General features: G+C 34.7%; 2 protein-coding genes and 1 long non-coding RNA gene across 9 annotated transcripts; 2 read left to right on the plus strand and 1 right to left on the minus strand.

Annotated features, from left to right (window-relative positions):
• The first annotated feature begins 42,759 nt into the window (after window positions 1-42,759).
• On the plus strand, window positions 42,760-178,584 carry ANKRD17 (ankyrin repeat domain 17). Of its 5 annotated transcripts, none has more exons than XM_074272895.1 (34): window positions 42,760-43,273; window positions 94,703-94,856; window positions 95,626-95,782; window positions 99,208-99,355; window positions 99,589-99,736; window positions 100,921-101,154; window positions 103,446-103,540; window positions 113,966-114,203; window positions 115,441-115,632; window positions 115,942-116,051; window positions 121,727-121,814; window positions 124,764-124,891; window positions 125,485-125,628; window positions 126,164-126,266; window positions 128,203-128,958; window positions 134,224-134,372; window positions 138,873-138,984; window positions 139,132-139,277; window positions 146,287-146,429; window positions 148,239-148,452; window positions 148,724-148,899; window positions 150,061-150,223; window positions 153,173-153,268; window positions 157,100-157,216; window positions 160,203-160,374; window positions 161,899-162,346; window positions 163,234-163,389; window positions 164,843-164,992; window positions 169,906-171,557; window positions 173,144-173,341; window positions 174,618-174,866; window positions 176,116-176,294; window positions 176,687-176,851; window positions 177,964-178,584. In XM_074272895.1, the coding sequence occupies exons 1-34, from the start codon at window positions 42,878-42,880 to the stop codon at window positions 178,021-178,023; spliced, it is 7,836 nt and encodes a 2,611-aa protein (XP_074128996.1). In that variant the 5' UTR covers window positions 42,760-42,877; the 3' UTR covers window positions 178,024-178,584. The 5 variants fall into 5 exon arrangements, with proteins under 5 accessions (XP_074128996.1, XP_074128997.1, XP_074129000.1 ...); XM_074272896.1 differs by having other exon boundaries at window positions 134,227-134,372; XM_074272897.1 differs by lacking the exon at window positions 42,760-43,273 and adding an exon at window positions 74,169-74,308.
• Window positions 178,585-184,184: 5,600 nt separating this feature from the next.
• LOC141545696 (uncharacterized) lies at window positions 184,185-185,174 on the minus strand. Its single transcript, XR_012483116.1, has 2 exons — window positions 184,664-185,174; window positions 184,185-184,340 (listed from the first exon to the last, which is right to left on the minus strand). It is a non-coding gene; the product is annotated as an uncharacterized LOC141545696 (long non-coding RNA).
• Window positions 184,758-195,014, plus strand: COX18 (cytochrome c oxidase assembly factor COX18). Of its 3 annotated transcripts, none has more exons than XM_074272903.1 (6): window positions 184,758-185,120; window positions 186,853-186,953; window positions 187,547-187,710; window positions 188,429-188,553; window positions 191,105-191,212; window positions 191,879-195,014. In XM_074272903.1, exons 1-6 carry the CDS (start codon window positions 184,779-184,781, stop codon window positions 192,050-192,052), a joined length of 1,014 nt encoding a protein of 337 aa, XP_074129004.1. In that variant the 5' UTR covers window positions 184,758-184,778; the 3' UTR covers window positions 192,053-195,014. The 3 variants fall into 3 exon arrangements, with proteins under 3 accessions (XP_074129004.1, XP_074129001.1, XP_074129002.1); XM_074272900.1 differs by having other exon boundaries at window positions 184,985-185,120; window positions 186,849-186,953; XM_074272901.1 differs by lacking the exon at window positions 186,853-186,953 and having other exon boundaries at window positions 184,995-185,120.
• Window positions 195,015-288,358: the final 93,344 nt, after the last annotated feature.

Consider the following 288,358-nt stretch of genomic DNA (forward strand, 5'->3'; position numbering starts at 1 on the left):
TTTCACAGTTTCATCTATAATCCTATTTATATACAGGTGCTGATTTCTTGAGTATTTGTTAAATTCAGAATTTTAAAAATTCAAATAAAAAACTATTTGGACAAATTCCTAGATTATTAAACTAATGTGACTTATTCTTCCTACACTATGCACCCAATAAGTCTGTCCTTGAATTTGCATTTCAGCTACTGTCTGCTTTGTCTTTTGCTTTCTCCAGGATTGTGTTATGGATTCAAAATCTTTGCTAAAAAGTGTGGGAATAAAATGCTTCAACCATTATGGATTCCCAGCAGCTCACAATACCATCTGCAATTGAGCTTCATAATCTGGTATTCTGTGGCTCACACTCGATGCAAGGCTGCCACCTAGTGTTTGAATGTCCAAAATTCACAAACAAGCTTTCTTTATATACAATGCTACTCTTTCCAGAGGATAATAGGGGAATTAGGGAAGTCCAACCCACTGTTTTTTCGTTGTTTGTCTTTAACCAAACTGCCTTTCCTGGGGGGAAAAAAAAAAAGAATAAAAGTGGGTATTTTAAAAAATAAATACCCAAGTTTTTTTTTAGTATTAACCAGTGAGTAGCATTCAAATGTGAAGGAATGAGTTTATGTCCTCCAAATTCTTAGTTCTTATTGCAAAAGAGATCAACGATGAAGAGGGTCAAAATCCAATCCCATTTTTCTGTCCATGGCCCTTACCTACATTGGATAATGATTCATCAGCTATTGCATTTTTTAATAACCAGCAGAGGGTGCTAGAAAAAGCAAAAATTGATTGAGGAGGAGTTTCTTTTCTCCCCATTTGAAAAGGGAGGAGCCAATTCTTCCCTGACAGTTTTATCTCCGCCTCCCAGGATTTAGATTGTGCAGAACATTTTTTTTCCACACATCTAATCTCTGATCCCTCCAACAGGATTCTTGCAAATGCCTCCCTCCTCAACTCAGGCCATCCTCTTATATTTCAGTAGCAATAGTTTGTTACATGAATGAGCTGATTTAAGCCTAGGGAAAGGAAAAGCTTTTAGAAAGTTTATATAAATTATTAACAAAATCATCATATAGGTCTTGAAGACCCAAAACAAAAGCCCAAAGAGGGAGACTGCTGAACAGTCCCCTTTAGATTTTCCTAGCGATATAGCCTATTTTGAGCCCTATTAGAAAGAAGTGGGTCTACAGTGAATGCAGAAGATGGGAGCCTTTTAGAAAGCCCAAGTTCTCCAAAACTTAAAGAAGCCAATAAGTTTCAGGATGTTATTTTTTTTTTAATTTATGACAAAGTCTGTATCCCAAAGAGATCATAAAAAAGGGAAAGGGACCCACATATGCAAAAATGATTGTAAGCAGCCATTTTTGTAGTGGCAAGGATCTGGAATCTGAATGGATGCTCATCAATTGGAGAATGACTTAATAAGTTATGGTATATGAAAGCTATGGAATATTATTGTTCTATAAGAAATGATAAGCAGAATGATTTCAGAGAGACCTGGAGAGACTTATGTGAACTGATATTAAGTGAAGTGAGTAGAACTAAGAGAACATTGTACACAGTAAACAGCAAAATTATAAAACGATCAATTCTGAATGACTGGCTCTTTTCAACAATAAAGTGATCTAGTCCAATTCCAATAGATTTGTTTTGGAAAAAGTCATCTGCAATTGGGATTACAACATAGTATTTTCAACTTTTTTGATGTTGCTTGCTTGCTTTTTTTTCTCATTCTTTCCCTTTTTATCTGATTTTTTTTGTGCAGCAAGATACATATGGAAATATGTACAGAAGAATTATATTTATTTAACATAGATTACTTGATGTGTAGGGGAAGGAGGAGGGAAAGAGAGGGAGAGAAATTTGAAACACAAGGTTTTACAATGTTGAAAATTATTTTTGCATATATTTTGAAAATAAAAAGCTATTATTAAGAAAAAAATAAATCATGGCAAAGCATTAGCAGCTTATCCCAGATCTAATAAGTTCTGGGTTTCCTCAAAAAGTGACTGAGCAGATTAGACTCTGAATTTTTATAAGTTTGATTTCTTATCCTTTGTCCTTCATATGAGCCATCATCTGATCTAGGGCCTCAGTCATGATGACCTCATCTGGCCTGGTCAAAATTACATCAGGAAATCTAGCACCAGTGCCCTCAGGAAGGGAAGATTCCTCCAAACTGGGTTTACCATATTGTAATGCTATGGTACGGAGGGCATTTTTGAGGACACTGATTCCTGGTTTGGGACATAGGTCTGTCCAAGTGGTCAGGAGCCTATACAGGACTAGATAATCAAATGTTCTTAGGCTCCAGACCAATAGAAGAATTTTGTCAACGTCCCTACTACAAAGTTATTTGAGAGGCATTTCAGTACATACTCTCCACTGAATTAAACAATCAGATTGGAGATAATGCAAAAAGAGTAGAGGATTTGCCCTATTAAACTCTCTTTATGGAAGAAATATTGTCCTGATAGCTAAATTAGAAAGGGATAAAGTGGGAAAAGAAAGTAATTACAGCATATCACATTTATATTGATTTAAAAATGAATAAAACATTATTAACAAAAGAAATCAACAATGGATCAAAACCCAATCCCATTTTTCTGTCCATAACCATTATCCATATTGGATAATGATTCATCAGCTATTGCATTTTTTATAACCAGCAGAGGGTGCTAGAAAAAGCCAAAATTGATTGAGAAAAATAATAACATAATATGACACAGTAATAAACAGAATCAAATATCACATGACATTTGTTCACATAAACATATGAATAAAAACGTTTGACAATAATATATCTATTTTTAATTAAAAAGCATCGGAATAAATTATTCTCTAATATGCTAGTAAAATGAAATCAGATATGTAGTGGTGCAAATCTTAAAGCACTATTAATAAAATGTTAGCTATTATAGTAAACAATATATAAATTCAAGAGCTAGAATTATTTATTAGAGAGAAATAGTGAATGGCCTTGATCTTTAGGGAGGTGACGCTTTTTTGTTCTCAACTCTTTCCTTTGGACACTGGTGTGTTTCTGCCTAAGATTGTCAATTGAAAATTAATTCACTGAGAGCCTTTCTCCAATTGATAAATAGTCAGCTAATGGACACTTCCCTCCCAAAAAATAAATATATATACTATCAATAACCATATTAAAATGTTTCAAATCACTAATAATTAGAAAAATGCAAATTTAAAAACTCAGAGGTTCCATCTCACATCAGATTATCAAAGCTGGGGTGGTGAAGGAAATGGACAATTGTTGAAGGACAATACTACAATATAAGGGGATATTAATAAACTTTTGAAGGGGCATCACATAGCTACTATGGAAAGCAATTTGTAACTGTCTCAAAAGTTACTAAACCATAAATATCCTTTAACTCAGCGGTACCATAACTGGGGAGAAAAAGGATCCATTTAGTCAGAAACATTTGTTTTTACAAAGAACTTGAAGTTAAAGGGTTACCCATATAACCATATCCATATCCATAATCATTTCAGGGAAATGTTAAACAAATTATGGCATATGACTATAAGAGAATTCTATTGTTCTATAAGAAACAACAAAAGAATTATTTCAGAGAAATCTAGGAAGACTTGAATAAATTAGTGCAGAGTAATACTAGGAGAATAATTTATACAATAATAACATTACCAAAATAAATGACTTTGAAAGACTTTAGGACTCTGATTAATGCTATGAGCAATCACAATTCCAGAAGACAAATTATCAAGATTGTTACCCATCTCCTGAGAGATAATAGATTCAATGTTCAGAAAGAAATGCAGTTTGGACATGGCCAATGTGACAAAATATGTATTTGTTTGGCTGTGCATATTTGTTACATTTTTGTTATTTTCCTTTTTTTCTGCTCAATGAGCAGAGACAAGGAGATAAGAGAGAAAGAAAAAAAAAGATGCTAAAAAGTATTTAATAAGTTAATCAATGGAGAGAAGAAAAAAAAAAAGAATCCTTTAATCAGCCAACCTTAAGTAGCTTTTTAAAAAGGAGTATTTTCTAAGAAACAGTTAGTAAAGATATCCTCGCCAAGATTTGTGAAGCCCTCTCTCATCTTGACAGAGATAAGGAAAAGTGAGATAAAACTCAGGGAGTACATGTAGCAAAAAGGTAACTTACAGGGTTCTGATTGCTGGACTTTCTGTTCTTTTTGTGGGGGTAGTTAAAAATTCTCCATGAGTAGAACAAATCTACATCTTTGTCTCAATGCAGAGTTGTCAGGTGATGTAGGTAGACCTGGGACGTTGGCAGGAAGATAAGAAATATGAAATCTTCCATATCCTTATGAATTCATAAAGTTTTCTGCCAGCCATAAGTAAAGAATAGGAGATCAAAGCCAAAGTTATAATCAAGACCTCTACTTCCCCTTAAGTAATTCTTTTTTTTTTTCTCAGAGGACTGGGTTGTTTAGGTGGATGCTCCACTTGCTCCAGCCTTTGGAAAGAATGTGGTTCTCATTACTGTTTGTAATTTATAAGGCCATGTTTCCTTTCTGAACATAATTCTTATGTCAGGTCACTTTAAGGATTTCTCCCATTCAGAAAGCACCAATTTAACCCATTTAACTTATTAGGGGTAAATAGGATGCGGTGATTTCAACCCCACTCATTTTGTTCAGCTGAAATCCCACTGAAATCCCAGTAATTAGGCAGAGAATATCTTTCCCTCTGTGTTCTTAACCAATCAGAGCCTGCATTTAATTACACACACAAATGCACTTACAATATCTTCACAAAATTGCTTTCATTATTGAAACATACCAAATTAAAAAAAAAAAAAGTTCTCAAAGATTTAAGAATTGAGGACATAGCCTGAGAGCTCTCAAATTAAAAGCCAGAGCAATGGGTGGGAAAGGGACTATGACTGTATCAGTATCAGTTCTCAATATCAGAGAAAACCACAACTGGTATGCAACATCTACTCCAAATAGCTCCTAATACAGGAGTGGCAACTGTAGCAGCAGCCCTGGGGCCCTGGATGTACCTCCCTTGTTCCCTTCAGATTAAATTGAAAAGATTTAGGTACTTTGCTCTTAGCTCACTATTAAAGCCACCCAAGCATTAATGTGGCAAGTAGCAGCCTACCACTATGACTTCCATCCCTCTCCCCACTACCTTGATATTGTACTCCAGGAGCTGTAGCCAAATTTCCCATCCCTCAGGAGATTTTCATTCTTTTCTCTCCCACAGGATTTGGTGAGAACCATCTTATCAGTCAGTCTCACAGCTTCCAGAGTTTCAAGTAGACATACACTAAGGAATTTCTGCCTGTAAGCAAACTCAGATCTCCAATGACTTGCTATAATATGAAGGAAACAGATTAAAATAAATTTCAAATGAGTGTATACTAAAAATCAGAAATCAACAAAATTATTTTATACTCCTTGAAAACATACACACATAATACACACATTGAAAAAGTGTACAATGCAAGAGATTAAGTGAACAAGAGCTAGAAACAGTGGAACACAGTAGGATAAGCATTATTAAGCTAAGGACACCAATTATTAAAGTAAAGAATTCTTAATTTGACAAAATCTGCTGAAAACCAGTATGGTAGAAATTAGGATTAAATCAATAAGGCACAACACATGAGAAAAATAACTGCTAAATTAACACATTAAAGGACTTGTTATAACAAACAAATTCAAGGAAAAGGGAGAATAATACCTTTCACAACTATGGATATTTAGAGAGTTCTTAAGAAAGAAAGGGTTAAAGATGATCATAAAAGATAAAATGAACATGTTTAATTGATTGCATGAAATTAAAAAATGTTTGCACATATGGAATCATCACTATTAAATTTAGAAAATAAAAAAGACTGACAAAATTTATTTGATATGCATAATAACTAATGAATTTATGTTAAGCATAAATAATAAATCCTAATACATGGTCAAAAACTATGAATAAGCAGTTTTCAAAAGAAGAAATGCAATCTATTAACAACCATGTATAAAAAAAAGTTTGAAATCACTAATAGTATGAAAACTAAAACAACTCTGAAGTTCTATTTCACACCTGTCATATTGGGAAGGATTTTTTTTAAAAGAAAAATGAGAGGATAAGCACATTAATTCGCTATTGTTGAATATATGAGTTGGTTTGGCCATTGTAGAAAGCAATTTGGAACAGTAACGCCCAAAATCACTAAACTGTGCATATTCAATACTATCCCATAATGCCCATACTATACCCATATCCCAAAGAGACCAAAAACAGAGGAAAAGAACCCATATGCACAAAAATATTCATAGCAGCATTTTTTTTCCTGCAAAGCTGGAAATTCATTGAAGGATGGTTAAACAATTGTGGTATGTAAATATAACAGAATAGTATCGCATTGTAAGAAATGACAAGAAGTAATTAATTCAGAGAAACCTCTGAAGACTTGCATGAACTTGGGCAAAATGAAGGGAACCAAACTAGGACAATTTTATGAAATGACAATATTATAATGAAAAGTAGCTCTGAAAGACTTGAAATGACCTATTGCAGTGACCAGTTTTTATTATTGTTGTTGTTCAGTTGTTTCAGTAATGCTTAACTTTTCATGTTCCTATTTGGGATTTTCTTGACAAAAACACTGGAATGGTTTGCCACTTCCTTCTGCAGCTCATTTTACAAATGAGGAAACTGAGGTGAACAGGGTTAATTGACTTGTTTAGGGTCACACAACTAGGAAGTGTCTAAAATTGATTTTGAGCTGAAGTCTTCCCTTACTCTAGGCTCTATTCATTGCTCACTTAGTTGCCCAATGACCAATTACAACCCAAAAAAGACATGAAACACATAGCTTAGCTATTTTAAATGAGTCAATGGAGTTGAGACACAAAACGAAATATGGTCAAAGTGGGAATTTTTATTGGTTGACTATTTATTTGCTACAAAGTGGGGATGAGGTTGTTAAAATTTAGTTGTGTTATCATTGGGGGGGAGGGATAACAGTGGTACCCTTCACCATGAAATAATAAGTACAAATGAAGTATTTTTAATGCATAGAAGAGAAATTTAGAGGAGCCAGAGATGTCAGGCAGCTTTGTTATTGTTATATTAAGTGTAATATATATATATATATATATATATATATATATATATATATATATATATATATATATATATATATATATATATACACACATATGTATAGTTATTTTTTATTTAAAGCAAGTCATTTATAATAAATATTCACAACTTCTTATATTATTCTCTTTTTTCTGTTCTTCACATATGGAAATGTTTGCATTTGTTAGTGTTTTTCAAGTTCAGGATAAGAAAAATAAAAATTGAAAAAACGCACAACCCTCCACAATGACTCCCATCTATCATCTCAAGGTTTTTTTAAATACTGTTTCACTTCATGCACTCTCTTTTCTGATCTCACTGCCCTGTTAGATGTTCCTTGTACATGATACATTTCATCATTGTTTCTGGGTCTTTTGTTAAAGGCTACATTCCCCCCCTTCCTAAAATGCTTAGCCTTTATACTGGTATTTCTTAGAATTTCTAGTTACTTTCAAAATGCATTTTAGAGTTATACCTCCTTCATAATCTCCCAGTTGTTAGTATTCTCTCTCTTTTAAAATTATTTCACATAATTTTGAATGCTTTTTGTAATTACCATCTTTTTCGTTCTTATACATTTCATAGTTTTTTAAAATAAAGCATAGATATTTCTTTCTTATTATTATTCTCCTTTCTTCTTTCTTCTTCTTCTACCATTTCCTCCTCCTCTTCCTCTTCTTCCACTCCTCTCCTCTTCCTCCTCCTTCTTTTTCATCTTCTTCTTTGCCTTCTTCATCTTCTTCTTTTCCTCCTCTTCCTCCTCCTCCTTCTCTTCATTTTATCTTTATATACCCCTGGTGCCAAAGATGTTACATTATTGAGTGCTGGTCTCAGGGGCAGGAAGAATTGGATCATACCTCTAGCACATACTATCTTATGATCTGTAACATATTATTTAACTTCTCTATGCTCCAGACAACTTTTTAAGACCACAAATTTTTTGAAAGGCACTGACCTATATTGGTATATGGGGTTTCCTCATCTCAGAATTCTCTATTTAATAAAATTATGGGTCCAGGCCTGGGCACTATCCTGATAACTAAGACAGTTATTTATATATAGTGGGTACTTAATAAGAGTTTAATTAATTTAGGATAGGGAGGAAAGTAAGAAGAGTCAGACTACGGGATAAAATAGGTAAAGCAGGGGAGAGTAGATTTTCAATTCAACAATATCTTTTTAGTATCTGCTATATGCCAGGAACTACATTAAACACTAGCCAAAACCATAGTATCTTTTTTTAATGTGCTTGTCTTATATTGTGAAAACAGAAAAATATATAGATAAGCCAATTTTTAAATGTATGCAAAGTATAAGTACCTAACACAATGTCAAGGCACATAGTTAGCACTTAATAAATTCTTTTTCATTGATTTAATAAAAATTATTTATGGAAAAGTGTTAACAACAGAGATGAGAAAGGATACCCTACTGGAGTTATTCATTCCTACTTCTTGTTTAGGAGATGAACCCTCAGTTAAGTCTTAGAAGAAGCTGGGTATTTAATAAGGGAAGGAAATTTTCCATTTTAATTCCATTATTTTCCATTTTAAAATTGTTCTCGTTTAGTTGTTTCACTCATGTCCAACTCTTCATGCTCCCATTTGGGGCTTTCTTGGCAAAAGTACTGGAGTGATTCATTTTCTTCTCCAGTTCATTTTACAGATGAGAAAGTTGAAGCAAACAGGGTTAAGGGATTTGCTAAAGGTCACACAACCAATAAATGTCTAAGTCTGGATTTGAATTCAGGTCTTCCTATCTCTATCCACTATGCTATCCACTATGCTCTATCCACTATGCTAGCTGTTATTTAAAACTTAATTTCCAATAAATTCCATTCCAGTTTTTATGTAAGACTCAGCCCCCGGTTTTCCCTGCCTCTCCTCCAAATGGGGAGCTCAAATGGATTAATCATCTTTATAATATTAATTATGTAACATAAGAGGCAGCTAGGTGGGGCAGTAGATAGAGCACCAACCTGAAGTCAGAAAAACATGAGTTCAAATTTGACCTCAGAAACTTAATACTTTCTAGTTGTGTGACCCTTGGGCAAGTCACTTAATCCCAATTGCCTCAGCAAAAAAAAAAAATAATAATAATAATATATATATATATATATATATATATATATATATATATATATATATAATAAAATTGTTTTCTTGGTTCTGCTCATTTCATTGTATGTCAGTACATAAAAATCTTCCCAGATTTCTCTGAAATCATCTCCTTCATTTCTTACCACATAATAGTACTCCATCACTTTCATATGCCAAAATTGAGCTGGCAGATTTTTTTAAAGGGCCTTGACTTCCAAAGAATGTGAAATAATGTTTGATGGGAAGTCAGAAGCAGTGAAGATTTTTGAACAAAGTCATGAGAAAAGACCTATGAATTATTAGTGTTTCAATATTCCCAATTGTATTCCTCTGGGCTTTAATGTGGTCCCCAGAACTTCAACATCTTACGAGATCACATCCACTGTGAAACTTACATCTTCTCAATACCCATTATCCCTCAACATCTTTCCTTCCTTCTGACTGGAGAGGGAGGAAAGTAAACATCAGAGAGCTCCTTCAAGATCTGTCATTTAATGAGGGAGAACTCCCTCCATAGCTTTCATTTAAGGAGAGGACCCAAAGCAATCTTCTCATAATTTCCCATTAGTTGCACTTCTCTGGATTTCATTGTTCTTCCATGCCAACACCCTTCCTTCTCCTTACAGCTTGTTTTTATATATTGTCTTCCCCTACTAATTGTTAGCGACTTGAGGGAGGGACTGTATTTTGCTTTTTGGGGTTTTGTATCCCCAGCGCTTAGCACAGTACCTAGCACATAGTAAGTGCTTAATAAACATTTGACTATATATAAATAATGAATGGATGAGATTATCCTTATGATTTACAAACTCTAAATCCCCATCTTGATGAGTGATGCTGATGTTAAGTTTTGGACTACCTTGAGCAGAATGGATGTTTTCAATATTCATTTGTCTAGCTGGCTTCATTAAAGTAATCTGATGCTCAACCCTGCATCTTTTTTTCAGTACAAAAATTTTGGAATCATAGAATCTTGAATCATAAATTAAATCATAATAATTCTAAATCTTAAATTTTAAAATTTCATGTTCTTTAACCTCAGGACTTCAGAGGTTAGCTATCACAAAGAATTCTCAGACAGACTTCATTTTAGGTTGCCATCAGTCCATTACTCAGTTTTTTTTAAAAAAAGGTCTGATATCAGCCAATTTGGAATCTATCCATCACTGTATTGTCATCTGGTCTATATCTCTATATCTCACATCAAAAGGATGTCATGAAAGATTTTTTATATTGTCACTGAGAGGTTAAGCTGGTTTAAAACTGTCCAAGAATAGCCCAAGGACAAAAAGTCTGATAATGCGCATAATGGTTCAAGGGAAAGCACGAGAATAATCCTTTTTGTTCTTCCCCAATCTTTGCTTGATAAAGAATAGAACAATAAATAGAACAACTGAGAAAAAAATGAAGAGAATGGTTTCAGGGAGAAAGAAAACAAAAAAAACAAAAAACATGCCCAGACCTATATCAATATGTGAAGTGAAGTAGTGGAGAGAAGGGAGAAGTGAGTAGAACCAATTCTTCATAAATCCATTTGGGAAGAATCAAATATGATTGAAATATGAAAACAACAATAACAAATGACCCCTATATTGGAAATGTGCTCTTTACTAATCCAGTCACTTCCCTTCTCTTCTAAATAAAACATTTTCCACTCTCTAGACACTGCCCTGGGCTCTTTTCCCAATGCTTGGAGTAGAATGATGGATATGGGGTTCACCCAGCATGACAGTTTACCATTCCTCCAACAGACAGAAATTATTTTAGTAACTATATTATAAAGCAGCGGTCATCAAAACCATCTGGTACTGGCAAAGAAATGGAATAGTGGATCAATCAAATAGATTAGATTCACAAGATGTAATAGTCAATGACTACAGTAATCTAGTGTTTGATAAACTCAAAGACCCCACCCAGCTTCTGAGATAAGAACTCACCATTTGACAAAAACTGCTGGGAAAATTGGAAATTAGTGTGTTGACCAACACCTAACACCCTATATACCCAGATAAGATTGAAATGAAAAAGTGATAGTTTAAGCAAATTAGAAGAATAAAGGATAGTCTACCTCTCAGATCTGTGGAGAAGGAAGGAATTTGTGACCAAAGAAAAACTAGAGTACATTATGGAATGAAAAATGGACAATTTTGATTATATTAACTTAAAAGTTTTTGTATAAACAAAACCAATGCACACAAAATTAGAAGATAAGCAGTAAACTGAGGGGGGGGGAAAGGGCTCTTACCAAGGTCTCATTTCTAAAATACATAATTGAGTCAAATTTATAAGAATATAAGTCATTCTCTAATTGATAAATGATAAAAGGATATGAACAATTTTTAGATGAAGAAATTAAAACCATTTCTAATCACATGAAAAAATGGTCTAATCACTACTAATCAGAGAAATGCAAATTGAGACAGCTCTAAGGTACCACTACTCACCTCTCAGATTGGCTAAGATGACAGGAAAAGATAATGATGAATGTTGGACTGGGACACATATTGTTGGTAGAGTTGTGAACTGATCCAAGCATTCTAGAGAGCAATTTGGAACTATATCCAAAAGGCTATCAAACTGTGTAAACTCTTTGATCCAACAATGTCTCTACCAGGACTGTATCCCAAAGAGATGATTAAAAAAAAAAAAAAAAAAAAAGGAAAGAGATCCATATGTACAAAAATGTTTTTGGCAGCCCTTTTTATAGTGGTAAAGAATTGGAAAATAATTTTAAAAAAAAGAATTGGAAAATGAGTGAATGGCCATTAATTGAGGAATGGTTAATAAGTTATGGCATATGAAAATAATAGAATATTATTGTTCTACAAAAAATTATGAACAGGCTGAATTTTAAAAAGATTGGAAAGATATACATGAAGTGATGCTGAGTGAATCCCACAGAACCAGTAAAACATTGCATGCAGCAACAACAATATTGTAAGATGATCAACTATGATAAGCTTGGTTGGGCTAAGTAATTCAGTGATCCAAAATAATTACAATAAACTTTGGATGGAAAATGCCTAAAAAATGTAAAAAAAAAAAAAAAAAAAACTTTCTCCTTATCCATGACTGTGAAATGTTTCCCTTTCTGATCCTCTAATTTGTCTTTTTATAGCCTTCTTAGCTAGGTCATGTAGATCATTTAGTCATTTGGAGCTTATTGCCTAAACCTAATTTCATTTGGACTATTTACCAGCATCTCCAGCAGAGGGAGCAAATACTTATCCTAGAAATTGGTGATCTTGGTTTTGAAGACTAGTATACTCTATTAGATTGCTTGTGGTACTTGTGTATCTATTCTGTTCCACTGATTAATTTTTAAAATTATTCTAATCAGTATGAAATAGTTTGATTAGAGGTAATTTGTAGGATAGTTTGAGATCAGGTATTGTTAGGCCAAGTCCTTTCTCACTTTTTTTCCCCTATTGTTGCTCCTCACACAAATAAATTATTATATCTAGATCTATAAATTATCCCTTTGGCAGTTCAGTACTGCAGTGAAATTGTGAATAAATTCTATAATATTGTCAATTTCAAAATATCGGCAATGCTAAACCATTGGTAATTTTAAAATCTCTAATAATTTAGGTTTATTTTTCTACAAAAAGTGGTTTTTTTCAGTTGAATTCATATCATTTCTATATTTTGGTAAATGAAATCCCAGATACTTTGCATATTCTCTTATTATTTTTAATATAATTCATTTTCTGTTCCTTCCTGATAGATTTTATCAATTGCAGGAAGGCTAATCATTTTTTAGTTTATTTGATATTATTTGCTAAATGTATTGTCTTCATTTTTAAATTTGTTTTCCAGGATTCTATTAATAAACTCATACTACCAGGAAAAAGTGACATTATAATTGTGTTTATTTTTTGCCTGAGCTCATTTCTTTGATTTTTTTATTATTATGTTATTGCTATAATTAGTATTTTTTAGAAATATTTTTTAAAATGGAAATAATAATGATGTACATCCTTGTTTTATCTATGATCATATTGGAAAGTTCTCTAGTGATTCTCCATTAGGATAATAATAACTTTGATTTTAGATACATATTAATTGCCATATTAAAAACAGTTCTATTTATTCCAATGCTTTATTTTATTTTATTTTATTTTTTCCTGAGGCTGGGGTTAAGTGACTTGCCCAGGGTCACACAGCTAGGAAGTGTTAAGTGTCTGAGATCAGATTTGAACTCAGGTCCTCCTGAATTCAAGGCTTGTGCTCTATCTACTGTGCCACCTAGCTGCCCCCTGCTTTAGCTTATTTTAATAAACTAATAACTAATAAACTAATGGGAGTTGTATTTTGCAAAAAAAAAATTCGGTATTTATTAATAAAATCATAATTTTATTGTCTTTGCAATTAATTTCCTTCATTATAATTTCCAAATACTGAACCAATATTACATCCCTAGTAAAATCCGAACTACTCACGGTGTATAATCTTTTTAATGTTTCTATAGCCTTAGTAAAAAAAAAAAAAGTTTATTAAATTTTTTGTATCCAATATGCATTGGACACATTATTATATAGCTGTTGGGTTTTTTAAATTTCCTTGAGTTTAGGTATCAGGGCTATTTTTTTCCACAAAATAGAATGGAATAGAATGTTCACATTCCCTGCTTTTCAAATAATTTGCATATTTTTAAAATTAATTGTTCTTAGAATGTCTTGTGTGATTTGTAATTTAATAGGGTTCTGAGTTACTGAAGGGTGTAGAGTTTGAGGTTCCTTTATAACTTATTCAATGTAATTTTTCCTAAACTGATGTAAGGTCTTTACTTAATATTTTATTAATCTGGGTGGCTTATACTATTTTTTTAATTTTTTAATTTTTATAATTATAACTTTTTTTGGACAGTACATATGCATGAGTAAATTTTTACATTATCCTTTGCACTCACTTCTGTTCTGATTTTTCCCTTCGTTCCCCTAGATGGCAGGCAGTCTTCTACATGTTAGACAGGTTATACTATATCCTAGATACAATACATGTGTGCAGAACCGAATTACTTGTTGCACAGGAAGAATTGGATTCAGAAGGTAAAAATAACCTGGGAAAAAAACAAAAATGCAAATAGTTCATTCTCATTTCACAGTGTTCCTTCTCTGGGTGTGGCTGATTCTGTCCATCATTGATCAATTGGAACTGAATTAGATCTTCTCTTTGTCAAAGATATCCACTTCCATCAGAATACATTGAAGTATATAATGATCTCCTGGTTCTGCTCATTTCACTCAGCATCAGTTCATGTAAGTCTCTCCAAACCTCTCTGTATTCATCCTGTTGGTCATTTCTTACAGAACAATAATATTCCATAATATTAATATACCACAATTTACCCAGCCATTCTCCAATTGATGGGCATCTATTCATTTTCCAGTTTCTAGCCACTACAAAAAGGGCTGGGTGGCTTATATTTTTGAAATTTTTCTCTTTTTTCCCCCAAATTTATCAGTTTGGTTGGTATATTATTGTCAACTATTTTGTCCAATATGCCAACCAAACTGATAAATTATTTTTTCTTCATTGTGAATTCTTTTAAATTTTTAAAAATGTTTAAATTTTTAATTTTTATAATTTGGTTTCTACCTTAATCAAATTAGCCAATTTTAAATTTTATTATAATCAAATTTTATTTTCTTAATTGACATTTATTTTCTTTCTTAGATGTTTTCCCTCATGCCCTCCCCCCAAACACCAACTCTTGTAACACATATGCATGTTCAAGCACGACAAATTTGCTCATTGGTCATGTTTGAAAACCTATATCTCATTCTGCATGTTGAGTCTATCACGTCTATGTCAAAAAATGGACTGCATTCTTTATCACTGGTACACAAGAATCATGGTTGCTCATTCCATTGATCAGTTTTCAAGTATTTCAAATTTGTTTCTTCCTTCCTTCCTTCCTTTCTTTTTCTCTTTCTCTCTTCCTCCTCTCTCTCTTCTTCCTCCTCCTTTTTCTCCTTCTCCTCTTCCTCCTCGTCCTCCTCCTTTTCCTCCTTCTTCCTTCTTTCTTTTTCTTCTTCTGCATTTTGAAGCAAACTTAGAGTGCCTAGATCAGTAAAATAATTCTTTGATTTTATTTTTGAATAGTTCTTCTCAAGTCAAGATCCTGAGAATAACTTCATTTAAAAAAGAAAATATTTGTTTCCTTTTTTAAAAAAAAAAGTTCATTTTTTTGATTATCAATTCCATTGTATAAATTATCTCCTAATTTTGCTCATTTCATTCTGTGACAGTTAACACAGATCTTTCCAATACTCTTTAAACTACATCTTTCATTTTCTACAATTTTATATGTGTGCATATGTATATTTTGTTACATTTGAGTTCCAAGCTGTTTTTAATTTTATAATTATAACTTTTTTTGACAGTACATATGTATGAGTAATTTTTTACAACATTATCCTTTGCACTCACTTCTGTTCTGATTTTTCCCTTCCTTCCCCTAGATGGCAGGCAGTCTTCTACATGTTAGATAGGTTATAGTATATCCTAGATACAATATATGTGTGCAGGAAGAATTGGTTTCAGAAGGTAAAAATAACTTGGGGAAAAAAACCAAAAATGCAAATAGTTTACTCATTTCCCAGTGTTCCTTCTCTGGGTATGGCTGATTCTTTCCATCATTGATCAATTGGAACTGAATTAGATCTTCTCTTTGTCAAAGATATCCACTTCCATCAGAATACATTGAAATATATAATGATCTCCTAGTTCTGCTCATTTCACTCAGCATCAGTTCATGTAAGTCTCTCCAAGCCTCTCTGTATTCATCCTGTTGGTCATTTCTTACAGAACAATAATATTCCATAATATTAATATACCACAATTTACCCAGCCATTCTCCAATTGATGGGCATCCATCCATTTTACAGTTTCCACTGTATAAATTATCTCCTAATTTTGCTCAATTCATTCTGTGGCAATTCACACAGATCTTTCCAATACGCTTTAAACTACATCTTTCATTTTCTACAATTTTATATGTGTACGTATGTATATTTTGTTACATTTGAGTTCCAAGCTGTTTCCCTCCCACTCTCCCAATCCCTTACTAGAGCCAACATTTGCTTTATATATGTGTGTACATATATATATATATATACATATATACATATATATATATATATGTATATATGTATATATATATATATAGAGAGAGAGAGAGAGAGAGAGAAAGCTGATATTTTTGTTCATTTGTATGTGTGTGTATGTGATGTGTGTGTGTGTGTGTGTGTGTGTGTGTGAAATTGTATAATACATTCTTCCAAATAGCAGCTCCTTCTCTGAATCTGAACAGCATCTTCCTTCCTAGGTTCTTTGTTGATGTGAATACTCATAACTCAGAATAGCTTAGTCATTTACATTTACTCTTGAAACAATACTGCTATTAGCAATACATTCTCTTGCTTCTACTCATTTTACTCTTTGTTATTTCATGCAAGTCTTTCCAAGTTTTCCTAAAATCAAACTTTCATAATTTTTATAGTACTGTAGTATTCCATCACAATTCCATCACATACATATTTAGCCATTCCCCAATGAATGGACATGCCCTCAATTTCTAGTTCTTTGTCATCACTAAGAGAACAACTGTAAATATTTTAGCACATATACAGTTTTTTCTCTGATCACCTTGGGAAACAGATCTAATATTGGTGTTGCAAATTCAAAATGTATATACATATACAATTTTACACTCTTTGGACATAAATCTAGATTGGTCTTCAGAACAGTTGAATTAGATCACAGTTCCACCAACAATGTATTAGTGTCCTAATTTTTCCACATTCCCTCCAACATTTGCCATTTTCTCCTCTCATTTAGTCAATCTGATAATTGTAAGATGGTATCTCAAAGTTATTTTAATTTGCATTTCCCTAATCAATAATGATTTAGAGCATTTTTCACAATACTATATAAAGGTTTGATTTCTTCCTCCAAAAACTGCCTGTTCAGATCCAAAATGATTCAGATTCTTACAAATGTGACAGAGTTCTCTATATATTTGACATATAAAGCCTTTATCTAAGAAACTATCTATAACCCCTCCCAATTTTCTGCATTCCTTCGCATCTTGGCTGCATTGGTTTTATTTGTACAAAAAACCTTTTCAATGTGATTTAATTAAAATTATCCATTTTGTAATCTGACAGTGCTCTCTATCTCTTATTTATTCATAACTTGTTCTATCTATATATCTAATAAGTAATATGTTTCATGTCCTTCTAATTTACTTATTTGATATTTTATTTTCCCAATTACATGTAAAATAATTTTTAATATTTATTTTTAAAACTTTGAATTCTAGATTCTCTTCCTTCCTCTCCCTCCCTGCCCATTGAAAAGGCACATGTGAAATTATTCAAAACATTTCCATAAAAGTCATGTTGTAAAAGAAAACATAGATCTTTCTCTCCCCCAAAAAAAAAAATCTTCTAGAAAAATGAAGTTTTTTTAAGTATTCATAAATCTGTATTCAGACAAAATCAATTCTTTTTCTGGAACTAGGATTTTTTATCATAAATCCTTCAGAGCTATCTGCTTGTGATATTTTCCTTTATATCTAGATCGTGTGTCCATTTTTACTTTTTATTGGTAAATAGTTTAAGATACTAATTTCTGCCTGACTACTTTCCACTTTTCCCAATATTTTTCCCAAATAGTGAATTTTTATTTCAGAAACTTAAATCTTTACATTTATCAAACACAAAGTTACTACAACAAATTGCAACTATGTATCTACTCTATTCCACTTATCAGAGTTTTAATAATTACTACTTCTTAACTTATTTTAAGATCTGTATTTTTCCTTTATATTTTTTAATTAATTCTACAGATGTTTTTAAACTTTTATCTTCCAAGTGAATTTTAGCTCAAAAAATAGTTTTTTGATAATTTAATTGGTATGGTTCTAAGTAGATTAACTTAGGTAGAATTTTCATAGATTTAAGTAGAATTTATAATTTAGGTGAAATTTTCACATATTTACTTAGCCCATCCACAAAAAATTAAAATATCATCAATTAATTAAATCTACTTTTATTTGTATAAAAAGTGTTTTATAATTTTGTCCATATAATTCCTGGGTTTATCTTGTCAGGAATGCTTCTAGGTATTTTATATTTATGGCTATTTTAAATGAATTATCAATTACTATCTCTTCTTTCAGGACTCCGTTGTTAATATCTAGAAATGCTGATGATTTATGTTTGTTTGTTTGTTTAATATCCTACTATTTTGCTAAAATTATTGTTTTAGTTGAATCTCTAATATTTTCCAGTTATACCATCATGTTAATCTACAAAAAGAGATAATTTTATTATTGTACTGCCCATTCTGATTCTTCCAATTTCTTTTTCTTCTCCAATTAGTGTTGCTAGTATTTCTAGTGCAATATTGAATAATATTAGTGATAATTAGCATTCTTTTTTTCACTTCTAATCTTATTAGGAGGACTTTTACTTTATTCCCATTATAGATAATGGGAGTTGATGGTTTTGGATAGATATATCATTTTAAGGGAAAATCCATTTACACATATGTTTTCAAGTATTTTCCAAATAGGAATGAGTGTTGTCAAAAGCTTTTTCTGTATCTATTGATACATTCATATGATTAATGTTATTTTTCTTATCAATGCCATCAATTACATTAACAATTTTTCCTTATATTATTCCATCCCTACATTCCTTGTATAATGTATATAACTCTGTTATAATCTATAATCTTTGTGATTTATCATTATAGTCTCCTAGCTAGTATTTTCTTTAGGATGTTTTGTATTAATATTCATTAGTGGAATTGATCCATAATATTCCTTCTCTGTTTTTTGTTCTTTCCATTTAAATATCATCATCATATTTGTTTCATAAAAAGAGTTTGCTAGAACTCCTTATTTGTCTATTAATCCAAATAATTGATTTAATATTAGAATTAGTTGATATTTAAGTGGTTGATAGAATTCACCTGTAAATCCATGTAGCCCTGATACTTTTTTTCTTAAAGAGTTTATTTAACGACTTTTTAATTTATTTTTTCTAAAATACATTTATTTAAATATTCTAGTTCATCATCTGTTAAATGGGACAGTTTATCTTTTTTGTAGTTATTCTTTCATTCCAATTAAATTATTAAATTTATGGCCTATAACCAAGTAGAATGACTCCTAATAGTTATCTTAATTTTATTTTTATTTGTAGTGTGTTCTCCCTTTTAATTTTTGATATTAGTGATTTGGTTTTCTTCTCTTTTAAAAAAAAACTAATATTTTATCTCTTCTGTTAGATTTTTTCTTTTTTCTAGCTTAATTTATTAATGTAATGGTATTTTTATATCCAATTTTATTAATCTTTCTTTAATTTTCAAGTTTTAAATTTGGCATTTAATTGGGGATTTTTATTTGTTCTTTTTCTAGTTTTTTAAAAATTATTTATCCACAAAATAAATCCACATAAATCCTCAGCATTTTTATACATCACCAACAAAATGCAACAGTAAGAGATATAAAGAGAAATTCCATTCCAAACAAATGTTGAGAGTATAAAATATTTGGGAATCCATCTACCAGAAAAGTCAGGAATTATATGAGCAAAATTATGAAACACTTGCCACAAAAATAAAGTCAGATTTAAATAATTGGAAAGACATTCAGTGTTCTTGGATAGGCCAAGCGAATATAATAAAGATGACAATACTCCCAAAACTAATCTATTTATTTAGTGCTATACCAATCAGACCCCCAAGAAACTATTTTAATGACCTAGAAAAAAATAACAACAAAATTCATATGGAAGAATAAAAGGTCAAGAATTTCAAGGGAACTAATGAAAAAAAATTGTTTATCCAAATTCATTGATCTTCTCTTTTTCTACTTTAATGCTGTAAATATTTAAAGATAGAAATTTTCCTCTGATTACTGCTTTTGCCACATCATCTAAGTTTTGCTATATCTCATTCTTATCATTCTTTTTAATAAAATTATTTATTGTTTCTATGACTTGTTCCTTAATCCATATTGTTTGGGATTAAGTTATTTAATCTCCAATTAATTTTTAATCTGTATATCCATTTTTTTTTTTGTTAAGTGTGTATGTTAATCTCTTTGACTTCTTTCTTACTTATTATTTAGCTGGATTTGTGTAGTTATGAGAAAGGAAGGTTGAAATTCCTCACTATTATAGTTTTATAATCTATTTCCACCAGAAATTCATTTACCTTTTCTTTTAAAAATTGGAATGCTACAGCATTAGTATTGATATTACTTCACTATTTATGGTACTTTTTAAAAATAATTTTTATTATATATATTTTTTATAATATTATCCCTTGTATTCATTTTTCCAAATTATCCCCCCCTCCCTCGACTCCCTCCCCTCAATGACAGGCAATCCCATACATTTTACATGTGTTACAATATAACCTAGATACAATACATGTGTGTAAATACCATTTTCTTGTTGCACAATAAGCATTAGATTCCGAAGGTACATGTAACCTGGGCAGACAGATATTAGTGCTAACAATTTACATTCACTTCCCAGTATTTCTTCTCTGGGTGTAGCTACCTCTGTGCATCATTGATCAACTGGAAGTGAGTTGACTCTTCTTTATGTTGAAGATTTCCACTATGGTATTTTTTTTAACATATGTAGTTTATCAACTTATCTTTTTAAATTAAATCTACTTTAGTTTTAATTTTGCCTGAGACCATGATTGCTACTCCTACTTCTTTTTCTTTTTACATTGGCTAAGGCCAATAATTCTAGTCCAGCTCTTTATTTTTATTCTGCGCATATCTCATTTTTAAATGTGTTTCTTGTAAACAACATATACTCAGTTCTGGTTTTTTATCTCTTCTGCAAAGGGATTTTTTCATTTTATGGGTAAGTTCATCCCATTCACACTCAAAGTTTTAATGACTGTCTATTTTTCTCCATCCTATTTTTCTTCACAACTTATCTTTCCAATTCTCTCTTTTTTACCCAATACCTCCTGAGAAATCTAATTTATTTCCAATCACTTCCTCCCTAATTCATACATCCTTTTAAAAGTCCCTCCCTTAGTTGTGAACTGATCCAACTATTCTGGATAGCAATTTGGAACTATGCCCAAAGGGCTATCAAAATGTGCATACCCTTTGATCCACCAGTGTCTTTACTGGGCTTGTATCCCAAAGAGATAATAAAAAAGGGAAAAGTACCCACATGTGCAAAAATGTTTGTAGCAGCTTTATTTATTTATTTGTTTGTTTGTTTGTTTATTTGGTATTGGCAAGGAACTGGAAACTTGAGAGCATGTCCATCAGTTGAAGAATAGCTAAATAAGTTACAATATATGAATTTATGGAATATTGTTCTGTAAGAAATGACCAGCAGGATGATTTCAAAAAGGTCTAGAGAGACATGAACTGATGCTAATGGAATTGAGTAGAACTAAGAGAACACTGTTCACAGCAACAAGATTATATGATGATCAGCTCTGATGAACAGTTCAACAATCAGGTGATTTAGGCCAGTTCCAATAGACTTGTGAAGGAGAGAGAGATCTGAATCCAGAAACAGGACATGTCATTCATGTATCTGAACATGGATCATAACATAGTATTGTCATCTTTTTTTTGTTGTAGTTGGCTTGGTTTTTTTTTTCTTTCTCATTTTTTCCTTTTTGATCTGATTGTTCTTGTGCAGCATGATACTTATGGAATTATATAGAGGATTGCCCATATTTAACATATCTTGGATTATTTGCTGTCTAAGGGAGGAGGTGAGGGAAGGGAGGGAGAAAAATTTGGAGCATAAGGTTTTGCAAGGGCGAATGTTGAAAATTATCTATGCATATGTTTTGAAAATAAAAAGCTATTATTGCCAAAAATTAGAACACTAATTCATTGTTGGCTAGCATTCCCTATCATGAGTGCTTTGGGATTGTAGTAGATCATTGTGTTCAGCAGAATATTTAAATCTTTCAAAGTTCTTTATAATATTGTTATTATATAAATAGTACTCTTGATTTTGTTCATTTCACTTTGCATCAATTCACAGAAGTCTTCCCCAGTTTTTCTGAAACCATTCCTATCCTCATTTCAAGGGTATTCCATCACAATCATATACCACAACTTGTTCAGTCATTTCTCAATGAATGAACATCTCATTTTTCAATTAAGGGAACTAGTACAAATAGTTTTGTATATATGTATTTTCCCAAGAGATAGAATTTTCATGTGTGTGTGTGTATATATATATATATATATATATATATATATATATACACATACACACACACAAAATTTTCCCAGTTACATGTAAATGAATTTTTTTTACATTTTCTCTCCCTTCTTCCTTCTTCCCCATTGAGTAGGCATATGTAAAGTTATGCAAAACACTTTCATAAAAGTCATGTTGCAATTTTCAGATGAAGAAATTAAAACCATTTCTAGTCATATAAAAAAATGCTCTAAATCACTATTGATCAGAGAAATACAAATTAAGACAACTCTGAGGTACCACTACACACCTCTCAGATTGGCTAAGATGACAGGAAAAGATAATGACAAAATGTTGGAAGGGATATGGTAAAACTGGGACACTAACACATTGTTGGTGGAGTTGTGTTAAGTTCTTTAACTTGCCTTGCTATTACTTAACCTCTTCCCAATCAACAATTCTTATCTTATCTTCTCCCCCACTTTTCTTTCCTCTTTACCTATTTCCCATTAAGCTGTGAACTTTGTCCCACACCCTTCAGAGTCCCACCTTATCTTTATCCCTAGCTCATTAATCTATACACCTTGTCCTACTACCTTAAGTCCACACATCCTTCTCTACTTCTATTTTTTTCCTATTCCTTCCCCCCTCCTTTTTTTCTTTTTTCTTTTGCTGAGGCAATTGGGGTTAAGTGACTTGCCCAGGGTCACACAGCCAGGAAGTGTTAAGTGTCTGAGACCAGATTTGAACTCAGGTCCTCCTGACTTCAAGGCTGGTGCTCTATCTACTGTGCTACCCAGTTTGCCTCTCCACCTTTTTCTTCATAAATTTGGATGGTTGTATATACCTTTCATGGTATATGCATGTAATGTTCCCTATGAAACCCATTCTTGATATGAGAACATAAGCTCTTCTCTACCCTCCAATGCCTCTGTATCAGTTCTTCCTTTGCATTTCATTTGTATAATATAATTATTATTTTTACATTTTCCTAGACAGTTTTGCTTTTTAGAATCAGATGATGCTCAATTCTGCCCCAGTTTTTTTTGAGCTACCCAATTATTGATGTCAATCTAAAACATAAGATATATATTTTTATGAAAAAAATATAAAACAATTTGTCCGTGTTGAGTTCCTTAAATTAATCTTTGATATTGGCTCTTATGTGTTAAATTTCCTATTATATTCAGGTTGGGTTAAGATAAAGTCCTAAAAATTTACAAGTTAGTTGAATGTCCATTTTTTTTTTGGTTAAATGTTATAAATAATTTCTCTGGATATATTTTTGGCCCAGGCTTAGTTCTTTTGATTACTAGTATATATAAATCCAGGACCTGCAGTCTTTTATTATGGCTGCTGGTGAATCCTGTACAATTCTAATTTTAACTCCAGTATATTTGAATTGTTTTTTTGTTTGTTTTTTTTCTTGCAAAATTTTCTCTTTGAATTGGTGGTTTTTTTAAGTGGCAACTATTTTCCTATGTGTTTTGTACAAAGAATCTTTTTGAGGTGGTGATCTCTGGTTTTTTTTTTCTACTTTCCCCTCATGTTCTATTACTCCAGGACAAGTTTCCTTGATTATTTCTTGCATTATTATGTCAAGGTTGTTGTTGTTGTTGTTGTTGTTGTTGTTGTTGTTGTTGTTGTAACAGCTTTCAGATTGTACAATTATTCTTATATTTTTTCTTAATCTATTCTCTAGACCTTCTGTTTTTCCTAGAAGATATTTCACATTCTGTTCTATTTTTTCATTCTTTGTTTTGTTTTGTTATTCCTTGATCTCTTCTACCTTCACTGGTTTCTCCTTGCCCAATTCTAATTTTCAAAGAATTATTTTTCTTTAAGACTCTATCTCTTTTTCTAGTTGATTAAATTTTTTTTCATAAAAATTGTTTTTCTCTCGCTTGATTTTTAAAGTATTTTTTGAGTTCTTTTATAAATTCTTTCTGGGGAAATAGCCATTTAATGTCACTCTTTGGGATGGAAGAAGCTTTTTTTTTTTTTTTTTTTTTTACTTCAGTGTCATCCTCTGATGATAAACTCTAGTCTTCCCTATTCTCACAGTAAGTTTCTTTATTGAGTTCTTCTTTACCTGTTCATTTTTTAAAAAATAAGAACTATTAGTGTAAGCATCTCTAATCCTTCAAAGAATATTGCTTTTATCATGTGCCCCCATCATTGAAATCAATCCTTATGACCCCAAAGTTATCTTTTTAATAATAGAGGAACCATGGGAGTATCATGGAGGTCAAACTCACATATGAGTTTGAAAGACTGAATTGCTTACCAAAATTATTTTCAATTATTGTGTTCAATGTGTTGAAAGAATGATTAGAAAGCTAATCAATCCCAAAAGTGATTGTATACATTCATTCTTACTATTTACCATAATATCTCATTTATCTTTGTTCTTTTTAATATTATTATTAGGTGTCTAATATAACACATAATTAACAATAATAATAATAATAGATATCTAATAATAAAATAAAATAAAAATGGAAAAAAACTTTCCTCAAAAGATAATTATCACTTCACCTGAAGAGGTAGAGACTAGTAGAGCAACAAAAGAAGAAATGTTATTTTTTTTTTAGAAAGAAATGTTAAAAAAAAGAGGAAGAACAGAAAATACAGAGAGCAGAATGCATAAATAAGAATATTTTTAATTCATGAAAAAAACTATGAGAAAACAATTCCCAATTTTTAAAATCAAAATGTACTAATTAAACTATATTTGATCATTTCTGAATCTGGGCTTTATTATTATTATTATTATTATTATTATTATTATTATTATTAGCTGTACTTTGAATAATGTTAGATACAGCATGGTTCAAAGGAAATATCTCTTTTTATGAAGTTAGAGGATCTGGGTTCAAATCCTACCTCTGATGATTATTTGTGACTTAGCAAATTCATTCAACCAGATGAGTAAGAGTTTCTATATTAGCAAAGAAAAGGAACTAATCATAAATATTATATATTATATTCTGGCTACATTTGTTTAAATTTCCTGAAAACTTGGCTGGTTTATGTATGTATTACTTCTAATGTATTACTTCTATCTTAGTACATGATGGAATGTCCAAATTGAGATACATATTATCCAAAAATGTACAATCATCATAGTCCGTGTTCTGAGACAAGTCTGACTAATGTTAGGCAGTGGTTCAGGTTCTGGATTGGAATGAAATAAGATATTCCATATAATTTATATGTGTCTATAATATTTTACAAAAGACATTATATTTAACAATAGCAAGGAAAGGATATTCGATATAGATACAGCATTGATAGCAGATGTCTATCTTTGCATATAGGTGTACAGAGGGGTTGCACAGTGTCTGAAGTGGGATTTGAATGCAGGTTTTTCTGACTCCAGGTCCAGTGTTCTACCTATTGCTTGTCCCAGTTGCAATAGAGACAACTTCCTTATCTTTTAAGGAATAAATGCTAGTTTAACCTATATAGATGGTCCCTGGTGGATATTGTTCCTAGTAAAAATGTATTGACTCAGTTGGCAACAGGGCATGAAATCTCAGGAGTTCCAACAACTTGGGTACTGGCCTTCTTCAGGTCAGTGGGCAGATGCCCACAAATTGAGAGTTAATCCCCTACACCAATTAAGTCTACAGGATGGTTTCATTCTTTTTTTTTTTTTTTTTTTTTGGGGGGGGGGGGAGGAACTAGCCTAATCCATGTGGAGTGGATGTTGCTTTTACCACGTGACATGTTTCTGTTCACAAAGAAGTTCATTTTCCTTCCTGTTCAGTTGTCCTGGGCATCTGTAGATATAGAAAGCAGGAAAAGATGATCTCTGAGAAATAGAATAGTCTGGGGTGGAGTTGGAAAACTATGGTGAACAGTTACTTTTGCCTGTCCCTTCCACCTACTTGTAAAGTAATCTAAATCCTAAAAACAAAGCAAAAAACTTAAGGTCTGGGTCTCCAGGAAGTGCTTAATTCTCAGATTTGAAAGGATCTCACTACACACCCAATACATTCAGTTCACTTTGGAGGAGAGAAAGTTTCAGGCTTCTCTACAGATGGTCATCTTCCTTGAGAATTAAATTTCATACTGAGTGGATGCCATCAATTGGAGAATGGCTGAATAAGTTGTGGTATATGAATGTTATGGAATATTATTGTTCTAAAAGAAACGATCAACAGGATGATTTCAGAGAGGCCTGAAGAGACTTACATGGACTGATGCTGAGTGAAGTGAGCAGAACCAGAGCGTTGTAAATGGCAATTATATGATGATTGTGATGATCAATTCTGATGTGGCTCTCTTCAATAATGAGATGATTCAGGCCAGTTCTAATGATCTTGTGATGAAGAGCTATTTACACCCAGAAAGAGGACTGTGGGAACTGTGTATGGATCACAACATAGTATTTGCATTCTTTTTATTGTTGTTTGCTTGCATTTTAGTTTTCTTTCTCATTTTTTTCCTTTTTGATCTGATTTTTCTTGTGCAGCAAGATAATTGTATAAATGTGTATGCATATATTGGATTTACATATATTTTAATATGTTTAACATATTGGATTGCTTGCCATCTAGTGGGAGGGGAGAATTTGGAATGCAAGGTGTTGCAAGGGTCAATGGTGGAAAATTATCTATTCATATGTTCTAAAAATAAAAAAGCTTTAATAAAAAAGAAAAAAAATTAAATTTCATTTTGCTGATTAACAATTGAGCTTTTCTGGTCTTGGGCACTTGCAGCCCACCAGAAGAATAAGAATAGGAATAGGAAGCATATGTATAGCACTAAGATTTGCAAAGCATTTTCCATTTGTTTTCTCATTTGATCCTCACAACAGCCCATTTTAGAGAGGAGAAAACTGGGGCCGATAAAGGTGAAGTGGCTTGCCCAGGATGGCACAGTTAGTAAGAGTCTGAGATGGGATTTAAATTTAGGATTTCCTATGCCAAGTCTAGCATTCCATGTAGAAATTTCCTGTAAACTTGACTGGAAATCTCAGACTTCTTTACAGGTGGCCATTCTGGAGAATTAAATTTCATAGTTGCTGATTAACAATTGAGCTTGACTGGCACTTTAAATAAAATTAAATAAAAGCTAGTCTTGGGTACTTGCAGCACACCAGAAGAGGTGTGCATATATATAGCGCTAAGATTTACAAAGCATTTTCCATGTTATCTCTATATGATCTTCACAACAGCCCATTTTAGAGAGGAGAAAACTGAGGCTGATAAAGGTGAAGTGGCTTGCCCAGGATGGCACAGCTAGTAAGAGTCTGAGATAGGATTTAAGTTTAGCTTCTAGTAGCTTGTCCTGGAGTCAGGAAAATCTACTAGAGTTCAAATTCTGTCTCAAGATACTTGATAGCCATGTGACTCTTGTTAAGTCATTTAACATCTGCCTGCCTCAGTTTTTTCAACTATAAAATGGGAATAATAGCACTTTATCCCCAGGGATGCTATGAAAATCAAATGAGATGCCAGTAAACTGCTAATTAAGCACTTTATAGTTTATAGTTCAGGGTCTGGGAGCCTGCAATTCCCCAGGCACTTCCAACAGTGATTTTTTAACCTGTAATAGTGACACAGCCCAGAACAGAAACATTTTAATGAAATAGAATAGTTGATAGGAGGGAGGGGGAAACAAGAAGGCATTTGAAATGGAATAGTTGGTGGGGGAGCGGGAAACAACAAGGCAGTTCCCCAATTCCTGGGCTAGATTAGCCTACAAACACATACAGCATCCTACCCAGGGCACAGGTGGACAGCAGCCCTCAAGGTCAGGGTTCAGCTCATCTCTGCAGGACTGGTTTGAGACTATCCATCAGATGCTACATAGTTTCCACCGCTCACCCCTCAGCTAGAGATCTGGCCACATATTGTTCCAACGGATAAGCTATGCAGGCTGTTCCTTAGTCACTCCTGGATACTTTCCATTTGTCTCCACTGCCCCCGGCTCCTAGCCCAGATGAAATACTTGGCAGCTAGGTGGCGCCATAATGGCCAGAGAGTTGGGACCGGAATGTCCTGGGCTAACTGCATGACCTTGGGCAAGGTACAATCAGTACTTCAGTTTATTCATCTGTAAAATGGGAGCGATAATGGCATCTGCTCCTAGTATTGTTGTAAAGATCAAATAAGATAACATGTTTAAAGTGCAGAGCAGAGTGCCTGGATCATTTTTGTTGTTCGGACTTTTTAGTCTTGTCTGACTCCTTGTGACCCCGTTTGGGGTTTGCTTGACAGATATGCTGGAGCGCTTTGTCATTTCCTTCTCCAGCTCATTTTACAGATGAGGACATTGATATAAACTGGGATAAGTGACTTTTCCAGGGTCATACACTAGTAAGTCAGGTCAAATTGAACTCAGTCTTCTTGACTCCATGGCTAGCGTGCTACCCAGCTGCCTCACCTGGAACATAGTAGGCATCATATAAATGTTCATTGTCGTCATCTCTTATGAGAACAGTGGATACTGGCAGAATTTGTTTTGTTTCACTTGTTTTTTTCCTTAAAAAAAAAAAAACACACACAAAAAAAATACAAAAAACAAGGTTTTTCCAGCTCTTTTGGAAAAGGAGTTCTCTCCTTACCTGGGAATCAGTTAAATAGCCTCCTCTCAGGATTTTCTTTTTTTCTTCTCTCAGAGTTTGGGCTACTAGAGACTCTTATCTCCACAGAAAGAAATGTTCAGCTCCAGGCACCAAGCTCTTGAAAATAAAACTCAAGTTCTTCCTAGCTAGCTCTAGCCCAGAGGTTGAGTTTTTGTTTTCTTCTGGGCTCTTTTTTCTGATCTGAGGGCTTGGGTTTCTGTGCCAGAATACTTAAACTCCTTTATAATGAGGATTCCATACACCTCCCAAGATTTTACCTTTGATTACTAGGTCAGAAGTGTCAAATAAATGGCCCAAAGGTCACAAGCAGTCTGGACCAGATTAAAACATAATTGGAAAATATTTTACAAAATAACTAAAAATGCAATAAAACATGTTAATATGTAGTTTTTAAAGTAGTTGTCTGCTGGCTTGCCTATTTAAGTTTGACATCATGGAGCTAGATTGCAATCTAGATAATTACCAATTACCAATAATTACCAAACAACTGTGCAATTCAGGGTTTCCCAGTTTTTAAAATCATAAGCATATTCTATTTTCCCATTAAAATAAGAAAATGGAGAAAAGGCTTGGAAGCAATCTGAAAGGCAAGGTCTTTGTCTCTTCTTTTGACTCTTCATGGCTCTATTTGGAGTCTTCTTGGCAAAAATACTGGAGAGGTTTGCCACTTTCTTCTCTGGTTCATTTTAGAGATGAGTGAGAGTCACATAGCTACTAAGCAACTGAAGTCATATTTGAACTCAGGAAAATGAATCTTGCTGACTTCAGACCAGGCACTCTGTTCACTGTGCTTCCTGGCTATCCATATGTCTTTTCTATTTATCTAAAAAAAATACAGTCAGTCCAAAGCCTCAAAGGGCTATAGAGATATACTCTTACTTACATCCTTCCTTCAAAGAAAACTTTTCAATTTCTACTATTCACATGGAATACACTAAGATATTTGTGGACGTAAAAATCCACATACAAAAGTTAGTATTTAATATAGTTTGCAATAAAATAACTATTTATTCACTGTTAATAAAATGAATATGATTAGGCTCAATACAAAACACATGTTGCTACCCAGTACATGATATTCACCTTAGAAATGTATGCCACTAGTTATAGCTCACTGCACCATGAACAATGCATTAGAATACATTTTCGTATCAAAATGTGTCTTGGGCAATACATGACATATAGCACATATAACAAGTTACATCATAATTGAGTTTGTTCACTGACTAAATAAACCTGGAAAGGCTATGGTTCCTGGTTGAGCTGATAAATTTCCAGGATAACTATTAGACCTACTGACTTGCAATCTCAATCCTAAACTTATTGATGGCTTACTTTTATTTATTTATTTATCCAATTAATCCTAACAGTACCCTCTGTTTTATGGAAGCTTTCACAATTAGAATATCAGGTTGAAATTCTTATTGTGCAACAAGAAATTCGGTTTTGCACACATATATTGTATCTAGGATATACTGTAACACATTTAATATGTATGGGATTGCCTGTCATCTAGGGGAGGGAGTGGAGGGAGGAAGGGGAAAATTCGGAAAAGAAGTGAGTACAAGGGATAATGCTGTAAAAAAAAAATTACCCATGCATATGTATTGTCAAAAATTATAATTATAAATTTTTTAAAAATGATATCAGGTTGAAAAGAGCTATCTCTGAGTCCAGCCTTCCCTTCCATCTGAACTTCTAGAAGTTCCCTCTAGGATCAGATATACTTAGCCAGGTTTCATAACCACATTATCCATTTTTCTTGAAGCAAAATAAGCTAGCCTCCCCTCCCCCACTTTGCAAATAGCAGCACCTAGTCTACCATGGCTTCCTAAACAACACATCCAGGAGTTTGCCAGTAAAATATTCAACAACTTGTACACTGAGAAAGAAAGTGGATACAAAACACCCTTTAAGGTTTAACCTATATTAGTAATATTCTGTCCATTATTTTCTGAAGTCCAATCAAGAAAACAATAAATGAGCACTGATTTGTATTGTCTGTTTCCAAGATGTAAATGTTCATGTTGAAAATTTGATAGCTTGCTCTTACAAAACAAACCTAAACCTATTCTATTCTCATCAAAATCCTAATCTTTTCAGCAATCATGTTGCTCTAGCATCCTCTCTACAAAAGGAGAGTGGGCTCTAAGTCATCATTTTTTTCCTACCTGCTCACCAAAATTTCAAATGCAATAGTTAGCTCTGACCAATTATCTTTGTTGGGTCTAATTTGTAAATAAGCCTATTTTGTAAGGGCAAACTGCCCCATTTTTCAACTACTTGGTAGCTTTTCCAGAAGTTTGCTGTCTGGGGGTTTCCAAACACCAGCATTTCTTAGCACAAATCTATCACCTTGCTGACAAGGCAAGACTAAGGTATTATAGTATTTCTCAGAACTTTTATGAGTTGAGATCCTAATTAAGTGATAAGATTCAGTCAGCCATTTTAAACCAAGAGCAATGAGGGTAATGGAGATTACTCACACTTTAAGAAGGTCTCTTGTAACAAAGTAAAACTAACTGTATAGTGATCTTATCTGAAAGAATGGATATGCAACATCCTACATCTGAATCATTTCCTTCACCTCTCTATTTTAAAATTTTTAAAAAATAGGAGAGATCTGATTTTTCCCTTCTCCCCTCCACCTCATTGGGAAAAAACAACAACAAAAAAACAAACAAACAAACAAAAAACAAAACTCAAAAAAACCAATTTCTTATATGTCTGGTCAAACAAGGCAAATTCCCCCCATGTCTGTATATGAAAAAATATCCTTAATAAACATATATGAAAAGAATTTAAATAAAATGTGAGCAAAGAGTCTAAAAATATACATATCACGAAGATCATTATGACTAAGTTCAATTTATAGCAAGAATAGGGTATCAGTTGAACAATTAAAAGAAATTATAAATTAACTACATTGATAACAAAATTATTTGACCCTCACATCTGCTCTGTGAAGTAAATGCTATTATTATCCTCATTGTATACATGTGGAAATTGAAGCTAAAATAGATTATGTGACTTATTCAGGATCATGAAATCAGTATGCATTTATTAAGTACCCATGATGTGGCAGTTACTGGGAGTAAAAAGAGACATTATTCCTGTTTCCACACTGTAATGCAAACTACATACTTAAATAAGTTGCATATAGGATAAACTGGAGAGAATCTGCATAGGGAAGGAACTAATTTTAAGAAAGTTCCAAAAAAATCTGGTCCAGGGAGCTTGCTTACCCTGGAGTTCCCTTAGTAATGAAATCCCAGTTTCAGCCTTTTTATCTTGTTCTTCCCCCTACTCTGTGTGTGTGATAGCAGAACTGCCACAACACAAAATTCTTTTATTTTGCTGAATTTTTTGAAGCAAATATGAGAGATTTGTGTATTTGTTTCAGTTTCCCTAGATAAGATCTTTGTCCTAGCTTAGAAATGATTTCAAGGCAGGACAAAAGGTCTGGCAAGGTCATTGTTAGGAAGCTTATCTTTAGTTGCTTCAATTAAAAAAAAAAAAAGAAAGAAAAGAAATACCTTCTCATACTTGCCAAAAGCATTTTTTCCCTCCATACTCTAGTCTGACTTGTTGTTTCTTCTTTTCCTGCATTCATGGGTAATGGGCTGCACCCTTTCTGACAGGCTCCTATTAATTAGTCTTACATTAATGAAAGTCAAAGCCATTCTGATAATAATGATGGTGGTGATAATAACAATATTTATTTAGCACCTACTATATGCCTGGCATTTCCCAAATATCTCATTTTATCCTCAAAACAACACTTGGAGATAGAAGTTGCTGGTATCCTTATTTTATAGATTAAGAAACAGAGATTGTGACCTGTCCAAAGTCACACTAGTTCTATTCGATTGGATTTGAACTCAGATTTTATCTGATTCCAAGTACAGTGTAATATCTACTGCACCACTAGCTGTATACATTTGTGTCTATATAAAAAAAGAGTGATAACTATTAAAATGGTATTACTTAAAGTCAGCTTTTGTTTCAGTGGTTTTAGAGTCAGGGAGACCTTGGTTCAAATCTCCACCTCAGACACTTACTAACACTGTGACTTGGGACAAGTAAATCACTTAAACTCTGGGGTCATATTAGCACCTACTTCCCAGATAAAATAACATAATATTTATAAAGTTTTTTAGACCAGGGACTGGCATATAGCTAGCTATTTTAGTACTCATTTATAGATATTATAGCAAATATTAGATAATGCTTGATTTAGAAGGGTAATCTCTGTACCTTCTAATTAGGAAGTAGAAAGAACTGTATGTAGCCCCACAGTTCATGTCAGAAAGAGGGGAAAACATAAAAGGGAAGTTTTTCAGAGTATTTTATTTGTTGTAAACCCACAGATAAAATATTTAAAATATCCATACATATGCATATTCTATTTAACATTGGTAATTGCTATTACAAAGTTATATTAGGCAAAACTTTATAGCAATGAGGTTGGCAATGGAATAATTTTTTTCAGTTTTGTTTGTTTTTACAATTTTTTAGTAAAGTGTGGCCACATGGAGATACCAGACAATGCTACATTGCTGGGGAAAAAATGGGACTTGAGTTGCTCTAGCCATTATCGTTTTCTATAAAAGAGAACAGATGGATTAGTTTAAAAGATTCTTTGCCATGATATTGCTCAGCTCCTTCTCCATTTGAGAAAGGAAAGACCTAGGAATATTTGTCTCATTCAGGGTTATGAGTAGGGTCTAAGATGATTGTTTGAATTAAAGAACTCAGGAGGGCAATCAAGGGAGTATATAATTAACACAAATTCAGAGACAGTTCTAAAGGGAGTTCAAAGAGCAGGCCCCTAATCTTAGTCAAAAGCTGCTAAAATGAGTAACAAACAGAATGGGAAATTCAAATCTTTCTTTAATTATTAGCTAGATTGGTACAATGGAAAGAAGATCTGCCCTAGAATCCAGAAGACCCAAGTTCAAATGTAGCCTCAGAATTTTTTTAGCCATGTGACCCTGAGTACCTCTTTTTGCCTCTATTTCTTTATCTATAAAATGTAGATAAAGTAGTACCTAATTCCCAGGGTTGCTGTGAGGATCAAATGAAACAATAATTATAAAATACTTACCATAGAGATTGGTATAACGTAAAAATTACATAAATGTTAGCTATTATCCTTGTTAGCTGTGTGACCTTGGTTAAGCCTCTTAACTACTCTCAGTCAGTAATAAAATGGCAATAATATTACCATTTATTTCACAGGATTATTATTATGAGAATTGAAACAGATAATCTATGTAAAATGTTAAAGGGATATATCTATTATTATTATTGGTCTCTTTCTGTATATATATAAAACTTTCTGTACTGAGAATCTCTTTAACTTTACTCTCTTGAGTGGCCTTCCAAGTTAAAGAGTGGACACAGGAGTGTGCTAGTAAATATTTAACAACCAGCTCCCTGAAAATATATGACATATTTAGTCTGCTTTATTAACATTTTTTCTATCATTTTCTTTGCTCTAAACAATCAACAAAACAAGAAATCATGCCTTGATTTGTATTAGGTCACACTGAAAATTTAGCAGCTGGTTTTCTCACAAGCCTGAATGAATTGGCTCTAACACATTTTGTTGGAGATGTTTCTTCTCTACTTTCATCTTCTTTCCACTAAGGTATCAGAGACTAACATTCTGGCCCCATTAAAAACTACTTAATGATCTTTTACAAATGGACATTTATTTTGAAGGTACAGAAATAATGAAAGTACAAACATCTCTCCTGTCTGTCTCTGTCTCTGTCTGTCTCTGTCTCTGTCTCTGTCTCTGTCTCTGTCTCTGTCTCTGTCTCTGTCTCTCTCTCTCTCTCTCTCTCTCTCTCTCTCTCTCTCTCTCTGTCTCTCTTTCTCTCCCTCTGTCTCTGTCTCTGTCTCTCTCACATACACACATATATTTTAGGGACATGTTCTTTATGATCTCCAAGGGTTCATACTTAGCAGAGTTTCGATGTAACATTGAATTCATGTCCAGATTCATGTCCCTCAATGTCTTAATACTGTTGCACTAGTCCTGAAGGCCACTGTTTAATCCTTAGGGCAATAATACCAGACTGGTTGCAAAACACAACAAAATTCCACTCCTGGAATTCCAGAACTCCAGGAACTCCGGGAGGTTCAGTCTTCTGAAGTTCATTCATTTCTTCCACTACTCACAAAGTCAGAGCCCATAGACTAAGCTTTTTTACCTAAAATCAAAGAACCAAGGAGGAAGCATAGAACTGAAGCCCTCAGGAGAGGGCAGAAGACTTCATCAGATGCTGTGAGTGAAGGAATCAAGCCAAGAATAGAAATCCATTCAAGAGACAGAAAAGGTAGTGAAGGTCTTTAGACCTTCCAGTCTACCATTTCTGCCACTGATGGCTGTTTGTCATGTAGTCAGCAGGCCAGAACCAATTAGAGATATCTATGGATGTTTTAAAGTATCTTCATGGTACATGTCATCACGACTCTTGTAAGGAAGCTCCCCAGCTTCCTCCCTAAGGCAAGTAGAATTAGAGGCACTTTGTGATTCAGCCAGTACCCATTACACACTTTCCCATTTGAAAAAAATTGCCATCTTAGTCAAATTAGCTGAAGCATGTTTGGAATACTTTTTCAATGTCCCCAGTCTACAACAGTCCTAGCTCCTCTGAGGAAGCATAAGTTTAATTTGCTTGCTAGTACCATAGTAAAGAGTCTCAGAATATTAAATGTGTCAAAATCTTACAGTCTCAAATATATATATATATATATATATATATATATATATATATATATATATATATATATATATATATATATATATATATATATATATATATATATATATATATGTATAGATATATATATATGTGTATAGATATATATATATCTATACACACATGTATATATATATATATATATATATATATATATGAATACAGTTTTTGTCTGTATAAGCAAAAATCACAATTGTTCTAAATACAAAGCTATACAGATTCAACAAAGGCTATTTTAAAAAGTTTACCAAAGATTATTGCTAGCTTAGTACTCTACCTAGGCTGAGAAAATAGCCTTCCCTCACCCAAAGGCAATATAGAAAAGAAAAAAAAAATCAAGATTCTTGTCTAGAAAGAAATCCTCATCCGTAAATATATCCCCCAACTATAAGTTACTTTCCCTGAAAGGATTTAGGACCTAAGATCCCTTTATCCTAAGATGAGAAAGCAAAAACTGTTTTGGGTAAATTGTTTCCATGATTCTTTTAAACACAATATCATCACCTGGGGTTTGGAAAGAATGTTCTATTTCTCTTTCTACATAAGAAACATCAAAATTTCTTTTAAAGGGTATCTGTATCATAGATGATACTTCTAATGGTTCAGGCAAATTTCACCTAGGTCTGTATTACAAAAGGCAGCCCAAATTTTCCCCACTGGACCCCTGACAGCGGCAATTCCACTAGAATTCCAAACATACTTGATAAAAGAACAAAATAGTTTCAGTTAGTGAAAAGAGCAAAACAATGCCAAATGAACCCCAAAGAAGGGCAAAGTTCTCAAGAAAAGTAATTAAGCTGATTATTTGAAGCTTTTAGGTAGCTCCCTAAATTTCGCCTAACTAGGCAAAACTTAGCCTATAGACTTGCAGTACATAAAGATCCTATAATAAGATAAACATTTTAGATGTTTGAAGAAAAAATAAAAATATGAATATTTCTCAATTAAGCTCCAGTAATTTAATAATATGTACTTCATACTCTCAATATCAAAACCTTTACAGGATTCAGAAATAAAATAAGTAATAACACAGAAACAAACAACAAATGCAAAAATTTGCAAAAATCATCTCAAAAGCAATGACATAAAACATAGCTCAGAAAAAATGGCTTTACAATTAAAGACTAAAACAAAGAATTTCCTCCACATTTCTCCAGGATTATGCAAATTAGTGTACCAAACCAAAAGTCACAGGTAGAAAACTCTCCATAAACCTACAAAAATACTAAGTGTAGTTTTTTCCCCAAATGAGGCCCCTTTAATTTCCAAATATTCCTCTATGGTCTAATTTGCCCAAAGTCAGGCTGTTATCTCAGCCTCTCATGGTTCTAGGGTATCCTGAACCCTTTAGCTTGAGCTCCTATTAATTGTTTTTTCCCCACTGTCAGATGACAATGACAACTTCCTCAGTTTTATTGAACCACTTAACATCACTTAAATTTAATAAAGAAATATTTACTTTGAAAATATAGTATAATGAGTATACCTCTAGCTTTATATCAGAGCAAGACTAGTTATATATGTCCTCAACATTCTTGGGGTGTGCTGAAGGATTGGAATGTCTTTCAAAAGTTATTTTAAAACAATTTGCAAGCATTTTTTGTGTCTAAAATTTAAAAAAATTCTTGTAACTAATAAGTATAGTCAAGCAAAATAAATTCCTTTGTAAGTTATGTTAAAAATATGCACTTCATTCTACATCCATCACTTACCTCTCTGTCACAGATTGTATAGCATTCTTTATCATCAATATTACTCTGGAATCATGATTGTTCATTGTATTAATCAAAGTTTAAGTCTTTCGTAACTGTTCATTTTTGCAACATTGACATTACAGTACAAATTGTTCTCCTGGTTGTACTCTCTTAACTCTGCATCTGTTTATATAAATGTTCAGAGGTTTTTCTGGAACCTCATTCTTCATAATTTCATATGGCATAATTGTATTCTATTTCAGGAATTCAATAAATAAATAAAATATTCAATAAATAAAGAGACTATATAATTTTGGGATGCATGCAACCTTTTGCTCTTTGACCTCTTAGGTCTACTATTTGGTATCTCTAGTTCAAGCAGTATGTGGAATTTAATAGAATTTGGGAATATGATTCCAAGTTGTTTTCCAGAATGACTGGACCAATTTACATCTCTAGCAACAATTCAGCAGTGTACCTGTTTCTCATTCGGCTCATCCAACGATTATCTTGTTTTTGTCAGCTTTACTAATCTGGTTGTTTTAGTCCACATTTATTAGTGATTTGGAATACTTTTTATATTACTATTTTGATTTCTTTCTCTGAAAATTGTCTGTTAGTGTTGTTTGCTCATTTATCACTTGGAGAATGGCTTTTATTTTTATAAATTAGAATGAGTTTCTTATATATCTTGGAAATGAGATCTTTGTCAGAAAAACCTGTTGCAAAGATTTTCCCCCAGTTGACTTTTAAAATATTAGCCATATTTGGATTTGTTTGTGCAAAAAATTTTAAATTTTATGTAATATATGTGTATATTTACCTCCCTCCAACTATTTTCTAATTTTTCTTCCCTTTGCTCCCCATCCCTTCTTCATCACAGGTTCTTCCTCTTATGTTCTTTTTAATACCCTTCTCCCCTTCAAGATCTTAGATCTGAGTTGCTTTATGACTAATATCTCCCCAAAGCTATTCTTCCCTTTGTTTCCTTTTGTTTTGTATTTTTTCCCATTTTCCTATTGAGTTGAATAAATCTCTACCCCAAACTCTTTTGTGTTCCAACCTCCTTTGGATAGTTTAGATAAAAGGGAGATTCATGGGATACCCACTTTTCCAACCCTTTCCTCTTTGTATAGACCTTTACTTGGATATGAATTATATAAGGGAATTCCCTTCTCTTTTCTCCCCCATTTTTCCTACTGGATCATGTCACCATCAAACCCCACTCCTCTTTCCTTTTCTTTTTTTTAGATTGTAAGAACCTGACAAAATCATACCCAAATTAGATGTCTTATGATTCTTTTCTTGCCGTTGGTGTCATTTGGATTCTGAAGAAAGACATATCTCCCTTTCCATTGTAGTGTATCCTTGTTTAATCCCTTGTTATTGCTTATCATGTTTACAGGTGGCCTAATGATTCTTAGTTTTCCCAAATGGTTTTGATAGGAGATACCATACATCTTATTGTTACTTTTTTTTTTTTTCATATTTTGAATTTAGAACTTTCTTGGAGTCATAGTTGTAGGAAGTGGGCTATATCATTTCCTTCTAATTTTCATCTTAGTCCCAAATGGGGTGTCTTATTTAATGTCATTGATTTATACCTTTGTTGTTTCTAATTCTAACCTAGTTTCCCTAGTTAAATCATCAATGATTAGAACCCCAGTTCATTTTATCACAACATCAATTAGCTTTTTATAAAGAAATATTTATTCTGAAAATTATTGCAAGAAATACAAGCATTTACCCCCTAAACCTCAGGGACATACTTTTTCCTATACTGCCTCAGTTTCTGGGAAAAGTGGGCCAGGATATAATACAGCATCGTCGTGGTCTACATTGGCTGTCCTCTTGCAGTATTGTCTGAGAAAGGGGAATAAAAAGAACCCCCACTCCCCCCTCAACTATACTCTCCCTGCAGGAGAGAGCTTACTAAGAATTACCCTCTTCTGGCACTCAATAGATAGAGAGCATAGAGTAGTCAGGTTCTTTGTCCCCACCTCAAACTCTCTGCCTAATTATGCTTCCAATTCCAAAAGCACATTTTTCTTGCCCCCTTTTATTTTTCTTTCTCCAATTTTTGAAAGACAGTAAAGTGGTCCAGTGTGTAAGAGAGCTGGATTTGGAATCAAGAAGACAAATTCAGATCCTATCTCAGATACGTACTAGTTGTATGACTGAAAATTACTTAGCTTTTGTCAGTCTGTTACCTTATTAGTAAAAGTAGGATAAGAGCACCTCCCTCAAATTTTTGTGGGTATCAAATGATAACATGTACAGAAATGTGCAAACTTTAACAGGCAATAAAAATCTTAACTATTAACAGCAAAAGAATTTCTTTAGTATGCTTTAGGCTGGTGAGGTCAACAAATATTTATGAACCAATTCTGTGTAAGGCACTGTGATAGGTCTAGTGATTGACAATAGTAAGAAAGGAAGTCTGATGTGATCTAGTCAAACATCTTTCACAAAGATTAAATTGCAATAGGTTTATATACCCTTTTCCCTTATTTTCCACTGGCTTTTTAAAAAAAATAGCCTTTATTTTCAAAATATATGCAGAGTTTCCATTAACCCCTGCAAAACCTTGTGTTCCAAAATTTTCTCCCTCCTTTCCCCTATTCCTCCCCCAGATGGCAAGTAATCCAATATATGTTAAACATGTGCAATTCTTCTATACATATTTCCACATCTTGCTGCACAAGAAAAATCAAATCAAAAAAGGAAAAAAATAAGAAAAAAAAAAACAAGCAAACAACAACAAAAAAATGAAAATACTATGTTGTGATTCACATTCAGTCCCCATAATCCTTTTTTTGGATGCAGATGGCCTTCATCACAAGTATATTGGAAGTGGACTAAATCACCTCTTTGTTGAGAAGAGCCACATCCATCAGAGTTAATCATCACATAATCTTACTATTGATATATATTGTTCTCCTGGTTCTCATGTAAATTACTCCAGGCTTTTCTGAAATTGTCTTGCTGATAGTTTCTTATAGAACAGTAATATTTCATAGCTTTCATATACCATAACTTAGCTGCTCCCTAACTGGTGGGAGTCCATTCTCCAGCTCCTTGCTACTACAAACATTTTTGTACAGGTGGGTCCTTTTCCCTTTTCATGATCTTGGGATACAGGCCCAGTAGAGACTCTACTGGATATGGGTATGCAGTTTGATAGCCCTTGGGCATAGTTCCAAATTGCTCTCCAGCATGGTCGGATCAGTTCACAATTCCACTAACAATTATTTAGGGGCCCAATTTTCCCACATCCCCTCCAACATTTATCATTATCTTTTCCTATATCTTAGTCAAACAGCCTAAACATCAAATAACTTTAACTTCTTTTACTGAGTTTTGCAAAAATGGGGAAGGTAAATTCCATTTTCTTAAATAAGCTTGGAAATAGAAAACATCTTAAGGTGGAGAACTGAGAATCTGGGCCATAAGGTAGAAGGTGCTGGCTTTGACATGCCCAAATCTGGGTTCAAATCCTACCTATGCCTCTATTCTCTTTCTGATCTTTGGAGCTTATGGACCTCTTATAGTTGCTAGTTGAGGAAATATCATATAAAAAATCACAGAAAGCTAGAGTTGAACCATAGATTTAGAGTTGGAAGGGACCTCAAATTTCCTGTTTTAAAGATGATACACTAAGGCCCAAGGAACTTGACCAAGGTCAAAAGGTCACGCATGGGACAGGATTCTAAATTTTGTTGATTCCAGAGGCAAGCCTCTTGCCATTATATCAAGTACACAACTGATTTTGCAGGAGTGTACAAGACCTTGAGAGGTTTTTAAGATTTTTGTGAAGTTGTAAGGAAAGTAATGACCTAGCTCCTATTCTGTGATTCCAAGTTGCCTTACAGACCAAAGGGGAAAAATGTGAAAAAAATCACATTTCTTTATAACTTTTTTTTTGAAGGAAACAAACCTATATAAAAGATGCAAATTAGTTTTATATGAAACACTTAAAGCCTTCAAAACCAAAAATAGTTTTAAACTTTTCTCACACCAGACAACCCCAATGTCCGTTAGCCACTTTTATTTCACAGAATGCCTTCTCGCCACACACTTAAATGACCAGACTTGAGCCCGGGACGAGAAATGCACCTGACTCTCCAGGACAAGTGGGAGCCACGGGTTAACCGTGCTTGTTTACTTGGCAACCATGACTTGTTTTTCTGAGCTTTCTTTTTTTTCCAGCTGTGCAGGAGAGGGGGAAGGTGTATCTTCCTTAATAAAGGAGAAGAGCTCAGAGGAGATGGAAGTCACCTCAGACTGACTGCTCCGTCCGGTGCAGATAACTCAGAGGCGGACAATGCTTACAATCCCCGCTTTACAGATGGGGAAACGAAGGTACAAGTGCGCCTGTTTTCTCTATCACCCATCTCTCTATTCTCTACATATACCTCTGTCTACTCATCCTTTCTCCCTTCTGTGTGTCTAGGCCGCGGCTGGGACCAGGGCACCGCAGAGACCGACGGCAGTCCCCCAGGCACAGCCCCCTCCGCCCTGAGGCTCGCCGCCGCGGAGGCCCCCCAGGGAAGGATCCCCGGAACGAACCCTCTCTCCTCTTGCCCCCTTCCCTTCCCAGCGGTGCCTCTGCACCCCCTGGCAGCCAGTCTCGCGTAGGCCCTACTCGGATCTGAAAAGTCGTTTTCAGAACCTGGCTGAGCTCGCGGTCGGCCTTTGAGGGTGAGATTCTCCCTAACTTCCAATCTCTACCCTCACATCCCCTCGACTCCATTTCCCAAAGGGCCCGCTTCCGTGGGAAACAGTCCCACGGCTGTCGCGTGCGGCGTACGGCGAGGACTGATGACGTCATATATACTTCCGGTCGCGCAAGCGCAATCCTTACTACTCGGTGGTAAGGGAGGGATCCCGAGAGGGAGGTGAGGGGATAGGAGCAGGGAGGGAAGGTAGGTGTGTGTGGGTGTATTTCAGGGTAAACGAAGAGGAAAAGCACCCGAGGCAGCCCGGCCTCTAGCGCGCGGCGGTGGTAGCGGCAGCAGTGGCCCCTCCCTCCCTCAGACCCTAGGAACGGAAGCCTAAAAGAAGTCCTGCCCTCCCTGCCTGCCTCCGTCCTTCCGGCTGATTGGGGCTCGTCTCCCTGCTCAGCCCCCTCCCCCGCGGGCCTCCCTCTTCTCCGCAGCCCCCCCTCTCCGGCCCTCCCCGCCCCGCGGAGGGCGCTACGGCTCCCCGCCCTCAGTATCGCGAGAGGTGGTGAGAGCTGGCGGAGCCGCGGCGGCGGCGGCGGCGGCAGCAGTAGAGGTGACCGAGGCGGTGGCGGTGGTGGCGGCAGCGGCGGCGGCGGCGGTAGCGGCGGCCCTGGCCCCGACCGCGGAGTGGTCCCGTCGTGGTTGAGCGGAGTCCCCGTGCCCCCGGCCTGGTCCCGGGGATGGAGAAGGCGACGGCCCCGGTAGAGGCGGAGGGAGACGGGAGCCCCCCGGTGGCGGCGGCGGCGGCGGCGGCGGCGGCGCCCCCCCCTCCCGGGGAGCTCAGTGGCCCCGGCGGCGGTAGCTCGTCCCCGGCTCCCCGCGGACTAGTGCGGGTGTGCGATCTGCTTCTCAAGAAGAAGCCGCCGCCGCAGAATCCCAAGGCCAAGCGCAGCCGGACCTGCCACCCCCCCAGCAGCAGCGACAGCAGCAGCGACAGCGACCACGGCCCCGCTGGCCCGGGCCCCGGCGCCGGCGGCCCCAGCAGCAACAACAGCGAGGAGGACGAGGACGACGACGACGACGACGAAGACGAGGACGAAGAGGAGGAGGAGGAGGAGGAGGAGGAGGTGTCTGAGGCAAGGGCCTGCGGGCGGAGGGGGGGAGGCGGCTGGGGGGGGCACCCCGGCACGTGGGGGCGCGGGCCGGCCTGCCCGGGCCTCCGGAGCCGGGGCGGAGCCTCGGGCCCAAGTTGTCACATCGAGGGGCCCGGACCGAGGCCGCAGTGGAGCCGGCAGCCTGTCACAGGCGCCTTCCAGGCGGTACTTTTCCATACCGGTTCCACTGCGGGATTTTCCCCAGCGGGCACGAGTGACTCCCGAAATACGGCATCCACCCCCACCCCCATTACCCCTTCTCCCGCGAAAGGTTTTTGGAACAACTTCACTTGACAGTGTGCATGCATTATGCAATACCACTGAGAGATGGGTTGGGGGGGGGGGGTCGGGTGCATAGGTACGCATTTGGGTGCAATTAGAGTGGGTTTCTCTAGTAGGGAGGAAAGACTAGGTCGGGCCCCTTCTATTTTCCTGCTCATGTGGCAGAAGGAAAAGTTGATTTGGAGTTGGGGGTTGCTTAGCCATCCATGTTGGATGAGTTGTTGGACTATTAAGCTCCTGGCTTGCCCCACTGATCTGATTTCATAATAGCGTTTCGTGGATTTTCACTGGTCCACTGGCAGGGGGCGATACCGGACCTAAACTCTAGGTAGGGCCATGAACCTCACAAACTAGACCAGTTCGTCTGAGATTGATCAGCAATTACTGAGATTATGAGCTTTTAGGTTTCTTCTTTTACTTAGAAGTGAGAATATGTGAAGGCAGTAATGGTCTAGAAATTTGGGAAAGAGAACTGTTTAGCCTGATCTTGATATGTATTTAAAATGAGTTTAACATCCCAAAACATCTATTTTCATTTATTATTCTTCCTTACAGCATGTAAATAGAAGACATCCCATTTAATTCAGAAGACATGCTACTTTAAATGAGATCTTTTTGTGCAGAAAGGCATCATATTTCATGGATGCCAGTTTCTCATATGTAGCTGATTTCTGATTTCTGTTGTTTTAATACATTGAAATGAAACAGATAAACAAAAGGTATTAGTAAATTAAGGTAGTCCTGTACACTAGTACTGCATTATACTTTATCTGATTCTGTATGCATTTTGGTAGGCCAGGGGGAATTTGTTTTCAGAATAAAAAGAAAAAAAAAAAAACAAAAACCAGAGCTGATTATTAGAGCAATGAAATAATTTTCTAGGCAATATGTCACAGACCCAATAAATCAACAGGCACTTTATTTAGCTCTTACTATTTGCCAACTACACAAAACCCAAAGTGATGGCAGTTCTTACCTGCTTAAAGGTTATTGGGCCTATGAGCACAATATACCCATATTAACATGGGTTTATTATAAATAAATATGAAATAAATACAAGTTAGGTTGGAGATAGAGGGAACTAACATTTAGGTAAGGGTATCAGGAAGGTCATGGATAAGAAGATGTTTGAGTTGATTTTTTTAAAGGAAGCTGGGGATTTTGAGGAGCAAATGATGAAGAAAAGCATTTTAAGCATGGGAGACAGGCATGTTTATGACAGCAGAGAAAGAAAGCCATCCCCACTAAAGGAAACCAAGAACAACTTGAGTATAGGAAGGGAGAGTAATGTGTGATGCTGTAAAGGTAGGTTGAGGCTAGGTTGTCAAGGATTTTAAAAACTGACCAGAGAAGGTTTCTATTTGATCTTGGGAGCAGTAGGGAGCCACTGAAGTTTAATGGATAGGGAAATGACACCATTCTGCTAAAGGAAATCATTCACAGTTTTGTGGAGGATGTATTGGGTGGGGAGAAGCCAGCTGGGAGCTGTTGTTACTGTACAGGTAAGAGATTGAGATAAGGTGGAGCTCTGAATAATGAGAAGGATAGAGTAGTGATATAAAGATAAGAACAAGATTAGACACTTGATTGAATTTGTGGGGAGAGGCAGAGTGGAGAATTGAAGGGGGATAGCATTAAGGTTAAGAACTTAATATTGGAAGAACTATCTTGTTTTCAATAGAAGCAGAAAAGTTGGTTAGAGGAATGGGTTTTGAGGGAAAGATAGGAGATTCTGTTTGGGACACTAAGAGTCAGCATTTAATAAGCACCTCCTAAAGTGCCAGATGCTACCAGTCCCTTGCAATGCAGATAGAAAAAGAATGGAAATATCTCTACTTGCAAGAAGCTTACATGGAAATAGACATTGAATTTGAGATGTCTAGGGCATATCCATTCCTATATGCAAAAGGAAGTTGATTTGGGACTTGAGTTCTGATGAGAGACTAAGCTGAATACATAAAGCTTCTGGAGGCGTAGGCATAGGGATGAACATTGACAGGAAAGCTGAGTATAAAGTCATCAAAAGAAAACAAGATGGAAGTTTAGCTAACCATAGAGTATGGGGAGGAAAAGTAGTATTGTGTTTAGATGGAGAGCTGGAAAGGGACATCAGAAATGGTTTTATCTGTTTCCTGTGTTTCCCAGCCTTCCCAGTGTTTTACTAATTCAGAAACTCCAGTGTAAAGAAATCCTTTTACTTGCCCAAGGTCCCCTAGATGGATGGTTAGGAAGGATAGTTATTAGGGAATGGTTGGGATTCAAACCTGAGTACAATTCCAGAATCTTTTCCATTGATAAATACTAAAATATTAGGTTATTGTGGACCCTAGAGTGACATGGAATACTGGAAAGAGCCTTGAACTTGAAGTCAGCAAAGCCTGGGTTTGAGTCCCAGCAAGGCACTTCAACCAGTTTGATTTCTATGGGCAAGTCCCTTGCTCTCTTTGGGTTTTGCTTTCCTCTTTTATAAAATGGTGATAATGTTAATAAAGTTATTATTAAGCATGTACATAGTGCCAGGAACTGTGCTAGGTGCTAGAAATACAAATAATGAAACAGTCCATACTCCTGGGGAACTTATATTCTGTAAAAACTCCTATAATGTCTAACTTCACAAGGTGATTGTAAAGATCAAATGAGATATTTTTTGTAAAATCTGTTGTGAATCTCAGAGAACAATGTATTGTCATTATTATGAAGATAAGCTTTTTTTTTTTTTCCCCAGGAATTCAATTATTCTTTACATATTCTAGTCTGTTAATTTCACCTTTTTATTTCTATATGAACACTACATATAGAATGATTTTCTCAGCCACTTCACTGTGTCACTTTTGTGTTTAGTAACCAGATCCTTGCCTAATACATGCATCCAGTGTAGTTCTTTCAGTTAGGAAGACTTGAGTTCGAATCACTCACTCAGATATTAACTAGCTATGAAATCAGTCCTGAGTCAATTTACTTGATCTTGCTTCAACCTCAATTTCTTCATATCTAAAATGAAGATTATAGCACCTATCTCCCAAGATTAGTTGGAGAATAAAATGAGTTAATATATGTAAAGTGCTTTGCAAATCTTACAAGTGCTGCATATTATTATTAGTTATTATATAATAAGACTCATTCTTAATTCTTCAGAACTCTTCTGACAAATTATAAATCTTCCCCAAACCACCCTCAAAAGATTCTGGTTGTTTCTCCCTTTAATTCCCTACCTCTCCCTAAAGAAACAATGCCTAAAGGTGTACAAGACTTTGAGATAATTGGTTCAAATCCCTCATTTTATAACTGGAGGAATGTGCACAAAATTTCTACTGGGTTTTGGTAACTAAAGGCTTTATATCCCTAACTAGAAGCCACCTTAGTCTATGCCCCTTTTATTGATATGGAAAATGAGGCCCAGAGTATTAAAAGTGACACTTGACCCTTGAGTTGTCTGGTCTTTAGTTTATCCAGGACATTGCTAGTCCTTGTAACCTTGTATCTGAGCTATTAGAATAATCTGATTGGATTATTTGTCTAAAATTTCTTGTTCCAGTTCATCTTCCATTCAACTATTAGACTGATAATCAGTCTGATCATTCTATTCCAACTCTCCTTCAATCAGCTATTTTCTTACTTTCATGTCTAGGATTAAATACAAAATCTTTTGTCATTTCAAGTTTTTCCTATCTTTCTAGTTTTCTAATAACCTCATTTACCCTTTGTACTCTGATCCAATGACACTGCCTTCTTACTGTTCCTTGCACAATGCTCCATCTCCTGATTCTGCATTTTCACTGGATTTCTCATGCCTGAAATATTTTCTATTCTCTTCTCTTTCCCTCCTTTCCTTCCTTCAAGTCCTAGCTGAAGTCCTATCTTTTATAAGACAACTTAATGCTATCCCTCTGTTATTCTCGTTTATCCTATATGTGTCTTGTTTGTCCGTGGGTTTTGTTGTTCTCTGTGCTTCTCCCCTCCCCCCCCCACAGGGTCTTTTCTTTGCCTTTCCTTTTTCTTTTTTTCCCTTGACCTCATTCCTCTCCCCCATCCTTTCCTCTTTCCCCATTTTCCTTATTTCCCCCTTTCCCCTTTTCCTTCTTCCCTTCCTTTCCCTTTTCTTCCCTTCCCCTTTTCCTTTCCCTTTCATTTTCCTTTGCTTCCAACACAGTGCTTGGCACAAAGTAGGCTCCTGATGGCATAGGTGATAAGTAGCAGAGTCACAATTAGAATCTATGTTTTTTTTTTTTTTGATAAAAGTCTACTGTTCTATATACTATTACATTGTTTTGAAATACATTTGTATATTCCTTTTTTCAGTGCAGTCACAGACAACCACTTTAGTTTGGGTTAGCTTGACCTCCCATCATTAGTTACCATCATATTCAGGAATTAAAATTTTGTCAAAGTTAAAAAGCATGTCAGAAAGCATGATTCAGTTAGACTAATAAATGGCCCAAGAAATTGATTTAGTGAGTTTTGTTTGATTCTTCAGTGGCACTTTATCACCCTGACTAGGAAAAATTTTAAAGACCTAACACCAAGTGGGTTTCTTATCTATACATAGTACCTCCCCCACCTTTTTTTTAATTTGTCCATTTTCAGTATCTTTTAAGGATTTTACAACTTTAGCTACCGAAGTGGTTCAATTGGACAAATAATTGTAGAGATAAGATTTCCTAGGATCTTGAAAAGAGTTTAGGCAAGTTTGAGTTTGCATCTTCCTTAATGTTGCTACCTGATGCTGTTGATATACTTTATGGAACCAATAGGGGTCAGCAGCTGCTAATGTAATTTGACCTGTTTTGTATAGGTTGCCAGTTTAATCTATCTACTGTTATTACTTTTGTATTATTTTTGGTAATATTTTAGGTAGAATAGATCTCATATTGTTGAAAAACAAGTTAAAGAGATGCCAAAGGTAATTTCTAGACATGAGTATCAGAATATCACTGGTATACTTTGAGCTCAGCATGGGTAAGTAGTTTTCTTTTCATCTGCACTCAAATAAAATCCCCTGGACCTTTTTTTTTTTTTTTTTTTTTTTTTTGTATTCTACTATATCTCATTTAATTTGTCATTTTATTATGGTGGGGATTTAATTATTGAGTAAGAATGTCACTTTTCTTTCATGATGTAATGGAATCTTAAGTTGATCTAGGTGTTGAAAAACAATGGCCTCATTTGCTGCTATGTAAAATTTTTGAGATTCATACAAGATGTCTTTTAGAAATCATGCCATGTAGGTTATTGTTATTTGTTGTTTTAAATATTCTATTTTAAAATAGAATATTGACTCCTTAACCAGACTTAAGCTACTTAGTTCTTATTAAGAATCAGGTTTGTAGCTGGACTTATTAAAAAAAAAAGATAAAATGCTATAAATCTTAAAGGTAGGAAAGCTTACATTCACTTAAATATTTTTGTTCCGTATCTTCGGTGTGGTAGATAGTGCTAGTCAGAGGATCAGGATTCCGGTCTTGTTTCAACTGCTTTGTACTTTTGTAAGCTTGGAAACTTCTTCCTTAGTTTCCAGTGACAGTATTAGACTAAATGAACTACAATGCCTTCAGCTTAAGGCTGTGATTCCATTGCCCAGGTTTTTTTTTTTTTTTTTTTTTTTAATCTTCACCTAAGCTTCCATTGGTCTAGGAAGTTTCTGGTAAATTCTGCAGCATTTAATTGTAGAGAATTTCTAGGGTCAACTAAATATTTGACTTGCCCTAGATCACCCAACCTGGAGATAAGACATGAATCCAGGCAGTGTAGTTATGTATCAACTATGTCATGCCACTTCTCTTATACATGGTCTGTGGGCCAAAGAAGTGACATGTTACAGATGTTCAAATTATTTTAAAAGATCTCTGGTTTTATTGGTAGATGTAGTCTTTCCATTAGTGCAAAAAGGAACTTACTGGCTCCATTTTATCTCCTTTGATATAGATCCTTCCATAAATCATTCATAGCACTGTCAACAAAATGCTGGAGGACTTCTTCTGGTTCTCTTGATACTGGTGTGGATACCAGTGGCAAACAAAGGTCCATTGGTTCTTCCCAGCTTTGGCCACTGGATCCGAGGATTTTCTTTTCTGGGCTTATGACACTACTTGTTCAGCTTAATTAGAAATAAACTATCATTTATTTTTACTTTATCTTAGTAACTATCTTTAAAACAAAAAAGAAAGAAAAGAAAAATTGTGAGATGGGGAAGAAGTAATTCAGTAAAACCAACTACATCGGCTGAGTCTGACATGTGCAAAGATACACATTCATAGTACTTCTACTCATACAAAATGAAAAGAAAGGTGCATTTCTTGTCTATTTGAAGATGTTTATTATAATTCTCCATTCTGTACACAGTTCATTAGTAATGTGCTGTAGCCTGTTCATACTTTCTCTACTGATATGGTCACTACTCTAGTTCAAGGTCCTTATTGTCTCTTGCTTGAATAATTAAAATAGCTTCTTTGCCTTAAATTTCTCTTCTTTTTTAAGCCATCCTTTACACAGCTTCCAAAATAATTTTCCTAAGGAGCAGATCCGAACATATCACATTCCCTGATTAGAAAAACAGTGACAAAACAAAAAAATCTTCATTGAACTCCCTTCCCCTTATTGCCCCAAAATAAAATATAAAATTCGGTTTGATTTTTAAAACTTTTCACAATCTAACTTTCCTCCCTTGTTATACACATTCCTTCCTTTCTCAAATGGTTTACTCAAACTAGCCTTGCTATTGCTAATACTCCATCTCCCATCTCAGTCCTTGGCATCCCATGCTGGAATGCTTTCCTCCCTTCAGCTCTGCCTTTTAGAATCCCGTGTTTACTTCAGAATATTGCTTAGGTGATACTTTGTACATGAAGCCTTTCCTATTCCTTTGTTCCTCCTAGCTAACCCCTTTTCTTGTTTAGGAATAGGCACTTTATTTATTTTACATAGGGAACTATCAGGTGAGGAAACTCCTGCCAACTTGAGTTGACACCATAAGTTTTAGGGAGTCGATAGAGTAATTAGCTCAGAATCATAGCCAGTATGTGTCAGTGACAGAATTTGAATCCAAATCTTTCTGGTTTTGAGATCAGCTCTACATATATTATGCCAGGCTGCCCCTTTACTTTGTGTTTTCCATATATTTATGTATGCTGTTCAAGAGTCTTCGCAGCACCAGAATTCAAAAGCATCTCAGCTTTCCTTAAAGTCCAACTCTCCCAGTTATACATTACTATTGGAAACCAAAGCTTTGACTATATAAACTTTTGTTGGCAAGGTGATGTTTCTGTTTTTTAGTATGCTGTCCAGATTTGATGTGACTTTCCTTCCAAAGAACAAGTGTCTTAATTTCGTGGCTGCAGTTACTGTCTGCAGTGATCTTTGAGTCCAAGAATATACAATCTGACACATTTATTCCCCTTCTGTTTGCCAGGAAGTGAATGAAGAACCAGTTGCTAAGATGTTTTTTTTGGTTTTTTAAATTTTTTTATTAAGCGTCAAGCCAGATTTTCTCCTGTTACCCTCATCAAGAGGCTATTTAACTCCTCTTGTCTTTCTCCCATTAGAATGGTAATGTCTGCATATCTGAGATTGTTTATATTTCTCATGGCAATCTTAATTCCAGCTTTTGATTCATCTAGCTTGGCATTATGCATGATATGTCCTGTATATAAGTTAAATAAAATGACTATATATATTATAGCCTTGTAATATTCTTTTCCCAATCTTAAACAAATTGGTTGTTCTATGTTTGGTTCTAACTGTTGCTTCTTAATCCACATTCAGGTACTGTTTGAGGACTTTTCTACCACATTTTGTTATGATTCACACACTCAAAGGCTGTCAATGAAGCAGTATTTTTTTTTTTTTTCCTGGAATCTCTACCCTCTCTGTCTCTGTCTCTGTGTCTTTCTTCCCCAAAAAATAAATGGTAAAGAATTAAACAGTACTATTATTTATATTCAAGAGCACCAAAGACTTTCCCTTGCTTAAGTCCATAATCCAGTGAATGTTGGCAATTTGGTCTCTAATTCCTTTGCTTCTTTGAAAACCAGCCTGCTCTTCTGATAATTCTCAGTTCACATATTGCTTTAGTCTATCTTGCAGAATCTTAAGCATAAACTTGCTGGCGTGTGAGATGAGAGAACTTATTCAGTAATTTGAACATTACCTTGGCATTGCCCTTCTTTAGGATTGGGAGCAAACTGCTCTTTTCCAATCCAATGACCATTATTGTGTTTTCCAAATTTGCTGGCATATTGAATGTCACAACCCAATACATTCTTGTTTATAGATTGATTGATTCTCCATTTCCCTTTAGGTGACTCAATTTTTTAATTCTTTGGGAATTGTGATATTCAGTGGTGGTATATTATCACTATAAGAATATCTTTGAAAAATTTCACTTTCATGACTTGATGTGAAATTAAGGACAAATTACCAAACAAAAAACTGTAACAAGGCAAAAATCAATGTAATTTTATAAAGGGAAATCTTGGCTGACTTAATTTATTAGAACTGGAGATCTATTAAATACAATTACTATATAATTGGAAGTGAGGTCTTTTGTAGTTAAAGGCAAGGAGGAAAGAAAAAAAAAAAAAAGAAATGTAAGCAGTGCTCCTTGTAGATGAGTGCTTAGAACAGTCTTATTCAACATCTTAATGATCCAGAGCTGTTTGGTTCTTTTTTTTTTTTTTTTTTTTTTTTCCCAAAAAGTTTTCATATTAATCATAATCTTAACGTTCCATAAAATCCTGATGTGTTACCCTTATTTGGCCTATTGTACATGGTAGAAATATGGCTAGTTATAGGATATCAGTTCAAGAATTAAATTAGCTATATAATATTTCTCATACATAATTTGAATTCAGATTAGGCTAATGTAATTATAAGTATTAACCAGTAACAATGCTTATGCTTCTCTCCGACAATATAAATTGGCCTTCTAAGGTGCTTGTTCTTTAAAAAAAATTTTTTTTTTTTTTTGATTTGGCATTCCTAGGTGTAAAAAAAAGTTTAGGGATCACTCCTAATATATATTTTTATTTATATATTTGTACATGGTTCTAACTTAAGTGATTTCAATACTTGGCTTTAATGGCTGCCATAGATGAAAAAGATATTTCATAAAGGAGAATTGGGAGAATTATGTCTTTGGCTAAGCTTACTAAACTGATTCATTTCATTTGGCAAGTAAATTCTACTTGTTCTTGCAAACTACTTAGGTGTTCCTTTTTTCATATTTAAAAGAGTGCTTTGAACCGAAATTTTTTTTTAAATATGGAAAGGCTGAATTGGTCCAGCCATTCTGAAATGAAATTAGAAATTTTTTTGAGATATCTATCCTCTAAGTCTAGGCATGTACTTTCCAAGATCCAAGATGGAAAAAGTTCATTATATACCAATATGTGTTTGTGTGTGTATAGTAGCAAAGAACTGGAAAATGAAAACTAGATCCTTTGATTGAGGAATGGCTAAACAGATTGTGTGTTAGTTACATCATTATGATGGAATATTTCTCTACCTTAAGTCATAAATAAAAAGACCAAAAAGATGCATGGAACTATATGAACTGAAGCAAGCAAACCAAAAAAACTGTATATTTAAGGACCACAACAATATAAATATAAAATATAAAATATAAAATGGAGAGCACTGCAAGAGCTAACAATTGAATTGTAATTAGGACCAAGTTTGACTTGAGGAAGAGATGTACGAATGCACTGCTGTCCTTTTGCAAGGGTGGGGTGCTCTTAGAGCTTAATATGTTAGTTTTCCTAAACTCTTTCCTTTTGAAAAATTCTTTGTTGGTTCTCAGGATCAGGAACAGGGAGGAACATACTGGGGAAAAGGTTATATAAAAATCAAAAGATAAAATACGTTAAAGAAAGAGAAAGGAATATATTGGGGGGGAGTAATTTAAAAACAAGTTAGTTTTTTTAATGTCAACTTTACCTTGAAAGGGATAAATTAAGGTTGGGGGTTGTTTTCTTAAATATCTACTCTGTAAGGCAAGGTAGCCAGCCATTTATCACAGCTAAAGTCAATAAATTTCTTTTTTTGTAAAAGAAAAATTCATAGATCTTGTTCAACAGATGTTTTAAATGCTTTGCTAAGGGGAAACTAGTGAATCTTGGGGGTACAAAAATATTCATTGTCACTTTGCATCTCAATTACATTGACAAAATGCTACTTAGTGATTGAAAATTTGAGTAAGTTAGAAATCATGATTGCTTTGCTTTAAAACAAAACAACAGAATCCATGAATGTTTTGGGGAAATAGGAAGGACTTTTTTTTTTTCTTTGTTTCTTTGTGGGTTTTTTTTTTTTTTAATTTTTTAATTAAAGCTTTATATTTACAAGATATATGCATAGGTAATTTTTCAGCATTGACAATTGCAAAACCTTTTATTCCTCTCCTTCTCCCAACCCCTTCCTCCAGATGGCATGTTGACCAATACATGTTAAATATGTTAAAGAATAAGTTAAATACAATATATGTATACATGTCCAAACAGTTATTTTGCTGTACAAAAAGAATCGGACTTTGAAATAGTGTACAATTAGCCTGTGAAGGAAATCCAAAATGCAGCTGGACAAAAATAGAGGGATTGGGAATTCTAAATAATGGTTCATAGTCATCTCCCAGATTTCTTTCGCTGGGTGTAGCTGGTTCAGTTCATTACTTCTCTATTGGAACTGATTTGCTTCATTTCATTGTTGGAGAGGGCCTTGTCCATCAGAATTGATCATCATATAGTATTGTTGTTGAAGTATAATGATTTCCTGGCCCTGCTCCTTTCACTCAGCATCAGTTCATGTGACGTCTCTCCAGGCCTTTCTGAAATCAAGGACTTTTAAACAGTGATTACTAGTAATTTTTTTTTTTCAGTTATTATGACCAATATACATGGTTAAAGAGGTGTATTTCAATTCTGAAAAATCACTCCTGTTGGAGGAAACTTAAGTGTTTGAGACTTACTGGCTGCTGCTTGAAAGTACAAGCAATTCCAATTTGGAGGGCAGGGTGTGCATATTGTGAGGGAATTTTGCAGCCATTGTGGGTGCTGAGATCTAGCACAAGGTTATATAGTAGTTATGGAAGAGAGGGAATGAAGAGGGGGAATTTATAATGGGTAATGAGATTGTATTGAAGACATGTAGGAATTGATTCTTGCAACAAAGATATAGAATTGCCTAATCTTTGCATGGGTAGTGACTTGTGACTTGTATCTCAAGATACAAATGGTTCATTGAACTCATTTTGGAAACTTCTGATGTAGTCCATTAACAGGGGAAGCGATTGATAGAATTTCCACTGAATGTTTGCTAAGGCTTTTCTTCTCCCTATTTCCCTTAGATAAGACTTAGAGATTTCTTTCATTTTTTTCTCTCTTCCATATCTAGCACAGCAGTGCCTAGTACATAGTATATGCTAACTGCTTGTTGGTGATTTCATTGTACCATTTCAAGTTTAGTTCATTATTGACTGCAATATTTTATTTTCTTTTTCATATTACTATCTGATAAGGAACTTAGTCCTTGAATGTTGTCATATCTAATGTACATGTCATGCAGAAATATCTCATCAGTATCTTTGACAGGTACTTTTGTTTGAAGATTTATTTTCCCTGTTAAAAAAGAAATTTCTGTTAAAAAGCCACCAGAGCATGTTTCTTTTTAAATAAAAATTGTAGAATACATCCTTTTAATTTTGCATTTCATACATAAATGCAGTTAGCACTAAATAAACCAGAGAAAGTATGAAAGTAAATGGATAGGGTCTGTTTTATAGTATTAATTTAACTAATATATTGTGTAGGAGAAATAGCATTGTATTGTGGATGGAGAGCTGGACTCCAGAGTCAGGAAGATCCACATCTCAGACATAGCTGAATATGATGTGAAACTAAACAAATCACTTAATCTTTCATTATTCCAGTCAGCTGTCTTAAGATTTAAGAACAGTTGCTAGTCTGCTTTGGTGGAAGGAATTTCCTTAATGGGAAATTCAAAGTAAAATTAAATGCATAGCATATAGATATTTATTAGTTTTAATCAAATGTATCTACTTTTTTCCATTTTTTTATGGAAAAGTTAGCTATGTTATAAATCCCAAGCTACATAGTTAAAACATCTATTCTGTACTGGATCTAGTTCTTGTTGAGGTCTTTCATTTTAAATATGTTTGATCTTAAAGCCAGATGACATGAGTTCAATCCTGCCTCTAAAGTATCTTGGCAGTGAGATGCCAGGTGAATCAAAATGTTTTCCTTCCAGTGCTCTAGGCAACTGCCAGACACTTATCAGTTGCTCAGAAGGTACCAAGCTTTTCTATAAAGGGTGATTCTTCTGTACTTCTGTATAGGGTATTTCCCTTGAAATTATTGACTTTATCCTTTGAGAAGTAAAATATTTTCATTTCATAGTTCAATCTCCTAAGGCTGTCATTGTAGATTGATAACAACTGCATCACTTTTTTCAGTCCCTCTCCTTTGGCTGGTCTTGAAGTAATCTACTTTAACAATTTGGCAGATTCATTTCTCTCCGTCTTGTTCACAAAGATACATGTCCTATAGTTGATGGCTTTTGGACATTTTGACTTAAGGTCAGTGGATTTAGAATCAGAAGGAATTCGTCAGTATATTACTCTAAGTTTTAAATATAACTATAACTGTAATTAGGTATATAGTATTATATGTGTATGTATATATATACATATATATATGCACATGTGTGTATGTTCTGTGTATGTGTGCCTATGTTGATATGCTCAAATTCTATGTTTATTTTCTAAGTGATCTTGGGCAAGACATTTTCTCTTTTCTGGACCTTTAGTTTTCTCTTCTGTAAAATAAAGGCTACAATTCAACTAGGTGGCTTCTGATAACCATTCCTACTCTAGATCTGAAATCCTATACTAAATTAGCTGTTAAAGCTGTGACATTTTAAAGAAGAGGGAGCTGAAACTCAGAGAAGAAACTTTCCAAAAGTTAACCCAAATCATAGGCAAAGCTGAAATTTGAATTCTGTTCACAGGATTTCAAGTTGTCACTTGCTTAAGTAGTAGTCATTGTCACAGTTAAAATGATGACTGATTAAACTGACCTGTTATTTTTGTTTGTCTTTATGAGATCATGTGTTTTTAGAGCAAACTTAAAAATAAACATTATCATAAAGATACTTTTTTTTTTTTTTTTTTTTTTTTTTTTTTTGAGGCGGGGGAGAGGGAGAAAGAAACTTATTTCTGTATAGTGAGTAATTTTAATCCAGTTCAATTTTTCTTGAAGTTCATTGAACAGTCTACTATATGCCCATCTCTGTGTTGGTTATTGTATCTGTCTTGTATTAACACACTGATGTCATGGATAAAATATAAAACACACATCTTTGGGAACTAATAATCTTGGCAAGATAGGCATCCCTAGAAAACAGTTAAATAAATAAAGACAGTATATGATTAAATGTAAATAATATTATAGGAATATTAAAATAGAAATGATGTAGAAATTTGCTATTTTGCTAAATATGCTCTTGGCTTTCTGCTCTACATTCCTTTACATATTCTAATCTTTCCAGTATATACTACCTTAGCCCATCTCTCATTTCCCTGGAGGCCCTTCCTTTGCCTCTTCCCAAATCTATGACAACCATTCAAGATCTATTTCTTTTTATTACCTCTTTAATATACTTTGTGGATGGATCCTGATCCCCCAAACCAGAAGTATGAACTCGTCTGACATCTTTCCTACTCTTGGTAATGTATTTGTATCTGCATAAATGCACTTCTTATAATCTATCAATATATTATAGTTTGGATTATATGTCTTATATTTGAGGCAGCTAGTTGGTGCAGTCTGGGCCTGGAGTCAGAAAAACCTGAGTTTAAATCAAGCTTCAGATACTCAGTAGCTTTTGACTCTGGGCAAGTTACTTAACTCTGCCTCAACTTTCCTTATATGTATTTCCTTATACAAATATGTATAAGATGGAAAAGAAAATACTAAATCTGACTCTTTGCCAAGAAAACCCTTAAAAGGGGTGTTGAAGAGTTTAGATGTGGCTGATAGGAGTAAAAAAAAAAAATGTTATGTTCTTTTACCCTCCTCTAGATTATAAGCTCCTTGAGAGGAGAATTTTATTTATTTTATGCACTGAATTGCCAGTATGTGTACATATTTAATGTGTTTGGCAACTGGATCAAATTATCTGGTCTGATTTTGCTCTACTGATTTTTTTTTTTAGTAGATTATTTAAATATGGGTCTTTTCCCTTCCTTCAGATTTTGTTTTCTATAGTAAATGAATGTCAAATCATTTGAATTCTATGTAGTAAAGTAGAAATATGGATTAGAATTTTTTTCCTAAATACTAAAAGTTTTTTTAATTGAGAGAGTACTTATTTGCTCATTTGATTCTTTTAACAACTTTGAGATTGGTTGCACTTGCTAATGCTTTTACAGCTGAAGAAACAGGTGTAGCTTATGTAATTTATCCAGGGCTACATATGTTTTGTTAATACCTGAGTTAGAATTTGAATTTAGAACTACTCTGTCTAGCATTCTTTCTATTCTGCTGCGATGCTGTTCATTGAGAGTTCTATAATGGTTGAGATAGTATAATGGATAAAGCACTGAGCCTGAAGTCATGAAGACACAAAGAAAGCACTTTATCCCTGTTTGCTTCAATTACCTCAACTGAATAATTAGGATAATAAATAGTACCTACCTCATATGAGGAGATACTTGTAAAGCATGGTGCCTGCAATAGTACTATATTTTACTGTTATTTTGTAATTATCATACTTTCTTAAGAATTCATATATTTGAAAGTTTTTATTTTCGGGTCATTGTTCATATATCTTTTCACTTTAAATCTTTTTTGTTTTGTTTTGTTTTTTTAATTTTTAATTTGTTTGTTTGCTGAGGCAATTGAGGTTAGGTGACTTGCCCTGGGTCACACAACTAAGAAATGCTAAGTATCTGAGGCTAGATTTGAACTTAGGTACTCCTGATTTCAGGGATGGTGCTCTATCCACTGCACCAACTAGCTGCCCCTTAAACCTTTATTTTACTTTAGATTGCCTATGATAAAAAGTATTTAATTTTTTCTTTTTGCTAAAATGTGTCTCGGAAGATGGGTGCAAACATCATAATATAGTGTCTGCTTCTGCTCAGGATTGTACAAGCTAAGTATTAGAAGCATAAAAGTTGTTCCTTTGCCCTTGTCTCTAGGAAGTTTAGTTTATTGTTAATGGTCATATTTTTGCTTTATCTACAGGATATTTTGTTCTCAGGTAGTTACTTTCTAAAAGCTGCTAGACATAATGCCCCTTCCCTTAAATAGCTTTAATTCCATCTATGAAAGGGGATAAAATTTGTACCCAGAGAAGTAAATGCAAGGTAGTTTGAAGAGAAAGAATAATGATAACTAGAGGATGTGGGAAGAGATCAGGAAAGGCTTTGTGTATAGAAGGGGACTTCTGAGTAGAACCTTGAAGGAAAAGCAGAAATTCTAAGAGGAATGGGAGATTATTTGTGGCAAAGACACAGAAATGTGAAATGGGTTTCTAAGCTTAGAAAATGGTTGGTATATGCAGTTGACTGGAATATACAGTGTTTGAAAGGGAATACAAAATAAATTTTTAAAGCTTGGTTCTTAAAATGCTACGCAAATTTTAATTGTTACTATAGGGTTTACCTTTGGATGACTTGTGGCAGGAGTAAGAGTATTTTATTCTAGAAGCAGTTGGGAGCTTGAAGACTGGGGGTCAGACCTATGCTTTAAAAAGTTTATTTTGGTCATTCTGAGAATGGTTTGGAGAGGAAAAGAAAACAAGGAAGATAATTTAGGAATCCCTTGTTTAGTCCTCATGAGAGGTGAAGAGACTGAAGGAGTAAGTAGCCATATGACTAGAGAAAAGGAAATAGATGCCAAATGTTTTGTAGAAGTAGAGTTGACAAAACTCAATGCCTGATTGGAGGGCTGGGAGGCATTAAGGAAAGGGAAGAGTCAGGAATGACTCCATAAATGCAGATAGGAAAAGATATTCTCAATAGAACTAGGAAATCTTGAAGGGTAGAGGCAGGCAAGATTACAAGTTTTCTTTTAAACATCTTGTCTGTGATTGAATCAATGTGGAACTAGAGTAAAGAGACTTTTACGTTTTTTAATTAATGAAAATTTATTTTCATCTTAGATTCCTTGTAGCTGTGGTTGATAATTTTTCATTGATCAAAAATCTAAGTCTTTCTAAATTGTTTTATCTTTCTTTACATTGTCATGAGGGAGTGGAGAAATGTAAGGTTTGGACATGTGGAAGTCTTTGATATGTATTGAGATGGTAAGTAACCTCTAGGATTGGATGAGATCATCAAGAGAAAAGTGCTAAGGACAAACTCACTGGAAATGTCCAGGTGGGTTCCTTCTCTGGTGGCAGATAGAGAGGGTGATTCAACAAGAGAGACTGAGCAGAGCATAACTCAGGAAACTAGAAGTGTCAAATCATACATGTTTTTTTTTTTTTCCCTCTGAAAGAATTTTTTTATCCAGTGAGCTTAGGAAATAAAATGTGGATGATTTCTCTCTTGTCCAAGCTCATTCAAAATTAATGGATAAAAAGTCATCTTTACTATTTGCTGGGCACTAATAGGGAGAATACAGAAACAGACCTACAGTTCCTATCATCTTAGTACTTGATATAATTTAAGGATTAGACACTTAAAAAGAATATATGTGGTTGGCTTCATGAGAAATGATTGGGAAGTGGTAAGGTGGCTTGATTGTGGGACAGATGAGATAAAAATATTCATTAGAGCCCAGGTGTAAAGGCAGAGTCCAAATTCTGGTGACAAGGAGAAGGCAGCTTGGTTTGCACTGGACCATGTTATAGACATCTGCTTCTTTCCCTCTGAGACTCTTTGGGCTTCTTTTATAAGTTCTTTGTGGTAGACAAGGTTAGGCCAAGATTTCCGTAGTTACCTAGAATTTATGGTGGGAGCTACTTTTTCTTGCAAGGGGTGTGAAAGATTGTGAAATTGTTACCCTAGCTCCTTTTCTTTGAGACAAGAAGCTGACTCTTTCTGACAGCTTTCTGACTGTTTGAGTGGCCAGTTGTAAAGGGATGCTGTTTGTGGTTTCATATAGCTGAGCTTAGAAAAAAGAATTTCCTTTAGTTAAAGTTTGTGCCATTAGTCACAGGACAGACTTGCTCATGCCTGAAGCTCTCCCACATATATTCTCAAGGTTTCTTTTTTCTAGGCTAAACTAGCACAAGTATTTTGACTGATTCTATTATATGCTGTTTCCTTGTATTATTCTTGTGAGAGCCTGATTTTGCATATGCTTCAATTGTGTGTGTCTTTTAAAATTAGGTATCTAGAACTGACTATATTATTCTGGACATGATCTGCCCAGGTCTAATATAGCACAATTATCTTCCTCAATTAAGGACTTACTGGGTGTAAGATACTCTCTGCTGGGACTATAAAAACAGAAAAAATTAAAATAGTTCTTGGTTTTTCAAGAAGCTTTCATTCTGTTGGGGAGGTTTAAAATTTTTTTTTTACATAGAGAAGTTAATGCAAAATAAAAAAGAGGAATTACAATGAAAAGGACCTACAAAATTCTCCTGTGGCACCTGAGCTATGCTTTGAAGTATTGTGGGAGACTTCGGTTTCCCTTATTTCCTGGTTCTCTCCCTCTTCCAAAAGAAGAACTAATAACTTAAAATAAACAAAACAACAACAACTTCATATTGGATTTGAACCCCCTAAAAATATTTCCATACATATATAGCAAATCATAAAAGAGGATTCTGTGTGAAACTAAATCTCTATCCTGCTTGCTTGCTTACTTTTAAAAATATATAATCTACTTGTTATTTTCAAACTTCATTGTCTGGCTTTACTTAAATCTGAACTTACTTCTGTTCCATGTGATTTTCATCCTTCTCTTTCTCTGACCCCCTTTCTCTTTTCCCCTCCCTTTCCTCTTTTCTTTTCTCCTTTTCCTCTATCCCCTTTTCCCTTTTCTTCCATTCCCCTTTTTCCTTTTTCTCTTTTCCCCTCTTACGCTCTTTCCTTTTTTACTTTTTCCCTTTTCCCTCCCCTCCCCTTCTCTCCCTTTCTCTTCCGATTCCATTTCCCCCTTCCCTTTCTCCTTTCCCGGGAGTAAATGTTGTATAAATGTTTATTTTCCTTCTCTGTTCCCCTTTTCCTTTTCCCTTTCCTCTTTCCTTGCTCCTGAGCAAGAGTCCTAACTCTCCCAGGCTTTTTACACTGTGCCTTCACCCAAAAGGAAATAATTTCAACACTAAACAAAAAAGTGCTCACTCACAGTTTATCATTTAACACTCTTGCCAATCCAACTTTCAAAATCTTCTTTGACCAACAAGCACTACAGCCTCACTTACTCCCTGAATCTTCCTGAGAGGTTCTGCTAGTTAGTTTCTTAGTGTAGTTCAAAATAACTGGTTAGGCACCTCTAGTGGAGGAATGGGGGGGGGGGAAGGGGGAGCGGAAATTTGTTGGTGGAGTTAACCCTTTGAAGATTATAGATAAAGCATCTCTGGCCAAAGTAAAGTGTCATTCCCAAGAGAAGGATGAAAAAGTAAAGGAGACAATTGGTAAAGTGAGGAGGCTGAATTAATGGGGAAGGAGATTATGGGGTTTTGAGAGAGAAGAACATAGTTTTGAATCAGATCTAGGGCTGTCTAGTCTAGCTCTTCTTTTCCATGTAAAAAGACAGGACTACAGATGAAGTAACTAGCTCAGACTCAAATAGCAAGTGACAGAGACTTGAACCCAGATTTTCTAATTCTAAATCCAGTGCTCTTGCCCTCTGTAATGCAGAGGACAGATAGTCTGAAGCCATTCAAATGGGCATTCCATAGAGAAGATGGTTTTTAATCTTGAGGCAAACTGGTAATAAGAGTATGGCAGGCTGTGAGTAATGGCATAAATCTATCAAACTTATCTCATTTAGTAACTACACCAAGTAGGTTGAAATTTGAATTTATCTTTATGAGGCTGGGTATGTGTAACTTCCCATTTTATCCAACTAAAAAGTGACAAAACAGTAATCCTCATTAGAAACCTTTGAATGATTTAGCTAACTGAAGAAATAAGTTCACACAATTATAGAGGACACATGAGGAAACATGCTGCATCTTCTGAAAGAGAGGTGATAAGACTCAGAGCATGGATTAAGATGATCAAGTTTCTCTTAACTAACTGCTTTTGATAAGGGGTTTAGAAGTAGTTAGGTGGCTTAGTGAATCTCTGCTTTTTCACTTCCTATTTATTAGAGTCTGAGCAAGTCATTTCATCTCTAGACCTGTTTTCTCATATGGAAAAGGAGGTTTAGATTAGACAGCCATAGAGTTACTTCAGAATTCATGTTTGTGACCCCATAACCTCGTTCCCCAATCCATTCAGACATGTCTTTTTAATGGATTTTATGATGGCAATTGGAGGAGAAAAATGATATTGTGCTACTTCTACTTCCACAGTTATAGTGTAGTTTTTGAGCACTGTCATTTGTTGAAGGGAGTGAGAAGGTGACTGTGTGATGTTAAGCAATTCAAAGGGATTTGGAGTATCTAAAATGTGATGAGGTCACTTGGACTAGTCTTATTCGTAAAGTTATTGTTCTGCGAACCCAAAGCTTTTTGGTCTTCTACTGTCTCTTGAAGTCTAGCCAAGTTCATGTCCATTGTTTCTATGACACTATCCATTTCATCCTCGGTGGTCTCCTTTTCCTTTTTGCTTTCACTCTTTCCTAACTTCAGGGTCTTTTCTAATGAGCTCTGTCTTTTTGTTATGTGGCCAAGGTTTTTAAGCTTCTGTTTCAGGATTTGATCTTGCAGTAAATTATCTGAATTATTTTCTTTAAGTGTTGATTGATATTTGATTGAGCCCTTTGAGAGTCCAAAGAACTCTGAAAAGTCTCCTCCAGGGGCAGTTAAGTGGCGCAGTGGATGGAACAGCAGCCCTGAAGTCAGAAGGATCTGAGTTCAAATCTCATCTCAGACACTTACTTAATACTTCTTAGCTGTATGACCCTGGGCCAGTCATTTAACCCCAGTTGCCTCAAAAAAAAAAAAAAAGTCTTCTCTAGCACCATAGTTCAAAGTGCCAATTCTGTTGCACTTGGCTTTTCATGTAGTAAACTCTCACAGCCATCCATATATTGCTATTGGAAAAACCATAGTTTTGGCTCTGTGGACTTTTGTTGGCAAGGTGATATTTCTTTTCTTTTCTTATTTTTTTTTTTTTTTTTTTTTTTTAAGTATGTGGTCCAGATTTGCCATGACTTTAATTCCAAAGAGCAAGTGTCTTTTAATTTCATGAAGTTAGAATTATGAAAATGATAAGAGATATCATCCTGTTTCAGAAGCTGAAGGAAAATGTGAGATAGGATGCATTATAATGGCAGTTACTTGACAAATGCCAAAGCAGTGATTTGGGGTTCTAGCAAGTGACAACCTGAAGGCCCAGTGAAAGTGTTTATGTTCCTTCCCTCCTCCAATTTTACAAGTGAAATGTCAGTTCCATGTTGGGAGATGGGGTAGGATTTGGCTCTGAAATAAGAGCCAAATGATCCTAACCATTTTATGAGCTTCTATGAATTGTTTATATTCTTGAGCAAGCAGTATTGATTTTTTTTTTTTTTTTTTTTTTTTTTTTTACTGCGGGATATAAATGTGAGGAACAATAGGACTTTTAACATAGAACATATGCATTAAGTACTTAGTTTTAAAATTTGTTTGCCTTCATATTTTTCAGGATTTATATGACCTATAGTATTCCTATCAGTTATGGAGGTAGTTTCATGAAACAAACAAACAAAAATAGAAAGTATATATTAAAAAGTGTTGAGATTTGTGTCATTCTTTTAATACTGACAATAGAATAACAACATATGGACTATTCTACATCTACTAATTTTTTAAAAGTTCTTTTATCTGATGTTGACAATTTGTCATACATTTGCTAGTGGGACTTGGTAGGAATAGGCTTATACTACAAAGGGAAAAAGCTAGCAAAAAGAGAAAAAAAAGGGTACATGGCTATGATATAGTGGCAGGCTTTTAGAACAGAAGCCAGTTCTGTGGCTCAAGAAGTCTAACTTGAGGCTGCATGCCAGCGAGGTCCCTCTGACAGTAATGGCAGGGAAACATTTGGATTTTGTGCATTTATATTTAGTTTTGGTTAGGGATTTGGGAGTTTGAGTGTGGTTGGAATAGTTGAGGTGGGCATGGATGATAAATTTAAAAGGTAATCATTGCTGTGTGGCCAAACAACAGAAGTGATGCTTTAGACTTGCATGAGCAAAACTGCCAAACTATTGGTGTTGGTCTGAAGTGTTAAGGCTGATGTTGGCAGTAGTATCTTGCCTGTTTGGGCTTTGTTGTGCATATGTGGAACCTATCTTCAATATATCAAGTAGTTAGGTAGTTCAAAAAAGTGATCTGTGTTGGGCCAGCCTTTAAAGTAATGTCACATGTCAGGTTTTATCTCATATTCCACAGGCACCACTTATGACCCCATTGTTGGGAGAAGAGACAAGCCACTTCACCTACCCCTTCAGTTCCTATGAAACCTGAAGCTGTTAAAAGGAAGGCTACCTAGATTGCCTTATATATGGAACTTAATAGGAGCCACAGCCTGAACTATTTGCATTCTCAGTGGTATTTAAACTCCTATTTTGTCTAAAAGAAAACAGTATATGACTAGGGCTTTAAAGGGAACTTAAACTTGATTTACTCCTTGTAGAAATAAAAAGAGGCCAGGTAATAAAGTGAAGGAACAGAACTAAATCATTTGATCAGCAAGCATTTCTTAAATATTTGCTTTGTGTTGGATATACAAAGTCAAAAGTAGAACATTCCCTACCCTTTCATTATATTGGGGGAGCCAAAAGGTGCTTAAAAAGTATATATGAAATATATAATCAGATAAGATAAGAAAGCTGAGGGGAATTAGAAAAGACTATATAGTTGCAGAGTTTTAAAGAAATAAGGGATTTTTAGAGGCAGAAAGTATGGATAGAGTTCATTCTAAGCATATAGTGTTCCAGTGAAGAGGAAGAGTGAGTACTTTATAGGAATGAAAGCAAAACTGGCTAATTTGGTTAGACTATAGAGTGCATAAAGGGGAGAAATGTATAATTAAACTGGAAGGGTACGTTTGTGCTAGATAGGAAGGACTTCGAATATTTGAGCTGAAGGGTTTGCATTTGGTCCTAAAGGATAAATGGTATGTTGGAAGTCAAATCTGTGCTGTGTCACTCATTTATCAATTTCGTTGAGGATGGCCTGGAGTGGAAAGATGGTGAAGCATGAAGACCATTAAAGGTTCTTTTACAGTAAGAGTGAGAATGAAAAAAGACCTGAACAAGGGTGGTGGTTGGGTATGGGGATATTACAGGAAATAGATGGAAAAATGTCAAGGTAGAATTGACAGTAGTTGTCAACTAATTACATATGAAGAGTAAGGGAGAATGAGGGTTTTAGAATGACTTGGCTTGTTTGGAAACTTGAGTAGATAGTTCACATCTAGTTTGAAATGTTTAAAAGGTGGTTGGTGATAGGGGTCTGGAGCTTCAGAAGAGATGCTATCACAGATGAAGAAACTGAAGCAGAATCCAGGATCACATAACTAGAAAGTGTCAGAGATCACATTTGAACTCAAGAAAAATGAGTCTTTTTGACTTCAGGGCTGGCACTCTGCACTATGACATCCCTAACTGCCCTTGAGGCTGAAGACCTAGGTTCAAACCCAGGAATGTTATCCGGATCGTATGAGATAATATTTGCAAAGTAACAAATGCTAGCTATTATTATTCGAGTAGGGAAAGGAAAACTAGCTAACTCTGGGGCCTAAGAGACCATAAAGGTAGAGAGATTTTCATTTGATGGGTCTCCAGTGTAGAATCTAAAAAGTTTGTTTCCTTCCCTAGTTTAGTGGTTTGGTAGCATGTATCTGTTTTATCCTTTATCAGTTTACTAAAAATGTTATTCAGCATAATGGCCAGCTGTTAATACACTTTTTGATGCTCCATGTCCAAGATTGATTTTCAGCAACTTTCAGGGAAAACTGCTAAATGTGGTAAATCAGAATTTTTGAGCTGATTCTTACAAACAATAACATTTGAATTGCCTGAAAGCTTGAAAAGCAAGCCCAATGAAATAGGTTCTTATGAGAATGCAAAGAAGCTGAAAGAAGTTTTATTTGAAAATAAATATACGCCCTCAGTTGCTAGATTGTTACCTATACCATGTTTTAGATTAATGCTTTTAAAGTATAATTGGGGAGTTGTTTTCTATACTTTTTGGTGATTTTATAAATGGATAATTTGAAAATAAGTATGGATGGAAAACAGATAATTCATTTTATATAACTAATTTGATTGACATTAATGAGAATTTGCATTGGGGTGGCTAGGTGGTGTAGTAGATAAAAGAATTGTTAGGTCTGGAGCAGGTAGACACATCATCCTGTGATCAATTTTGGCCTCTGATACTTAGTAGCTATGTGATATTTGAACTCAGGTCCTCCTGACTTCAAAGCTGGTGCTCTATCCACTGTGCCACCTAGCTGCTCCCCTCCCCCCAGTGTCTTTTCCAAGAAAAACACAAATGAGGACCCAAGAGTAAAACATGAAATGACTGAATAACAGCACATGTTCTATTACACTCAAGTTCTTCAGGGTCCAACTGACAAGCATTTTTTAAATTTCCAGTTTCTTGTTATCACAAAAGGTGCTGCTGTAATAAATATTTTAGTGCTTATGGGACCTTTTTTAAAAAATCATTAACCTCTGAGAGGCTCAGCTTAGCTTTAATTATAAATGGTATAGAGATTTTAGTCAAAGTTTTTGCATAATTCTAAATTGCTTTCCAAAATGGTTGTGCTGACTTAAGAGTTCCACGAATGATGTATGCTTGAGTCCTTTTAGTGCTTATATTCCCATAGCCTCTCCAACATTGACTATTCCCATTTTAACAATATGATGAGTATAGGTTATGTCACAAGTATAATAACATTGCACATAATTTCTGACTTTTCTTTTTATTGATTAGTTTAATTTTTTTTTCCTTTTTAAATGGGGTGGCTTTCTGGAGAAAGTGAGTGAGGGACATGGAAAAATTTTGTTGATATAAAAAATTTATTTTTTAGTAGTAAAGACCTTAATAAAAATTATTTTTATAAAAAGGTGTACACAAATGGTAGGACTTAGTTCTTAATAATACTTGGACAAGTTGTGAGATGAAGAAAACTAAGTTTGGTCCAGTTTGCTTCCTCAAAATAAATCCAGTTTTTCATTAGTGTTTAGGTTATTCTTTTCCCTCCCTCTTTCTACTAGATAAGTAATAGTAACATACAAAAGGCCAACGCAAAATACAATAAATTAAATATAAAAGAAAAGTTGATGGGCATATACAACATAAATTGGGGAAGTAGTATGACAGGCACCATGCAAAGCCCTTTACAAAGATTAAAGCACTTTACATCTCATTTGATTTTTATGACAATTTGGGAGGTAGGTGCTATTATCATTTGCATTTTACTGTCTAGGAAACTGAGGCCAACAAAAGTTAAGTGACTTTGCAGGGTCACATAACCAGGAAATGTTGAGGCCAGATTGATCTTCTTGACTCTAAAGCCCAGTGCTTTATTGCCTCATCTAGCTTTCCCAAATAGAAGCAGCTAACATATGTATGTGTGCATGTCTGTATATATAAAAGTTCGTGTGTATGTATTTTAACATTTATAGTCTTATTTCATTTTATGGGTGAGGAAACTGAAGCAGATAGATAAAAAGGCTTGCTAGAGTCACAGAACTAATAACTATCTTGAGGCTGGATTTGAATTCTTCCTCACTCCTTATTTATCAATCTATTCAGTTTGCTATCAATTGCCTAACAAAAGAAAAGGTGTTCAGATTCACTGGAAAGGTGATCCATTTTATACTGGACCTGCACAGTAAGGAAAGGGTTAGTGTGCCAGGTACTTTAACACTTTACAAATATCTCATAGAAAAATCAATAAAAATATTGCCAGCTAATAAGGTTTTTGATGACATTTAATAGCTTTTTATTTACAAGATATATGCATGGCTAATTTTTCAGCATTGACAATTGCAAAACCTTTTGTTCCAACTTTTCCCCTCCTTCCCCCAGATGGCAGGTTGACCAATACATGTTAAATATGTTAAATACAATATATGTATACATGTCCAAACAGTTATTTTGCTGTACAAAAAGAATCAGACTTTGAAATAATGTATAATTAGCCTGTGAAGGAAATCCAAAATACAGGCGGACAAAAAGAGGGATTGGGAATGCTATGTAATGGTTCATAGTCAACTCCTAGAGTACTTTCACTGGGTGTAGCTGGTTCAGTTCATTACTGCTCTATTGGAACTGATTTGCTTCATTTCATTGTTGGAGAGGGCCTTGTCCATCAGAATTGATCATCATACAGTACTGTTATTGAAGTATATAATGATCTCCTGGTCCTGCTCATTTCACTCAGCATCAGTTCATGTAAGTCTCTCCAGGCCTCTCTGAAGTCATCCTGCTGGTCATTTCTTACAGAACAATAATATTCTAGGACATTTATATACCACAATTTATTCAGCCATTCTCCAGTTGATGGGCATCCATTCGATTTCTAGTTTCTGGCCACTGCAAAGAGGGCTGCCATAAACATTCTTGCACATACAGGTCCCTTTCCCTTCTTTAAGATCTCTTTGGGATATAAGCCCAGAAGTAACACTAATAGATCAAAAGGTATGCTCAGTTTGATAACTTCTTGAGCATAGTTCCAAATCATTCTCCAGAATGTTTGATGGCATTTTTTTAATTAAAGCTTTTTATTTTCAAGACACATGCATAATTTTCAGCATTCACCTTTGCAAAACTTCATGTATCAATTTTTTCTCTATCCCTTACCCCAACCCTAGACAGCAAGTAATCCAATATATGTTAACCATGTAATTCTTCCATACATATTTCCACAGTTATGTTGCATAAGAAAAATCAGACCAAAAGGGGGAAAAAACGAGAGAGCAAAATGCAAATAACAAAAAATGTGAAAATACTATGTTGTGATCCACACTTAGTCCCTCTATCTCGGTGCAGATGGCTCTTTCTATCACAAGACCATTGGAACTAGCCTGAATCATCTCACTTTTGGGAGCCATGTCCTTTGATGGCATTTTAAAAAAAGCCATTCTTGAGATATATTTCCTCTAAACCATTTATTACACTAAAAATTGTTGGGGGTTCTTTTGCCTCTAGTCACCCATTTCAGGTCCTTATTTTTATAAAAGAAAAGAGGGGAAAGGTCAAATACATAACAGAGATTCAGAAGGAAATGTTATGTGAAAATTGAAGGCAGAAAAAAATAGAAGTGACATGGAAAGAGTAATACAACAGATCATCAGGCCAAAATGAAGCAAATGACTGGTTAGATTGTGACTTAGATCATAAAGTTGACTGAGGAAAGATCTTTTTAATCCAGATGCATTCCTGATCCTAATTCTGATCAATAAAGAACTGGTTGCCCTACCAGAAATACTATTGTAGTATCTGATAAAATAAGCAACTCTTACCATAGAATTGAACAGGTAAGAACCAGAGGTGCTGCCATGGCACTATCCAGGATTTATACAGGAAAGGGGAAGGGGTTGGAGGGGGGAAGGTAATACTCTGAAATGATGTTACCATTTAGGGTATAAACAGGAGTTGTCCCTAGGCAAAATTGTTACTTTTTTTCTTCAGATCTATTTTGTATGTACTTATCTTTCCCATCTTTTACCCTTTTCCTGTAACATCTGCCTGTTATTAAGGTATCTGTTGCTTTATGTTCATTCTCATAGACTTTCTAAACTATAAGAAAATGTTTTTTAAACACGTATCAGTTGATTACTTTAGTGTGAATGAATTTAGTGGATAGGTTTCACAATTTTTAGCATATATTCTCTAATTGTGCAATTACTTTTGAGTTTTATCTCTAATAAAGAAATTTTGGATGTTATGAAATCTCTCCATTGAGTAATATTAATAATAATACATTAAATTTAGGTGGAATTATGGGGAGGGAACTTCAGAATTCATTTAACCCTGCCTTTGTGGCTTGCCTAATCTTGGTGACTAGTGCAAGTCACTTAATCTTTCTGGGCCTTAGTTTCCATTTCTCTTTTAGGCTCTTCTTGAATCTAAATATATAATCCTAACTCCCTTCTACCTGGGAAAAAGCAGTTAGCTGCAGCAATGAAAGAGCTTGTATCTGCCTTGAAATTTGTGAGATTTGGTTTCATTAAAAGGAATAATATGTGTAAAGCACTTTCCAAATATAAACCAGTATTATATGTATGTTATAAATTTGTGTTAACATTTATTAAAAATTTGAAAAAAAAATTTTATGGAAGACTTAGTTTTGGGAGCAAATTTATTCAGTGAAAATCCTAATGAAGTCCAAGGCAATATACTTTAGTCCAAGTACATGTAACTTTAAAGCAGTACTGTTTGGAAGTCCCTGAAACTTCACCTTATACCTCTGTCATGGGATTATAAATAAGAAAAGAATTTTTTGTTTATTTTGTTAATTTGGGTCAGCTCTGATGTAACTTTAACAAAGAACTTCCAATACCAAACATTAAGATAACATAAATAGTTGAGATTGGACAGAATGTAAAATCCAAAAAGATTTATTTTGGCTCTTTTAGTGTAATTAAAAACAAAACAAAACAGTGCAAATATATTTCATATTAGAATCTTTATATAGGAAAATCTTTTGTACAGTTTACTTGTTTAGAAATGTACATACCCTTTTAAGGGAAAATTCTAAATAGAGTTAATTTAAGCAAATAATTAACAGAAAAGCACATAGGTGTTAATGGTGCTCCAGTAAGTTTTGTTTAAAGATGAAGAGAGATGGATGAAAGATTTTCTCACATTTCTCATCTTCCATAATTTTCAAGCTGAGCACTTTTAGCTTATCAAATTTCTCTAAATCAGTCTGAATCAGTCAGACATGGAGTTTCTTCATTATTTTTCTTCATTTTCTTAGTAGTTACGTGTCCCCCCTCATACACACAAAGAGCATTTCTAGTAACATCCTAGAATATGAGAAAATTCTAAATGATTACTTTTAGAACTGGCCTCCTTTTCTGTGTCTTGTTTTGTTGTGTGCATTTAAAAAATATCAGTGTTATACATACCCTCTTCCCCCTAAATCTTGTTCCCCAAATAAAAAAAAAGGTGGGGGAAATATTTATAATAAGTGAAGTTAGGCAAAACATCTATAGAGCCATATCCAAAAATGATGTCTCAGCCCGTTGTGTTCATTATTTATCTGTCGAAGGAGGGTAATAGTATGCTTCTCATAGATTCTCTATGGTCATTGGTCATTGCATTGATCAGAATCCAAAATTGTTTTTCTTTATTTTGCTGCTGTCTTTGTATAACTTGTTCTTCTGATGCTATTCAGTCTTCACAAGTTCACATTATGTGCTTCTCTGAAATTCTTGGACATTTCTTATAATTCAGCAAAGTTCTGTTACATTCCTGTATCATAATTTGTTCAGCCATTCTCCATTTTTCTGAGGTAATCTTAAGAGTCTAGACATTCCTGCCCTCCCTTCCTTTCCATCCTTTTCTTCCCCCTTCTCCTTTCTTTGTTGTTTTCCATACTCAATCCCCCAGTCCTCTCTGGGTGATGTCTTTCTTCATCATAAAACTATTGGAACTGGCCTGAATCGTCTCATTATTGAAGAGGCTACTAATGTCTCTTGACTTTTGGATTGAGATGCTGGTTATAGTTTGCCTCTGGTAGTGCTGGACTTGCCTTTGACCTGACTTTTTGTCAATTTTTTTTTTTTTTGGGGGGGGGGAAGTCACTGCATTTCTTGATACTTTACTTGATCTGATTTGGTGAATTTTAGTTTTTCTTCTAAATTAGATAAAAATGAATGGCTTGGTCTGACACTTCAGATTATCATTTTTGCTGGAAGTTGAACCTTACACATTCAGAGAAGGGAGACAGGAGTCATGATACAAATGCAGAGGATAAGGTCAGCAAAAGGTGAAGAAAAATTTGCAGGAAAGAGAAGTCACTTGTACTTTGAGGTAGGGTCAAAATTTTTCATTAAATTTTTTTTCCTTCAGGATTTATTTTGATTTCCCTCACTTATATGGTATTCTGTTACTTTATGAAGCACAGTTAATGTGAAACCATCTTAACAGCAAAGAGAAGCAAAATGGCATTATTCTTGTGTAGAATGTTACATCTGATGGCAGACTATCCTGCAAGTTTAAACAAGTCTTTGTTCAGTCTTTCTTTTGTCATTTAAAAAATGTAGGTAGGATTCTGGTTCTGGACTTATGCAGGTGGGAGTCATTTTGGCCAGCATTTCTTCTTCTCCCCTCTTCCCTCCCTATCCTTATTTCCACATTGGTTGAGAACCAAATAAGTCCTATTGTTGTTTTTTGTTTGTTTTGTTGATGGCAAAATTGCAGAACTATACATTGCATGTGGATCATTTCAGCTAAGATTGCACTTGGTATATATTTTTTTTATTATAGCTTTTTATTTACAAAACATATGCACGGGTACTTTTTCAACATTAACCCTTGAAAAAACCTGTTTCAGCTTTTCCCCTTTTCCCCCCCCAACCCCTCCCTTAGATGGCGCCAGGTAATCCAATACGTTAGTCATATTTTCAAAAATTGATGAAAAAAAGATGAAATTTAGTGGTAGATCCTTTTCACTATAAAGATCTACCACTAAATTTCATCTTACAATATGCGAAACTTTAATGCCTTTTCTCGTAGTTTCTATTTATTGTCCTGTATAGAGCTTGTTTATCTACATTCTCTCTGCAGTTAACATTTTTTGCCTTTTTTTTTTTTTTTTTTTACTTAATAAATGCTTATAAATGACAAATTGGTCATGATAAATGGAAGCTTATCAGGCACTTAAATTTTCTAACTTTAAGTGCTCTACAAGGAGTGTCTAGTTTTATATACTGTGTATTTTGTATGGTATGTGTGTTGTATTTAAAGTGGAAAAAAATAAAGAATTGGGATTTGTATGTACGTGAAATTAACTTCAAAATATGCCCTGATTATCTTCAAACATTTTTTTCCAGGAATTGTTAGCCACCTTGATATGTTTCACTGGAAATAAAAATTGTACAGTCTTTAACTAAATACCAACTCATATAGTTAAGATGTGTAGCAGATTTCCTCACCCGTTATTATTCTGCCTCTTCTATTATACTACAGGGCTCTGCTATGGCTAGATTGCTTCGAAACCCAATTTGAATTCTTTTATTTAGCTTTGAAGCTTAATAAATTAAATAGCATTTTGAGAAAGAAGGGATACTTATATTTCCTTAAACTGTTGAATTAATATTAATAGTGGCATAAAAGAACCCCTATTTTCTTGACTTAGTTTAGTTACCTTAACAGAAGTTCCTTTCAGAATAGAGCTACTGTCTCTTTAAAAAAAAAAAAAAAAAGCCCGCTCCGAGTCCCCCTGCTCTTTTGGTAGATGCCTGGCGAGGCCACTGGAAGCTGCTTTGCCCGTAATCGAACATTCCATTTCCTGTTCCCTTGCTGCTGACACAGGAGTGTTCCTGCTGGCAGTGATCTAATCATAGTGCAGTAAGAAACATGGCAGTTTGATAAAACATGGTGGAGACAGCGGCTGAAATGGAAGCATATGTTCTAGAAGACATTCTTGAGGTAGGGCTAGGTTTGTGAATTGAAACGAAGTCAAAATCTTAACAAAGAAATCTTAGAAAATGGATTATTAAAAAAAAAAAATTAACAGGTTTGAGGAAGAAAAAGAACTTAGGTATAAAAGCAAGAGTCAGATCTTTTTAAAATAAATGTATTGTTGCTTATTTTTCAGATCACTGAATGAACGTACAATTAATGTTAGTGTTTTCTGTTAATTTTGAATGTTGCATATATTATGAAAGGGGGAGGGGAAATCACTTAATAAAATATCACATGCTGTTGTTGACCTTTAGGTTAACTTACTAACCTACAAAACAGCAATGTGCAAAGTAACATCTATATCTTCCAGTTAATTTACCTATCAAGACCTAAAGTTATCTTCATAGTTAATTAAAAACAGCTATTTGTGATTGCTAAAGTAAGCTATTAAATCTTTCATTCCAGTTATTTAAATTAGCTGGAACATTTTTGTCTAAAATAATAAAGTTTAAAGTTTCAAAACTTTAAATTTTTTAAAGTAATTTAAATCATTTAAAATCAAGAAACATTTTGATTTTTTTTTTTTTTTTTTTTTTTTTTTGCCCCTCCTGGGGGAGAGGAGTTCCTCTATTGAAAAATCACTTATAAGTTGTGCTCTCCAGTCACCAGAATATTTTATCAAATTCATCTATTCTCCCCCCCTACCCTCTGAATCAATTTTGAGAATCTGTTTTAACTACTTTTCGTCTATTTAAATATGTGTCACTTAGTGAATCTCATATAGTGAAACTGAATTGGTTTAGGCCTTCTCTATAGTTCACACTATGTATTTTTGTCTGCTGGAAAATTCTTTTTCTTTATACTGTCCATTAAAAAGAAAAACAAAAGACTGATGATGTTGATTTTTCTTAATTACCATTCTGCTGCCCTGAGAAAAGTATTTCTCTAAGGGTTGAAGGTTGCAAAGAGAAAACAGGCTGGGTTGATGGGTAAGAAAAAATAGCGGATGCGCATTATCAAGGGCTGCATGATCAATGAGCATTTTCTGGAGGCCCTGGGTGAGTGCTTGGAGCTGACATTGCAGTAAGATCCTTATGGTTGCTCTGCAGGATTGAAAACTGATTCCATTGTGTTATCTCCTTACAGATATTTCCCAGTACCCTCCCCTCATTTCCAAAAAGCTCTTATTTGTTTCTAGTAGAATTTCATTTTCTGTTTTTTTTCTGACTGCTTTCCTCATCCACTGTTAATGAATTTTTTTTTAGCAGGGGATATGGTTAAATTATCTGCTTACAGATAGGTGAAAAGACCCACATTGGGTGTGTTCACTGAGCAACTTTCAGTGAATCTATATTAGATGCTTATTTTCCCATGTTTACTTTTGAGTATTGCTATTCTTGTGCATTTGAAGTACAGATTTGAGTGATTTCCTTAATTGTGAATTTCACATTAAACATTTATTACAATGATTTAATTTGATTAGTTTTGTTCCATCTAATGGATTTCCTTTATTTTAAGTAATTTCCTGTTAATTTGCTTAACTTTGTTTAATAATTATCTCTTTAATTGAATATTTAGTGCAATGCTGAATTAAAAATTTCCAAAATTAGAAAGCTTTTTTTCCCTTAACATCTGTAAATAATTATAAGTTAGTTTTTTTGTTTTTTTTTTGCACAGATGTATCAGTTAGCCAAAAGTGTATCTCATACAATAAGGAAACATGTTTAAATTTTGTTTCTTAAGCCATTAAGAGTAATCTGAATTTTTTTGAAATGAGTTTTTGACTAGTAAGCAGTTTTATATCATTTTGAAAAGTGCTTTAATTTTTTATTTGACTCCCAACAAATATTTTTAAAATCCTATTTTACTGATATGGTGCTGTAGAGAAGCAGTCTTTCTGATACCATGTCCAGTCTTCTATTGTGCCATTTAATTGTTCAATGAGTAGTGAAAAACATTCATTGCCAGGGAAAGAATCTCCGATGTTTGGGGAATGAGGGTATTTTAATATTAGTCTTTACCAGTTTTTGACTTTTTGTTTTCCCATTTTATCTACCCTCTCTGGACAACTATTCCCTATAATAAAAGGGGGGGGGGGATTCCCAAAACTACACACCTATCCTATCCAAAAAGTCTGACATTGTTTGCCTCAAGTTCTGAAAAAGAAAAGTTAATTTTAAATAGTGAGTTTTTCTTCTTGAAACTTGTAGACATTGCTTTTCAGAAATTCTGATATTCCTTAGATCATTCATAAATATTTAGTAAAATTTACTTCTTATATTACAATTTTCTTTTTAAAACAGCTTTTGGCTTTTAAAAAAATAATTTTTAATTCCAAATTATTTTTTTTCTCTGCCACCCTTTTCCAAAGCTCATCACAAATATGCATACAAATTCCCACAATAGACATGTCCAAAAAAATTAAAAGGAAAAGAATGCTGTAATCTGCATTCAGGGTTTATCTCTATTCTTTCTGGAAGTGAGGCCTTTGGAATTATAGTTAGTCTCCATTGTTGTTCAGAGTTGTGCCCTTAGAGTATTGTTATTGTGTATAAATTGTTCTCCTAGCTTAACTTCATACACATCTCCCCATATTTTTCTGAAAGTTGTCATTTCTTAAAGCATCACCACCATACCTTTCTTATACATATACTTGCTTAGTTGATGGGCATCTTTGCCACCAGAGTTAAAATAAATATTTTTGTACATATGAGTGCTTTCTTTCTTTGATCTTTTTGGGGGTACATGTAGACCACTAGTAGTAGTTTCACTGGGTCAGAGGGTATACCCAGAGTTTAATTACTTTTGGGTATATAGATCTTTGGGGCATTGCTTTCCAGAGTGGCTGGATCACTTCACAACTCTATTAACAGCATACTTGCTTATTCTTTTAAAAGCTTCACATTGTACCTTTAACATACACTTTTAGACTATATGTCTAGACATGTCTTGAAACAGAACCCTTTAGAATAGTTGGAAGAACATAAGATGAAGACTTGGCAAAAGACTTGATAGCTAAGTCACTTATGTTCTTTGAACATCATCCTTTTTCCCCTAAGGGTTATTTATCAATTTGCTCATAAAAATTTATTTCTGACTTTACCCCTCCATTTCAAATGAGAAATATCATTTAAAAATTAGAACAAGAAAATGAGGATTGCATATGAAGCTGCTACACTGTTCTATATCTGAAAAGTATCAGTTTTTAAAACTGTCCTTCCTTTATATACCTTTAAAAAAAAGCTTAAAATGACACTTTTTTTTTTTTAATCCTCATCTCAAATGAGACTAATGATATCATTAATCTGAACTAATGACTACTGAACAGTACCTTTAAGTACAATAAACATTTGTTTGATTTTACTGGCACTTTAGTTCTTTGTGGACATTGGCTCATAGATTTAGAGTTTAAAGATCTTTTAGAGATCACTTACTTCCATACTTTTACAGTTGAGGAAAGGAAATGAAAGTCATTAGAATTTGGGATTTGTCCAAGATCATTCAAACTCATCTCATTTGATTCTCAATCAAGAGTTTTTCCCCCCTTTGTGTGTGTGTGTGTGTAAATAAAATTTTATTCTCTGAAAATCTTTGTTTATGAGTAGAAAAATGTTTTTTCACTATTTCCTGTTTTCTTGGAAGGTAGTAGGGAAGCTGTCAAGACAGTGAGAGAGACTAAAGAATTTAATTAACATAACATTTGAATATTAATGTGAGATCTGGATGGTCATCCATGTCTCTGTTCCAATATTCCTGAGACTTTACTCTCACCAGCTGATCAGTGACCTCTTGTAGCTTTATTTATCACATCTTTTTAGATGATCATAGCATCCACAATTTCAAAATTGATACCTCAGAAGCAGCTAGAACTCTACACACTTTTTACAAACTACTTTTTTTTTCATCCCCCATAGCCAATCAATCAGTTTCCAAATCTTGATTTTTACCCCTGGAAGCAGTGCTCACATCCATCTCCTCCTATCCACTTACATGACAGGGCCTCATAATTTCTTGTCTGAACTATTGCAATAGGCTCCTAATTGATCTTCCTGCTTCAGGTTTCCTTATACAAGGACAACCTCCACAACGCTGACTAAGTGATTTCCCATAAGTGCAGATCTGTCTTTCTAAACAGCATCAACTCCCTATTGCCTGTAGAATAAAATACAAACTTTTTTTGGCTTTGAAAGACTTTGTTTTCCTAGCCTTTACAACTGATGCATATGCATTCCTTTGTTTTTACATCATAGAATTCCTCATCTTTCCAGACTTAACTCAAGCATTGTAAAGACAACTGTAAAGAACACTGATTCTTTGCAGGTGTCTTCCTGATTGTTAGTGTTCTCTTAAATTACTTGTCTTTCCAGCAAATTAACATTACAGAATCTTCTAAGCCTTTTCTGAGAGTGACTTTTGTAAATATTCAAGTTTCTTATGATTAGGACTTAAAATGTTTTCCTTTATTTTATAGTGTTGCTTTAAATTATTCCGGTGTTCCTCACAGGGGATATGTATGTTTGGAATTTTTGCACGTGTAAGAGATGAAGGCCTTCACTTCTTGTACCTTGATGAAAATATAAATTAGTGATGATATAACATTGTCATTCTCATGGTACTAAATTAAATATTAGCTGTTTGCTTACTGTTTAACCTTGTTAAGTGAAGTTGTCTGGCATAGATAGAGTGTGTGTGTGTGTGTGTCTTTATATTCCTTTTCTCTTCCATTAGTAATAGACAATGGATACTCCTATCCTTTGGGATGGGATGCATGCACTATTTTTTTAGTCAGAGGCCCTTGGTGGACCTATTAAACAACCTTTCTGGATCTCAAATTCTTCATTTGTAGAGTGAAGACCTAAATGCTCTATAAGAACTATAAAGAGTAATGTGGATTATTTTTTCACCATATCTATATTTACCCATACTACTATTCAAAATTTAGAAAGTTTTAAAGCCAGGACCCTTTACTTTCAGCATGATCTTCATGTGATATTAGCCAACCAACTTCTCTCTGAATCTGGCACAACTACTTGGAGTTCATTCTAAGTGCCTTGATTCTGTAATGGCTGACCAAAGTCTGGCATTAGTTGCACTCAGATGTGCCAAAGCTTCTTCACTTATAAGAGGAAAAGAACAGTGTGATCACTTTTTCCTCATTGTTCTCCAGAGAATGGTAGACTTCAAGGATTATTTTGTTCATATGATTCTGTATTTTTATTAAGTCATATAAACCTCCAGTTAGGTGTCAAACTTTCAGCTTGCCCAACCAGACTACAATATAATTCAGGAAAATGCTTAATTTTTCTCCCCCCCCCCCCCAAATAAAAATGCAACAAAAATTATCTTGTTGTGAGAGGTTCTTTTTCTATTTGAGTTTGACACCACTGTTTAAGATAGGGCATCTTGAATTTCTTGTGCCTAACAATGATTTGATAGTGATACTTGCAGAAGGGCATTTGGATAGCAATATCTATGTGACATGTAAACAGCTGAAAACTTGAACAAAGATGATAATATGGAGAGGAATCTGGAAAATGAAAAAAATTCAAATTCTTATTTAGCAATTGAAAATAAAAGTAAAAAGGATTAAAATGACAGAGTGAGTCAAAGCAATATAAAGAATAAAATAAGAGTTTAGCCATCAGTCAAATTAGAAATCCCTTGAAGATGAAAGGTTGATGTGAAATTTTTATTTTGGTCCATATGTTATCAAGAGATTGAAGACGGTGACAATATGTTAAACCAAAAAAGAAAGAAAGCTTGCATGCCGTTAATTTAAAAAAAAAAAAAAAATGAGTGATAGAACAAATAGCAAAGGAAGGAATTGGGAACCAGATAAAAGTTTTTTGACTCAAATTCTTCTGAATTACTAGCCTTCTTTAGAATCTGCTTTAATAGAGGGCATCCAACCTTTTTTCCCAGAGATGAGAACATTTGTGACGTGTATATGTAGACCCAATTATGTGTTTGCACTTATTTCTCCCCCATATGTAAGTAGATATATAATATCTACTTTTTATAATTCGCAAAGACAAATGTAAAACTTTTCCTGATCTGATGGAATTTGCATTCTAATTTGGGAAACAACATGTATATAGAGATTATTTACAAAATAAATACCTAATTTTGGGAAGGAATGTACTAGAACAAGAAAGACCCATATGAAAGGTGGTGCTCAAGTTCAGTCTTTTTTCTGGAGGGGATTAGGAGTGAGGCTGTTGTATTTTCTGTATCATGTTGTTTGTCCTACATTTATGTACCACATATTTGTATAACTATTCTGTTGATAGGCTACTACTCTAGTCATTTGCCATGATTCATGTAATGCCAAAAATGTCTTTTATTGGAGAATGAAGATAAATTAGGAGTTTTTGAAGATAGGTTGAAAATGAGATTGACAATTTCAAGGGTGGAAAAAAAAATCTTGTGATAAACCTAGTAGGAATAAGTATTGTCACTTAATTTTCATAATTCCAAATTCCTTTCCATATTCTGATCTTCGGTTTGACTATCTTTTGTCATGATACTTTAGTTGTTTGATTTGGCTCTTGGCTCCTTTTTTTTTTTTTTTTTTTTTTTTTTTTTTTTTTCAGTATGCCTCCAGGAAAAATATAAATTCTGCTATTTAGTTTTTGATGATAGTTCTCTTTCTAACCTTATTGTGCATTCTGCACTCCAGAAAAACCAGTTTTCTTTTTGATACTACAATCCTTCTGTTTTTTACACTAGCTGTCCCACATGCTTGCAGTGGGACCTCTGCCTTATTGATTCCCTAGGTTTCTTTAAGATACAACTTATTTGCAAGAAACCTTTCCTTAACAATGTGGTGCTGCCTCCTCCCTCTCATTGTCTCTTTTTCTGTACAAACTATTTTAACTACCTATATGTTTTTGTATTGTCAGGAAGACCTGAGTTCAGAATTTACTGTGACTCCATCACTTTACACTCTTATCTGCTTTATATATTTTATATAAATGTGGTATAGCACACACTTCCTGGGGGTGTTGTGAAGATCAAGTGAGGTAATAATTGTACTATTGTTGATTAATTGATACTAACCTGTCTTATTGTAGGCTTTCAGAAAAGTGTTGTGGTATAGTCTATAACAAAACTCAGGAGGTTAATGAGACAGATTCCTCATTAATTAATAATTACAAAAAGCCCTATTTTTATCTGATGTTCAGTAATTCACACTATATTACATGGAAAAAACAATGACAAGTCTTCAGAATTTTCCATCTGAACTCAGATGAATAGTAAGAGATAATTTAAGCAACATCTCCTAAATCAGAACTCAGTAACTATATCAGAACTCAATAAATAAACAAAAGAAGAGTAGAATTTTATATGCTTTATCTTTTTTGTTCCCTGACTGTGAGACATATTAGGGCTTGGTTAGGTTAAATAACTTGTCTCATTAGGTGACTTTCACATACAGTGTCAAAAATGAGATTTGTACCCATTCTGTGCAGCCCATTCCCCATTTCTCAAAAGGCAGTTTCAGGGAATTGCAATATTGATTTGTTCTTTCCCCAGTCACCACTATTGTGACTATTATTATGTATAGTAATAGTCCACTGTCCCATGCAGGCTATATACTATAAGGCTATATAGGATATAGATGTGGATATATATTACTGGTATATCTGTCATTACTTTGTCCAGTCAAAAAATTGCCTTTTATTAAAAATAAGAATTACTGATCCTATTGTAAGGGGAGAAAATGAATGATTTTGGCCATTTTTAAAAATGGGTATATTCCAAATTATAATTAGTAATTGAAAAGAGATTCATAAATGGCACACCATGTAAAATTCAATTCCACAATAGTATTCCTTAGTGTAGAGGGATAAAGAATTGTTTTTGTTTTTAAAACTTGAAGGGTACTTAAAAATTATTCAGTCCTTCATTTTCAAAACTTCTACTTTTAATAGTTAAATAATAATTTTAATAAGCTTAATAATTAACTATTTATTAATTGCCATTTTAAGCAATTAAGGTTAATTAAAACTTTTAATAGTTATTTCAGTTAATAAATTGAGCTACACAAAGACTTTTACACTGTTAAGTGGTAGTACCAGCATTGTTGCCATTTTCCCTTAAGAGGCTCTGATTATTACTGCATGTCTAGCAGTGACTTTTAGGCCTCAATTACTTTTCAGATTGGTTGGCTTTTTTTCCAATTATTCATTTTTGTTGCCTGTCTAAAAGTTTTAGTTTGCATTTATCTTATTAGTGATTTGCTACACAATTCTCTTCTTTTTGAGAACTATCTGTTCATATCCTCTGATCTTTTAACTATGTGGGACATTTTAAAGAGAAATGATTCAGTTATAGTCCCAAGATACCCACTGTGCCTCCTCTGACTTGGTGGAAGAGGGGTAGGGGGGATGTGGAACTAATTCCTTTGTTTAAAATAAATAAATAAATAGACAGATAAATAAATAAATCCTGCAGGCTTCCAATTTCTACTTAATTCTCCAATGACAGACACAGACCCACTAAATTATAATTTTGTATTATGAAAAATGGGCACCTACCAATTTTCACAGATGATTTTCAGTTCTAATGGTAGCTGTTAATTTGAAACTCTGGTGTTCCTGTTGTGAAACCTGAATGACTGAATTTTCCCCTTTTTTTTCCCATTGAAAAAAAAGCAAGATTTAATCCTGGCTGCCCTTGATTTTCCTTTAAAAAAGAGATCAGATCCTCTTTTTCTATAGAAAGAGCTGTGAAGGGAACTGTGTTGCTGAACGATAATGATTTAGCATTTCCCTTGCAAAGTGAGCACCCTCCTTGTTTAGAAAACGCAGGGTGAGGAGATAAAATATCCAAAAATGACAAATCATGTCATAAAAGGAGATAGAACAGACACACAAGTAGCTAACAGGATTTGTTGAAGAGAAGTGCCTGCAGAGAGTTACCTAGATCCTATCTGTTCAGGAAATCAGCATTAATAGGGAAGATTCTGGGGAAGTATGGTATCTGAGTTGAAATAATATAGTATTTATCAAGCCTTAAGTATAGGGTTTGATGTTTATATGTAGGCATATTTCTGTCACTTAGCTTCTATTTTTGAACTTATTCTATTAAATCATGAGGTCCCTCTCACTGATAATATAGCTTCCCTGTAACTTCCTGTTAGTTTCAATTCCAAGGCCAGAATTCCAGAGAAAAAGTATTGTTACTTTCAGTTATGATATATGACATGGTTCCATTCCTTTCTTCTGGCTATGGGGTCAGTATATCAAGATCATCTTAAAATCTGGTGTTCAGAATTGAATTCAGGTTTTCAAAGCACTTATATTCAGAGCAATATATTGTCATCCTCATTTTACAGAGGAGGAAACAGGTTGAGAGATGATGAAATGACAGGTTGTATCTGCATACAGTTTGTGAAGAGGGTGATTATTTTAGAGTGTATTGTCCCAACTGATTATTCAGATTATATTTCTTGCAAGTGCAAACTTGTTGTGTTCTTTTTATGTGAATAGGGAAGATTTTAGTGTTAGTAATAATTTTTTCTCTAGAATAGGGTCCCTAATCTTAATGAATGGGTATGATTTCAAACTGAGAGCTGTTGAAGATCTTATCTTAAAAAAGACCAAGTCTCACATTGCATCTAGGGCCATCTTCAGTCGAAATGTTTGAGCACAGGCAAAATCTGGGTCACCTGGAGCTGTTCCATGGAGGGGCCTAGCTGTTCTTTAGACCCTGGTTTTTTCTACCTTGCCTGAGTCTCTAGTTCTGAGTGCTGGGTGTGAGATGAGAGATCTGAGGCTCTTCGATTGCAATTAAGTTAGTTATACTTTTTTTTTTTTTTCTGATTTGATAGCATTATTATAAATTCCATAGTTAATAGTAAAAAAGTAAACTTTACATTTAGACCTATGTACTTCCATGAGAAATTTTGCTATCACCTATATTTGAGCTTTTTCTTTGCCTCAGGTACGGCTGAAACTGAGCAATTTAAGTAATGGAAAGTAGACAGCACATCATGAACATCATGTGTGGAGGACAGAAAAATATTTTCATTTCTGTTATTTTCTATTCTCATGTATTGTGATTGAGGTGTACTTGTGTTAAGTTAAAATTGTATTTGTCTGGTTACTTTGATGAGGTGAGAGTTGTTACTTTGTACTTGGACAAACAGGATAAAGCAATCTCCAGCCTCATTTGAGTGAGTGATCAAACACCTTCTCTTCTCTCACCCTCTCTTTGAGATCTGTCCTTGACACAGATACAAGTGAAAATGTAATTTCTCCTTTAGCCATCATCTTGATGAGGCTTGATCTGTTGGCCTTGACTGGAATTCTCTCATCTCAGATTTTCATCCCTCCCTCATTATTTTTGACTTCATAGCATTTTAATTTTAATTTATCCCTTGTATAGATTAATGGGTAAGGGATTGTCCTACTACCATAAATCCACACATCCTTCTTTACCTCTACTTTTCCCTATCTTTTTTTTCCTCCTGAGGGAATTGGGCTAAGTGACTTATCCAGGGTCACATAGCTAGGAAGTGTTAAATGTATGAGCCCAAGTTTGAACTCAGATCCTCCCGATATCTAGCTGCCCCACAAAATTTTAACAGACAGAATACTTTAAAAGATACTTGTTTGGAGTTCATTTTGTGTATGTGTGTGTGCGCACCTATGCACATGCTTATGCCAAGTGTGATTTTAGTGGATTTTTTTGGGGGTGGGGGTGGTCTCTGCTCTCTAGCTATATGATCTTAGGTAGGTCACTAGATCTCTCTGACCTCATGGTGTTAACATGTTCTCTTCTTGCATGATTAATTATTATAATAAATAATTATCCATCATAACTCCCTTAACTTGTGATTATAGCCATCCCAAGACAAGCAGACTATCTACTTCTTGCTAGTTATTCAATTTACATTTCTTGCAAATCAAACCTTAATTGGATTCATTTGGAGTGAATAGATTTCAGTGTTTGTTGATTTCCTCTTTAAAACATGGAATGAATGTGTACTTACTTACCTGTACTCTTTCACTCTTATCTTTACTCAACTTTTTAAAAAGTTTCTTTTGTGATACCATTATCTTCTTCTTTAAATGGAATAGTAATTATTTTCCTTAACCCTACATAGAAAACTGCTCCTCCAATGTCCTTGGCCTTCCTTCCTCTCCAATAGTTCATGGAAATTTGAGATCTCTTTGGCTTTAGGTCTCTGAAGCTTAATTAGGAGTGATTAACCTACTATAGGCATTTTGGTAATTAAAATATTAGGTAAATGTTTAGGTAATTTAAAACATTTTTTCATCCCTCTTCCCAATTTTGTAAATCCCTCCCTATTTTGTAAATATTCTTCATTCATTGTTTGCACTCTGGACTATACTTGGTGATACTGCAGTGGTAATGCAGGTGTCCCTTGCAGCAGCTGCCAGTGCTGTGGAAATAATGTGTTCAGCATCTAATGTAATTTTCAGGCATTTCATCAATTATATAGGACTGACAATTTTTATTAGTAGAATATCTGAAACATAAAGTTATGCTTCTTTGTTGAAAATGTCAGTATTTGAGTGTCTGGTGAAATCTGCCAAGATTGGCAAATGATTACTTCTCCCATCCACTTCAAGGCATGTGGCTAATTCCTATTCCTTAGAATTACTGAGAAAATCTAATCTAAGGAATCTAAGGAAATGGTGGGAGAAAGTGACTTTTGGAGGAATCATTGTAATCAAAACTAGAGGCCAGCCTCAAAAGAATGTCCCTTTTTAATTCGGCAGTGTCCTCTTATTTTTTAGATTGTTATTTTGAAGGTGGCTGTTCACTCATTTTCACAGATGCATACATATAATACATAGTTGTTCCAGAATAAGGAAAACAGAATACGAGGTTTTTTATTTCCCAAACACACCCTTATTTCTATTTCTGATAAAAGTTTCTGACAATAAAGCTTGCCTTATTACTTAGATTTTCTGTTATGAAGTCAATCCATTCTACCTAATTTTTCCATCTGAACTCTTCATCCTCTGTTTTCTCTGTATTCAAATTTTTTCCTCTCTACATATGGGAAATAAGTAAAGAGTCATGGGAGATGAGGAAGGATGAAAAGGCACTTGTTGTTTCAGATTGCATAACAGATTTGTAGGAGGATCACTACAGATTTCATTCAGCCCCATATGTTGACATGGCAGAATAAGTAGTTTTAAACACCAATGTTTTATTTTTTTCCAAACAGCTCCCAATCTTCAGGTGTATACAATGATGCCTCAATTCTAGCAACATGCGTTATTATAATTTTATTATATATCAATGGGTGTCCATCATTTGGAGGGTGCCATGTGAATTCTGGTTTCAAAATTCACCTTAGGGGAGTAACCATCAATTTAAGGTATTATTTTGAAAAATATAAATAGGCTTGAAGCAAAAGTTTTTTGTTTTGTCCTCCCTTCCCCCATATCCATATAGTTTCTTGTAGATGTGTGCTGGGGCAGCTAGGTGGCGCAGTTGACAGAGCATCTACCCTGAAGTCAGGAGGACCAGACCTGAGTTCAAATAGGATCTCAGACACTTAACACTTCCTTTCGGTGTGCCCCTGAGGGCAAGTCACTCTACCCTAATTGCCTCAGCAAAAAAAAAAAAAAAAGAAAGAAAGAAAGACAATGTAAATATGTGCCTTATATATTTTTCTTCCCCGTGCCTTGCATATTCTTGTGTTTCTATTAACATTTGTATAAGCTTTTTATTCCTTAGAGAAAATGGAGAGTTTTTGTTTTGTTTTGTTTTTGCTTAAAGTTCAAAGAACTAAAAAGCTTCAACTTCATTTAATTACATTTAGTATAATTTTTAGAATTGGCCCACATCAAACATTCGTTCTCCAGATTTTTTTTAAGATATATGAAATATATGAAGAGTAACTTTGCCCCTTTCCCTCTTTCCTTTTTAGAGTGTAAGCTCCTTGAGAGCAGAGATTGTTTTTTTTAGTGAACCTGTCACAGGATAATGTCTTGATAAAAGTTGGCTAATTGTTGCCTATTTACTAAATTATATCAGAATTTTAAAATAATAATAAATAATATGAATAAATAAGTTTACAGGAAATTTGAGTTTCTTTCACAAAGCGAGGTTATATTTAGTACCAGTACTATAATAGTTTAGTAGTATGGTGAACATTTTAAAATGTACTAAAAAGATGGATTGCTGTTAACATACAGAGGATGTTGCTGTCAATAAAAAATTTAAAAAGCAATTTCCTAATTTTCTTAGGTACATTGTAAGAATGCAGTATTTTTATCTTTGTGTAAAAAACATAATTCTCCCCAAAAATGCAGATTATATTTATGAAGTTATGAAGCCTTAAGAGACCATTTAGAGGTTCGAATCCTCTCTGAAACCTTTCTAGTAAGTGGCCATTTAACCCTTATAAAAAGGTGGAGCAAAAGCAGCCAAGACAATTATATTTGAGTAAATAAAATTCCAAATCTAGTGAGCCTAATAAATACTTTGTGGCATGTATTTTGCACTTCATGGCCAAGCATCTTTCATTTGACATCTCAATTACTTTAACTGATAGTTCCTAGTCCTAGATAGATTTTTCTCTACAATCCTTTGTACTAATTTTCCCAGTTAGCTTTGTGTTATCTGCAAACTAGAGAAGTATGCCGTTTATACTTTGAACAAAAAGACCAAAGGAAAAAAAATGTACAGGACCCATCACTTCTGGGACACTCCATTGATTGTTCCAAACTGACATTAAAGACCATTTAATTGCTTCAAAATTCATCCTATCTCTATTACAGCATAGCTTTCTTCTTTTCAGTTTTTTTTTTTTTTAAACAAATGAATGGCATGAAAGACTTGCAGATACTTTGTTTAAATCTCGGTAAACTGTGTATCTAGAGTATCCTCAGAGCTACTAGTCTGATCATGTCAGAGAAGGTAATGAGTTAGTCTTGCATAGCCTGTTTTCATTATCTTCTTTTTCTATGTGAGTACTAATTCATTAGCCTTTATTTTTACATGGACTTGTAAATCAAAGCTCAATTGTATAAGAGTATATTGCACAGAGACTTCTTTCTTGCAGTTTTGAAAATCAAGATGTTACTTCCCTTCTCTAGTCCTACAGAGGCAATGTGACACTTTACAGAAAGCTACTGGTGAGGGAGATGAACAGTTCAGGATTCAAATTCTGTCTGTCTCTTCCAGTCATTCAATCAGCAAACATTTATTAAATGCCTACAGTTTGCTCTAATTACAACCATACATAGAAAAAGAAATACAACTCCTGTTTTCACTGAGCTTATCAGGAAAAACAATGTGTATTATACAGCATATAGAAGAATATAGTATTGAAAGGCATTAGCAGTTGAGGGCTGGTGTAGGCTATTTAACTAGGATTTTCTCCTACTAAAAATGTTTACCATCATTTTGTAAAAGATTTGACATTTTACTTTTTTTTCCCCCTGAGGCAATTAGGGTTAGGTGACTTGGCCAAGATAACTTAAGTGTCTAAGAGCAGATTTGAACTCTGGCCTCCTGACTTTAGGGCTGGTGCTCTATGGACCATGCCACCTAGCTGTCCCCTAACATTTTACTTTCTGTGAAACACTAACTCTAAAATAAAGAAAAATTAAAGTACATTTCAGTCTCTATGATATAAAATCTCTATGAGAACAACATTACCATTAATATTAACCATTAATATTTAGCATACAGATTTGAGAATTCACAACACTGATGATAGAAAATGTTTATGGAATAGAATTTAAGAGTATGGCTTGCAAGAGAAACTTAGTATCTTAATAGTTTCTTTCTTCCACAAGTGGCCAAGGATAATCCTAAAGGTTAGGCCTGTGTCATTCCCGTTTATCTCAAGAGATTCTTTGAGACTTGTTCAACATTTCTCTGGGTAGTAGTAATGTTAATTAATTGCTTGTATTTACACTGTAATTTTCATTTGATCCTTACAGCAATGCTGGGAGCTCAAAGATAACTTTATCCCCAGTTTACATTTGAGTAAACTGAGGCAGTCAGATAAGTAACTTGCTAAAGGTTACTCAGTTATTAAGTGCCTGAGACCAGAGTTGAACTCTTCCACAATTTCAATTCTAGTATTTCAAATTTATTGTTAGCTGTTTATTAAACCCTTCCCCATCTTGTTGCAGATGTTTTATAGTTTTTTTTATATATAATGGGAGGTCCCTTTGCCATTCAAGGCTCAGCTCAAGTGCCATTTTCTTCTGGAGGCCTTTACTATTTCCCTTAATTATTACTATCTCTTCTTGGTGTTGTTGTGTTGTTATGTATATCGTATTCACTTGTTTGTGAATATTTTATCATTCCTGGAGAATGAAAATTCCTTGAGAATTGTGAATGTCTCAGTTTTATATTTTTATTTCCAGCCCCTTTCTTGTAGTAGATACTTATCATTTGATTTTTCTGGATCAGATTTTAGAATTGGAAGTTCATTTTTAAAGGTTACTTTCTCCGATCCCTCATTTTATACTTGGAGATATTGAAGTTTCAGAGGTCCAGCACATAGTTAAAGTTTCTTTATCCTCTATTCTATGCTTGAAGAATTTGGTGATATAAAAATCACTCAGCCATGGCTATCTTCCCCTTCCCCCCCCCCCCAGTTTCATTCTAATCAGATCTTCTTCCTTTGTAAAGTCTTTTATCAAAACATCACTACTTGAACAAAGTTCTTTCTTCACTCTGAACTTTTGTGCTGTCCTGAACTGTCGTTTAAATTACTTACAAATTTATTTTTTTGTTTCTAATAACCTGTATTTGATGTCTCTTTTTTCCCTAATGAATTTTTCTAGTGAAAAACCCTCCCAAAAATTTTTGGAAAAAAAAAATTACCTTGGACAATTTTTGGAGATTGGTAGACCCATAGCTTAAGTTTAAGTAACTGACAATTAAAAAAAAAAAAATCTTTATGCATTAGTGCCACTTTTTGTCAGAAAGCCAGAAATTTGGAAGTTGTAGGACTTGAATTCATATAACAGTTTGGACACTGATTTTTGGCAAGTCCTTTGAGCCTTAGTTTGATCATTATAAAATAATTGTTACATAAGCTCTAGGAAACTTGCAAAACTCTAAATGTGATCCTTAAATATTTAAAGGCCCTGTCGTTATTTGTCCTTCATTCTCAAAGATGACCAAGACTTCAGGGAGGTGATGTCATGAAATGCAAGTGAATTGCATTTGAATGAAGGAGGGCTGTGTAAATTGATCAGCCTCACTTTCTCTTTTGGAACCATCTGGGTTCAGTGACCAAATATAGATTTGGAAATGACTCTTAATGCTGTGGGAAACCTTGGCCTTTTCTTTAACAGGTTTTAGTTTGATGCAATCTGCATTCCTAATTAAGTACTCCAAGGGGAGACCTGGAAAGAGATTGCAGGAGTGGGATAGAACAATCTCCTAGATCAAATACTGAATGGTCACCCAGAGCTATGTGTGAATGAATGTATTGATTAGTTAGGTAGTAAGTACTGTCCATTAGAGAGTCTTTCCATCTAAGACACTTCTTATTTCTGAAAATTGACTTTTTAATACTTTGTATCATACTTAACTATGGATAATTCATATCAGTTTTCTAAATATTTAGCAAACCAAAATACCAAATATTTTCACTTACTTTGTAAAGTCACAATTCATAGAACTATTCAGATTGATTAGGTTTGAGTCTTTCATAGTTTGTTTTAAAATTTTTCTCCTTGGGGCACCTAGGAGGCACAGTGGATAGAATACCAGCCCTGAAGTCTGGAAGACCCGAGCCCTAGGCAAGTCACTTAAACTAATTGCCTCAGGGGAGGGGAATTCCCTATGGCCCTGATATGACCCAACTAATTACATTGAGTATATCAGTATTTCCTGATGAGTGACTAAATGTCTATTTCTGTTTCATTTATTTTATTAATAGCAGTATATTGAATTTTTTAAATGACTTACACTAAGGACTGTAAATAATGAAACAGTTTATTTAATAAGACCTTAGAAAGCATTCATTTAACAGGAAGCTCTGGGAGTCTAGTTTTCAATCTGTAGCTTACTTTTTATGATTTTATTCTCTATAGGCCTGTTTTCTTTCTCATTCATAAAGTCATGATGGGGAATGGGAGAGGGTTCAGACTAGTTGATCTCAGCCCTGAGATTTGTCTATTTTATGATTCTCTTGCTTGGGAAGTGGCATACTGAAAAAAATCCTGTCTATATATGAATCTGAAACATAAATTCAGAATGCCTTAAAATTTCAACCAAAGCATATACATCTAAAGTACTTAGTGTGTTATTGGACCAAGACCAGTCAATCATAGATTTTGAGTTACAAGTTAAAAGCTCAGAGCATTGTATGCTTTCTGATGTTTAAAACTGTTACTTAAGTATTTATGTTAAGCTAGGTACTATGCTAAACTCTTCTGGTACAAAAGAAAGCTAGTTATCCCATCATTCTGTCTTTCACAAACTTCATAAAAGTCCAATGAAACATGCCTGGAATGTGCTATTTTCTCACTTTCTTCCCAAAATGTCCAGTTTGCTTTAAGTTCCCATTTCTTTGGGGAAGCATTACTGAAGTTGTTACTGGGGCTAGTCTTTGCTTCATTCTAGGGGGCTCAGTGGATAGAACACTGGATTTGGAATTCAAGACCTGAATACAAACAAGACCATAAAACATTTTTTAGTTGTGGGACTTTTGAGGCAAGTCACTTATATCCGTCTCTGCCTGAATTTCCTCAAATTTAAAATGGGGATAATAACAGTATCGGGTTGTTGGAAATACAAATGAAATATTTGCTAAACACCCAGCACATATTAGGCACTTTCTAATTGCTTATTTCCTTCCTTTCTTCTAATGGTCTCCTCTCCCTTCTTTGTAAGTACAATATATATTGTCTCTTTTGTCTCTTCTCACTCATATTTTATATCAGCGTCCAACTTTATTGCCCTCTCTCAAGTTATCAGTGGTCTTAGTTGCCAAAATCAGTGGTCTTCCTTAGTCCACACTTTGCTCACTCTCTTCTCTTGATAGTCTTTTGTCTACGTTTTTAGGACACTAATCTTTTGGTTATTTTTTTGGAATATCTGACTATTCTCTTTTTATAAGTATTCTTATGTCAGGCTTTTTAACCTTAGGAATCATTCTTCTCCCTCCATACTACTTCATTTGGTGATTTTATCAGACTAAAGATCCCATTGTCTTCTCTGCTGATAATTCTTAAACCTATCTTCCTCAAACTTCTTTATTTTCTTCTAATCTTAAATCTCCAGCTACCTTTCAGGGCCCGATTAGACCTCACCCTGCCCCCTACTCTCCATCTACAAACTTCCCGGTTAATTACTCTAGAGCCCATGAGTCTCATAACTGAAGGTGGGAGTTACATAATTATGATTTACTATCAGTAAATGTTTGATTTGTATATCCATTTTGCCTATATACTTTGGGTCATGTAAAAAAAAAAAAAAACTTTTCAGATTAAAAGGGGTCTTAAATGGAAAAACAACATCATCCTTCCAGTCCCCTAGATTTTGAGACTTCACTATCTCTCAGGAGACCCTTCCCTCTATCACTTCATGGCTTTCCCGCTTGGACTTTCCAAGGGCTGGTTTTCACTTCTACAACCTTTTCCCAATGTACTTCGTTCTGAATTCTAACACTGCTATAGATCAGGCCCTCTTCAGTTCAGGTCTCTCCCTACTCTATCCATTTTCCAGGTACAAGTTCCACCAAGTCATCCCCTTATTAAAAGACCAGTGACTACTTGTCACCTTCAGGATCAAATACAAAATTCTTAACTTTTCAATTACCTACTTCCTTCCTACCTTTTAAGTCTTCTTACACCTTTTTGATACACTGTCGTCTGATTCTTGAAGAGAATCCAATTCACAGCTTTGGACATTTTCTCTGGCCTTCTGTGCCTGGAATGCTTTCTCTCCTTCACTGCCTCCTGGGTTCTGCTTGCTTTTTTTAACTCACAAGTAAAATCAGGCCTTAATTCTTAGGACTTCCCTCCTTTTATCTTATATCTGTGTTGGCTTGCATATGGCCCTCCCCCATTATAATGTAAGCTTATTAAGGGAACTTGTCTTTTTTTTTTTATCGCCTGGAGCATTTAGCTAGTAGTAGACACTTAGTAGTACTAAATGTTTGATTTATCCTTTTATGTGCATATACACAATTATCTGGTTGTGTTCTCTTTTCTTCTACTGAAGGGCAAGCTCCTTGAAGGTCAGAGCTGTTATTTTTCCTAGAACACAAACACACCAATTTTTAGTTTTTTTAATTAAATTAATTTTTTAAAAGGTCTATACCTGTCATTCCATGGAGATAGAACACATTTGGTGAGGAAATATCCTCTAGTAATTCATATTATGCAACTCATTATTTTAAAGCTCTCAAAGATTAAGCTACTAGAAAGGCAACTTAGAGAGGCCATCTAGTTCTATCTCATTTTACAGATTCAATTTTAAATAAAATAAACATTGATAAAGTTCCTACTATATGCCAAGAAGTACAGGGGACATAAAAAGAGGCAAAAGACTGCTTATACTTTCAAAGAGCTTACATTTTTGGGGGAGACAAAGCATAAAATGAACTTGAAAAGGGGAATGATGGAAGAAAAGAACCATGGACAGAGCTGCACAGCTGGTAGGAGACTTTGGAAAGGGTTGTGTGGTTTTTTGTTTGTTTGTTTTTTGGCTCTGCCCTTCAGCTCTCCATTCAATGGGATGTGAAGGCTATTGAAAGTGCTGGTGAGGTGAGCCTTTAAGCTGGAGAAAACTCCGTGCTCATGAGTTTGTTAATGCTGAGCTGTAATAAAAATATTTTAAAATTATGGCATGATCTTTTTGGATTCAGTTGGTAATATATTAGGAAAATGAGTCCCTAGAAGTTAATTTGCCTAAACAGTCACACAGCAAGTCCTTGTCAGAATATGGACTCAAATCCCTTTTCTCCTCGCTCTGAGATCAATTTTGTTTTGTTTTGTCATTTCCTCTGTTCATCTTATATGTTAATGGTACTTAATAAATGCTAATCAGATTGAGATTAAATTTATGTTTCATTTATGTACCTTGTAAGGATTTTAGAGTAAACTCTGGGAACACAGTGGATAGAATGCCAGGCCTTGAATCTGGAAGGATCATCTTTCTGAATTTAGGTCCAGCCTCACACATTCATGAAGAGTTGAATTGGCTGAACAACTACAAAGGATTATCCGTAATATCATTTTTGAAAAATGAAGAATGTATAAATACTAATCAAAGTATTAAGTTGTACAGATGATCAAAATCTGTATAAGGCTAGGTATATCTGTTGATAAATAAAATCTCTTTAAACAAGTTATACAATTATAGTTGAAAATATATTTAGTGATTTCGAGTTTGCATATTCATCATCTTTGTAATTAGGAATTAATGTGGTGTTGTTGTTTTTCTTTTCAGGTGGAGTCATTCATTTTAGATCAGGATGATTTGGAAAATCCAATGCTGGAAACTGCTTCCAAGTTACTTTTGTCTGGTACAGCTGATGGTACAGACCTCAGAACTGTAGATCCTGAAACACAGGCTAGATTGGAAGCTTTACTTGAGGCTGCAGGTACGTCTTTAAATCTTGAATTAAAAGTAGCAATTTAGAACTGAGTGTTTCTCTCTTTCAAGTCATACTTTAAAATTTTGTTCTATAAGCATTTTTTATCTTCTGTGTTATAAGTTCCCAAATCTGTATGCTAAATATTAATGTTATTGTTCTCATAGAGATTGAAATGTTCTTTAATTTTTCTTTATTTTTTTAATTTTGGAGTTAGTGCTTTTAAAAATTTGCTTCGCAGAAAGTAAAAACATAGGATGTCAAATCTTTTACAAAATGATGGTAAGTATTTTTAGTGGGAGAAAATACTTGTTAAATATCTAAAGAAAATTGAAGTAGTAGACATGTGACTAATTCAAATAAAACAATTTAAGCTACTTAATGACTGGTGGCTTTGTCAATATGTCAATAAATACTAGCTTAAAGTGACCATTTTTGAAGGCATTGCTCAATATTATTCTATTCTTCAAAACAGCAGTTTAAATTTTATTGGGTTTTTTTTTGGGGGGGGTGCTTTTGATTTCTCTATTTAAAGGACCCTCTTTTAGAGAAAATTTCTACTCCCAATAAAAACTTTTCAACCTTGCAATTTACAGTCTTAAAAGATCTTTCCCAGTTACTTCTCTCTTTGCAGAGTATTCTGTTAAACTTCCTTGTCTCTTGCTTTTTTCTTTGGAGGGCCAACTAACCTTTGATCAGTTTTGTTTGGATTTAAATAACTTGAATTTTACTTGTTTTGCTTTGATATGTCCTCGTTGGCCTGGTAATCACCATGAAGGAATTGGCAAATTATCTACTGCTGATGGTAAAGCCTTTGCAGATCCGGAAGTGCTCCGGAGGTTGACATCCTCTGTTAGCTGTGCCTTGGATGAAGCGGCTGCTGCCCTTACCCGCATGAGAGCCGAGAGCACTGCTAGTGCTGGCCCCACGGACAAGTGAGTGAATAAGGGGCTAGTTAGTGGATCCATTATGTATCCTATGCTATATGTAATCTACTGAATTCACTAATTTTAAAAATCGCCATCTTCAGTGTATATAGAAGTTGTGTGGAAAAGTGGATTTTTGAATACTAGCAAAGTCTGTACTTTTTTTCTTTCATATAATTTCTGACACCAGAAGGTTCCATTTTTATTCCTATTAGTCTGTAATTAAATATTTCTCTTAGGGAAAAATCCTCTGTAATGTTAAATTGTATTTTCTAATAATAACTTTTAAAAAATGCTGGAAAAGTGGTAAAGTGTTTTGAGAGTAAGTAAAAATAGCCTGTATGGAAGGAAGGAAGTATATTAAAAACCTCTTTTTTAGTTTCTGTATCAGTTGAGGAATAGTGTTTTTCTACTCCAAAAAAACATTGGCTAAGATAGATTGGGTGGAGTGCAAAAAGCCCTTCTTGGGGAAATGGATTAAGGAGTGGTAACCAAAATTTAGATAAGTATCTTTGGACTTTTGATCCTTCTCTTGGGCTATCTGAGAAAGTGGAGCCTTGCCCCACCTTTTTATTCCAAAAAGATGATAATGATTGGTGAGTTCAGGGAAAGACCCTTTTCTTTTCTTAAAGGGTGTGATCCAGGAAGAAACGGGATAATCAGTTCATTTGATATTAAGAGGCTAGGCTCCTTAGTCTTCTACAATCCTTTCCTTCCAAGGAGCACACTTTCTGAAGAAATAGCATGGACACAAATCTATACAGACAAGATGTAAGGTAAATTGGAGTCAGAAGCATGGGGTCAAGGCACTAGCAATAGGGGAAGTAATAAAATTCTTGCAAAAAAGGTAGAATTTTAGTTGAGACTCGAAGGAAACCTGTGTAGCTAGGAGGTGGAGTTGAAAAAGGGAGGGGATTCCAGGCTTGTCAAGTCGGTCAATGAAAATACTGACTTAGGGAATTGCTGAACTTAGGGAGTTCAGCAGTATCATTGGATATTGAGGTACAGTATGGAGGGGAGTGAAGTCTATGAAAATTGGAAGGAGATGGGGCCAGGTAATAAGGGAGCTTGAAAGCTAAAGCTAATAGCAATTTGGTGTTATGTTGGATAGAGCTGGGAATCAGGAAGACATCATGTCTTCAAATCTGGCCTCGGTCACTTCGTAGCTGTGTGACTGGACAAGTCGCTTAACTGCTCATCTGAAAAATGAGCTGGAGAAGGAAATGGCAAACCCCCCTCTCCACTATTTTTAAGAAAACCTCAAATGAGGTCATAGAAAGTAGGACACGATTGAAAAAAATGGGTGAACAACAATTTGAAAGGTGTGGAGGTAAGATTTCATATTCAGTTCTGGAGGTAATGAACCACTGGAGTTTATTGAATTGGGGGGTTGTGATGGGCAGTGGCACATGAATGTTTAGAGGGGAGGCCAGCCATCATGATATTTCAGTAGTATAGGCATGAAGTTATGAGCTCATGCTACCATCATGGTAGTATGAAGGAAGAAAAGATGAGACAATGTCTTCTTCTTCCTTCTGAAAAAACCTTTCTAACCACACTAACAACTTGATAGATCAAGCAGGTGAATGCATCATACTTCTGTTACAGGAAGTTCAGGAATTGGCTTTTCTTTTATGACAGAATAGTACCTCAGGTCTTTTGGTCTAGTTAAAAGATGTAAACTGATGCTGCTTGAACTGTGTACTCTGAGGGCCTGAAAGCTATTTTAAGTAAATCTCTGTTAAGAAGAAAGGGAAGGCTTCCATCAGGCATTCTCCTTGGACTAACTGACAAATTTCTTTTCCTTTACTTATTTTATTTGATCTCCAATCTTATGAGCTCAGGATGAAATTTTTCTGCATTTGGTACTGTTAGAGCAGAGAAGAGGGCACATATGAAAGGTGTTATAAAGGTAGAATCAACAGAACTTGGATACAGATTGGATATGTGAGGGTGGGAGGGCAAGACAATAAGGGGTTGAGAATAACACCTGGGTTGCCAGTGTGGGTGATTTTAGCAGATGATGGTCCCTTCCATAGTAACTGGGAATTTAGTAATAAGGGTTTTTGAGTGGGGGAAGATATGAGTTTAGTTTTGGTTATGTTGTGTAAGATATGAGTTTGTAGTATATCTAATGTGTAAAGTTCAATGAGCTGTATGAGAAGACTGGACCTCTGAAGAGAGATTAGGACCAGTTAATTTTATCTGAGAATCATGTGCATAGATGTGATAATTGAATCTTGGGGTGCTGATGATCACCAAGGAAGATAGAATACAGGGAGAAGAAGAATACAGCTTTGGAAGTGTGCCCTGAATGAAGATCTAAGGACACATGAGTAGTAGTAGTAATAGTTGTTTGTCCTTTGAAAGAAAACCATGACTTCAGGAAGATGATCCCATGACATGGAAATGAATTGGATTTAATTGAGGGAAGACTATGCAAAACCTTCAACCTCACTTTCTCCTCTGGAGCCATCTAGATCTAGTGGCAAGTTGTAAATCAGAACATATGATCTTTTTCTTGTTCAAGATTCCTATTAATATAATCTGAAATCATCCTGTGTTAGAAATAATATCAGTGGTCATTGGGCAACTAGGCCAATTTGAACATTTTTTTTCTTCAACATTTGGATTCACACACCTCCTCCCCCCACCATAATCTTTTGCAGCTCCAGTGAAAGTATAAAAAGAATTGTGGAATCGTTTACTAGCTAATTAATATAATCTATTCTGAGTAGTTTACCCATGGCAGATAGATCCTTTTATCACCATCCTTTTATTGAATTATCCTATTATTTTGCTCATGAGTTAAATTTGCTTTCCTCCTTTTAGCATAAGTTACTATCCTGCCACAGCAATGGTATAATCCTGGCAATTCTTGTTTGGGATTAATAAAATGAGGTAGGACAGGGTATATTACAATTGTGATTTAAGTAGATAAAAAATACTATCAAGATTTTGTATTAAAAATGATATAAATTGTACTCCCCATATTTTTACTTAACAAAATTGGTCAAAAATATTCTAAACAACAGCTTAATGTTTCTACTGGCTTAAATTATCTTTTTGAAAGGCAGCCTTTTACAGATTTTTAAAAATTTCACCACTTGCTTGAGTCCATGTATTTTTTGACAGTCAAGTAAGTTTTGAATATGGAGCTTTTATTTCACATGTACTTGCCACACCCTGGACACCCTGAAAAGAAGATATAATTGCAGATATGAAGGAATGTGATATGTATTAAGAAATATTGACCTAATATTTTTTAAAGAAAGAACAAGGTCATGGTAGAAGTGGAAGTATCTACAAACTATTTGTGATATAGTCACATGATGGTCTCTGTAATTTGACTTGGGAAAATAATACATTTCTGATCAGAAGTTCTCGGTATGCTTTGTATATAATGAAATTCTGAAATTTTTTTCCTTTAATAGTCGCAGTTTGGCAGAAGCCTGTTCAGAAGGAGATGTAAATGCTGTGCGAAAATTGCTAATTGAAGGGCGAAGTGTGAATGAACATACAGAAGAAGGGGAAAGCCTTCTTTGTTTAGCTTGCTCTGCTGGATACTATGAGCTTGCACAGGTTTGTACTTTGAGAGATAATAATAGATTGTCATTTTGTTACCTAACTTTTGCTTATTAAATAACTATGGACACTTCTCCTTTTCAATTATTTATTTCTCAGATAATTAAACATTTGCCTAAATTTTGTACTAGTAATAGGCAACTGTTAATTAAATGCTCAAGAATTCCAAATCAAGCACTTGGATACTTGCTGTTGCCAGCATAACCTTGTAATGCTTTTTTCCCTCCAAGGTTTTGTTGGCAATGCATGCTAATGTAGAAGACAGGGGCATTAAAGGCGACATCACACCTTTAATGGCTGCTGCTAATGGAGGCCATGTCAAAATCGTGAAATTGCTGCTGGCTCATGGGGCCGACGTCAATGCACAGTCTTCAACAGGTAATGGTTATCTCTTGTTTGGCCTTCCAGAAAGGTAATAGCTTAATATAGTAAGTATCTGATAGGTTGAAATGGCCATTATTAACATTGTTCCCTTTACTCAGTTCATTTCTTAAGTGGTCCACATATTTGATATTTACATAAAATTGTTCTGAATATTAACATAAATTTCTTGCAAAATATGTTTCGAATACAACTACTCATTCATTAGTATATTGCCTCAGTAATGTGTGGAGAAATTGTTATATGTGGTATCAGTTTATGTTTTTGATTGACATCTTGACTATTCTTGATGGGGACATTTTACCAGATTTCTTCTGAAACCCTGTGATTATGAGGAGATTTGGAGGGAAGAAAGATGCCTAATTCCTTACTATTATAATGTCTCATAATGCTGTAATAAATGCTGCTGACACTTCTTGCTATTAAGTCATTCTTTTTGATCAGAATACATAATTTTTAAAGTCCGATTTCTATCAATTTCTCCAGAGAATGTTTTTTGGCCATCTTTTGTATTTTTTAGAATTATTTTCCCTGTGTTTGTATGTGTATGTTTTTTAAAGCATTAAAATAATCTACAAAAGATACACAAACTGAGAAATAAATCAGTAGATTTGGTTTCAAACACTTATTTTGTATGGGAAGGAAAATGTCATTTTAATACACTTTTAAATCTTGATTAACTTAAACTTAACTTTCCATATCATTAATCTTGCATAAAGTAATGGTGTCTTAGAAAAACAGTGTGAACTGTTCTATATGATTAAAGGCTACAAAATCTAGTCATTTTGTACTAGATGAATAACTTTCTAGCTAAAATGATAAAAGCTTTGTGAAAGACTAACCTATATGACTTTTGTTGGAATGAAGCCAAGTAATTTTTGCCTTTCCTGAAGCTGATGCTTTTTATTCTCTGATCCTGAAAAAACACTAGTTTCCAGATAATATCTGACTTAATTTTAAGCAGAGAAGAATTTAGGTAGTAGCTTTTAAGGAAGTTAAATCTAACATAATTAGGATTTAAGATTCTGTTAACTGCAATATCATACACATGCACACACAACCCCTCCTCCCCAAGAACCCTCCCCCATCCCTTTTCCCTTTTTTTTTTTCTTGCTAAAATTTATTATTTTCATTTCTTTCTATCTAAGTAACTTTCCCTTTTTTTTCTCTCACTATACCAGGAAATACAGCACTCACATATGCCTGTGCTGGAGGCTATGTAGACGTTGTAAAGGTGCTCTTGGAATCTGGTGCTAGTATTGAGGACCATAATGAAAATGGTCATACTCCCCTTATGGAAGCAGGAAGTGCCGGTCATGTGGAAGTAGCCAGGTTGCTGCTGGAAAATGGGGCTGGAATCAATACACATTCCAATGAATTTAAGGAGAGTGCACTTACTTTAGCTTGTTACAAAGGTAGAGTTTATATAACCTTTATTTTAGAAAAAAATTAAAATTTAATTTTGATTTTTCTGGTATCAGGTTATTTTTACCAGAGATTAAAGTGTAAACATTTGCATCTTATAGTTTAGAAATTTCTTTCTAAGTAAAGTACTTGAATTGATTCTCAATGAATGAAAACTGCTTAAAATCTATTAACAACTGAAGATCCAAAGGTCATTGACATTGCTTGGTGATGCATGATGGTTGCAAAAACTGAGTTATTTGATAGAAAATGGGAAAGAGATAAGAAAAAATCAACTGCAAACTCTGACAGATAATGACTAGCAAGTATTGGACTCTTTTACTGAGAAGAAATGAGTAAAGCTCTACAGTGTCTAGGCACCTCATTGGCACTCAAGGGTATCTTGGGGACAGTTGTGATAACATAGTAAAATTGAGATCCAAGAGAACAGTGTGACCGGTGACCACAAGTCACTTAACATTTTTGTACTTCAGTTGAGACCATATGTTAATGATGGTAAATCTTTAAAGCAATTTTAAATTCTGCTCAAAAATCCTGGATGGATTTGCTGGGTCAAAGTAATGCTATCTCCCTTCTTGAGTAGCCTCAATGGCCACTAAATATCACATATGTCATTGTAGCACAAATAAACAAATGTTTAGAAAGAATCCATTTCTAGCACTGGATTAAAAAAATTCTTAGTTCAAAGTTGTTTTGTTGTGATAAATCAAATCTTTATTTGATAGACCCTCCCAGAATTCCTCAAACCATACCCAAAATAACATTGGGATTAATAAAGTAGGTGTGAGGTGAGGATTGTTATTGACTGCATAGTAGAAACAAATTAGAGTAGAATAGAATAAATATTTGATATTATTGGGAAAAGCTGCAAATGGGGTTAGGCTTACTTTACTGTAGAATAGATACTGAATCTCCTCTGTTGAAAGGGAAGGCAAAAACACAAGTTACTATGATCTTATAGGGGAAAAAATTATGTATGCAAAATACAAAAGATTTTTAAAGCCAAATATAGTACAACTAAGGCATATAGGTTTTTTGATAAATTTTAGATAAATTAAGATATTGTTTTGAAACTAGGTGTAGCTGGTCAAATTTAGTTCAATAATTTTGTGACTTTCTCAAAGAACTCATTTCATTAATTGTCTTTGTTTTTGACAATGTTTGCCAGTTTCTGTTATAGCACTTGGTGGAGAATGAGTAGTGGGTAGGCCTTATCTTTAGATAATTTCTAACTCTGGAATAATTCTTGAAATGGTGAAGGAACTGAGCAATCATGAGTATGAATGATTTGAAGCTGGCAAAGAAGTATCAGTAGTCCTTTATATTGGTTATACACTGAGAACATTTTGGATTGGAATTTTCAAGACTAAGATCAGGAGCAGAAACATTCAATATTGAATAGAAACTTTTTGACAAGTTAAGACATGAGTTTAAGAAAAGATTGCTTTTAATTTAATAATTTTGTAGAAAATTAGCAATTTTATGCTGCATTGCAGATAATAAAACTATTTGCTTTTAATAGTTATGAAAATGAAGTGGCTAAAATGCAAACTTGACAAGGGACTCTTTTAATTTAAAAAAGCAAAGGATGTTCCTTGTGTTTTGTGTATTTTTGCTTCTTATCTACATCCACAATTTCTACCACACAATATAATTATCTCAGTTAAGTATTAAGCACGTACTTTGTGGCAGACACTGCTACAATGCTATATTTGTTAAGTAATGTGGAAAATTGATTCATCTGGAGCTGTGGTACATATGTCAGATGAATTGTCAGCTGAATGAAGGAATTATTTGCCTTGTTACATATTTATTGTTTCCTATGATGAATATATTATTTATTAACATTAATGAGGTTGACACTTTTGTTCTGGAAATTAATATTGTTTCACAATAATTTGTTATTTATCTTAGAAATGGAATGTGCTCCAAAAGTTCATTTATATATTATTTATTTGGGATTTCAGATGAGTTGTTGCATTGAAATTAATAGCATTTCTATCATTAATATGGAAAAGTTGCTAGGAAAGGGACAGTATTACAAGGAAAATCTACTGTGGTTTGAACTTCAAAGTCAGCAGGATGAATAGTGTCAGTAGAAAGTAGAAGTTTGGGTCTCTCAAAAATTATTTGCCTCTACCTGACTTTGCTGATTTAGTAATTCTGGATTTATATTAAACAGAACTGCTGAAATAAATTTAATAACTATTCTTTTTACTGTACTTGTTTAACTTAGGAGTGACATAATTTTTTTAAGTAATCTGGTCTACTTTTGATTTAGGTCATTTAGAAATGGTGAGGTTTCTGCTGGAAGCTGGTGCAGATCAAGAGCATAAAACAGATGAAATGCACACTGCCTTAATGGAAGCCTGCATGGTAAGACTGGTGAAACATATGATACACATTGTTTTTGATGAGGTAGTCACTGAACTTACTGAATGTCTTTGCTAAGCATGAATTCCATAAAACTATTGTTGATTTTCTCATGGTATTTTTGCTTATGGCTAATCCAGATAGTTTGGAGATTTCCATTATGACCTCAGTACAGTTTGTCTCTAGCCAAAGAAACCTCTTTCGCTTGACTTGTAGAATTGAATTGAAACTAGGAAAGTTTAGGAAGATATAGTCTAAATTGGGCTATATAACAAAATCTTCTGTGGAAGGATCTTGAGAATCTTTTCTCAAACTGTTTTAGACTGTAAAAACCATAATTAAATCATAATTAAATGTAGTTACAAAAAAATAAAATTTTTTAAAAATAACCTGGCTTTTGGGCCATGAAGGGGGATATATATATATGTGTGTGTATATATTGTCCACCAATGATCTGGTATATCAAGTAATGCTGACTCAGGTCTTAATTACTTCCTGCATACTTTCTGTACATAGAAATTATGAGGAGCCAAGAAAAGAAATTCCTCCTCCTAGGACCCTTCAGGAGGCACAACACGACCATCTTGTTACTATGATAATTGCTCCTTGATAAGGCCTACATCCACAGCACTGAGGACATTCATTGATCTGGACCACCAGATGTTCATTCCATGACCTGTACAACTTAATATACTACCATGTCTTTCCAGCTTTATCTTATGGCATTCTTTAATATCGTAGCTAACTGGCTACTCATCCCTAAACACATCCTGAACTAGTCTCCCATGATTTCTTTACCCAGGCTTATTCTCCACACCTGGAATATCCTTTATTCTGCCCTTTGTCTTATGCAGTGTTCTATACCCATGGTGGCATCTCTAAAAAAGTTGAGGAAGTATCTTCTTTCTCTTTATTTCAGAGATTAATTATAATTTAATAATTTATAATGTTCATTATAATTTCACAGCATTTAGTTTTTCTCCCACAGTATTCATTTATTACTTTTTCATTTGTTGTGAACAATATTTTCCTGTTGCTATTTGCTTTGCATCTGTTAGTTTAAGTCTTCCCATGTTAACCTGTATTCATTTGTTACACGGTTTTTTAAGTGTTTTCTAATTGTCAAAGATATGTTTAGTTTCTTAGTCACTAAAGGTGATTATTATAAAAATTCTGGTGTGTTCGTCTTTTTATTGGGGGAAGAGAGGTGTAGTGGCTTCCTTGTGGTACATGCCTAGCAGTGAAATCTCAGTAAAAGGATGACATTTTAGTCACTTTATTAGTAAAATTCTAAATTACTCCTTAGAACAGTTAAATCAGTTTTCATTTCTACCATCAAGCCTTGGAGTCCTTTTTAAATTGAATAGTTTGAATATTTTCAGAATTTATTCTATGGTGTTCTGCCCATTCACAAAGATAACCTTCAGAGTTTTTTAGAAGCTATTTATTTTTGTTAGCTCTGTCACTATCTGGAAGAGGTACTTCATGCCATCTATATTTGAAGTATTCTTTTGCAGTAGCTATTTGTATTTTGGCTTCCCAATTCATTTAATTTTTAGAAAATTATTGACAACTTTTATTATATTCATTTCCTACTCCAGAACCTTTTATAACAATAGATATAAAAGAAAGAGTTGAAAAAAAAAGCAAGTTAGCAAAACAAACCAAAATGGTATTCTATTCTGATATCTGTAAAGGAGGGAGGGAGGGAGGGAGGGAAGTAAATTTTCACCTTTTTTCTTAAGTGCAGCCAAAGTCTCAAAACACTGGACTAGGAGTATATCCATAAATTAAAACATGGTCATCAAAAGGTTCCATTGATAATTTTCGTTTTGCTTGCTCGCTCTAGTGATAATCTGTATTGGCTTTTTGGCTTCTTGATTTTTCTCAGATCTATACTGTTCTCCATTTCGCCATCAAAGTGATTTTTTTTTTTTTAAAGAATAGATCAGTCCCTGTCTGTCTCTGTCTCTCAATCTTTCTTCTGCTCACACTTGTATTTCCCATCCCTTTCACACACACAACCCTCTCACTCAGAAACTTTCTTTAGCTCCCACTCATCTTTTAGATCAACACAAAATCCCTTTAAGTACCAATTAAAATCCTACCTTCTACAGGAAGCCTTCCTTCCCTAATCTCTCTTAGTTCTAAAGCCTTTCTTTTGTTTCTGATTCTCCTATATGTACTTTGTTATTTCCTGTGTTCCCCTTTAGAGTTCTCCTTGAGAACAGAGGTCTGTTTTTCTTTCGCCTTCTTATACCACAAAGCTAGCATAGTGCCTGGCATACAGTTGACATAACTTACCAAGTAACAGAAAAAGGATACTCAACAAGGATTGACAACAAGCATTGCATATACAGCAGATACATCAAGTCATTTCAACTGAACAGAACTCCTTTGACTGAATTGCTCATGGAGTCTATTAACCAATCATCAGAATATGCTAGCAACGTGTTACACGAGTCTTTGACCCCTAAACCTATCAAAACTGTTATTTTAGACAATCTCACTTAAAGATGAATCATGGTGTCCAGGGTATTGTTCCAATCATATAATATCCCTTTTGGGGAAAGTCCTTAAGGTTTTAAAGAGCACTTTCCTCTGTGTGCTAGAGTTTAGAGATGCAACTGTTCAAACTGTTCAAAAAAGCTAAAATAGAAATATATTAAACAACATAACACACAATGTAACAATAGTCCCCTAAATGATTGAATAAATATGTCGAAAGGTATACCAGGATTCCCAGGCTTATTTCCCTTTTTTGGAAGGGAAGCAGAACTTCATCAAAATAATAGTTAGGTCCTCATCATGGATAATCCAAATCTCTCTACTTGATAGTGATTTGTTCTTGTGATGTAAACAGGTAGATACTCATGAACAGGAAAGGCAGAGAAAATGACAATTTGCACATCACCCCTCTTTATTGTGGATGATGGAGAGGTTCCTTTGCTCACTAGCCAGGACCCACTTTTCTCTGGGAGCTTCATGGTGGGAATGGAAGGGACACCTAATCATTGCTGTTATTAAAGTCCTCTGTGGGATTATCTCCTTTTTGTTGGTGAGGTTGTGTAGATATTTTCACTTAGTTACTATCAGCAAGCCCATCATCTCCCAAAAGGCCCATTCCTTTGTCTTCCAAGCTTTCCTAGAAAAGACCTGTGCTAGATGTAATTTAGAGAGAACACATTACTATCAAGCAATGGATTGCTGTGGGCCTAGTTCTGTGTCTTTGTGGGGACCTATCTTGGTCCTTTCTGCCGTTCCTCTTCTCCATCTGAATGTCCCTTCATTTAGTGTTTGAATGAGGGGTTGCCCTTCTAAATATTTGACATCTATTGCAAATAGATATCACTGAGACTAGGAATATCCATTTTAGGATAATCAACTTTTGGGAAAAATACAAAATAAAATAAAGAATAAATAAAATAAAATAAAGAAGCATAGCCAGGCTTGGGGGACAATCTATATATGCAAGTGATTGTCATTTTTACTAGAATGGGGGAGTGCAGATTGGTGTAGTCCAAATTATCCCAGGGCTTCATTTTGGAAGTCCCAGAGAGTTGCCATTTTTAGTTCTTGAGAAAGCTTGGATTCAGTACCCCTGTTTTCAGAAAATTAGCTGGGATATTGATTAGTATATTTTCCATATTTGTGCTTCTACAAAGGTCTCTGAACTACTGGAATACTTTTAAGCATTGCCCTTTAAGTGCCTTCCTTTACTGCTTGTACCAAATGATCATAATCAAAACAATTTATCACATTTTTTATTGTCCTCATGTTCCAAATTAAAAAGTAAAACAGTTTATTTAGCATAGGTAGCAATCTTAAAATTCATTGAATCTGTCTTGATTTCTATTCTTTTAGTATTAGAGGATACTGGTCCTTCTTGACACCTATTAGCTAGTTATACAAGAGTGGAGACTGCAAGTTCAACTGCATTCTTATGTTCCAAAGACCATTTGAAACTAAACAACTTTTTCTGCATTCACTTATAAATGACTCCCTTAAATCCGAGTAGGTTCTTCTTTTGGTAGGCCTAACTTGAAGCAATTAAATGATGGCCATGAACAATATCAATATAAAAAGGCATCTGGTTAAGTAGCTGAAACTTTTTTCTTTTTTTTTAATGGGAAGAGAAATTCTTTCCAAAAAAACTTTTCTGGCTGCTGTGAAGATAAATTGAATTCTGTGACAAAACTTCCCCAATAAAACTTGGAGGATTTTTAATTTACTAGGATTGACCTATTAGAGGATAGCACAGCTACTGGGCAAAAGATTGTTCCTGTAGGCCGCTAGGTGGCACCATAGTGCAATGAGTCCTGAGCTTGGAATCACTCATCTTCCTGAAATCAAATCCAGTCTCAGACACAATTAGTTTTCTGGCTCTATCATCCTTGTTTGCTTCACTTTTCTTGTAAAGGAATCTGGAGAAAGAGATGGCAAACCACTCTGATATTTCTGCCCAAACCCCCGGGGGATATCCAACATTACTGAAATGACAATAAGAAAAAAATCCTGATCTTAAAGACTTATCCTTAATGATTTCTTCTTGCTGAGCAACTAGTTTACTTCCTAATTTCCATGGAAAGGGGTCAGGGTGTTTAATATTAAGGACCTACTATATTTAGAGGTTTTACCAAAAACTCCAGTAGAAGCCTAGAGGCTAATCATTAGGCTCCCCATCCTCTACACTGTAGTCTTTGCTTTAATATGACCATTTTTTCCCATTCCTTCATGACTTAAATGTTCTGGATTGGGCCTGACTCAAGTAATGAGATATCCAGAGATCGTTCAACAGTTAAGGAAAATATTTATTGAGCTAGCTATCTTGGACAGAGTGCTTTGTAGTACCTTAGTTGAGAAGAAATAGTTTTCTGACTGGAATTCCAGAAAGTGAGAGCAGAATTCTTGACTACATTCTTATCTTTCGTTGGATATTATCTTTAAGAATGCTACCATAGACATCTTCAATTTTCATCCAAGTATAATTTTATTTTCTTCTTTCTTTAAGAACCTAAAATTACTTTTTGCATGTTGCAAAGTTTACTTTGGTATTTTAGGCCCCTTTTTCCCTATTGAATTTCATTTTATTTGATTCAATCCAATGCTTTCACCTGTCAAGATCTTTTTGGATCCTAACATTATATCCAATTTGTTAAGTATCTCTTCCAGCTTTTATATCACATACAAATTTGATGAGCATTTAATATATGCATGTCTTTATGTCATTGCTAAAATGTTAAACAGTTCTGGACCAAGCACAAATCCCTGGATACTGCTTGCAAAACCTGGTCTATACTGTATTATCATGTCTATAAAAATAGTGTGAGGCACTTTATCAAAAGTGTTTTTTTGTTTGTTTTGTTTTGTTTTGTTTTGTTTTGAATTTTGTAGTCTTTGGTCATTATCCCTCTTCATTTACCAATGCAAGAAAGGAAATCAGGCTTGACATGGCTTGTTCTTGATGAAGGCATACTCACTCTTTATAACCACTGCTTCCTTTTCAGCATATTCAGCAACTATATTAATATTTTATCCTGGAATTTTCTTGCATTTGAATCATACTTCAGTCAGCTAAATCATTATGCAGGGCACTAGGGCATACAAATAGAAGGGCTGATCCTACTATATGTTGTTTACAGGAAACACACCTGAAACAGGGTGAGACATTCAAACTAAAAGTAAAAGGGTGGAGCAGAATCTATTATACTTCAGGCAAAACCAAAAAAGCAGGAGTAGCCATCCTCATCTCAGATCAAGCAAAAACAAAAATTGATCTAATTAAAAGAGATAATGAAGGGCATTATATCCTGCTAAAGGGCAGCATCAATAATGAAGCAGTATCAATATTAAACATATATGTACCAAGTGGTACAGCATCTAAATTCTTAAAAGAGAAATTAAGAGAGCTGCAAGAGGAAATAGATAGCAAAACTATAATAGTGGGAGATCTCAACCTTGCACTCTCAGAATTAGATAAATCAAACCACAAAATAAATAAGAAAGAAGTCAAAGAGGTAAATAGAATACTAGAAAAGTTTGATATGATAGATCTTTGGCGAAAGCTTAATGGAGACAGAAAGGAATATACTTTCTTCTCAGCAGTTCATGGAACCTATACAAAAATTGATCATATACTAGGGCATAAAAACCTCAAAATCAAATGCAGTAAGGCAGAAATAGTAAATGCATCCTTTTCAGACCATAGTGCAATCAAAATTACATTTAATAAAAAGCCAGGGGAAAATAGACCAAAAAATAATTGGAAACTAAATAATCTTATACTAAAGAATGATTGGGTAAAACAGCAAATCATAGACATAATTAATAACTTCACCCAAGAAAATGACAATAATGAGACATCATACCAAAATGTGTGGGATACAGCCAAAGCAGTAATAAGGGGAAGTTTTATATCTCTACAGGCCTACTTGCATAAAATAGAGAAACAGAGGGCCAACGAATTGGGCTTACAACTAAAATTGCTAGAAAAGGAACAAATTAAAAACCCCCAGACAAACACAAAACTTGAAATTCAAAAAATAAAAGGTGAGATTAATAAAATTGAAAGTAAAAAAAAAAAACTATTGAATTAATTAATAAAATTAAGAGTTGGTTCTATGAAAAAACCAACAAAATAGACAAACCCTTAGTAAACCTGATTAAAAAAAGGAAAGAGAAAAAGCAAATTGTTAGTCTTGAAAATGAAAAGGGTGAACTCACCACTAATGAAGAGGAAATTAGAACAATAGTTAGGAGCTACTTTGCTCAACTTTATGCCGATAAATTCGATAACTTTTTATTTTTTTCCTGATGCTGGGGTTAAGTGACTTGCCCAGGGTCACACAGCTAGGAAGTGTTAAGTGTCTGAGACCAGATTTGAACTCAGGTCCTACTGAATTCAGGGTTGGTGCTCTATCCACTGTGCCACCTAGCTGCCCCCTAAATTCGATAACTTAAATGAAATGGAAGAATACCTTCAAAAATATAGCTTGCCCAGATTAACAGAGGAAGAAGTAAGTAGTCTAAATAGTCCCATCTCAGAAAAAGAAATAGACCAAGCTATTAACCAACTTCCTAAGAAAAAGTCCCCAGGACCAGATGGATTTACATGTGAATTCTACCAAACATTTAAAGAACAACTAACTCCAATGCTATGTAAACTATTTGAAAAAATAGGGATTGAAGGAGTCCTACCAAATTCCTTCTATGACACAGACATGGTACTGATACCTAAACCAGGTAGATCGAAAACTGAGAAAGAAAACTATAGACCAATTTCCTTAGTGAATATTGATGCTAAAATCTTAAATAAGATATTAGCAAATAGACTTCAGAAAATCATCCCCAGGATAATACACTATGACCAAGTGGGATTTATACTAGGAATGCAGGGCTGGTTTATATTAGGAAAACTATTAGTATAATTGACCATATTAATAATCAAATTAATAAAAACCATATGATCATCTCAATAGATGCAGAAAAAGCATTTGATAAAATCCAACATCCATTCCTACTAAAAACGCTTGAGAGAATAGGAATAAATGGACTATTCCTTAAAATAATAAGGAGCATATATTTAAAACCTTCAGTAAACATCATATGTAATGGCGATAAACTAGAACCTTTCCCTATAAGATTAGGAGTGAAACAAGGTTGCCCACTATCACCATTACTTTTCAAGTACTAGAAACTCTAGCCTTGGCAATAAGCCAAGAAAGAGATTCAAGGAATTAGAGTAGGAAATGAGGAAATCAAATTATCACTTTTTGCAGATGACATGATGGTATACTTGGAGAACCCCAAACACTCTGCTAAAAAGCTATTAGAAATAATTCAGAATGTTAGCAAAGTTTCAGGATACAAAATAAATCCACATAAATCCTCAGCATTTTTATACATTAACAATACAATCCAACAGCAAGAGATACAAAGAGAAATTTCATTCAAAATAACGGTCGATAGTATAAAATATTTGGGAATATATCTACCAAAGGAGAGTCAGGAATTATATGAGCAAAATTACAAAACACTTGCCACAAAAATAAAGTCAGATTTAAATAATTGGAAAGACATTCAGTGCTCTTGGATAGGCTGAGCAAATATAATTAAGATGACAATACTCCCTAAACTAATCTATTTATTTAGTGCTATACCAATCAAACTTCCAAGAAACTATTTTAATAACCTAGAAAAAATAACAACAGAATTCATATGGAACAACAAAAGGTCGAGAATTTCAAGGGAAGTAATGAAAAAAAAATTAAATGAAGGTGGTCTAGCTGTACCTGATCTAGAACTATATTATAAAGCAACAGTCACCAAAACCATTTGGTATTGGCTAAGAAACAGACTAGTTGATCAGTGGCATAGGTTAGGTTCACAGGGCAAGATAGTGAATAAAAATAGCAATCTAGTGTTTGACAAACCCAAAGATCCCAAATTTTGGGATAAGAATTCATTATTTGACAAAAACTGCTGGGAAAACTGGAAATTAGTATGGCAGAAACTAGGCATGGACCCACATTTAACACCACATACTAAGATTAGATCAAAATGGGTTCAAGATTTAGGCATAAAGAACGAAATCATAACTAAATTGGAGGAACATGGGATGGTTTACCTCTCAGACTTGTGGAGGAGGAAGGAGTTTGTGTCCAAGGGAGAACTAGAGACCATTATTGATCACAAAATAGAATATTTTGATTACACCAAATTAAAAAGTTTCTGCACAAACAAAACTAATGCAAACAAGATTAGAAGGGAAGTAACAAATTGGGAAAACATTTTTACAGTTAAAGGTTCTGATAAAGGCCTCATCTCCAAAATATACAGAGAATTGACTTTAATTTATAAGAAATCAAGCCATTCTCCAATTGATAAATGGTCAAAGGATATGAACAGACAATTTTCAGATGATGAAATTAAAACTATTTCCGCTCATATGAAAGAGTGTTCCAAATCACTATTGATCAGAGAAATGCAAATTAAGACAACTCTGAGATATCATTACACACCTGTCAGAATGACTAAGATGACAGGAACAAATAATGATGAATGTTGGAGGGGCTGTGGGAAAACTGGGACACTGATGCATTTTTCGAGGGGTTGTGAAAGAATCCAACCATTCTGGAGAGCAATCTGGAATTATGCCCAAAAAGTTATCAAAATGTGCATACTCTTTGACCCAGCCATACTACTACTGGGCTTATATCCCAAGGAAATACTAAAGAAGGGAAAGAGACCTGTATGTGCCAAAATGTTTGTGGCAGCCCTTTTCATAGTGGCTAGAAGCTGGAAGATGAATGGATGTCCATCACTTGGAGAATGGTTGGGTAAACTATGGTATATGAATGTTATGGAATATTATTGTTCTGTAAGAAATGACAAACAGGAGAAATACAGAGAGGCTTGGAGAGACTTACATCAACTGATGCTAAGTGAAACGAGCAGAACCAGAAGATCATTATACACTTCAACAATGATACTGTACGAGGATGTATGCTGATGGAAGTGGATATCTTCAGCATAGAGAAGAGCTAATCCAATTCCAATTGATTAATGATGGACAGAATCAGCTACATCCAGAAAAGTAACACTGGGAAATGAGTATAAACTGTTATTTTTACCTTCTGAATCCAATTCTTCCTGTGCAACAAGAAATATATTGTAATATATTTAACATGTATAAGACTGCCTGCCATCTGGGAGAGGGGTTTGGGGGAGGAAGGGAAAAAATCTGAACAGAAGTAAGTGCAAGGGATAATGTTGTAAAAAAATTACCCATGCATATGTACTGTCAAAAAAAAAAGTTATAATTATAAAATAAAACAAAAATTAAATTAAAAAAAATAAAATATCTTCAGATTAAAAAAAATGCTTGCAATGAAGTTACAATCTAATTGGGAAGGACCAGTACATAGAAAAAGATATATGAAGCTACTATTAATGCCAGACAGTTTGAGAGGGAGGGATTTTATTTACCAGGTAGAGTTGTACCTCAAAGAAAGAGAAAGGGGATGTGTCCAACTCGGACTTTTTTATTTCATTTTTAAAATTCCCATAGTGTTTGGTCACTGTCACAGAATTTTGTATTTGGTTAGATAACTACTTTGTGTTTATTCTATTGTTGTCTGCCAAGTCAGTTTGTATTCTTGCTTTAATTTTAAACTATATCTTCTGTTTCTGTGGTCCACTTTTCTTCTTCCTTATGCAATATGGTCCCCAAAACATATTTAATATAAGTCTTGTGGACTTAAATGTATATTTAATCATGACACCCTAAATTGATCACTACTTGTTTGTTACTTGAAAGATGTATCAATTGGGTTTAGATACAGAATTACAGAAAACTATTTAACCTAGAAGTTTTAGTCTTCATATTATTTAAATGTTTGTAATTTCCCCCCCTTTTTTTCTGCCCAGGATGGCCATGTTGAAGTGGCCAGGTTACTTCTTGACAGTGGTGCGCAAGTGAATATGCCTGCTGATTCGTTTGAGTCCCCCCTGACTTTAGCTGCCTGTGGGGGCCATGTGGAATTAGCAGCGCTGCTTATTGAGCGTGGAGCCAACTTGGAAGAGGTCAATGATGAAGGTTATACACCACTCATGGAAGCAGCTAGAGAAGGGCATGAAGAGATGGTGGCCTTGCTTCTGGGTCAAGGTAGCTATAAATTCATAAACATGCAAAGTTATTGAAAAGAAGTAAATGGAATATTTAAGACTGAATGTGCCAGATTTCTATTGCTTTTTTTGTGGTGTTTTTTTTTTTTTTTACGTGTTAACTTAGTAAGTAGTTTATAACATGCTTAGGAAACTTGCTGTGAAAGGGAGCTTGATACAGGTAGGAAGAGCTTTGGATTTGGAGTCAGAGAATTTAAGCTCAAATCATATATTCCTGTTGTCATTTTTTCCCCTTTTTAAAATGGATATTTTTGATTATTCTTTGTTTTGACAAAAGAAAAAAAGTAATGAGATTTAAATATATATATTTTTCAGTATTTCCATTTTGATAGTTTTCTTCTTTTCACTATGGCTAAGTGTAAGGTTTTTTATTTTTTTTTAAATTCACATTTGAAATAGAGGCTTGTTAGAACATATTTAGTGTCTTTAAAATGAGAAGAATTGGGGCAGCTAGGTGGCACAGTGGATAGAGCACCAGCCTTGAATTCAGGAGGACCCGAGTTCAAATGTGGTCTTGGACACTTAACACTTCCTAGCTGTGTGACCCTGGGCAAGTCACTTAACCCCAGCCTCAGGGAAAAAAAATAAAAATAAAAAAATAAAATGAGAAGAATTTTCCCCCCCCATTTTTGGCCACCGGAAAATATTACCTATACTGAATTGTTTAGAAAACAGTAAAGTATTATTTGCTAAAGTGTCTTGAATCTGATTTCAGAATTGGAATTTTGAATATTCCAGTTTAATCCATTCAAAATAAAATCATTCATCGTGTTTTTGCATGGATAAATGAGATGCTTATATAATTAGAATTATTGTTTTTGTGAAAATTAATTGTATAAAACATTTATGTCATCGTATGGCTGTTTTGGGATTCCTAATATTTTTAAAAAATAATAATCATGAGCCATTTTTCTAATTTTTTCTACTTATTCCTAATTTATTTTTTAAATGGTTAATCAGGGTTTATAATAAGATATAATATGTAGGATTGTTTTCTCTTAGAGTATTTAATATTTTTCTTTACTATTAATAAATTAATGATGTTGGGAGATTTCTATAATTATGCTCAATCCATTTACTATTTTGCAGTATTTAAATCTGCAGTTACTAAAGTTTTTTTTTTTTTTTTTTTTTTTTTTAAGGAAAAACAGTCATTTAAAAAAAATCTCTTGAACAAAAATATTTTTCAACTAATTGGGATATTTTTTTAATTAAAGGAGCTAATATCAATGCACAGACAGAAGAAACCCAAGAAACTGCCTTGACATTAGCTTGCTGTGGAGGTTTTCTTGAAGTGGCGGATTTTCTAATTAAGGCAGGAGCTGACATCGAGTTGGGCTGTTCTACCCCTTTAATGGAAGCTGCTCAAGAGGGCCATTTGGAATTAGTCAAATACTTACTAGCAGCAGGTAGACATTTTAAAAATGAGTGTGTGTGTGTGTGTGTGTGTGTAAATGTAATTTATTTCAGGGGAAATCTTAAAATAGATTATTTAGCTCAATTTTGCAACATCTTTATGCTACATGTATATTTTTTGTACATTTATATTATAGATTAAGTGATGATTCTACTATAAGAATTTATCAGAAATCATAAATATAATTGTGCTTTTAGTAAATTTCATTTTTAGAAAAAGAAAGTTGTAAAAATTTAAACATTGTTTTTATTCAAGAAAATGGAGTTTATGTAAGTAAATGCATTGTTTATTGTTGCTTCAGGAGCAAATGTGCATGCAACAACAGCAACAGGAGACACAGCATTAACATATGCTTGTGAAAATGGACATACTGATGTAGCAGATGTGTTACTTCAGGCAGGAGCAGATTTGGTAAGTTCTGTTAATTTCTTTTGACCCTAAGTAGAAAAAAAGAAAAAGTTAAAATATTAAAAGGTGGATTTTAGACATTAAAATAAATATGTACTGGGCACTAACCTAACTACCAGGATCACAAATATAAGAAAGTGAAATAGATCTTATCCTCTAGAAACTTATCTTTTGATGGGGGAAAAGAACATGTCTTTAGTCCAAATAGTACTTAACAACAATAATCCTTTCCATATCCTCTTTGAAAAGTGCTCAGCCAGTTTTGGCTTGAAAAGCACCAGTGATAGAGGCCTACCTCCTCTGAGGGTGGTCAATTCCAGTTTGGGATAGCTTTTATGATTAGGATATTTTCCTTTAAACTGGGAATTTTCCTCTTTCCATATTCCGCCTATTTGTTGTTCTACTTTTTTCATCTGGAAATAAGCAGGAAATTTTTTTTCTTTTATGTGGCATCCCTTGTAAGTAGCCATCATGTTCTGATTAAGTCTTCTCATTTGTTGGACAATCACAGTTCCTTCAGTAGGTCCCCAAATCATGAGTATTTCATATCATTTACCATGCTGGTTGCCTTCCAGATTGTCAGTGACCTTCATAAAATGAGGTGCCCAAAATTGATTAGTTGTCTTGATAAGGATAGGGCATGAAAATGTCCTAAATTGCAGAACTGTGCCTTTATTAAATATACATTCTAAGATTTCATTAATTTTTTAAGTTATGTTGTTTGTTAAGCATGTTGTTTATTCTATATATTTTCAGAATTTTTAGGAAATTTTTTTTGGGGGGGGCAAAGTTGTGAGATCAATAGCCCTTGGCATCATGTAGATTACTGTAGATTATTTTCTTGAAAAGCATTGATATTTTGTACTTAATTGACTCAAGGAACTAAGAAATCATTTAGTCTGGCCATGCCCAGGCAACTGCAGAGGACAACAGTCTCCTACTGCTTGAGTTCTTTTAAGTTGATCATTTTTTTTTTATGATCCTGAAATGATGTTATAAATATCTAAATGACCCTCTGCAGAAAAAAGGTTCACAACCCTTGATTTAGGGCTTGATTAACTTCCATTTCTTCCTGGTATTTTGAGTGCAAAACAAACTCCAGTGCTTCAGGCAAGTTTAGAAGTCTGGCAAGTCATTAGGGGTGGATCCTTCTCTGGAATCAATTCTATATATTAAGTCCTTTTCTTTGTTGAATATCTTTTAAGATTTAGCCCAATTCTGTTAGCATGTCTATAGCTTTATAAATCCCAAGCATCAGAAAATCATAGATAATCTGTATTGTTAACTTTTAGGTTCTCTCATGGATAGATACAGAACTGGCCTTGGTGTTTGGGAGACCTGAAAAGATACCCACCATTTATGTGACCTTGGGCAAGTCACTTAGCCTGTCCAAATTTCATCAACTTTAAAACAGGAGTAATAATAGCATCTACCTCACAGGGTACTGAGGAGCAAATAAAATACTATTTGCAAATCATTTAGAACAGTTCCTGACACATGGTAGACAGTTACAAAAATGCCAGCTACTATCATCGTCATCATTCCAGCTTTTTGTCTTTAGCAAATTTGATAAAGAAACCATCTATGTCTTTATCTAAGCAATTTTAAAAAAATATTAAATAATATAGGAAGAACTCCAAAGGCATCCAATTCCTCTGATGTTAACAGTCTTAATAATTTTGTTTAAAAAACATTTTTGGGAAAGATCAACTGATATTAGCTTCTTTTTTCCTTTAAAAATTATTTTTTAGCATACTTTTATTTTAGCATTTTGAATTTGAGAATTTCTTCCTGTCTACCATTTCTCCCCTAACCAAACAATGTGATGTCAGTTTTACATATGAAATCATGCAAAATATTTCCAAACTAGCAAGCACCATGTCCAAAAAACACAGTGAGAACTTTATAGTTCAGTTTACCTTTAAAAGTTCTTCAATTTACTCTCTGGAGGTAGGTAGTATTTTTTCACCATGAGCCCTTTGGAATTTTCTTGGATCATGTTGATCAGAGTAGCCAAATTTTCATAATTAATCATCATTACAAGATTGTTATTATTGTGCACCATAATCTTCAGGTTCTTCTCACTTTTATATCAGTTCAGATAGATCTTGGCAAGTTCTGAAACCATTCCTCTCAGCATTTCTTATAATACAGTAGTAAGTACTTCATCACAGTTATACACCACAACTTGTTCAGCCATTCTCCATTTGATGAGTAAATTCAATTGAATATTGAGTGAATTCAATATCCAATTCTTTGTACTATAAAAAAAAAGATGGTGTGTATTTTCATGTATATAGTCCTTTTTTTGTTTCATCATCGTGTCTCTTTATTGTCTTTACATCTGAAATTGGTATTGCTGGTTCAAAAAGTACCCAGAATTTTAAAATCCTTTGGATGTAGTTTCACAATGTTCCCCAGAATGATGGGATCAATTCATTACCTGTTTGTTTATATGCCTGTAGATGGCGTTGATTTTTTCTTCTGAAAACTGACTATTCATGTTTTTGGGAAGTGGCTATTACTTATGAATTTGACTTAGCTTTGTATATATTTGAAAAATGAGGTATGTATTAGAGAAACTTATAAAATTTTTTAGGAAAATGTAGTCTTTTTGATGTTCTCTTTCAGTTACATTAATTTTTGCTTTAGCCTTGTCAGAGATCATGATGTCCAACCCTGTTCTCTTCACTTCAGCTAAAGTATAATAGTTTGTTCCCCAACCATTCCTTTAAACTTTGTGTGTTTTTCTGTTTCAAGTATACCTCTGTTTTTAAAACAACATATTCTAGATTCTAATACATTCTGCTGCCTGCTTCCCTCCCATGGGTTAGTTCATTCTATTCACATTCCTATTTGAGATTACTAACACTTTATTTTCTTGCATCCTTTTATCTTTTCTCTCAAACCCAAGGCCCAAGTGTCTCCTGCTTCTAATTACTATAAATTTTTGTACTTTCTCATTTGGTCCATTCTGCTTTTAAAGGAGTTCTTCTTACTTTTTTTTTTTTTTTTTTTTTAACCTCTTTTACTGTAAGGCCAGTTTTGTTTTCTTAAGTATTTTTTTATGCCTCTTTTACCAAACTGATCTCTTTTCATAATTTTCTTGCATCACTTTACTTTTCCAATTTTCCTTCTATTTTTAATCTTTCACTCTTCCAGGAATTTTTGGGGTGCTTGCATCTAATTAACATTTTTCTATAAGTCTTTGTAACTACAGATATTGTTGTCTTCTTTGGAGCTCATTTATGTCTCTCGATGTTCTTAGCTACTCAAGTTGTTGTGTGTGTGTGGTTGTTGTTATTGTTGTTTGCTCACTTTTTCATCTTATTTCTTGAGACTTTGACCTCTGCTTCCACGGGCTGGAGTTGTATGGTACTAAACTTTTTTGTGCTGCTGTTTTCAGAGCTAGTTCTGGGGTCTGTAAGTTTGGGTGTTTCTAAGATGATATGATCCTGAAAGAGGTTATGGTCATTGATCTCCTGTGAGCTCTGGTCCTTTTCATGTAGGGCCTTTGCTCCCTTGCAGCTACAGGGCCTAGTACTTCTCTTGACCATTAAGTTGTGAACAAGACCCCTGTTCTTTTGTGAATGGATCACAAGCACTTCTCTGCACCTTGGGAACTGCTTATGATCAGTTACCAATCAGTGCTAGCTATTTTCAGTGTCAGTAGACTCCTATGAAATCTCTTTCTGACCAGTTATCTAATCCCCTTATTGTCTCCGGGATAAACCTCACCCCTCCATCCCATACCCCCATGGTGTTGTGGTTGTGGTGGCCTGTGAGGCCCTCCATTGGTCTTGCAGACTTTTTTTGTGGTCCTCTTAAATTGTCTTAGGCTGGGAAAATGTGTACTTCTGTCATTTTGTTTGGGTCATTTCATTTGAGGTATTCATAGTTTTTTGGAGGGGGGAGCATTGTAAGTTCTAGCCTTTACTCTGCTATCTTGATCTTTATGAATGCATAATGATTCTTACTACCTACTTTGTAGAACTTTCATAGGAATCTGCTCAACATTTCCAATTGTATTTTTCATCTCGGTACACCTGGTTCTTAAATTTTTATATGCAGTTCTTCTTTTCTGAGTTCATCTTATACCAACAACTATCTATCTAATGTCTGAAATTGATTATTCTATAGTCATCTGTATTCAGCATGTCAAAAATGAAGTTCATGTAATTCTCTAATCCTACTATTTTTCCCTAAATACATCTTTCTAACTTATTTCTAATTCTTTTGAGTATACAACCATTCTTCTAAGTTCACAAACCATATTGCTTAACTTTTTCAGCCACTTTCTATTTCTACTGATGGCAATGATGGCATCACCATCATTGTTCACTATGTCATTACTTCTTCTTTGGGTATTGCCTTCTAATTTCTTCCCCAGCTCTACCCTGTTTTTCCTTTCATTATAGCCTCCATATATCTATGAAATCAGTATTTTAAAATGCCATGGCATTTCTCTTTTTGCTTTTTCACATAAAAATGCAGACTTCTTGGTCAGGCACTTAGGGAAAACCTTGAAGCACAGTCTGGCTTCAACTTATCTACCAAGACACATTTCCTATTTCTTACCTCATTTACTATATCTTCCAGGCACATTGGCATACACATTTGCTTTCATATCTCAATGTGCCTTTTTACAGGTTATTCCTTGAAATATATTTCCTCTTTTAGAATCTATCTTCCTTCAGAATTTCAGCTTAAGTATTATTGTCTGTTGAAAACCTATTGTAGTTTTCCCCTCCTCCCTACTGCCATCACCATCCTCTCTGCACATAGTTTTCTGCCTATAAAACAAAAGCTCTTTGCCAGCAGAGACTTAATTTTTAAAATTTTATTTCCCAGATACTTAGTTCAATAAATGCTTGTTAAATGAATATTTTTGTCTTTATCTGTGTGCCTGATACATTTTCTCATTCAAGAATGTAAACTCATTGAAGGTGGGAACAATTTTGTCTTTATATTATCTAGGTCCACTACAAATGTAGCTTGCAGAATGAATGAATGACCTCCTGACTGGACTTGGCAAGGAGAGGTTTTAACTGGTTTGGGGAAATTGGGAAAGGGGAAATATGGAAGAAAATCATATAGAATTTATGAATATGAAGTTTCTTTCTCTTTTCTCTTCATCCTCCCCATTGCCTGCTCTCATTTAAATAAGTGAGCAAAATACAGATGTATTTGTCAAGTTTTTGACATTAGAAAAAGCTGTTGTACACCTTTGTGGTTATTTCTTTATTTTTTGAAATTGTGCGGTTATTACTTGGGCTTTGATCTGCCCATCTGAAAGTGAAGATGCTACAGTGGGAAAAGTTGGAATGAAGAATTAGTGAAAGGTAAAGAGAGGCAGCGAAATGAGAAACAAAAGAGCTCTAATAATATGATGTGAAAGGTTAATTGTGTAAATGTAATGTTTGCCATTCCTATCACAAGTAGAATTCCTTTGGAAAGAAACTTGAATCAAAAGCAGGTGGGTGGTGGGTAGGAGAAAATTGGTAAAGAGTTTAATTAAAACATTATTCAGTGCTTAACATCCCAAATCTTGAATTTAATGTTAAATGTATAGGAATAATCTTGTGCTTTCCTATGTTGGTTGTGATATTTATTAAAATTAAATTATTATCACAGGTAATTAAATGCTTTTGATATTTTCTTAATATTTTTTAAAACAGGAACATGAATCTGAAGGTGGAAGGACTCCATTAATGAAAGCTGCAAGAGCTGGTCATGTGTGTACAGTTCAATTTTTAATTAGCAAAGGTGGGTTTTATTTATTTATTTTTTTGTTGGTGATGACAGAAACTTATTTATCTGTTCCTTCATCATACATTCATTTATTAATTTAATTACTAATTTTGGAAGGTTTAATTTATTGTTTTCCACCAGTTACATTTAAAGCAGATTTTTTTTTTTACATTTGTTTTTAACTTTGGGTTCCAAATTCTCTCCCTTATCCCAACTTTCAGCCCCAATTAAGAGACCACATGTAAAATGATGTAAAATATTCTAAAAAAATCCCTCAAGGAAAAAAAGGACAAAAAATAAACAAGAGAGAAAGAGAGAAAGGTAGAATCCTTCAATCTGTATGTAGATCCAATCAGTTCCTTCTTTGGGTATGGATAGGAGTTTTCATCATAAGTCCTTCAGAGAAGTTGTGGATCATTGTTTAACAGAGAATAGCTAAGTCATTTACAGCTGGTCATCCCAGAACATTGCTATTACTTTGTATTCAATACATTTCAGTTTGCTTGAATTCATGGAGGACTTTCCAGGTTTTTTTCTGAGAACATCTTACTCATTTCATTTCCCATAGAACAATAATATGAAAATTTATTTAAATACTAGCAATATACTTGCCTTCAAGCTTATTGAAAGTGGTAGATGGGGTGAGGTGTTTTGTCTAAATTAGACTTTTGTAAGGAGCTCGTGTAAATGTACATTTAGTTTCTGGCTTTTGAACTTCCCTGCAATAGTGTTTGCTTCTACTAGCATTTCTAGGCAGTTTCCAAATTAAATATATGACTTGTATCCAGGTAACTATATGCATAGCAGAGGGACTGTTAGTGTGGATTTGGATTGTCTGATTAAAATTCTGCCTGACCACTTCCTAGCTTTGTGTCTGTTAATGGGCTGATAACTGGATCCAATGGTGTGTGAAAGTCTGATGATATAAATGAGACGTAAAGTCCTGGGTATCCCTCTAGACAGGAATCCCCTTCCCTGTCACTCTGGATTGGTGTCTCTTATTTCTTCTCTACCTCTCTCAGTTGGGTTTCTGTAAGGCAACTCTGGCCTGCCATAAGTGTTGGCCTTTTCTCCTCCTCTCCACAGTCTATAAAAATGTACCTGTTTCTTTCCCTGCTGTGATAACTTCTCAGTCTCTGTGTTGTCACCTTTGTTCCTCCCTCTTTTCCCTCAATTGGAAGCATAATATTTAGGGGGCAATTTTCTTGTTTTTGTTTATTCTTTTTGGTTTTTCTTTTGAAGCACGCATGTGCTTTGGTCCCCAAGATAACATTGCCTCCTAAAGAGAAAAATGAAAAGTTAAGGTTGTTGGCATAACAGCTAGGATCAAGAGGATGATGGTGGGCCCTCCAAACCCCCAGAATTAAAAAAAAAAAAGGGTGAGTTGGGAGTAATTCCACAAGTCAGAAGATCTTTCATAGGCTTCTCAGGGATTTTTTTTTTTTTTTTTTTTTTTTTTTTTTTAAGATAACTGTTTTTTTCCTGCCCCAGTTTCTCCCTTTTGAATTCATGTTTTTGTCATTAGGACTTAGTAGCTATGAAAAGGTGCATCTCCTTTTCCCATGATTTCTGTTAGGAGAAATGATTTCAATCAAATTACATAGATAAATATTTATTTATCTCTTGGTTTTGAAGTTGGAGAATGCCTATATTTTTCCCTCTATTGCTACTGATAAACCTTTTCTATCATAGTTGATACATGTCCGTGATATTTTCCTAATCAATACTTGTAATAATAGCATTTTTTAAAAAATCTGTTGTTTTCATCAGTTTCTCCCATATAAGCTCTGCATTTTATAGCTGAAAGCAGATTTAGAAATTAACTGTTTCAGTTTCATCCTTTAACAGGTGAGAAAATTGGGTCCCAAAGGGGTTAATATTTATGTCAAGAGTTTTAAGACTTATGTATCCATTGCAATGGCAGGTAATAAATGTTTGATTAATGTGAAGTAATGCATGGATTTCAAAATGAAATTATTTTGAAATAATAAAAAGCATGTCCTAAGCTTGAAGTCAGTGAGATCTTCGTTTGGTCATCTGTGTCCTTGTATAATTCACTTAACTAAATTTTTGGTGACTGAGAATTTACTACAAATCCCAAAACTGGTTGTGATCTACAAGAGAAAAGAGTTTCCAGCCTGATAATTTTTCTCTGATAAAATTACAAATTATTTTTGAAATTTTTATTTTGCACTCCTGACATTCCCTGTACTCTCTTCAAGTACCCAGGGACAAGGCACTTCTGTTTGCCAGTTTCCCCCTTTGTATAATAAGGGAATTAAATCAAATATTTTCTATGCTTCCTTTTTAGCTTTATTTATAAGACCTTATGATTCCATATTGTCTCACCTATGTTACTGGTGCTACCATCAAATTACATATCTATTATAGCAGTGTATAAGAGTAAACATGGGAATGGTTAAGGAGCAGAGCCTTTGTTTCACTTTTGGCATTAAAATGGTCTTGCTGTGTGCTCCTGGATATACCAGTTGTCTATTTTAATGAGTTGATTGTTCTAATGGATTTTTAGAACCTCTTTCTCCCACTTTTGTGAATCCATGACCCTCTGATATTCAATTTTTTGATATAAGTTTTTTTTATTTTTAATCTTTAACTGAATATGCCTTTTAATTCTGAATTATATTTCCTTCATTCTGGAGTTATAATAAGGAAAGACCTGGATTTAAATCCATCTACTATGGCTGAATAGCTGGGAGTTGATAACCTCACTTAGCCAAATAACACCTATGACACCTTTCTCATAGTTTAACTGTTAGATGAGGTCATGTCTGTAAAGTGCTTTGCACACCTCACAGTACTATGTAAATGTCAGTTACTTTGGAGTCTACTAATGAAGCATTCTGAGTAGAAATCAAGCTTCATTTACCAACAAAGATTTGGGATATTAATTGGGAATAAAATCCTTTCTTACCTGAATGTTTTTTTCAAACTTCTATCTCTCAGGAGCCAATGTGAACAGAACCACAGCGAACAATGATCATACGGTGTTGTCCCTGGCTTGTGCAGGTGGCCACCTGGCAGTGGTGGAGTTACTTCTGGCTCACGGGGCTGATCCCACTCACAGACTCAAAGTATGTACCCCACTTGTTTCATGGAGTGTTTAAGATTCTTTTTTGTTCTTAATGAAATGGCATCTTCTTGGTTTTGTGATTCTGATCCCTTCTGATAGAAGAAAATGTTTATAGGTCAAAGACCCCAGATTTTAAATTCTTTAATATTGGCAGAGAGATATGAATATACATATTTGATTTTTGTTGCTTTTGGAACTACTAACAGTTAGAATAAGTCAGTAATTACAATTAGTCAGTTTTAGGATATAAGTTTTGTAAGTCTAATTAATCTAAATGTACCTTGAATACATTGGAATTAAAAACATTTATTTCATTTTTAAATGAAAAGGCACATTGTATTAATAGTGAGAAAATAAAATTCATTTTAATTGTTGACAAATCATAAGCATAAATCCCTTGGTACTATTATAAAAATAAATATAATAAAATATATGGATTGTTAATATTTAAATTAACAATGTTACAAAGCACTGTTTCAATTTGTGCTCTTCAGAATAAAATTTACCATGATATCCCATGTCTCATGATTTGCCTATAAAGTATCATTTTTATATAATTCCTTTTCCTCTATTGTGTCCCTCCTCTCCTTTTAGGATGGTTCAACAATGTTGATTGAAGCAGCTAAAGGTGGCCATACAAGTGTTGTTTGCTATCTTTTGGATTATCCTAATAATTTGCTTTCTGCTCCTCCACCTGATGTCACCCAGTTGACACCCCCATCCCATGATTTAAATCGGGTAAGAGTCAGAGCTAATACATTGTGTATTTTATATTCTGTAATTGATGACTATATTAACCTAAATTAGTTTAATTTTTATTTACACAGATTCTTTCTTCTTCCCTATGCCTTTTGAAAAACATTTTACAATTCAGTTATTTTTCTATTTTACTGATTTTTTTTTCTACCATAATGACTTCAATCTTCTAATGAATTTGTTAGTCATAATATTCATTGAAAAGCATAAAGATTTTGTAGTTTGTTTTTGCTGAGCTTGGAGTTAATAATGATGTGGGTTTAAGCTTCATCATGAGGCAGATAAAAGCCACAAAACCTTGGCTAACTCATTTATTCTCTCAGTGCACTAATGTGAGTGTAGCACTTGTACACTTTGAAATGCCTTTGAAGTATCAACTATTAAACGTGTTATTTTTCTCTACTATTCTACCATATCATTTGGTAAATATTTTAGAATTTGTTGTAGCAACATTTTGTTATTTAGGCATGGATATAAGGATAAAGTATATGTGTTTGATTAGTGTATACTATTTTAGGCTCCTCGTGTCCCTGTGCAAGCACTGCCCATGGTGGTACCACCGCAGGAGCCTGATAAGCCCCCTGCCACTGTGGCTGCTACACTTCCCATCAGGAGCAAAGGTCAGTTCTTTTTCTGTCAACTCTTTTAAAATTCTTTGTAAGTTGAAACCACAAAATTATACAAGTAGAATGCTTATTTTTAAAAATGATTTTTCATGCCAAATGGCTGTTGGAAAATTTAAGATGATTTGGGAGGGCTTTTTTTTTTTGTTTTGTTTTTTCATTTATAACTAGAAATACTCTATCTTGAGGGCCAAAGAAAGTAAGAGGGAGAGAAAGACATTTTTAAAAATTTGAATTTGTGCTAAAATTCCAACATGAAGAATTTGGTCGTTTGATACTTAATGGAATAGCTTATCCTTCATGCTATTTTGATTAACCATAATTTCCCCAAATAATTAGTTATTATAAGGTACTAAACTGGGTATAATTTGTTTTAATCAGAGTCTCTTAAAACTCTGCAAAGTATTAGATTTCAAATCCTGCATCACACAGAAATTTTCTAAATGTTGTTTTTGATGCAAATTTCATAGTTGGATTAATTATTTCAGATTCACTTGTATTCACTAGAATTTTCCCTTAAGAATCATTATCAGACTTAAAGTTAAGATATTGTACATCTGTTTCTAAGTCCCATTCTTTCCTTCTACCCCCAACATTTCAACTATCAGTTTGAAATTAATTTTATTTTTTAAAAGTTTTACCTGAAAAGGTGTTGTGGTTTTCTCTCTCTTTTTTTTTAAGTGTGAGGATGGTTGTATTCTTTTTTTTTTCCTTTCTTACCTGATGTTTTCAGTCCTGACTCCTATTCTACAGTATTTTTTTTTTCCTATTGGTGGATATCACAGACCATTGATGCCACCATACCTGTGACCAAGTCATATTATTGGCTTGGCTGCAGATGGGCCAGTAGATGACATAAGCCATCCATCATGGTTTCTTCCAGGGTGGCCACTTCCTATTCTCTACTGATGTGAACTTATTTAAATTCATGTCCTGATTTTATCAGTTCCTGAAACTCCAACAAAGACATTTGAATTGGATTTAATTTCCCATGACTTTTAGTGATTCTGAAGCTGTTTTGTGTTTAAGCCAGATTCTTAAATGTGAAAAGGGGGAAAAAAAATAACACCTTAAATTAAAGATCTTTATAATGATAATTGCAAAGATAATTTTTTTTTCCTATACTCTTAAGCAGTATTTTTCTGTTTGTGGTAGAATTTTACTTTCCTTTATTACCAGATGCAGTAGCTTCTATGGGCCTCTCTCCTCATCTCAAATATGAGGGGTGTTGAACTAGATGATTTCTAAACTCCCTTCCAATTCACAGTTCTATGATCATTTGTACACACTTTCAAATTTTAGTTGGTTGCACCAATTAGATACCACAAAGCTTAGTTTTCACTTATATAATCCTTCAGTAGTCTTGAAGTGAATTTCTAAAGTATGTATATAATCCATACATCTCATGAATTGATGATACAGTAGAAGGTGTTATTTGCTTATAGTCACATCCAGTACATTCCACCTTCTGTGGGTTTGATCCGCCACTAAAGTTCTCCCCTGATGCCTCCTCGTGGCATTGAGGTCACCTTGGGCTCTCGAAGGCTGTGCCAGTGGAGCACAAGCTCTTTCAGGTCCTACCAAGCTGGAAAGCCTTCAAGGATGGTTTGGGGATAGATTGTTTATCTGTTACCCGAGGACCAGCCTAATTAAGTTTGGAAAGACTCATCACCAGATAGTTGGCCATGAGGTGATGGATTGTTTTGTTTTGTTTTGGTTTTTGGCCACAACAACTCATGAAAGTCTTCTAAGAGGTAGAGAGGGTTGCGATCTGCATCGGTGGAGGGTGTACCCACACCAATGAAATCATGGATCCTTGAAGTATGGATTTGATAACTTGGTGCATAACTATTGGCACTAAGCCTCCCAACAATAACTCTGTAATGAGGATGCCATTCATGTGCACTTCTGAGGGGGTTTCTTTTTCACACAGCTGCTTCTAAACAAAAGTCCAGCAGCCATTTGCCAGCTAACAGCCAGGATGTACAGGGTCACATCACCAATCAGTCTCCCGAGAGCATTGTAGAAGAGGCTCAGGGCAAGTTAACAGAACTGGAACAGAGGATAAAAGAAGCTATAGAAAAGAATGCACAGCTGCAGTCCTTGGAGCTGGCTCATGCTGACCAACTTACCAAGGAGAAGATTGAGGAGCTGAATAAGACAAGAGAGGAGCAAATTCAGAAGAAACAAAAGATTCTGGAGGAGCTGCAGAAAGTAGAACGAGAGTTGCAACTGAAAACACAACAACAGTTAAAAAAGCAGTATCTAGAGGTGAAAGCTCAAAGAATTCAACTGCAGCAGCAGCAGCAACAACAATCTTGTCAACACTTGGGACTCCTGACTCCTGTTGGAGTTGGAGAACAGCTTTCAGAAGGAGACTATGCCCGATTACAGCCAGTGGATCCCATCTTGCTTAAAGATGACCCCCAGCAGAGTGTGGCTCAGATGGGCTTTACACCAATCCAACCTTTGGCGATGCCCCAAGCTTTGCCTTTGGCAACAGGTTCCTTACCTCCAGGGTCCATCACAAATCTTACAGAACTGCAAGGAGTTATAGTTGGACAGCCCGTATTGGGCCAAGCACAATTGGCAGGGCTGGGGCAAGGAATTCTGACAGAAACACAACAAGGGTTAATGGTAGCCAGCCCTGCTCAGACCCTCAATGACACGCTGGATGACATCATGGCAGGTGGGTTTATGTATACAATATGGTTTGCATAAGGCACAAAATAAGGGTATGCCAGAATTTTTCCAATTACCAAACTTGAAGGCTTTCTTTGGACTTTTGATCCTTGTTCAGCAGTAGATGTAGTAATGCAGTTTCAGAAGTCCACAGAAAGAAACTCAGGTGGTGATAGACCAAATTATAGCACAGACCCATTGCTGCTTTAGCTCTCTTTTAAAGAAAATACCATGGAATACAAAGGACTCCTGCTTGTTTGCTTGACTGGGTGGGCAGGCAGGGTTTTTTGTTTTTGTTGTTTTAAGTGCTCCTAAATTTTATTAGAGAGACCAGATTTTGCTTTTTACTTTTGCATTTGCATCAAGAAACTAAGGAATCTTTGAGATATTGCAAGTAGTAATTCCTAACTTGTTGGCTGTTTCTTAGACTTAGCTTACTTGTGAGCAGGACTATTTTGGTATAGAGTTCTAGGCTTTGGAAAGAGGAAATATTTTACCTTGATATTTTTCAAATTAGACTATGTTTATCACATCCTGTATTCATAATTATAGTGTGCCTCTTACCACAACACAGAAATTTGTGTCCCTACGGCATCAATAATAGGATTCTGCTGTTTTTTCATAGTGAAACAAATGGTTCATCGACATTTTAAAATATCTTGTATTTTAGTGATCGCTGGAATACATAACATTTGTAAATAAACATTTTTAGAGGATTGTCTCAATTCACCTCTTAAGTTTTAAATGAGTTAATGTGTAAAACCTATTTGCAAACCTTAAAGCACTATGCCTTTGCTAGCTAACTAATCAAAACTTAAATTTCTAAAAAGTTTAGTACCAGAAAAGAAAAATAGCATTCTTGAGTAATAGGGCATAAAGAAGTTAAATTCTATTCTTCTTTGAAGAATAATGAAGCTTTTTAAAAGATTGATTAGCTTTTTAAAATAAAGGACCAATTGATGGGGAAATAGTTTAATATGTTTTAGAAACACCTTCATATAGATTTTTTTTTTCCCCTTCAGGTTTGTATGGCTAAACTGACATCTTGTCAAAGTAACATTGCTGGTAAAGCACCATTTAATTGATCCTATAAATTGATAGCAGTGTACCCATAGTTTTTTAGTGAAAATCCACAGAATAAACTATAATGTATTCTTAAAATATGATCTGTACTGTGAAGGATTGACTTCCTGTCTAATTACAAAATATGGAATATGCTTTAATGTCATTATAAATTTGTGTTACCTCCAGAATTACTCTGAATTGAGAATGTTGGGATTTAAAATACAAAGTACTTTTAAATGTTTTTGTAATTTTGAACAATAATTCAGAAGTGAAATAATCTTCACATGTTACTTTGGTATTTCACCCCTTAAACTATTAATGTGTAGAATATAAATTAATCTTTTAATTCTTTTGCACATTTTAGATTGCCATAAACCTATATTCTATAATGTTACAAAAAGAAATATTGTTATTACATAGTCCCATGAATGATGTACTAAATTGTATCTACACTGACTACTGTTAGAAATTGGAGTGATATCCCACCCTTTTTGAAGTTAAAACTGAATAGGGAAGTTAGCCACATGTGGTGGTGCATACTTCTAGTCCCTCCTGCTGGGTAACTCTGCCATGTCTGACAGATATTATAGGAGCTCCAGTGAGCTTTGCATTAATATGGTGAACTCCCAGGACCAGAAAGACCACCAGATTGTCTAAGAAAGGATAGATTGGCCTAAGTGGGAATTTGTTGGTCAAAGTTTATTGTTTTGGAATGGCATCAGAGGGCTTCTGTTCTTTCAGTCTGGATAAGAGATAAGATCTAATTTTAAAAACAAAAAAAAAATGTGAAATTCAGTTTTGAAAAGTATAATTCAAAATTCTTTAAAAGTTCATATAAGATATGCTAATTATATTCAGGAAAACAGAAAGGGCTAAGTGACCCTTTATCCATATAATCTCCATATTATTTTTGCCATAGATTCTATTAACACTTAAAGAAACTTGTTCAATGTATCCATAATTGGCTTTTACTTACCTGGGTTAATGAAGGAGAAGGTTGTAGATAAGCTAAAACTTTAAATGCTTTTACAGATTTATATTTATATATATATATATATATATATATATTTTTTTTTTTTTTTTTTTTTTTTTTTTTTTCCCATGCAACTATGTGTTACCTCTTAAATTTGCAGATGCCAGCAATGTGCTTGTGCATTGTAAATTCTGGTTAGAATCATAATAGCAACAGAAGGCCTTTTCAATAAAATTGGGTGACTTCTATCCAAGGCCCTACTCTAAAAATAAATGAGTTATTAATTTTAAAAGTTATTCAGTATGAATTTTATAGGGTTTTGGGCTTTTCTGAGAAATCAGCCATTTAATTTTCTCCCTTTAGATAGTTGTATATAATAAGTACACTTGAATTTATCACTATTTCCAATTTAAAAAGAAGGAATGAAGCATAGAAATGGAAGGAAAGTGTATAAAAACAAAATAAGATTTTTCAGCTACATATTTACTTTAGATTTGGTTATTTTTTTAGTAAGAGTTTGAAAATTAGGTGCCTCTCTATCCTCATTTCACTGAAGGGAATCCTGTGTTCTTCAGCATCAGCCTCATCTGTAGATCAGCTTCTTGTTGGCTTAAACACTTGTCCTTAGCTAGTGAAGTTCCAACCTACTTCTAAATTCATGGTTAGCCAAAACGGTCTATCCAGCATATGGTTTTTAATACCTGGCAAATCATCTCTTCTTCCACCCTCCATCCTACCTATTTGTTTCCTCTATTGATGAAATTTACCTTTGTGTTGTCCACCTACTATTCATTCTATCCAAATCCTTTACAGTTCTGCCTTTATCACAGATTATAGTCACACGCTTGCGCGTGTGTGCGTGTGAGCATGTGTATGAACGTGCTTGCCTTGCGCATGTGTGCGTCTGCCTTTTCCTCCACAGACTGTGCATGCTAACTTTTTCCTATAGTCTTCCTTGGTTGTAGTTGTTGCTGTTATTTGTGGGGGGTGAATACTCAACTTAGAAACTTATTTCACAAGTCACACCAAATAATGTTAGGTATAGGGACTTGGCCTACATATAGATCAGAGATCTCCTGCTCCTACTTAAATAATGCAAAATTTCTGTTTAGCAAAATATATTAAAAGGAACTGAATTTTTATTAATACCCTTTTCAAATTTGAAATTTAGATGTTGAGTTATTTAACTTCCATCTCACATTTAGTAGGATGCTTATATCACTGAATAAAATTGTAGTTGGTCTATTTAAATTGCTTATTGTGTTCCACCATTGTTTATTGTTAGAAATAGTACTGAGCACTTTGTCAGTTTTGTAGGCCTGTTATTTGTTTTGAAATTTGTTTGGGAAAGTGCATTATTAGTCAAGATCTTACTTGACCATGTTTTCTGGACAAATATCAATCACATTTTTATGACCTAGAAATGTGTCAAGATAAACATGCAAATTTTTCCCCTCTTTGTTCCCAAGTCAGCTCATTTGGATCCCCGAGAATCTGTTTATTCTTATTCAGATAATTTTTCCATTGGTCTCTAAGTAACTTAAAACTGTATATTTACATATTATGTATAGTATGGATATAGTCCTGGGTATTTGAATAGGCTGAGATTTTTATGTAAATAAGATCTTTTAATGAGATCCGTTTTTATTCTTTGTACTTGGCATGATGAAAAATTGATCCCTTTGGTTTCAGATCCATTTTTTGGGGGAAATAATTAATATTTGTTAGAAGAAATAAATCGACTTGTTCATTAAATATGCAGTTATAAACTTTTAAAATAAAACAACAAATTAAAGTGTTTACTTTAAAGTTCATTTTGGACCTGGATTTTAGTTCTTGCTCTTCTAATAACTAGCATTGTGAGTTTAGCCAAAATTGTAGCCCCATTAATTGGCTTAAATTGTTCTGTTTAAAATAAGGTTAGATGAGATGATTTCTAAAAGTACCTTTCAAATTAAAAATCCTATAGTTTTATCATTTGTTGTTATGTTGCTTTTAATGGTGGTGATGTTTTTCAGAAAAATAAAAATGTTTAAAATATCAACAATTTGTTGTACAGTTTGTGTATATTGAGCACAAGGTATCTTGGTAGTCTTAAAAATGAATTTGACTCTTTATCTTATTAGTCATAACATTACTTTTGAAGTTGGAGAACCAGTGGCATTTCTCCCTGAAGTATACTGTCTTTTAAAATGCAGATGATAGTTACTTTTCTGATGAACATCCACAATACTTTTTAACAATGAAAAATTCGTTCCCTTTAATATAGTGGAATTTTTAATTGGTCAAAGGTGGAGTGTGAAGGGAGGGAACATCTGGGACTGACCTTCACATAACAGATCAAATAGTGAATTTATGAGAATAATAGTCCATGGTCATCCAGAGCCTATTCTCTACCCCCCTTGGAGTTTCCTCAGTTAAGTAATAAATTTCTTAAGTTGGGTATGAAGAAAATGTCAAGTTTATTTCAGAACCAAAATTCATAGGGTATGATCCAAATTTATTAGCTGTGTGATTTTCTACATTAGTGTTCTCATACAATGGAATTCCTGAAATTATTACATAGAAAAATGTTTTCTCACATGAGAAACATAATTGAATCAAAGACTAATATTTATCTTAGAATATATAAAGGTACTGAATGCCATAATGCAGACTATTTCATTACCAATCTATCTGATAGCAAAGATCAGATTTTATAAGCAATGACTTAAAAGATTGATTAGCTATAGAGGACTTTTTTTTTTCCTGAGCAGAATTTTATGCTGGTAAAATGTTGGTAGTCTTAAAATGGAAATATTAAAAGTGAAAAAAAGTCCAAATGTTGTTCTTCTTTTATACTATGCTATAAGTGTGATTTGGAAGTGCTAAAAAGACATAATGGAAAATTTTGCTGTTCTTTCTTAATAAAAAATTTCAGCCTGTATATGTCACAATTTCAGATTCAGAAGTTAAAATTTAGGCAATTTATATTTTTAATCACTTAACAATCACTTTGCTCCAATATACTTTTTATGTCACTGAATGCTAGACCAAGTCAGTAGTGGGTAATATGAAGGAGGAGGCAATTCCGTAAATGAACACATATACAATTTTAAATTGCTCTCCAGAGCCTAGGTAATAATAAAATGGGATCTAGATGTAGAAACTTTTTTCTTATAAGTTTTTGCTAAATTTTAGTTAATTATAATGACAACATTTACCCTTACTAAGTGGTGCTATTTTATTCAACAGCAGTGAGTGGAAGAGCATCTGCAATGTCCAACACTCCTACCCACAGTATCTCAGCTTCTATTTCCCAACCTCAGACGCCAACTCCAAGCCCAATCATCTCTCCTTCGGCCATGCTGCCTATCTACCCTGCCATCGATATTGATGCACAGGTAAGGCACCCGAAATCACAGTGTTTTGAATCAATTAAATACTGTTTAAAATCATTCTTACCTTTTTAATAGTTAATTTAGAAAACTTTAGTGTCATTCTTTTTTTAAAAGTATACCACAGGTAATAAAATAATTATTGTATACTTATAATTAAAACTAGCAAAAAACACAAATGTTTATGGTATTGTCTTTTTTAATGTGTTTTCATAAGTCATAGATGATTGTATTTTCTAATCCTATAAAATATCTGACAATAATAAGTATCTTAACTGATAATTTTATTTGTTCATCAATATCACAATGTTTATTTTGTTATATTCTTGTGTATACTAAATAGCTGCATAGTCTGATAAAAGAAATTAAGTCCATTATTTTATAGTAAATGAAAGCAAAAATACTTGAGTCAATCCAACCAACTTTTATTTAAGAACTTATTTTATACTGTGTACTGTGCTAGATGGTCCAGACACAAAGATAAAAATGAAATTGCCTCTGTCCTTGAATCAATAGGAAAAAATAAATACAAGGTAAGTTTTTGAGAGGAAGAGAGTATCTAGTGGTACTGATTGATTAGAAGTTTCTTTATTTGTAAGGTGGGCTTGAGAAAACCTTTGAATAGATGAAGATATTCTAAGAGAACTAGCATGAGGGTACCTTTTTGATATAGGGCAGCAATTTGCATATATGAAGATGGGGGGGTGGTGGTGTATAATACAATAAGGAATAGGAAGGGGGGCTGTTGCCAGACAATAATGTAGTTTGGGGTTAGATTGAGAAGTACTAGATGCTAAATGGAGAAGCTCATATTTCATCCTAGAATCCAGAGATATTTGCTGAAGATTTTTGAGTTTGGTGAGAACTATGCTTTGGGAAACTCACTTTCCCCACCAAAAAAACCTCAAACCCTCAACCTGACCAAACAGAGCCTAGGCAAAAAATAAAAATAAATTCCTGTATTATTGTTAGTTTATTTTAAAAGATCATTACCTCTCTGGTTGATCTATTAAATTTGGGACAATGATCTGAATTCTAAAGTGTAATAAATTTGTTTCATCTTTGTTCTGTTCATTCTCTATAAATTGACAGAAGTTTTCCAGTTTCTTCTGATACATAACATTACAATCATAAAGTATCACTTGTGTAGCCAATTCCTAAGAAAATCCCTTTATTTTCCAAAAAAGTTGCTAGGAATAATTTTGTGGCTGTGGGTCTTTTCCCATTTCTTCAGTCTTTTTGTAAGCCTCGTAGAGTTACCTAATGCTGAGTCAAAGAATACATATAGTTTAGTAACTTTTGGAGAGTGGTTCTAAATTGTTTCCATAATGATAAACTGCTACAGTTTGTTCAGCATTTGGTATTTTCTTGTTTTGTCACTTGCCATTCTGATGGATATGAAGTAGGATTTCTAAGTGGCTTTAATTTGCATTTCTACAATTGTTAGTGATTCTGAGCATTTTTATGGGATTATTGATACTTAGATTTCTTCCTTTGAAAACTGTCTTTTCACATTTAACATCAATTGAGGAGCATCATTTTCTGATAAATTTAAATCAGCTCCTTATATTTTTGGAAATGAAACTTCTTTCAGAGAAACTTTACTGGAAAATTTTTTCTGCACAGTTACCTGTTTGTTCTCTAATTTTAATTGCCTTATATTTATGCAAAACCTTTTACATTTTTTTGTTACTAAAATTAAGCATTTTATCTTGTGCCCTCTCCATTATTTCTTTAATAATTGTCTTTTGTCCATATATCTAAAAGATAATGTGTTTAGGATGTGACCTTTTCATACACACACAGCCGCACATATATATTCATTTGGAGCTTATATCTTATTTATAAACTATTTGTGGTGTCTTCTTCTATGTTGTTAGTTCTCTGACAGAAGGGACTGGTTTTTCCTTTGTTTATATTCAAAATACTGAGCATAATGCCAAAAATAGAATATTTATTTCAAAAATACTTGTTGATTTACTGAACACTGTCTTGTTCTATTTATTTGCTCTTGTGTATTGTCCATTTTTTAGCCAGTACCAAGTAATGATCACTTTCTGTTATAGATTTTTTGGTTCTATGTACCTCCCATTTCCCTCTCTTGCCTCTTCCCTTCCTTTTCATTATTAACCTTGAAATACAAATTTTGTTAAATGTTTTTTTTTTTTTTTAACTATATAATGTATTCCTTTGTTAGATTGGGTCAGTATTGGGTATAAATAGGTTAATTTAGGTAATTACCTATAATTTTAAGAAATTTTCTGCAAGAGAGAATATTTGTGAAATTATCAGTTTATAGTATCATCAAATTCTTGAAGATAGTGAAGCAAAATAAAAATTTGAAGAACACTTCTAACTTTTAGGATTAACATCAGATGGAAGAACCCTTTTTTCTGTAAATAAATTGCTTTGGTTGAGCACTGGGGATACAAATACAAAAATGACAATTCCTGCTCTCTGAGAGCTAAGTAAATGAAGAAAGACAACACACAAAAGAAGCCGAAAATTGAGGGTGGAGGTATTCCTTGTAGGGGGTTGGTCTAAAAACTCTAAAACGAGTGCTGTGGGTAGAAATCAGATATCTAAGATGGTTCAATATATAATTTATTAATTGCCTATTGTGTGCTAGGTACTATATGAACAGAAGAAGCCCTTAGGCTTATATGTGAATAGAGGAAGACAGCACATGTAAAAGGGAAATGAGGGAAATGAAGGTGTCATGTATATGGCATCAAGATCTGATTGATTGACATTAAGAGAAAGTGATCCTCAGATAACGGTGATATTTCTATAGTTTATTTTCTCTTGTCTTCAGAGATGGAGGACTCAGGAAGGATGTTACTGTAAGGCTATTGTGGAGAGCAGATGGGATAAGGTTGGATTGCATCTCTCATTGTCGGTAGAGACATTTGGAGAAGAGGTCAGGGAGTCAAGGAAGAATTAGGGGTTCCTTGTGTAGCCTTACCCTATTTAGCTATTGTTGTTCTTTCCTTTTAACTTAAATTGAATAGCTATCTTGTAGGTTAACTGTTTTCAGATTTGCCATAATAATTCAGATAGTCCTATTCATTCTTTGAATCCTTTCTATCTCCTTATTAGAATTTTTAAAAAATCTATAATTCTAATCAGGTTCAACTTCTTTTGAGTTTTGACACTCTTACCGTTCTTCCTTTTTTGGCCTGTATTTCTATCTTATAAACATACATAAGCATACATTTAAAAAGAAGTTATTGGTATGGTCTTTGAGCATATACCAGATAGCCCAAAAGTCTTAGTGCAGATTTTACATTATTCTCTATACACAAATCATTTTTTTTTCATCTATTTGGAAATTTCCTTGGAACCATTTAAAATTTATCTTTCCTAAATTGAGGATACATAGACTACTAAGTTTTCCTTTCCTCTGTCAGAGATATAAGGAGGAAGTAGTTCTATCCCTTCAACGCAGAAATCAGTTACTCTGGTTTGTTAGATGGAATCATATTCATTATGGAATATGTCCTCTATTATTTCCTCTATATTTTAAAGCATAATATAAGAGAAGTGAAAAACGTATTAATTGATTTGCTATTGGAAGAGAGAGAGAACTAAAACACATCTGTATAGTTAACCTCATCATTACTCTTTCATGTCTCTTTGCCAGGCTCGTGCAGGATCTATTTCTCCTGTTCCTCACTTGCAATGTATGCTTCTCTCATTCACTACATTCATGAATGTACAATATGTTTATGGAGCTACACATAAGGTTTATATGTGCATAGTAGTTTAATTCTGGTCTTGAAGCGAATGTGATCTTTCAAGCTTTATACAAATCTTGATATATTATTTTCAGCATTACAAGAGTGTACCTGCATTTCTTCTCTTTGTTATATGGAGGAAGTTTAGAGTCCTTATGCTGTAAAACTGCTGCTATCATTCTGCATGAATACATACAAACCTGCATACACTTTATATAAGCCACAACTTGCTGCTCTCTTGGCTTGGTTATGATGTAATTTCATCGTAAGTATTTCAGAGTTTTGTTGAACTAAATGTGTCCTTGCACTTAATGTCCCTAGACCATGGTGATATTTCTATGGTTTATTTTCTCCTTTGAGTCCATACATCAAGATTTGTACAAAGCTGGGAAGATCACATTTTCTTCAAGACCAGAATAAAGGTCTGAGCACTCTTGAACCCTATATGTATAGCTACAAAGATATAATGTGTATGCATGAGATTGGTGGGTTGGCTTATGATAGCCCCATTTAAGTTTTGACCTTTTAAAAGAAATCTATAAATGTCTGTTTAGTATTGGTGAGAAGTAGGGTTTCAATGGAAGGAACAGTGTAGCAGAATCAGAGGACCGAAGTTCAAACTTTGGTATTGCCTTATGTGTGTAATCTTGAGTGAAGTATTTCCTGTCAGTTTCCTCATCTGTAAAATTAGGGACTGGGTAAGATGATCTGTAAAGGCCCCTAGTAAAATTAATTTTTTTTTTTTTTTTTTTTTTTTTTTTTTGTGCAGACTGAGAGCAATCATGATACAGCACTTACATTGGCTTGTGCTGGTGGACATGAGGAATTGGTACAAACATTGCTTGAGAGAGGAGCTAGTATTGAACACCGTGACAAAAAAGGTAGGAACCATTTCTCTTGTTTTGGACATTTTGTTCAGTAAGGGCAGAATATTCAATGTGTTGTATACCTTAAAGTCTTAATGCCTAGGAATATCAAATATGAATTTTAATTATGCTTAGAATGTTCTGACAATAAATGTTTTTCAGGTTTTACTCCACTCATCTTAGCTGCTACAGCTGGACATGTTGGTGTTGTTGAAATATTGCTGGACAATGGTGCAGACATTGAAGCCCAATCTGAGAGAACTAAGGATACACCACTATCATTGGCTTGTTCTGGTGGAAGGCAAGAGGTAGAACTTTATTCTCATGAATCTTTTCCTTCCAGTTTTGTGTATGAATGTACATAAACTTTGGCCATCTTTAATGGGTTTGAAGCAGTTATCTTCTATCTTATTTATCTAGGCAAAACAAAAACTTTGTCAGAAGAGTGAATGCTATCTATAATTCTGAAGTCCTGCTTTCAGGAAAATTTCAAAGCATATCTGCCCTTATGTATTGCTAGTCCATCAAAATAGAAAATAAGAGCTGGTTTTCTTTTGCCATGGCAAAGTTTACCTGAGCATTGATTTTTTTTTTTTAACTGAAAAAATAAATTTTTTCTTTTATTGCTTTTTATTTACAAGATATATGCATGGGTAATTTTTCAGCATTGAAAATTGCAAAACCTTTCGTTCCAACTTTTCCCCTCCTTCCCTCAGATGACATGTTGACCAATACATGTTAAATATGTTAAAGTATAAGTTAAATTAAAGTATAAGTTAAATACAATATATGTATACATGTCCATACAGTTATTTTGCTGTACAAAAAGAATTGGACTTTGAAGTAGTATACAATTAGCCTGTGAAGGAAACCAAAAATGCAGGCAGACAAAAATAGAGGAATTGGGAATTCTATGAAGTAATTCAGTCATCTCTCAGAGTTTTTCGTTGGGTGTAGCTGATTCAATTCATTACTGTTCTATTGGAGCTGATTTGTTTCATCTCATTGTTGAAGAGGGCCACATCCATCAGAATTAATCATCATATAGTGTTGTTATTGAAGTATATCTTTTTTTTTCCTGTGAGTTCTCTTCCATTTAGGCTCCTGAGTCTTTGTGGGTGAGCCCTGGGAAAAGGCAGACTAAAAGAATTAAGAATAATGAATCATTTCCATGTATAATAATCTCAGTGTTTCACCTTCTTGCGAATGCTAGTTAACAGTTTTTCAAACTTTGTTCATGAAAGCATAAAAATAATATCTCATAATTTAGTAGTGCTTTATGATTACAAAAAAATTTCTTCTCTACAACAACCCCATATCATAAGCAATTTAAAAATTATATCCCCATTTTACAGATGAGCAAAGGGAAGTACCGAATTCAAAGGACTCTTTCTTATCCAGATTCTCTGAAAATATAACATACAAACAAATAAATGAAGACCAATCTTTGTCAGAATTAGGAAGGATTTCCCATTGGTGTTTTAAAATAAACTGAACTCTTTGGCGAGTTAGGAGTTATGAGAAATGAAGGATGTAAGGGAGAATGCATTATGATCTTGGAGGACAAACTTGTACAAAGGCACCAAAATTGGAAATTGATCCTGATTTGGAGGAGCATCACAAAGGCCACATTGACCTTTACCACTTGTCAAACTGCTTGATGGTTATTGTCTGGTGTCTCTCCCTTTCCTCCCCAACTCAGCTTGCCATGTTTGTATTGGTTGGTAAAACCAACCATCACATCACAGCCATGCAATCTCTTAGAAGTGAAAACTGTGTCCCTCTTCAGGCTTTTTCCAATAAGTGATTCCCAATTTGTTAAGCAGTTCCAGGTCAATAGTTATTTCTACTAAAATGTGGAACTCAAAACTGGTCCCACTGTTAAGGGACCCAGATACATAAGCTATAGAGAAGTATGCCCTGTTTCTGTTACTGCATCCTAAGATGACATCCCCTCTTTGGTGCCATTGATTTGCACTGAGCCTTGTATTGTTGTGTAAAGCATATTGATCATGGAACTTGAGAATTTAGATTTAAATCCCACTTATACTATCTTGGTGACCTTGGGCAGATCATTTGATGTCCTTTGAGGGAATCTAAATCTAGGAACCAATGAAATACTCATCGATATAAATTGCTAGACATATCACAGTTGGATAAACTTTTAATTTTGTTGGTTCGTTTATGATTTCTCTGCATGCTTTTTCTGAGATTTACATAAGTATCCATTTATTTTGTTAATTTGGATATTCTACACCAATCTTTTTTATCAGAACTAGTGTTATTAACACTTATAGGATCTTAATATCTAGTTGAAAGGATCTGATTATGCTTCATATGCTTCTCCAGCCTATCTTTGACATGCTTATTTTAGCACTAGACACAATATATTGAAATGTTTTCTGTCTAGTTGTTTCTAAGAGGAAATTATTAGTTTCTATTCAGAGAGGAGAGAAAAAAAAGTTGGCAGTTCCCTACTGTTTGATCTCATTCTTACATACAGATTTATAGCATCTGGTATGTAAAAACCTTAACATTCACTAAAAGAAAGGTGCTTTATTATATCTCTACATTACATGGGACCGACTTAGTATTTTAGAGTTGCTACTAAGAATAATTTGTAACTCAGCTATTATATCATAAAGTAGTTATTAGTGTAATCAATTTCTTACAGTGCACCTGAAGAAATAGCAGTGTAATTATAAACATTGTTGTAGATTAACCTCATAGGAGAGTGTATGCAGACTTAACTATTTATTTTACTGAAACTTCCAACTTTTTGTCTTTATTTAAATAACATTCATCATGGGAAATAGCCATTTTCTAGTTTTAAAGTAAGTAGTAATTGAAGTTGCTTTCCTTGCTTTAAAATCAGTTTGGGAGACTGTTAGTAGGAGAAAATTAAGTTTTGAAAGAGGCTTTCTATGCAACAAGAAATTTGGTTTTACACACATATATTGTATATAGGATATACTGTAACACATTTAATATGTATGGGATTGCCTGTCATCTAGGGAAGGGAGTAGAGGGAAGGAGGGGAAAATTTGGAAAAGTGAATACAAGGGATAATGTTGTTTTAAAAAAAAAAAAATTACCCATGCATATGTACTGTCAAAAAATTATAATTATAAAATTAATTTAAAAAATAAATTCCTATGAACAATTTAAAAAAAAAAAGGAAAGAGGCTTTCTAAAATAACCGTGTTATAGTCTTGTGTAGCTATATGAGTAACTTTTAAGTTCTTCATCTTTTAGTCAGTTGAAATGGATTATTGGATTATGGTATAGGAAAGGAGCATGATGATGGTTATTTGTGCAAGGATGGATTGACAAAGAGACTAGATCAGGAAGGGATTGTCAGAGAAAATTGTAACCACCAGGGCAGAGGTGGCACCTTCTTTGCAAAGTTTGTAAGTACTGGGATTAAGGGACTCAGCCCAGTTGGCAAAGCCAGGTTGTATCAGAGATAAAATTAAAGGGGGCCCATAAAAAGATATTTTCCTTGAGTTTTGATAATGTAATCAAAAGGACTTTAAACAAAAGAGGAAGGAGGAAAAAAAGACAAATGTTTTTGTTAAACTGGATACTCATACCATCAAGAATGGCGATGAAATGTGAAGAATGGCAATAGTGACATACAGAAGTCTAAGAACAGAGCCAACATCATTGTCTATAAACTCAGATATCTGAACACTAATGTAAAATATGGAGGCAAAAATTAGCAAGGTCAACCAGAAATCCTGACTCAAAAAGGTGCAGTTTTCCTTGATACAGAGAGGAGATGGAAAAATAGTTTCAAAGGAACAGTATGTAAAGAGGAATGAAGATGTAGTGGGCTTTGACTAAGGTGTCTTATAAGTCTAGAGTTCAGATTTAAGTGGAAGATGGATGAAGTAGAGAAAGTTGGAGAAGGAAAATGGTTCTCCAGGTTAGGCAAGGAATGTAATATGGCAAGTTTAGGAAGTCACGGCCTGAGAATGTATTTTGCAGATGATAGGATAAAGAACAGGGTTACAGATTGTAAGGCAGAAGGGGAGATGGAATGATAACAGATGATGAGATAAAGGAATTTTGACGTTCATGAACAGATATATATATATATATATATATACACACACACACATACATACAGATATAGACATAGAGGAATAGGCTGTGGAAAATGACTGTTGGAAACTTCAGCAGTTCAGGTGTTTGAGGGATTATCAATATGCTTCTTGAAATCATCTCTGAGAATCATAAAAAACAGATCACAACCTAGCACAAAAGCATAATCAAGTAGTGATGAGAGGTGAGCCATTCATGCATTTGTTATAATTTTCTCTGCAAAAAAACAAAAAACAAACAAAAAAAAATACAATGGCTATCAGTCTAAAAAAGACCTAAAGCTTTATGAATGAAATTCTGAAGACACAAATAGAAAAGATTCTGATAGCAAAAGAAAGGATTTTATTTTTTGTTTTCATTTTTTCTAAATTATTTTTTGTGGATTTATAAGAAATTAATCTAAGTTCCAAAATGAAACTCTACCAGAAATATTATAGTCAAATTCCAGAACTCAAGGTCCAGGAGAAAATATTACAGGCCCTCAAGAAAGAAATAATTCAGATATTATGGAACTACAGTCACAATCATACAAGATTTAGCAGCTTCCATGTTAAAGGAGTGGAAAGGTTAGAATGTGATATTTCCAGAAAGCAAAGGAAGTAGATTAAAACCAAGAATAACCAACACTGCAAAACTGAGTATAAACTTCCAGTGGGAAAAATGGATATTTAATGAAAGAGGACTTTCAAGCATTCCTCATGAAAATCATGAAAATTTTGGGGGGGGGAAAACTAATCTTGGGGCAATTAGGTGGCGCAGTGGATAGAGCACCAGCCTTGAATTCAGGAGGACCCGAGTTCAAATCTGGTCTCAGACACTTAACATTTCCTAGCTGTGTGACCCTGGGCAAGTCACTTAACCCCAGCCTCAAAAAAAAAAAAAATTAATCTCAGAATGTTATTTTAATATGTCATTGCAAAAGATGTAAGCAAGGGACAGATAATGAAACACAATGGAAAAGTTACAGTCCTTGCCCTCAAACAGTTACGGTCCTTTGCAGAACCCAATGGATCTGCATGTGGATTTTAGGTTTGTTTTCCTTTTCTTCTTTAACGCAAAGTCTCAAGATAATTTTTGATATTGGCTATATTGTGAAGAAAAGCAAAAATAAAAACAAGAAAATTATACTTCAGTTGTACTCAATTTTAGCAGTTCCTTCTCTAAATGTGTACAAAATAAAGCAAAAATAAATGAGAAAATATATTTGAATTTGCACTCAGATTTCATCAGGTTTTTCTTTGGAAGTAAATAATTTTTTTTTTTATTGTGAGTCCTTTTGAATTGTCTTAAATCATATTGATAAGAGTAATCACAACTTTCATGGTCAATCACCATTATAATGTTGCTTTTATTGTACACAATGATTATCAGATTCTTCTCACTTTTTTTTTTTTTTTTTTTTGCCCTGACACCATCTCCCATATATTTTTTAATAGCACAATAATATTCCATCAGAACTATATTCTACAACTTGTTAATCCAATCCCCCAATTGATGAGCATCCATTCCCTCAATTTCCAATTCTTTGCCAACATGGAAAGATTTGTTATGAATATTCTGATTATATAGGTCCTTTTACTTTTTCTTTGATATCTTTGGGCTACCTAACTGGTAATGATATCATAGTTTTATGCCCTTTCTAATCCATTGTTATCTACTTCTCTTCTTTGGACTAGCTCATCCTAATTCACATAAGAGTTAATGGTCACTGAAACTGTATTTTCCTCCATTTCATAATCTTTTGTTTCTTTCTGCCTCTGACCACTGTCTTCCTCCAATCCATCCTCCTCTTTATGTTAAACCTACCATAATCTTTCCCACCCCTCCTTTTTTCTTATCTTCTCTCTTCCTTTTGAGTGAGTGAGAGAGAGAGAGAGAGAGAGAGAGAGAGAGAGAGAGAGAGAGAGGAGAGAGAGGGAGAGAGAGAGATATGAATGTATGTTTTATTCTCTGTTTGAACCAATTTGAATGAGTGACATTCAAGCATTTCCTGCCACCCTATCAATCTCTGTGGTAAATTCTTCCATTCATGCTTCCTTTACATGAGAAAATTTTTCTCAATTCTACCTTCCTACCCTCTAGTACGTCTTCCTTGCCCTTATTCACATCTATGCCCTCTGTCTATCTAGATGTTTTCTAGCTGCCCTGATAAAGTTCTTTGTAGCTTTATGTATCATCTTTGCATATAGGAATGAAAAAGTTTTAACTCCTTTGAGTCCCTTAAAAACATTCTTTCATGTTTCCCTTTTTTGTGTTTTATCTTGAGTCTTCTGTTTGAATGTCATATCGTCTATTCAGTTCTGGTCTTTTCATCAAGAATGTTGGGAAGTCCTCTTCTTTGAAGTATCCTTTTTCCTATCTGCAGTATTTATATGGCTTAAAGCCAGTGTTGCTGGCTAGGTTTTTCTTGGTTATAATCCTAGCTCCTTTGCCCTTCAGAATATCATATTCTAAACCTTATGTTCCTTTTACATGGAAGCTGCTGTGTATCTCTCTTATTTCTTTCCTCACTCCTCCCTCCCTGGGGTCCCCCTACTCTAATCAGAATTTTTGTTGGGTTTGGATCTAGTTAGCATTTTTCATTGTTATCTTTTTCTGAGCTTTGTCTCTGCCACTGGAGTAGATTTTTTTGTTGTTGTTTGCTCCTTTTTAGCCTATTGTTTGATTGAGTAAAGTTGGGCCTTGCTTGCCTGGAAGGCAGGGAGGAACTGTGTCAAGCATTAGACTTTTTTTTTTCCTGCTGTTTTCAGAGCTTATTTGGGGAATCTGCAAGGTTTTGGTGCTTTCAAGATGATGCTGAAAGAGAGGTGTGGCCACTGATCTCCTGGTCTGAGTGCCAGTCCTTACCTAGGTAGGGCTCTTGCTCCCCTGCAGTCACAAGTGTTTCTCTCCACTCTGAACCAGGACTCAGAAATACTTATGGGCAAATAGAGTAGCCAGTCTGTACCAGCAAATGGCGCTCTAATTTTTGTCTGACCTCTTTTGTGACCAGTAATATTCCACTGCATTCATAAGATACCAAGAGATTAAGTTCCTAGCTCAGTGTCATAACTATTGTGTCAGAAATACAACTTAAACCCATGTTTTCCTGTCTTGAATGATCAATTTCTATTCACTATGTTACATTTCTATTTATGCTCTAAGAACAAAAATGAACATACCAAAATGTGTTTAAAAGAAAAAAAAACATTTTTCCTATGATGTTTCTAGGTGGTGGAGCTGCTTTTAGCTCGAGGGGCAAATAAAGAACACAGGAATGTTTCTGACTACACGCCTCTGAGCCTAGCTGCTTCTGGGGGTTATGTGAACATCATCAAAATACTATTAAATGCAGGAGCAGAGATCAATTCCCGGTAAGCTTCATTCTTTTTTTTTCCCCCCCTTATTCCTATGACATCTTTTCAAAGCACTAATTTCTCAGAATTTATCTCAGGTTGGGAACAGAAGGGGAACAAAGAGACAGTTCAGTGACACAATGATGAGAGTGCTGCTGGACATGGAGCCAAGAAGACTTGAGTTTGAATTTGGCTATAGACCTTTAATGGGAATAATACTAATAGTACTGTCCTTCTGTGGATTTATGGAATGAAAGGCTAAATTCTGATAGTTTCTTCTTGAAATAAAAAAGAGTGATTTTTAAAAATTATGTAGTCAAGAAACCATAGATTGAAGGAATTTCGAAACCTTGGAATCGGTTTTTGCCTTAGCACTTAGCCCCTCTAAACTAAAGTTAACTTACTGACTAGTTCAGACCCTTCTCACTTATTTCCTAGACCACAGTCTCTCTTTATATGCCTCTTCCCACTCAGTCCTTCATGTACTTGCCAAATTGATGTACTAAAAAATGTGTCTGACTGTGACCTCATCTTACTCCCTTTGGTCTGTGGAATACATAAATTCTTGTTAGGTTTAAAGACTAATACAAACTCCATCTTGTAATTCTGGTATTTTTATGCATTTTTACCCTTCCTCTCCTTGGTTTTTTCCTGAGAATTCCAAAATCTATTTTATCCACTTCTAATCTCCATTGTCATAGCTCTATTGCTTCTTGGACATCTTGAACTGGTTAGGTCATTGATGTAGAAGACATTCACTCTCCCCTCCAAAACCCTTCCTTCTAAATTTACCTATTATATTTGAAGATTCCATCAACCTTTCACTCTATTGCCATGATGGTTGATTTTTATCTTTGCAACATCTCTTGAATATGTCTCCTCTCCTTTGACTTTGTGATCATGGTGTGCTGACTCTTATTTTATGGGGAGTCTTCTGGGTGGTCTCTTGAGTCTTAGTTCTCTTTCCATTCCAACCCATCTTCTACTCAGTTCCCAGGAGTGCTTTTCCAACTGTGTAGTATGACTTGCTTAGTCAACTCTAGTGGTAATTCCCTATCCCCTCCAAGATGAAACAGAAAATATCTTTGGCATTCAGATGCCTTCAGAACCTTGCCCCTTCTATCAATCTTTTTTCATCTTTCCTCCTTTATTCTCCCATTTCTTTGTAACCCATTGATGCTGTCATCTTTGCTATTCCTCACAGAAGACACTTGGTCTATCTCGTCTCAGCATTTTTCCTAGATTTCCTCTATATCTGGAATTCTCTCTCATCTTTGTTTTCTGGCTTTATTAGCTTCCTTCAAGTAATAACTCCTAAAATAACCCCTTCCCCAAGAAGCATTTCCTGATCCAGTTCTATCCTAGTACCTTCCTTCTTTTGCTTATCTCCAACTTAGGCTGTCTGTGATTTTGTTGTATATAATTGTAAACATGTTATTAAATTATGGTTCTGAAATCAATTTTTGACACATGATAGAAACTTCTTATATGCCTTAATGACTGATTGACATTAACAGCCAAGAGAAGTCTGACACCAAAGAATTCTAGATCCAAGATACACTCTTTATGCTTGATATAGCTACTGGACACCTACTCTTTTGTTTCTCTGTAATTCTTTGTATATTAGTCTCTTCAGTTAGGAAATGGTTCCCTATGTCTTTTGCCTTTCTTGGTTTCTTCAGTACTTAGGATGGTGCCAAGCACTTTAATAAGTTTGTTAACAGGTTAAATGACACTCTCTTTTAGTAAACAGATATTATGTAAGTAATAAATATGAATCTATTTAGTCCTACTTTATGTTTAAAATATGTATTTTTCCCATTTCAGAACTGGTAGCAAATTGGGCATTTCTCCTTTGATGTTGGCAGCTATGAATGGGCATACTGCTGCTGTTAAACTTCTTTTGGACATGGGTTCTGACATTAATGCTCAAATAGAGACTAATCGTAATACAGCCCTTACCTTAGCATGCTTCCAAGGAAGAACTGAAGTGGTTAGTCTTCTTCTTGACAGAAAGGCCAATGTTGAACATAGAGCAAAGGTAAGAAAAAATTTATGACTTTTCTAAACTTATCTACAGGTGATTTATTTTTATATGTCACATGACATTGCTACACTTTGATTAAACATAGTGTTTTCATTTTTTTTCAGGTCTCATCAGAAAATATTCATTTAATAAACATTTTATGCATTTTTTGATAACTAATAGGAAGGAATGGGATAATGGGAGGCAATAAATATTTATCATTTTACTTAAGTTATTTTGAAAATAAATTATGTAGTTACATGTTTTTATTTTCCTTTATTTCTAGACTGGCCTGACACCACTAATGGAAGCTGCTTCTGGTGGCTATGCAGAGGTAGGCAGAGTCCTTCTTGATAAAGGTGCTGATGTTAATGCCCCTCCAGTGCCCTCCTCAAGAGATACAGCTTTAACCATAGCAGCCGATAAAGGGCATTACAAATTCTGTGAACTGCTTATTAGCAGGTAAGGTATGATTGGTCTTCACATTTGAGAATGAAATCACTGCTGAATTGTTTAAATGAGCACAGGAATTCCTGAAATACAGATTTTTATCATTTTGGTGAATCAGTACATCCTGTATAGTTATTATTTTTTAGCTACTTGTCCAGGGTCACACAGTTAGGAAGTGTCAAGTGTCTGAGGCCAGATTTGAACAGGGGTCCTTCTAACTTCAGGGCTGGTGCTCTATCCACTGTGCCACCTAATTTCCCCTGCATTTCTTCTTATTTTGAAGGCTCATTGTACATAAACTAATTCTGTCTTCATGTCTTTTCTATCCTGTAATTGTATTTCAGTAATTATCAGTTTGGTTCTTTTGGATCAGCTGAAATCCAAAATCTCATTTTTAATCCTGTTTTATCATTGAATGTTAATTTAGCTTTACAGCAAAGATATATAGAGTACCGTTTAAAAGTGTCAGAAATGGGTCATTTACCTCAGTCATCTTGGAGACAATATTCTATTTTTATAATGTCTGCTTTCTAGTAGGTGCTTGTGAAATGCTTGTTGATAAATTGAATCTAATTCTGTATTATTATTATTATTGTTGTTGTTGTTATTATTATTATTATTATTATTATTATTATGTCTCCTAAGGGTCAGACCTGAATTTTTATTTTAAGTTTTTGCCTTATTTTTGGTTGAACCTTGAATATTTTCCTGCCTTAAGAGTAGAATTCAGTAACAGTAATTACCTATGGTGAGATCCAACTACTTTTAAAAATTTACATGTGTAATTTTTTTTTTTTTTTAAACAACAATAAAATCAATATAAAACTGTCAAATTTGAAAGCTAAAGTATTTTTTTATTCTGGATATCTAGCATGTTAGTACATTGTTAGATGTGAAAATATTTTTGATTTTCACAATTTTTTATAGATCATTTTTGTAAGTCTTTGTTAGGGCTTAAAAAACTAATCAAACTCATTTTCATAAAAACTCCTGAGGTTTCTGTATCTTTCAATTTTTTTTTCCTTTAGACGTGATTAAAAACAATGACATTTAGAAAAGTGTCTTTTCCTGAATAGAGTTTAAATATGTTTCTTACAATATTACTTATGGTGACTACTAACTTTTAACTTCATTGAAATTGTTATTTTCACTTAATACATTTATTTTTTCTAGGGGAGCTCATATTGATGTTCGTAATAAGAAGGGGAATACGCCTTTGTGGCTGGCAGCCAATGGTGGGCATCTTGATGTTGTCCAGCTACTGGTACAAGCAGGGGCAGATGTGGATGCAGCTGATAATCGAAAGATAACTCCCCTTATGGCAGCATTTAGAAAGGTAATAATACAAGTCTTATAGTTTTTTTTTGGTGGAGAAAAAGTAGATTCTTTTTAGAGTACTGTTTATATGTTAGTCATTAAAGATGTTTATGATTGATAAATACAGGGTAAAAAAGTTTCTCAATAAAATGAGAATTAATGCTTTTCTTGCTGGTGGAGGACCTGCATTTGAATCCTGGAAGCCCCAGAACAGTGGGACATTGCAGGAGCAAGTTCACTTTTCCATTAGCAGAGAGAAAAAGGATCTTTTATTCCCAAATTTTCTTAATTATTTAATCTTAATTATTACCAATATCTCATTTCTATGCCATCAAATTCAAATATTAACAAGAGAAAGGAAGAGGTAAAATGTCTTGCTAGTCCTTTTAGATATATATAAATTAAATAAATTCTAATCAGTCATTGAAAGTGTATATCTGATTTTAGAAAAGAAATTTCATAGCAAAAAGAAGAGCATGGGATGAAGAATCTTAGGGTTGGTCAGGATTTGATTTCCAGCTTGGCTACATTACTTACTGCCTTTCTGAATTTGGCAAGATATCTCACCTTTTGGGCAATCAATTTTCTATGAAATAAGGGTTATTGAATTAAATGACCTATGTGTCCTTCATCTTAGAGTCTGTGATCCTGTGGTAGCAATTTCACTTAGTCTGTAGAAAGCTTAGGATACTTGCATATAATCTGGTTTATAGTGACAGTATTACATGGAAATAATGACCCACATTTATGTAGCTCTTTACAATCTGTATAGCATAACATTTTTCAACATACAACTTTTAAAATAAAATTTTAAATTATATCATCATTATCCTTCCCATTTTACAGATGAGGAAGAACCTTACTTGTGATAATTTTCCTGAATAGAAGACTAAGGGCTTGAATCTAAAATCTTTTCTCTTAGAATTTTAAGTACTGCACTGCCTGCCACAGTTGAATCTTAAAAATAATATATTTGTAATTAGAAGGAGAAAATCCTATTCCTGAACATTTTTTAGAAAAGTTCTATTTTATACACAGCTTAAAAAAATCTAATAATATTTGAAATAGAAAAAATATCATTCAGCTATCTGTGCTGATCTTTTCTATTCATTTTCCATGTTCCTCACTGATTCCTTGTTCTTCCCATATTTGCTTACTATGCCATTCCTGCCTCTCAGTTTGGTGATTGCTCTCTAACTAAAGATTTAACTGGTTTCTTTTCCTCTGGTAATCTTGCTTCTAGTAGTCTAGGTTACAATATCATGCAATTTCTTTGCCTTCTATTGCTATTAAATTTGATAAGTTTTCACTTAAAAGTTTTTTCTAGTACTCCCAAATACAAAGTTTTTGGTCTAAGGTACATTTTTATTTTTCCCCATCTCCTCCCCTGCTCCTTAGCCCCCACCCCTGCCCCAAACATCCTGTGCTTATTTATATCTGTAGCTTTGATCATTGCTTTATACCTCTTTAGGGCTTTTCCCTTTAGGACCAAATTTTATTCCTACCTCCAGTCTTGTATATCATTCTGGTGCACATTGGTCTCCTTCTTGCACTTTGTAAAGTATTTCTTGTTCATTTTGACCTTTAATCTAATACTGTATTGTTATCATTTACATGTGTCGTGTTAATTTGTCTTAGATGCTTGATAGACTTTGAGGGTAGAAATTAAATGTTTATTTTTATTTTTTTTAAATAAATGTTGTTCAGGAAATAAATTTTACAAAACTTATAGAAATACCAATAATAAAAACCACCTAGAAAATATATGTGATTACCCTATTATGAGTACTTTATTTGTAGTGAATTATGTTATAAAAAAGAGGGATTTATTAGTGCCATTTGTGATCTCTAGGCAAAGTATCTTGTAGCAATTGACACTTTAGTTGGACTTTTTATAAAAGGTAGGATCTTAATTGCTGAAAATGTAAGGGGAGGAAATTACATGCAGAGTGAAATATAGGAGCAAAAAGTTTTGAGATATAAAAGGTCATTTCTGTAGCACGAATTACTATATAGGTGAGGTTGGCCAACACATGGAATTTATATTGTAAGATAGTCAAATTAGTTTGGAGCCACATTGTATTATCTTTGAATGCCAACAGGTAGAACATGACATTGACTTGATAGTTTCTTGATATAATTGATTCACTTGATGACAATTTCTGAATATTAGTACATTAGTTAAGGCATTTTAGGATGGTTACTAACCCTTACAATATCCAACACAGTATTATGAACAGAGCTATTTATAATTTTTTAATGACTGGAACACATTTGTAAGTATTCAGGATTTAGATAAGAAATAGAAACATTGTCCAGACATTCTCCAAATTAGCATCTAAAATGGCCTTTGATTGTTTTAATCCTACCTTTCTAATTCTTTTTCACCTGTCAGAAGTGTTTGTAATCTATCTGGAGAGGTTTGAAATACAGTGGTTGAGATATTTGGGGGTATTGGAATAGACATAGATATAAAATTTCCTCATGCTAGACAAAAACATTGCTTAGCACTTAGTTTCTTTTCTTTCTTTCTTTTTTCCTGTCTGTCTCTCTCTCTTTCTCCCTTTCTCTCATTCTTTCTCTCTCTCTCTCTCTCTCTTTTTTTTTTTTTTTTTTTTTTTTTTTTTTTTTTTTTTTTGCTGAGGAAATTGGGGTTAAGTGACTTGCCCAGGATCACAGAGCTGGGAAGTGTTAAGTGTCTGAGACCAGATTTGAACTCAGGTCCTCCTGACTTAAGGGCTGCTGCTCTATCTGCTGTGCTATCTAGCTGCTCTTTATGGAGCAGTACAGTGAGAAGTATTTGAGAAAAACTCATTTCCTGAGGAGCTCTGTGTTATAAAATTTCTTTGTAACCAGATCATCAATTTATCTGTGAATGATAAACTACTTCAGTTAAAGTAGAATATCTAACTGCATTTTTAATGGTTCTTCTATAGCACCAGAAAATAAAATTAAAATTTATTTTCAGGGTCATGTGAAAGTGGTGCGCTACTTGGTGAAAGAAGTTAATCAGTTTCCCTCTGATTCTGAGTGCATGAGATATATAGCAACCATTACAGATAAGGTAAGTGACTCTTGCTTTAAGCTGTGTGCTGCTGAAGCCATGAGGCTAAAATAATTTAAGATTCACAGCTCCTACTGAATACTGTATAAATATGACAATGCTACATAGATCTGTATATGTCAAAGTCTTAAACATAAGATATCTATATATAGATATATATCTATGCACATGCCAGTTGTTCACATAAAAAACTACTAATACTAGTAGAATGTCACAATTCCGTGTTACAGAAATATCTGCCTTTATCAGCCAGTAAAGTATTCTAAATTTGCTGAACTTTTAAAATTGATTGAAGCTTTTTTGGCGATTTAAAAAAAAAATTTCAATAGTATATATTTTTTCAATTATTTGTGAAGATTATTTTCAACATTCATTTTTGTAAGATTTTGAGTTCCAAATTTTATGTACTGCCCTCCTTCCCAAGACAGCAAGCAACCTAATACAGGTTATTCTTGTATTATCATTTTTAACATTTCCATATTAATCATGTTGTGAAAGAAAAATTGAAACAAGGGAAAATTATGAGGAAAAAAAAGGTAAAAATAGTATGTTTTGATCTGTATTCATCATAGTTCTCTCTGGACGCTGTTAGCATTTTTTATTCTAAATCTGTTGGAAGTGTTTTGAATCACAGTATTGTTGAGAAGAAATAAGTTTATCATAATTGATCATTACATAATCTTGCTGTTCCTGTGTACAATTTTCTCATGGTTCTGTTTACTCAGCATCAATTCGTGCAAGTCTTTCCAGATTTTTCATTATTTCTAATAGAACAATAATGTATTCCCTTACATTTACATACCATAACTTGTTCAGTCACTGCCCAATTGATAGGTATCCTCTCAATTTCCAACACCTTGTTGCAACAAAAATGTCCACTATAAACATTTTTGCATTTTAAACATTTCCTTTTCTCTCTTTTATGATCTCTTTGGGATACAGATCCAAGTAGTCACACTGCTGGTTCAAAGGGTATGCAGTTTTATAGCTCTTTGGGCATAGTTCCAAATTTCTCTCTAGAATGGAGTGACTGACTGGTTCAGTTCATAACTTTGCAAACTGTTATAGCGTTCCACTTTTCTCACATCACTTCCAGCATTTATCTTATCATATTTGTATATCTGAGAAGTGTTAGGTGGTTGTTTTAAATTTTCATTTCTCTAATCAATAGTGATTTAGAACTTTTTTTTTTTTTTATGACTATAAATGGCTTTAATTTCTTCATTTGAAAACTGTCTCCTCAAATTCTTTGACCATTTATCAGTTGGGGAATTACTTGCATTTTTAAAAATTTGAGTCAGTTCTCTATGTATTTTAGAAATTTAGAAATAGAAATTTTAGAAATGTATTTAGAAATTTATCAGAAACACTTGTTGCAAAAATGTTTTCCATGAAGTTTATTCTTTTAAGCATAATTCCTCACACACACACATACATACAAAAGTTTAATTATGCCCCAACATTTAAAGATATAAATAACCTGACTGTAAAAGAAAAAAAAAGGAAAGATCTTATTCTGTTTAGTATTCAGCAACAGACTCTTTGTCAATATCAGTGGAGTTTTAATACATTGGATTCTAACATCATAGTCTCCAGTGTATGAATAAAAAAAGATGAGAAGAGGTCCTGGGCTAATCCCAGATATATGAAGAACAAGCTTGAGGTGGAAGCAACATAATTTTAGGAGGTGAGGATACTGTTTTCATAATCCATGAGTATGGAAATTTACTGGCTAAATGTTGGCAGAAAATCATAGATATCCTGAATAACATACTATCTCATCTCTGCTAAGTGAAATGAGCAGAACCAGGAGATCATTATACACTTCAACAACAATATTATATAAGGATCAGTTCTGATGGAAATAGCTATCTTCAGCGTTGAGTGGATCCAATTTAGTTACAATTGATCAGTGAACTGAACCAGCCACACCCTGCAAAAGAACACTGGGAAATGAATGTGGACTGATTGAATTTTTGTTTTTTTCCCCAGGTTATTTTTACCTTTCTAAATCTGATTTTTTTCTTGTTCAACAAGAGAACTGTATAAATATATACACATATATTGTATTTTAAAGATATACTTCAACATGTATGAGGCTGCCTGCCATCTAAGGGAAAGGGCATGCATATGTTCTGTCAATAAAAGGCTATAATAAAAAAATAAATAAATATTAATAATATAACTTTGTACAAAACAATTTTTAAAAAGCTGCATATGGGAGGTTTAGTGCTTCATATGCAATTCTCTGTTCTTTGTATAATGATGTAAACTTGTGTCATGAAATGATGTGGAATAGAAGTCCCTTTCATCTAGGTCTTGCCAGACTTTTCTCTATTTATCACATTATCATTTTTTATAGTATAATAACACTCCATATCATGAAGACTTTCTTCTTATTAGTAACTTCTTGGAAGTATATAAGAACTTGCTTTTCTTACGACTTTTTTCTGCATTTTGTTGGCATATCCAGAGCTGTAGTCAAATAATAGGGGGAAAAGAAAGCATGCTTACTTTGCTCTCATTTATTGGGAAAGTTTCTATTGGTGGTAGCTTTTGGCTTTTGAGAGGTACATTTTATTATATTAACCCTGAATGCAGTGCATGCTTTTTTTCTGTATCTGTTAACTAAAATCACTCTCAACTTGCATGTAGAGTCACTAGTCAAGTTCTGTGATTTTTTTATCTTAGTAGTAGCATGTCTCTAATATTGTAAAAACAGCATGATAACAAAGACTTTCATGCTTCTACAAGTACAAGAGCCTCTTCCCTGTCTTAAGTTAGGCCCCACTCTAATCTGTCCTTCATTTATTGTCAGACTTCATAAAGCATAGGTCTGACCATTGTACTCCTCTGCTTGCTTACTCCTTTGCAATGGCTTCCTTTTACCTCTAGGATCAAATATAAAATCATCTAACTTTTAGAGTTCCTACCTTTACAGTTTTCTTATACGTTTATGTGTTTTCTGGTCCTGTGAGATGGGCTTCCTAGCTGTTATTTCCTTAAAACATTTCGTATCCTAACTGGAATTTCACTGGTTCTCCCCCATACTTTGAATTCTCATCTTCTTCATATATGCCTCCTGGTTTCCTTTACGTTTTAACAAAAGCATCACCTTCTGCCTTTTTTAGGGCTTTTATACTTACTGACTTCATGCTGAGATTACCTCCAATTTTATCCTTATATCTTGTTTGTATGTAGTTGCTTGCATGCTGTCTCCTATGTTAGTCTAGGAGCTCCACTGTCTTTTGCTTTTTCTTTATATTCTTAGTGCTTAGCTCAATGCCTGATGCGTAATTCTCAATAAATATTGAATTGACTAAAGCCTTTAGCTATTTCATCTGTTATCATTACTGAAGCTGTAAGTAATTCATTTTTCTTTGTAACTTCTCCAGTATTCAAATCAATTAAATGGCTCTTTCAGAGGTGTCTTAATGAAACACCTTATTTCTTAGACCCACCAGAGCTTAAATTTTCAGCCTCCTATTTACATATTCTATTTTATTGTGATTTAGGAGGGATGGGTTTAGATAGAGAAGAATGGTTGGATTTGTGATTTCCTCAGGGTTAAAGACATGTAACCTAGTATGCGATGGCACTTTCTTTGCCCTGTTCATCTTGGATTTTCCTGAAGCCAAGATAGGGAAGAAACTTGGCCAGAGTCGCATGGCCAGTGTCTTATGGTGGGACTGGAACTCATGTCGCCTTGATTCTGAGGCCAACTTTCTTTTCAGCTTAGAATGAAAACAGAATCTTAGGAATTTATGCCATTACTTTCATGTCATATGGCATTCCTCTTTGAAATAGAAAATGTACTTACTTTTTTTTCAGGAGATGCTGAAAAAGTGCCATCTGTGTATGGAGTCAATAGTACAAGCCAAAGATAGACAGGCTGCTGAAGCAAACAAAAATGCAAGCATCCTTTTGGAGGAATTAGACTTGGAAAAGGTAATCATTTCCTTTAACAGCAGACAACTTTGTTCATTACCGTTGACTAAGTTTCTTAAGTCATATAAGTGTTGTTTTACCATTTATATAGAAACAATGCAGAAAACCAAAGGATACTTTACATACTCAGTGACTCAGCCAGTATTATTTAGCAACCACTATCGATAGAAAGACAAAAATTCAGTAAATATAACTTGTCTTGAGGAACTTACCTTTTATTAAGGAGAGGTGTCATGTAGATATATGCATGTCTGTATATGTGTATATACATGCATACTCTATGAATGTCCATATATACACAAAACATAAGTATAAAAAATGTGTCATAATAATTAAAAAAAAAGTCTTAAGGCAAGACATAATTAGCATAGATTTTAGAAGGGGTGATACAAGCAATAAGACTTAAATTAAATGACTACTTTCATTAGGTATTTTTGTAGGTTCTTGTCTATTATTAATATAATTATTATAACATTATTTGATAACTCTAAATATTATGGACCTCTAAATAATGTCCTGGATTGTATCAAATGCTGTTTAAAAATCCAGATAAAGTGATTTATTTTTACCAATGAAGTTTCCTTCTGTAACTCGTATCTGATTACATAAGGATCTATTCTTTACTGAATACAGTGTTATTTCATTCATCACTGGTACCAGGGGCAAGTATGTTTTTTATCCTAAGCATAAACACTCTATTAAGATTATATACATGGAGAATCTAGTTGTATTCTGAAGTCATTTTACAGCTTAGCGGCTTATTTTATGTTATATTTTATCGGGAAAAAGTGCCTTTGTTTCATCACTCTGACTGGACAGTAATTGCATAGACAACAGTTTAAGAATTAGGTTATTTAAAATGTTGGTTTCGAATGCTGGGAAGGAAAGGATTGAAGAAATACAGGAGGAAAGAGTTGGCCCTCTTTCTTTTGGGACAAACAGCTGCTACATAGCTCCTCCCTCTTTCCTAGGGAAGTGGGATCAAGAGTAAGCTAGGAGGTCAGCGATTGGCAAATTTAATTGCAGTTGTTCTTCTAGAAAATAGGGTTCAGAGGTACTAAATTTCCTGGGGATCCAAATTTTCTAGACAATAGCAATTGGTAACACATTGTTGTTATGAAGCACTAGTATTTTTTTTTAGTGGCACACAAATACCACAAAGACCCCAGGACACAGTTATTCTCTGTCACCTTCTTGATTCTCCTCTTCCTGAGGCAAAGCCACTTTTGCCTGTTGTTCCTAAACTATAACTCTCCTTCACAAGGTAATACCAGCTAATTGTGATGTTTCATTTAAGAATAATTTACATCAAAAACTGTTGAAAGGTTTCTCCTATTTTTTTTTTTCCAAGAAAGATCTTAAATTTATGGAATGCATAGAAAGATATTTTTTGAGCTATGGGATTTTGGTACTATTAACTGCTCAAAAAGGTTGGTGGTTGTCTCTCTTTTCCTGCATATTATCACTGTGTGGGGAATATACAAACTGCAACATCTTCTAGTTTTGACGTTGTCCTATGTATCCAGCTTTGCAAATGATTTTCTTTTTTAGTTCTTCCCCTTCCCTAGAAACACCTTGAAGAATGGCAGATGTTTTCAAGCAATAATCATACATGTTTTCATGTATGAAAAACTAATTTTCCAATTGTTAGCAGTGGATCTTAAATATTTGAACATTTGTTCCAGAATGTTTTGTATTTTGAAAAAAATCAAAATGTCATAAATATTTGTGTTATTGACAGTTTAAGTATACTTAAGTTATGTGAGTCAGTGGTAGATAAAGCACAATACAATTATGGAAGTTTTTAATTTGAGGACAAATACGTGGACTTGTTTGAAAAGGCAGTTATAAAGGTTTTGTGAAGTCTTAAAAAAAAAGGCAAACATGATGAATACAATGTTTTGGAAAAGTGAATGAAGTTGAACTGTGCAAGATGGATTGGAAGAGAAAATGGAATAGAGCTTATTGAAATAGAGAATTCCCAGTCTGAAATTGTGAAAGAAGAAGAAACAGAATTATTTCAGCTTATAGGAAAGAGGCTTTTGAGAGAACTCTTAAGATTTTGACTATAAGTTAAGTTAGAGAATGATAATATTTTTTAAAAATTTGGAAGGAATGGAATAATATCTGGGTAGCAAAGATCACAATTTTTATTTTGGCACAACTGAATAATAAAAGGACTTCTTTTGAATATTTGGGATATCTTTTGGGGTCCCTTCCATTTCGATTTTCTGATACATAAGTATAAATTCCTTGTTGATGATTGAAAATTTGAAGCTATATTTTTTATGGGAAATTATAGCTCAAGAAATAAGACATTTATAGATAACAGTAATAGAAAACCATTGAATTCTCTTACTAGCTAAGGAGTCTCACAGGTTGGCTTCTGTTCCCCCTCAATTTAAAGGTAAAGTAAGGTTCAAAGAGAGTCACTGGTTTGAATAGAGAAGCTATTGAAAGTCAATATATAAATAATTGTTAAATTAGTGATACAGAGTATGATTACAGAAAAATGAGTAAGATGACTCCAATGTTGGTTTTGAGAGCTTCAATGGAAAATAGGAAAATCTGAATGGACTATATTTTTATATATAGTATTATATACTATAGTATTTAAAACTATCTAAAATTACTTAGTAAGTTCTCTTAGCTATGGAAAACTTATGTATTCTGAAATAATTTAGATTTCTCTGATGCTTAGAACAAGAAATTTTAAGATACTGAGTACTTACTAAATTATTCTTGACTTTTTTAGGTTTAAGATGCATTCTCTTATGTTTGATGATTTGTGGCTTACCCAAAAACAGTGAATTGAACTTGATAAAATTCTCATAAAGCCAGAAATGTTTCAACTTTTTAAAAGATTCAGATTTGTTTCATACTTTAAGCTTTGAGTCAGAAGTTATAATTTCTAGTGTGAAATTTAGATTTTTTTTTTTTTTAAATTTATGTGTTACAATCTCTATTTTTAATGTTTTCTGAATAGCTAAGAGAAGAAAGTAGGAGATTGGCTCTGGCTGCTAAAAGAGAAAAGAGAAAGGAAAAGAGACGAAAGAAAAAAGAAGAACAAAGAAGAAAACTAGAAGAAATTGAAGCAAAAAATAAAGAAAACTTTGAACTGCAAGCTGCTCAAGAGAAAGAAAAGCTTAAAGTTGAAGGTATTCTTCTCTCCCCCCCCCCCCCCCCCCCAGGCTGGGGTTAAATGACTTGCCCAGGGTCACACAGCTAGGAAGTGTTAAGTGTTTGAAATCAGATTTGAACTCGGGTCCTCCTGAATTCAAGGCTGGTGCTCTATCCACTGGGCCATCTAGCTGCCCCTGAAGGTATTCTGAAAATCCACATATGAAGTATCATTTATTGATTGGTTATCAAAAATCACATGAATACCTGTATCCTCTACTTGCAACTTCAAAATCAAGTAAACAATTTTGACAACGTTAACAATAATTTTAGCTCTATGACATTTTTTACTTCCTTCAGATAAAAAGAAGGATGCTTTTAATATAATGGAATACAGCACTTGTATTTTTTTTTATCAGTATTTTATGTTTCCAATTATATGTAAAGAAAATTTTGAATAGATATTTTTGTAGGATTTTATGTTACAAATTTTTCTCCTCCTTTACCTCCCTTTCTCCAAGTCAGCATGCAATCTGATATAGATTAAATGTGTACAATCCTTTTAAACATATTTCTATAGTTGTCATGTTGTTCAAGAAAAATCAAACCAGAAGGGAAAAAACTACAAGAAAGCAAATAAACAAGTGAAAATATCGCGTTGATCCACCTTCAGTCTCCATATTTCTCTCTCTGGATGCAGCATTTGCATTTAGAAATTGTTTATCCCAGAGGAAGGAGCATCGGGAAGTTATTTCTGTCTCTTCATGGCACTAATAGTATTAAATTTGCCTTTCTCCCCCCTCATTCTTCCTTCCCATTCCCCTTTCCCTTTGCGAGAATTTATGTTTGCCCTGAGAAATTATGTGTGAAACTGATAAGGAAATAAGGTTAATGACATTTGGGGAGTTGGGAGGAAAAGTGGTTTCCCAATTCCAAAACTTAGTAAGTACCAAGTGGTGTTTTATACTTAACCTTTGTTTACCATTTGTTAAGGAAGAAGTTAGGAAAGATTATCAGAGCAATCTAGTGGAAATAGACCTGAACTCAGTGATAGGTTTGGTGATTGAATCTCCAGTCATTCCCCATTAATACTTGGGTCATTTTAGGGGAGTCAATTCAGCTTTCAGGGCCTCTATCAGTAAAATAAAGCCCTTTCCAGCTTTTAATTTATGATTTTATGACCTCTTTTGAAATGGGAAACATCTAGAAAATTTAGAACATTACTTTTCTTTTTAAAATTTTACTGATTTATTCTATTTATTTTATTTGTGACTTCAGAACTGGTGCCCTATCTACTGTGCCACCTAGCTGCCCCTTGTTTCTTTTTTATACTAGAAACATTAAGTATAAAACAGTGTATAAGGGAAATTTTATTTGTCTATAAATGCAGAACTTATAATGTTATTATATAATTATGATTTTTAAATTTGAAATTCCTTAACATCTTTTGTAGGAACAGTAGGTCACAATTTCACATGGTTGTTTAAATCTTGTGCTATATCTGTTCTTGAAATACTTCCCTTCTAATTTTGGTATTTCCTATCCTCTTTCCATTCCATCAGATGAACCTGAAGTTCCAATGGAGCCTCCCAGTGCCACAACCACAACTACCATAGGTATATCTGCAACCTGGACGACTTTGGCAGGTTCCCATGGTAAAAGAAATAATACCATGACCACAACTAGTTCAAAAAGGAAAAACAGAAAAAATAAAATCACTCCAGAAAATGTTCAGATTATATTTGATGACCAGCTGCCTATCTCATATAACCAACCAGAAAAGGTCAATGGAGAGTCAAAAAGTAGTAGTACAAGTGAAAGTGGTGACAGTGACAACATGAGGATTTCCAGCTGCAGTGATGAAAGCAGCAACAGCAACAGCAGCCGGAAGAGTGACAGTCAATCCTCAACTGCCCCGCAATCTACTCAAAGCAACAAGAAGCAGCCTTCTGTACTTGTTACTTTTCCCAAGGAGGAGAGAAAAGCCGTTTCTGCCAAGACTTCTGTCAAGTCAGTTCCATTTAAATTTCTGTTTTGACAGTGCTAGTAAGTCTGATTGAATTACCACATAATGCTGAACTTGTGAAATATGAATGGTTTTTTTTCCTCCCTTGCTAAATGTCATTTTTTTCTAGTAAAATTGATGGGTCATTAAATAATAGTCCCTCGCATTTATATAGAAATTTACAATATACAAAGATTCGGCCTCAGCAAAACCCTTCAAAGTATATAAAATAATGAGTATTATCACCATTTTATAGATAGACTAAGGTTTACATTATTTGATTCGTCTCTTGAGATCACAGATCTTGTAAATGACAGAACAGAGACTTGAATTGTTTTCCTCATACTTTTTCTCACAGTGATCTAGTGTTCTTTTCATTGTCTTGCACTTTATTTTAAGCTTTGTGGAATTTCCATTTTCTTTTGGCCGTAGTGGAAACAAGCCCTGAACCACAACTCAATTTTACTCATCTGTAATTTCTGCCCTAGATTTGTGATTATGACCTATTAGAATATCAAGAAGTTAGAAAACTTGAATTTTTTTGTTAAATATTAATTTTGTCATTGTGGGTTTTTTTTTTTTTTAAGTATAAGCTTCTGTGCTATAAATAGAATATTTTAGATAAATCTGAAATTACTGCTTTGCCCGGAAAGCACAAAGTCATCAACTGGTGTGTTTTCAAATAGCACACTAACTTATGCTCCTCTGTTTGTATTAGCTCCTCTGTTTGTATTAAGTGCTATATACTTAGTTCTTTTCCACTAAATTTAACCTCATTGATAAAACTTGTGCAATGACAGATAAAAATACTTCTCCAGACTTTTACTCTGTTTTTAGGGTTTTTTTTCCCATCCTTTATATAGATTTAAGAGATATTTTTTTCTTCTTTAAGATTGTCTGAAACTATCAGTGAGGTATCTGGGAATTCATTGTCCACCTGCACAAAATCTGCTCCCTCTCCACTTTCTTCACCAAATGGAAAGTTGACAGTTGCTAGTCCTAAACGAGGGCAAAAGAGAGAAGATGGCTGGAAGGAAGTTGTAAGAAGGTCAGTAAAAAAAAAAAATTTTTTTCCCCTAAAATTCTCGTATTTTCAGCTCTGAATAGTCTCCCTTCACTCTTTTCACAATGCTTTAGTCCTTTTTTTTTTGGGGGGGGGAAGAATATGTTCCCATATTGGCCATATCCTAAGAACTTTAGTATGCTTCAGTCTGTCCATTATTTCTATGTGGATGGCAGCATAGCATGTTTCAACATGAATCCTATAGATTTGCCATGTTGACCAAAGGTCAGAAGTTTTTCCAAGTGTTGGTCTTTCCAATATTTTTATTATTTTTTTTTTTCCTGAGGTAATTGGGGTTAAGTGACTTGGCCTGAGTCACATAACTAGGAAGTGTTGTGTCTGAGCCCAGATTTGAACTCAGGTTGTCCTGACTTTGGGGCTGGTGCTCTATCCACTTCACCACCTAGTTGCCCCTATTTTTATTATTCTGTAAGTTGTTCTCTTACCTCACTCAGCATCTTTTCATCAAATCTTCTCAGGTAAAATGTTTTTCCTTTATATACCCGTTTTATTTTTGTCTTAGTATTTTAAGTTTTGTGACATCCAAATGATATCTCTTTCTCTCAAGGACTTTTAGAAATCTTTCCAAATTTAAAATCAAAATTAAGTGTATACCAGAGTGCAGAGGAGAACATTTTCACCCAAAAATCAAATGAAAAAACATCAGTGATCCAAAAAAAAGGTTGGAATGATTGGTATAACTGTTTAATTTCATAAATACACATCCTTGTACATTCCCAATAAGCCCAAGATTTTAAACCTTGGTTTTAAATTAATTTATAATAATTCGGGTTCATGGCAATTTAAAATTTACTTTTTTTAAATGCCATTAACATAGAATATCAAAGCATCTTCCAAATCACATGAGTCTCTCTTTTTATTATAAGTTGGTAACTAGTGTTGAGGATAATTCCTGGAGGAAAAAATACAAAACAGGAACTGTGCCTGAGAATGACATTACTATGAAAACATGGTTCTGAGACAGTTAAATAAATCTCAGAGATAATTCAGACTGTATTTATGATGAAATGATTGCAAGTAATTCATACTTTAATTAAAGTTACAATGACCATATTTAATTAAATAAAAATTTGAGACTTCATGATTAAGTTTGTGTATATCTATTAACAAATATTTGCTAGAGGAATGGGAAAGAAATGTGGCAATTAATAAAAGCATTCTGGACAAATGTTCATTTCCCCCTAACCTCCACCCAGTTACCTTTTCTCTATTAATGTGTTGGAAAATAAAAAAATTAATATAGAATAATCAATTCTATTTAGCATAAAAAATTAGCAATTTCTTTTTAGCATAGAAAGATTTAGTGATTTTCCTCCCCCTCAATATTGTACTATTCATTAACAACTACTAACATAATAATTTCTCTCTCCAATTTTTTGTTTTGTTTTGTTTTGTTTTGTTTTGTTTTTGAAAACAGATCCAAGAAAGTCTCTGTTCCATCAACAGTTATTTCCAGAGTGATTGGAAGGGGTGGCTGTAATATCAACGCTATTCGGGAGTTCACTGGAGCACATATAGATATCGATAAGCAGAAAGACAAGACAGGGGACCGGATAATAACAATAAGGCAAAATAGACTTTAATTTGTGCTTTTTTTTCCTTTTCCTTTTGTAGTATGATAATTTAATGTCAAGATTATTTGCATTTCTAGTGGAACTTAAAGTGCATTTTAGTGTAGAACTTCAGATATTAATATGTGAAATTCTTTTTGTTGAGGGTTTTCTGTCTTTGGGATTTGAACACTTATGCAGTAATTCTTTCAACATGAGAAAATGTTTAACTTTGCCTGATGATCCTTTAGAAAGTGGGAATCATATTCTAGGAAACAAGTGAATTCCAAAAAACATTTGAAATTTTTAGATACTTCCACCTTCTTTTGACAGTCATATGTACCCTTTGCAAGAAAACGATTGCTAAGATAATATTTTGTTTTAAATTCATTGCAATTTCATAGGTATTTATTGGACACTAAGCATCTATTGCCATTAGAATATCATTTTTTCAAGTAATAATGGGGTTACAGACGTCTTTAGAGTTTTCATGAGGGGGGGGAAGGTGTGTATGCTTGGAAAATTGATATTATATATAAGGTGATAGTGAGATACTTAATGAGTTACATAGGGAAGAAAGGTCCTTTTCACAGAAGACTGCTGTTAATTCATGAGTTTAGTAAAGTTGTTAATGGTTTTTTAAAAAGGTAGAATTTGACAGACAGAAAAGGAATAAGGCTTTATATCCAATTTCCTGGGGACTTTCAGCTCAAGGGGAACTGCAATCTAGTCAGCCTAGGTGGGAACAGATAATATTCAAGAGGGGGTTTAACCAGAACCTTAATGTTTGTGAAATAGAATAATGAAATTACAGGGCTAGTTTCTGCCTGCCCATTTCTTAATTTTGCAAATGAGAATCAGGGTGTCTGAGACTTGTCCAACACTACTAAATGCCAAATAGGGCAAAATGATTTGGTGAAGAAATCATCAGATCATGAGTATCATGTTGCATCAATTGTCATAGGCAGATGTGGAGCCTTTTCTCTTCCTCATCTGTAAAGTTAGGATTCTTTTTTGGCTGTCTAATTCTATTCTCTTTTAAAGGTGTTAAGGTTTTGTTTGAAACTGGTTAGTCTATGCTACCATACTCTTAAAAACAACAAGAAATCTACCTAAAAACCGAAAAAAAAAAAACTTTCAAGAATGCTTTGTTTGTCCTTTTTCATACGTCCTTGAAAATGTAAAGGGAACCATTACTTTTTCCAGGTTATACTTTCTGCATTTACAAGTCCTCAGTGATCTCTTCTGAATTTTTTATAACACTGTTTGCCTGAATATTGTGTGTGTATATGTGTGTGTGTGTGTATTCACACACCCACACATAAATTTGACCACTTGCCTCACAGGTCATTATATTTAACAACTGTGCATTCCCTTTCTCCATTTCTTTCAATTCTTTGTTTGAAGAACTGGTGAAGTTCATAAATTGGAAGGGGAAAAAAATTACATCTTTATTTTCACTAACCTCTAATTCAGGGTTTCTTTCAATTCAAGTGATTTTTGAGAAAAGATCTTTAATATATTGCTAAAAGGATCCATGATTCAAAGTTTAAAACTTCTACTTTAAGATATTGGCAGCCACTGGAAACATCAAAATCAGTGTTGGTAAAAACTGATCATTGGTGTGTTAGGGTTAAAAATAATGATTGTGCTCTATGTATAAAATGTTAGGGATTTTCTAAGTTTTTCGTGTTTGATATTTGTTTTGATGAAACTTAGAGAAAAGTGAACATCCCAAAACTAAATTCTCTGATATAGTATGTAAAGAAACATTGCTTTTGTACATTTTCCCCCCAACATTTTCATTTAAGAAAAAGGAAGGCATATTTTAAAAAGTGTTACTCTTTGTAATTAGCCTGATTTTTGTCATTATTTAATGTTAACTCACTTTCAGTAATTGTAGTCAGTATAAATATTTTTTGGATCTGCTTTCTTCTTTCTGCATTAGCTCATGCTGTGTTTTATCTTTCATATTTTTTGTTCCTTTAAGGAGCAAGCAGTAAGACTCATATGCTAAAATTTAAGCTACCCATAGCCATTAGGCATCTAGTTTATTTACAGATTTTTACCATTATAAATAGTACTGCTGTGAATATGTTCATATAAATCTTCTTCCTGTTGATAAGCTGCTTAGGAAAAACCTAGTAGTGGAATTGCTGTGTCAAAGTATATAATATAGCACATCTTTTTACCATTTTTGCCAACTTGGTAAGTATAAGGTCATGTCTCAGAATTGTTTTAGTTTGCATCTCTCTGATTCTTATCAGTTCTGAATACTTTAATTTGGTTTCAGTTCATTTAATCATCTAGGATCTTGTATTACTATTACATGCTTTTATTGGTATGTAATGTTTTTTATAGATTCACTCTAATCGTTTGCTTTAGAATAGCCCCCTTAGTTGGTTCCCATTTCTCTAAATCTTCTGACATCACATCCTCTTGACTGATAGAACTTTGATTATAATACCACAAAACTTTTGAATTCAATTCATTGATTTGAAAGCTTTTGATTAAGCTCCTTACTATGTGCTAGACACCTTTTTCCTTTTTAAGAGCTCAAAATACAAATAATAGTAATAGATGTGTGGGACAGTAGCAACCACAAATTGGATACTCTTGAGGTAAGAAAAGGCAGAAAGGGATTTATTATGATCTCAAGAGAAAAGGCAATTCCTAACAGACAAAATGTCATCTGTGAAGTAGTTCAAAACACAAACTGTAAAAGACGAGATTAAATAGACCAGAAGCTCCCATTCCCCCTGAACATTCAAAACATGAAAGTCCATCCCAGAATTTAAATTTCCCTAAGAGAATTATTTGCAAGCAGATATTCTGTTAACCTGAATTCCCAAACCCATCATTGCCTTTAAAAGAAGTACTTCCATGCTAAATAAGAGTTGGGGGGAACAGAAGGGGAATGTTCATTAAAAGACAATAGAACAACTGCAGCTTTCTAGCAATAGTTCAAATTATTATTTTAAAGTCTCTAAGTCACAATTAGGACCTAATTTAAGACCATATTCTCATGAGAAGGTCTTCACTCAGTTTATCCCAAATATAGGGAATTTCAGAAGAGGTGTGTTTGAAGAGAAAGATAATTCAATATGTTTTGACCAGTTGAATTTTAGATTCCTGCAGGAAATCCATTGGGAAATGTCCAAGAGACAGTTGGTGCTAAGATAGACTGACTAGGGAGGGAGATGTGTGGTTATGTACACACATACATCTAAACATTCTGGGATCATCTATATAAAGATAATTGAACCCAAGAGAACTATGAGATTATCAGGTGAGTTATTGAGAGAAAAGAGAACAAGACAGATGGAACACATGCAGTTATTTATTTACATGGAAAAAGTGCCAATAAAAAAGCATGAGAATGATCTGAAGAAAGTTAAGAGGAGATCCAAGAGAGTAGTGTCATGAAAACCCAGAGGGCAGTGTCCCAATGGAGAAGTAGTTCAGCACTGTAACTTGGTGCAAATTGTTCAAAAATAATTGGGATTGAGGGAGAAAAAGGCCATTAGATTTGTCCAATAAGAGATCATTGGAGACTTTAGAGAAAGAAGTTTCTGTTTAATGATAATAACAGCCAGACAGCACAGAATTTAGAACACATTGAGATCAACAGACCCGGGTGGATAAGGAAAAAATAGGACTGAACAAGAATGTTAAGCATCACAGAGGATTCATGAAGAATAGGGAGACCTGGGCAGGAGGGGAAGAGAAGCTAAATATTAAGGGTGGAAATCCCAAGGTGCGTGTTAGAGGGGTTGATTATGTCCAGTAGAAGGTGACTTTAAAAAAGATACATGTGAGGGGCAGCTAGGTGTTTCAGTGAATAGAGCACCAGCCCTGAATTCAGGAGGACCCGAGTTCAAATCTGGTCTCAGACACTTAATACTTCCTAGCTGTGTGACCCTGGGCAAGTCACTTAACCCCAGCCTCAGGGGGGGAAAAAAAAGATACATGTGAAGGCAAAGATCCTGAGACATGTCAGTGGAATATGAAATAAGAACTTCCTTTTTGCTAGGAACCTTCAGAAATGTTCCCATCATTCCCCTTGCCACTTTTTCTATGCTTTACTTAAACCAATGAGAATTAAAAATGAGAAATATTTCTTCTAAGCTACCTTATAGAGGCTTCAGATGTGTAGTAAATAAAAACTTTCAGATTTGAAACCTAGCAAATAGATCACCCAGAATTCAGGTACAATTGATCTGAGAATTTTCTTTCAAGCAAATGATTATCCTTATGCAGTCAGGTTGAGCACAGTTACTTCCCAAATTATAGAAACACTTGTCTAGTTTAAAGTTTTGTAAGAGAATATACTGCAAAGTGGTGTATGCTTTAGGGAGTAGCAATTGGATTCACTTTCATTTTAATTTTTGTTAATTCACATTACATGCTGGTTTAAAGCTTTTTTTTTTTTTAAACTTTCCTCCTATTCCAGCAACTTTTAATAAATTTTGTAGCCCTTATTGGGAACCTATCCAGTGTTTATAAAAATTATTTCTGTAAGAAAATGTTTTCCAAGACTAGTCCCACTTAAAAATCACCTTTGCAGAATACTATCTTGATAATTCTGCGTACCACAGCAATACAACTTCATTTCTTTATTTGTAGAAAATTTCAATGGTAGAATTATCTTTTTGTTGTAGCTAAATTTTTTTTTTCTTTCCAAGTCAATTGGGGTTTCGGTGACTTAGTGAGGGCTAACACAGGAAGTGTTAAGTGTCTATGGCCAAATTTGAACTCTGGTCCTCCTGAATCAGGGCTGATGCTCTATCCACTGTGACATCGAGATGCCCCATCTGATGACTTTTTCATAGAGCGATAGAACAGTTAGACCACTCACTTTGTATCTATAGAGATGAAGTTAATCCAATACATGGGACCTAATTTTTTTCTATTAAATTCCTTATAATAGGGGTGGCACAGAATCAACAAGACAAGCAACACAGTTGATCAATGCTCTGATCAAGGATCCAGACAAAGAAATAGATGAGCTTATTCCAAAGAATCGTTTGAAAAGCTCCTCTGTGAATTCCAAAACTGGGTCTTCTGCCCCTGCCACAACTGCTGCTAACAGCTCCCTGATGGGGATTAAAATGACCACGGTGGGCCTGTCCTCCACTTCGCAGACTGCGCCCGCCCTGGCTGTGCCCGCGCTCTCCTCTGCCTCCGCTCACAAAACCATTAAGAACCCTGTCAGCAACGTGCGACCGGGTTTCCCCGTCTCGTTGCCCATCGCCTACCCCCCGCCCCAGTTTGCACATGCCCTGCTTGCAGCTCAGACTTTCCAGCAAATCCGCCCACCCAGGCTGCCCATGACCCATTTTGGAGGAACTTTCCCACCAGCGCAGTCCACCTGGGGCCCTTTCCCTGTCAGGCCTCTGAGCCCAGCCCGAGCTCCCAATTCGCCCAAGCCTCACGCGGTGCCTCGCCACAGTAGTCAGCAACACAGCAGCGGTTCTCAGGTGAACCCCGCGGGTTCTTTCACGTCAGCCACCGCCACAACCACCAGTTCGTCCACAGTGACGGGGCCGGGCACACCCGCGGGCGGCAGCCCGAGCTCGCCTTCAGTCAGACGGCAGCTCTTTGTCACCGTGGTGAAGACCTCCAATGCCACCACAACCACAGTCACAACCACAGCCAGCCACAGTGGCACCGCCCCCACCAATGCCACCTACCCTCTACCTACTGCCAAAGAACACTACCCCCTTTCGTCCCCTTCCTCCCCATCACCTCCAGCTCAGCCAGGAGGCGTTTCCAGAAGTAGCCCTTCTGAGTGTGTAGCATCCTCTCCTAACAAAGGGATAGCTTCCTCTGACCAGGAAGCCGGCAGTCCACCAGTAGTAGAAGCGACAAGCAGTCGACAACCAAATGGCACTGGTTCTGTGGGAAGTTCTGCGGGGCATTCTGCTCCACAGCCACCTCCTGGGGCTGCTGCTCCAGAACCACGACCACCTCTGCCGCCACCGCCACCGCCATCTCAGGTTCCTCCACCCGAAGTGAGAATGACTGCACCCCCATTAGTAACGACCAGTTCTGCCCCAGTGGTACTGCCGCCTACCGCCCCAGGCACCTACCCCATTCCTCAGGCACAGATGGGGTCGTCACAACCTGCTCCCAAGATGGAACTGCCTGCAATCAGGCCTCCACCTCATGCCACAGCTCCAACTCACAAAAATCCAGTACCATTGCAGAATTCATCTGTTGCAGTCCTCAATGTCAATCATATTAAGAGACCCCACAGTGTCCCCTCTTCTGTCCAGCTACCTTCGACCTTAAGTACACAAAGTGCTTCTCAGAATTCAGCACATCCAGCAAATAAATCCATGGCACCCAATTTTAGTGCACCGTTACCATTTGGGCCCTTTAGCACATTATTTGAAAACAGTCCCACTTCTGCCCATGCCTTCTGGGGAGGCTCTGTGGTTTCATCTCAGTCAACACCGGAATCCATGCTATCAGGAAAATCTTCCTATTTGCCAAATTCAGATCCCTTACATCAGTCTGACACTTCCAAAGCACCAGGCTTCCGACCACCATTGCAAAGGCCTGCTCCAAGTCCCTCAGGTGAGTTTGTCATAGCATTCTCATGATGTAGCAGCTCCTATTGCCTTTATGTCAGGTAATGTGTTTTTTTTTTTTTTTTTTATCTTTTGGAAAAACCTTTTATTTCATGATTGCTTACAAGTTTTTGGTTTGTAGTTTTGTGTTCAAATCATTGGAATTGTGTGTGTGTGTTTTGTTTGTTGCTATGGCATTTTATGTTTCTTTTTTCAGATATATGTTCTTTGGTTATTGTTTAGAGCCCTTCTGCATTTCTGAATGTTCCAGTGAACATCCTGATATCTGTGCAAATTAATTTTCTTCACCAGGCTTTTATGAAACAAAAAAGAAAATTGTTAGTGGTGTTTAATCAAATAATCCCCCAAATTCTGCCTTAATTTTTATAAAAAAGCAAAGGGCTTTTCCATTATAATTTGTTCCTAACAAAAACTAATTTATTTTTGATTGATGAATTTTTGTCTTATAATCCAATTGTCAGAAATTGCTGTTTGAAGCAATATATCTATTATATAGATAACATTCAGCACCAATTCATGCATGCATTTTGAACTAAAATTTTCTTTGCTTTCCGCACCTTAGCACAGCACAGCAGTGGGACTTTGGAAAGGGAGGGGCAATACTCTTCAAAAGTTGAGCAAAATGCAATTGAGTAAGCTCTTTCATTTTTACTGAGAAAGTAAATTAAAATATTTTATTTAAAACATAGGAAATAATATAGCAGATAAAGCTTCACTTTAAATATTTTGCCACTAATTGTGAGATATATGGTAGGTTTTTTTTAAATCATCTTTTGCCGGTTATAATAGGAATTTTTATTCTTGTTTTAAATCATTTTTTGGGACTTTTTGAAGTCAGGTCAGCTTTAATAAAAGGTTACAGTTGGGGTAGTAGAAGATTGCAATTTGGAGGGATGGAGCAGGTTTTGAACAAGACTTGAGGTTGTATATATATAATGGGCAGGGATGTTTGGGAAGAAATAACAGTTTTAGTAGGAAGATGTTTCCACACAATTGCACTTACAGAATCAACTACAGGCTGTCTTAACAAGTAGAAATTACATTTCTATTTTAAATACACACCAAAACAATGAGGAAAGGTCTGAGGGAAAATTAAGTAAGATTCAAAGTAGCTATAAATTCCATATTTTAAAAGCTTCTTTAAAGATTTCACCTTCAAAATAGTCAGTTTGACATTTCTGTCTGATTTTTCCAATTCAGTTTTGCTCCCCTGAAATCTTTGGTTCATTTTATCTAAGTGTCTTAACTTTTGGTTTGTATTGTTTATATATTGCCTGTATAAGTAACCTGGCATTTTATTTTTAGAAAACTAATATTTATTATTCTTTTCTTTTTTTGTGTATGTATGGGTGGGGGAGGGGAGCTTAGGGAAGGTAGTCAGGAGAATTCAACCTTAAAAATATTTTAGAATATTGATATTTTGTTTTACATCCAATATAACTGAAATAAAATGTAGATTTCTTTTTTCTTGAAAAAAAAAAATAACTGCAGTCTTTACAGCTTTAGGATTGTTTAATCATATTTGCATACCTTATCCAAGAATGATCTGGTATTTTACATTGTCTTCTTTAGGTATTGTCAATATAGACTCCCCTTATGCTTCTGTAACACCTTCATCTACACATTTGAGTAACTTTGCCTCAAATCTTTCTGGAGGGCAAATGTATGCACCTGGGACACCCCTTGGAGGACCACCTACAGCTGCTAACTTTAATAGACAACATTTTTCCCCACTTAGTTTGTTGACTCCATGTTCATCAGCATCAACTGGTGAGTTATACAACCTCCAAGATAGATAAGAAGTTGAAAACAATAGGATTACATAAGAAAGGAAATTGTGAATATATTTCCTTTGGCTATCTCTTAAGTCTAACTAGTATGTTTATTATAATGATGCCATGATTTCATCAAATATTAGTTTTATCTAGATTTAAAATACTATTTCTAAAGCCCTGTAATGCCAGCAGTATTTTTATATGTTGTATTGTGTTTTACTGAAATGCTATGAAGTTAGAAGAAATTCCTCAAATGTTCCTTACTTGCTAAAATATTGAAAACAACTGTGAGGATATTTTTTTAGCCCAGAATACTACTGTGGCATGTTTTTCATTGCAGATTTTTGCTGACTTTTTTTTTTTTTTTTTTAATGTAGGTGTTTTACTTTTATAATTCATTTTAGTTACAGCTGCAATTTGCTATGTATTACCAAGAACGATTAATTGGCTTCTAGTTAGCCAATTGTAATTTTTCATATTTAAGAATAGGATTGGGGGCAGCTAGGTGGTGCACCAGCCTTGAATTCAGGAGGACCCGAGTTCAAATCTGGTCTCAGACACTTAACACTTCCTAGCTGTGTGACCCTGGGCAAGTCACTTAACCCTAGCCTCAGGGGGGGGGGGAGTATTATTTTTGTAATTATTTTTGTTCATTTAAAAAAAAAAAAAAAAAAACTAAACTGCTTTTAGACTATCTAATCTAGTATGTTTCTGGTGTATAATATAGTCATTCATTCTGTAATACAGAAATTAACTATGCCAGAAAGTGAACTTGTTAGATTTCTATGCAATAAGAAAATCAGCAGTGTGTGAAGTATAAGAGCCAACCTTAGAACTTTAAAGTCTTGGGTTTAGGGTATCATACCTCTGCCATACACTGTTGACTATGATTCTTTGAGGGTTTACTTCCCTCTCCTCTCAGTGAAGGTGCTTTGTCTTCCATGTACTAATGAAATCATAGGCATACCAGGCTTTGTCAGTGAATTTATCCTAGCTTGTTGAAGTTTAATTTCTTTTTATTATGAGTTTCTGTGCTATTTGATCATGTTCTCTTTTAATTCATACACATTTAGAATGACATGGAGATTCGAACTGTTTTTTAGATAGAGACATTGATGTAAAAATTTCATATATTTAATTGTATCATAATAAATTACACAAGAGAAAACGGTACTGCATAGTCAAAATAAAGACTTGAGCTTGCCTTGCCCTTGCTATTTACTGTGTTGTCTCACCTTACTTCTCTGAGTCTCAGTAATTTTTCAATACAGATTCTCCTGCTCAGTCTGTGTCTTCTGGAGTAAGAGCACCATCTCCTGCCCCATCAGCAGTATCTTTGGGGTCAGAGAAGGCCAGCAATGTCTGTCAGGACAGAAAAGTTCCTGTTCCTATTGGGACAGAACGGTCTGCCCGTATTAGACAAACTGGAACTTCCACTCCATCTGTAATTGGAAGTAACTTGGCCACACCAGTAGGCCATAGTGGCATCTGGTCCTTTGAAGGGATAGGTGGCAATCAAGGTATGAAATTTTGTCTGTCCTACTTTTGTGAAATAGCATTTCTCTGTGTGATTGTAATCATACAGTATTTTGCCTTTTACAAAGTCTGTTTTTCAAAAATCCTATTCTTTTTTTCCTTATTTATTTGACACTACTTGAAGAATTGTTTGAAGTATTTTGTGATTGACATGACAGTTGTCAATAGCTGTGTCTGATAAATTCCACATGTTCATTTTATCAGATCCTAAAGGCTTATGAATAGTTTTTACCATGTTAACTAATCTATGAGGCCTCTTAATTTTTTTTTTATTAGAGATTTTTATTAACATAACATAACATATGCATGGGTAATTTTTACAACTTGGTCCCTTGCACTCACTTCTGTTCCAACTTTTCCTTTCCCTCCCTTCACCTCCTCCCCTAGATGGCAGGCAGTCTCATACATGTTAAACATGTTAAGTATATCTTTAGATACAATTATATTACATTTAGATACAATATATATATATGCAGATCTGTATAGTTCTTTTGTTGCATAAGAAAAATTGGATTCAGAAGGTAAAAATGACCTGGGAAGAAAAACAAAAATGCAAATAGTCCACATTCATTTCCCAGTGTTCCTTCTCTGGGTGTAGCTGATTCTGTTCATCATTGCTCAATTGGAACTGAATTGGATCTTCTCTTTGTCGAAGAAATCCACTTCTATCAGAATACATCCTCATACAGTATTGTTGTTGAAGTGTATAATGATCTCCTGTTTCTGCTCATTTCATTTAGTTTCATGTAAGTTTCTCCAAGCCTCTCTATGTTCATCCTGTTGGTCATTTCTTACAAAACAATAATATTCCATAGCATTCATATATCACAGTTTACCCAACCATTCTCCAATTGATGGATATCCATTCAATTTCCAGTTTCTAGCCACTACAAAGGGCTGCCCCAAACATTTTGAGATCTCTTTAATTTTTAAACAAGCTTCTTGTGCTGCTGATACCATGTTGCTGACCATTTAACAAATAAGTATTATGAACATGGTTGCCTAGAACATGCACAGTCCACAACTGAGTCTTCTTCCCTGCAGCTTCTCCATTTAGTTCAGGTGTTCATCACCCCAAGGAAGTTACGACTTCTTGGTCTATGACAAAACTATGAAACAAATTGTATTAATACAATTTTGTTTTTTAAAAGGTCTTTGAACCTTTCATAGATTTCTTCTTATACCATTTTAAGTGTATTTATATTTTGGATGTTTTTTTTATTTTTTTCTTAGATAAAGTAGATTGGTGTCATAGTGGAATGGGAAACCATATGATTCATAGGCCAATGTCTGATCCAGGAGTGTTTTCACAACATCAAGCACTGGAGCGAGATAGTACAGGAATTGTAACTCCTTCTGGTACATTCCATCAGCATGTTCCTGCAGGATACATGGACTTTCCTAAAGTTGGGGTAATTTTCATTTAAAAGGGAGTAACCACTTAATTTTAAAATATTAAATTTAATCCTTTTATACTTCCAACAGTGATCCTTTGTGATGTATATTGGGCAGTTTATTTTCATATCAATTTTGTAAAAAAGTTTATTATTTTGAGCAACATGGTATCATATTAAGTAATATATAAGTTTGGAATTTATTGGGATAATTTGTGATGGTTACATAGTGTCACATCTAGTGCTGAGGTATACTATGTTGACTGAAATTCACATTACCTAATTTACTTATGAAATAGAAAAAGGAACAAGTTGATACTATGATTTTGAAATTGTTTCTTGAGTTTATGGGCTGAATGTGAGTCAAAATGTGCTTTTCTTTTTTTTTCTTTTTTTTTTTTCCCCTCAAGGGTATGCCCTTTTCTGTCTATGGAAATGCAATGATCCCTCCAGTAGCACCTATCCCAGAAAGTGCTGGAGGGCCCATATTTAATGGTCCTCATGCTGCTGATCCCTCTTGGAACTCACTGATAAAGATGGTTTCAAACTCAACAGAAAATAATGGCCCTCAAACGGTAAGATAGGGAAGGATGAGATTGTTAATAGATTAAAAGCATTTTAATTCACCCCCATTGAATAAAAATAAATATATTAGGTCACCATATCCATGAGAGAAATCGTGTGCTCTTTCCTTTACCATTCTCTTGCTATCATTATAAAGTAAAGGGAAAAGATGGGGAGGTTTTTTTAGCAGTTGGAAAGGATCAGGAAAGCGTATATGAAAATGGTTGTCCATAAACTGCATTTTGCAGCAAGAGAGGGATTTTCTGACATTCATGAGGAGAAAGAACATTCTAGATATGAGAGGCCAGTGCAAAGATATGAAGCTAGAAGCTTGGAGGATTATGGATGAGCAAAGTGGAGGGAGTGTGCTATTTTGACAGGATTGCCAAATGAGATAGATAGTGGGAATAATAATCCAAGGCACCCATGAAGATAGGTTATTTTCATTTTGTAAAGGGCCAAACAGATGGGTTTGTTCTCGTGTTCTCTCTCTCTCTCTCTCTCTCTCTCTCTCTCTCTCTCTCTCTCTCTTTTTTTTTTTTTTTTTTTGCTGAGGCAATTGGGGTTAAGAGACTTGCCCAGAGTCATACAGTTAGGAAGTGTTAAGTGTCTGAGGCCATATTTGAACTCAGGTCCTCCTGATTTCAGGGCTGGTGCCTCTATCCATTGCACCATTTAGCTGCCCCTGAATTTGCTTTCTTATAAGGTAATGGGAACCACTGGAGGTTATTGAGTAGAGAAATGACATAGTTGAATCTGCACTTAAGGAAACGGTTGGCAGGGAAATTGTAAGGCAGGGCATCAATTAGTTCATGTGAAGGGGTCCAGAACTTGGGGGGAAGGAGAATGAAGAGTCTAGGAGAATGCCAGATTATGAACTTGGGAGATGTAGCAAGATTGTGATGCCTTTGACAGAAATAAGGGCATTTTAAAGAGACAATGATTTCGGAGATGAATTTGTCAGATTTACACATATATTCCCAAAGTAATGAATAGTGAATTGGGGGGATTGGGGCCAGGTTGCTTTGTTGTTTCCTGAAATAAAATTCTATTTTAATACTTAGAATTTTCTCAAAATGTTTGACAAATATTTAATTGAGTATTACATACTTTAATTCCTCAGGTGTGGACTGGAACTTGGGCACCTCATCTGAACAGCGTACATATGAACCAGCTTGGCTGATTGGGATCAACTTGTTAGCCTGCAGATTCCTTTTCATTCAGAGGAAATCACAAGTGGCCGAAATAATTTTATGTTCCCAAATCATTCTACTGATGTGCTTGACTGAAGTGTGTAGGCTTTTTGCAGAAGATCTTACTAACTGACCTTTTTTCTGTGAACATTTGTGACCGCCCATTCTCTACACCCTACATTTCACCTTAGTTAGCATTCTTTCTTTACTTTTTTTCTTTCCTTTTCTCCCTTCACCCCAGTCCTGTCCCTGCCCTGTCCCAGGACATAACTTTCTGTTGAAGCTGTTCTTTGGCTGGTTGGTTATAGTACTGTAAACTGCTTCTGAGCAAACACGGAAATTTAGCAAAATTATGTAAACTTGATCCTGAAGTTTTAGAATGGCAAATAAATGTACAATTGTTTACATAACAGAAATGGCTAAGCAGAAAGTAAATTTCAATATGTCAGTATAGAGGCTCTACTTTATGTAGACTTAAATTAATGTGAGATATGTACCTTCATATTCAGAAATCTGGATGTTTCCTTCATACATTAAACTATTAATAAGCATAACATTTCTATTTGTGTAATTTAAGTACAATATTAAAAAAAATGGGGGAATGGGCATTATTAGTTCGTGTTTCCCCATGTAAATTTATTTTATTTTGAAAATGGGAGAGGTTTGTAGCAAAACACAGACTAGAAATAATGATTACTTTTACCTTGCAAAACTTTTCGTGTTTTTTGATCGCTTGGGATTATCACAATCCATAGACACAATCTCCTCCACACTCTTAGGCCCATTCGAGTCTTAATTAAAATGTGTTGGTGTGACGTTAGTCAATCATTCCTGCAATGATTTTCATCCTTGTAGTTGCCTACCACAAAGTGGCTTACCTCAAAGATCACATTTAGCTCCTTCCAATTTTAAATGTTACATTTTCTGAGTGTAAAAAGACACTACTGGCTACCATGAAAGTTTATCTTGGTAGATCAATAGAAAGTTTTGTATTAAATAGTTAAATGAACTGCTGCTTCTAGGTAATTTTCAGTCTCATCTATCGAAGTTTATCCTAAAAATTCCAGTTTTTAAATAGTGGAAAATGTTAACCACTATATTAAAGATGCTTTGTTTTGATCACCATTACACATTCTATGAGACTAGGACCTGCCAGTTTATGTTAAATATAAAAAGCATTGTGAATTTGAGGTTTAGCCAGCTTATATTGCACACAAATCCTCAGATTCCAGTTTAAAAACATGTACTTAACTGTTTAAATTCCATCCATTTGAAACGGCAAGTTGTAGCCTTGTGCCTAAAAAGAAATGAGTTCTATATTGCTGATTTTTCTTGCTGAAAAGTAATGTGGCAAAATGGATAGGAACAAAGTTAAATAATATATATCTCAATTGGTCCATTTTCAGTAACATTAATTAGACTCTGGTGAACAAAATGATCAGCTAAATCAGACATACCATCTTAATATGAATGATTTAATGTAGTTCTTTGGCTGGTAATAGTGATTTATTTACTGTGGTAGCCAGAGCAAGAAGGGAGTGGGAGGGAGAGAGGCTTTTATAAATGGGAGCATTCATTCCTTTAATTATTATAATGTGTCCAGTAGTTTATGAATAATAATCTTTATCTTTTTCTGCATTTTGGTTATTGCCTTAAAGCACTTTTTTTTTTTTCCAGCTGTCTTGTGATTATAACATCAAAAATTTAAGGAACAAATGAATCAAAATGCCCTACAGCTATTAATTAAATTAAATTTTAGCACTTTAATGTGAGTGGGGAACGAATGCCAATTTTGAAGTGTTTTGTGTCCTTTGCCACTATCTTAACAATTTTATGCTTAATGGCCTTTCCTGTACTATTACTAGGATTATTTTCTATCTTAAATAATCCTAAGATATAGATACAACCCAGTATTTATTTATTACAAAAATTGTACTTTGGGGTCCAACAAAAACTGAGTTACTGAGAATGTGTGATTTCTTACCAAAAAAAAAAAAAATCTGTATTTTTTTTTTTTTTTTAAACTTGAAGTCAGAACTTCTTACAAGGGGATATAAGTTGGAATGCCCCATGTTCAGTTTGTCAATTAGGCTTGTTAAATATTATACCATGATTTTTAGTCTGTACTAGAAACATTTTTCAGGTACATTTTTTATATTTTAAATGTAATGCCTTTTATTTGACGAATAAAAGAAGGAACATAACCTTTTGAGACCATGTAGGTCTTTTCTTTTTTGTTCCCACTTTTTAAAGAGAGCTTCAAGAATTGGTATGTGTATATGCAGACTATTAATTACATGATTTATTTCTCCATAATCATTTTAGGAGTGACTTAACTCATTAGTCCTCCTTGAGTTAGTTCACATCTTAGTAATACGTAATCTGTTTATACCAACCACATAGCAAATTCTATTTTAACTTTTCAAATAAGTCAAGCTTTCTCATGTGGTTTTGTTTTTTGGTTTTTGGGGTTTTTTTAATTATCTATCCAAGAAATTGGATTTCGGTGCTTAATCTAAAGCATTTTTTCATTGTTTTACATTATTAAAGTTTATATGATGAGCTGATTTTTTTTTTCTTCCTAAATGATAATCTATTTCACGGACATTTTTTTCCTTAGAAAAAAATCATTAATTAAATTCAGTTTTTTGTTTTATACAAAAATTGTTTTCTGGTTTTGCCATGAAATTAGCACTTCTGTGGAAATGCAAAATTTCATTGTTTTGTGCACACAGAACTTAAGTGGCATGATTACTTTTAGGGAAAAGGGGGGAAAAAATAAGTTTATTAAGCCAATTATGACCTTCAAGAAACCAAGGCAGTCAAGTTTAATGTTTTTGCAGGATTAAATTTGTCAGTGGATATTGGAATAAAAAGCCAATAGTGTCAGAAAGATTTTATTTTGAATGAGAAAAACATCATAACATAAAATCCTTTATTATATCTAGTAGCATAATATAATTTTTTTCCTCCAAATAAAAGTTCTCTAAAAATTGGCATAGCTTTTTTGTTAAATTTTAATTTGAAAAGTCTGGACACAATATAGGCATATTCTTATGAACTTTTACTTCATAAAGAGAGAAGCATATTATCAGTATTCACAGAATTTTAACAGTGAAAAGAACTTTAGCAATGATCTAGTCCGAATGTGTCTCTCTTCTCATCTCCCCTCCCCCCCCCCAGTCATTCCTTCACTACATCTGACAAAATTGAAGCCCATTCACTGTGCGTACTAATGGTCTTAGATTTCATGGGAAAGTATTCCAACTATGTTAAGTGCTTTTTGTTATATTTCATTCATCAGATTCAATTCTTTTTTTTTTTTTTTTTTCAAAGAAAGAAGATGTTATTGTAGGAATAAAGCATTCACTAAACATTTTATGCTAAGGACTGCTAAGTAGTTGATAATAAGAACAGTAAAATTGTCTACTATTCAGAAGCCTATAAATCCTATAACTAGACAGGAAAGGTAAAAGGTTTTTATTGCTATTTTAAGTAATTGGCATATATTAGTGTAGTTTAATATTCAATTCAAGAAAACATTCAGGGAATGATTTGACTGAAATATCTGACTTAAAATACAACTTTATTTACAGTTGTTTCTAACATTTTTTGGCATCAGCAACCTAATTTAGGAGTTTTATACATAACTATTATAGTTTTTGTATTAAAAAATGAATAGAAATTAGTTTGTCAGAGGGATGCAGTTTTAAGAAATAGGTTAAATTTGCTTTAAGCTCATCATATCCCTAAAGAATTAAGTACAAAATAAAGAGACCACAAAGGTCAACATAGCAATGGTTTTTACTTAAACAAGAATGATGAGCACAATATTCTATGCCTTTTATGTGACAAATTACCTATAGTTAACTAAATCCATGCTGACTCCAAGAAATAACTTGAAAAATTATCCATTTTGGACTGTCATTTCAAAGCAAATGAAGTGTGCTTTGCACATATCAAGTACTTATCCTTTTGCTGAGTTAAATTGAATAAATAAAACGTAGATGTCATTCTAGGAACAGTAACACAAATTGAACATTGTGATGATTATTGGATTCAATAAGCAGAAATTTGATCTACTGGCTTAACCCTGATAATGTTTTTTTGTGCCGGGAAGTGAGTGTCCACCATTGTTTGGCACAATGGGAAAGAAAAGTAAAAAACCCTGATTTCAAGGAGCTACATACAATTATAAACAAAGGATGTATACAGGATTAATTGGAGATGGATGTATACAGGATATAGAAGCGCAAAGGTTACGAAAGATGAGGCGTGATTCCCTGAGACTTTTTGCTGGACAGAAGCCAGGAGGCAGGGGAGAGAAAGGATAATATAGGGATGAGTCCACAGCCACAGAAAATTGCATGGAGGCAAATGATACTTCCTCTACCTGATGCAGACCACAACTTAAAGGCCTTCTCATTTTCCACAGTTTTTGTCCATGTATTCTCAAATCATCCCATAGAGGATCTGAAGGGATTGTCTAGATACCCTAGATAGATTCATCTTGACCAAACTTTTCCCATAGTGTCTTTCACTCAGTTGGTAAATGCAAAGTAGCTCTGATAATAGGCTGCAACCTACTTAAAGTCCATTGCATATTTCACCTTTGAGTGTCTATCGTTATCTTTGCAAATTGTGGTGGTCTATGATTCCAACTATCTGGCATCACCAAGAGAATATTGTTATAAAGAGGGTTTTTGTTTTAGCCAAGCAGCTCATCTTTGCTACAAGCAAAGTACATATAGTTTCTCAAATGCAACCCACTTTGCTTTCTCCTTTCTCTTTAGTGTTTGGTTCAGTTAATTGGCCATTTGCTGTTCTTACTCAAGCCAGATACACTGTAAAGGGGCTCAGTGAATTTCATGCTATATTCTGAGCAATTGGATTCTTAATCCATTTTTCCTGAATGTATTAGGTTAATTGCTTATTAATGACTTTTGGCATTCTCATTGTTATAACTGTTAACATCAGTTAAAGCTTACAGGAGGTGGTGACATGCAACATTAATAAAAAACTGGTTAATCATTTTTTTTTTTTTATCTGCCCTGTGATTTCCAAAGTATAGGGAACTCCATTGAGAAACTCCCTCTATTTGTAAAAGATGAGAATGATTTTCCACAGCTTTAATAGGCTTAGCCTACGATTCTGAAAAGTTAAGTGATTTTGGGATCATCTGAATCCATGTCAGCCCTGCTCCCTATCCACTATAACTTTTCCTCTGTTCAATTACAAACATCTAAATATTTAGTATTTAGGTTAACATTTAAAAATCAAAGTGTTTGAATTGATTGTAATACTCATTTTCCCCCTATAGTATTCTTATCTACTATATTCAAAAGAAAACATACTGAACATGCATATTTTTCAGTAGTACTATAACTGAAATTGATTTGAAAATAATACTGCACCAAACATAACGCAATTAATCCTTCCTACTAAAAATATATTGCAATGATTGCTAATGTGAGGGGTTATATTTTTTAAAAAAACCGAAGCTGAAGAAGCCTTACTATGATCAGAAGAAAAAATTCTTTGCTTTATGTCTAGAACCAAATTTTTTTTTTTTTTTGGTAGATCCCTTTAGATTATACCACAGTCTAAACTCCTGCCCTTAACAAATCATTTTTTAAGTTGTGCTGTTTCATACCTAAATCATAATTTAAGTGATCCCAAGGATTCAAAAACCTTAGGAAGCACTTGCTGTGCTTCAGACCTTTAAAATGACTTACTCCTTGCCCCCAGTTTGTTTGCAATCTGGTAAATGGATAAGCAATTAATTTTCAATATATGGACGTCAGCCTAGGAGAGGAAGTCTGGCCGGGGTTGATGTTAGTCCCCTTAGTCACACGCTGTTTTCATTTGGGGAGCAAGACGCCCATATAGTAGGAAACCAAATTTGAATACATGTGAACCAAATTTTAAAATATTAAAAAAAAAAAAAGAGCTCGGTGGGGTTGAGTTCGCCCCCAGTTCCGTGTATAGTCAGTTCTGTATCTGGACCAGTTTGGGTCGGCTCCCAACTCAAAAGCCTGCAGAAACACTTGTTAAGCTCCTACTCTGTGACTAGGACTGTGTTATGCGCTGGGGATACAAAAAGAGGCTAAAACTCTTCCGGTGCTATCCAAAGGATGAGACATACAAGCAATTGCACAAAAACAAGTCATTTATGGGAGAAAACACGTTAGTATGTGGGGGTCTTGAAGGTTATAAGGGGAAATCGTCATTGGATGGGAAGCTGCAGCTCCAGGACCACGATCCCTTTCTTCCTTTTCATTATAACATGGATTCCCGGGATAACGAACTACGAAAATGGAAAAAACAAAAATAAAAACGAGTTTTTTATCATAAAAGTCTCTAACAAAAAGCAAGCGCTTAATAAAGGCTTTGTTCTCGGAGTTGTAGGCAAAACGAAGGAATCACCAACAACGTTCTTAGCATACTTTAGTACCTGACCAATACAAAGAAAGCCCCGCTTAAGCAGTCGGAACAGAAACTCCTTTAAACCAAGCTGGGGTCTAATTAACCCCACGTGCCCATCACTATGCTCAACCCTTCCGGGTCTGGGCCAATTCAACCCCCTTCCCTAGTACTGCGCCTGCGCGAAAATGCGGTCTGCTCTCTTACGTAAGCAGACAGGACTTCCGCCTATTGGCGGCCCACGATTCGTTGCCTGATCTCTGCCCCGGAAGAAGTAGAGGGGACTCAGGCTCCTGAGGGTGAATGGTTCTTGTCGGTCAATATGCTGTGCGGTGCTCGGCAGCAACTGCGGAAGCGGCTCCTACCCGCGCTCTTAGGAAGCAAGGGCTGTCCGCCAGGGCGAGGCAAAACTCTAGGCAGCCCCAATCCCGTTGTGCCTGTGGCCGTTTGTGCTTATGGTGCCGCCGCGGGGCCAGTCGGGGCCGGGGGCTGGTACGAAGCCCTGGCCTCATCGGCCCCTGCACACTGGGCGGAGACAGTGCTGGTCGGAGCGCAGAACGCCACCGGGCTGCCGTGGTGGGCCAGCATTGTCGTCACCACCGCGGCCTTGAGGAGCGCCGTCACGCTGCCTTTGGCCGCCTACCAGCATTACATCCTAGCTAAGGTAAGGAGGGAGAGCGGACTAAGCGTAATGTACCCCACTGTAGTGCGCAGACTCAAGCCACGCCCCGCCTCCTGCAGGGATCGGGCCGGTCTCCTGCGGCTAGTGCTCTTTTGTGTAGCCTCGAGCCCCGCCCCCTGCGCAAGCTCCTACCTGTGGCTATATGTATATATTTGCACACATCTCTTAAAAAGCGTTCACATTTTACTAAGGGCTCCGCTCAAAATTGCTTTCTAGAACAGATGTACCAATTCCCAGCTTCATTAGCAGTATATCGTGTAACTTTAGCCAAAGCTATCCAGTATTTATTTTATCGTCAGTTTTGCCATTCAGTTGGGGGTGAGGTAAAATCTCACGAGCTTTTAATTTGAGGTTGTCTAATAGTGATGGTGAGTATTTAAAAACTACAGCAATAAGTAGTTTGGATTTCACCCCTTTAGGACTTCCAACTTTCATTTTCTCTACAGGATAATTGCTCTTATTTTCTTAAGTTATAATCAGTTTCTTAGAAATGACGTCATCAGAAAAACTTGCTGCAAAGATTTTTATCCCCTCATTGGATTTGTTTGTTCAAAAACATATTATATATATATATTTGACCAATCAAATTTGTCATCATCTTTATTTTTTTATTTTTTTTTTCCCCCCCTGAGGCTGGGGTTAAGTGACTTGCCCAGGGTCTTAGCTAGGAAGTGTTAAGTGTCTGAGACCAGATTTGAACTCCTGTCCTCCTGAATTCAGGGCTGGTACTCTGCCCACTACGCCACCTAGCGGCCCCGTCATCATCTTTATTAACTAAAGATCAGAAACCATTTCTTTTTTCCACATACATGTAAAGGTAGTTTTCAGCATTCATTTTTATAAGACTTTGTGTTCCAGATTTTTCTCCCTCCCTTACTTCACCTTCCCCAGTACACCAGATAATCTCATGTAGGTTAAATATGAGCAGTTCTTTTAAATATATTTCCATACTTGTCATATTGTGCAAAAAAAATCAAACCAAAAGGAGAAAAAAACCATGAGAAAGAGCAAATAAACAAAAAGGTGAAAATGATACACTTCAATCCATATTCAGTCTCCATAGTTCTCTCTCTGGATGTGAATGCTCTTTTCCATCCCAAGTCTCTTGGAATTGCCTTGAATTGTGTTGTTGAGAAGAGCCAAATCCATCACAGTTGATCATCACATAATTTTGTTAATGTGTCCAAAACCCTCTGCATTCTGCTCATTTCACTCAGCATCAGTTCATGTAAGTTTCTCCAGGCTTTTCTGAAATCAACCTGCTGGTCATATCTTAGAACAATTATATTCCATCACATTCATATGCCATAACTTATTCAGCTATTTCCCAGTTGAAGGGCGTCCACTCAGTTTCCAGTTCCTTGCAATTACCAAAAAGTGCTACTGCAAAAATTTTTGCCCATGTGGGTCCTTTTTCCTTTTTTATGGTTTGAGATGCAGACCTAGTGGAGACACTGCTGGATCAAATGGTATGCGCAGTTTTGCAGTCTTTTGGGCGTAGTTCCAGATTGTTCTCCAAAATGGTTGGATCACTTCACAACTCCACCAACAATGCATCAATGCCCCAGTCTTCCCACATCCCCTCCAACGTTTATTATTCTCTTTTCCTGTCATCTGGGCAATGTTTACGAACATTATATAAGGAGAAAAAAACACAAGTGACTGATAAAGTTTTAAATTTATTCGTAACAAATTCTACTTTCTTTTTAGCTAGGTGGAAAATTTGCAGCCAGAAATAAAAATAATTGCTAAGAATCTTAATTATGACATTGCACTTCGAGCAAAAAAATTGGGATGGTCAAAAAGAGTAAGTAGGTAAGATAATTGGACATGGGAGACACTGAGTAAATGCTAATTTAATATAATTTAATAACTTCTTGCAGAGTATAAAAAAGACAAATTTTGAACACAATGTATGAATGACCTTTGCAATTATCATTAAATATTTCACATTTTTTGTCAGGAAAATGTTCTACTTTTTGCATATTTTAATATATTTTTGAAGAATAATAGTTTCTTTAGGGGATCTTTTTTATTTACAAATAATATTTATTATAATATAATTTAAATCAGATTAATGAATTTTAACAGCAATATTATTTCCATCAATTATAACAGGTTACTAATAAACTTTGCTGTAAATTAAATGGATTATTAAGATTTTAAAATGAAATGACTTAGTTGACATTTGAATGGTCTCTTATGAAATTTATGGTAATAGAAGACTAGGAAACTAGCATCTTACATTAGCCTAAAAGCCAAATATTGGAATAAACTTAGTTTATGCTCTAGATATGAGATGCTAACTTGTTCTTTACTTGTTGTTTACTGTAGAAATTTTTTTTTAATTAATTTTAAATTACTTTTTGGGGAGGGATTTTCCTTCCTCTCTTTTCTCCTTCATTTAGGCTTACTTACCTGAATAACATGAGGAAGATTGTTTCAGAACTGTATATTCGGGATAATTGTCATCCATTCAAAGCTACTCTGCTAGTATGGATTCAGATACCAATGTGGATCTTTATGTCTGTTGCTCTACGAAACTTCAGTCTAGGGAAAACAAATTCAGAAGGTAATTATTTTTTAAAAATGATTTCCTTCAAAGTACTTTTCCTTTTTTTTATTTTACAAAAAATTGTATAATTTATGATAAGTAATAACATTTATTGCATGATTTATGAATATTAATTCTCATGTTCTGTTGGTAATATAAGATGCTTTTAAATCTCTAAAGCACATGTGTACATAGGCAGGGGTTTTTATAATAGGTGATTTTGCTGTGGCTAGAAGGGGGCAATGCTATAAAGATATCTAGATCAAGAGGTAGTTCTGTCTTATGATTCAAAGAATAGTGTAGATCTCAAGTGCCATAGCGGTTAAGGAGGATTTATTCAGTAAATTATATGAACATGATTCCTTTTTGGTGAATATCACCTTGTTGAACTGGCATAAACAAAAGTCTGCTGTTTTCCCAAATTATATGTCATGATAGCTCATGAGATTTATCAAATATGAAACAAGTGATAAGAAGTGAAATGACTGAGGAAACAAAGGTTCAAACTCCTGAGCATTTCATTTATTAAATAACAGTACATGGCAATTTCCTAACAAATCCTTTCCTTACACTAAGGAAATGTAGGGAATTGTACACTAAGTAGTTAATTGTAGGTGAAAAAAATCTGCAAGCCAGGTTTTAAGGAATCATATAGTCATTAGTTCATATGTTTTAGTTTCTTCTTTTCATAAGAATTGTAATCTCAATTTATAAAAATATAACATGTCTTTTTCAGGAGACTTTTCTATTCAGGAACAATTTTCAACAGGTGGAGTCCTGTGGTTTCCTGATCTCACCATGCTTGACTCCACATGGATTCTTCCAGTCTCACTTGGAATTCTCAATTTGTTAATAGTGGAGGTAACTTGTTTAGACTGAGGAAATTTTTTGTTGTTGTTATTAAATGTATATTGAGGAGAAATTGCATAGTAGAAAAGTAGTCCTTGCAAATTCTGTGTTGTGTGTGTATTTGTGTGTTCAGTTGTTAGACCAGGTGACAGGCTTCATTAAAGTCTTGGTTTGCCTGTGACATGCAGTCATTTCAAGTTATAATGACACAAAAATATTAATGTACATGGAGAGTGTTAGTAGGTCACTAATCAGTTAAAAGAAGTTATAAGTTATCAGTTATAAGATACATAATGATATTGCTAACTCACACTTATGTAGTACTTTAGGGCTTACAGGGCTCTTTAAATGCATTGTCTGAAGGGAAACAAAGACAGTGTGAAGTAGGTCCAGTCTTCAAGGCCCTTCCACTGAACTAGAGAAATGGGGAATACAGCTCGCCCCCGGAGAAGTCAGCATCAAGTAAAGAGAGGAGGTCCTGACCAACTGTACCAGATACCAAATTTAAGGACACTTAGTAGGTGGCATGGCTTAAAACTAGATTGAGTGGAAGGGAAGTAAGGTCTGAGTGAAAGCAGTCAGCCATTGAGGGCTTTTAAGCAGGACGACAAAAAGGGGAAATTGTAATTTCCAAGATGCTGCAATGATTTAGTAGGTTGTTGGGATGGGGATGGACCTGGGGACTGGAAGAAGGAAGAAGACTCAAGTGCAACTCCTACTGTGAAGCCCTGGACCAGCCAGGCCCTTCCTCTGCCTCTTCTTATGATCTATTGACTACCAGCTTGGCTTGAGGTGGCCAGGCAGTCATGAGTGGCTATAGGCTCTAGAGCCTGCCTCTGTATGGAAGCCCTTGGAGTCCATGGAAATTTCAGAAGCTAAGACCGTGAAGAGGGAAGGCAAAGGCCTAATCTAGAGAAACTGGCCCGAGTGCAAATGAGATAGCAGTATCATGGGAAAAAGCTGTGAAAGTAACAAGAAGAGAGAGAGAGATAACCAACCAATGAGTGGATAACCAACAGTTTTTATCCACAGAGAAGTAAAAGCAGCTGCTGGGTTGAGGGATGCTTCTATGGGTGACCTTGGAGAAAACACTTTTAGTAGGGATAGTAAGAAAGGGGAGATGTAAGAAAGGTCAAGGGTTATTTTAAGATTGAAAATTTTTGGAGCATGTTTGTAGACATTGAGTCTGTTTATTCTTACAAGGCACTGATATAACATGTGTATGCATGTTGGTGTGTGTATTAACAAACATATCTCCATTTATGTCTGCATGTGTGTGATTGTGTGTATGTCTATGAAAGATACACATTTTAAAATGTGGTTTCAGCCCTGTGTTAGTATTGTTTTATGCAATAGTTTTAAGGAATAGTTTTATGTGTGTCTCTGTGTCTTCATATATAGATGTTTTAGACAGAAGAAAGGAAAGTAAAGCTATGGTATGCAAATAATTTTTTTTTTCCAATTACATAAATATATATAAGAGAACTTTCAACTTTTATCATAATGAAAATGCAAGATCATTAACCTTTTTTTTAGATGACTAGTTCTATTACTTCAATCCTGACAAAAATGTATTAAGTAGATGAATTGTATTTTTTTCATACACATAAAAACTGTTAGGACAAAGCAGTCAGATTGTCTGGGAAAAGTTAATTCTCATAAAATGTATATTTGTACACTTAAGGAACAGTTAACAGTCAGTTAAAATATTTGAAAAGCAACTTGAATAAAAATAAAGATCAATAAAAAATAATGAATATTATTCCTTTATGGTAGCTTTGGAAAATATTTTAATCTATATTCATTATTTTAGCTAAATGAAATGATGCCATATTTCCTAAGTGTTTATACAGCACTACATATTAGGTAGAAGCATCTAGAAATCACCTTCCCAAAAAGGTTACTTTCAGACTGTGGAAATAGGATCATCCCAAGTTAGCATTCACACACAGATTAAATCACCCAGGCCTGATTCCTCCCTTACTCCACAGCTCCAGGTGCAAATAACTGACTATACTTTTTCATTTTAGGCACATCCCTGTCATGATTAAAATTTTTCTACAGAGATTGACTGTCATGTGCAGGACTGGTTTTTATTGAACATCAGCCATCATTTAAGAGCATAGATGAAAACATAGGGAGATGGGTATAAGAATGAACAAGAGAAAGAACTGGGGGTTAGTGAAACAAATACATTCTCATTGATTACATAAATCTGTTCATGACTACCTCCCAACTCTGTCTTTAACAATGCTACAGCAGTGGTATTTTTCAATATCTAAAGAGCATGAGCTTTTTAGGTGCTATAGTTTCCTCCTTATCAGTAGCAAATCAAAATCTTCTATTTAAAAATTACAGATGACTATTTGACAGGTTTTGTTGTTAATAGAAGGGTAGCTAATTGAACATATTTCCTGTAATGATAGATTTCCAAGGATTTTAGTTCAAGTTTTAAAAATTTAATAACTTTTCTTAAAAGGTGCAAAATTCAGTTTGTAGTCAAAATTTATCTAATTTGATTTGCATTTTATGTCACTGTGTGTAATATTTTCTTCCCCTTCAGATTTTTGCATTACAAAAACTTGAAATGTCCCGCTTTCAGAAGTATATCACACATTTTACTCGTGGAATATCTGTGTTAATGATTCCCATTGCTGCAACAGTACCCTCGGTAAGTAATCTGAATTTTATTCAACTATTAAGCACATCATATATTTTTGTGATATAGTATTTATTAAATCACAAGAAGCCCAATTCAAGTCTCACTTGTTGTGTATAAAGTCTGACCTCTTTTCTTCTCAATCTATATGGCTATTTCCTAGAGACCTCAACTTCTCCCTCTCTGTATCTCCAGTGACTGATGTGGCAATATAGTAATTACTTAATAAATGTTGAATTGCTCATCATAATTGTTTACACTATTGATTAGTTCATTAAATTCCCAAATCAATTGAAGTCTAAACTATAAAATTTGGGGATTGTGATTTTCTTTGTATAAGGTGATCCTAGTGAGAAAGCACTGTCCCCTGACATAGATGATCATCTCTTATGAAACTCCTTGTTTCTGCTGAGTACCCCAAGCAATATTCTTGTCCAGAGGTAGGACTGGAACCCCACTTCCTCACACTGAGTACCTCTCTATAGGTACTTACCCTGTAGAAGGGACAAGTCTGTGATAGATGGAGCGGGGCAAACACCCAACGCAGCACCAGTTCTGTGACCACTACACAGGCCTGGTAGCTGACAGAGTAGTCTACCCCAAAAGGAGCAGGGGCATGTATCCTTGCTGTCCAGAGCTTCCTTGGTGTTGATGCTTGTGTCTGTTTTCTCTTTCCAGTCAATTGCTCTGTACTGGTTCTGCTCCAGCTTCTTAGGCCTCTCACAGAATCTGCTGCTGCGTTCCCCAGGATTTCGCCAGCTCTGCCGTATACCACAGACAAGATCACAGTCAGACACTCCTTATAAGGACCTCTTTGCTGCCTTTTATGCTAGATTCTTTTTAAGAAAATGAGATATTCCCATGGAATCTGATTGTCCCATCACTTAAAAATAGAAGATTAAGATCTTGATGATAATTCTTTTTGTGATATACAGTGTAGTTAGCTGGGATTTAAAATGCTGTTGTAATAAATGACGCTTGTGTTTTAGACAAGTGAAGAGTGGGCTGATTAAGATTTGGTGATTGGATCATGAAAAGAAAATTTGTTTTATATTTGAATGATGAGGGGGTGGAATTGGCTAAGATGTCAGAAAACAATTAAAACCCTGAATTACAAAAGGGAAGTATTAATAAATCCCACAAATCTAAAGCAGTAATGACTTATATAAAGAAAAAGTTTCTGTTGACATATTAACTGGTAATAATTGCAGAGAGACCAACTGCATGCTATTTGAATGAGATAGATGTGAAAATTATAAGAAAACTAATCTGGAATGGAATCATGACTTTCAAATCTTCACTGAAATGAATCACTTTGTGTTATCTTCTTCAAACTTCAGTAAACCTGGATGTCTCCATTAAAATGCCAAGAAGGGGAGCAAGTTTTATTGGAAGTTCTCTGCCTTTGAGGAAAGGTTGAATAACTTGGGTTTTTTCAAGAAGAGGAAGAAATAGAGAAAAATTCTAGCCATCAAGAGAATGAGAAAATAATCTTCTAGTTCAGATCATTTTATTAATGAGCAAATATGTCCAATTGGTTGTTAGACTACTTAGGGGTAGAATTGAGGTTAAATTAAGAATATTTAACTCAAATAGGCATTCCTGAGAGCTGTACATTGACTTTTTAAAAAAATATATAAATTTACATTGCATTTTATTAACATTTCTTAGTTATATTTTAACTTGGTTTAACAGAGGCTTCACATCTCTTTTTTAATGAGTTCTAAGTAAGTTAGAGGTTTAGGGGGAGAAATCTATAAGGCTAAAATTTGCCTCAAAAGAAATTGCTAGATCTAAATTAACTTGACATAGTGAGAGATCAAATTTTTTGTCATTGTCTGTATTAATCTTCCTGTTTCCAATGCAGTCCTTTCCTAATTTCTTCATATCATTTCTCACTATCTTTCCAACATACCATCTATTATTACTCCCATTTAAAAATATGTCCCTCCATTTCCTATCACATGAAATCTAATAACACGTTATCCAACATTCCAAGGTCTTTCATGTTGAGAGCCAAAGATAGTGGGGGAACTCTGGGTGAAGTAGAAGACTCTTCAGCCCAGAGGGAACCTGCTGACAATGTCTGGTTCAGCTCTCATCTTCCCTTGGGTGTCTCTCTCTTTCTGAGAAGTTTGGGGGGGGGGGGATGACAATCTGTGTTCTATTTGAAACAGATACAGTAAAAGAGGCATTCATATTAATAGCAGGGGGTTTATAGTTAGTCTATGCTCAGTGTGCTGTAGTGATATAATTGTACTAATATATTTAAGGGCTGAGAGAACTTGAAATAAATGGACTCCATGTTTGACTGTCCACATGGGTCTCTGCTTCATCATCCTTCACTAAGACCAAGGACTCGGGCTGGTCCTGAAATCCTCCCAAGAGCTAGTCCAATTGGACCCCAGCGTGGGGGCTCTAGAAAACACAGTATATTTTGGCACCCCAACTTGGAGGCTCTAGAAAGCACACTACAGTTCCATAATTAGCTTCTTTATATCTTTCTAATTTTTTCTCCCACTTTTCTTCACTGCTTATGTTGCATACAGCTGACAGTTCTCTGATGTAGTCTGATATTCTGTCTTCTCTTTCTCTGCCTTTACTCATCTTCTATTACTGTGATGATTTTTGTCTGACTTTAGTACTTGATATGGTTATCTCTTCCTGGAAGATTCCCTCCACACACCCCTTTTCTTTCTCCTTTGCCAAGTACTTCAGGTATTTGATTACATTCTGACTGTGCCCTTTTCTGGTTTGAAAGCTCTGTGGAAGGAAGGTTTGTGTTATACCTTTGTGGACCTAGCATAACCATTGGTAGTTCCATAAACCCATACCTGACACCAAGATAAAAATACTTAAATACTTTCTGATTAATTGTTCTTTGTTGTTGATCTTAGGGGTTTTGATAAACTGGATAGATGTACTTCGGCTTGCAATTGGCTCCCCAGGGGTGGGATGAGTTAGAGGGCTTAGAATTGATTTTGTTCTAGCGGTAAAACAACAAATCACTATCCCTAGAGTAAGTAGTTTTGGTAAACCCCAATGTGCAAAATGAAGCCTGGGATTATTTCACAGTATGTCCTGATGTGCCCCTCTTTTAGGCTTTTCAGTTGGCTATACACTCTGCAGGTTCTGGATGTTAACAAGTTTGTTAATAGAAAGGGGTAGCAGTTAATATAATAGCTGGGATTAATGTAATACTTTAATGTTTGCAAAGTATTTTTATATTGACTTCTTTGACCACAACTCTGGGAAGGTGGATGCTGTTACCTCCATTTTACAGTTGGAAAACGTAGGCAACAGAACAGTTCCATGACTATCCAGTAGGTAGAGGTACCATAATTTGAACCTAGGTCTCTGATTCTACAACCATAAAACCAGAGTTTTGACCTCTCTCTAAGAATATCAGCTTTGAGAAATTTGATACTGAAAATGCTTAATAAAATAATGCTTAATCAAAAAAGATAAAGCACCAAGAAATGTGTACTATGTTGTAAATAAAAGACTAGGAAGGGTGTGTATGTGGTGCTAAGAGGAGTGCAATTGGATTTGATTAAACTATAAGAGCACTTTGCTTCCTTCTTTTGAAGTAAAAACAAAAAGGTAATGACAGTGACTATAACAATTGGAGTGTTGAGATAATTGGAAAACCACAAAACTTGTAAGGGCATTTATGAGGGGCCAAATGTGTGACCCTTGGCAAGGCTTTAAGCTTGTTTCCTGAGGAAGATCAAAGGAGATAATTTCTGTAATGTGCTTTGGAAATGTTAAAAATGTATATGTCATCTAAATAAATACAATGCATGAATACTGAGCCTTTTTGTGAGATCTAGTTTAAATGTTGATGATTTAGTAAAACTAAACACTTTCCCAAGAAGTTTCTCCAGCATTTGCTTATACCTGTTTAATCTTTAATTGTGTTTCACATTCCAGTCCAACCCTGCCTTTCACTTCTGTTGGGGCCCTCTGGAATTCTTGTGTTAGAGAAAACAAATTCCCCTTCATCCTGGACCTTTTTCTTACACACTTTCCACCTGTTACACTTCAAGGAGACAATTCCTCTCTTATGAGTGTTGCCCTCATAACAGGAGCGTTTAGGAAGGGAAAGAATATAGTTTTGGACATGTTTGTGTTTGGGACATCTAGTTTGAGATATCTGAAAGGCAACTGAAGATGTGAAACTGGCAGGAAATGTAGAGTTGAGAATTATCAGCCTAGCAATGGTAATTAAATTCATGGGGGCTACTGAGATCCCCAAGTGAGTTAGTATACAAGGAAAAGAGAAGACTTGGGCCAGAACCCAGGGAGGGACCTCTGGTTAGAAAGGGTGATATAGAGGATCCTACACAGGAGACAGAGGAAAAGCCAGGGAAGAGAAGAACCAGCAATCCTGAAAACCTAGTGAGAAAAATTTCAAGGAGAAAATGACCAGCAGGCTCAAAGGCTTTGGAGAGATCAAGGAGAATGAAGATGGAAAAAAGGCCATTGACTTTGGCAATTAAGATGTCACTAGTAACTGGTTAACAATTTTGGTGAAATGATGAGATCAGAAGTCAGATTTTTAAGAGGATGAGAAGAGAGTGAAAGGGAAAGTGGAGGCCCCTATTGTAAATGGCCTTTTAAAAGGGTTTAGCTACAGAAGATAATAGTGGGGAAATGATGAGGATTTCAGAATGGGGAAGCTATGTTTGTGGGCAGTAGGAAATTAGCCAGTAGAGAGGGAGAAATGGATAGTAATTGAGAATTTGGATTATGAGCAAAATGAACTGGAAATGCTTGAACAGGATGAGGAGTTGGCCTTGTAAACAGCAAGGATGGGTCATCATGTGAGACAGGTAAGAGAGGAGCAGCAGGCACCCATGTGATTGGAAATGAGGAAGGGGGAGCTGGTGGTAAATAGCCTCAGTTTTTTTCTGTAAAATGTAAGGCAATATTCTTGGCTGAGAAACAGAAAGAGCCAGAGGAGGTTTGGAAGAGCCTCAGTGGAGAAAGGGAGAATTGGAAAGGACTGTATGGTAGGGTTCCTTAGCTCCATGGAGGGTCCAGTGGAGGCTGTGTAACAGATTTGTAAAGGACAGATTAATTGTGTGGTTTTCTCCATTTTTGTTAAATAGGAAAAAAATGTATGGAACTACTGATCATGTGTCATTAGCTGTTTGGTCAGAGGCCAGAATTCAAGACTTTTTCCTTCAAGGAGCTTCTCAAGTGCTTTACCCAAGTTAGAGGGAGAGAAAGAGAAAGAGTTTCAGGGCTCCCCTTGTCATTTTCATATTCATAATGTGTGAACTTATCACTTCTTTAGTCATGAAGTATTCTTGTGTCCACAGATTCAAAAGGTATTTCCTCCATTGTAATGTTCTCTGGGAGCAAGTTTCTTGGAGGGCTTCTGGAAGCAGCCTTCCTTTCAGATTCAGTGTAATCACCCTGAATGCAGCCAGGAGTTAAAGTCCAAATCCTTTATTTCCTTCAAAGTCTTGTCTCTTTTCCTAGGACCTGGTTAGCTTTCTTAGAGGCCTATCTCCTTGGTTCTGAGAGCTCCTGCCACTAGTCCTTTGCCTCTGCCAGTTTCTGCCTCTAGCTTCCTCCGAATGAGCTTCTAGTGGGCTTCTCCTCACCCTGAGAGCTTCTCCTTATATGCCCCACACTGAGTATACATCAATCATTATATCACTGGAAACCATTATTTGTTGTAGGATTAACCATTATCTCCTCAATTCCACTTAGCACCTTATAAGAATCCTAATATCTCCCGCTTTCTTGTGATTTAGAACATAAGTGATCATGACCTCCCTGACTTCTCAAGGAGGTGAGAACCCCCAAAAAGAAGGTGATCACACCCTCCCTGACTGCTCAAAAAAGGGGTGAAAACACTAAAGGAAATGGGAAATCAAATCAGATTACCAGGTTTCTGAAGGGGCTTACTCTTAAAACAGGTATACATAAATCCATCCATATGGGTAGTATTACACATAATTACATAAATTACATATAACACAGGCTAGTTTTTCATGTGCCAGGAATCAATGATTCCTGCTGGTTTTCAAATCCTGCAACAGTCTCATCTGTGTTAGGAATCAGTGATTCCTGCAGATTTTGTTCCTAAGTTTTCTCCTTTGTTTCCAGATTTTTCTCTTTTTCTGTCTCTCTCTGATGGACAAGGTGAATACAGCTCGTTGGCATCCATCTGATTCCTTCTCCAAGGAAGAGAATCATAGAGATACATGATCTCCACCATATAGAAATACAAGCAAACCCTCTCCCCCAAGCAGTTAACCTATCTGGTCCCTTCCATTCACCACTTTCTGGGTCTCTCCACATCACCTGGCGATTATCTAAAGATAGTGGAGCTTCTCGCACTGGACACTGCCCTTCCAGTGGGTTATAAAATCTGTCTGCTGGAGCCAGTGCATCTTTATCAAAAATTTAAAAATTAATGGAATAGAGACCTAAATTTAGAAGTTCTCTAGGGTTACCCATGGCTCCCCCTTTTGTTTTTGGAGGAGCGTCTTAATGTCTCTGTTTCTTCTCTCTACTATTGCCTGTCATTGAGGATTAAAAGATATGCAAGTGGTGTGTAAAATCTTATACTGTGCACAAAAGTGTGCAAAATGTTTAGAAGTATATGCAGGCCCCATTCTCTGTTTTTATTGCTTATGGCACACCCATAACTGCAAATGCTTGGATGAGGAATGCAGTGACCACTCAGGCTGTTTCTTTTGATGCTGGTATTGCAAAAATGAATCCTGAAAAGGTGTCTACTACAACATGGATAAAAAACAGACGACCAAAAGATTTATAATGGGTCACATCCATTTGTCAGATTTCATTGGGTCTCAAACCACAAGGGTTCTTTCTTCCCTGGAGGGAGTGTAGGAGTGTAGAGAGGAAAGCAAGCTGTACAGCTTTTTACTATGCTCCTAGCTTCCTCTCTTGTTATTCTAAATTGTAAAAGTAAAGATCAAGCAGCCTGATGATATTTAGAATGAGATTCCTGGGCTTCCTGAAATAAAGGAGTATAGGCTAGCATAGTTAAAAGGCTATCTGCCTTTGAATTTCCATCAAAAATAGGACCTGGAAGTCCATTATGAGACTGGACATGCAAGATATAAATCTTACCTGGATGCTTTCTCACTTGCTCTTGAAGTTCCTTAAAGAGCTAATAAGTATTAGAAACTGCAAATTTTATTTGGCCTGTGGCAATTCTTTTTTTTTATTTTCTAATAACTTTTTTTTTTTTGACAATATATATGCATGGGTAATTTTTTTACATTATCCCTTGCACTCACTTCCGTTCCGATTTTTCCCTTCCCTCTACCCCTCCCCTAAATGGCAAGCAGACTTACATGTTAGATATGTTGTAGTATATCCTAGATACAATATATGTGTGCAAAACCGAATTTCTTGTTGCAAAGAAAGAATTGGATTCAGAAGGTAAAAATAACCTGGGAAGAAAAACAAAAATGCAAATAGTTTATACTCATTTCCTTCTCTGGGTGTAGCTGATTCTGTCCATCACTGATCAATTGGAACTGAATTAGATCTTCTCTTTGTCAAAGATATCCACTTCCATCAGAATATATCATCATACAGTATTATTATTGAAGTGTATAATGATCTCCTAATTTCACTCAACATCAGTTCATATAAGTCTCTCCAAGCCTCTCTGTATTCATCCTGTTGGTCATTTCTTACAGAACAATAAATATTCCATAACCTTCATACACCATAATTTACCCAACCATTCTCCAATTGATGGGCATCCATTCATTTTCCAGTTTCTAGCCACTCCAAAAAGGGCTGCCATAAACTTTTTGGTACCTACAGGTCCCTTTCCCTTCTTCAATATTTCTTTGGGATATAAGCCCAGGAGTAGCACTGATGGATCAAAGGGTACGCACAGTTTGATAACTTTTTGGGCATAGTTCCAAATTGCTCTCCAGAATGGCTGGATTCCTTCACAACTCCAGCAACAATGCATCAGTGTCCCAGTTTTCCCACATCTCCTCCAACATTCATCATTAATTTTTCCTGTCATCTTAGCCAATCTGACAGGTGTGTAGTGGTATCTCAGAGTTGCCTTAATTTGCATTTCTCTGATCAATAGTGATTTGGAACACTTTCATATGAGTGGAAATAGTTTCAGTTTCATCTGAAAATTGTCTGTTCATATCCTTTGACCATTTATCAATTGGAGAATGGCTTGATTTCTTATAAATTAGAGTCAGTTCTTTATATATTTTGGAAATGAGGCCTTTATCAGAACCTTTAACTGTAAAAGTGTTTTCCCAGTTTGTTACTTTCCTTCTAATCTTGTTTGCATTAGTTTTGTTTGTATAAAAGCTTTTCAATTTGATGTAATCAAAATTTTCTATTTTGTGATCAATAATGATCTCTTATTCTTCCTTGGTCACTAATTCCTTCCTCCTCTACAAGTCTGAGAGGTAAACTATCCTATGTTCCTCTAATTTATTTATGATCTCGTTCTTTATGCCTAAATCTTGGATCCATTTTGATCTTATCTTAGTATGTGGTGTTAAGTGTGGGTCCATGCCTAGTTTCTGCCACACTAATTTCCAGTTTTCCCAGCAGTTTTTTGTCAAACAATGAATTCTTATCCCAAAAGTTGGGATCTTTGAGTTTGTCAAACACAAGATTGCTATAGTCATTGACTGTTTTGTTCTGTGAATCTAACCTATTCCACTGATCAACTAATCTATTTCTTAGCCAATACCAAAAGGTTTTGGTGAGTGCTGCTTTATAATATAGTTTTAGATCAGGTACAGCTAGGCTGCGGCAATTCTTGGTACTTCACCTACTAAATAGGCTGAAAAATAAGTAAGAGCTAGTATGATTGCATATAATTCATTCTGCTGAGTGGACTGAAAAGGAATTCTGACTACTCTGTTTATAGTTAAATCACAAGAGTATACAGTGCAAATGTTATGTTTGGATGCATCTGTAAAGATAGTTGGTCCTTCAACAGGATGATTCCAGAAAGGCCTGGAGAGACTTATATGAACTGATGCTGAGTGAAATGAGCAGGACCAGGAGATCATTATATACTTCAACAACAATACTATATGATGATCAGTTCTGATGGACGAGGCCATTTTCAATAATGAGATGAACCAGATCAGTTCCAATAGAGCAGTAATGAAATGAACCAGCTACACCCAGCAAAAGAACTCTGGGAGATGACTACGAACCACTGCATGGAATTCCCATTCCTTCCGCCTGCATTTTGGATTTCCTTCACAGGCTAATTGTACACTATTTCAAAGTCCTATTCTTTTTGTACAGCAAAACAACTGTTTGGACATGCATACACATATTGTATTTAATTTATACTTTTACATATTGAACATGTATTGGTCAAACTGTCATCTGTGAGGGGGGTGGGGGGAAGGAGGGGAAAAATTAGAAAAGGTTTGGCTATTGTCAATGTTGTGAAATTACCCATGCATATATCTAGTAAATAAAAACTATTAAAAAAAAAAAAAAAAAAAAAAAAAAAGATAGTTGGTTCTTTAAGAGGAACTTTAGAAACCTTTTCTTCAAAAATCCATGGCCAATTATGTAACAGTCTGGTTATCTTTAATGGAGACTCGTGTGTAAAATTTGGAGCCATGGCTAATAAAATTTGCCACTCTGGGATGGTTTTACAGTACACATTGATTTGTGCATTAGTATAAAAGCCTTATATCTTGTCATGTCTTATCCCAGATAATTGTATTGCTCGCTTAATGGCCTTTAATAAAATTCTAGCCAAAAGCACCGGGTAAGGAGTAAGGCTTTATTCTGGTTGTGCTGGGAGGTTGACCCACTTTATCACACTGTCTCCTTGATGAAGGACTGCTGTGGGTGCCTCTTGAGTAGCAAAAACTAATATTCCCAAGGGTTTTTGAGGGACTCTTTCAGCCACATTGGATTAAAGCCAAATAAAACTTTTCTCAAAGCCTCTTGAGCTTCTTTTGTAAGCTGGCATGGTGAGTTTAAAACATTGTCTCCTCTTAAAATGTCATATAGAGGTAGCAATTGATTGGTAGTTAAGCCTTATACTGGACGCATCCATTGGATATCTCCTATTAATTTTTGGAAATCATTTAAGGAGTTCAACTTCTTTGTTAATACTCCATGCTCCTCAAATTTGTTTATGATTTTAGTTAGTAAATAAGCGTTTGTTAAATGCCCAATATGTACCCATCATGAAGTGCTTGTGGATACAAAGAAAGGCAAAAAACAGCCCTTGTTCTCAAGGAGCCCATGGTCTAATTGGAGGACACAAAATGCCAACACCTACATATAAACAAATTGTATTCAGGATAAATAAGAAATAACAATAGACGGAAAGCACTAAAATTAAGAATAGATTGAAAAAAGTTTCCTGTAGAAGATGGAATTTTAGCAGGGACTGAAAAGGAAACCAAGGGAGCCAGTAGATGGAGATGAGGGAGAGCATTGGGAGAAGAGCTAGAGAAAATGCCCAGAGGGTAAAGATGGAATATCAGTCAGGAGGTCAGTGCCATTAGATAGAAGAGGACATGTTGGGGAGTAATGTGTAAGAACACTGGAAAAATGGGGATGGGTTGTTGAAGAAGGTCTTTGAAGGCCAAACAGCATTTTGTATTTGATCCTGGAGATGATGGAGAACAGATGGAATTTATTGGGTGTGGCTGTTACATGGTTGGACCTGCATTTTAAGAAAGTTGTGATCTTTCATCCATATATGTTTTATATATATATTTGGAAGTTACCTTGGTGTATGTTATGATGTGAGGTAATATAAACCTAATTTCTGCCGGATGGTTTGGTTGTCCCAGTAGTTTTCATGAAAGATGGAAACACAGTTACTATGATGTTTGGATTTATCAAACACAATATTATAATGTTTATTTATTTCTATGTGATCTACTGCTTAATTTGTTTTCTTTTTCTTTCTTTTTTTTTTTTTTTAATCCACTGCCAAATCATTTTAATGATTACTGCTTTCTCATACAGTTTGATGTAAACTGTATCCCCTTGATCTTTGGGGAGGGGGATGGACTTGGTTAGAGAAACTCTAAAAACTCAACACCTTCTGGCCTCTGGGAGAGGCCCCACCCTCCTGTTCATAAGGGAAAATCCCCTAGCAATCTCCACCTACTATTCAATTGGAGATCTTTGCCTGGGGCATAATCACTACTCTTTATTGAATTGAAAATTAGCCCCTTGGGGCAGCTGGGTGGTGCAATAGATAGAGCACCAGCCCTGAGGTCCGGAGGACCTGAGTTCAAATCTTGTCTCAGACACTTAACACTTCCTAGCTGTGTGATCCTGGGCAAGTCACTTAACCCCAATTTCCCTGAAAGAAAGAACTTAATTTTGCTAAATTCTAGAAAAGCCCATTGAGTTACTTTTTCAGTGTAGTAAACTCCCCTCCCTTCCTCCCTTTTTTTCTTTTGGCTGAGGCAATCTGGATTAAGTAATTTGCCCAGGGTCACACAACTAGGAAGTGTTAAGTGTTCTGAGACCAGATTAGAACTCAGGTCCTCCTTACTTCAGGGCTGGTGCTCTATACACTGAGCCACCTAGCTGCCCCTAGCAGCTCATTTTTGAAAATGTTTGCAGTTTTGCAAACTGCACCTATGTTTGTAATTCTTTCACAAAGCACCAGTGGCAGCAACCAGGAGATCTCTCAACTCTCATTTCTCACACCTCAACAGTTTGAGATCTGGTAAGAATAGTCCCCCTTCTTTCCCACATTTCTTTTCATTATTGTGTTTTAGATTCTTAATATTTTGCTTGTCCATATGGAATTCCCCACCACAAACAACACTGCTAACCAATGGCCACCACTGAACTGAGCAGCCTGGGAGTGGCAATCTGCTCCAGATTACAGATCATAAACTGTTATTATCAGTGAAATAATATCAAAGATGAGACACTTCCCCTAAATTGGTCTATTTAGTGCCATACCACTCAAACTACCAAAAATTATTTTATAGAGCTAGAAAAGATGATGATAAGTCATTTGGAAGAAGAAAATGTCAAGATTATCAAGGAAATTAATGAAAAAAATACAAAAAGATAAAAATTTAGCAATATCAAACTTAAAATTTTTATAAAGCATTAGTCATTAAAACCATTTGGTACTGGCTAAGAAATAGAATGGTGGATCAGTGAAATAGATTAGATATACATCATACAGTAATTAAGGCCTAAAATAATCTAGTATTTGATAAACCCCAAACCCCAGTTTCTGGAGTAAGAACTCACTATTTGACAAAAATTACTGGAAAATAATATGTCAGAAATTTGGCATAGAACTACATCTCACATCTCATTCCAAAATAAGGTCAAAATAGTTACATGCTTTGGACATAAAGGATGATACCATAAACAAATTAGGAGAACAAGGGATAATTTACCTATCAATTGAATCTTTGGAGAAGGGAGGAATTTATGATCAAAGAAGTAGAGAACATTCTGAAAGGAAAAATGGACAACTTTGATTACATTAAATTAAAAAGATTTTGCACAAACAAAACCAACAGAAACAAGATTAAAAGGGAAGTACAAAGCTGGAAAAAAATCCTTACAGCCAGCAGTATTTCTGATAAAGTTTTAATTTCCAAAATATATAAAGAACTGTCAAATTTAATGGACAGAGGATGTGAACAACAATTTTCAGATGAAGAAATTAAGCCATTCTAGTTATATGAAAAAATGCTCTAAATTACTATTGATTGGAGAAACACAAATTAAGACAACTCTGAAGCACCTCCTCACATCTCTCAAATTGGTTAAGATGACAGGAAAAGATAATGATAAATGTTGGAGGGGACGTGGGAAAATTGGGATACTAATGCATCGATTAGTGGAGTTGGAAAAAGACCCACATGTGCAAAAATGTAGCAGCTCTTTTTGTAGTAGCAAAGAATTAGAAAATAACTAGATAGCCATCAATGGCTAAACAAGTTGTGGTATGTGAAAGTAATAGAATATTATTGTTTTGTAAAAAATGATGAACAAACTGATTTTAGAAAATCTGGAAAGATTTACACAAACTGATGCTGAGGGAAACAAGCAGAACCAGGAATACATTGTACACAATAATAGCAAAAATATATGATAATCAATTATGAAAGACTTGATTCTTCTCAGTGTTTCAGTGATCCAAAGGAATCCCAATAAATTCTGGACAGAAAATGACATCTGCAGCCAGAAAATGAACTAAGGAGGCTGAATGTGAATCAATACATGCTATGTTCATTTCTTTTTCCTGTTTTTTTTTTTTTTTTAATATCTCCCATGGTTTTTCCCTTTTGTTCTGATTTTTCTCTCCCAATATGATTCATAAAGCAATGTGTATTAAAAATAAATAAACTTACAACATATAAAAAGAGACCTTACCATTGGCTTGACTGCTGCACTGTCGGGATCATGGGATTCTTTTATCTGATTTGCTGCTAAAACCATATGTTGCCTTTTTTTATTAGAATGTGAGCTCCTTAATGCATTTTTGTTTTTCTTCCCAGGTTATTTTTTACCTTCTGAATCCAATTCTTCCTGTGCAACAAGAAATGCGGTTCTGCACACATATAATATATCTTGGATATACTATAACACATTTAACATGTATGGGACTGTCTGTCATCTAGGGGAGGGGGTGGAGGGAAGGAGGGGAAAATTCGGAACAGAAGTGAGTGCAAAGGATAATGTAAAAAAATTATCATGCATATGTACTGTCAAAAAAAAGTTATAATTATAAAATTAATTAAAAAAATAAAAAAAAGAATGTGAGCTCCTTGAGAACAGAGACTCTCTAAGGTTTTTTCTTTTTCTAATAATTAACATAGTATATTGTATATAATAAGGATTTAATTTTTACTCCCATTTATTAATTTAGTTATTTTTATAATTCCATATATATATATTTTTTTTTAATTTTTTTTTTATTATTATTTTTTTTAATAAGGAGCTTGTATAGGCTCCAGGATGTCTATTCGAAGAAACTTTCTCCTCATATCTCTTTGGAACTCTCCATCATGACTTCCTTTCTCAGAAAAGTAACCTTTGGAAAATCTCATTATACATTTATATTCTTATGCCCAGCACTTAGCATAGTACCTGGCACAGAATAGTCAATTAATTAATGTTTGATAATATTGATTAATATGTTCCTGAAGAAGTAAATTAATTTAACTGATATTGTCATTTTTATTATATTGGCCCAACCAACCCATGAATAATTAATGTTCTCCCATTATTTATTTCTATCTGTATTTTCTGCAAAGAATCTTTTATAGTCATATTTATTATAGCTATAATTCCTTAAGGAATCTGGGTTTATATACTCCCAAATATCTATATCTTTTGTAATTATTTTTAATGAAAATACTCTTTTTAGCTTTTTGCTGGATTATGTTTGTTATATTTAGGAATGCTGATGATTTACATTATATATGTATGTATACATATACATAAATATGGATGTGTATTTATAAATTTTATATTTATATTTATTTTATATATTATTATTGTACATATATATGTTATATATAATTGTATATTATATTTTATATTCTTCAATTTTCCTGTAGCTAATCTTAGTTGACTTTCTAATGTTTTCTAAGTCTACCATAACATCATTTGCCAAATCAGCAATTTTGTTTTCTTTGTTTATGCTTATTTTCTCAATTTCTTTTTCTTGTTTAATATTTATAGCACTATGCTAAGTAGTAGTAAGGATAATGTGCATTCTTGCATTATACCTAATCTTTATAAAAAAGATTTCTAACTTTTTCCATGAGATATAAAGTGTATTATTGGATCTAGGGAAATACATTTACTAAGGAAAAATCTATTTATAAATATGATTTCTTGAGCTTCTAGTAGAAATGTGTTGGATTTTCACCAAAAGCCTTTTTTTAAAACCATGTATTAACATAATCACATGATTTTTTTATTAGTTATATTATTAACATGGCTTATTGTATTTATAGTTTCCCTTATGTTCTTTTCATTTCTGTCATAAATCCAAAGGCATCAAGATCATATTTATATCTTAGAAAGAGATTAGAGGAATATTTTCTTTTATTACAATTATGAAAACAGTTTATATTGTATTAGTCTTCTAATTTTTGATAGTATTTATTTGCAAAACCATATGCAACTATAATTGCTCCCATATACTTCAGTGTTCTGGGAGTCCATTTATGCCTTGTATAATTTTTTTCCCCTTGATAGTTTTTAAATAGTCTTATTTCTCCTTTTGCTAATTTGATTGTTTTATATTTTGGTAAGTATTTGTATATTTGTACAGAGTTATCAGTTTTGTTTGTATATAATTGGACAAAACAATTTCTATAACTTCCCATTTCTTCATTATTTCTTCTTCAGTTGTTCTAGGTAGTTGTTTTCCATTTTTGATATGAACAATTTGGTTTTTCTCCCTTAAAATAACTTGTACTGTTTTTAAAAAATCCAGCTACTTGTTTTGTTTATTAAGTCAATGGTTTTTTTCTTTCATTTTTATTAACATTCTTTAATTTTTATAACTTTTAATTTGCTATTTGGTTGAGAATATTTTATTGGTTGTTGAATTTTTTTTTTAATTCAATGTCCAATTCATTAATTTCTCTCTTTTGCTTGATGAGATAATATAAAGATAAAAATTTTTCTGTTCTGAACTACTTTAGCCATTTCTCATAACTTTTGCTATATTGTTTCATGAATGTTGAAGAATTATCCATGTATATGTTTTGAAAAATAAAAAGCTTTAATAAAAATAAAATAAAATGAAATTTTATCCCCAAATTTAATCCAATGCTTCTCACATATTATTCCTTATAACTTTCTCACACTCACATTACATCTGTGTGATGCTCACCTACAATTCTCTGGAGACAGCTGAATTCCACATCTATTGCCATACGCTTGCACTTGGCAGAGTATTAGCATTAAGATAGATGGGCCTTTTCCTTCTGATCATCTACAGATATGTGGTAATTTCTTTTATTACTTGCCGTTATTTTACTTTTCTTGTATGTGTGTTTTTGGAAATATTTACAAATTTCATAATCTGTTCATATCTGGGTTTGTTTGTTTGGTAAAAATGATTCAATTGTCTTTCATTGATGAGTAGAGCCAGATCTGCTTTTGAGCTCCTTTGCTTTTAGAATATATTATTCCATTTCTTTCTGCAGTTTCAGAATAGCCTGTTGCTGTTTGGATTTTTTTTTTTTTTGTATTTGAAAGATTTTTGTCTTGATTGCTTGCAGAATTTGCTTGTTGTCATTGGGATGAACGCATTTAATCACTATGTGTCTTGGAGTTCTTAGCATAAGGATTTTGGGGTCTTTTAATTGTTGCTCTGTTTTTTGTACTTGAAAGTTCTGTGAATTTTTCTTATGATTTTTAGATTTTTTGACTTGTTCTGCTCTTCTGAGAGATTTATAATCCTTAAGTACTGTCTGCATATCCTATATTAGAGATTAATATATTTTGTTTATATAAATATTATATTTTATTTTAATGCCATTATGTTTTGTTTTTCTTTTTAATATTCCCATTTACTTTAGTATATTTGTATTCCTATTCAATTTTTCTATATTTTGTTCTTTGGAGATAATTGTTATTGTGGATTCAAGTTTTTCTATTCAGATAATTATTGCTGCTTATCAAACCATAAAGTCTGCCACTTATTTTTTTTAAACAAGATTCTTATCTCTCTCTTGAATCAATAATTCTCTATTCTCTTAAATCTGTAGAGTTTTCTGTTTCATCAGGTATTGGTTCATAATTGACTGCAAGGAAAAAGAACTTTGAAAAGAGCAAAGCAAGGAGAAATTTCTTAGAAAAAGTCTTAGCGAAAATAAAACTAATAAATATTAGGATCTGAAGGAGAAAGAAAGAGGAGGGATTTTGAACTTTCTAATTAACTGGAGAAATGAGAGGGACAAAATAGGGCATTAAACAGATAGAAAACATAAATTTAAGTAATACATCAAAATTAGGGAAAAATATTCAAAAAGTAGCTGAAGAAGGGATAAGGCAGAGAGGAGTGTGGGGAGATAGATTAGAGGAACAGAATTGAATTTAAAAAGTTAATCCTCAAGGACAAAATATTGAAAGAAGGAGGTAGAAAATATCTTTTAAACATTAAGGTGGTACCGTGGATAGAGTGCCATGCCTGGAGTCAGGAGGACCTGAGTTCAAATTTGACCTCAGACACTAGCTGTGTGATCCTAGGCAAGTCACTTAACCCTGTTTGCTTCAGTTTTCTTGTAAAATAAGCTAGTAAAGGAAATGGCAAACCAATCCAGTACCTTTGCCAAGAAAATCTCAATGACATTATGAAGAGTGAGATATAACCAAAATGACTGAACAACCACCACCACAAATTAAAAAAAATAATAATATTAAGGAAATAAATAAAAGAAAATATTTAACTATAAACATTAACTCTTACATAATTAAGTGTGTATGGACTAAATTTGATAAAATAAAAATGGCAGAATGATTGAGATAGTATCATCCTATAATCAATTGTTCACAAAAAACTCATTTAAAAAAGCAAAGACACACAGAATCAAAATGACAGGCAAGAACAAAATTTTCTAAGCATCAGATGAATTTTGATGTTTTATTTAAATTTATGTATTTATGGTCTTTTAAAAAATCTGTTTACTGCCTTCTTCTATCCTCACTTCTCCAGTTAAGATAGTTCAAAATCCCTCCTCTTCCTTTCTCCTCCAAATCCTGATATCTGTCAGTTTTATTTTTGCTAAGACTTTTTCTAAGAAATTTCCCCTTGCTTTGTTCTTTTCAAGGTTCTTTTTCCAAGAAAAAAATCCTGGATACTGCTTTTTCTAATGCTATTCTGAAAGTCACTGCTAGTTACTGTACCACTGGAATTTGTCCACCACTGCTTTGGTAGATACTTCCAGGCAGTGTTCCACTGAAATCCTTGATCACTATGTAGTTCTGACTAATTATTTTAGAGAAAGCATAACCCTTTCCTTAGGGCTTAATGGAAGGCACCTTCATTTTGAACTCCTAGCATGAGCAGGGAATTCTCTGCCTCAGATTCCAAGTCCATTACAACAAATCGCACAAGGATGCTAGCAAGCTGTTTGCACTCAGCTTTAGCTTTTCTTCTTTTTCTGCAAGTCCTTCCTTGCATGGGAGAGGGGGAGGGGGCCTGTTTGTCTTATGCCAGAAATCCGATTTTACCTTGGGGTGAATAACCAATATGCTCCTTAATTTTGTTTCTCTACCTGCCAAATCATATTCCAGACAATGGTCATTTTTTCATTAAACTACTAAACAACTCTGGAGTCAGTCCCCTAGCTTTTACTTCTGAATTTTCCCTACTTGTCCATGAAAATAAATAGGTAGAGAGAGATGCAGTGGTATTCCAAACCTAGAAGCAAGATGATTCCTAGTCTTTACATGTGCAAATACTGCCATCTACAGTTTGAACTAAATAAAGTTGGAAAGGAACTTTATCACACATCTTTTTCTCTACCTTTGTCTATCTCTGTCTCTATCTCTGTCTCTGTCTCTCTGTTTCTCTCTCTGTCTGTCTGTCTCTCTGTCTCTCTTTCTCTCTGTTTGTCTCTGTCTCAGTCTCTATCTCTCTTTCTGTCTCTTTGTCTCTGTTTCTTTCTGTCTGTCTTTCTGTCTTTCTGTCTCTTGCTTTCTCTGTCTTTCTCTCTGTCTTTCTGTCTCAGTCTCTGTCTCTCTGTCTCTGTCTCTTTCTGTCTGTCTCTTTTTCTGTCTTTCTCTGTTCTCTTTCTCTCTCTTTCTCTCTTTCTACACACACACACACACACACACACACACACACACACACACATACACACACACATACACACACACACAATGTAGGACAAAGGGAATGGAGAGAGAAGAGAAGGGAGCATGTTTATGGAAAAAATCGAAGATAAATGAGAGAGTTGGGATGATGGAGGGAGACAATCTGCTGGATAAAGTGGGATGGGATGGGATGACTTGCCTTGTAGAGGACTGATCTCAGCAAAGAGCAGAACCATCTCCTCAGGGGAAACAGGTGAAAAAGGAGATAGTGACAGAAGAATAATATGAGATGAGGCAGGGTGGAGAATAAGGAATCTCAGAATTGGTAATGTTAAAAACCAATTCCTATATATCCAAAAAAGTGTTGTTTTTTTCAATTGTTCTTCTTACCTGCAAAGATACTTTGATCTGTATTAATACATACGTTACAGTGAATAAACTATGGCTCCTCAGCCATTCTCTAAGTAAATCACATATATTCCCACTATATAGAAGGAAAAAAGAAGAGGATTGAAGACAGAGTCATATGGGATAACCACCATTAAAATATACACTTTCGCAAGTGTGATATGGATTAAGATTCCAAAAAGGAAACTGTGGAGGGGTCATTTGGGAGATATAATCTTAAAAGAGAATAGAAGGCCAATATATCTGAATCATGGAGTAGCTAGGTGGCACAGTGGATAAAGTATTGGGTTTGGAATCAGGAAAATTCATCTTCCTGAGCTCAAATCCAGCTTTGGACAGTTACTAGCTGGGTGACCTTGGGCAAATCACTTTAAAAATGTTTTGCTCAAAACAACTGTTTGGTCTTGTATACATATATTGTATTTAATTTATATTCTAACATATTTAACATGTATTGGTCAACCTGCCATCTGGGTGGGGGGGGAGGGAGGGAGAAAAATTAGAACAAAAGGTTTGTCAATTGTCAATGTTGTAAAATTACCCATGCATATATCGGGTAAATAAAAATTATTAAATAAATTAAATAATTTAAAAACAAAAAAAAAAAAAAAAAGAAAAAAGTGAAAAAAAAAGTGTTTTGCATCAATTCTTCATCGGTGAAATAAACTGGAGAAGGAAACTACAAAACATTGCCAAGAAAACCCAAATGGAGTCACAAAGAGTTGGACATGACTAAAAACAACTGAACAAGAAAAACAACGTGAATCATAGTCATATATTTAGAGTTAAAAAAATCTTAGAGCTCATCCACTTCCCCAATCCCTGTTTTTACATTCAAGGAAACTGACTTAGAAAAAAGACCCTTGCTTAGGGTCATACACTTAGTAAGTAAAAGTGTCAGGTCTCAAACCCACAGATGTTTTAGCTATAAACCCAATGCTTCTTTCACTACAATTTATGAATGAGTAATATCTTTTTACAATCCACATTTTCCTCTCACATTTTAAAATGCATTTCTGTAAATCCTCCAGGCATATCTGTATACAAAAACTTCATTTCAGAGAACGTTATGAAGATTTTATGTTGCTATTTTGAGGTCTTTCCTATTTGTTCCTCACCATAACATCTATTCTATTAAATAATTAAGTAGTAGAGATATTATAATTCCTATTTTACAGAGGCTAAAAATAAAGCTCAGAGGCTAATTGGCTTCCCCATGATTATAAGGTAAGTGATGGGAGAGTGAGGAGAGGAAATTTATACTCCCTCCCCTCAAGGAACTTACAGGTTTGATCACTTAACACCCCTTTACATTTTCCTAGGTTATTGAAGTAAATCCAGACAATACATAGATAATTAATTAGCAATTCTCCCTATTCTACTAGCTTTTAAGAGCTTGTGTGATAAAATGGCACAGGAAGCAGAGCCAAGAAGACTCACATCCTACATTCCCGGAGATTGTAGGAGGTTATAGTCTGGAGTAGCCTTATTTATATTTCTTGTGTTTTCCTTCTATTCCCTTTTAAGATTATATCTCTCCCAAATGACGCTCCACAGTTTCCTTTTTGGAATCGTAATCCATATCACACTTGCGAATGTTTATATTTTAATGGTGGTTATCCCACATGGCTTTGTCTTCAATCCTCTTTTTTCCTTCTATATCCTTTAACTTGGTGATCTTATCCAATCCCATGAATTCAATTATCATTTCTGCTGATGATTTTCAGTGAGGTTGTGGGCAGGGTGGAGGTTGAAGTGGGAAAAAAGTGCTGGACCTGGACTAAGGAAGAACTGAGTTTATATTTTGCCTTGGATGCTTACTAGCTGTGTGATTCCGAGCAAGTCATTCCTGTTTGTCTCAGTCTTCTTGTCTGTAAAATGGGGATAATAATAACACCTCTCTCCTAGGGTTGTGAGAATCAAATAAAATAATATTTGTAAAGTGTTTTATGAAATTTAAAGTGCTATATACATGATATTATTATTATTACTTATTTAACCCTAGCCTCATTCTTAATTTCCAGATTCCTATTTCTAACAACCTATTGATGTCTCAAATTGATGTATCATAGATATCGTAAACTCAGCATACCCAAAACTAAACTCATTTTCCCTCACAAACCCTTTTCTGAATTTCCTATAACTATCAAGAGTACCATGATCATCTCAGTCATTCAGGATTACAATATAGCTATCATTGTCATTTCTTCATTCTTTCTTATCTTTTATATCCAAGTCATATTCATTTTACCTTCATATAATTTCTCTAGACTCCAGTCTATCCTTCACTCATCTCTTAAAATGATCTGCCTAAAACACAGATATGATCATGTCATTCCCCTACTCAACAACCTCCAGTGACTTCTTATCACCTCCTGGATCAAATATAAAATCCTCAGACTGATCTTCAAAGTCCTTTGTAATCTAGATATTGACCCTCTTGTTATTCTTGGCACAAGACTTTACCCTCTAGGTATTTTTCCAAACTCTTCTAAATCTAGAATTGTCTCTCTTTATATTTGTCTCTTGGCTTTCTTAATTACTTTTAAGTCCAACTAAAATACCACCTTCTGGAAGTCTTTTCCTCAATCCCTCTTAATTCCAATGTTTTCCTTCCATTGATTAGCTCCAATTTATCTTATTTATATGTAGTTTTTCTTTTTCTTTTTTTTCCTTTTTTCTTTCTTTCTTCCTTTCTTCTTCTTCTTCTTCTTCTTCTTCTTCTTCTTCTTCTTCTTCTTCTTCTTCTTCTTCTTCTTCTTCTTCTTCTTCTTCTTCTTCTTTTTTTTTTTGCATGTTGACACTTTCATTAGTCTGTAAACTCCTTGAGAGGGGGAATTGTCCTTTGCCTTTCTTTGTATCTCCAGATTTCAGCATGATGCCCAACACATAGTAAGCACAGATAAATACTAGTTGACTGGCTTTCTGAATCAGAGAAGGAAAGCCTGGTATCTTTCTGTGTGATTTTTTTTTAATCCTCAGTCTCAGGCTTTGGAAATTTTAGGACAATGAATGTTTAGTAGTAAATGAGTCAGTGAATTTAACAATATAAGAGTGACTTATTTTAAAGAAACATGATCTAGGAAACAGGGAGAAGGCAGAGGTGCTTTTGTTTTTAACCTTCCTATCCCCAGAACTGAACCCAGTGGCGGTAACTGATAAGAGTTTTGTTGAATTGAATTGATAAGAGTGATGAGTCTTGCTGACAGAACCCATCCACCAGTTACCACCTGGTGCTAAGGGCAAGGTTTTATTAGGGGGTGAGGTCAGAGGTTCCCACTTGTCCAATTTTTGTGGCACATCAACTGTGAGCAAATTTGTCTCAAAACCCATGCAGTGACAACAAAGTCACCCAAATCACATTGTTGTACTGTGCTTGGCGCTGAAGGTTTGCAGAAATTTGGCCAGCATACTATTTAGAAAATACATTAATTTATAGAATGGCTGTTTCAATCAAATATGGTTTCATAACCTGTATTTGGAATTATGAACCTTTAGACTTGGTTGATGAAATATTGTAAAGGGAAATGAGATTAATTATTAAACTACTTTAATAGCTTAATTATAAGTGGGTCTCACTAACTACTATGTTAAAAACATTCACCTACATATACACTCAGATACAAAGTCAGACCACCTGTTCCTATATCTATTCTTCAAGGAGATCTTCTTTTACTGAGAATGTGGGATCACATCCATTTATATTAAGCTTATATTGAAAATCTGCTAATGTAACCATGGTAACCAATGGGCAAGCTGCAGATCAATTCTGAGAAAATACGGTCACTTTGCTTCAAAGAGCATGTTTCTTTGTAAGAGGTACCAATTTGCAAAAGCTATTTTAGTCCAATATTGCTCATTTGTGTTTTCTCAGAAACAAAGTAACATGTACCAATAGGCTGCTGCTCAAGATATCTATTCTTCTCTTCTGGGTAGAACCTTGTTTTCTGTAAGACACGATTTTATTCTGATTTTTTTTCCTTTTTAAAAAAGAATCCTGAATTTCAGAACCACAAAAAAGAATATTTCCACATAAAAGATAGAACAACAATAAAAAGGAAAGAATTCTATGTGAAACTACAACTTGCTATTCTATGCAGCTTGCTTTTTAAAGAAATAATGTAAAAATTCAACATGTTATTTTCAAATCAATCTTGCAAGTCTGGCTTTCTTTATGAATTTCCTTCTGTTCTCATTTTGAATTTAAAAAAATATGCATTTCAATGGTTCCTTCCTTCTTTTTTTTTCTTCTTCCTATTCTTTTTTCTTTCCTCTTCTTCTTTCTTTTCTTTTATTCCTCTTCCTTAACTTCTTCCTTTTCCTCTTCCTCCTCAGGAGGTGGAGAGCATGCTTCACTATTAGTCTTCTGAAATCATGGTTCATCATTGTGTTGATCAAAGTTCCTAAGACTTTCTAAATTTTTGTCTTTACAATAATGTTGTTATTGTAGAACCATTTTCCTGCTTCTACATACTTCATTAGGAATCAATTCATAGAAGTCTTCCCAGGTTCCTCTGAAATCATATCTTTGTTCATTTATGATATGATAATATTTGATTTTCATAGGTTTGAATTTGTTCAGCTGTTCTCCAGTTTATAGGCACACCCTTTGCTTCCTACAACAAGAAGGGCTGCTATAAATATTTTGTATATTTTTGTCTTTGATCTCTCCAGGATTTGGGCATACATAGTATGACTGGGTCAGAGAGCACACACAGTTTAACGACTTTTGAGGTATAATTCCAAATGTTTTTTCAGAACGACTGAACCATTCATTGTTCCTTCAGCAGTCTATCACAGTGATAAAACATGAGTTTTGGACTGATGAGATGTAAGAGATCTAAGTGATGTCTAAAATGTGAAACCAAGTTGGTGGTTTAATTATAAATTGACCCTGAAAGTTCTTACCCCTCAATCATTTTCTCTTAGATGAATATTGCTGGCTACATAGGATCATAGATTTAAAGCCATAAGAAATATTAGAGCTCATTGAGTACAATTATGCCATTTTGCAGATAAGCAAACTGAAACATAGAGAAGTTGAATAATTCATCCAGAATCATAGAGTTTATGAGTATCTGAACTAAAATTTGAACAATGATTTGTTGACTCGAATTCTAGCACTTTTCCCATTCCCCTATGATCTCTTCCTTCTCTTGGCACTTCAAAAACACATTTTCTTCACCTAGGATAATGATATGTGGGTGAACATCACAGAGTATTAATTGAATATTTCTCCCAGATGTTTTTGCTTTTAATTTTTGAGCTGAGGCTATTATATAGATTCTATGCTTTATGTTTACTTTTATCTGCTAAAATGAGTTAAATATTGTCTTGTAGATAAATTGCACAAATTTGTGGCTTAAATTAAATATATTAAAAACATCTCTCCCTCCCCCTCCCCGATTTTTTTTTAATTGAGGCTAGTTCCTGGAGGGAGGGGGAAATGGATCATGGAAGCCCTCTGATTCTAATTTCATTCTGTATAACACTAGAAATAGAAGATGTGTGTTAAGTGTTGAATGGAGATAAAAATGACCAAATAAATCAGCCAGCTTTAAAAATAGTTTTTAGACTTTTTATTTTTTTTAAATTTATTTTTAATGCTTTTTTCTTCAAATTTTGAGTTTTTAATTCTTTCCCTTCTTCTAAGGAACCCCTACTTATTGAGAAGACAAGAAATATAAAATAAATTACTCATGAAAAATTATGCAAAACTTATTTCCATATTAACTATGTTGCCAAAGAAGCAAGAAAAATATACTGAAATGACCAAAGGGAATAAAATAGTGCATAGACTTTGACCTAATATTACTATTAGGCATGTATCCCAAAAGAGATTTTTTTGAAAAATGAAAGGTCTATCTACATGTACAAAAATATTTATAGCAGTTCTTTTCTGGGGCAAAGAATTGAAAACTGAGGAGATAACCTTTTGGGGGAATGGCTGAACAAATTGTGGTATGAGATTATGATGCAATACTATTATTTTATAAGAAATGATAAGCAGGATGCTTTGAGAAAAACCTGAAAAGTTCTCTATGAGCTCATGCAAAATGTACTCTGTACTGAGTAATATTGCGGTTTAATCATTTGTGAAAAACTTTGCTATTCTCAGCAACACAATCATCCAAGATTATTCTGAAGGATGTGTGATGGAAAATGCTATCCATATTCAGAGAAAGAACTGATTGTGTCTAAATACAAATTAAAGCATACTCTTAAAAAAACTTTATTATTCTTGAGGGGTTTTTGGAGGTTTCTTTCTTTCACAACATAACTTTTATGAAAATGTTTTGCATGTATTCACATATGCATTCACAAAGGGATGGAGTAGGGTCAGGAAAGAAGAAAGGAAGAACCTGGAACTCAGAGTTTTAAAGACAAATATTAAAAATTATTTTACATGCTATTGGGGGGAAATAAATATTTTTTAAAAATAAAAATAAGGTGAAAAGAATTTTCAATTTGCATTCAGTTCAATAGTTTTCTCTCTAGAGGTAGATTGTATTTTTCATTCTGAAGGAATTCTGAAGGATTCAGAATTATCTTGGATTATTGTATTGATCAGAGTAGCTAAGTCTTTCACTGCTACAATGGTGCTGTTACTATGTATAATGATCTCTTAGTTTTGTTCACTTCACTTTATATTAGTTCATACAAATCTTTTCAAGTTTCTCTGAAACATCTTCTTCAGTATTTCTTATAATAAAATAGTATTCTAGCATAATTGTATACTACAATTTATTCAGCCATTCTTCAATCGATGCTTCTGGCTCTTTATTTGGTCCTATAAATATTTCACATTTATATTTTAAATATTGCACTTCACCAATGAATGTTATCTGTGGCTTGGAGGAAGAGCATACTGCTAAATTGAAAAGGTATGTTTTTAAAATGCCTTTGGGGATTATGGGAAAACAGGTACATTAATGTACTCTAGATGGAGCTGTGAACTAACTGGCAACGCCATTCTGGAAAAACAGTTTGGAATTATGATCCCAATGTTAAGAAACTATGCAAATCTTTGACACAGAGGTGCCACTGTCAGGCCTATATCCTCAAAGAGACAAAAAAGAAAGGGACCCATGTTTACAAAAATGTTTATAAAAGTTCTTTTTTGAGGTGACAGAATTGAAAATTGAGGGAGAACCCTTAAATTAGGGAATAGCTGAACAAATTATAATATATTGTACTGAATTGTACTATATTGTACTGTAAGAAGTGATGAAAGGGATGATGATGAAGTTTTCAGAAACCTGGGAAGACTTGTATGTATTGATATGGAATAGAATGAACAGAATTAGAACAATTTACATCATGAAAACAGAATTGTAAAGACAAATAACTTCAATTGATTTAAGAACTGAGATCAATATAATGACAAGCCATTATTCCAGAGAACTCAAGATAAAACATGCTGCCTGCTTCCTGACGCTTGTGATAGAGTGCAAATCAAGACTTTTTTCCCCTCAGTAGGGAAATTTGTTTTGCTTGACTATGCATACTTGTAACAGGAGTTTGTTTTTTCTTGATCTCTAAATGAGAGAAATGGGAGATGGGAGGGATAGAAAGAAGATTTTTATTTGAAAAAAAATTTAAAATGTTTTAAGTTCATTGAAATGGAGGAAGAATTATGACTATAACCTCTAGGTGGTGCTGATGAACTATCTCTATCTATCTAAATATCTATCTATCTATCTATCTCTATCTATCTAAAACTAGTCTTTTTAGAATATTTGAGGGACAGTATGTGTGTGTTTTCCCACCTCCATTATGGAAAGGGAGAGTTTAGGGATTAAATTTGGGAATCCTAAGTGATCACTCACTAATTTTCCTTTTTTTTCCCTTCTCCATTCCCAGGACAGGGTGTAAATGGAGAAGAAAAAAAAACAAAAAACCCACATGCTTGGGATGGACAGGAAGCCATGTTCCTAAAGTAAGAGAGAAAGGCAGACATTTTACTATGAAATATAGTTTTACTTTTTTTTTTTTTTTTTTTTTTAAAGGATAGAGGACCCAATCTTCCTTTGTTTTCTCTAAGTATCCTGTCCAACCAACAACTTCACCTAGCTTAAAAAATACTGCTCTGTTTGTCTAGGCCAACCAGTATAGTCATATGGGTTATAATATTTAAATACTCGAAAGTATTTATGATTTCATTGGTGTGCATATTTCCCTTCCTTTTCCAAATCGCATTCCCTGTCTTCTTCTACCTACATAACTCTTATAACAGAAGCAAAACCATATTCTGCTTAGCAGGCAGATTGCTCCAGTGACTTTCCCTATCTGTGCACTTTTCCAAACAATTGATCAGTGAATTATCACAGCTCATTTATATAATTATAGAAATAAGAGAACTAGCTACTTCAGGGAGAAATTAAGTCAGGAGTAGGGATGAGAAGGGCTTCAAGCTCATATGCAGCACTAATTTAAGTCCTGTTTGGAGTTTTCAGTCCTGGGAACTGAGCAAGAGGAAGAGAGGCATTTGGAATTATGCAGTTGCCCAAGTAAAATAATGACATATGAATGATTCCCTGCATGGCAAAGAGATGGGACAGATCCTGTCTGATTGAGGCAGGGTCCTATCCCTTGGCAAGGAGGAAAAGCCCAAAATAAACATAAAACAGGCAGTGGCCTTGAATGCCTTACAAAAACCTATTTTAATCAAAATAGTGGATATATTTTCCTCTTAGCATAAAGTAGACCATCTGAACCCTTCTTTTTTTAAATTAAAACTTTTAATTTTCAAAACATATGTATACATAAATTTCAACATTCACCTTGCAAAACCTTGTACTACAAATTTTTTTCTCTCTCCTTTCCCCCCACCCCTCCCTTAGATGTTGAATAATCCAATATATGTTAAACATGTGCAATTCTTCTATACACATTACCAAAATTACCTTTTTTTTGCATTTCAGCCATAAATTAATTTTTTCTTTTTATTTCATTAAGACTTTTTATTTTCAAAATATATGCATAGAAAATTTCCAACATTCACCTTTGCAAAAACAACCACAAGAAAAGTGAAAATATTATGTTGTGATCCATACTTGGTCCCCAGAGTCTTCTCTCTGGTAAAGTTTTCTTTTCTAATTCAGTAAGAATATGGTGGATTGAACACTCCCCATTCCTGGGCCCCTTCTTGGGAACAGCTCAGGGCTAAAGGATTTAGGGGTTTAGTGATTAGAAAGCAATCATCTTGTTGGCCTCTGACCTGGAAGAACTACAAGCAAAGTCAGTGAACCAAAAAAAAAGAAAGTGACTTTCCCCTTTACATTACTTCTCTTTCCAGTTAGGATTCTTCAAGTCTTTTTTGAAGGGTAGGGGGACGGAGGGAGAGAGAGAGAGAGAGAGAGAGAGAGAGAGAGAGAGAGAGAGAGAGAGAGAGAGAGAGAGAGAGAGAGAGAGAGAGAGAGAGAGAAATCTCCCTTACAGGGACAGTCAGATCTCATTCTTGGGGCTCCCTGGTGCCTCATTCCTGGGGAATAAGTTCACTGTTTGCTATGGTCTATGTTCCCCCTTAACCTCAAGGAGAGCTAGGAAAGAAGGAAAGGAATTACCCACTTGACAACAGAGACTGGGCCTAGAATATGGTCCTCTACTTCTCAAGCAGAAGCAATGATAGCTGTAAAGATTATGGCAGCATTATAGAGAATTAGAATCTAAATTTTAGTAATCTAATATTGACAGCAGTACAGTCATCTCAGAAGCTTATACTTAAGCTTCCTTAGAACATAAACAGTATTTGCAAGGCTACTAATTAGGTATTTCACATTTCATCTCTACTGAGCACAGTCTGGTAAAATACCAAGAAAGGAAGAAAAGAAGCATTTCTTTAGCATCTGTACTGTATTAAGGACTTTTACAAATTTTATCTCATTTTTTGTTTGAATTATTTTTTCAATTACATAAAGAAAACAATTTTTAATATTCTTTTTTTTTAAATTTTGAGCTCCAAATTCTCTCTTGACAGGAATGCCAACTCAGAGTGCCTTAAGAGTGTTCCATCAGGTATGTGATAGTTGTATAGGACAACCAGCATAAAAGGTTAACTAAGTAATAACATCCTTTCTCTTTCCTTCCCTAGATTAAGTGATATATCTCATTGGTATTTTTTATTGTACTTGTAATAAATATGTATTTGTACTTGCAATAGATATGTACATATATGAAAAAAAATAATTACATTAAATATATAAAATATGTAAATAATATGTAATATGTATTATAGATAATTATACTGGTCCCCAATTACATCTCGCTATCCCACAACTTCTATCCTTTCCAAGGAACAGGTCTGTTGGTCAGTCATTACAAGTCAAGGTGTAACTGCCTGTCAGATTTGAAATATTACTTTCTTTTGATGACATTGCTTTAGTCAGTCCTGTAGAAACACAGACCTCTGAAGCTCAGGAAGATGTGGGAGGTAAGCAGGGAAGGATCAGGCTGTGCACCAGGTTGTAGCTCTTAGCAGGGGATAATCACTGATGCAGTTTTATTTTTAACTTAGAGGTGAGTACTGAATATTCTTTGAGAAATCACTCAACCAATAAGCATTTATTAAAGGTTAACTTGTGCCCCTAAGAAAAGTATCCTAAATTGAAGTCTCACTTTCAGGATTATTTAGGATGCAAATTTTTTAGAGGTCATAAAATGTAGGTGTTAATACATCTTCATAATAAGAGTTTACTATATATTTAGAATTGTCTAAAATATTGTACCAAATTCATCAAGTACAAGACCAATAATATACCAAGCTTTTTGGTCATTAGGACTGAAAAAACTTGGGAAATGATGTTGTTCCATTTTCCTTGCTCAAAGCAGGGCCAACATCAAGGTCCTTGATTGGATGTGATAGGGTTTTTTTTAAAAGACCATGTGAAAAATGGTAATATTGAAACCTAAAATTTTCATAGACTAGAAATGCCAAAGGGACTAATTTGTTCTTACCTGTCTTTAGTGGGAAGAGAAGAATAGAAGTTACTAAAAGAGTAACCTAACCCATTGTGATCTTAGAATAATAGAATTTTGCAGCTGAAAGAGATCTTAGATAGTCAATTCAAAGCAATCCAATAAATATTTATTAAATGCCTTTTATGGGCAAGCAAGAGGCAATGGGATATAGTAGATAAAGGACTATCTTAAAGACAGCAAGATCTAGGTCTGAGGCCTGCGTTTGAGGCACACTAGCTATATGACTATGGGTCAAGGATTATAAGATCTAGAACTAGAAGGAAATTTATACATAATCTAGACCAACACTTGTTTTTACAGGTGAGGAAATTAGCAGGTGAACCAAAGGGTTTCACATTGAGCACTGTACCATGCTGCTTCCTTCTTAACACCCCAGGCATTCTGGAAGGATATCAGTTATAGATTATTGGTTTGCATCAGTGAAAGGAGTTAGTTCCTACCCCCTCACCCCCAATTACTTAATTAGGACAGGATAGCAGTAAAGTAAAAGAAACATACTTTCACTTATTTATTCCCTGGGCCTCAGTTTCCCCAACTATAAAATAAAAATATTAATAGAACCCACTTCCCAATGTTGTTGTGAGGATCATATTTGTAAAGCACCTGGTAGGTGCTTAAAATAAAAGCTTATTCATTTCCCTTCTTAGCCTGTATGTAAGAATGAGTTCAATAATCCATAGACTCCCCTGCTGGTAAGAAAAAGAGAAAAATTCCCTAGGGACCTCAAGATCTGAGATGAAGGGCAGCATTGGGACAGGATAATTTTCAGACCCGAATTCTTTTTTTTAATTTATTTTTTTATTAATTTTTATAATTATAACATTTTTTTGCCAGTATATATGCATGGATAATTTTTTACAACATTATCCCTTGTACTCCCTTCTGTTCCGAATTTTCCCCTCCTTCTCTCCACCCCCTCCCCTAGATGGCAGGCATTCTCATATATATTAAATATTTTATAGTATATCCTAGATACAATATATGTGTGCAGAACAGAATTTTTTTTATTGCACAGGAAGAATTGGATTCAGAAGGTAAAAATAACCTGGGAAGTAAAACAAAAATGCAAATAGTTTACACTCATTTCCCAGTGTTCCTTCTCTGGGTGTAGCTGGTTCAGTTCATTACTGCTCTATTGGAACTGATTTGGTTCATCTCATTGTCGAAGATGGCCATGTCCATCAGAATTGATCATCATATAGTATTGTTGTTGAAGTATATAATGATCTCCTGGTCCTACTCATTACACTCAGCATCAGTTCATGTAAGTCTCTCTAAGCCTCTCTGTATTCCTCCTGCTGGTCATTTCTTACAGAGCAATAATATTCCATAACATTCATATACCATAATTTACCCAACCATTCTCCAATTGATGGGCATCCACTCAATTTCCAGTTTCTAGCTACTCCAAAAAGGGCTGCCACAAACATTTTGGCACATACAGGTCCCTTTCCTTCTTTAGTATTTCTTTGGGATATAAGCCCAGTAGTAGCACTGCTGAATCAAAGGGTATGCATAGTTTGATAACTTTTGGGGCGTAATTCCAGATTGCTCTCCAGAATGGTTGGATTCTTTCACAACTCCACCAACAATGCATCAATGTCCCAGTTTTCCCACATCCCCTCCAACAGTCATCATTATTTGTTCCTGTCATCTTAGCCAATCTGATAGGTGTGTAGTGGTATCTCAGAGTTGTCTTAATTAGCATTTCTCTGATCAATAGTGATTTGGAACACTCTTTCATATGAGTGGAAATAGTTTTAATTTCATCATCTGAGAATTCAGACCCGAGTTCTTATAGCTAGCTGTGAATTGCTACTTCTATCTTGTTGCTGATTGGCTCTGTCTCTTAATTCACCTATCATGATATTGGAACTTCCTTGCTGTTAAGGACCACGCCTAAATATGAAGGGGCAGGTCATTTCTTCAAAAGCCCCCACAGCTGTGAATCATAACAATCCTGAAGGAATTAATAAATGTTGATTGATTTCTTGGGAATAAGAAGAAACCAATGAGAAAGTCTATTTTTAAGGAGTTTACATTCCCCTGGGAAGACGAAATGTATGTATCAATGTGGTATAATGGTAGAAAAAGCTCTTGGGTTTTGAATTTGGATTCTGCAACATTACTTATACATATTCATGTATGTATGTAGGTGTGTGCATACATATGTATACATATACATGTGCTTATATATGTGTGTGTGTCTGTATATATATATATATATATGTATAGTTATTGTTGTTTAGTATATCCAACTTTTGGGATCCCATGGACCATGAGACTCCACATCCTTCTATTCTCCACTGTTTCAAAAAGCCTATTCATTGTTTCCATACACCGTCTCTCTATCTTAGCCTTTGCCATCTCTTTTTCATTCAATCTTTCCCAACATCAGGGTCTTTTTGAATGCATCCCATCTTCTCATTATATAGCCAACTTCAGTATTTGACATTCCATATTGTGTATGCGTGTGTGTGTGTGTGTGTGTGTGTATAGAGAAAAAGAGACAGTAATGTCAAAATGGAAAGGATGTTTATAACTGGGGAATTAGTGAAGGCTTTGTATAGGAGTGGTAACTGAGCATGCTTTCAAGAAAACTAGTGATTCTATAAGGATGAGGTGAGAAGGAAATGTATTTCAGACCTTCTGCAAAGGGTGAGATTATCCTCCCAAAATTTTTGTCTCCCATAAACCTTTCCTTATTTCAATTGAATACACCGCATTCTTTAACCTTGTCCTATGGTTATAACAATCATCCCCATTGTAATCCTCTGGCCCTTATCTGTTTTTCTACCTTTTTCAAGGCATGGTCAAATTTCTGGAAAAGTTGAGAAGATTCTATATCTATCTAATGAGGGAGCAGAACTACATCAGAAATGGCAAATATGGCCTTGCAGCCTGAAACAGATCAAGATGTAATGGAGAAATATTTAACAAACTAAATGAAAATACAGTAAAATAGAAGTAACATTACATTTTAAAACAAAATCAGTATGTGGCTGTAACGAGTTGTCGTCTCTAGAAGCTGCCGGATCACTCTCTGGGAAGAGATCTGCTGTGTCTTCTACTCAAATCTCTCCAACAGATTCTTCTTCCTGTAACGAACCGTTGTCTCCAGGCAGTTGCTGTTAACTCTTGTCCAGAGAAGTGACTTCCCTTCCTGCAGAGAGCCCCGTCAAGCCTGATGCAATTCAGAGTCTTCTCCTTGAATCCTGGCTCTGAATCTCCTCCAGCTCTTATCCTTCTCCAGGCAGACTCACTTTCCAGGCCCACTGTTCTCTCTTTTATTCTCCCAGAGAATGGGCGTGGGATAATGCAAGGGCTTCTGGGAAGAACCACCTCAGCCAATGAGCCTGCTCCTTCCATCAAGTCAACCTGAGTTCTCACCTTGTAATTGTCCAACCTGAATTCTCACCTTGTCACTATCCAGACAACCTCAGTTCTCACCTAGTAATCCTAACATGTGGCCCTAGGGATCTTTATATATGGATTATTGACCCCCCCTTTTCTATTTAAGTTTAACATCCCTTACTAAATGATCTCTAAGTTTCCTTCAACTTGAAAAACTATGATTATCACCAGAATATGAATTCTGTTCCCCAAGGCACTTAGCTCAAGCTTTGTGCCAAGACAACTCAATATTTGGATGAAGCAACTCTCTGTAGTATAATTTCAGATTTTTTCAGATCTGAAATTATCTTCCAGTATTCAGAACACCTAGCAATCACTGGGCTAAGTCTCTGTATTGAAAAACATGTCTATTAACTCTTGTTTTTTTTTTTAATTAACCTGGGACAAAGAACAATAATTAAATTTATTGACCCGATAAAATTTGTAAATTTTTACATCTTTAAAAATTAATATACAATATGTCATTCTTTTAATACAAGGACTTGTTTTACATGATTTGGTGGTGTGCTCAGAAGAATTTAATACTTTCATTAATTTTTCATCATGAAACCATACTTTCATTTAATTGGATACTAAACATACCTTTGATGAACAATTTGTTGTTTTAAGTCTAACCTTGATTATAACTATACATTTCATTTTTTAAAAATAAACTTTATGTTTTAAAAAATCAGTGATGTCTTTCTTCTTTCTTTCTCTCTCTCCTCTACCTCCCAACTCCTATGGGAAATACATAACCAAACACCTGTTATGAAAATGTATAGTCAAGCAGAACAAATATGCCCATTGTCAATGTCAAAAAATTGTCTTGATCTGCACGCTCAGTCTATCACTCAGGAGCTGGGTAGCATATTTTATCATTCTTGGGAATTTTGTTTGGTTATTACATTAATTATAATTTTAAGGTCTTTCAAAATTGTTTGTCTTCACCATATTGTTAAGATTGTATAAAATGTTTTCTGGGTTCTGTTTACTTTCATTAATTCATGTTTCTTTGAAACTATCCTCTTTTTAATAATTTCTTTTTTAAGATGGCCTTCATCATTTCTTTTTCTTTTCTTTTCTTTTCTTTTCTTTTCTTTTCTTTTCTTTTCTTTCTTTCTTTCTTTCTTTCTTTCTTTCTTTCTTTCTTTCTTTCTTTCTTTCTTTCTTTCTTTCTTTCTTTCTTTCTTTCTTTTCTTTCTTTCTTTTTTTCTCTTTCTTTCTTTTTTCTGAGAAAATTGTGGTTAAGTGACTTGCCCAAAACCATACAGCTAGGAAGTATTAAGTTTCTGAGGCTAGATTTGAACTCAGATCCTCCTGACTTCAGGGCTGGTGCTCTATTCACTCATAATTTCTTAAAGTGCAATAGAATTCCATCTCAGTCATATACCATACCTTGTTTAGCCATTCCCCAACTGATATATACCCACTTAGATTCCAATTTCCAAAAGAGCTGCTGTGAATATTTTGAATGCATGTGTCCCTCTTTTCTTTTCTCTCTTTGAGGTATAGACTTTGTAGTAGTATCTCTGAATCAAAGGATATTGATATTGAATACATTTTTGGATATAGTTCCAAATTCCTTTCCAGAATGACTGGACCATTTCATAGCTCCAAAAAGAGTACACTAATATACCATTTTCTTATACCCCTTCTAGTATTTGTCATTTTCCTTTTTTTTTTTTTTTTTTTGGTCTATTTTGTCAAACTGATAAGCCAACCTTGGAGTTGTTTTAGTTTTCCTTTTTTCAGACTTCTGGCTTGATCCTCCTATTGGGATATCCCTTGGGCATTTTTAGCACTCCTATATAGAACTTGTTATCTTTTTTCTTGATCCATGTCTTCTGCTAACTTTACTATTTCTAGAGGGTATCTTCCTTTTTCCATTTATATATAAAATTAAGGTCATCATCCTTAACTCCTGACTTTCATCATCCCCAACATCTAATCAATTGTCTCCTTAATATCTCCTGTATCCATCTTCTCCTCTATATTCACACAACAACAGCATTAGTTCTGTCCTCATCACCTCTTACCTGGACAGTTGCCATGGCTTCCCAATTGGTTTCTATGCAACTACTTTCTCTGCTCTCCAATGAATTCTCCACAGAGCTGCCAAACTGATATTCCTAAAGCACAATTTTGATGTTATCCTCTTATTTTAACAGTTCCTCATGATTTTAAAATAAAAATATAAATTTATCTCTCTATATTTATATAAATATAAATTTCTAAAAATATAAAATTCTCTAAATATCTTTATGAAAATCTAGAGATCTTCATAATCTGTATCCATCAATCTTATTACATACTTCTTTACCTTTCAGGTCCTACACTTTAGCCAAACTGGTTTCCTTATTCCTCATATATGCCATTATATCTTCCATCTCCACACCTTTGTATATAATGTCCTCCATCCTTGGAATGCATTTTCTCTTCATCTCTGACTTCTAGAACCCCTAACTTTCTCCTTCTTAGGAAAAAAGAAAACTTTTGTTAATTTCCCCTGTATTAGTTAATATTCCCACTCATCACTCTTTGTTTGGTTACATAATAAGCTTCCTGTATTCACTTATCTGTGGACATGTATCCATCTACTAGAAATAGGTTTCTTAAGAGCAGAGACATTTTCAGAATGGTATCTTTAATTCTTAGTACAATGCCTGCACACAGAAGCCATTTTAATACTTGATTGAGATGCCTTAGATGAACGAACAATAATATTCTAAGTCCTTTGGTTTCTTTGAATTTTGGTGAATAAAAACTTTATAAGTCTCTATTCACGGCCCATCATTTTAGTATATTGCTGACAGCTAAAGAACCATTATTATTTAGGCAGACATTTTTATTTGCAGGCAGGAGTGGGAAGACTTTATTATTATTCCAGCACTCTTTGGCATGCTTTGGCATTTCAGAAAGAAATCAGGGAATTCTGAGAACTTCAGCCAGGTTACTTATTTTCTCTGAATAATGCTAATTCTTTTAATGATTCTGTTACTAGCTAATTTATCCCTAAGCATCAGGAAATTGGGCTTTCTGTGGCTTGAAGCCCAGCATCTCTAACCTTGGTGAAACCAACTGGAAAAGCAGATTCTAAAACTCAAATTTCTCCGTGGAAAAATGCAATTGCCTCTAACCTTTGGTATTCACACCTGGAGACTGTTGGCAGAAGTGACTTGGCTAGCTGTAACTAGCAAAGTGGCGGGGGCGAAGTCATTTCTATGGCAATGAAAACTTAAACCATTCCAGAGGTAATTATATCAAAAGCCAATGACTGTGTGATGCATCTAGTGAAGGCTTTCTGACTCTAGTGTATTCTACAGGCCTTGCCATAAAAACCAGTTCATTTCCTGTCCTTTCACCATGTAGTTGCAGTAGAATTATCTTCTGACTTGTTTTGTTTTTGTTTAATTTACTTTTGTTTTGAAAACAAGTGGAACAAATGAGTTGCACAGATCATGTTGAGTTTGCGCAGTTGGTGGTGGATTCTAACTGAGACAAAGATTTCCCAGCCTTTGTGTTCTCTGATATATCTATTATTATTTGGTGTTGCATAAGGAATCTTGGCTCTGGCACCAGAGGACCTAGGCTCAACTCCTGCCTCTGATCCTTACAAGATATGTGCTCTTGGGTAAATCACCACTACCCTTGGGCCTCTATTACTTTATCTGTAAAATGGGATGAGGGAGGAAAGTAGAATTTGATGCACCCTGGGTGTCCTGTTAGCTAATGACAACTGGCAAGTTGAAGCTGCTGTGTGTTCTCTCTTGCACCCTCTGAGGCCTACTTGGCCTGATCTTCATATCAGAATTGGAATTCTGAGTTTGGTCCAGTCTCATTTGAAAACAGTGACAAATTTGCATATTTGTTTTTAAAAGGCCATCAGTAATAACATTTTAGAACCCTGTCAGACTCCTGAAGTCTATCCCAGGCTTTGAAGGGCCTCCAAATCTCTAGGAAATCATGTTGGATGTGTTGTGTGAGGATTATGAGAAGTTAGGTTTCCACAGGTATTGTCAAACAGGATGAGGATTGTAAATCCGAGCAATTGTAACTCTGACTAAATCTGACCAACTGGAAGGAATTTGGATTGTAAATCTGACCAATCCAAGCCTTGGAGAGAGGGGTAAGGAACCAAACTAACAGTATAAAACTTGCTCCTTCTTCTGCATTTGGGGTGTGTCTTACACATGAGCATATGCATTTCTTAAGATTCTTTTTTAATTTTATTTATTTATCCATTCATCCATTCATTTATTTATTGCTGAGGCATTTGGGGTTAAGTGACTTACCCAGGGTCACACAGCCAGGAAGTGTTAGGTGTTTGAGGTCTGATTTGAACTCAGGTTCTCCTGACTTCAGGGTCATCACTCTATCCACTGCATCATCTAGATCAGGGGTCCTCAAACTATAACCCAAGGGCTAGATGCGGCCCGCTGAGGATGTTTATGTGGCCTGCTGGGTTGTGGCAAAATCAGGCTGGAAGTGATGTTCCACCTAAACTCACATTAGCAAAGCACACTTCCAGCACTGGGCTGAGATGGCGGAGACAAAGTGTGAGGCGATACCGAGGTGAGGTGAGTTCCCAGGCCTGGGTGTATGGTGTGGGGAAGGGAGAGAGATGCAGAAGACCGAGAACTGATGGCCCACACCCTTGTAAAGTAACGGAAGCCACCACAACAGGCAGGCGCCAGGGATGTACAGTGCATGCTGCACATGTCATGGCTGCTGCAGGGGGAATATATGGGCTGTGTCTGGTGTGTGGGTATAGTAACAGCTAGTACTACAAGTCCCAGCCTGACTCTATCATTGTCATTATGCCGTAATGACAATGTAACGGTTTCCTCTCTAGTGCATGTTGCGGTACTGACTGCTATTGTCACCCGGAGTGAGGCTCCTGGTATCAGGCCATGGCCCTGTAGCCATAGTGATTTCATGTCTGGCTGTTGTGGTCATCAGTTTTATCATTGTGTGTATGTTCTGTAGTTTCATAAAGAGATGAATATTGCTAACATATGTCATCACCTTATAATCACTGGGGGTCTGGCCTTGGTGCCCCCCCCCCCCCCACTTATCCTGAGTATGAGGGAGTGCAGAGCTGGTGTACTGCTTCATCCCCCTCCAGATTCTTAAGGTCCCCATACACTTGTGACGCTTGAAATCAGTCACATGATGACCTCCCCTGGAAGTCCCAATGTAGATTTGTCACTGAAGCTCATTCTGCACATACAATATATTGTGCAGTTATATGTATATATGCACAGTCTTGCCTGCGATTATGATAAATTACGAGTGCAGCATGTATGATCATGCAGCGCAGGATCATGAGAATTGGTCCCAGAATTCAGAGGAAGCCAGGGCATTTGGGAGGGCCACCTGAGCAGTAACTTGTATGCAAAGAAGGTCTGAAGCGGGAGAGAGAGTGCGGGAAACAGAGGCATCACAGCACAGAGGCAGCTTGGAGGAAGTTGGACATTGCAATCTGCATGTCTCTGTGTGGGCAAAGTTATTGCTGGTATATTGTTTTTGTAGAGCTCTCTCTCTCTCTCTCTCTCTCTCTCTCTCTCTCTCTCTATATATATATATATATATATGTATATATTGGTATTTTACTAGTAGCAATTTGGAATCCCTTAGAAATAATGATGTCAAGAAAAAGAAAAATTGACTTGGAGTGTAGGATATTCAAAGAACAGTGGACTTATGATTATTTTTTCATGCAATACAAGGAAAGAGCTGTATGTCTGATATGCCAGAATATAGTGTCTGTGTTCAAAGAATATAATTTGCATTGACACTATGAAACTCAACATAAAGATAAATATGATTGTTTGGTTGGAGAAGTGAGAAAAGATAAAATATTAAAACTGAAAAATACATTGACAACTCAGCAAAATAGTTTTGTGAAGCAGAAGCAGCTAAATATTTCATCACTGTGAGCAAGTTTTCAAGTTGCCAAGCTAATAGCACACACTGGCAGACCATTTGTGGAGGGAGAATTTGTTAAAGAATGCCTTCTTTCTGTTGCTAAAGAGATGTGTCCAGAGAAGGCTGATTTACTTAGTACAGTGAGTCTTTCAGGACCTACAATTACATGGAACATTGGAGAAATGGGAGACAATCTGCATCAGCATTTGCAAAACTCCACAAAAAAAATTTCATATTTTTCCTTGGCACTCGATGAAAGCAATGATGTTCGTGAATCTGCACAACTTCTAATTTTTATTCGTGGGATGAATGATTATTTTGAAGTCATAGAAGAGCTTGCTGCACTGCAAAGCATCAAAGGAACAACTACAGGAGAGGATATCTATGAAAAGGTTTGCCAAACTATGAATGGTTTGGAGCTGGACTGGGCTAAATTAGCCAGCGTGACAACTGATGGTGCCCCTAGCATGGTGGGGTCTAAGAAAGAAGTAATTGCCATTAACCAAGAGATGGACAAATATAACCATTCTTATCCAATAGTCATACACTGCCTCATCCACCAACAAGCGCTATATAGTAAATCACTGAAGAGGGACTCTGTTATGAAAATTGAGGTATCTTGTGTTAACTTCATTAGAGCTAATGCAATAAATCACAGACAATTTCAGAAATTTCTGATTGAGCTAAAAGTTGAGTATGAAGATGTTCTATATCACACAGAAGTCCATTGGCTGAGTGAAGGGAGAGTTTTGAAACGTTTCTATGACTTACTTCCACAGATGGCAACTTTTCTGCTTTCAAAAAACAAAGAAGTACCAGAGCTCAATGATGCAGAATGGAAATGGCACCTCGTCTTTCTGACAGATGTAACAGAGCTACTCAACAACTTCAATATGCAACTTCAAGGAAAGGGGAAGCTCATCTGTGATATGCAATCACATAATAAGCATTTGAAGTAAAATTAGGCCTCCTCATCAAACACATGAAGGAGGAAAACTTCTGCCATCTCCCCACAATTCAAAATGTGTTAGCAGAAAAACTGCTGATTGAATTCCCAAACAAAACATGTGTGGATTCATTGGAAAAATTGCAAAAGGAGTTCCAATTTAGATTTAAAGAGCTTCATCTCCATGAACAGGATATACAGCTTTTCTATAATCCATTTTCTATTGACATTGAAAACATGGATACAATTTACCAAATGGAACTGGCTGAACTGCAGAATTGTGACTCTCTGAAAGACGCATTCAAGTCAAGCAGCCTTCATAATTTCTATGCATCTCTCCTCTCTGAGACATATCCTCATCTCAGGGATCATGCACTCAAAATGGCAACCATCTTTGGCAGCACTTATGTCTGTGAACAGACTTTTTCTAGAATGAAACATTTGACATCTCCAACCAGATCAAGATTTAACGGATGCACACTTGCATCACTTGTGATGACTAGCAGTGACAAAAATGGAACCAGACATTGACCATCTCATTAGTCAAAAGCAGGTCCATATTTCCCATTGAAATACTGGTAAGTTTGTTGATTTAACTTTACTTCATTTTAAATATTGTATTTGTTCCCATTTTGTTTCTTCACTTCAAAATAAGATATATGCAGCATGCATAGGAATTTGTTCATAGTTTTTGTTTTTATGATAGTCTGGCCCTCCAACAGTCTGAGGGACAGTGAACCGACCCCCTATTTAAAAAGTTTGAGGACCAGTGATTTAGATGCTTTAAAAGAGTGTTGATTGTAACACTACTCCTGGACCAGCTTGTAATTGGGCAGTGGCAGCTCTTCTTGGGCTTATTCCTCAACTCCTGCTGAGTTCCTAGAGGTCTTTTGATAACTTGTGGCATGGTGTATAATTGTATTCATCTTGATAGAGTGAAAAAGATTCTCTGGTACAAGATAAGGAGGGAGAAGCAAAAAATGGAATATGCAGGGAAACCATATGTAGTCATAGAAAAAAGGTGTTATGTGCAGAGGCTTGCTGGAGCTGGCTCTTACTGGCTCATGAAAGCTATTAAGTTTTCAGAGGGAGCATTTATCCTGCAGAAATGAGCAAATGCAGGGATGAATCTATTGTTTTGTGATTTTACATGTTGACTTTCTAAGAAGTTATAGAAAAAAAATTTAAATAATATTAATTTATTAGCTAAGAAATTAAGAAATGTATCATAATGAAAAGTGTGGTATAATTTTTTTTTTCTGGAGAGCCAGTTAAACATTTAACAGCATGCTTCTAATAGCATATACTATGTTCCTTGCATTATGCTAGACACCAGAGGCAGGAAGACAATGAAGGAAACAATTCTTGCCTTAAGAAGGTTACATTCTATTAGAGGAAACAATATATATCCGCATATATACCTACTACCCTGTACAGAAAAAAACAATGCTTTTCTTCAACAATGAAACATATTATCATTTGCTCAATGAAACATATTATCATCACCACTTTACTGTAGGAAGAAACTTAAAATTCAGAAAAATGAAATAGTATTCTCGATCTTAGATTGTTTATGGACAGTGAAATCATGACTTTAGCTCCTGTTTTCTAAGTCCAAATATAACTGACTCTTTTTTATTGAACTCTGCTACTTATTTAAGAGCCTATTATTAGAGGGAGGGGGTTTGGGGGCATGAGAACAATGGCTACAGGAAGAGCTGTGTTAGAGCTTTCAGAGGAGGAACTCTTGAATGGTGACCATTCACCATAGGTCACCATTGTGACCAGTACTGAATCAATCCATGGTGTGACCAATATTGAGCCTCTTCTGTCCAGGGACATCCTCAACTATGTGGCATTTCTTTTTTCAAATCACTATTTCAAATCACAAGTTAGCTTAGTTTGGCTAAAAGAGAAGAATAGGATTTCTGGTAAGGTCCATGTTCAGTCAACAAGTAAGTGATTATTAAGTCCTTATGAGTCAGGAACTATGCTTGAGAATATAAAGACAAAATTGAAACAGTCACTTCAAGGACCTAGAGACATTTCTTTTCTGTTACTAGATCTAGTAACACTAGGTGTTACTTTAATACTTTAGTGTTACTTGTAATTACTTTTTATTTGCACCTGCTATGTGGAAGGCAATGATAGACAATAAATAAACAACTAAGTGAAGAGACAGAGGAAAGCAAGAGCATCAAGGAGGACCAGGAAAGGCTTCTACAGAAGGTGGGATTTTTTTTTGCCTGAGATTCAGATTGTTGAGGTTCAAAAGGAGACTGAAAAAGGTCTGGACTTGCAAACCAGTGTCACTAAATAGCTCAAAAGAATTTGCAGGCTTGAACACATCTCTAAGTCAAGGGGCAAAGTTTGCTGTAATTATAACACCAATCGAAGTGGCCTGAGTTCCAAAAAGAACCAAGAGAGAGAAGATAAGTTTATAGAATAAAGTTAGAGAGACCAGAGCTTCATGTTATTTGTTTGCTAATTCTGTGTTTACAGGTAGGTTTGAGAGGTGTTCTATTCATTATTGTTTTAGGAACATGTTAATACTGGCCAGCAGATTCTCATTCTCTCTCTCTCTCTCTCTCTCTCTCTCTCTCTCTCTCTCTCTCTCTCTCTCTCTCTCTCTCTCTCTCTCTCTCTCTCGTTGTCTCTCTCTCTCTCTTTCTCTCTCTTTGTCTCTCTCTCTCTCTCGTTGTCTCTCTCTCTCTCTTTCTCTCTCTCTCTCTCTCTCTCTCTCTCTCTCTCTCTCTCTCTCACACACACACACACACACACACACCCATACACACACACACACACACACACACACACAGTCAGCAATGTTTGTAGGACTATTTTAAGGCTAAAAGACTTTAGAATTATAGACAGCTTGTTAGAACAATAATACTCTAAGGTCAGGGGACCACTACATTTCTTCTAGAGGCTGTACTTCATCAAGATTGTGGTTGTTCTGTCCTTTATTCTTGAAGAGGATCAATGACATCAGAAAGGTGATGTCTTAATTTGCAAGTGAATCAGATTTAAATAAAGTAGAACTGCGAACTGCACACAGTCTTCATTCTCACTCTGTCCTTCAATGTCACTGTTCTTCAATGGCAAGATGTAGGTCAGTTTGATGGGGGTGAACTCTGAAACTGTGTCCCCTTCAATCTGTAAAAGAATCATTCTGAAATTGTGTCCCTTTTCATCTGTAAAAGAAGGGAGATTTAGAGTCTCAGGCCCTCCTCAGGCCCTTATCTTCCCAGACAAGTTAAGCAGCGACATTTAATTGGAAATCTTGGTCAAAGCACCCTTCACTGATCTTTTGGGGGTAGCCCAGACCCACTTCAGGAAATTCCAGATTCAGAAAAGATCTTGGTCTGATAATCAGCTCAAACTGCCCCCCCCAACCCCCACCAAGATTTGCTCATAAAATAGGTGGCTGTTCCTACACTCTTTGCAAATCTCTCTTCGTTAAGAATTTGCCTGCTAAGGGAATTTCCTCTTAGCAAACAATAAAACTTCCTTTTGCCACAAACAGATTTCGGTTTGTGAATTCTTTGTTGGACCTGTTCTGAGACCAGAGGGGATTCTCACATCATTTCTCACACCTCAGTTCTCTATCACTAGAACCGCATCAAGTTCACTGATGCTGGCCCCATTTGAGACTTGAAGGAAGCCAAAGAACTCAGTGGTTGAGATAGAGAGCATTCTAGGCTTGGGGGACAGTCAGTGAAAAAAATAGCAAAGAAAGGTGTCCCCAGATCATGGAATATGTGAAGGGGAGTAAAGTGTGAAAAGACTGCAAAGGTCAGGAGATTGTGGGAAGCAGGAGAAATTGAAAAATGTCAGAATTCCACAATTTCAGAGTTTGGAGAGACCTCCAAAAGGGAATATCTCAGACTTGAATCAGTGCCTGAATTTTAATTTCCTGATGTCTTCTGTCCAGAGTTTGTCACATATGGACAATAAATTGAACATATATGTTACTTTCCTGCTTTCTTCATAGATAAGTAATATCCTCCTTTCCCTACCTCCAGCCAGACATCACATAGTTATTTCCTAACTCCCTGTTGTACTTATTCAATAATATTTGGTTTTATATTATTTCTTGGTTTCTTATCCTTCTGCTAAATAGCTCCATGTAGACATGGGCTATGGCTTATCTAAATTTTGCATCTTCTTCAGTGCCTTGAAGAAGCTCTGGTCTTGAAGGGGGAAGGAAACTGTTTTCCCTTTACTGAAACTGTGTTCTCTTTAAGATTATCATTCTGAAACTGTGTTCCCTTTTGATCTATGATCCCTTTTGGAATCTCCCCCCCAGATGTTATCTTTAGGGGATGCCAGACCTTTGATTCAGTTAGAAATCTTGGTCAAAAAGCACCCCTTTGAAGTGTTGTTAATTCCAATAGGAGATCTGGGCCAGACACCAATAAGCATTTAGTCCTGGGAACCTTGGCTTCCTTTTCAACCTGAAGCCTCAAGTCTCTTTTTAAAGGGAAGTTTCAAAACTCACTCTTTGCAAAAGGTCCAGAGCAGCTTTCTAGGACCCTGCCCGCTGAATAGGCATTCTCTTCTCAGTGTCAGCTTCATTTCCTTAAGAGGACTTTGCAGAAGGTTCCAAGCAGCTTGCTCTGCTTCTAGGACCTTACCCACTGAGAAGGCATTTTCTTCTCAGTGTCAGCTTCCATTTCCCTAACAGGACTTTGCCACTAAAGAAGTCAGTCTCTTAGCAAAACTGGCTTCCTATCCAACAATAAACTTTTTTTTTTTTTTTTGTCAATTAATAATTTGGGTTCATGAATTCTTTCTTGAAGAACTTGTGTGCTGACCATAAGGGGATTTTAACAACTCTTTGACCACCACTACTAATCTCATCAGTCTTAAGGACATAGCAGGAGAAAGATGGGAATTAGATCTTTCATTTAAACTAAGATCTCCATCTTTTTCTCAGTTCAATGAGGGTAGTCCTGTGTCATTCCATATAAAATATAAATTTAGTCAAATAAGAGGGTCACATGTTTTTTTTTTTTTTAAAAGGGTAGACCCTTATGCTGGTTCCTTGACTCAGTTACCCACCTTTGATTTCAAAATCCAGTTAATTCAGTAAATTTCTCGTCAGGAGGATTCCAGATATCCAGGGATCCAGAAAAGAAGAAAGGAAGAGGTACTATGCTAGGAGAGTACATACTGGTAGAGAGAACCTGAGGCAAGAATGGCATTTGGACATTTACCCCAATAAATAGACTGCAGGGGATAAACTGCAGGCCCTGAATGTTGACATGTTCTCTATCCATTGTTGGTCAAGCATGTTAAATGCTGAAAGATTTGTGCCTTTGAGATGATACTATACAATGGTTCTTTTGGTTCCTGTGTTGGCAGGTATCTGCTTTAGAGAGGATCAGCCACTAAACTAGGAAGAGCTTAGTCATCTTTATAAGGAAGATATCAAGAGAGGGAAGAAAGGAATACTCACTTATTAAATACCTATTGTGTAACAGGCTCTTTATAAATGGTATTTGATTTGATAACATCTGATAGACTCTGTGAACCTGTTCTTATAGGGAGAGGGAGAAATGCCCTTCCCTCTTCAGCAGAATTGGCATGTTATTCATATGGTCATCAGCCCTTGGCTGGATGAAATTGAGACTGGATTTCAAAAATCCTAGCTACTTCTTCTGATTTATATTTCTTTCCTGACCACATTACAATCTTCAGATGGACATTTTACAGCCTTGCAAGCAATGTCGTGTTTTAAGAGGTTGGGAGTTCCTGGTTCCTTGATACCATCTACACTTTTGGTTATTCCCATTGTTAATGTGGGAGTACCCCTTCCACTACTATAATTCTTCCTGGAGGAAAAAATAAACACCAAAAAGAAAAGAAGTCTAAGTCAATGCTTCTTTGTGTATCTCTTATGTGAGGAAATAAATTTAACACCAAGAAAAAAGTTCTCCACCAAACCAGCACCAAACCATAAATATGTGGAACAATATAGCAAAAAAAAAAAAAAAAAAAGACATTCCAAATACTGTGAATAAGTTCACTTACATTGACAATACAGTTTCCAAGGAAGTACGCACATAAATGACAAGGTTACCACATCCATTGTCAGAGCTGGCTCAGTGTTTGGGAAACTCCAAAGTATACTGGGGAGAGAAGAATAATTAGACTGAAGGTCATTGTGCTGACCTTGTTGTGTGTGCCTGTAAAATTTGGGCAGTACACTTGACTATGAAAATCATCTTTGCCACAACTCTTTACCATGTACTTTAAGCCTTCAGTGCTTCTGAAGATAGCTGTCCATATTCATTTGACTAGTGCCACACCATGAGGATTAATCCATTTTTGCTTTCTTTCTAACAAGATCAAAGATACATATCTTCTCATCAGAACTCTGTAAAATGAGACTTTGGGTATGGTTTGTTCTATACTATCTGTAACAGTAAGTGGGATAATAGTCTAAGGTGCCAGTGCTAGCAAGGGCTGTGTCTTGACACTTGGAGAAATTTTCATTTTATTGATAACTGAAATTAAACTTCATGAAATAGAAAAAGAAAGAATTCATATTGATTTGGGCCAGTGGGAAAATGAAGATTTATATCTGTATCAGGTTGAATTAAATAAAAATTCTCCATTTTCTGGCAAAGAGCACTGAGAAGGGGAGGGCAGTAACCAAAATAGTTTTGCACAATGCCAAGTCCCTTGGAAGAAGATAGGAATGGTCACAAAGAAATCAGCACCTCCCATTTGAGGAGAGAAAATTCACTCAGCCAAACCAAATGCTTTCTTCTATAGTGACACCTGCTGGTTATACATTCATTCTTAATTATCTACTCTGTCTTCTAAATTCTTCATATGTCTTTTAGAAATCTACATTGATATATTTAGAAACATAATTCAGAGGATTCCTTGGCTTCATAAAATTTTAAAACTGCTCAAAAAAAGATCCCCTCACCCTAAAGAACAAACCATGGACCAACCCTTGTATGTTCTAGATCAGGGGCCAGCAAAATTTTTTATATATAGGACCAGAGATTTTAGGATTTATGGAACAAGAGACAAAACTGAAGATATTACATAGCTACTTATATAATGAGAGAAAACAAACTTCTATAAAATTTTTGTTGATAAAATTCAAGTAATTTTTTGGAAATATATATCTATTAGCAATAAGAATGCAATTCTTTTTGGTGATAATATTTCTCTTTAAAAATATCGGTTATTTTTAACATTAATTTAAAAAATTTGAAATTCAAATTCTCTCCCTTCCTTCAGCCTTTCCCCAACTCAGTGAGAAGACAAGCAATATGATATCACTTATATATGTAAATTATGCAAAATATATTTCCATATTAGCCATCAGTGAAATAGACCAGTAGATCAGTGGAACAGATTAGATACAAAGGACAAAAAAGGGTACATCTATAGCAATCTAATCTTTGACAAACCCAAAGATTCCAACATTAGGGATAAAAATTCATTATTCGGAAAAAACTGTTGGGAAAACTGGAAATTAGTATGGCAGAAATTATATGGATCCACACTTAACACCATATACCAAGATAAGATCAAAATGGGTCCATGATTTAGGCATAAAGAGGGAGATAATAAATAGATTAGAGGAACAGAGGATAATCTACCTCTCAGACTTGTGGAAGAGGAAGGAATTTATGTCCAGAGGAGAACTAGAGATCATTATTGATCACAAAATAGAAGATTTTGATTACATCAAACTAAAAAGTTTCTGTACAAATAATACTAATGCAAACAAGATTAGAAGGGAAGTAACAAATTGGGAAAATATTTTTAAAAACAAAGGTTCTGACAAAGGTCTCATTTCCAAAATATATAGAGAACTGACCATAATTTATAAGAAACCGAACCATTCTCCAATTGATAAATGGTCAAAGGATATGAACAGACAATTCTCAGAGGAAGAAATTGAAACTATATCCACTCACATGAAAGAGTGTTCCAAATCACTACTGATCAGAGAAATGCAAATTAAGACCACTCTGAGATACCACTACACACCTGTCAGATTGGCTAAGATGACAGGAACAAATAATGACAAATGTTGGAGGGGATGTGGGGAAATTGGGACACTAATACATTGCTGGTGGAGTTGCGAAAGAATCCAGCCATTCTGGAGAGCAATCTGGAATTATGCCCAAAAAGTTATCAAACTGTGCATACCCTTTGACCCAGCAGCGCTACTACTGGGATTATATCCCAAAGAAATACTAAAGAGCGGAAAGAAACATATATGTGCCAAAATGTTTGTGGCAGCTCTTTTTGTTGTAGCTAGAAACTGGAAGATGAATGGATGTCCATCAGTTGGAGAATGGTTGGGTAAATTGTGGTATATGAAGGTTATGGAATATTATTGCTCGGTAAGAAATGACCAGCAGGAGGAATATAGAGAGGCCTGGAGAGACTTAAATCAACTGATGCTGAGTGAAATGAGCAGAACCAGAAGATCACTGTACACTTCAACAACGATACTGTATGAGGATGTATTCTGATGGAGGTGGAAATCTTCAACATAAAGAAGATCCAACTCACTTCCAGTTGATCAATGATGGACAGAGGTAGCTACACCCAGAGAAGAAACACTGGGAGGGGAATGTAAATTGTTAGCACTAATATCTGTCTGCCCAGGTTACATGTACCTTCGGATTCTAATGTTTATTGTGCAACAGAAAATGATATTCACACACATGTATTGTACCTAGACTATATTGTAGTAAAATGTATGGTATTGCCTTCGTCGGGGGGAGGGAATAGAGGGAGGGGGGGTAATTTGGAAAAATGAATACAAGGGATAATATTTTTTTAAAAAGGCAAGAAAAATAAAGAGAGGAAAAAAGTATGCTTCAATCTCTACAACATTTTTCTCTCTGGAGGGGATAGCATTTTTCATCATGAGATCTTTGAAATTGTCTTGGATCATTATATTGATCAGAGTAGCTAAGTATTTCATAGTTTATCATCATTCCAGTATTGCTGATACTGTGAACTATGTTCTTCTGGTTCTGCCCGTTTCACTTTGTATCAATCCATATAAGTCTTCCCAGGTTTTTCTGAAAGCATTCTCCTTGTCTTTTTTTTTTTTTTTTTTTTTTTTTTTTTTTTACAATATAGTAGTATTCATCACAATCGTATACCACAAGCTGAACCTTATTCAGCAATTCTTCAATTGATAAATGTCCCCTTAATATCTAATTCTTTTCCATCACAAAAAGAGATGCTATGAATACTTTTATGCACATAATTCCCTTTCTCTCTTTGAATTTTTTGAAGTGCTCATCTAGTTTCAAAACTAGGGTCAAAAGATATATGTTTTATAGCCCATTTGCCAGAATGGTTATATAAATTCATAATTTTACCAACAATGCATTAAAATCCCTAATTTTTTTCTATATTCCTTTTCTATCATGTTAGCCAATCTGATAAATATGTCAGAGTTGTTTTAATTTATATTTTTCTAATCAATATGATTAGAACATTTTTTTCTTTCATTTTATCCATATATTTTGACCTTTTCTCAATTGGGAAATGACTCTTATTTTTATAAATCTGACTCAGTTCATTACATAATTGAGAATTTGGCCTTAATCAGAAAAAATGTTATAAACGTTCCCAGTTACCTGCTTTCCTTTTAATTTTGACTACATTAGTTTTATTTGGGCAAAAAACAAGACAAAATAAAACAATCCAACAATAACAAACCAAAGTTATCCACTATATTTGCCATGATCTTCTCTTTCTCTTGTTTGGTCTTATCCATAGATCTGACAGGCATTTTTTTTTCCAATTTGTTTATAATATCATCTTTTATATCTAAAATCATGTACCCATTTTGTATACTGCGATGTTGGCTTATACTTAGTTTCTGTTAAATTGCTTTGCAGTTTTCCCAGCATTTTTGATCAAATAGTGGGTTCTCGACCTTAAAGCTTGTATCTTTGAGTTTATTTTGGATTATATTATATTAGATTACGATGGTAATTTATTTCTGAGTTTTGTGTGATCTATTCCACTGATCTATAGCTCTATTTCTTAGCCAATCCCACATTGTTTTAATGATTACCACTTTGAAATATAATTTGAAATCTGCTAGGCCACCTTCCTTCCCATGTTTTCTTTATTCATTCTCTTGATATTTTAAACAGGTCTCTTGATTGAGATTCATTGCTAATGCTCTATTGTCAAAATTAATTATAAATGTTTATCTGTTAATGCTAACCTACAATTAGATTTTACATATTTCATCTTTGAAATTGACCTTTCACACTAAGTACTGCCAAATAGTGATATCAGTCCACTGGTATATGCTTTTAATTGAGTATATTTATTGCTAGGAACATGTTTATTGAGTTTCTTTTCTTGATATTTGCCTTTTAGCATGTTATGACTATATAAATGTAAATGAATGATTTTCAATTGAAGATTAGATAGAAGCATTTAGATTGTGCAACTAAATGAACTTTGAAATACAGAAATTTCTTTTGCATCTGTATTAAGATCTGAAAAATGTTGCTCAAACTAGTTTAGAACTTACAAATTTATGTGAGAATGGAAATCTTAGTTTTTGTTCCCCCCCCATTTTCGGCAGCATGCAAAATATTTAAGAAGCTTGATATTACTTGTGATTTTTTTGTCATCAAATTGACTTTCCTGTAATATAAGTTTTACATGTAAACATTGTTTTGTCTTATGATTTTAAGAAACATTTTCAATTTTGCAGCAAACTCCAATTTCTGAAGACATTCATTATTTGAATAATGATTGATGTGTGTGGTTCTTATTCTCAGCTTAATCTCATCTCTGAGCTAAAAAAAATTGTAATTAAGCTCTTTTCCACCCCCTTTTCTTTTTTTGTTTTGACATGATGAATATACATTGGTAAAAAATTTGATATAGCATGGCACTAGAAATGCTGTTGAGTTATGACTTCATCATTGAAATTTGTAGTGCTTGTGCAACAGTGGGAAGTGACGAGAATGATACAAAAAGTCTCAGTTGTAATGACTTAACTCTGCTATTATAGATGGAAAACAACTATGGACAATATATAAAGAAAAGAGTATGAATGTGTTTCAATAAAACTGTATTTAAAAATTTAAAAGTCACTCAGCTCACAGGTTGTTAAAAAAAAAAAAAGATGTTAGTCACTAATTTGTCTGATGGGATATTGTTTGGTGACCACTATCCTAGAGCATTTGATCTAAAGTATAGTTGTTTGAGTTCTTTACTGACACAATATTTCTTATTCATTTTTCTTCCCCTTGGTAGCACATTTACATTTCAAAAGATACGGTTTTCTAAAACTCTTGGCTGTTGGTATACTTGTAAAGTTCAAGGAGATAATATTGACTTTACTTATACTCAGGAATTGGTCATGGAAAGAAACAAATCTTTTTTTAAAATTAATTTTATAATTATAACATTTTTTGACAGTACCTATGCATAGTAATTTTTTACAACATTATCCCTTGTACTCCCTTCTGTTCTGAATTTTTCCCCTCCTTCCCTCCACTCCCTCCCCTAGATGGCAGGCATTCCCATACATATTAAATATCTTATAGTATATCCTAGGTACAATATATATGTGCAGAACCGAATTTCGTTGTTGTTGTTGCAAAGGAAGAATTGGATTCGGAAAGTAAAAATAACCTGGGGGGGGGGGAAATGCTAACAGTTTACACTCATTTCCCAGTGTTCCTTCTCTGGGTGTTGCTGATTCTGTCCATCATTGATCAATTGGATTTGGATTAGCTCTTCTCTATGTTGAAGATATCCACTTCCATCAGAATCCATCCTCATACAGTATTGTTGTTGAAGTGTATAATGATCTCCTAGTTCTGCTCGTTTCACTCAGCATCAGTAGATGTAGGTCTCTCCAAGCCTCTCTGTATTCATCCTGTTGGTCATTTCTTACAGAACAATAATATTCCATAATATTCATATACCATAATTTACCCAACCATTCTCCAATTGATGGACATCCATTCATCTTCCAGTTTCTAGCCACTACAAAAAGGGCTGCCACAAACATTTTGGCACATACAGGTCCAGAAAGAAACAAATCTTGATGCTTTAGGAAAGTTTAGAACAAATGCTATGTCAACTGGATATGATTATCCATGCTTTTTTTTTTTTGTCCTTCACAGAATTTAATCCTAGATGGCGAAAAGCAATTTGACTAAGAGAGAAAGACTATACCTTCACTGTGAGGCAAGAAGCTAGTCTGATCTCTATAGTAATCTGTCATTCATTGTAAAGAGCAAAATAGAAGGGGAGCAAGTAAGTTTTGATACTGATTTTATGAGATTATTCATGTTTCTATTATTTTTTTTAATAAGAGAAATATACCAATCCCAAAGTAAAATTATTCTCAATTTTTCTTGTGTTTTTATTGGAAATATTACAAGTTTCTTTGAACTACTTTTAAGAATAAGTTCTCGGGCAAAAAACTTTCCATATATTCTGAGCATGTTAGTGAATTTTTGTTTTGGGAATTCTCAAGAAAAATAACCAAAACCATTAGAAAGAGGGAGGACCTTAGAATTTGCCTTAAGGGGTCTCGGGTTCAGGATCCAGTTCAAATGAACATTGAGCCTATAAATAATGCAAATTTTATCTTTAATTAGGCCATCCTAGGATGTAAGAACAATATAGGAAGAAGATGGGAATTGAGATATGTTATCAGCTGGACTGGGTTATCTGTGCTTCTCTTAGTCTCTCACAAATTCTCAACATAATTTCTTATAACAATGGCTTGAATGAATGTAGAAATTTTGCCAAGTCAGCAGTGCTATGAACCCCACACTTCCTTATTAATCTTGCTTTTTAATTTTATTTTTATTTTTTAAGTCTGTTGGTGTCTTGGGCAACTGTAGAAAAAGAGTCTATGGGACTTTGGATTTTGCTCCTCCTCTATGTTATAACTTTGTGTTTCACATAGTTAAATTTCTCTATTTTATATTTTTCAGCCTTGTCTTACTACCTAACATAATCTATCTGAACTGCTTTCCTTCCTTATCTCTGAGTTCTACCTTCTCTGGACAGGAAACCTTTACTAATCCCCCTTAATTCTGTGCCTTTCTCCTATTTGTTTGATATCTAATTAGCTTGCACATGTTTGCTTTTTGTTTCTCCATTAGATTGTTAGCTCCTTAAGAGTAGGCATTATATTTTTCTTCTTTTTGTAATCACAGAATTTAGCAAAATACCTGGCACATAGTAGGCATTTAATTAAAATACTATCGAGGTGAAAATTAAAAACTAAAGAAAAATTATAAATACAAAAAAATGCAAAGAAATTTCTTTTAAAAATATTGTTTTTTACATTCTTTAAAATTTTTTTTCCTCAGTATTTTGTTTTCCCAAATACATGTAAAGATAGTTTTCAACATCCATTTTTTAAGACTTTGTGTTTCAAATTTTTCTTCTTCCCTACCTTTTCTTCTTCCTCCCCAAGACAGCAAGAATTCTGATATAGCTTACGTATGTTGAACATATTTCTATATTTGTCATGTTGTGTAAGAAAAATCTGACCAAAAAAGGGAAAAATGAGAAAGAAAAAGCAAGCAATAAAGCAAGCAAGCAAACAAAAAATAAAAAAGATGAAAATACTATGCTTTAATCTACATTCAGTCTCTATTTATCTCTCTCTGGATGCAGATGGAATTTTCCATGCCAAGTCTACTTAACATTCTTTTAAACAATTTTTGAGTCCTGAATTTTTTCCTCCCTTCTATTTACTTCCCTATCTATTAAGAAAACAAGGAATGTGATATCAACTGCACATGTAAAGTCATGCAAAACATATTTCCATATTAATAATATTGCAAAAAATAAAAACAAGAAAAATAAAGTTTAAAAATGCCTCAATTTACACTTATATTTTTATCAGCTCTCTTTCTGGAGATGGATAGTATTTTTTTTTTTAATCATAAGTCCTCTGGAATTATCTTGGATCATTGTATTAATCACAATAGCTAAGTCATATACAATAATTAAGCCATCATATGATATTTCTGTCACTGTGTACAATATTGTCCTGGTTCTAGTCACTTCATTTTGTATCAGTTCATCTAAGTCTTCCCAAATTTTTCTGAAACCATCCCCCTTGTCATTTCTTAAAGCACAGTAGTGTTCTATCATAATCATATACTGTAACTTCTTTAGTCATTCCCCAATCTGATAGATGTGAGATAGTGAGTTCATTTAATTTGCATTTCTCTAATTTTAAGTATTTTTTTTCATATGACTATTGATAGCTTTGATTTTTTCTTCTGAAAACTGCCTGTTCATATCATTTGACCATTTATCAATTGGAGAATGACTCTTATTCTTATAAATTTGACTCAGAATTTACATATGTTTGAGAAATGAGACTTTAATCACAAAAATTTGCTCTAAATTCCACCCTCTTCCCCTACTTTCCTTCTAATTTTGGCTATATTGGTTTCTATGCTCTTTTAAGTTGTTTATGATATTACCTTTAATACAGAAATATTGTACCTATTTAATATGGTGTGAAAGGCTGTTCTGTGCTTAATTTCTGCCAAATTGCAATTCAGGTTTCTGAGAAATTTTTGTCAAATAGTGGTTTATTGCCCAAACAGCTTGAATCTTTGGGTTTATCAAACATCAAATTATTGTGGTCATTTACTCCTGTGTATTGTGTATTTAATCTATTCCACTCATCCTTACTCTCTTTTTTAGTCAGTACCATATTGTTTTGTTGATTACCATTTTGCAAAATAGTTTGAAATATGGTATTGCTAGCTTACCTTTTTTCACCTTTTAAAAAATTGATTTCTTTGATATTCTTGACCTTTTGTTCTTCCAGATAATTTTTTTCTAGCTCTATAAAATAATTTTATGGTAGTTTGATTGGTATGTCATTGAACAACTAAGTTAATTTATGTATCTTTGACATTTTTATTATTGGCTTGCTCTACCTCTCAACAATGAATATTTGTCCAATTTTTTAGATTTGTCTTTATTTGTATGAAGTGCTTTGTAATTGTGTTAATATGATTCCTGGGTTTGTCTTGGCAAGTAGACTTCCAAATATTTTATTTGTCTGTAATTATTTTAAATGAAATTTTTCTTTCTATCTTCTCTGCTGGGTTAGTAATTTATGAAATGTTGATGATTTATGTTGGTTTATTTTATATCTTGCAATTATTTTAAAGTTTTTATTTTCAGCTAGTTTTTCAGTTGAATCTCTAGAATTCTCTATACAGAATAATAGTTTTGTTTCTTAGCCAATTCTTCTTATTTCTTCATTTTTTTTTCTTATCTTATTCCTGTAGCTAACTTTTCTAGTACAACACTAAATAATAGTGATGATAATAGAAATCCTTGTTTCACTCCTGATCTTATTGGGAAGGTTTCTCATTTATTTTCATGATAGATAAATCTCATTGATGTTTTTTGAAAGATACTACTTATCATTTTAAGGAAAACTAAATTTATTCTTGTGCTTTATAGTGTTTGTTTAATTAGAATAAATGCTGTATTTGTTCAAAATCTTTTTCTGTATCTATTGATATAATCATATTTTTTTTGGGGGGGAAGGGGCTTATTGATATGGCCATTTAAGCTGTTATTTTTCCTAATATTGATCCAGCCTTGCATTCCTGGTATAAATCCCATCTAGTCATAATGTATGTTCCTTGTGATATATTGCTATAATCACCTTGCTAGTATTTAATTTGCAATTATTTGCATTGATGTTTTTTGGTTTTTTTTTTTGCTTTTTCCTGAGGCAGTTGGGGTTAAGTGACTTGCCCACGGTCACATAGTTAGGAAGTATAAAGTGTCTGAGACCAGATTTGAACTCAGGTCCTCCTGACTTTAGGGCTGTTGCTCTATCCACTGTGCCACCTGCATTGGTGCTCTTTAAGGAAATTAATTTGTAGTTTTCTTTGATTTTGTTCTTCTTGGTTTATTTATAGGCACCATATTTTTTCATGAAAGAAACTTGGTAGTTTTTATGTGTCCAAATAAGTTATATAGAATTATTTGTTCTCTAGAATTAATTGTTCTTTAAACTTTTGGTAGAATTCACTTGTGAATCTATCTGGTCCTGGGCATTTCTTCTTAGAAGCTCAGTTTTAAGCTTGTCCAATTTCTTTTTGTAAGATTTATTGTTATTTGGTTGTTTTAGTCAGGTCTGGCATTTAGTGCCCTTATCTTGGCAAAGATACTAGAGTAGTTTGCCATTTCCTTCTCCAGCTCATTTAAAGACGAGAAAACTGAAGCAAAGTGGGTTAAGTAACTTTTCCAGGGTCAAATATCTGTGTCTGAGCCCATATTTGAACTCAGAAAAATGAGACTATTCATTGTGCCATCTAGCATTGTGCCATCTAGTTGCATATTAAAACTATGTTGTTTTTTTTTTCCCAGTAGGAATATGTGGCTGTGAGAGTTGGACTAAAAAGAAAGCTGAATGCTGTAGAATCAATGCAAATTGTAGTGTTGTAGAAGACTTTTGAGAGTCCATTGGAGAACAAGGACATCAAATCAATCAATACTTAAAGAAATTAGTTTAGACTATTCATTGGAAGTACTGAAGCTGAAGCTTAAATACTCTGCCCTATAATGTGAAGACAGAACTCATTAGAAAAGATTGATGTTAGGAAAGATTGAAGTAAAAAGAAGATGGGGACAGCAGAGAATTAAATAGAAAATGTCATGAAAGAATGAACATGGACTTCAAGACATAGTGAAGGATAGAAGAACCTGCTATATGGTTCGTGGAGTAATGAAGAATATTGACACAACTGAACGAAGGTGAACCACTTATCCAGTGTACCTGAGCTGATTTTCAGGGTGTCAATGCTCTATCATCTATTTTGTTGAGTATCCTTTCTATGTCATAGCTAAATAAACTTTTATTAACTGTTCATTGATCTAAAGAATGTTATATTCCCCCTCCCCTCATTTTGGAACTATACTACCAGGAGAATGGCTAGAATCAGGCCTGGCTGTTTTTTTTTTTTTTTTTCAACATGGTTTTGATGATAATAATGTCATATGAAATCTGGTACTGCTAAGTCCCTCTTTTGTCCTTTTTTGATAATATACTTTGAGATGCTTTTAGTTCTTTCAGAAAACTTTGTTCTGCATTTGTCTATTTCAATAGAGAAATCTTTTAGTAATTTGACTAGCATGAATTTAAAATTTTAAATTAATTTAGGTATAATTGTCATTATCATTATATTGTTATAGTACAACAATTAAAATCTCTTCAATTATTTCTTCTTTTATGTATGTAAAAAGTGTTGGTAGCTTATCTTTCTTCTGAGAATTGCCTATTCATATCTCTTGACCACTTGATATTGGAAAATAGTAATTACTCATATGTTTGTCACTTACCTATATATCCTGGTATTAGAGAAATTGCGATATCATTCCTGTGCAAAAAAATGTTTTAATTTTATGCAGTTTAAATTATCCATTTCATCTTTTATGATCATCTTTATCTCTTATTTGGTCAAGAACCCTGCTTCCATTTATAGTTGTAAATGGTATTGCCTTTCCTTCTCCTTTATTAAAAAAAAAGAACTTTTATATCTAGTTCCCCAACATGCACTCCACTACTGAATTGCCAAAGAGTGCTTTATATGTATATTCATACACACATATAAACATATATATACATATACATATACATATATATATGTTATGTACTTTTTTTTTCTTTCTTTTTTTTTTTTTTTTTTTGCTGAGACAATTGGGGTTAAGTGAATTGCCCAGGGTCACACAGCTATGAAGTGTTAAGTGTCTGAGACCAGATTTGAACTCATGTCCTCCTGACTTCAGGGCTGGTGCTCTATCCACTGTGCCACTTAGATGCCTCCATATATTCTTTATATGTGTAGGTGATGGTTTATATTTTTATATTATATATAATATTTATTACCTCTGATATTTTATAAACCCTGTGTAGTATATGATGGTGGTTACCACTGTTTATAAAGGTTGATAAGTAATTTAAAATAAAGGAAGATAAACAATCTCTCCTTCCCACCTACAGGAAAGGGCTTCAGATTCCCAAGAAGGAACTTGAGGTAGAGGAAAGCTTGGGGGACTTGGTGAGAACCAGATTGTTAAATTTCCACTGGGAGCACTGACACCCTGGAAATCAGCAAACGCTATAAATCAGAGGTTGCTTTATTGTTTTGTTGATCATCTAGAATCAAAGTAATGAAGAAAATGCTACTAACATAGATTAAACTTACACAGTTTTAGTGTGTCTTGCATATACTTTTTTCTCACAAAGCCATATTTAACAGTGGGCAGCTAGGTGGTACAGTAGACAGAGTGTCTCTGACTTGTAGTCAGGAAAACTCATCTTCTTGAGTTCAAATATTACCTCAGACTCTTGGGCAAGTCACTTTTAACCCTGTTTGCCTCAGTTCCTCCTCTGTAAAATGAGCTGAAGAAGGAAATGGAAAACCACTTCAGCATCTTTACCAAGAAAACTCCAAATGGGGTCATAGAGAGTTGAATACAACTGAAAAATGATTAAACAAAACCAAAATATTTACAAGCACATCACTGAAAGATACAGGACTACTCCCTGGGGTCTGTAGGTAGCAGAACAAGTCCTGAACCTTTCTTTGTAATATTCACCTCTACAGGAACCTCCAAACTCAGCTCCATGTTTCTGCTGTTTTCCACATAGAAGTTGGGTTGCTATTTTACTATGGTTCTTGGCTTCAGTTTTTTAAACTTTTAAGGGTTGCCTTGAGGCAATATTCATCCTATGTAGCTGGGCTTTTTGGATTCGCTTGCTGCACTAATTTGAGTAAATCAGAAAGTGTTCAGGTTATAACTAGAACTTGTTCACACATTAAATTCTCATCATGTATGACTGTGAATTTATCAGCTGAGGTGGGGAGGGCCCTCTTTCTTACAATTATTTACCATTTTGAGGAATTGTCCACTTATTCTTTTCAGTTTTTTTTAACTTAAAGTGATGTTACACTTTGTCAAAAGTTTTTTTAAAGTTGTCAATATGATATTTTTTACTGCTTTTTTGGCAATGATACATTATTACTAATGTAATATATTATGCTTATAGATCAACAGATTTTTAATGCATTTTGGAAGTATTTCAGCTACCATAGATGGATGTTATCTGGATATAGTATGAAAGAAGTATGACATTTTGTCAGTTTTTAATTCTTGAATGGAAGATCTTATAATCATGGAAGAGCTGGAAAGCATCTTGGAGGTCATCAAGTCTAACTTTGCATTTCCAATTCCTTGCAAAAAATGTTGCTGTATTTTTGTGCATATGGATTCTTTCCCTTTTTAAAAATTTCTAAGGATCTTAGTAGTATTGTTGGTTCAAATAATAGATGTGCTTTTACAACATGAATCCAAATTGTTTTTATCTATTTTATAGATAAAGAAAATGAACTCAGGGAAAGCCAGCATCTTCACCATCCTTATCCAGCAAGTGACAAAGTAAGGATTTGAACTTAAGTCCAGTGCTCTTTCCATTATACTATAGTACTTTTAGGTTAACAGTATCCTGTTAACCTAATCAAATGCTTATTTGAGTCCTTTACCCTCCTATCCCTTCCAGTACTGACTCAATGTTCTGCATGCACCAGAAAGTTTGAAAGGTCTGATGGAAATAACCTAGAAATGTTACCTTACTGTTCCCAAAGGTGACAATTTCTCTTCAGGCTGCAAAAGGAAAAAAAACTGATGCATTCAGCTAAAAACTTTATTTGCTATGGGAATTTGCCTTGGCTAATGCAACTTTTAAAACCTGTTGGTTCACTGAGAGGTCAAAGAACATTTATGTAAGGCGTCCTAAAAAACATTCCCTCAACTTGGCAAGGGGAGAATGACCTGGTGCCAGTTTTTCCTCTTTTGAGTATTAAAGTTTTGTAAGGATATATTTGACTTCCAACCAGCCAGTGAATTTGTTTTCAAAATATGAAGACAACATCATGTAAAGGTAAAGAAACATGAATTTTAATTTTGTTCCTTTTTACTTCATACTTTTTCCCCTTGTAAAAAGTACCATTTTCTAGAGCACTTGACATAAAGGTAATTTGACATTGAGCTTTGGTTCACCAAGTCTTTTTGAGACTGTGGGTTGGAATCAAATGTGTGGAAGGTCTTTATTGGTAGATCAAAAAGTTGAATGAAAGTTTCTTGAGAGTAGGAATTGTTTCAGTCCTTGTATTTGAAATCCCAGCACAAAGACTATACTTAATACATACTTTTTGCTTAATTGGTTTGTACTTTGTGGGATTTTGAGAGCTCTTGGGAAATGTTTAGGTATTACTAGGCAAGGTAATTTATTTATTAAAAAGAGTTATTCTAACAAAAATGTATGAGATAGACAAGAGGATGAAATAGACAAGAGGCAGAAAAGTCATGTGTGTGTGTATATTTATATCTATCAATAATCTATAGCTATCTGTATACACACATCTATTTATGTGTATATATATATGTGTGTATGTATGCATATATGTATATATACAATATACATATATAATTTTCACAGTGCTTAATTCATAACTTTACCCATAATAGTACTTAATAAATGTTTGCTATGTTTGATTAATAGTTTGAATTGCTGAATATGCACAATGGATGCCACCTAGTGGTGTATTCTATCTAGACAGTTTTGCACTTTAATTCAAAAAATGTTTCCGCCAACTTTTTGTAGTAAATTAATAACTTACATTGCAAATGATTCCTAAGCTGGCTGTTAGACATTGTGTGGAAAGTTATGGTTGGTAGTTCTATTAGGTTGGGACTTTAGAGATGGAAGAGTTTCTAATTGGAAGAACTGAGATCTAAATATATCTGAAATGTAGATGATGAGATTCTGGAGCAAGGAGACAATATAGAAATGATCTTGAGCTGATGAACAGATTTATCTGGATGAATTGTAATATTTAGGAAAGATATTTCTTATTAAGCAGAGAGCTTTTGGTAAATTGGAGTATTAGAAGTGAAGGAAATTTATTCTTTAGAAAACTAAAGCCTTTAATTGACTATGTAAGATGTGTGTGTGTGTGTGTGTGTGTGTGTGTGTGTGTGTGTGTGTATGTGTGTGTATCTGTTGTCTAAATATATAAATGAAGTTTATGGGCAGCATGTGTAGACATGGTGTGAATTCTGCAGAGTTTTGCAGAGTTAATAAAGATTATGCCTTTACTTTCAATATGCAGGCTGGGAGGAGGAGCTGGTAAGGTCCAGGACCAACAAGACTGGGACATCTCTCCTTCAACTTCCAAGGATGCAATTGAACTACAAATATATCAATATGCCACTCCTCAAATATTTCTGGTCGAGAGGTACAATAGATTCAGAACAAAAGTCTCTACTCTAATTGAAAGAGGAGGGAAACTGTTCCCTTTACTGAAGTTGTGTTCCCTTTAAGAAACTGTATTTCCTTTTGATCTGTGATCCCTTTCAGAGTCTCAGCCCCTCCTAGGGAAGACATATCTCCCCAGATAAATTATCTTTCTGGGATGCCAGAGGCTTTGATTCAATTAGACATCCTAGTTAAAAAAAAAAAAAAGCACCCCTTTGAAGTGTTGTTAATTCCAATAGGAAATCTGGGCTGAAAACTGATGAGCATCTTAGTCTTTGAACCTTGGCTCCTGAAGTCTAAAGACTCCTTGAAAAGGGCAGTATCTGAACTCATTCTTTGTAGAAGGCCTAAATTAGTCTGCTCAGCTGCTAGGACTGCTCGCTGAGAAAGTATTCCCTTCTCAGTGCAAGATTCCATTTCCCTATTAAGGCTCTGCCACTATAGAAGTGAGTCTCTCAGCAAACTGGTTTCTATCCAACAATAAACTTTTATTTTGTAATTAATAATTTGGGAATAATTGAATTCTTTCACTTTAAACCTGTGGTCGATCAAAAAGGGGATTTTTAACAACTCTCTTATTGCCACTAACCTAATCACCATGGGGAACTGAGGGGATACAAACCTCATCATAATGATTTTTAAGGAATAGCATCTTTTTAAACTTACAATCACCAACTTGTTCCTCTGTACGTGCGGTTAGTCACACAAATGATTATCCCAAATAATGAATATGTAATGAGTAAATACAAGGAAAATTGCAAAGAAAAAATAAAGAAGTTCGACAGATACAAAATATGCCAAAGAATGTTCAGAAATAACGGATTTCTGCTGAAAGTGGGATAGAGCTATATTTAAATTAAGAGTGAGAGGATGATCTCTCCTAAGGAAAGTGGCAGTCTAAGCAATCTTCTTAATTGCAAGGCTTGAAAACTTGGAATGTGCTGGGACTGTCTTTCATACATGTCTGTGAAGCAGGGAGCTCCAAACTAACATTCAAAATCTTTCTCTTTCTACCACCTCCCAGGAGGTTTCATGTCCATGTGTGTTTCTGAAGAGCGTCTGCCATTAACTAACTAATGTTGGTAAACATTATGCTAGTGAGTATGTCAAGTTTAGAATTCTCTAGACCAGGAGTCACATTCTACTCCACATAATACAAATAGGAAGGAAGGAAATAATCATTTATTAATTATCTATTTTATGCCAGGCACTGTGCTAAATATTTTATAGATGTTATCTCATCTGATCCTCACAATTCTGAGAGGTAGGTGATATTATCCTTCTTTTACAGAGACAAAACTAAGACAAATCGAGCTTAAATAATTTAGCCAATGTCACAACAGTTAATAAGCATCTGAAGCCATATTTCAACTCAGGACCAGTCAGTGCTCTATCCATTGTGCCTCCTAGCTACAATTCTTTTCTCACTCCATGTGAATGGAAGTGGGATTACAAATGGATATATTTAAAAACAAATACTTTCCTTACGAGAATTGGAATTGAATATAATTGACTCTTAATTGCACTTTTATGAAAAGTTATAAGGATGTGTAGAATGAGTAATATACTTCCCTCCCCAAAATATTTGAATTGCCACTGGGATTTTTAATTGGCTTGAGAATTAGCACTCAAGCCATTGACATAGCTTTTTTGTTAGCTGAATACAAAAGAGCTTCTGATCTCAGACTAGCAGGATGACCCTGAGAACTGTGCTCAGCTGAATCAAAGTTAAATCTTGAACAAATATTCCTTTTCTGCTATAAATGTGCTCTCCCATTATGTCTAAACAAACCTCTGTTAATTTTTACATGAATAATTATTCCATTTCATGCCAGTTTGGGAGCTAGCCTACCAGGGGAATGACTGGAGTCTGGCTTAGCCCACAATACTCCTACAAAGCAAGAAAAGAAAGACATTAATTAAAGACATTGATTAAAATTGGAGCTGGAAGATAAAAAAGTCAAAAAAATTAGCTAGATCCTAGGAAAAAAAGATTAATAGAGGAAGATTTCTGGGTGTGATTTTAATAAAACTTTATCATATCACTTAAATAAGCCCCAGAGCTGGTTGTACACACCAATTCCTTGGGTTTTTACTGAATAATTATATATAGTTTTAATTCAGCTCTGGGGTTGCCTGACTTCTCAGCAAGGGGAGAAAACTTGCCATTCTCGCACTCGTTGATTCATTACCCCCACCCTATTTGCTCCAGTAAAAGTTGCTAACTTTGACTCATGTCTCAGGTTTCCCCAAAAGGGAAAATTAAAAGAGATATTCAATATACAACTTGGACAGGGTATAGGATAAGTCATTTATTTCCACAGAGAAAGCAATGATAAGTATAACAGAACCACAGTGCATATTAAGAGTCATTTAAACTGGATTCAGTATTGTAACTTATTACTACATTAAAATCCATTGGAATACTGAGATTTTAAGCCTGATCTCTCTCTCTCTCTCTCTCTCTCTCTCTCTCTCTCTCTCTCTCTCTCTCTCTCTCTCTCTCTCTCTCTCTCTCTCTCTCCCTCTCTCCCTCTCTCTCGCTCTCATTTTTTCAAGTTTAGTTTCAACATGTATAACTGATAATAACAAAAAATAATATATTTATTTGGTCAAATATGTTTTCCACAATTATAAGCCTTGGTTACTGTGTCCCATCCATGATGAACATTCCCTGTTGAACTGATATTACTTTTCCTTTTTCAAACTTTTAGCAACTTGTCTAATGGGGAATCAGCAGGAATTTACTTCATGTCAACTCCATATTGGTATCAGTGCCCCCTTATTCTTTCTATTCTTGAACAACTTAATGTTGGAGAAATTCCTATTTTATCAACTGCCTTTTCCACATGCACCATTCCCCTTTTTTAATGCACAAAAGAGAATCAGTTTGGAATTTGGACTTATTTCTTTTTATCCTTTCTGGGTTTGGGGCAGTTAAATTGTCCAGCTTCTTCATGATTAACTAGCTGCCAGAGAAATCTCCTCCAACGCAAGATCAGGCAAAGGGATTGTGGGATTGGAGTTAATTTTTTTTTCAGTAGTAGTTATACATGAAGGACCCTCGAAAAAGTCTCTTGGCTTGGCTTGCCAGATGGTTAATAGGAAATTCTGTGTTTGAACTTTTGCCCTGATTAAAGGGGAAAAATTCAGGAAAAGAAAGTTTAAGAGGAGTTTATTAATACACAAAGAGAGCATTCATCAGTGAGCCAGTTGTTAAACTGATCTGATTTTTTTCCCTAGTGATCTCTTTCCTGGCTGTCATTTCAGCAGTTTGTTTTTAGACAAACAAAATGATAGTGAATGATTCTGGTGAATATGATAGACACTGCCTCCTTGCCTTCCCAGAATTTCATGACTTCTGAAATTCACAAGGTTTCCAAAATTTATCTATTTTGTGATTGCTGTTCAGTTACTCAGTCATTCCTTATGACTTCCCAGGCATGGATTTGTCTAAGTAGAACATGTGCTAGGATTAGCTGGCTCTTCAGATGCAATTCAGAATAGTCTTCCCACTTCAAATCCAGAAATAAAGAAAATGGTAAAAAGGGAGAAGGGCCCTTTTGTATATCCACTAAATTTTGATTTGGAAATTAGTTATGGTACTCTGAAGCTGGCTTTCCAAAGTTCTGTTTCTGAACTAGAATGATTATTCTGCCTGCTTTAATTGGTGGATGGAGATGGAAAGATGGATCTATTCTTAGAATTGTTGTAAGACTTAAGTAAGTTAATATTTGTAAAGTGCTTTGGAAAGAGAGAGAGAGAGAGAGAGAGAGAGAGAGAGAGAGAGAGAGAGAGAGAGAGAGAGAGAGAGAGAGAGAGAGAAATTTACTAATTAAAGTAGTATAAAGAAATTATATTTAAGGGGTTAAGGAGAGAGTGAGAAGAGAGAAAATAGAGGCATCTGTTGTAGATGGCCTTTTCAAAGAATTTAAGCTACAAGGGGCAGAAGACGTATAGGATAATGGTTACTGAGTAAGGAAGATTCAGGTGAGGATTTTTTTTTTTCAGGATGTGGGAGACATAGGCATGTTTGTAGGCAGTAGGGAATGAGCCAGTAAAAAGGGAAATTGAAAATGAATAAAAGAGTGAGGATGACTGAAGGGGCAATATTCTGGAGGAGAAGGGTATGGAATAAAATCACTTGATTAAGGAGAGGGATTAGCCTTGATGAAGAAGAGGGCCACTTCATCATGTGAGATGGGTGAAGAAGGAGAGAGTATCAGAAGACAGGGAATTGATAGACAAAGAAGAAAAGAGTGGGAGCTCATGATGAATAACCTCAGGGGTGTGTGTGTGTGTGTGTGTGTGTGTGTGTGTGTGTAATTGGGATTAAGTGACTTGCTTAGGGTCACACAGGTAGTAGGTAGTCTGAATACAGATTTGAACTTAGGTCCTTCTAACTCTAAGGCTGATGCTCCCTCCACTGTATCACCTAGTTGTTCCTGGTCTCAATTTTTTTGTATAAAATATGAGGCAAGGCCTCAGATAACAGAGCAGGGTGATGGGAAAGCCATGGGAGATTTAAAGACAGATAAAAAAGTTTGGAGACTAGGAAGATGAGTTGATGAAAAAGGTAGAATTGGATTACCTGCCCTTTTTTGTTAGCTAATCCTCCTTGGATTTTACCTCCTTCCTTTTGGCTTCCTTTTGTCTCTAGGATAAAATATAACCTCTTTTGTTTAGCTTTTCAAATTCCATTCAACCTGTCTTTCTGGTCTCATTGGACTTCCCCCAACTTCCTACAGTCAGGTCTGCAGCCAGACTGGTCATCTTGGTGTCCCTCACACATAACACTCCATTTCCCTTCTCCATGCCCTAGCTTTGCCTTCATACTTAAAGTGCATTCCTTCTTTATCTCTGCCTCCATTTTTCACTTCCTTTAAGGCTTAAGTTCTATCTTCCTCCCAAATCCTTGCCTGATACTTTCAATTGCTAACGTCCTCCCTCTTAAACTACTGTGTAGTAGTTTAACACTTCATATATATTTGTGTTTATTCACTTTATGTTTTATATAATGTCTCTTTTAATAAAATGTAAGCTCATTACGAGTAGTGATAGTTTCATTCTTTGTACTTACCAGATATTTATATAAGTGTAAGGGCCCTTTAAATGGGCGGACACAGTGCATCGGGAGATTGAGGCCCAGAAGTAATTTCTGTGGATATTAGGACTGCCCTTGGGCGGGATCCTGGCCATATTGAGATAGTTTCGTAATGGGTGACTCTCTCGCTGATTGGCTGTGTGTGTGACCTCACAGGCCCTATGTAAGCCCACTGCAGGCAGCAACCGCCCTCTTTAACCTCATGCTGTTCACCCTGGCTCCCCAGCCTGGGTGGCCAAGCCAAGATGGGTAGCCAAAAGAGGTAAGGGTTTTGGTAGTGAACACATGGGTCTTCTGACCAGGTGTTCACCAGGGAACCAACAAGTCAGGGCATCAGTTAGGGCATTATGTGAGTAGGTATAATAAAGGCTTTTAAGATTACATGTGGTTGTTCTTGAGTGCGCTACCGGTTACTAAGCTATAGATTCAAGAGATTGTGGCCAGAGACCTTAGAAGGCCTCAGAGGAGGCGAGCCGGGTAGAGCTCACACTGCAAAGGACAGTGGTCAAAGGTACTCTGGTGGGTCTAGGACAGACTAGTAATTGTAACTGCCAGGAGAGCACGTTACATATAAGTGCTTAATAAATACTTTTGGCTTGATTGATGAATCTTTTATAATTATCATAGTCTGTATTAGCTCCCACTTCTATCACTCAAATATCACCTCTAAACCAAGATTGGAGGGCCTATTCGTTCCATTGTTTTATTTTTAATCTAGGTATGGGATAGATCGACACAAAAGAGAAGACAGAAAGTGCAGGAGGAAAAGAAAACATGAATAAGTGGTCAGTATGATCCACTTGAAAAACAGCCTCCAGCAGTAAGCTTCAACTTGAAGGGAAGGGGCTTCCTTCCTCAGCCACCACAGAGGAGATACTTAGGTTACTGTGGCTCAGTATCAAGGTGGAGAATGTTTTCAATAAGGCAATCTCATTCGTTGTCATTTCAGCATTGGGACACCTCAGCCTCCTTGCTTTGAGCACCAGCCACACCATGGTATCAATCTCTGGTATCAATCATCATAATCTCTGAAGGAAAACATGGAGAAATATGGGTCTGGGGAAGGGTATCAATTGGGGAACTAGCTATTCCTAAAATGGATGATACATCCCAAACACTTGCAACTTTTTTTCTCTTCCTTCTTCGTTTGGAATCTTCTGTCCAAATCTCTTTGCAAGCAATTCTATAAACCTTCACCCATTTTGAGATCTCAGTGTGCTTTGATGTTGGGGAAAGTGTATATCATGTCCATGGCCACCCTGACTCAGGGCCAAATATTTATGAATGGTTACATTTTTCTGTATGCATGTTGTTATCCCCTTTCCCAATACAATGTAACCTCTAAGAGGACAGGGAATGTGTTTATATTTTTATGTTCCTATTGCCTGCACAACTTGTTTCTTTTTAAATATTATTTAAAATCCTCTCCTCCTTTCCTCCATCCACTGAGAAAACAAGAAACACGATATCCATTCTACATATACAGCCAGTGACTTGTTTTTTTAAACTGCATTTTTCTTTTCATGGACAGTCAGGGCCTCTTAAAGCCCACAAAGAATAAGACAAATTTAAACCACAGGAGTCCTGGCTTTTTAACAGGAAGGTTAAAAAGATAAATCAGAACATAAACAAAGTCTGACGGGTAGATCATTAATGAGGTGACATCAAGCAGAAATACTAGCTCAGCAAACATCACATACAGAGTGAATATTATGGAAGTCAGCTTGAGGGGCAAGGAGTATCAGACTAGCAAGGTTTCAGTTCTTACAGAATACCTTTGCTCCCAGAGACATATTTACTAAATGAAATTAGCAAACATTTATTCAGACTGTTGTTTGTCCTTTGTTCTTGAGGAGGACCAATGGCATCAGGAAGTTGATGTCTTAACTTGTAGGTAAACTAGACTTGAGAGGCAGAGCTGTGCACTTAATACATATCAACCCCATTCCCATTCATATTTACTGCTTACTTAAAAAAAATTATGAGCTGTCAAGTCTTTCTCTCCCTCTCTCCCTCCCTCCCTCCCTTTCTTTCTTTCTTTCTTTCTTTCTTTCTTTCTTTCTTTCTTTCTTTCTTTCTTTCTTTCTTTCTTTCTTTCTTTCTTTCTTTCTTTCTTTCTTTCTTTCTTTCTTTCTTTCTTTCTTTCTTTCTTTCTTTCTTTCTTTCTTTCTTTCTTTCTTTCTTTCTTTCTTTCTTTCTTTCTTTCTTTCTTCTCTTCTTTCTTTTTCTTTCTTTCTTTCTTTCCTTCCTTCCTTCTTTTCTTCCTTCCTTCCTTCCTTCCTTCCTTCCTTCCTTCCTTCCTTCCTTCCTTCCTTCCTTCCTTCCTTCCTTCCTTCCTTCCTTCCTTCCTTCCTTCCTTCCTTCGTTTCTTTCTTTCTTTCTTTCTTTCTTTCTTTCTTTCTTTCTTTCTTTCTTTCTTTCTTTCTTTTCTTTCTTTCTTTCTTTCTTTCTTTCTTTCTTTCTTTCTTTCTTTCTTTCTTTCTTTCTTTCTTTCTCTCTCTCTCTCTCTCTCTTTCTTTCTTTCTTTCTTTCTTTCTTTCTTTCTTTCTTTCTTTCTTTCTATATATATGTGTGTGTATGTATTCTAAATGTATTTTTACAAGAACAAGTTGTATCTATCTTATTAGAAAGCAAGCTCCTTGAAGATAGGGATTTTGTATTTACATCTCTGGAGTCTAGAGAAGCATCTGTCTAATTCATAGGTGCTTGGTAAATTATTTTTGATTAATTACCAATAGCTTGAATTTAGCTTAGTATATCCTTTTTCCAACTTCCCTAAAATTTGTTCATAGAATGTTTCAGATATATATATATATGTATATATATATATGAATAGTGTAATATCTCTTTCTTCCTTTTCTCAAACTCCCACCAAAAACCAAACCAAACCAAAACAAACAAGCAAATAAAACCCAAAGGATCTCCGATAATTGCCTCCACTCCCTTTCTTCTTAATTATTTCTCAACTGTTATCTGACTTCCAAATCTTATAATCCAACTAAAACATTTTTCTCTGAAGTCATCAGTGAATTCACAGTTACCAGATCTGATCCCCCCCCCCAATCTTTATCTTTTTTGACCTTCTTGAAATATTTGCCATGCAGTCTCCTCCTTTTTGGTTCTTCTCCTATTTGAGCACTGCATCTACCTCCTTTGAAGGATTATCATGTCATGTCCTCTGTGTGTATGTGTGTGTGTGTGTGTGTGTGTGTGTGTGTGTGTGTGTGTGTGTTTTCTGAGCACGAATTCTTTTCTCTCTGCTTTCCCTCTCTTAGTGACTTCATTAGCTCCCCTGGCTTTATCTCTATGCTACTAATTCTCAGATTTATCTATCTGAAACTCATCAACCTCTTGTTTGTTGTTGAACAATTCAAACTCATCATATTAAAAATAGCATTCATCTTTTCCCCAAATTCTAATTTTCTTCTGAACTTCCTTAATTCTATGAAGAACAATGGCATCCTTTCAGTCACAAGAGTTAAAAACCTTGTTGTCCTCCTTAACACCTTACTTTAAGTCATCCCATGTTAGCTAATCAGTTGTCAAATCTTGTTAGTTCTACCTTGACAAGATTTCTCACCTCTGTCTATACTTACTCAGGTAACATCATAATTAAAAACTTCATGACTTCTTTCTTGGACTAGTGTATGTTTTCTAATTAGTTTTCTTGCCTCAGATATCTCCTCTTTCTAATATGTTCTCCACTCAGATATCAAAAATATGTTTTTTTAAGGTATAGATTTGATCAGGACACTATTCTTACATAAGAAACCTCACCAGCTTTTTATAACTTCTAGGAGCAGTTATAAACTCTTTCATTTGGCATTTAAAATACTTCATGGACTGATCCAATTTACACCCAAACTTATTGCATATTCTTCTTCACATAAGCTATGATCTAAATAGGTTAAATTGACCTTATTATTATTCCTCACAAAGGGCAATTCCTTTTCTATTTCTGTGCTTTCGCACTAATTATCTCCCATGTCTGGAATTCACTCCCTCCTCATCTTTGCTTTTAAGAATCTTTAGCACACTTATAAGAAGTGAAGAGCAGTATGGTATCAGAAAAACAGGAAGTTTTACATGAACTGGTTTAAAATGAAGTAAGTGGAACCAGGTGAACATTATATCTAGTAACATCAATATTATATCAATGATCAACTGTGAAAGACTTAGGTACTCTGATCAAGACAAAGATGTAAGAAAAATCCAAAGGACCCATGATGGATCTACCTCCAGAGATAGAACTGATAAACAATGAGTGCAGATTGAAACATAATTTTTAACTTTCTTTATTTTTCTTGGTTGTGTGTATGTATATGTGTGATTCTTTCATAATATATGGAAATATGTTTTGCATGACTTCACATGTATAATTGGTATCATATTGCTTCCCTTCTCAAGTGGATGGGGAAGAAATTAAAGAATTTGGAACTAAATGTTTTTCTTTTGACTTGGAAGCTCTGGATTTTGGCTATTATATTTCTGTGTGCTTTCAGTTTGGAGTTTCAGGCGGTGATCAATGGATTCATTTTCTTTTTAGTTTTAATAGGTCTGACAGTTTTATTTCATGATATCTTGAAATGTCTCATAAAACTTTGTTTTATTTTTCATTGTTTCAGCCTTTGATTTGTTTATGGTTTTCAGGGAGCTAGTGTTCTTAAATTCTCTTTTCATGATCTGTTTTCCAGATTATTTTTGTGGTGCTCTACTTTTTTCCATTAATTTTGTCATTTAATTTTGTTCTTATTGTTCTTATTTTCTTGTGGAGTCTTTAAATTCTATTTGCTTAGTTCTGTGTTTTTTTTTTCTGGGAATCTACTTATAAGATAAAGTTTTTTACTTTTTAATTCAAGCTATTTATTTTCCTCCCATTTTCCCTCTTAAAGACTCTTACTTCAACTTGAATATCATTTTAATCCTTTATTTCATTAATTCCAGTCATTCTTATGTTCCATATTACCAAATCTATTTTTCTTTATTTGTGCTGTTAATAATTGTGAAGTGACTTTTTCCTTCCTGGGCTTGCCTCTTGAGTTTATTTTTATCCATGGTATTTCTTCATTGTGTTGGTGTGCTCTTCTGTTTACTTATATATCCAGTCTCTCAGTTCTTGGACTGGGGCTTTATACCAGAACCAAATTCTATATTCTCAGGAAATGTTAGATGGCTTGAGTTAGATTCTGTTTATTCCCATCTTCTTTGTACTATGGACAATGCTGCTGCTTCCATTTCTAGTGGAATGATACCTGACTGCCTCCTGCCCAATCATTATCCATTTTCTCTCTCTTCTGTTCTCTGCTTATGATGGTCTTTATCCATATCTTTCCCCTTAGAAATTCCTCAATCAGGAATTGTCCTTCAGTTTTATCAGGCTCCATTGGGTTGTTGGTAGTCATGTTGGTCTTAGGTCTCCTGCAAATTACCACATCACTGGAACCAAAGTGGTGACTTTACTCTATCTCCTCCTATAAGACTTGCAGTGTTCTGGGCAATGCACAGATGACTTTCTTTCTCTTCTTGCATAATCACCTATGCAAGCTAGTTCTTTTTTTGCTTCTAATATGATAAATGGCTATGAAATCTGATTTAATATTGTGTTTTCTGGTGCCTTACGATCCCTTTAGAACATCTTGATTCACAATGCTTACTAGATTAAAGACCCTTTACTTGAGCTTGTATTGGATTTTTTGGTGTAGGTCTTATCCTAGCACTTGAAAACTTCAGACTGGTTTGACAGGATTAACACTGATCTTTTTTGCACAAGCCCTCCTCTAGAACCACCATTTTCTTCAGTCTGGCTTCTCTGGTACTTTCCTCTCTGCTGGCTGGCTTCTGACTATCTTTTTGTGCAATTCTAGACTAGATGCAAGGAAGATAATTCTTTAGTTTTTTTTTTTTCTTAATCACCATTGCTCTGAGTCCTTTTCAAATACTTGTTGAGATGTGTAGAGAGCTAGATATGAGATTCCTCCTTCATCTTTCCATTGTGATTTTAACCACAATGGTCCTTACCATTCCAAGGTCACAGCACTTGTTAATGGTGCTTTTGGAATTAGAACTCAGGACTCAGTCCTCTGGTCATTTCTTTGTGCAATCAATATGAAATATATGCTTTCTTAAGCCTTTTAATAACAATTATGTACATATTTTATTCTGTGGTGTTTCAACCCAGGGGCTGGTTCTTCTATTCTTTTTTTTTTTTTTTTTAAGAGTGAGGATAAGAGCATTGAAATGTTTTTGAACAGATAGGAGAAAATTTTACTTGCTTTTTGCTAGAGTGAAAAAGAGCTTTTTTTCTGAAGTTACCCATATTGACCACTAGATGACTCTCCTGCATTAGTTAGACAAGTGATTTCTGCGTTTACTGTATTTCCTGTGTTTGATGAATTATTGGATCAAGTATTAAGAAATGGGGACTTCTTGTACTTCAATTTAAGATAATCCTTGATTTTACTTTAAATTAATTTTGTAGAAAAGCTTTGCTTTTCAAAGCAAACCTATTTATGAAACACTGATATTCTCTCATTGGATCCTTACAACAATCCTAAGAGATAAATGGTATTATTGTCTTTATCTTACAGATGAGGAAACTGAGGCAGATAGAAGTTATATGATCTGTCATCGTCACCCAGCTCATGTCTGCAGTTGAATTTGAACTCACTTCTTCCTGATTCAGGCTAGTACTCTAACCACTGTGTCACCTAGCTGCCTCTGATTATAGAGGCACATCAGATGGATTACTTACCGTACTTGGAGTTAAGAAGATATGGGTTCAACTTCTACTTGCAATACTAGCTAGCGTGGGACCATGGACAAATCATATAGCCTTAATCTCTAAATCTGTAAAATGGAAATCATGATATTTCTCTTACCAACTCATTGAGTTGCTATCTGTTATGGAGATCACTTGAGGTGAAAGTATGTTAAACAATTCACAAACCTTAAAATGCATTATAAATATCAATTTCTGACATTGTTGTTAATTTATCAAGTCACAATATTTTCCTGAGACTCCATTTTCTCATCAAAAAATTAAAAGGGCAGCTAGGTGACACTATAGTGCACTGAGTGCCAGACCTGGAGTCAGAAGACTTACATTCCTGAGTTCAAATCCAGCCTCAGACACTTACTAGTTGTTTGATCCTGGGCAAGTCGATTAACCCTGTTTGTCTCAGTTCCTTGAGGAATGAACTGAAGGAAATGTCAAGCCATTCCAGCATCTTTGTCAAGTAAATTTCAAATGGGATGATGAAGAGTCAGGCACGACTGAAATGATAGAATGGAAACAACCCAGGATTGCTGTGAGAAGCAACAGATGATGTTTGTAAAGGGTTTTTCAAATTTAGCACTTATCATTAGAACTTTAATAATTACAGAACTATTCAGATATCAGATAAATTCATTATAACTGCTCTGTCTGTTTTTCAGCCAAAGAAAAGAAAATTATAGTTAGAAGAGGGGAAGTCCATAAGATTAAAAAAACATTTTTAAATATGGTAAGATCTGATTCTATATGCCTAAGGTAGTATAGCACCATTAAAATTTTAATGATGTCAAATCAATTCAGCAGATGTATGGGCCAATTCAGAGCTTTCCCTCTGATATAGTATTCCTTAATGTCATGTCTTTCCTCCTCTGCCTCTGCATTTTTATCCAACAATTCTGAGACAAAACCACTTTACCAGTGGATCTATAGAAGGATACAATCAAAAGTCAAAAAGAATGGATGAGCTGTTATCTGCACCACTGGGGGGAGTATCATAGCAATGAGCTACCAGATCCAAATATCTTTTAGTTACATTCTGAAAGAATTCACCCATTTTTATATTCTAAGGGAGATAATATGGTACAATAAGAATAGTGCAAAGAGTTTTATTCTGCTTGGATTCAGACCATGAGAAAGCCACTTCATACTTCTATCATCTACTTAATACAATAGTTGTGAAGAATTATTTTTAAAAGTTCTTAATAATGCCTTTTGTTTGGTCAAAGTAATTTCTAGGCATTACCTCTCACCATCACCTACCATTTCTCAACCCCTAAGTGTTTCCTTATATGTATGAAAAAATCAAGCTAAACTAATTGCTTCATTGGTCATGGCTGGCAGTGTATGTACCATTTGACATCTGGAGAACCTCACCTCTAATGAAAGCAAAGTGATAGAAAGGAACTTTGTAAACCTTAAAGATCTTATAATTGTGACTTGTTTTCTTTTTTTTTTCTTTTATTAATTTTATAATTATACATTTTTTGACAGTATATATATACATGAGTAATTTTTTTATAACATTATTCCTTGTATTCATTTTTCCAGATTTTCCCGTCCCTCCCTCCACTCCCTCCCCCCAATGACAGGCAATCCCATACATTTTACATGTGTTACAGTATAACCTAGATACAATATATGTGTGTAAATCCAATTTTCTTGTTGCACCTTCAGTATTGGATTCCGAAGGTATAAGTAACCTGGGTAGATAGACAGTAGTGCTAACAATTTACATTCACTTCCCAGTGTTCCTTCTCTGGGAGTAGTTATTTCTGTCCATCATTGATCAACTGGAAGTGAGTTGGATCTTCTTTATGTTGAAGATATCCACTTCCATCAGGATACATCCTCATACAGTATTGTTGTTGAAGTGTACAGTGATCTTCTGGTTCTGCTCATTTCACTCAGCATCAGTTGATGTAAATCTCTCCAAGCCTCTCTGTATTCCTCCTGTTGGTCATTTCTTACAGAGCAATAATATTCCATAACCTTCATATACCATAATTTACCCAACCATTCTCCAATTGATGGACATCCATTCATCTTCCAGTTTCTAGCCGCTACGAAAAGAGCTGCCACAAACATTTTGGCACATACAGGTCCCTTTCCCCTCCTCAATATTTCTTTGGGATATAAGCCCAGTAGTAGCACTGCTGAATCAAAGGGTATGCACAGTTTGATAACTTTTTGGGCATAATTCCAGATTGCTCTCCAGAATGGCTGGATTGATTCTTTCACAACTCTACCAAAAATGTATCAGTGTCCCAGTTTTCCCACATCCCCTCCAACATTTATCATTATTTGTTCCTGTCATCTTAGCCAATCTGACAGGTGTGTAGTGGTATCTCAGAGTTGTCTTAATTTGCATTTCTTTGATCAATAGTGATTTGGAACACTCTTTCAAATTAGTGGATATAGTTTCAATTTCATCATCTGAGAATTGTGTGACTTGTTTTCAATTCTTATAAAGAAGTAATCAAAAAAGATTCAGAATATTGGACATTCCCAACCCTCCAAACTTAAATGGGTTTGCATGTTCAATCATTTGTAGAATTTGTGATTCTTTTTATTAATGCTACAAAAGACAAAAACATTTTCAAAAACAATTTAAACAACAATGAATACCTATACCTAATGGTATGCCTTATAGGTAAATGCATCATTTTATTTTCATATATATAGTTGTATGGTTTCATAGGTATAAGAAATCCCTCTACCAGTTGGCACCTTCTCAGCAACATATACTCTCATCATCACTCTCCACTTCAAATCCCTTAACTTTTTCCATATATATATATATATATATATATATATATATATATATATATATATATATATATATATATATATAGTTTTTAAAGAATTTAACAATCCGAATACAATCCTTCCTTTGCAACAACAACAACAACAAAATTCGGTTCTGCACATATATATTGTACCTAGGATATACTATAAAATATTTAATATGTATGGGAATGCCTGCCATCTAGGGGAGGGGGTGGAGGGAAGGAGGGGAAAAACTCGGAACAGAAGGGAGTACAAGGGATAATGTAAAAAAATTTTACCTATGCATATGTACTGTCAAAGAAAATGTTATAATTATAAAAATTAATAAAAATTAATAAAAAATGATAGACACAAAAAAAGTGATACAAAAAAATGATCTATTGAAAAAAAAATAAAAAATTAAACAAACCCAATTGTTCCAGTGCTCATGGTTAGCAGTATAGATACCATTCCACATTCACATTCTCACCTATCTCAGTTGCCTAGAGTACTGTGAGCTACTTGTCCAAGGCCATATGGTCAATGTGAATTAGAGGAAGAACTTATTACTAAGTATTGCTGCATTATATATATAAAATGCAGCAATACTTATATATATATATATATATATATATATATATATATATATATATATATATATATATATATATAACATATTTCCATTGTGGACATATGTATGCCATAACTATAAAATTATCAATTTTACATATATATACATACATATATCATGGTGACAGAAATTTTCTAGTCCCTTTCATAATTTGCCTTCCTCACAAAGTCCTACTTACATCAAAAGATTGATGTAATTGGCAAAATATATTAAGAGTGAAGGTATGGTTGGTAAGAGAAAAAAGAGACTAAATGAAACATCATTGAATAAAAGAATATGCAGAGTTGACAGGGAAGTATAGAAGGCTGTTATGAAATTAATTTTTATTTGCCCTACTGGTTGAAAAAATGTCAAAAAATGTGTTAACTATTAAGAAAGCCAAGTGTTCTTTGGATGTTCCTCCCCTCATTCATATATTATCTTTCAGATCTGAATTTGATGTTTATTCTTCTAATTATGCCTCCAAAGGAGAAAAAGAGGTACTATTTTAAAATAATATGGAATGGAGATTTAGTTCATAAAGCATGTTGCATTCATATGACATCATGGAAAGACAGGAGAACTGCCTATGCTTAAATTCTGTGTTTGTGATTGTAGTCAAGCCATTTAAATTCTAAGAGTCTTAATTTCCTCATCTGTAAAGTAGGGATAACACTGTCCCCAACCCTTAATGCTAGTATCTTTCTTCTGTTGATTATTTCCAATTTATCCTGTCTACAGCATGTTTGCACATAGTTATTTGCATATATATAGTCAATGACCACTGCTCAAAGCTTCCAAGCTAATTAGTTAAAGGATTGGGCCCATGGGTGGCTGCTGTACTTTTTAGCCTGAGTGAAGTAGAAAGACCAAATATCAAAAGAAAAAAAACAAACAAACAAACCCAGCAACCCAAAACATTAAAAAAAAGCCAAACATAACACAGACAAATGAATATTCTAATCTCTCTTACCAAAGCAGAGGGGCAGAATGAATTGAGATTTGACTTGTAGATAAGGAAACTTATTTTGTTGTAGTACTTTTATTCCCTACCATCAGAGCCACATCTATCACAAAATTCTGCTCTAATGCCCCAGCAAGTGATAGAGGTAACTTTAAGTTCCTAGAACCTGTATGGTTAGAGTAAAAATTTTGGAAAATTTTGCCAGGTTGGCATGGTATATAGTATGGCTCCAGCAATAGAGTGAGTCTATTTTCTGGGCACCAACCTAACTGAGCATAAAGACCCACTACGAAAACACTGGCCACTTGAAGATGAATTTTGGGGTCATGATAATTTGTGAAACAAGATAAACTTCAGCTCTATGCATTCCTTCATTTGTTTCTGCAATGAGAGTGGTGGAACAGGAAGTAGAAGCTTATAAGAAGCATGTAGTTTTTAGGTAGTATATAAACGATGATTTATTGGTACTCTAAATGTAAATTTTATGTTTAACAATCAAGTTGACATATTGCTGAAAGAGATGAATCATAATCATCATATTATTACATGCAATCTTTTGGTCATTGAATATTTCTAATATTTGTAATAAAAATTCCTTAAAAGAAAACAATGAAAATAATTATAATTTATGTACATGTTGATTGTTGAGAATTAAAAGATGTAGAAACTCTGTGAATAACTGATATGTTATCAGATCAAATCAACATATACTCTAATACTAGGTGACTTCAATCCAAAGCAAGGAAAAAGCGAAGATAGGAAGAAATATATGGGAATACATGGGAGAAGTCAAAGATTATAGATTACAAAGACCTCATACCTTTATATCATGAATATTTTTTTTGAAAGGAATAGGTAGGCTTTGGACATATTGAGTACCAAATAGAATTGCAAATGATGAAGTTGTTTATGTTTTAACAGACATTGGTTTTGGGAGATTGAGATACTGATAGAGATCTCTAAGTGATCTGGCTATAAAAAGGCAGACAACTAACTCATTCATCAGCGCAAAGATTTGAGGTAGAAAGAAGCAAAAATGATGATGAGGATGAGGATGAGGATGATGAGGAGGATGATGATGATTCAGTGTATAACAACTCAAATTATTTTTGAACTTAGCCAACAAGCTTGAAAATCTCAAAAAAAGATGTGGATTCCAAGAAGAAACTCATCTTTATTGCTAGCAGCTCAAGCAATCTCTTCTCTATTTCCTTTTCAAATCCAAAACTCTCATTCTTATCTCCAGGATGGGAAGATTTTCTTTAACCTGAGATACACTGAGTTGCCTTTGAGCTGAAATATACTCTTAACTCCCAAACCATCCATTACTACTTATCCTGCCTGGACTTATTTGATCCCTCTGCCTACTTGGGAGATTCTAAGACTTGAATCATTGTGCTGCACTAGGAAATGGTAGTTTTGATTAGTTAACCTTAACCTCTTTAAGTGTGGATTTCTAATAATTCTAGAGATAGCCAAGTGACTAAGTGTATAGAGTAATGGACTGGCATCAAGAAGACCTAAATTGAAAACTAGATTACACTTACCTTGTAATTTGGGCAAATCGCTTAACCTCAGACTGCCTCAGTTTTTTCATGTGTAAAATGGAGATAATAGCAGCATCTACCTCTCAGGGTTGTTATAAGGATATATTTGTAAAGTGTTTTGCATACCTTAAAAAAATTATGTGAATGCTAGTCCATTTAAATTAACAACTCGTAATTAAGAATGAGGAAGTCATAAAATGATGGAGTCTTAGCTGCTGCTTCAGCTCCAATAATCCTGTCACTTTCTCTCTCACATGGACTTCATTGGAATAAAAGAGCCTTTTACCTTTTTCCATGAATATCTTAATCACAGAAACCTTTCTGAAATGGTCCAAATATGAGCAAAATCTCCTCTGAAATATTCAAATTTCCATGGTTTGCCCAATTCTCTGGTTTTTTCTTACTTTTCCTCCTTTACATAAATCCTTGCCTCATTTTGTGGAGACCCTCAGGGTGCATCACCTATTACCCTGAGTAAATATCCTAATAAATGCTCATGCTTGATTTGGGCATGGTTTGAGTTTGAATACCTTCAGGAACAACATCACAACCCATGCCAACATGGCAGAAGTTCTCAATCAACAAATATTTATTAAATACATATGTGTATGCATTTTTGTATATTATTTTATATATTATATGTATATTACATGTTAATATACACATATACATACATGCATATATACACACATGATGACATCCTGGATAGCCAAGTGGATATTGAATAGAGAAAGCCTGAATCTCTAAACAATCTGGAAGCCTAGCTACTCTTCCCTGAGATAAACAGGGAGGAGCACTGATGTGGATTCCAAGAATAAACTCTCTTATTTTTAATGCTAGCAGCTCTAGCAATGTCTTCTCTATTTCCTTTTCAAATCCAAAGCTGCTATGATATAAAGTTTTCTAAAATTTCTGGACCCTTTTGATTTTTAGGCCTTTTGTTCAAGTGATTACAGTCCTGCCCCAGGTGGAAGTCACTAGAAAAACAACTTAGTTATGATGTCAAAATGCTGAGATCATATTTCCTTTATAAAATATCTGCTCATACTGTATGTAGGTCCTCACTACTCTATGAATTTAGCCTGCCAGTCCTGATTATTGCTAGAGAACTTGTTTTTCCCCTTGTTAACTGCTAAAACCCCTTTCCTTACTAAAAACCCTTATGGCTTTAGCTCACTCTTAGCAGTATAATACATTTTTTGCTCTCTGATTTGGAGGATGTCTAAATCTCCAAATTCTTTGGAGACAACTTGTGACAGATAACTTGTAACTCCAATATTCTTTTGAGTATCACCACTTACTCCATCTTTTGGTGGCCTGGTACGGGAAGAGTCTGACTGCACCCTGCAGTCTCAACATTTTGGTACCCTGTATGGGAAACTTCAGCATATATGTACACACACATGAGATATCGCTAGAAAATCTAGTTCAGTAAGTAATTGGTGTCATGAGATTCAATAATTAAGAGATCATTGCTAACTTTAGAGAAAGCAGTTTCATTCCAGTGGTGAATTAAAAATTCTGATTGCAAAGGGCTGAGGAATGGGTCAAAGGACAGGAAGTGGAATCAAAGAATGTGTACACAGCTTTCCCAAGCAGTTTGGCTTAAGAGGGAGGAGAGATGTAGGATGATAGCTTGAGGGGATGTTGGGGTTTACTGAAGGTTTTAAAAATCCTTAAGAATCAGAGTCGTGGGCATATTTGAATCAATAGTTGGGGAGAAGATAAAGTGAAAAGTGGGAGTAACAACAGAGAGAATAAGAGAGAGAGACACACATAGTAAGAGAGAGACACACATAGGAAGAGACAGAGACAGACATAGACACAGATGGAGACAGAGGCAGAGACACATAGAAACAAAGAGAGACAGAGAGAGACAGAAATAGAGAAAGATGCACAGAGAAAGATAGGGACAGAAAAATAGAGACACATAGAGATAGAAACAGAGACAGAGACACACAGAGAAAGAAATACATATACACATACATAGAAAGAGACAAAGTCAGAGACAAAGAGAGACAAAAGTAGAGAGAAAGAGACAGATAGATACAGACACAGATGGAGACAGAAAGGCAGAAACAGAAACACACATAGAAACAGAGAGAAAGAGACAGACAGACAGACAGAAACATAGAGAAAGAAACAAAGACAGAGAATAGAAAGAGAAAGACACACAGAAACAGAGACACATACCCAGAGAGAAAGAGAAACATAGAAACAGACACACATGCACAGAGAGAGATAAAAAAGAGAGAAACACACATTGAGATAGAGACACACAGAAAGAGAAACACACACACATACATACATAGAAAAAGAGACAGACACACAGAAATGGAGACAGACAGAGGCAGAGAGAAACAGACAGAGACAGAAAGAGACAGAGAAACCAAAGACATAGAGAAAGTCAGAGAGAGAAAAACAGGCACAGGGAAAGAGACAGAGAGGGTGATTGAAGAAATAATATTTTGGAAAGGAAGGGGTTGGAATTAATTATACATGTAGAGGGATTGACTTGGTAAGAAGGGCTACATCTTTGTTAGAAGTTGGGAGAAGCAGAGAGAGGAAGACGGAGTTTAGGGGTTTTGAAATGAAGAGAATGGGAAGCTGTGTTAAGTAATTTTTTTTCATTTTTTTTTTATTTTTTTTTTTTTGGTGAAGCAATTGGGGTTAAGTGACTTGCCCAGGGCCACACAGCTAGTAAGTGTTAAGTGTCTGAGGTCACATTTGAACTCATGTCCTCCTGACTTCAGGGTCAGTGCTATCTACTACACCATCTAATTGCCCCAAGTAACTTCATTTTTCTCAGCAAAATGAATGGTGAGAACTTCAGCTGATGAGGATGAAGAATGGGAAGTTTGATGAGGGGAATGAGACAGAGAATCAATTAAGGAGGAATAAAAGCACTGCACTGATTCACTTCAGGGAGGAATAAAAGCACTGCCTTACTTCAGTTAGGAATACGTTGAGGTTGGATAAGATGAGTTTAAAAAACATCTGGTCAGCATGGGGGAGTGAGAGGTGGTACAATTAGAACTGGATAGGATAGTGAAGGATACTGTTTTTAGTGAGGAACTGGGTCTCAATAAGAGTTTGTAAATAAAAGGAGTATGAAAGGAAGATCTCTAGGGTAAGGGGAAGTTTGTTCATTATGACACAAAACTTCCAGGAAACATAATGGCCAAGACTGATCTAAAGAAGACCAATGAGCTCAGAGAATAACCTATTTAGCTACCCAGAATACAAACATCTGATTCATTTTCTAGAGAGAAGACTGCTAAGGAAAATATTGAATTAAAATATAAAGTTGTTTTTAAAATCAAGATGGAGAAAGATAAACAGGAGCACTATCATAAAATAGAGCACTGAGAAGCAATAGATGGTGAAACACATTGGAAGAAAGCTTGACAAAGAGAAATCAACAATACAAAATTGGTCTTAATTTTCTTCACCAAAGAGAAAAAGAATACATCAAAGGACTGAGCGTTCAACTTAAAAGAAAACAAAACAAAACAAAACAAAACAAAACAAAAAAAAAAAACCCACCTCAACAACTGGGAAACCTACAAATTTTAAAATGCTCACTAAATACCAAAATAGAAATTCTGAAAATTAAAAAATAGATGAATAAAATGGAAAGCAAAACCCCAAACAATTGAATTAAGTAATAAAAACGGTATAGAATGTTTTAAAAACTTTCTAGTTATTAGCTTGTCTGAGTATAAAAGAGAGGAATATCAAAATTTCAATATAAAATGTGCAAACAAAGAAACCACATAAAAAAGAAGTAAAAAAACTTATTAGAAACCATTTTGCTCAATTTTTCTCCCCCAGGCAATTTAAATTAAATGGGTGAATAGCCACAAAAATGTAAAATATCCAGATTAACCGAACAAGAAACAGGGGATTTAAAAAACCCAATCTCTTGAAAAGAAATTAAGCAAGCATTAAACAAACTCTCAAGGAAAAATAATCAGGATCTAATGATTTTACAAGAGAATCTCATCAAACATGAAAAAAAATAACTCCACTATTGCTAAATTGTTTTCAAACATAAGAAACGTTGCTATTTTACCAAAGTCCTTTCATGATACAAATACTGTCTAAATACCTAAATAAAGGAAAAAAATAACATCTTAGATTAGTATCTCTAATGAACATCAATTAAAATTTTTAAAATTAGATTGACAAGAGATTAAATCAACATATAAAAAAGATTCTATATTATGATCAGGTAGGGTTTATATCAAGAGTAAGACTGATTCAATATTAGAGTAACTAACTATTAGTGTAACAAAATAATTAAATCCCATGATTATATCAATAGATGAAAATTAAAAAAAAAAAACATAGTACCAGTGGGAATACTGGCACACTTGTAATCCCTCTGACCACAAGAAGTTAAGACTGGTGGATCACTTAAGCTAGAGAATTCTGAGCTCTAGTGGTTTAAGTCCAGCACCAATATGGTGAACTCAAATTGCCTAAAAATGGTGAGCTATCAGAAGTCAGAAATAGAGCTGGTCAAAGTTTTTATGTTGATGAGCACTAGGATGGATACTATGAATGACTATTTTATTTCTGACTGGTGCAAGATAGAGAGAGCCAGCATTTAAATAAGATGACACAAAACAAACAAACAAAAAACCCCCACTTATTTCTGGGAAAAAAAGTATATGAATAAATAGACTTTTCCTTAATATTGCAAATAGTATCAATCTAAAGCCAAGAGCCAGCTTTGTATGTAATGAAGTAAATATTAAATATTTTCAACAATATTAGGAGTAAAATAAGAAAATCCATTACCATTATCATTATTAACATATAGATATGCAAGAATGGCTATTCACAAGACAAGAAAAAGAAACTGAGGAAATATACATATGGAAATGTAAGGAAAATATATCTTTTATAGATAATATGATGAAATATTTAAAAAAATCCTACTGAGTCAACTAAAATTATTTGAAACAATTGATAGCAAAGTTGCAAGATGTAAAATAAAGATGAATGCTTCATTATTCTTTCTCTGTATTTCCAATAAAACCCACCATTAAGAGCTAGAAAGAAATTCCATTAAAAATTATTAGATAGTATAAAGTATTGGGAATCTACCTCTAAGATAAGTACAGGCATTATAAGAATTTAACTAAAAAGGACTCTTTGTAGAATTAAAAATAGACTTAAATGAGAAGAGTTACTTGCTTGGGCCAATAGAAGAACAAAACAACCTAAATTAATTTATTTATTCATGCCTTTCACATTTTCTTTTTTTTGAAATAGTTTTTATTTACCAGATATATGCATGGGTAATTTTACAACATTGACAACTGCCAAACCTTTTGTTCTAATTTTCCCCCTCCTTTCCCCCCCCCCCCCCATGGCAGGTTGACCAATACATGTTCAATATGTTAAAGTATAAATTAAATACAATATGTATACATGTCCAAATAGTTGTTTTGCTGAACAAAAAGAACTTTGAAATAGTGTACAATTAGTCTATGAAGGAAATAAAAAATGCAGGCGGACAAAAATAGAGGGATTGGGAATTCTATGCAGTGGTTCAGAGTCATCTCCCAGAGTTTTCCTGCTGGTTCAGTTCATTACTGCTCTATTGAAACTGATCTGGTTCATCTCATTGTTGAAAATGGCCACATCCTGGGAAAACTGGGACACTAATGCATTGTTGGTGGAGTTGTGAAAGAATCCGGCCATTCTGGAGAGCAATCTGGAACTATGCCCAAAAAGTTATCAAACTGTGCATACCCTTTGATCCAGCAGTGCTACTCCTGGGCTTATATCCCAAAGAAATACTAAAGAGGGGAAAGGGACCTGTATGTGCCAAAATGTTTGTAGCAGCTCTTTTTGTAGTGGCTAGAAATTGGAAGATGAATGGATGTCCATCAATTGGATAATGGTTGGGTAAATTTTGGTATATGAAGGCTATGGAATATTATTGCTCTGTAAGAAATGACCAGCAGGAGGAATACAGAGAGGCTTGGAGAGACTTGCATGAACTGATGCTGAGTGAAATGAGCAGAACCAGAAGATCACTATACACTTCAACAACAATGCTGTATGAAGATGTATTCTGATGGAAGTGGATATCTTCAACATAAAGAAGATCCAACTCACTTCCAGCTGATCAATGATGGACAGAAACAACTACACCCAGAAAAGGAACACTGGGAAGTGAATGTAAATTGTTAGCACTACTGTCTATCTACCCAGGTTACTTATACCTTCGGAATCCAATACTTAACGTGCAACAAGAAAATTGGATTTACACACATATATTATATCTTGGTTATACTGCAACACATGTAAAATGTATGGGATTGCCTGTCATCTAGGGGAGGGAATAGAGGGAGGGAGGGGAAAATCTGGAAAAATGAATACAAGGGATAATGTTATAAAAATTTACTCATGCATATATACTGTCAAAAAATTGTAATTATAAAATTAATTAAAAAAGAGAGAAAAAAAAAGAAAAAAAAAAGAAAATGGCCACATCCATCAGAATTGATCATCATATACTATTGTTATTGAAGCATACAACGATCTCCTGCTCCTTCAAGTCTTTCCAGGCCTTTCTAAAATCATCCTGTTGGTCATTTCTTACAGAACAATAATATTCCATAATATTCATATACCACAATTTATTCAGCCATTCTCCCATTGATGGGCTTCAATGTAGTTTCCAGTTTTTGGCCACTACAAAGAGGGCTGCCACAAACATTCTTGCACATACAGGTCCCTTTCCCTTCTTTAAGATCTCTTTGGGATATAGGCCCAGTAGTAACATTGCTGGATCAAAGGGTATGCACAGTTTGATAACTTTTTGAGCATAGTTCCAAATTGCTCTCCAGAATGTCTGGATGTATTCACAATTCCACCAACAATGTATCAGAGTCCCTGTTTTCCCACATCCCCTCCAACATTCTGCATTATCTTTCCCTGTCATTCTAGCCAATCTGACAGGTGTATAGTGGTATCTCAAAGTTGTCTTAATTTGCATTTCTCTGATTAATAATGATTTGGAGCATCTTTTCATATGACTAGAAATAATTTCAATTTCTTCATCTGAGAATTGTCTGTTCATTTCCTTTGACCATTTATCAATTGGAGATTGGCTTGATTTCTTATAAATTAGAGTTAATTCTCTATATATTTTGGAAATAAGGCCTTTATCGGAAACTTTGAATGTAAAAATGTTTTCCCAATTTATTGTTTCCCTTCTAATTTTATCTGTATTAGTTTTGTTTGTACAAAAACTTTTCAATTTGATATAATCAAAGTTTTCTACTTTGTGATCAATAATGATCTCTAGTTCTTCTTTGGACATAAGTTCATTCCTTTTCCATAGGTCTGAGAAGTAAACTATCCTATGTTCTTCTAATTTATTTATTTATTTATTATTAATTTTTATAATTATAACTTTTTTTTGACATAGGTAATTTTTTTTACAACATTATCCCTTGTACTCCCTTCTGTTCAGAATTTTTCTCCTTCCCTCCACCCCCTTCCCTAGATGGCAGCCATTCCCATACATATTAAATATCCTATAGTATATCCTCGGTACAATATATATGTGCAGAACCAAATTTTTTTGTTGTTGTTGTTGCAAAGGAAGAATTGTGTTTAGAAGGTAAAAATAATCTGGGAAGAAAAACAAAAAAAAATGCTCACAGTTTACACTCATTTCCCAGTGTTCCTTCTCTGGGTGTAGCTGATTCTGTCCATCATTGATCAATTGGAATTGGATTAGCTCTTCTCTATGTTGAAGATAGCCACTTCCATCAGAATACATTCTCATACAGTATCATTGTTGAAGTGTATAATGATCTCCTAGTTCTGCTCGTTTCACTCAGCATCAGTTGATGTAAGTCTTTCCAGCCTCTCTTTATTCCTCCTGTTGGTCATTTCTTACAGAACAATAATGTTCCATAACATTCATATACCATGATTTACTCAACCATTCTCCAATTGATGGACATCCATTCATTTTCCAGTTTCTAGCCACTACAAAAAGGGCTGCCACAAACATTTTGGCACATACAGGTCCCTTTCCCTTCTTTAGTATTTCCTTGGGATATAAGCCCAGTAGTAGCACTGCTGGATCAAAGGGTATGCACATTTTGATAACTTTTTGGGCATAATTCCAGATTGCTCTCCAGAATGGTTGGATTCTTTCACAACTCCACCAACAATGCATCAGTGTCCCAGTTTTCCCACAGCCTGTCTAACATTCATCGTTATTTGTTTCTGTCATCTTAGCCAATCTGACAGTTGTGTAATGATATCTCAGAGTTGTCTTAATTTGCATTTGTCTGATCAATAGTGATTTGGAACACTCTTTCATATGAGTGGAAATAGTTTTAATTTCATCATCTGAAAATTGTCTGTTCATATCCTTTGACCATTTATCAATTGGAGAATGGCTTGATTTCTTATAAATTAAAGTCAATTCTCTGTATATTTTGGAGATGAGGCCTTTATCAGAACCTTTAACTGTAAAAATGTTTTCCCAATTTGTTACTTGCCTTCTAATCTTATTTGCATTAGTTTTGTTTGTGCAGAAACTTTTTAATTTGGTGTAATCAAAATTTTCTATTTTGTGATCAATAATGATCTCTAGTTCTCCCTTGGACACAAACTCCTCCTCCACAAGTCTGAGAGGTAAACTATCCTTTGTTCCTCTAATTTATTTATGATCTTGTTCTTTATACCTAAATCTTGGACCCATTTTGATCTTATCTTAGTATGTGGTGTTAAATGTGGGTCCATGCCTAGTTTCTGCCATCTAATTTATTTATAATCTCATTCTTTATGCCTAGGTCATGAACCCATTTTGACCTGACCTTGGTGTAGGGTGTTAAGTGTGGGTCAATGCCTAGTTTCTGCCATATTAAATTCCAATTTTCCCAGCAATTTTTGTTAGACATTGAGTTCTTATTCCAAAGGCTGGGTCCTTGGGTTTGTAAAACACTAGATTATTAAAGTTATTGATTATTTTGTCCTTTGGACCTAATCTATTCCACTGATCAACTAGTCTATTTCTTAGCCAATACCAAATGGTCTTAGTAACCACTGCTTTATAATATAATTTTAGATCTGGTACAGCTAATGCCTTTCAAATTTTCAAAGGATTACTTTAAAAAGCAAGAGGAAACAAACAAAATGAAGTTCTTCTATGGGAACAAAAAACAATATTCTTAAGGAAAGTAATTTTTAAAAAAAGTCTTAATGTCTAAATTCCCTTAGGTCCTATTTAGACCTAATTTTGTATCAATCTTTGTATCAAATGTCGAACTGTATTGCAAAGTAGTAAGTATCAAAATGATTTGGGACTGACTAACAAATAGAAAAGTTAATCAGAGGTACAGATTATAATACAGGGAAATAAAGATAATAAAAGTATTGGATGAGTTTAAAGTCTGTTACTACTAGGATAAAACTCACTATTTAACAAATAATAATATGAAAACTTGAAAGTAATTTCTTAGAAGATAGTTTTTAACCAAGATTTTACACTACATGCTGTATTATGTTCAAAATAAATGGGTGACCCAGAAATAAAGAGCCATGTCAAAAACAAGAACAAGGAAAAACTCCCTTTTGTAAATAAGGATAAAGAAAGAATTCATGACCATATCAGAAGTTGAGAGGACCATAGAAGACAAAATAGGCAATGTTGATTACATAAAATTAAAATGTTGTTTACACAAAACAAAACCAATGCAGTTAAAATTAGAAGAGAAACAAGTGGGGGGAAAAGCTTTGTTTCAAATTTCTCTGATATCCAAGATATTTAAGGAGTTTATTCAAATATATAAGAATTACAGTAATGATCAAAAGAATAATTTGAAAAAACAACGTGTTCTCAAATAAGAAAATCTAAGCTCATAATAATTGTATAAAGAAATGTTTCAAAAGATTAATGATTACAGAGATTCAAATTTAAAATACTCTGAGTTTTATCTCACACCCACATTTGCAAAGGACAGATTAAGGAAAATGATAGTTGTTTGAAAGGTTGTGGTAAAAGATCTATTTATACAAAAATATTTATAGCAGCTTTTGCTGTTGTTGTTTTTCTTGTTGTGGTAAAGCCTTGGAAGTTGAGGAGATGTCTGTCAATTGCAGAATAATAGACCAAGTTGTGGTATGTTTGTAGTAGAACACTATTATACTATAAGAAATGATGATTAGGATGCTTTCAAAAAAACTTGGAAAGGTTGGATGGAAAGTTGAATTGAAAGTTTGCTTCTTTGTCTTATCTGTCTGTCTCCCTCATCTATTGAAAATGTGATTTTTTAGGTCCTTATAACATCAAAGTACTCTTTCTAATTATGTGGTTAAAAAGCCAGAATCAGTGAATATTCAAGTATGGCCCCCAGACACTCCAATACACTTCCCTTCCACATTATCACAACTTTCTCAGAAGCAGTTCCTTTGCATGTCCCATATGGAAAGATGATATCACTTCTATAGTATCTTCTATACAGAGGCACTATGGGAAGCACTCTGGACAAGCCCCAGAACCCTATAGCAGTATATGAGCACCATGGAGAGCAGCATAATACTTTTGCCTGCCTCTGTTGACCTCCCTCCTGGCTCAACTCAGGAAAGGGTAGTCCTTTTTCTCCTCTGTCCCCAACATAGCAGCAGAGCATGCATCCTATGAATCCTGGCTCGAGTGGTACACCTTTCATAGACCTTTGAGATCTTGAGTTACCACAAGGACTGCCTGACCCTGCTTCCCCTATAGCAGGACCATTCCAACAGCTCACATTTAGGAAGGGATGCATCACATATGTGCTCCATAATCTGTAGGTGAGATAGTGGGGAGGGAAGGAGAGAAGAAGCAAGGAATGTTGGGGGAAGGGGAATCCATTGGACCAGGGATCTAGCCTGACCTGAGAAAGCATGGGGAATTCTTTTAGTCCACCCAAGCTCTTCTCTTTCCCTGAGCCCAGGAGAACAATGGAGACTGATGCTTGGGGCCAGAGGAAATGCAGAAGGGAGTGGTCATGAGGAGAAGACACAGCAGAGACAGCAGTGACCAGCAAAAAATGGCAAGAAGCTGCCAGTTGGCTTGGGACTCAAAAGAATCAAGCACAAAACTTTTAGATCTGTATTCCTTCTCTCAAAATCCTTCCAAATCAATTGGACAGCTTGATCATAAATGAAGAAAGCCATTTGACATCCCTGGGTTAGTGGAAGGACTTCACCTTTTGATCACTTGGCCCTTCTCCTACTCTATGATAATGGCAGAGGGACTAGGTTCTGTATCAGTTAAAAGAAGATTTGTTTCTTCCTTTGACTTTACAAAGGGCATCATATAACTTAGAGACTTCCAGTACAAGATCAGAAGGAATTTCCTTAATTCCTTTGATATACAATCTGGCTTTTTTTGTCAAAAAATGAGTGGATCACTCTCTTGTATACAGATCTAACTTGTCCCCTAATTTGTTGCTTTCTAATAGATATTATATCGAAATATCATTTTCTGCTCAAAGTAAATTTGAAATGCCTTTGTCATTTAAGGCTCTTGAAAATATTCAATCATTCTACCTTTTCAGCCTTGTTTCACTTTATTCCCTTCCATAGACTCAATATCTCTTTCCTCTCCTCTTTGCCATCCTAACACCCATAAGAGCCTCTTAAGGCACTCAATGAAAGAGCTAAATAATGGTTCATTATAAATCTTTTTTCAACTTATTTTTTAGCATTCACTTTTTCTTTCCTGAGGCAATTGGAGTTAAGTGACTTGCCCAGAATCACACAGCTAGGAAGTGTTAAATGACTGAGACCACATTTGAACTCAGGTCCTCCTGACTTCAGGGCTGGTGCTCTATCCACTGCACCACTTAGCTGCCCCAAGCATTTACTTTTTAAAAAATTTGAGTTTAAAATTCTCTCCCTCCCTTCAATCCTACCCTTTCCCATTGAGAAAACAAGCAATATGATCCACATTATATATGTGAAGTCATCCAAAACATGTTTCCATATTAACCATGTTGCAAAAAAATCAAGAAAAATAAAGTGAAAAACAAAGAAACCAGCCTCAATCTGAATTCATTATTCCTCTTTCTGAAGGTAGATAGCATTTTTCATTGTAACTTGTAATTATCATGGGTCATCATATTGTCAGAGTAGCTAAATCTTTCAGAAGTAACTATTATTGTTACAATATTATTTTTGCTATGCACTGTCTTTGGAGGGACACACACACGGGCATTATCTTTTTTTTTTTTTTAGCATACACTTGCTCAGAAAACAAGAAAAATTGTTTATATTTATCTGAGGATAAAACATTTTACAAAAGTCTAGACAGCAAATAAGCATTGTTTAAATAAGACAGGCAATTCATAAGGATAGTAACCCCATTTGGCAAAACACTAGTGAAGAGTGATGGACAAGGTAAGAAGAAGAAAATGTCATCATAACTTAAGAGGACAGCAAGCAAGTATATTCTGGCAAAGAACACATTCTGTGCAAACAAATGACTCCATAAGAGGACTAATGAGTCAGACAAAATGCAAAACGTTCATGACTATATTCAAGTTAGATTAGCGACCCTCTTCTTTGCACTGGATTATCACTGGCACCCAACTTTCTTCCATCCTCCCCCCTCCCTTCACAAAGTGAGGGAAAGTTTTTTTTCCTATTCAGAATGTCTTTCTATCTCCCAAGATCATTCAGTACTTCATTCCAAATAGTTAAACAACTCTTCCCATTAGGTCTCCTTGTCAACAAAGGGCAAATCACTTCATATCTCTGAAACTTGGGTTTTTTTTTCCAATCTTCAAAATAGGGTTTGTAGTTTGTATTTACCAATAGGGAACACAGTTACAGTCAATATAAACTGCCAGATGGTGCAGTGGACTCAGATTCGGGAAGACTGAGTCCAGATCTTGCCTCAGATACTCACTAATTGTCCCTGGACAGGTTCTCTTTCAGCCTCAGTTTCCTTATCTATCAAAAAGGTGTCTTATCTAGCTCCCAAAGTGGTTGTAAGGATCAAATGAGCTAGTATTTGTAAAGTGCTTTGTAAACCTTCAGGTGCTATAAAAATACTATTATTATATACAGAAGTGCTTTGGGAACCTCAGAGCCTTGTTCAAATGTTAATGTTGTTGTTGTTAATTTAAATTTTCCTTAGTTTTTAACCAGTGTGGTATAGTAGAGGATGCTGGGTATGGAATGAAAACAGCTGAGTTTACATCCTGAAGTTGTCACTCACTATTTGTAACCTTGCATTGGTGGTAAGGTGAGGAGGTTTGACTCAATCACCTCTAAGGTCCTTTCCTCTTGTAAACCTAATCAAAAAAAATTGGGAAGAGAATAAGGCTTGTGTTGTCCAGTTCATAGGAGAAAACTTCCCTGAGAGGTTAAAAAATAAAGGTTTGCTGGAGCCAGCTTGTACTACCTCATGGAGACCTGATTGTTAAATTGTCAATGTGAGCATTTATATATTGCAAATTGGCAAATGCTACAAATTGGGGTTTTTTTGTTTTTGTTGACTGTCTAGACTTAAGGAAGTGATGGAAAAAATGTGTTCTTCCCTTTGGCTCTCTTTTCTTTTTCCTTATATTGCTTCACTTGTTGATCTCATCAGCTCCCATGGATTTAATTACTATCTCTATGCCAATGATTCTCCTATTTACCTATCCTGCTCCAGTCTCTCTCTTGGACCTTCAATCTTTTATCTCCTACTGCCTTTAAAAAACCTCAAACTCAACATGTCCAAGACAGAACTCACTATATTTCCCTCTAAGACTTTCTTACCAACTTCCCTATTGTTATAGAGGACAATATAATCTTCTCAGTTTCTGAGGCTCAAACCTAGGAGCATCCTGGATTTCTCCCTCTGTCGTACCCTATATCCATGCTATTTCTAAGGCTTGTTGATTTCAATTTTGCACCATCTCTCAAAAATGCCCTCTTCTCTCCTCTGATGCTAATATACTTTTGCTATAAAATCTTATCACCTCAAGCCTTGATTGTTGCACTAGTTTGGTCTATTTTCCTGAAGGCTCTCCTTACACCAAATCTATTCAGCCATTAAAATATATTTTTAAAAATTCAGGTCTGATTATTTCTGTCTGTCTATCTGTCTGTCTGTCTCTCTCTCTCTCTCACATACACACACACACACACACATACACACACACACACACACTTCAAACTCTCATGGCTTTCTATTACTGCCAGCATCAAATACAAAATGCTGTTTGGCATTCATTGTTCAGAACTTAGCCCCATTCCAGTCTTTTTATGCTTTACTCCCTATCATGTATTCTTTGATCCAGCTAGCCACCTGGCTATTCCATTTCTCAGATCTGAGAAATTTCTCTGGTTTTCCTCCATGCCCAGAACATTTTCCCTCTTTCCTTCCATCTACTGACCTCTCTGACTTCTTTTAAATCCTAGCATCCGATCTTTTCCAGGAAACCTTCTTTAACTCCTCTTAATTCTAGTGCCTTCCCTCTGTAATTATTTCCTATTTATCCTCCACATAGCTTTCTTTGAATGTATTTATTTGCATGTTGTCCTCCTTCTTAGATTGTAAGCTCTTTGAAGGTAGGAACTGCCTTGTGCCTTTTTCTATATTCCCAGTCTTAGTAGAGTGGCATATAACAGACATTTAATAAATATTTACTGAATGAGTGAAAATATTGCAGATTTAATTTAAATTTTGGAAATCAGCTTATTGAACATTTATCAGCATAATCCTGCTAAAAGCATCCCATGAATGTGAATTTTTAGTTTTCTGAATTCCTTTGAGGAAAATCTTTAAAAAATTATAATAACTGCTATGACATAGATAACATCTTAAGAGAGGAAAAAATTCTTTCAGAAAGGAACTCTGCGTTCAGATATTAAATGCCTGGACTTGCATTGAAACTGAATGTGAACTATAGATGCCATTTGTTTTTTATCAAAGTAGGGCAAAAAGAAACTGATTCCAGATTTTCCAAGTACTTGGAGCCTACCTGATGAGGGAAAGGTTAAAGCATGATCAAGCTTGAAAACTTGAGATTAATGATAGTATCATTGACACTGATATTTCTGACATTATTTTATCCAAGTATTTATTTCCAAGATGCTCACTGGAGGCCTTCATTTGGCACATAGACAAATATCTTAGTCCTAAAGCCCAGATTCTCCATTTATGAGAAATCCTCATATCTACTTTCTAGCTCCTTTCTCCTTCAAATGGTTTCTCCCTGCCTCTCCCCACTTCCCCTTCTTCACGTTTATCTTTCTTAAAATAATTGCACGCCAGCTGAGCATTTTCCAAAGCTTGAGGGGAAAGTTTCTCTCTCAACATAGTCCCTTTTCTAAAGAGAAGCAGAGGTGAAACTGGAAACACCAGGTCTCATCTTTTGTTCTATCTGGCTCCATGGCTGCCTGGAGAATAATAAATGCCATTCTCTACACATTTTTCCCCCTAGCTCAGCCAAAACACAGGCCACTGTTGTTGGGCAAACAGCAAAATTCAGCGTTTACTGCTTGTCATTACTATTCAGGCATTTCCAGCTAGCTTTTAGGAAAAACAAACAACAAAAAAAAATCTCTCTTTTAAATCTTTTATTGATTTTACAACTCAATTAAATAAACATATGTCAAAACACACAGAGTGGATTGAATTAGTGTAATCCTCAAGAATGACATGGTCGAAATTGACCTTCTTTGTAGCCACAAAGAATTCTTTAATCTTCCCTTCCTTTTCATTCAGTCCAGTTTGGTGACTTAGTGTTATTTTTCTTATTAAACCATTGACATAACTCTCCATCAACTGCTGCCTTCAGTCCAAGAGAAGACTTATTATTCCTGAGGTTAGTTATTTCTGAAGTTCTCCAGATTCAAATTCACTTCCAAATCCTCACATTTATTTCCATTTTCAAATGTGGCCCTAAAGCCAACTTCAGAGTCCAGTCTTCCGGGCTTGACATTTGGGCATTTCCATCAGTTGGGTTTCCTCCTCATGGGCCAAATTCTCTCTTCCTGTGCACACAGAGACAGAGCAGAAAAGGAGGGTGGAAAGAAAACAGTCACATAGTGATGAGAATATAGGAAGACCACCCCGCTTCTTGAATTTAGGAAACCCAACAGAAAAACAAAACAAAACCCAAGTTTCAACTACTTTTCAGAGTCCTCCACAGATCAAGTGTCTGATGTTTGTCTTTTCTTTCTGTCTTTTTTTTTTTTTTTTGATGTTTGTCTTTTCAAGGGAAAATGTTTCCTAGATGTCACAGTCAGTGACACAGGTGCCTTGTAGAGTTTGGCACGCTGAGGTTTTCCCTAAGTAATTATTTCCTTAGTCATATCCATGTCATGAACAGCTGTTTCCTCCTTACATTTACAACCTTTCCTTGTCTTAAGGGAACTTTTCTTTTACAGCCCATAGAGTCAGCCCAAGTCAAATAGAAATAGGAATGGATCTCAGAAGGTAGAATATTGACTTCTTTTTCAAATTTAACGTTCTCTATGTTTATAATATTCATATATATATATTATCTATCTATGATATCTTGTTAAATATTTCCCAATTGCATTTTAATGTGGTTCCAGCTATACTTGGAAGTTCTGAGGGCTCCAAACTACTCACAGGACAGGTATTTGACACTTTTGATATAGTATCTAGAGATCTGACTTAATGGAGTTTTTTTTGGAGGGGTAGGAAAGCAATTGGGGTTAGTGGCTTGCCTGGGATTATAGCATTAGTAAATGTCTGAGGCCAGATTTGAACTCAGGTTCTCCTGGCTCTAGAGTTGGGGTTCTACCTATTATTCCATGTAGCTACCCTATCATCATTCTTATTTAAAAACCAATATGTGTTTTTTCCATTTTCCTTAATCAACCACCACAATGGCTCTTCCAAACTTTTTCATCTCTTCTCAAACCTTCCATGGCTGCCTTCCCTCCCCACCCCCTGCCTCCATCATATCAGCTGAAAACCTTGTCACATATTTAATTGAAAAGATTAAGATTATACACTGAGAAGGAGCTGGTGCTGCAGTAGAAAGAGTGCTCAATGTGGAGTCAGAAGACCTGAGTTCAAATACAGCCTCTGACACTTAACTGTATGATTTTTGGGCAAGTCACCCAGCCCCTTTTTGCCTCAGTTTATCCATCTACAAAATGGGGATAATAACACATACTTCCCAGTACTGTTTTGAGGATAAAATGAAAGAGTAATTATGTGTTAGACACATAGTAAGAGCTATATAAACACAAACTATTATAATTATAATTATTATTGTCAGTTTCTCAATGTTCTAAACAATTCTCTAAAATGAGAACATTAGCTATTATAATCATAATTATCATTATTATTGTCAATCTCTCAATGTTCTAGGCAACTCTCTAAAATGAGAAACTGTAAACATGGTGCTGATCTGTATTTGTTATGTGAATTTTCCACTGCCAGAAATAGGGAAGCCAGGTGGCTCAGTGGATAGAACACTGGAATTAAAAAGATCCGAATTATTGTATGGGGCAGCTTGGTGACTCAGTAGATAGAGTTCCGGGGTTCCTGGAGTTCAAATCTAGCATT

This window comes from Sminthopsis crassicaudata, chromosome 6 (genome assembly GCF_048593235.1).
Source record: "Sminthopsis crassicaudata isolate SCR6 chromosome 6, ASM4859323v1, whole genome shotgun sequence".
Taxonomy (NCBI): Eukaryota; Metazoa; Chordata; class Mammalia; order Dasyuromorphia; family Dasyuridae; genus Sminthopsis; species Sminthopsis crassicaudata.

Bases quoted from the DNA above. Each gene is read 5' to 3' on its own strand.
- ANKRD17 (XM_074272895.1), top strand. From the start codon at position 42,878: ATGGAGAAGGCGACGGCCCCGGTAGAGGCGGAGGGAGACGGGAGCCCC. The intron at 43,274-94,702 runs GCAAGGGCCTGC...TTTTCTTTTCAG, and splicing joins AGGAGGAGGAGGTGTCTGAG to GTGGAGTCATTCATTTTAGA. The intron at 150,224-153,172 runs GTAATAATACAA...ATTTATTTTCAG, and splicing joins TTATGGCAGCATTTAGAAAG to GGTCATGTGAAAGTGGTGCG.
- COX18 (XM_074272903.1), top strand. From the start codon at position 184,779: ATGCTGTGCGGTGCTCGGCAGCAACTGCGGAAGCGGCTCCTACCCGCG. The intron at 185,121-186,852 runs GTAAGGAGGGAG...CTTTTTAGCTAG, and splicing joins AGCATTACATCCTAGCTAAG to GTGGAAAATTTGCAGCCAGA. The intron at 187,711-188,428 runs GTAATTATTTTT...TGTCTTTTTCAG, and splicing joins AGGGAAAACAAATTCAGAAG to GAGACTTTTCTATTCAGGAA.